Source organism: Cyclopterus lumpus, chromosome 4 (assembly GCF_009769545.1).
Source record: "Cyclopterus lumpus isolate fCycLum1 chromosome 4, fCycLum1.pri, whole genome shotgun sequence".
In the NCBI taxonomy this organism is placed as follows: domain Eukaryota; kingdom Metazoa; phylum Chordata; class Actinopteri; order Perciformes; family Cyclopteridae; genus Cyclopterus; species Cyclopterus lumpus.
This window is the reverse complement of record NC_046969.1, coordinates 12,772,226-13,060,583: the sequence shown is the minus strand read 5'-3', so window position 1 is coordinate 13,060,583 and position 288,358 is coordinate 12,772,226. Positions and strand designations below refer to the sequence as shown.

The 288,358-nt window shown below is 40.0% G+C and overlaps 13 protein-coding genes and 2 long non-coding RNA genes across 33 annotated transcripts in view; 6 read left to right on the top strand and 9 right to left on the bottom strand.

The window, feature by feature from the left end:
* csnk1g2b (casein kinase 1, gamma 2b) overlaps positions 1 to 25,509 on the bottom strand; it is a 34,644-nt gene extending 9,135 nt beyond the window's left edge. The window contains exons 1-6 of one of the 4 annotated variants that reach the window (XM_034530269.1): positions 25,175 to 25,509; positions 20,938 to 21,737; positions 8,593 to 8,662; positions 1,507 to 1,655; positions 866 to 1,100; positions 224 to 309 (exon numbers count right to left, since the gene is read on the bottom strand). In XM_034530269.1, coding sequence (XP_034386160.1) covers positions 224 to 309; positions 866 to 1,100; positions 1,507 to 1,655; positions 8,593 to 8,662; positions 20,938 to 21,165 — 768 coding nt within the window. In that variant the 5' untranslated portion in view covers positions 21,166 to 21,737; positions 25,175 to 25,509. The remainder of the gene's footprint in view (positions 1 to 223; positions 310 to 865; positions 1,101 to 1,506; positions 1,656 to 8,592; positions 8,663 to 20,937; positions 21,738 to 25,174) is intronic. The other 3 variants (XM_034530266.1, XM_034530267.1, XM_034530270.1) reach the window with 3 other exon arrangements.
* Positions 25,510 to 26,319: 810 nt separating this feature from the next.
* zgc:101100 (uncharacterized protein LOC445169 homolog) lies at positions 26,320 to 28,342 on the bottom strand. Its single transcript, XM_034530384.1, has 3 exons — positions 28,174 to 28,342; positions 27,774 to 27,976; positions 26,320 to 27,296 (listed from the first exon to the last, which is right to left on the bottom strand). The coding sequence occupies exons 1-3, from the start codon at positions 28,340 to 28,342 to the stop codon at positions 26,784 to 26,786; spliced, it is 885 nt and encodes a 294-aa protein (XP_034386275.1). The 3' UTR covers positions 26,320 to 26,783.
* Positions 28,343 to 36,370: 8,028 nt separating this feature from the next.
* Positions 36,371 to 47,405, bottom strand: rexo1 (REX1, RNA exonuclease 1 homolog). The gene is given in 21 exon segments (XM_034531018.1): positions 36,371 to 37,522; positions 39,442 to 39,505; positions 39,507 to 39,563; positions 40,245 to 40,383; positions 40,540 to 40,655; positions 40,898 to 41,008; positions 41,275 to 41,348; positions 41,499 to 41,612; positions 41,725 to 41,758; positions 41,760 to 41,804; positions 41,806 to 41,870; positions 42,466 to 42,591; positions 42,752 to 42,875; positions 43,085 to 43,222; positions 43,407 to 43,555; positions 43,687 to 43,888; positions 44,146 to 44,247; positions 44,364 to 44,698; positions 44,701 to 44,737; positions 44,739 to 46,195; positions 47,052 to 47,405. Coding segments are annotated over 21 exon segments (3,768 nt in total). The 5' UTR covers positions 47,242 to 47,405; the 3' UTR covers positions 36,371 to 37,433.
* Positions 43,782 to 44,530, top strand: LOC117729702. The gene is made up of 3 exons (XR_004609384.1): positions 43,782 to 43,891; positions 44,048 to 44,121; positions 44,419 to 44,530. It is a non-coding gene; the product is annotated as an uncharacterized LOC117729702 (long non-coding RNA).
* Positions 47,406 to 51,521: 4,116 nt separating the features above from the next.
* On the bottom strand, positions 51,522 to 63,346 carry mknk2b (MAPK interacting serine/threonine kinase 2b). Its single transcript, XM_034529862.1, has 14 exons — positions 63,174 to 63,346; positions 62,453 to 62,677; positions 61,931 to 62,000; positions 61,590 to 61,691; positions 61,360 to 61,457; positions 59,117 to 59,196; positions 58,869 to 58,942; positions 58,628 to 58,732; positions 58,369 to 58,424; positions 58,090 to 58,185; positions 54,866 to 55,060; positions 54,593 to 54,757; positions 54,454 to 54,494; positions 51,522 to 54,345 (listed from the first exon to the last, which is right to left on the bottom strand). The coding sequence occupies exons 2-14, from the start codon at positions 62,501 to 62,503 to the stop codon at positions 54,072 to 54,074; spliced, it is 1,407 nt and encodes a 468-aa protein (XP_034385753.1). The 5' UTR covers positions 62,504 to 62,677; positions 63,174 to 63,346; the 3' UTR covers positions 51,522 to 54,071.
* Positions 63,347 to 68,035: 4,689 nt separating this feature from the next.
* Positions 68,036 to 74,013, bottom strand: mob3a (MOB kinase activator 3A). 2 transcript variants are annotated; one of them, XM_034530025.1, is made up of 4 exons: positions 73,767 to 74,013; positions 71,905 to 72,476; positions 70,192 to 70,394; positions 68,036 to 69,039 (listed from the first exon to the last, which is right to left on the bottom strand). In XM_034530025.1, the coding sequence occupies exons 2-4, from the start codon at positions 72,320 to 72,322 to the stop codon at positions 69,010 to 69,012; spliced, it is 651 nt and encodes a 216-aa protein (XP_034385916.1). In that variant the 5' UTR covers positions 72,323 to 72,476; positions 73,767 to 74,013; the 3' UTR covers positions 68,036 to 69,009. The 2 variants fall into 2 exon arrangements, with proteins under 2 accessions (XP_034385916.1, XP_034385917.1); XM_034530026.1 differs by having other exon boundaries at positions 71,905 to 72,362.
* Positions 74,014 to 74,126: 113 nt separating this feature from the next.
* Positions 74,127 to 87,817, bottom strand: LOC117729187 (tyrosine-protein kinase ZAP-70). Of its 8 annotated transcripts, none has more exons than XM_034530016.1 (13): positions 87,708 to 87,817; positions 82,540 to 82,966; positions 80,665 to 80,825; positions 80,431 to 80,569; positions 80,237 to 80,318; positions 80,048 to 80,070; positions 79,933 to 79,966; positions 78,937 to 79,132; positions 78,604 to 78,810; positions 77,796 to 77,988; positions 76,913 to 77,053; positions 76,704 to 76,816; positions 74,127 to 75,691 (listed from the first exon to the last, which is right to left on the bottom strand). In XM_034530016.1, the coding sequence occupies exons 2-13, from the start codon at positions 82,942 to 82,944 to the stop codon at positions 75,574 to 75,576; spliced, it is 1,812 nt and encodes a 603-aa protein (XP_034385907.1). In that variant the 5' UTR covers positions 82,945 to 82,966; positions 87,708 to 87,817; the 3' UTR covers positions 74,127 to 75,573. The 8 variants fall into 8 exon arrangements, with proteins under 8 accessions (XP_034385907.1, XP_034385915.1, XP_034385913.1 ...); XM_034530024.1 differs by having other exon boundaries at positions 78,937 to 79,099; XM_034530022.1 differs by having other exon boundaries at positions 82,540 to 82,952; positions 87,708 to 87,810.
* Positions 87,818 to 89,234: 1,417 nt separating this feature from the next.
* adamts10 (ADAM metallopeptidase with thrombospondin type 1 motif, 10) lies at positions 89,235 to 132,685 on the top strand. Of its 2 annotated transcripts, XM_034530570.1 has the most exons (28): positions 89,235 to 89,344; positions 94,373 to 94,767; positions 98,855 to 98,994; positions 99,152 to 99,361; positions 102,050 to 102,218; positions 102,628 to 102,830; positions 103,898 to 103,981; positions 106,448 to 106,593; positions 107,757 to 107,800; positions 108,194 to 108,299; positions 110,398 to 110,544; positions 110,797 to 110,938; positions 112,132 to 112,239; positions 112,339 to 112,484; positions 113,987 to 114,050; positions 114,194 to 114,296; positions 116,824 to 116,957; positions 119,654 to 119,777; positions 122,835 to 122,915; positions 124,609 to 124,772; positions 124,881 to 125,007; positions 125,930 to 126,059; positions 126,585 to 126,789; positions 127,514 to 127,690; positions 127,798 to 127,963; positions 128,371 to 128,430; positions 128,541 to 128,705; positions 131,567 to 132,685. In XM_034530570.1, the coding sequence occupies exons 2-27, from the start codon at positions 94,671 to 94,673 to the stop codon at positions 128,648 to 128,650; spliced, it is 3,387 nt and encodes a 1,128-aa protein (XP_034386461.1). In that variant the 5' UTR covers positions 89,235 to 89,344; positions 94,373 to 94,670; the 3' UTR covers positions 128,651 to 128,705; positions 131,567 to 132,685. The 2 variants fall into 2 exon arrangements, with proteins under 2 accessions (XP_034386461.1, XP_034386462.1); XM_034530571.1 differs by lacking the exon at positions 128,371 to 128,430.
* LOC117729475 lies at positions 127,568 to 134,521 on the bottom strand. Its single transcript, XR_004609362.1, has 4 exons — positions 134,043 to 134,521; positions 128,652 to 128,935; positions 127,790 to 127,957; positions 127,568 to 127,680 (listed from the first exon to the last, which is right to left on the bottom strand). It is a non-coding gene; the product is annotated as an uncharacterized LOC117729475 (long non-coding RNA).
* On the top strand, positions 133,347 to 151,408 carry myo1f (myosin IF). 2 transcript variants are annotated; one of them, XM_034530573.1, is made up of 28 exons: positions 133,347 to 133,520; positions 137,206 to 137,334; positions 138,500 to 138,589; positions 138,698 to 138,792; positions 138,918 to 139,005; positions 139,084 to 139,173; positions 140,215 to 140,346; positions 140,532 to 140,666; positions 141,936 to 142,068; positions 142,521 to 142,717; positions 142,871 to 142,951; positions 143,084 to 143,170; positions 143,364 to 143,450; positions 143,767 to 143,934; positions 144,216 to 144,301; positions 144,801 to 144,882; positions 144,968 to 145,074; positions 145,159 to 145,257; positions 145,360 to 145,504; positions 146,091 to 146,205; positions 146,292 to 146,461; positions 146,631 to 146,776; positions 147,680 to 147,826; positions 147,904 to 148,052; positions 148,234 to 148,296; positions 148,840 to 149,047; positions 150,165 to 150,325; positions 150,467 to 151,408. In XM_034530573.1, exons 1-28 carry the CDS (start codon positions 133,518 to 133,520, stop codon positions 150,541 to 150,543), a joined length of 3,270 nt encoding a protein of 1,089 aa, XP_034386464.1. In that variant the 5' UTR covers positions 133,347 to 133,517; the 3' UTR covers positions 150,544 to 151,408. The 2 variants fall into 2 exon arrangements, with proteins under 2 accessions (XP_034386464.1, XP_034386465.1); XM_034530574.1 differs by lacking the exons at positions 137,206 to 137,334; positions 138,500 to 138,589; positions 138,698 to 138,792; positions 138,918 to 139,005; positions 139,084 to 139,173 and having other exon boundaries at positions 133,407 to 133,520; positions 150,467 to 151,302.
* Positions 151,409 to 151,516: 108 nt separating this feature from the next.
* On the top strand, positions 151,517 to 157,530 carry acer1 (alkaline ceramidase 1). Its single transcript, XM_034530575.1, has 7 exons — positions 151,517 to 152,458; positions 152,975 to 153,087; positions 153,235 to 153,349; positions 153,781 to 153,919; positions 154,622 to 154,759; positions 154,848 to 154,985; positions 155,211 to 157,530. Exons 1-7 carry the CDS (start codon positions 152,452 to 152,454, stop codon positions 155,386 to 155,388), a joined length of 828 nt encoding a protein of 275 aa, XP_034386466.1. The 5' UTR covers positions 151,517 to 152,451; the 3' UTR covers positions 155,389 to 157,530.
* Positions 157,531 to 160,147: 2,617 nt separating this feature from the next.
* On the top strand, positions 160,148 to 177,669 carry mllt1a (MLLT1 super elongation complex subunit a). 2 transcript variants are annotated; one of them, XM_034530670.1, is made up of 12 exons: positions 160,148 to 160,260; positions 165,020 to 165,200; positions 165,896 to 165,978; positions 167,118 to 167,261; positions 169,705 to 169,830; positions 170,941 to 171,597; positions 172,120 to 172,210; positions 172,304 to 172,415; positions 173,915 to 174,014; positions 174,464 to 174,541; positions 175,316 to 175,387; positions 175,935 to 177,669. In XM_034530670.1, the coding sequence occupies exons 1-12, from the start codon at positions 160,249 to 160,251 to the stop codon at positions 176,061 to 176,063; spliced, it is 1,785 nt and encodes a 594-aa protein (XP_034386561.1). In that variant the 5' UTR covers positions 160,148 to 160,248; the 3' UTR covers positions 176,064 to 177,669. The 2 variants fall into 2 exon arrangements, with proteins under 2 accessions (XP_034386561.1, XP_034386562.1); XM_034530671.1 differs by having other exon boundaries at positions 160,159 to 160,260; positions 174,464 to 174,532.
* A 6,285-nt stretch (positions 177,670 to 183,954) lies between these two features.
* acsbg2 (acyl-CoA synthetase bubblegum family member 2) lies at positions 183,955 to 200,251 on the bottom strand. The gene is made up of 15 exons (XM_034530662.1): positions 200,071 to 200,251; positions 195,918 to 196,053; positions 195,331 to 195,434; positions 193,877 to 194,148; positions 192,944 to 193,032; positions 191,626 to 191,746; positions 190,997 to 191,077; positions 190,759 to 190,908; positions 190,088 to 190,264; positions 189,104 to 189,285; positions 188,321 to 188,563; positions 187,990 to 188,207; positions 187,665 to 187,804; positions 186,282 to 186,528; positions 183,955 to 185,521 (listed from the first exon to the last, which is right to left on the bottom strand). Exons 1-15 carry the CDS (start codon positions 200,075 to 200,077, stop codon positions 185,403 to 185,405), a joined length of 2,286 nt encoding a protein of 761 aa, XP_034386553.1. The 5' UTR covers positions 200,078 to 200,251; the 3' UTR covers positions 183,955 to 185,402.
* A 6,619-nt stretch (positions 200,252 to 206,870) lies between these two features.
* Positions 206,871 to 232,684, top strand: rfx2 (regulatory factor X, 2 (influences HLA class II expression)). Of its 3 annotated transcripts, XM_034530328.1 has the most exons (18): positions 206,871 to 207,047; positions 217,384 to 217,492; positions 218,050 to 218,139; positions 219,546 to 219,628; positions 220,226 to 220,496; positions 221,762 to 221,836; positions 222,741 to 222,922; positions 223,313 to 223,432; positions 224,320 to 224,441; positions 225,237 to 225,355; positions 228,330 to 228,442; positions 228,576 to 228,727; positions 229,457 to 229,554; positions 229,909 to 230,058; positions 230,196 to 230,404; positions 230,494 to 230,647; positions 230,769 to 230,811; positions 231,551 to 232,684. In XM_034530328.1, exons 2-18 carry the CDS (start codon positions 217,385 to 217,387, stop codon positions 231,670 to 231,672), a joined length of 2,211 nt encoding a protein of 736 aa, XP_034386219.1. In that variant the 5' UTR covers positions 206,871 to 207,047; position 217,384; the 3' UTR covers positions 231,673 to 232,684. The 3 variants fall into 3 exon arrangements, with proteins under 3 accessions (XP_034386219.1, XP_034386221.1, XP_034386220.1); XM_034530330.1 differs by lacking the exon at positions 218,050 to 218,139; XM_034530329.1 differs by lacking the exon at positions 221,762 to 221,836.
* Positions 232,685 to 233,559: 875 nt separating this feature from the next.
* fcho1 (FCH and mu domain containing endocytic adaptor 1) lies at positions 233,560 to 281,242 on the bottom strand. Of its 3 annotated transcripts, XM_034530326.1 has the most exons (28): positions 281,137 to 281,216; positions 269,736 to 269,786; positions 261,643 to 261,756; positions 260,201 to 260,292; positions 257,347 to 257,421; positions 256,275 to 256,416; positions 255,874 to 256,026; positions 254,508 to 254,612; positions 251,570 to 251,668; positions 250,768 to 250,864; positions 250,419 to 250,536; positions 250,265 to 250,289; positions 248,211 to 248,271; positions 245,808 to 246,001; positions 245,144 to 245,168; positions 244,950 to 245,006; positions 244,222 to 244,273; positions 243,565 to 243,689; positions 241,366 to 242,442; positions 239,621 to 239,727; positions 239,091 to 239,286; positions 238,519 to 238,633; positions 237,769 to 237,924; positions 237,552 to 237,684; positions 236,861 to 237,057; positions 235,909 to 235,973; positions 234,833 to 235,000; positions 233,560 to 234,133 (listed from the first exon to the last, which is right to left on the bottom strand). In XM_034530326.1, exons 4-28 carry the CDS (start codon positions 260,251 to 260,253, stop codon positions 234,105 to 234,107), a joined length of 3,624 nt encoding a protein of 1,207 aa, XP_034386217.1. In that variant the 5' UTR covers positions 260,254 to 260,292; positions 261,643 to 261,756; positions 269,736 to 269,786; positions 281,137 to 281,216; the 3' UTR covers positions 233,560 to 234,104. The 3 variants fall into 3 exon arrangements, with proteins under 3 accessions (XP_034386217.1, XP_034386216.1, XP_034386218.1); XM_034530325.1 differs by lacking the exon at positions 261,643 to 261,756 and having other exon boundaries at positions 281,137 to 281,242; XM_034530327.1 differs by lacking the exons at positions 233,560 to 234,133; positions 234,833 to 235,000; positions 235,909 to 235,973; ... (2 more) ...; positions 237,769 to 237,924; positions 261,643 to 261,756 and adding an exon at positions 238,043 to 238,302 and having other exon boundaries at positions 281,137 to 281,239.
* Between the last annotated feature and the right edge of the window lie 7,116 nt (positions 281,243 to 288,358).

Genomic DNA, 288,358 nt, shown 5'->3' with positions numbered 1-288,358 from the left:
TACAGCACTGGAGAGACCTTGAAATGTCACCAGTGTGAGAGCATGATGTTGTCAACAACAGGCTCTCTGTTCCTAAGGTCATGTGGATGCTAGGTATAAAAGAGATACTGTATTGACAAGTGCAGCAGGAAAAAGGTACATCTCAATGCTAAGCATTAAGAGGATCACTGGAGTCTGATATACATCAGTATGTGTATTTGTACAATACAATACGCTATAGTACCTTTAGGCCCTGCCAGGGGAGGCTACCTCGGAGGAAGTACATGAACATGTGACCCAGTGCCTCCAAATCATCCCTTCTGCTTTGCTCTGAAAGAGACAGAAGAAAATTAGGTCACCTGTTGAGAAATACATTCATTTTATAACCAGCTGGCAAGGTTAACAGGCAATGAGCAGTAGGAAATACAGCATAATAATTATCCAGGACGTGAAATGAACCAAACACAGTAGAAAAGGCTATGATTAAGCAGAGGAGGAGGGTAATCCTGTGCAATGGAGAGCTAACAGTCTGCAGGTTTTCTCTCACTGATTAGAACTCTGGCAAGTAGAGGGAAAGAACTAATCCGTGAAACCACATCCTGAGGTGACTTAAACACGCAGACTGTTGGCTCTCAAAGTAAATCGTTGGCTACCACTGCCATAAAGTTAACACAGCCATGTGAATAGAGGAAAACTACCCAATAAATTAATCAGAAAAATCTTATTAAAGACAAATGAAATTGAGAAACACCTTACAGTAACTTCCAATGGTGAAACAAACAACTGTTAACATGCCGTCAACATTGTAAATTAACCATTAAACTGAATGTAAATTAGGGCAAAGCTCATCTATGGGACCACAGCCCTGCTCCAGAGACTTTCTTACCCTTTCCCAAGTGTGTGTTGATGCTCATGTAGCGTGCTGTCCCAGTCAGACTCTTGTGCTCACGGTAGGGGATGTGTTTTTTGGTCTCAGGGTCTATGTACTCTTTGGCCAGACCAAAGTCAATGATGTGGATCGTGTGCTGCCTCTTGCTTCCTGGCCGCCCAACAAGGAAGTTTTCTGGCTTCACGTCTCTGTATATCAGACTCTTGGTGTGGACATACTCCATCCGCGTTATCTAGACAAGCAATAAACAGATCAATATTAGTCAATGAAATCGTCAATTTACTCAATTATCCTGACAGTTTTCCGACATGAGTCAGACCAATTCTTTTGAGTAGTAAGTACATGATGGATTATTTTATTACCTGATGCTACACTGAAGACAGAAGCTTTCAGTAAATGTCCTAGTTTTATTACATTATTACTGTCAGCTTGAGTTGAACATATTTCAAATGTTTAATTCAAACTACGGTAGTGTAAACAATGCTACAATATTTAGCATAAAGCACCTTAGCATTCCCTCTACTATATGTTTGTAATGTAGTCAACGTTGCACTTTATTTTCTGTTAAGCTTTAAATCACAAAAGCTAACTAGTCTATTTTTGTCGGGCACCTGCTGCACTCCCCGTGCAGGCCTTACCAGCTGTATGGCTATCATGAGGACGGTCTTGAGGGAGAAGGTGCGGTCACAGAGGTCAAACAGGTCCTCTAGACTGGGCCCAAGCAGCTCCAGTACCATGGCGTTGTATTTCCCGCATGGACCAAAGTAGTACACCTGTGGGATTCCCTCTGTGGATACACAAATAAAGGCAATAATGGCCTATTGAATGATCACATTACAGTTGTTGCTATGTCTTAGAGAATAACATATTCTCTTTAACGGGCGCCATTCTTCTTCTTCCCTGACAAGATTTGTCTAGATTGTTTGGGTGTGGACGGCACGTGTAGAAAACAACATCAGAAACCATTCAAACATGGGGTCGCTCAGAGATAGGGTTGGGTACCGCAAACCGATGCCAATATGCCACCGGTTCCTATACGACCGGTGCCTACCGGACCGAAACGCAACGCAGATTTCGGTGCTTCCTTCCGGTGCCCGAGCCAATTTAAATACTACTCTGATGACTCCGCCCTGGCAGCAGGTAACGATAGCCTATAGTTTATAGTTACAGTAGCTAGCTAGCCATCAACCTTTTAGAAAAATTATGCAGAAAAGGTAAACGGTCAAAAGTGTGGCTGCATTTCGCAAAATGCGACAAAATAATTGCATGTAAAAGGAGGGAACACGTCAAATGTAATGAAATATCTGGCAACGCATAACATCCACTTGAAAGCAGAGGCATGCACCGTGTTCTGGGTCTCCCTGTCACCGGCGATGGGGAGACTGGTCCCCCTGAAAACGTGGAGACCAATGATGACAACAGCAGCCTTAACTCAGGTTAGTACTGTAACGTTAATTGCAAGTCTTGCATTTATAAAAGTAGGCAAATGATAAATTAGGCATTATAACCATGACCATAGCTAGCTAGCAAACGGTAGGCTACCTGCCATCATAGCAAGTCAATGTAATGTTAATGAAACTAGTGATGGCATGTGCAGTGATGCTTCTGTTCCATGTACATATTTAACATTATTTATGTTTATATTTGAGGAATTCCACAGGTCTGTGACCAGATTTGTGCAGAGGTTTATGCAATTGCAAATGCACCAATATGTTATATGTTTAACTTTAACTAAGTTGAGTAAAACTACAATGTTTTACTAGAGTATTGAAGTGGCAAAATGGATAAACAGTGTTTTGACAGTGGGAAAACCAGTGTTTGATGAAACACTACAGCATGTCCTTTTGTTGGAACAATACTAACCGTATTTCTAATTGTGCAAAAAAAAAAAACTCCACTAACTTATTAATAATTAGGTACACCATTTGGTACTAAAAACAAGCAGCTGCTGCTTCCTAATGTCTGTCTGCTACAGACTTAACCGCTTTGTCAAAACAAAGTGAACTGCTGAGGCCTGTGAGGAACCAGTATTGTACCAGTATTGTATTTTACAAAACACCTTTTGATAACATGCAACAGCTCAATGGAAAAAAAAGATACGTAAAAAAACAGACTCATTTATCTAAAATATTAATCAGCCCTCAAGCAAAAATGTCCCCAAGTTATAAAATGCCAGAGAGTCCATCGACTTCTAATCCACGGTGATTGTAGCGTAACACTTCTCCTACGACCAAAACCACGAGTCTCCAGGTTCAGTCCTCGCTAACAGGTTAGTCCTTGTCGAGTGGGTTCTGTCACCAGTAGGCCATCGAAAAAAACCTTTGAACCATGCTAGTATCTACATGCCAGCCATCTTCTTGAAAGCACACCAACCATGAGACACCACATTGGTGCTGTTCCAACAGCAGCCAGACAGATCAAGAGTCAATGAGATTAAGATATGGATTAGAAATGGGTAATGGATTGCAAGAATGAGCAAGCACATTTGTACTGTACTTGAAATGAAAAATGAATGTGTGACAGAGATAAATCAGTTAAGAATGGAAAGTAAGTTTGGATTGTGCATCAGCTGCGAGCCAGGGGACAGAGTTTACAATTGAGTTTTTACTGATTTACCCATCAACATCAATTAATCAGGGCGAGAAGACATACTGCGAAAGTGCGTACGTACGCACGCACACACACACACACACACACACACAGACGCACACACTTTAGTCTCTAGGATCTTCTAGTTAATGAAGCCAATGACAGATGAGGCAGTGACATGAGATCACTGGAAGGGCTGACTCCTCAAAGCGTGGCCCTAATCTAGAGGGCATTCAAAACACAGTCATCACAAAAGGAAAAGCAGTGTATTTTTATCTACTGCTGGTGGATGTAAGCACAGATTGGTGTTTTGCAGCAGTTGTGAGCTGCTCAGGAAACCGTGAGCAGCTCAAAAGCAACAACAATAAAGCATCCCTGTTGGCTTCTCTCAATTATACACAGTAAGCAATCTGAATCAGTTATGTGATGATAAACTTCTGTAATTCTACTATATAAAGTTATATCAAGAAATACATCCAACTGTGTTCAGCTTTATGGAATATGGTCTGGCTTCCTTTGCAAGCCTAGTTCAACAATACTCTGAACCCCGCTGTCTTGACAATTTAAAGACAATCCAGCCTATTGTATCTCCAACCAGACCTGCTCAGGCTCCACAGCAAGAGGGAAGGCTGCATTATGTCAGCTGAAGACAATGTTGCCCTACAATTAAATGTCAGAGTGAATGGCCAAAGAGGAGAGGGCTAGAGAAGAGGACAGGACATGTGTATCAAAGATTCAGATTTTGTAGTGTGCACTGAGAAAAAAGGAAGTATTGATTTCCATTAGGAACTGATTTGTATCCGTAAAAATGTTCCACATGGCATACACACAAATCCATGATTTGAATAATATAGCTCAACATGGACACTGTCGCAGCATATTATGTCCTCAAAAGAATATTCACAAACACGTGGATAACTATCACAGAAGAATTGTTCAAGAGGAAACCTCCTTACATGCGACACTAATTACAGTAACATCCATGCAATCATGTATCCATGACTGAATAAGCTAAATCGGCCTGTGAACTGCCGTTAAATGATAGTCGGTTCCATAAAAACTGTACAACAGCTCTGCAGCCATTCCCCTGACAACAGGGATAAAACACACAAACTCTTAGGCCGACTAGTACAAGACTTGCTTACCATCACACTTTAGTTTTGCCGTCATTACTACCAAGAGCAGCTAAAATGACACTTTTTCAGTGAACCGTGAACTGGGAGGGACAACTCCCAACTGGTGGGATCTGTTCAGGACAGAAGAGAATTAACAGTGTGCAGATAAGCTCCTCCTGGGCGTTAAGTGCTGAGTCGTCCATGCTGTGACATATTTTAGGCTCTTGGGTTGAGCAGGACTAACAGGGCCACATGTCCCTATTTAGCAAAGTTGACAACATAAGTAGATTTAATCTATCGCCTTGACTCCTCCCATGCTAAACAGTCAAGTGAGCCTTTCTGTCATATCATGAAGTAGCCAGTCATCAGCTGGAGACAGGACCACTCGGCTCAACCATGTTGTAAAATCATGGCTACAATTTAAGATGATAGTTAACTACTGAAAGTGTCTCCGTGTCTAACCTTAACACAGGATAAATATATTACTAATCTGCATTTATTTTTAATTTATTGTATTTAAAGTGCTTCCTCAATTGCTAAAATAAATAAATATGTATGCTCGTTTGGAGGTGGTTTTTGCCTTCGTCAAGAAAATAATTGATATACTAAATAGATTATGACAAAAAGAATTTTGCTGAATAAATTCTGACTTGAACGTGAACATTCAACTCAATATATTTAACATGTGCAAATGCTTGCCTTTGTCAACAAGGCTAATAATTGAAACTAGCCCAACTGAAACCAATTGGGGAAGACATCGCTCCATTTTCTCTCGTAGATGGTTAGATGGCCAAACAGACTTGTTTTGTTTCCAGATCGCAACCTCTTCTTCTACCCTGTTTACTGGCAGAGTATAGCCAACTTCTACGCTGAAGCCTTGTTTATTCCCTCCAGTGTATGAAAACACGCACATTTCAAAAGGTTGCTTAAAATGTGCTTGCCAATTTAATGGAAATTTGATTATTGCAACATTATGAAACACCTTGCACTAGGCCAGCAGCACAATATCAGAAAGATCTGTGATGTCGGTTGTGATATGACTTTGCATAGATCAGCTATACATTTCCAATAATTAACCTGTTTTTCTTTTAAAAAAAAGAAAAAAAAAAAAGATCATAACTGAATATTTAAATTTAACTAGGCTTAATGGTGAGCAGAAACAGTCAAATCCCTACATAAACTAAAGTAAATCATATTCCTGACATCACAGAGTGAATTTTAGAAAGAATTAACACAGACATTATTCAGTAGCTGTCCTGCTCCCTTTGCTGAATAAATGCCTGCAGGTATCATAGGAAGAGAGGGCAGTGGCTGGTTGGTCTCAGCCAGCAGCTAAGTTGAAAATAATGTAAAATGTTGTGGCAAACGAAGCTAAACAGTTAGACTACTTACAGACTAGAGGTCAACCGATAATGGACTTTTAAAGTGATAATGATAGTTTGGAGCTGGAAAAGCCAATAGCCATAACCATAAAAAAAGGTGAGCGCCCTATTATTTAAGAGAGAAGTGAAAGGGATGTGATGCTTCTCACAGCCCCATCAGCTGGATCTTTTAAGGGGTTTTACTACTGTCAGTTACTTTTGCATCCAGTTTTTTTATAAACCTTTTTTTTGTCACTCCATATTTAATCATTAGTTAATCACATGGACACAGATATTTTCCACAAAAGTGGACATCATTATTTGTATATAGCCTCTATATAAAACGATGCTGCCCAGTTCCACTGATGACAATAGTTTGTAAAACCTTTTCCGCGCCAATTTTGTTTTAGGTTTGTTTGTCACAATTCAAGTGTTTGTGTAAAACGAAGGCGGTGGATGGAATACTGCCGACAGAGCACATTGCAATATTGGTGTTCTACAGGTTTTATGCTTGTTGAACAGGTATTGATAAAGTATTGGCTTTTTACTCCTGATGGTTACTGCTTGCAGTGTACATGTGTAAAAGATGTTGAGCAGCAATTATAACTGAAACTGTGTAAAGCAATAGTCTAATAATGTTCAGAGGGCATTCTTAGACGGCATCATACCAGCCTGTCGTCTAGTTGTGTGTCGGGGTGAGGAATATTATTTTCCCCATGTTTCCCCACACCAGACTTCAGACAATAATAGTAAATTGAAGGCCAGTAGCGGTCTCAATGGAAGAAGGGGAGGTCAAGATGTGTTTCATGTGCCAGAGTAAACAACCAACGGCAGAGAGAGACAACGAGCCTGGACCAGAGGAATGTGTAGGCATGCATCGGGTAAGATTTGCTCGCAGACCAGAATGACTGATTAAAACTGCCATAAAGGAAAAATATAATACACACTCTTTTAGTAATGCATGTTCAGAGAGTTTCCATCAACCATGACGAAAGAGGAGAGACCTGGTGGTCTACTATGCATGTTGCCACCTCCGACTGTGTTGCCACCCCAAGTATATAAAGCAGAACACCGGCTAACCATATTCCCTGCTTTGCCTCTCACACACTGCTGCTGGTTGCGCTAACATTAGCAAGCCTGCAGCAAAAGATTAAGTTGTACATGAATGAGATGTGTTCCAACCAATGAGCCCACTAGCAACTCTGCTATATATTAGGAGCTTAAAAAGTTATTAAAAGTTACCAACAGTGACGTTAACCACAATAAACAGTATGGCTACAGCTAGTGACACTCACTCAAGGCAGAGCCTCTTGCCCATCTCTCTCCCTCCCTCCCTCTCAAAAAGGAGCATAAACGTTCTTCGAGTGACTGTCAAGGCTCCACAAGACGCCCCGCCCCGTCTTTCCAGCGGAAGAGTCGGACAGCAGCTTCTCATGGTTGGTTAGCTCAGACTACTGGCTCTGCATCTCTGTTCATGCTTTGCTCTGTCCATGCTACACTGAACAGTGGTCAGTCCATCTTCCCACTTGTCCACAGATCCCTCTGTACCTCCTACAGTCATTGCTCCTCAGTTTTTTATTGCATTTTTACAGAAATAGTGGGAGAGAGGTTCCAGCAGAATGAGGCTGTAATTAGCTTTTAATTGATTGGGACTTGATACCTGTCCTGCATTTAATCAATTATAAAAGAACTTGGTCTAGAAGAGAAGAGACTAAAACAAACTGATTGGACATGAAGGTGCTGCTGTTTGCAGAGTGGGAGATCGCACAGACCCAATCTACCTTTTCCTCTCATCACTTTGACTAAGTAATGGGGACATACTTGCATATGTTGAATTAGAAACTGAGCATGAGAGTTGAGAGCCAATAAAATTAACAGATGCGTCAACACAAACTTACAGAAACATGTCAAGTGAGCCTTTCAGAAAACAGCCAGCCCCGCAGTGCTGCGAAAGAAAATCAAGTCCCGGACCCTCCCAACCATCTGACTCTGCATTCTCTTTCACCCTCTGTAACTATCTGACCAGCCAAACCAGATTAAAAGAGCTGGTGCCCTGGAGCCGCAGCTATGCATCAGAGAACATTGACATGTTCTAAGCAGTGCTGTAGGAGAGGAACGATGCTGGGTACTGTAGAGGTGGAATTAGAAAAAAGGAAGCAGGCTTTCATAGCACCCATTGGCTCCAACAGATGTCACATGCTGTGAAATTTAGCCCAAAGTAGAATGGAAGCTGTTGTTTTCGTGTGTCTGTTACCTCTATGGTACATATCCACATTGGAAAATGCATAATTTCCTTTCCATTTTGCCTTCCATCCACACCATAACATTTCATATGAAAAAAATTATTTTCCTGAATAGATGCTGAATCTGAAAACAGATGTCTCACAATACAGGGCAAAGGAAAACAAAGTTTTTTCGAATTTAACACAATTGGATGACTACAGAGGAAGGTAAATCATATATATCCCAGTGCAAAATGAAAAACATTTGTTTACTAAATACAAGGCAGTATAGTAAGATATGGTCACATTTGTTTCATTGCAGCAAAACAGTTTTCTCTTCCTGCCCAATCTAGTCTGAAAAGGCCCATTCACATTTAACTCATGATTATTGTGCCATCTATCAGAGACTAATAATCAACAGACTGCATCTCTCTTACCTGAATTCCCCAACTGTTTGTAAAATCTATACTCCAAATGGAGCTGCGGTGCCCTGGACTTTATAGGTTCCTGAAAGAGAAGAGAGGAACAAAAGAAAGAAAGGTGAGTGTTAAATATTACATTTAACAAATCAGTCATGTCAATATTCTCTTTCTACAATGATGGTTGGTTGGCTCAGTTAACCCTGGAGGGGGAATTATTATCTATGGACAAAACAGAGCATTGTGGATTTGTTAAAAAAATATAATGTAAAAAGCTAATTTGGAAAGTAATTTGGAAACATCAATCCTTGCATGGCTTTCACACAGTGAAGGGAAATTATAGACCTAATACAACATCACAAAAGCAGAAGAAAGTTTGAGAGCCAACCTTGCATACACATTAACAGGATAATCTTGGTCTGCAATTAACTTAAATACCCACAGTACATTGTTGTAACTTAAATTCAGTCTCAGGTCAGACTTGTGGGATGGGAGAGGATAAAGAGCATTTCCAGCTGGTGAACGGCAGGATTTTGTGATGACATGGCAGATAATCAACTCACTGGGACATATTGTTCATTATATCACTAGCTCTAGCTTTACAACCTAAAATGTAATCTGATTAACCCCACTCTTATGATGACAAGGGCATTAAAGACAAACGTGAAAAGGATAGAACAAACACACATCCAACTTAATTCCGTTCCTTAATCTTCAATAGCTGTGCGTAAAGCCCTGGTCCCCAATAGCAGTAGGCAGCTCCCCTTTTTACACTCTGCCTGGCTGTACGCGAGTCCAAAGATGTACATTATCTTGTTTCTCAAATTGATAGTCAGCTCTGATGCCAAACAATATGAAACAGCCATACATACCGTTTAACACTATTGTAAGACCTTTTTTTTCCTCGATACACATTTATGAAAATGCCATAAAATGTATTTAGCCTCGTAACTTCTCAAGAGGTGCTTGAAGTGAGATTAAATATTTCCCATGTGCATTTAATTCCAAAGCACTTCTATTTCAAATTATATAAACTAAAAGCTGAAAGCTATTAAGCTCCCACATTCACTCCATTAGGCCTTTATTAAATCAGAAGCATTTCTCTTCTGGTGAACTCCTAACACGTAGGAGAGCATACAAAATATGAGCTGTGTGCAACACAATAAGGAACCTTCTTTTCCATCCTTTTGCAATCATCATTCTCAGGCCTATGGGATGTGTTCTGTGGTTTCACTTCAGGGATCAATCAAAAGATGGTTTAGTTATTAACCAACTCTGCTTTACTGTTTGCCATACATGTTTTCCCAATAGAGACCGTTAACATATTTAGTCCTGGTTGTGAAAAAAAATCCCAACGGTTTCTCATATATTCCTGAATGTGTTCTTTACCTGCCTTTTCCAAAACAATAACATCTGATTGATTAATTAATATGGTTGAATAAAACAGTCTTTAAATCTCAACTCTGTGTGTAGCTCGAAGTAGCTTCTTTGTTTATTCTTACAGCACTCTGAATGCTGGCCAGAGATGTTTTGAGATGAAGGCAGAGAGACAGAGCAAGTCCTTTCTGTGCTGCTCAGATTTCTATTCCAACACATCTCGCTGTTTTAAGAGGGAGGATCTGTGTCAATGTCATGAAACAACCGATTGGCTAATGCAATTAACCAGTTTTGTAAGATTGCATGTCTTCTGAGAGGGACAGGGAACATGCAATTAAATGCTTTGATATTTTATAATTTGTGTTATATTCAGGCATGCAAACTAATCAGAGAGCAGAAGCATTATTGTGTTCCCATATGATGCTCACATGTACAAACTCACAGAGATTACAAATATGTTGGGAAAAACAAAGATTTCAAATATACTGCTCCAACATGATGCCAACAAGTAAAAGTGCCAGAGAAGTAAGCAGCCTCTATGCATGCTGAGGGCTAGAAATTGAGAGTGGAAGACAGGAGGCAATACAGAGGAGTGGAGGCCTGTGGGAGGAAGACACGTGACTAGTCTGAGAGGCGGAGCGGGGAACTGCTGTCACGTCATCCCACATGAACATGGACAACGAGCATGTCACCAACAAGTCTGGCCATGCCAATGAGGAGAGGAAAAGAAAATATTAAATATATAAATAATGAATCAAAGCAGATGGCACCAAACCACAGGACCCTTTAAAACAGCTTACAATAGGAAACAGAGGCTTATGGCAGCTTTACGTACTTAAGAGTCATCTCTATTCGTAGCAGATGGGCTAAGCTATGGCTGTGCAAATGACCAGGACCAAGCTGCAAATGTCTGATGTAACATCCTTGCATATATGACAAGGATTTTTCACAGCCGCAGCTCATATCAAATAATCTTTGATCTGCTCCCTGCGCAGACATGCTCCCATGACATGGCAGGGCAGCACCCACAGAAGCACTTTTGTAAAAGGGAATGTAGTGGGGTTAATGCAGGGCGGTATACCAATTCATCCGGTATACTGGTTTTAATTTTCTGTGCAATTTATATTTTTCATCTACCACCACACAGAAGAACAGCTGTGAAGAGCGCTACAACCAGGGAGACCTGCGAGTGCATCGAGAGGGGACCCGTATTAACTATGTACCCTTCTTACTCACGGTTATAACAATAAAGGGCTTTCTTTGACAGGATAAAACACCATGGCACACAACAATTTGTAAAATTAATATTTGTACAATTCCAAATGTACGCCGCCGAATGTTATGCTGTGTAACAGTATAGCTGCTAGCTAGCCACAAAACAGTCTGAGAGAGGCTCCCATGCTCCTGCACATTAAAGAACAGAAAAGAGAGATGGAGGTTGAAGAAAGTGAGACCGGAGATACACGGCAAGAGAACAGCCGTGTCTGTTTGGAAGATCTTTTAGTATTAAAAGGATCCAACACATATTGGAATACAGAGAGTGTGATTGCAATCGTTGAAGTCAAGGCCGTCAAAAGCGCCAGTGAAACAGCAAAGCCAAAAGGGTAAGACATTGCTTGACAGAAAAAGCAAGCGGGGGAGCGCCATTACAAATGCAATGAATATCCACCTATGCAAGGACATGTTCCTGCTGCAGACAGTCGAGAAGGACGGGATCAATGATTTTTAAACACTGGATTCGAGGGATGTCTAGCCGGGTCAAAAGTACTTCAGCAAAACTACCAATTCAGCATCGTAACAACAACACAGATTTTGTTTTGGTTAACCGGTACAGTGTCACGTAGAGAGCAGCTTTTTGCCAAGTGTGCTGGACTGTGTCTGGGACAGCTGACCCGCAGGCCAGAAGGGTACTTCCCTGTCTAACCTGCTGCTACAGTAACCTCTCCGCCCCAGCTGTCTCACACTGCAGCTGTGTGCGTTTCTGGGTTCAATGTATCTATAATCAAAATGTTCTCTGCATGAGACCAGAAACAAGACATGTTTAATGATCTACATGAGAACCTATTTTTAAGACCACAATCATGTGTTCCAACAAAAGTCACAGCTGCTGTATTTAGCTAGAGTGAAAAAAAGAAATATTCTAGCTTTTCAGTAAAGGGACTTAAATGAACCTTTATCAGGTGAATGGTAAAATGGTCAAATGGACTGTACTTGTATCGCACTTCTTCTAGTCTTCTGATCACTCAAAGCACATCAACGCTACATGTCATCATTCACAGGAAAAGCAATTAAGGATTAAGTGTCTTACCCAAGAACATATCGACAGACTAGTGGAGCCGGGGATCGAACCCTGCTCTACCACTGAGGCGGTCTCTCCAAATGTAGTGCCATGACACCAGCCAATCAATACAGTAATATATCCCGATATACTCTCTCGTAACTGCCATGGACATCATGATAAATTATGTTGCAATCATGCAGTCTAGGTGTATCCTCTCTTTGAAAGGGACCTTTTCTGATTCATGGCTGTTCAGGCTTTTGCCAGTTGTAGTCCTTTTTTTTTTGTAATTTCAATGACTGAAACATACATTTGTAATTTACATGTGTGGCCATACATCTGTCTTTAAAAGGCTCAGACTCTTTTTCAATGCCATTACATCTCATTTGTCTATACAATTATGTTGAATTGAATTTTGGACATTAGCAGTAAAACTAATGATCATTTTCTTTTTGGATTATTATTTTTAAAAATATTTTCCATTAATTGCCGAGTAAATAAAAGGCCAGAAGATAGGGACAAGTTCCCAGAACTCAAGGTGACATTTTGTTATATCCTGCCAACAATCTAAAACCCACAAATATTCAGATTACAATTATAAAGAACATCCTCACATTTGAGATGCCAGAACCAATGATTTATCTTGTATCCTTACTTGATAAATTACTCAACGCTAATATATTATGAATAACATTTTCTGATTGAAGACATATCTAATCACTATTACATCATACCCATCATGACGCAATTGTTTACCAAGTTGAATACAGACTTGAAAATAAACTCATTTTGTGTGCTTGTAGGTTAACCATTTTAGTTGCAACAATGTAGGACCACAACAACTAATCAGATACCACCATTCTTAGGCCACGCTCATCTGCAGGCTTCTCAGTCAAATCGCGACAATGACTGTATGGACAATGGACTTGAGCATATAAATAGTGGTAAGTGACTTATACTAGCTGCTGCTGCTGCTCAAAGCTAAAAAGCTTACAGATTTGTCGATATCAGCGCTGGCAGCAAATACTTCGAGTGGGCTCAAATCCTGTAATTACAACATCCTGGGGATGGCTGTGAGATGCAAGGTTACATGCCATTTCAAGGATCTCTCTTAAAATAAAAGACTTGAAGCTTGTATAAACATATGATTATGTCATTACGGATTAGGTTGTGGTTTCTGTATTTGAACCTGTGGTAGCCTCTGTAGACTTGGATGGAGCAAGCCATCAGCACCACACAAAGTCCTCTTCCTGGGATTAACCAACTCTGCATATGATGTCATCTGGTCTAAATCTGATCTCTGCTCCAACACAGCTGAGAAAGATCAGAATTGACCTATGTGGATGGAGTAATCACCACCAAATGAAGGGGGAGGGTGGGCGGGGCAGCAAATAACAGATATGCAACAATAAACCACAGACTTTACACTTTGTGCTGCGTATCCTTTGAGTTGTGGACTGTTGGTTGGATAAAACAAACAATTTAAATAGCTAAACATGGATATTTTTCCCTTTTTTACGACATTTTATAGACAAACGATTAATCAATTAATCAAGAAACAAATGTATGAATAACAAATAATTGTTAGTAGCAGCCAAGTCTAATAAATTGTTACTTTTTAATATTACTATTGGTAATTCACCAAAATGCCAATATTGTTAAATTATTGATACACATTCTTACTTACTAGATGCCATGTGTGGTGAAATATGAAAAAGGGACCCCCACAAACAAACTGCATTTTGAAACAGCATGGTTCAGTAAAACAGACAGGTACCACGATGTAATGTAACACATAAAGACACATCTGTGTTGTTTATCATGTGTAAATCCAATCTGACATTCAACGTGCACATATGTATGCCAATGTGTGCCATATTCAGGGGAACAGACCCAGCATTATGCACGAGGCCCAAAATAGACCCTGACCTTTGCCTGACAACCCCATAAACCAATTCACAATATGCAACTGGCAATGTGACTCATCTTGAACAGAACTCAAATATCTAAATAGTGCATCTCTCCTCAGCAGCCTTCACAGGGGTAGTAATGATGCTAACTGTAAAGCTAATACAAATGGAGAGGATAATGCTGTGTGTGTGTGTGTGTGTGTGTGACTTTCTCCATTCATGCCGTGTTTATGATCAGGTGTCTTTGGTTGGGAGGTGGCGTTAAGGAGCGAGTGGTGTCGGAGAGCAACAGCCGGCCGGCATCCAGCACTTCTCCCATTTCAGCTCAGATTTAACACAGCCAGATGGAGCCATCAGCTGCCTCCCAAAATGCAGAGTGATAATCTAGCACTGGTTGAAATCAGCCAGAATTAGACATCAATTGAATGTTCTGGAGAAGTTGAATAGAGTGGGGTAACTGTGACCTTTGACACAGGTTCACTTCATGTGACAATTTAGACAAATCATTGTGATTTAGACTGGTGATTAACACTGATTGTGTTGAAATTGAATTGTAATATTTCAAAGGGTCTGTGGTACAGCTAACTAAATAGAGACGGCACAGGGCTGTTACCCAGTTTATTGTCAAAGTCCTGCACCCCTTCTCACTCAATGGGATTTAGGAAACTAATAAGTCCGTCAGTGTATATTGAGTTGTTTAATACATAGTTGTTATTATTAAGGGGAGCAGCTGTGTGGTTGCACTTTATTTAGCCCTTTGCTGCTAAGAAATGTGTTAATTTTATATATTTGCCATTTCAACAATGTAACTAAAATCAACATAGTCTACAATAGTGCGTTATTTAAACATTGCTGCACAATAAATACTATTTGTTTACATACAAATAATAAAGCAATGTTGATAATTTTCTTTCACAAAATCAAAACAAGCCGATAATTAGTATTGATAAGAAAATGAAGTGAAACAGCATCGACAAGAGTACTAGTACCGATAGAATCCTAACGATACCCACCAATGGCTGGACCTAAGAGAGCTGCCACGTACGTCTAAAAACATTTCTTCAGAGCATTATAACGTCAAGTCACTGTAATAGGTATTGACTCAGGAAGTTAGACAAGCACTCAACAATTTAATATCAGCGTTTATGTAGAATCTGGCTCTTTAGCAGCATGTTTTATAGTCCGTAGAAAGCTGACACAGCATAATGTAGCCAGAGATCTAAACAGGTAGGGGAAGTTCAACCCAAGAGGGAAGTCTCCGTTGTCATTATACACAAGAGTGAGGCGTGGCATCAGTTCAATGTATTGTTTTGAGGACGTCCTCGTTTTGTTGTACCCAATATAAATGTTTTCTATTGGGTCCTGACAGTTAGGAATATGTCACAAAGTAGAGTCACTAAGTAGTAGGACAGAGAGTTGTTTAAGCAGCTAGTACTGTTAACATTGTTTATTGTGTTTTAAATGAAACAATGACTGAGGTTAAAGTGCTTATTTTCAGCATTGTGTTCACATTCAAATTTCTGAGCGCAATGGATGATTTTTTTATAAACATAGTACCTTAGTTGTAGTTTGTTTTCTTTCATAGCCAAAACATAGGAAATTATCGTTAGTGGTTAAGTTTGTTACATGACAAACTGAGTATCAGTTTCACTTGGTGAAGACATAAAAGAAATTAAATAAAGCAAGAAATTAAAGCAGTCATGAGTACAGGCCTGAGAGATCATCATAGACAATATCAAATGGCTGCTGATATCTCCTGATCCTAAACTTCAGAAAAGTCATTAACTGCATTGTCAACAAAGTTGTCCAAAATAGTTTGCTTTGTAAAATCAGGGGCCTATGCCTAATACGGTGCCACAATTCATCTGATGTGGATGTAACACTCAATTTCAGTAGAAATTGAGTGTTACATCCACATCAGATAACAACCCTTATCATTAATTACAACTGTGGTTTCCTCATATAACATGTCAAAATGTCTTTTGATTAGAAATCTAATATGTATAACTACAGACTGTGTCCCTGTCCTATTGCACTTCATGCCCTGTCAAACCATTGCCATGTAGCAACATATTTTCTTTTCTTGTTGTGGTACAAGTTACTTTAATTAATTTTTGTAATGCAATTTTGTCTTACAGAGCAAACTCTCAAAAACAGATTTGTTTTGGCTCTAGTCGTTTACCACTTCAATTATGATGCTTTAAAGACAGTTATGGCAGATAAGTGTAATCTCATGATAGTCATAGGGAAAGTGTGAAAAACCACCTTAACCATAACATAATTTTTTTTAAATCTAACTCAAGTGAAACCCCTAACATTTTGTTTTTTAAAGTGATGAGCTTTGCCATGACCTATGATGTACACTTACAAGGCACACACACACTTAGTCAAACCTATTTTGTGTGCTGTCAATTTGCACTAATGTTTGTCTACATATCTTTGTTGTTGTTACTACTCTGAAGTCAGCAACATTTACTCTTGTGTGCAGGTTTTGTGACTAATACTAAGCAAGAACGTGTCAGTGTGAATGTACAGTGTTGCTGCTGGCTACTGATTCATTAGAGGATTAGCTAGTTGACTGAAGGTAGGCCTTTACATGTTGTTGACAAAGTATTTATTCATGTAGCCTGGCCAAAATGCTCTCTGAAGAGCCCAAGCAGGGTATGGGAGAACTTAAATTGTCAAGCTTATCATGCTTTAGTTGGAGGCAGAACGTAGAGTTAAGTATAACATCTCAGATGGCTTCACTCACATTAACAACCTTACTCTTGTGCCTTTGCATAAGTGACTCAGCCAGAGAAAATAAAGTCTGCCCGATACTTTCCAATTTCCCCTCTACACTATATAGGTGCTCTTTGGGTGCAATACACAACATTTTATGAAATGTTCAATCTTTTGTTTGGCCACTTGGGAGCAGTACTCCACAACAAGCTGACATCATTGCCTCAAAACATTGTTATGGCTAACATGTTATCTAAACAACACATCCAGCAGACATGCATCTATAACAATCATTTGGTATCAGATATCTGGCAACCTGTATGCCACTCTGTTTCTCTCCTTATAGCCGTTTTGGTCACGTTTTATTCTTTTGAAACAGCTTCCTGGTGCAACTGGAAACAACACAGATGAGAGCAGTGAGACTGAATACATTTGTAATATGGTAAAACAAAACAATGAGCTGAAAGATGCCAAAATAAACTGTAAAGCTGAAGGGAACTACAGAGTTAGGTGATAATTGTCTGTGGGTTCTCATTTGTGCAGCTTTAAAAGGGTTTAACTGAGATTCCAGTCATTTTTTTAATTATCCACCGTTATTTATTAACACTCGACTACAAATCTAGCTAGCAAATTTGGTTGTCTAAATTACACAGTGCACAAGCTAGATAATTTCCTTAGATATCAACATCTTTTGAGTTACTTTGTTCCTCTGGTCTTACCAGTCAGACAACAGCCATGTGTTTGATTTTGTAATTTAGCCAAATCGTGGAATTAACCTTAATTAGTTTAAGTCCACAGGCAACATTTGTCATTTCAGCTGGCACCATTGAATTCACAGGCTAAAAATAAGAAACCCGGACTACCATTGTATTTTTTTATAGCAATGTGAAATTTCATTTTCAAGTACTGCCAACATACATAGGGTAAAACACTGCCCTGTATGTGCATGGCTGGCACACAATGCACAGAAGGTCTCTGTGTTTACCGTGTTTGTCTCCCTATATGGTCACTCCAATATCCCTCCCTCAGCTATGGGAGGCACATGTTGTACAATAACTCCCTAACATTTACTTATTACACTCCTCCCATATGGGGATATTACATCCACTTATCAGTCAAAAATGTTTGTCGACACAGGAGGTCAATCGACATTGGAGGCCTCAAATTGGTTTATTACTCATTACTGATTCCTTATTATTGCCAGCAGCATGTCTCAAAAGGCACCTCCAATCTTTCAAAGACCAACTACATGCAATGGGGCTATAATGAAATACAAGCTGTAAAGTTTGCAACTTTAACTGAGTGGCCTGGTGGAAACTCAGTGAAACCCCATTCAATTCGATTTCTGAGCCCAAAGAATGGATTACATAGGTGTGTCCTGCACCCAAGGCTAACACAATGATAAGGGTTAGCAGAGGGCTCATTTCCTTGATAAGAAAGTACCCTGAAGAAAGAAAGAAAGAAAGAAAGAAAGAAAGAAGAGAGAGACAGACAGATAGCAAAGGCATTCAAATACAAATAGTATAATACAGTGATGACATCAACGTTTCAGGGAAAAAGAGGATTAGATGGTCCCATTTTTTCTCAGTGGACAGTTATGTCACCATGCCAGGGGAGTGTATTGGTGGTGATAGTGGCTTGTTTCTACATTAAGCCTCGACAGAAAGCTGACATTAAATGTCGCTGTTTCTTTAAGACACTGGAATCCCCTTGGGAGTAAAGCCTGCAGTGTACATATAGCAGTGGCTATATGGTACTGCCTCCATCACATAAGCGTTTGTCAGTGTGAGAAAGCATCCAGCTGAACCAAAGACTGAAGCACTGTGTCTCGACAAGGCCTGCTAACAAAGAAGACCTTTCAGCACTCAGCAGTTTCCCTCTTCTCTCTTGCTTTTTGCAGCAGCAGTCACAGCAGTTCCAGATCCACTGACAGAGGATCTTGTGCACCGGCCTGCCATACATCTCTATCTCTGCTATCACATGGTGGAGCAGGGCGACACTGGCATTCACCTTTGTCCCAGGTGCAGGCAGGCACCACCCACATGACCTACTCTACAAGTTGGTACAGGACACTCTGCACTTAAAGGCACCCGCTCAACACTGAGTAATCAATATGTGCTGTACCGCAGAGGTTGGCATCTACAATTCATTAAGTTGCAACAAAGGAGAGAGATTAAACTAGTTTTAACGCGACAGATAACAAATCACACTTTGCTATCTAAACAAAGTTTCCTTATTGGTTTCTTCGTAGATCAACACTTCACTCAACCAGTCACAGAGGAATAATTGGCATTCTTCCTGAGAAGTTTACCGAGGCCAGTTAAGAATCAAGTTAATATTAATGACAAGGAGGATAGTGGAAGAAGTCTAGTCTATAATAAAAGGCACTTCAATTATTGTTTTTTATTTCTTAGGATTTTATATCATTCTGGTCAAAATACATATGCAAGTGTCAACATATTTGTTCCTACAGATTAAGGGAAGCCAATTAATGGAAATAATAATCATTAGATTTATTAAAATAATGTTTAGTTGCAGCCCCAATATTAGTACTGGGCTATACGGCGAATAATATTAATCACAATAGAGCATGTTTTCTGGAAAATATCTATGAAATATTCACATGGTTTTGTATACCTTTATGCAAATATACTTTTAAAGTACTTTAAGAGTTTTGTCATGTAATCATTTTATGAGAAATTTCAGTTAGTATGTGCTTAAAAAAAATATTTTAACAATGTAATATGATTGGTATCAATACATAATTTAATCACGATATGATTTCATACAAAGTTACATTATCTTTAGATATGACTTCCTTTCACATAAAATAATCTCTACCGTTTTAATATTTTCTTCATTGTCTCAAACTGTACAACATACTTTATAAATACTTCCTATTCTCACTAGTATACATTCAAATAAACAGTTTAGTCCAGTGGGCTACAAGATACATGGAGCAATGTTATGGCCCTAATGCCAGATCCAGATATAGCTGGACACCATGGGGATATAAATACCCAAACAGATGGGAGGGTTCACAGGCAACGGAAAGAGGCAGCATAACTACAGATTTTAGAGGAAAACTGCAATTACAGCTGTTTGCTAAACTCTGCCTTCGTTGTGGTCAGCAAAGCCTTCAGTGGATGCCCATTCAGAGATAATAACCTTGCTGGGAGATACGATGTGGTGGGGATGACGCCATGCTCACCGATCGGCTCCAGTATGACTACTTAACTGGAGTCGGAGTTATGCCTTGCTTACATTAAGGCATTGCAAGAGAGTGATCAAAGTGCTACAAGTAGCAAAACATTTATAGCAAAGAAAAGATGTGAGGAAAAGAAAAAGTTGATGCAAGGAAATGGTTGAGCAGTCACTACCTGGACTGGAATCTAACAAATCAGAAAACCACAGCCTGCCTAAATGCTACATAACCAGTGGCTCTGAAAAAAAGGGGGTTCATAGCGACACAAAACTAAAATGTATATTATTGATTGCTCATAGGGTCTTGTGTGCTTTCACAAGAACGGAAGTCCCTATTACAAAGGAAAGTGTAGGATAGATAGTGAGATTTAAGTTTTTACAAAGAATATTGTTTAGACTTTAGAAACCTTCAAGGCATGAATTTCAGTCGAGAGGACAGCAAATAAGCCGTACCACACTTATTGAGAACCACTTCCGAGGAACGAAAAGAAGTTATAGCTGAAAATTACAAAGTTAATGTCAACGTGCTAAAATGTTATCCAATCTAGTTGTCTTCACCCCTTTGATAAACACAAGCAGAGAATGGTTGACTAATTAACAGTGCATGGAGCCAACCTGTGGAAGGAGGAAGTGGGTGACAGTTCCTATTTACTTCCTGTGTTTGACTCTTAGGTCAAAGAGTCAACTACACTAGGAGATTCTGCTGGACATTCAAATACATAATGTTAATCACTAAAATAACAGGCGAGTAGGATTTGTCACATAGAATATGGGTTGATATTGGAGATAGACCAGAACAATAATGTGGTGCATACGTTATATTGTGAGTTCATTTCTTCTGTGTTACTTCACCAACCCTGAGGATGAACTTACCAATTTGATGGCCACATATTCGTTAGTATAGAGATTCTTTCCCAACCGCAGCTCTCCAAAGTTCCCGCAGCCAATTTTTTTACCCACACGGAAGTTTGGGCCAACCATAAGCACTCCAGAATTGGTCCCCGAACTCCGGCCCCCATGTCCAGTCCTGCTGCCTGTTGTCTTAGACATCTTTTTCCCTTCCTCTGTCTCTCCTTTGCCCCCTCTCTTATCAAAATCCATAAGCTTGTGATATCCTGGCCTCTCCACGGTTATTCGCCAGCCATGCAAATCATAGAAACTCCAATGACAAGGACAGAGGACTCTTTAAGGAGGGGTAGGGAGACACAATCTCACAGGACAGAGGAAGGTGTTGCTGTTCAAATGTGCAATGGTTCAGAAGACACTTAAATGAGTTGAAGTGCCCTGTGTGTCAATCCAACAGCTCTTCTGATGAGTGCTTCCCTTTTTACTTTGCGTTTCTTGTTTACTAGAGGGGCTCCAATCTTGGGTTTTCTCCAGCTCCAGTCTCAGAGTAGCACGTCCGTGCCTGAAGAATAGGCAGGTTGTGAGAGTATGTGCCCACAGACACACATACAATACTAGTCATAAAAAAGCACTCCGAAACCCAGCTACTGCATCCACAAGGCCACTTTGGAACATCTCCTGAAGTTCCTCATTCCTTCTGGTCAGCCTTCAGTGACACAGTGAACACTCTCCATGTTGCAGGGCTGCATCAGACGTGGCAACCCAGAGTCAAAGAAAACAGCGATGAGAAAGACAGGAATCCGATAGGTTTGATGTTAGCTGGATATCTGAAAAATCAAAAACAGAGAAATCCGTCCATTTTCTGTATGTACAACATGAATCATATATCACAAAAAAACTGTCAATTGTAATTTTGTACAATATATTTTTTTCTGTTAAATATAACTGGCCAATATATCGATATTATATCGACACCGTGATATGAGAATAGATTTGGTCTTGGATATTGTATTTAGAATTCTAACAATTGGTCAACAAATTGAAACAGAATTTTGTACTGACAAAACAAGACATTTAAATCACCGTGGACTTTGATAAACTTGCCACTTTACCACTACGTATTGACATTTTATCAAATAAATCAGCAGATTAATTAATAATGAAAATAATCGTTAGTTGCCAACCTAATTTAAATGTCTTAATATGTGTGTCTTAACCTGATTTAAAGGCAGCATTAGAGTAAAGTCATGCAATTTAAAATATAGATATCAAATATCTCATTGTGTAAATATTAAAAAGCACTAACGGTCAATCCTAAAGTATCGATATTCAGGTATTTGGTCAAAGATTCTCTGTATATCCTGGTCCCAAACTTTTTTTATTATGAAAACATGTTCACCATGTTTACCAACTACAAATGAGACACCATCTCTCCAGTAGCTATCCCATTCAAACAAGCATAATCTGTTATGTCAATAAAACGAAAATATTGGAAAATGTAATCATTGTGTTTTCATAACACTTCATGGTCATGATTAAAATGTTCTGAATAAAACTTTAACCTTTTACTTGAAGATCAAATTATGTTTACTGTGGCTGTTCCTTACTACAGCTGAAATAAGATCTTGCTCCAGACCAGCGCAAGGTAAATTTAATAAAGCAATCAATACGAGGGGAAATATTCCAAAGTGGAACTAAGGCGTAAGAAAAAAAGGTCTCTTTTACAATTAAACTATTCTCCAAAAGCACAAAAAACAGTGCCTTCCAGGAATTGTGTAGATCAAAGTTGTTTTAGGCATACCTAAAATATACTAATGTATCTAATGTTGTTGAAACACTAATGAGCTCAGTTTTATGCTCAATCCTAAAACAGCTTTTTCAGTTGTGTAAAAATATATTTTTTTAAAATAGGGGGAAAAAAAAAAGATCTTCACACTTCTTGTAATGAGTATTAATACACACCAGGTAAGGATTACAAAAGCAAACGTTTCTTTTTTTTTTAAGACAAGATATGAGACAATGCCATACACTCCAGACACCGTTCGAGGAACAAACGTTAATCACAACGATCATTTCCATGGTGACTAGACCAAACTCTGTGCTGCTTTTTGCCAACAATCACAAATACGGACGACTCCGTCCAGAGAGCAGGTAATACAGGCACTAGTAATTGGCAGCTACTCTTTCCTATGGAAAGGCACTTACACGGATCAATGACTGCTGTAATGTTTTGTCTCATCATAACATTTGCATCATATTGGGAGTTTTGGATTCGGCCTACACTACAGCTAGTTCAGCTGTGTCTGACAGCATAAAAACTAGCCATCACAGGAGTAAACTTCAGTATAATCAGACATACAAGTATGGTGATAAGCGAGTGTTGTTGTATGTAAAATCATCATTAAAATCTTCACACATAATAACTTTGTAAATGTAATCTGAAAACTACAGAAAGTGTATTGCACAAACAATTAGAGGGATTACGTTTTCTTGAGGAGACACGGTTATCCACGGTAAAAATTAAACTAGCAATAGTCTGAAATGTTTCACGGTGCGAGTTAATAAACGACACAACCGAATGAAAATCTTGAGAATGTCTGTACTCTTTCATTACTGCAGTCAACACGCCTGAGAAAAGGAACACATTTGTAAGCCAGGTATGCAGTCAATCATTACACCGTCTTCCTTCTGGTGTGCTGCATGGCAATACTTACTGTAGGAAATGTAGCCTGCTTGGCCACAAGATTTGAAAGCACAAAAAACGAGGTGAGAAAGAGCAAAGTAAAATGGTCACAACTACTAAAGTGCACTACAACAAGCACTTCATTTGTCAGGGTGACACACAAAACTGCACTAGCTTGAATATAAGAAAGGACACCGATGTCCCTAGAATACAACAAAGATCGAAATAACTTACTGGCCATCTTTGCCCACATGTCTAGACTGTCTCATTTCAGGAAGTTGTGTATTGTATGTCAACTGTTTGATACAACTTTAGCTACCAAGATGTTTAAAACAAACTGAGCAGTCACATAATCCAAGGTGTGAGGACGCACATGCAATACAGAGACACCTAAACAAAACCTAACGTCAGTTAATGTGGTCGTCAATTCAGTTAAGCTAGCTAGAATTAACAAGACAATTTAAAAAAATCATCCGAAATATGAATTATACTACCAACAGAAAAATTCAAAGCGATAATAAACACTAGTATCTGGACCAGATTGACAACTGTTCTTTTCCCGTTGTGAGAGATATATATCATTATCTGTCTTTTAGAACTCGCATTAATGTTAATATCCAACACTAGTTAACTGGCTGAGTAACCAGTGGTCATTTAACGCAAACGGTTAGCCCAAAGTACCCGCGTCCTCTCTTTGATAGCACAAAGTTTGTTTTACAACATGAGAATAAGAAAAACAACGTTACAGGCAAACCGCGTCGACCAGTGTCAGAAAGCCCAGAGTGAACGTTACTAACGTTAGTTAGCTAACTAACTGTCTGTTTCGGCGGACAAGGCCAGATACTCTTAAGCTATCTTGGCGTTAGTTAGCGAGCTCAAGTTGGCTTAATATCTTCAACAGCGGCCAGTTTAAGCCTGGCCTTCAGTTTTATATAGTTTAACTGGGTCAGCTAGAAACAGTATTACGTTAACTAGGTACATCAATATAGAGTAACGTTAGCAGTGTATCTTAACGTTGCTGCCAACACTCAATCTAGCTAAATGCCACATAGCAGTAATCAGCTAACCTAGCTTGCGCCGACCAAAAACACCGTTCCTCTTGGCCCGACGCCTGATGAAAGACACAGCGATGTAACGTCAGATTATCTGTTTACAGCACTGTGCTAGAAAGACACAAGCTAGATGACTAACCGGTAACCTGGACGGACCTAAACGATTCATTGATTGGCATCCCCTGTGCAACATAACCTGGTTAGTTAGTAAATGCTTAATAACTGAGAAATATCGTCCTAAGCGACGTTGTGACTACTTAATGTCACCGATGTGATGAAAGTGATCGTTGTGTCACCTAAGAGTATCGTTTTAGGAGTTATTTTCCAGCTACAGCCACAACCACTGCTGGGCAACTCCTTAATCCTGAACAACCAACGACTGCCTGGGATTTCTTACAGTTTAGCTCACTAGCTAGTTATTTAGCGAGCTAACGCTAGCACACGGACGATTAGCGTGAACGTCCGGCGGGACGGTGTCTGAAAACCACAGTTACGGATACATTTCTGTCGCCAAAGGAAAGCGTGTTACCTTTGAATGTCAGCTATCGAAATGCAGTCGAAGTCATGGTTCTTCGTTTGTGGGTATCTTTCTCATTGCGTTTCTCTTGCCCTCAAGTTGCTATGATTCTGCTGTTGTCTCTTTAAGCCTCTCTCCGCCGCCGATACCCGGGCAGGCACCGCGTCACGCCGGCTCACACCGTGATACGCTGGACAACTTGCGCAACTGGTTTGAGAATAAAGAAAAAACATCAGGCATGCGTAGCTAATTGGGGTGCTGCACCAAACGTTTTAGTTGACATATTTACACTATTAATAGAACTGAGATAGACTGAAGATAAGTTGATGTAAAGACATTTCAACATCTACGACCTGGTGAACACAGTTATATGTTTACAGTTCACTAATTTAACACAACTCAGGGGGTTATTGTCCTAAATATGATACTCTCAAACATGATTTTTGACAGTCAATATTTTGAGTCAACAGAGATGGTACTCAAATGTTGTACTACTAAAAGTAATACCCAAGTGTAGAAATACTCAGTTACAAGTCAAAGTTATGCATTCAAACTTGTACTTAAGTTAAAGTACTATTGGCCTCAAGTACCAAACAAGTACTAATTATGCAGAATGGCCCATTTCAGAATGATGTTTATTATATTAGTGGATTGTAATAATGTATGGATTAATGTTTGCTTAAATTCAATATTGAAAGGTGTGGCTAAGTTTGAATTATTCTATACACTGATGAGTGGCTTGTGAACTTCCCTTGGGCATCAATCATGTTTTTCTCAATCCATGATACTAAATCATAATTCATTTATTGATTATATATTGTATTATTCATCTGAATGTGTTAAGTAACAAGTAACTACAATTATAAAATAAATGTATTGGAGTAAAGGAGTACAATATTTTCCTCTGAATTTGTAGTGGAGTTAAGAGTATTAAGTAGCATACAATGTGACTGTTGAAGACAAAACATGTCGTTTGAATATGTTTACTTGGGCTCTGGGAAATTGTAATGGAATTTGTTTTACTATTTTCTGACAGTTTAATCAAAATCAAAGTAACAATTATAACATTTTATGATCTCGTCATCTTAATTCCGCTGTTGATAAATTATAAAATGTAATCATCAACAAGTAATTTACCACAACAACAAAAAAGAAAATACAGGTACAACTGATTTTATTTAACATTTCTATGTTGCAGTGCCTAGTTACAATAAGGAACTTCTCTGAAATGGTTTTACCATCTTTATTACTTGGCAGTATAACCAGCAAAATAATGCTGAAAGAGACAATGATATCTTTAAATGGTGTTTACACTGCTTGTGGTGGATTAAACATCAACCTATTTCAAGCAAACTCACTGGCTAACATATAGCAACCTGTAGATAAAAGTAATTAACCCAGATTAGACCTGGAAATATATGACTGTACAGCTGTAAAACCCTTCAGAAAGAAAGGCTGACATTCAATAAAGCTTTCTAAATAAATTCACATTCTGTCTGTAGTCAGGTTTACGGGAACAAGGCAGTAAGTGCTTCTCCCTCTTGTCTTTTCCCACACAGGGTTGCTTCAGGTGTACCTGAGTCCACAAAGAGCAGAGATCTCAGGCTGTTGGAGACCAGGACTACAGTTGCAGCCCCAGGTGAGGGTGTGGCACAGCTTTACTGGAACAAGCAGTCTGAAGGGAGAGGCTACAGTTTTTAGTAAGTGACGATGGATGAACCTCCAGGGTGGAACTGTGCTGCTGTATAATGGGCCAGAACACCGGGGGAAGGGCAAGCTCAGTGGACAGCACTCCCACAACTGGCTGGTGAGGCAGATGGCTGTAGCGCTCCCCTGTCATGAAGGGAAAAAGTGGAGGAGAGTGAAGTCTGAGGGGGCACCGTGAAACATCAGAGTCTGAAGGAGCGCGAGGGGCGCAAACATCCCTTGTTTTATCCACATGAGGAGGAGGGCAGAGATGAGGACAGAGGTTTCTGTCAGTATGTGATATGGTGACGTCCTTTTTGTCTTCGGTCCTGACTTCCTCCTGTCCCACCTTGCTGCGATGTGGTGCCTCCTCGAGACTGTGGTCTCTGGACAGTGGGGAGCACCGCTGACCTTTACGGAACTTTGCCCTCCTGTTCTTGAACCAAACCTGGATGAGAGAGAGTAAACAGCAAAGGTAGGCCTATGTGAATGTGGGTAGAAATTTAGAGGCAATCCTGATATGAAAATGAAAGTAAAGACATTAAAGAAAAGCCATTGGCAGTAATCTTTTTTTTTTATTTGAGAAATTGAAAAAGAAAAGAGCACATTTGTTATCAGATAGACAGACAGATAGATAGATAGATAGATAGATAGATAGATAGATAGATTACTCAGCTGCCAGAGACCCATATACAGGTATGTGCAAATATAGATTGTGTATACTGAATAGGGAGTATTCGTGTTGACAATATTCATATCGCCCATTTTCTTTCTTTCATTAAAGTTACATGTCTGAGAAAAACATATTATTATCAAAAGTTAAATGCAGCAGTTAAATTAGTCATACTTTCCAGCTAAATGTTCACCATAAATAAACAACTACAAACTGTGTTGGTGTCAGCAGGTTTAAGTGTTGTGCTCTCACCTGAATTCGAGCCTCCGGCAGGTTGATGCAGACCGCCAGCCTCTCTCTCATGCCGACATCTGGGTACTGAGTCTGCTGGAAAGCTTTCTCCAGAGCCTGAAGCTGCGACACGGTGAACGCCGTTCGGCTGCGACGCTGCTTCTGCTGGTTTCCATATCGAGCCTCCAGAATGAGCTCTGGAGGACACAGAGAAACAAAAAGTCATCCCCAAAATAAAGTGAGCAGCAAGTTCAACTTTCTGTAATAAAGAGCATGACAAGGAAGTCTTATGATTATTTATTTTTTCTCCCACATTTCTATGTTGTTGTTTATTCCTGGAGAAGAGAAAATAGTTGTACACCTCGAGACTAAACGGTTTGATTCTCTGTCACTTGAAGAGTAAAGGACCCGGATGACCCACCTGCCAGCCTCTCCGCCACAGAGAGGGTGTGCACGGTGGAGCCGGCTGCCGAATACACGTGGTACTGCTCCGCCATCTGGTGGTGCAGGTCGAACAGCATGGAGTGAACCCCGTGGAGGGGATACACACCACCGCCGCTAGACGTCCCGCAGAAATTCAAGGAGTTCATGTTGAATCTAAGCAAGCAGAAACACGTATTTAACTTACTGAAGTGTGTATTTGTATATGGTCAGCGAGCCGGAGTACTCTCAAACTGTAGGCAAAGTACATTAATCAGAGGTACCTCACTAGAAAACCTCAGTTGACAGACAGTTCACTAGGAACAATGTTTACTGGCTATGTTAGCCTTTTGCACAGCCCCCAACTTACTTACTTACTCACTGTTTACACTGACACTCTTTTTCACTGACTACTGGCTATGTTGGCCCTCTGCACAAGCCCCCCCCCCCCTTCCTCCTCCACCCACAGCCGGGACTCCTAGTAATGTGTGTTTTAATTATTTATTTTTTTGGACAATCTTTTTAAATATTTTAATAGTGTGTATGTGTATATTTGTTTGTGTTGTTTGGAGCTACTTGGATCCTGAATTTCCCTTAGGGCATCAATAAAGTACTTATCTATCTATCTATCTATCTATTAAACTTGAATTGCCTTGTTGCTGAAATATGCTCCACAAATAAACTTGCATTGGCTGTTAAAAAGATAATGAGGTCAAGGGAACGATTATTGCAGAATGAATAAATAAAGATGTTATCTGTTCATTTGATAAATTATTGGAATCAGAAGCCAACTATACACACATCTGCGACATAACATTTGTTATTATGGGGGCTAAAATGAACCCTCAATTATTATTAAGATATCCTTTTCTCCTTCCTTGGCATATCTTTATTCACGTTTCACATTGTGAACGCTGTATTGTAGGTTATCTAATACAGCTGTATGCATTGGTAACAATTCAGTTGGGAGATTCAACAGTAAAACAGCGTGATTTATGTTATATTTATGCTTGTAATCTAGCAGAATAAACACATTTGACACCTATATGTTGCATCTTATTTCCATAAAAGCAGCATTTTGAACTCAAACAACAACAACACCAACTCAAAAGTCAGATTCCTTTTATATCCCTCATATAATCAAGACACACAAATTCTCCCTTCATCAGAGATGAACACGTCGTTAAAAACCTTAGTTTGTTCGGGTCCTTGGCAGTTTACCTGAGGTCCAGAGCGTGGAGTCCAGGTGCGCTCTTCGCACAGAGGTCTGAATCCGGTGAGCTGGTAGTCCAGTATTTCCTAGGTCCAGTTTGGCCTTAAATCCTCGCACACCAGCGCTCTTTGTCGTGGCACCAATCTAATTCTCCGAAACCATTCTCACCCACGACAATTTAAGAAGCATTTACCCAGGCTCCCCTCAGCCATTAAGGGCCAATGAGGAACGAAAGGTATTAGCCGGGATTAGGTGGGATGAGGGAAGAGTGGGGGGGGGGGGGGGGGGGGGGGGGGGGGGGGGGGGGGGGGGGGGGGGGGGGGGTTGGTTTGCAAGGAGCTCAAGTTTTTGAAACTATTGAACTTGAGAGATTTATGCCAAGGATCCCCCTATAAGCGAGCGTTTCATTCCCTCCCGTTAAAACAATTAAAACAATGCGGTGGGCTAATCTCCGAGGCAGGACAGATTAAAATAACAGCCTTTGATTGTGCTCTCCCTCTCAGTCCTCTTTCTCCCAGACCGCAGGCTTTGACAGTCTCCCCTCGGAGGGATTTCTTTTCTCTAAGGGTTTGTTTTGCTAACAGGCACCATATTTTGCCCATAAACTGTCACCATGTGAAGTTAATCTGAACCCCCTCAATGAGAACTATTTCTTAAAAAATCCAGTTGAGCTAAATTAGAAGTCTTCCCAGGAACAGAAAACAGGAAGAAACTTCAAAACAACATGAAGTCTAAACGGGCAATTTGTCATCCAAACTTTCATCACCTTCACTTCTCCTACATTTTAGAAACCATACTTCAAAGGAACTCGGTGCAATTACTTTAGGTTGAGTATTCTAAAGCACTTTATCCTGCTCGTTAAGTAATTCTACTACAATTATCTTAATTAATTATCTAAAGTTACTTATTATTTAGCTAATTCAGATTTTGCCCACATCCATTTACACAGTAGTTGTATGCCATTATAAGGGCATTCACTTTTTTTGTATTTATGTGCAGGGTTTGTCAACAGTTATAACTTCTCCTACTTTATAATATTCCAACTGTGTTTTAATGATTGGTCGAGGTGGGGTTATAGTTGTTACAAATGTAAAAAACATGTATATCTGCTTACAACTACAGTATAATGTGTTATAATCCATTTATTAGATGTTTAAATACTGCTTATGAATGCCTAATATGGGTTATAGTAAAATGGTATGCTATTGTTACTCAAATACTTTACTTAATTACAGATTTTAAAAGAGTGCCACTTTTTACTTCTACTCAACAACATTCTAAAAGTAACTTTTTTAACTACATGTATCTGACAGCTAGTTTTGGATTTCTTTATAGATTCAGATTTAATCTATAAAGCTTATAAACAATTATGTATTGTTTTAAATTGCACTGCCCAGCAGTTAAATGTTGCCGTATAGCTGCACTGGAGCGTTTGATGGAGGACTTCTTGTCTGTGTTTGCTTACAAGTTGAGATGAGCCAACATGGACTTTAAAATTCTTACAAAAATGGAAACATGAACATCTGCAATGACAACTGCAATCTCCATCTTCTGAGGAAGATCATGTGATATGATTTAAAGCTCCAGAACCGCTAGCAAATGGATCTTGTCAGAGATTGTTTTGCTAATTAAAATACTGTTTATACATGAATGCATTGGTAATAATCTGATGCCAAGTACCTTGTAGAAGAAATCACATCACTCTCACAAACAAATTACATTTGGATTAAGCTTCTACTCAAGTACTCCACAATACATTTATGAACACGTTATTCATTAATAAATTAAATATTATACTTTATATTTATAATATATATAATATAATATATTTCTGAAATGGGCCATTCTGTATAATGAGTATTTTTACTTTTGGTACTGTCAGAGTATTTCTAGTATTGCTACTTTTACATAAGGAAAATATCTTATTACTTCTTCCATCCCTAATTTTACATCAGGCCAGGTCCATTTTATTAATATAGCCCAACAACATACATCACCGTCTATATTTACATCCTCCAGTTGGATAAAAAAACAATTTAATATCTGATAACTCAATCATAAAACATGGAGACACAAGTACATTTTCTTAAAGTGGATTTCAAATGTAATTGTATGTACTAATTGTCTTAGTTTACTAATGATTTGCTGCAAGTACAACTTGTTGCATATCATGAATCACTGCAGAGCTGCTTCCCTGCATTCAATTTCAGTTCACATTCTCATCTAACAACATAAATAATAATATATTCCTCCAGCTGATAAAGACATTTTTGTGTTAATAATCACAGATAAACATGTAAGACATCTTGACAGTTGTGTACTTATGCACAAATATTGCTGGTTCACTTCTTTCTCTCAAACAGCTCAGACTTCCAAAATATGTGCAAATGTTTGTGCTTTTTTCTTCACGTTTTTTTTCCTCCTCCTTTCGCCGTTCTTGGCTGTCAAGCTATATTAGTGTCCGATAGAAATAAGTCATTTAGAAGAGGCTCTGTCGGCCAGCCCCTCAGCCCCACTAAAAGCTCCAGGATTAGGTCCCAGAGGTCTTTGTCTCCGCAGCCCACAGGATTAGGGGAGATTTACTGCGAGGAGAGAAAAAAAGTAGTTATTTCATGGCACTTTCATGATGAAACCTGGCCAAAGCTGTGTTGGCTGGGGGGATTAGAGGCACACAAAGAGTGTGGTTGTGTGTGACCCTCCCCATCCTAGAGCTGCCACCACTGACTCACTCAACGCCCCCTCCTCTCTGGATCATTTCCCCTTTCTATGGGCCAGGCAGGGCTTCACCTCCTACCCATCAAGACAACCAGGGTTCAGTCTAAATGGCCTCTTGTCATCCAGAATGTGCTGACTGACTCACTCGGTGAGCTCTAAACAACACGAACATCATATTCCTTGAAGGCAATCAGCGGTTTTGTAACAGGCCTCGGTGCAGCAGGTCTAATCACCAGGGTGTGAGTGTTTTGCATGAAAGACTTAGGTGCAGAGGTAAATGAGAAGTTACTGGATGAGAGTCCCTCCTGTAGTGTTTAAAACCCGCTTAAAGGGAGTTACCCAGCTCTTAGAGGATCCACTTACACATGCATGGATTACAGTGAATAGAAGACAAAAGGCCAAGTCACATCACTGACAACAGTCTCAGCGCTGAGCAGGTGGAAACCCGTGCAGGTTTAATAACTGTTGTCACACAGCAAGATGGAATTACAGTAAGAAAATGACAACGTGAATAGTGAGCGACTGTCAAAACATCCCGTCTTCATCCCACTTGATGGCAAATAACATGAAGTTATTAAAGTTCTGCTAATAAAAGCCATATCACATATTCTCCTGTACTACAGCAAACACTGGCTGAATTTATTGCAAAACCGATACCTTCATTAAAAATGGTTAATACATCATTTAGTGATCCAGTTATAAACCATAAACAAGATCAACTTTTATGTTGCCTGGTTGTGAAAGATCCCTTTTATTAGTTTGACCACTTATAACACTTGAAACTGCAGACTTAATGAAAAAGCCTATTAGTTAAAGACTTACTAAGTGTTTGTACATGTGGCCTTAATGACTTATTAGAAAAGGAGAAACCAACGAGCATTCATAAAAAGGCACCAACATGTATTACTGCATTACAAAATGAAAAGGATAAACAGCTGCCAACAACAACTTTGATTATAACTGATTTATCGACCAATAAGAGCGTTATAATTTCTAAACATTTAAAAAAAAATAACTTATCAGAAGTCCGTATACCAAAAGCCGTGATGTAAATTATTTTGTTGGATACAAAAGCTTCCCAAAAAAAAGATCCATAACCTTATATTGAATAAGCAAAACACACAAATGGACTAAATCATGGCTGCAACTAACGATTATTTTCATTAATGTTTAATCTGCCGATTATTTTCTTAAAAAATAATTTTGGCTCATCCCAGATCCATAAAGACCAAACAGTCCAGAACCTAAATATATTATTAGAGGAGACTAAAAACAAAAGCAAATGTTGTCATTTTAGAAGCTGGAACATTTGATTTTTACCCTAAAACTGCCGATTACTTTTTCAAACTAGATCATTCGTTGAACAAATCAGATCAAAATCAGGATTTTGCTACTTAATATTTCTGTCCATTGACTAATAATACAAATAATTTCTGCTTCAGACTCAATACACCCATTTTTAAAATTTTAATTGTATTTATTTAATGACATTTGAGTGAGGCAGTTGAAGTAAATGAGGACGGAAGGGCAGTTCATTTTCTTCCTTTCTTCTTTTTTTGTCACCAAGAGCTTTTTGTTAATGTCTCCTGTTTAACAGATGTTTCAGAAAGCAGTCCTTCCCTTATGTTCAAGCTTTCTTTAATTACTTATCAATAGTGAAAATGTGTATCGACAAGAGCCTGTCAGGAGTGGCCCTTTGTAGTTGTCAGTTATCCCAAAGGAAGGCCCCCCTCAGACACCAACTGGACCGATTGGCATGCAGAACACAATTGAGGGGCCTTCGGGGGCCTTGATGATAGTGCGGGAGCATGTGGGCCGAAGAGGGGAGCGCTAAAGGCTTCTTCGTTGAGGGGAATCGATAGGGCCGGCTGGCCTTTGACCTGAGGGAGACGAGGCGAGCGAGCGCTGGGTCAATCGGTCTTCTTAAGCCCCAGGATCAAGCTGTGAGGCCTGACACTGGCTATGACACACTCAGGGCTTAGAGTGACATTGACCCGGCTGCAAACACACCAAGTACACACACACACACACACACATCTCCAACTCAAACTCAAACTCAAACTCACACAGAGACACACACACACACACGCACGCACGTACGCATGCACGCACACACGGATCATTAAGCAGAGTTTAAATAAGATTTTTTTTTTTTGTGAACAAACCAATCTATAAATCGGATTTTATTGAACTAAAATGAGTCTGAGAAATGTATTAGACTCTAATAATGCCCCCTTCATAATACCTCGATAGGTATTACGTTCCAATTAGGTTATTATGATCTCCTGTGTATCCCCTGGCAGCGCTGCAATAAGCAGCTACACCAGATGATCGATACGAGGGACTGAGAAAAAGATCAGAGTCTTAATTGGGCGAAAGTGCTATATATTAAAGACAGGGGGGGGGGGGCACTGTGGGGGTCCCGAGGGTCAAGGGCACCAAACGTGGTCCAGACTGGGGGGCAAGGGGTGAACTCAGACCAACAGAGACCCTGAGCTGTTTAAGCCATCGTCTTTTCAGCACCATCTTTTAAGACCCGGTGATAATACAGACTGTGTAAACAAAGATTTAGGTTTGAGTTTCATCCAAACTGAAGAGGAATGAAGTTTCGCAGCAGATGAGAGAGGAGCCATTGAGTGCAGGGAAGTATGTACACCATATATGAAGAATTGGTGCATAAATACAGACATTAAATAGCATGAAGTGTCCGTATTTATGCACATTTAGCATTTTGAATGTTATAATTGTTCTGGATTTCATGGCCCCCCTTCCGGTTTTTGACTCGTTTGCCCTTTCCACATGCATCATGTCCTTTAAATTCTCCGTCAGAAGTATTTTGATTCTTTAAAAGCTCTTTTTAACCATCTTCTGCAGTTTATTCTGGGGATGGGGCGATAGAGGATTATATTGCAGATTTTGCAGCATTATTTCTTGATTAATCTCTTTGCCTTAACAAGGTGGCCATGGTGGCGTCTTCAAAAGTCCAAAACTCAAAGATATTCAAGTTATAATTATAGCAGATTAAGAAAACCAACAAATATTCACATGTGGAAACAGAACAGAAGGTTGTAGCCAGTGAATTTCTGGTATTTTTGCTCAAATGAATGACAAACGATTAATCAATAATCAACATAGTTGCAGATTAATTCTCTGTAAATGGTCAAATCAGTTAATCGACTGATTGTTCCAGTCTGCAGGCAGTAAAGTGTTTATTTGCTCTGGCTCTTGCCAAGATAATGCAGCTCTTCATCTCTCAGCATGGGGTCAGTTTCGGAGCCCGGCCTGCAGCTTCCCCCTTGTGACCCCCACTAGTCAAAGGTGATCACGGGGGAGAGAAAGAGAGGCACTGATCGAATTTGATAATGAAGACGACCCCTCTAAGCTGCTTTGCTCCACATGTTCAAAATCTCTGCAACACTCAATAAACACTAGGAAGCCCCCCTCCCTGTCACTGGAACATTGTGTAGGTATTGATCCCAGCTAACTGGCTCTTTTAATACCTGGGGTCTGTGGCCCGGCCTGGGGAAATGCATACTGACATGTGACGGGAGGAGCTTAACAGGCAAACACACGGAAGAAAGGATGGGCCTCTCAGTTTAGCATTTCTTACCCATTTTTTCTCAATTTACACATCTGCTGAAGAAAGGAGAATTACGGCCGCTGCACCTGCTGTTAAAGGGACATATAGACGGTAAGAGGCCCGGCACTGTACAGAGAAAAAGCTGTCACACTGTCAAAAACTATTTGCGCAGCAGAGGTGGAGGAAGTATTCAGATATTTTACTGGAGCAAAAAGTAGCATACAACTGTGTAGAAATACTCTATAATCACCAACATGTTCTTTACATATCAAAAGTAAAAGTAAGTTTTGTTCATTTGAAGGTAATTTTAGACCACTTCATTACATTAGTTGTATTAATTAATGTAATGTTACATTAATAGAGGACTTCCCAGCTTGAGTTGCTGAGTTAAGATTGTCCAGTCATGGTATACTTACCAGTTGAGGTATATTTATTCCCTCTGAGCTTATTTAACTCACATTTTAAGACAGCAGGGTAACTTACGTTAAGTTGAACCATCTTAAAATTGCACATGCTTTTGGGTAGTCTGTAACTGATAAACTGATCAAATATGGTGTATGTAAAATCTTACTGAGCTAAGTAACCAGTAACTAGAATGGACAGTCAGATAAATGTAGTGCAGCAGCATGAAATGTCTACAGTACTTGAATACACTTCCTTACATCTGTGACATAAAGACAGAGCAACATCTTCTTTTAACTAATATCTTTTAATAGAAAAAGATAAACAACCAAAAGTGAACAAATACAAAAGGAAACATGGAGTATGTACAGCACCCAAATATTGTTCAGTCATTTTCAACATAAAACATAAGAGATTAGATGGTTCTCACTCAATAATAATTGTTTGTAATTAATAACTCACTAATTCAACAACTTAATTGTGTCTTTATGGAGGAATAACCTATCATACCCGCTATCACAATGACTCCTGTGGTTTCACTTCATGCAGTGCACATGACACAGAGACACTGGTGGATATTGTAACACTATTTTGTCTGAGCTATAAAATACAGTGATATATTCCATCAACTATACCAAATAGGTAGCAAGCAGAGGCTTTACATGTCTGCAGAGTGTCTTATATATGATCAAGTATTATAGGATTAGTCAGGTTTGAGAGCCAACCAACAAAATGTACTCGATAGACAGAGCATCGGTGACGAGAGAACGAGGTGCAATGTAAACAACACAAGTGCCTTTACATAGCAATGTTTGAGAGACTAAGACATCAATGCACTTAAGTGGAACTAAGAGCAGGTGACGTATTATTCATTAGAAGTGAATGCTTTTAGAGCACAGATGAGGTACCCAGACTTGGGCCCTATACAACACAAGCATTTCTATAGTGCAAATTAGGCTGAAAACAGCCCGGTATGATGTTAATCACCAATCGTTCAGCGGACAACGCCCTGGTTCTTCTATAGAAAGGGTTATTATTAAATAGTTTGAGGCTTTAAAAGAGACACTGCTTAAAATAAACAGTAAATACATTTGACCTAACATTATTTACAACTGAAATACCGATAAGCAAATGAAAACTGTTTATTTGGGCTTCTATTGCTTTGAAGGGACTGCCAGTTCTCCTGTTCACTGTTGTACAGTAGGTGGCAACAAGCCCCGCCCCCCCCCCCCCCGACACTCTGACCGTTACTCTCTGAGAGCTGGGACAGGCCTCCTGAACATCTGTCATCCTGACACCAACACGAAGACAGGAAGTTGAACCGAGGAAAGTGGAGCAGAGGGGTCAGAGGTCATCTTTTGACCTTTGCATCCTCCTTGATCTTCCAGAACATCAGCTCCAAGCAGGCAGACGCATCTTCACTCGAGTCGTGGCCATCCACTGGAAACACAGGAAGATAATTGTTTTTTTTGTACGTAAGAACATGTAAAAAGATACAGAAGCAATTACAGGTTCCATTAGATTAACACAGATAAAAGGAAACTTCTAGTAATCTAAAGGATATGGAGAAGTAGAAATGAGGAAGGACTGGCCACACGGTTTAGTTTTCTAAAGAGACTGCTGCTGCTTCTTCAGGAATCTTTGACAAAAAGTTATCCTAAATTATTATCTCAAGAACACATCATGAGTAGTGACGGAGAAACAAGACTTTCTAAAACTTTGAGACATTTGAGCAAATTGGACGAAAACTGTGTTTTAACAGTGTTGACGCATGAGTGACATCTGCTGGTGACAAGAGGAAGTGCACTCAGACTTTAGTGGACGTCACTGAAATTATTTTGCCAGCTGACCAAAGACACATTTACAAGATACAGGCAGTGGTCGAAAGAGACAAGAACTGTACTTAAGTATAATTTTGAAGTACTTAAGTATCTCGATTTTCTGCTACTTTATACTTTTACTCCACTACATTTCAGATACAAATATTGTACTTTTTACTGTACTACATTTATTTAAAAGTGTTTGTTACTAGTTACTTTGCAGATTGAGATTATTAAAACAAAGTATAAATCAACAAATACATTGATGATGTATTACTATAGATCAAGAAAGATTTGATTGATCCCCTAGTGAAATGTACAAGCTACTCGGCAGCATATAAAGTAGCTCCACCTTTACCAGTTGCAACATTAAAAGGGATGCACAGATCGAATAAATTAATAATTATAACCCAATAATAAATATATATTATTCTGAAATGGGCAAATCTGCATATTGATCACTTTTACTTTTAGTACTATATTTTGATGCTAATACTTATATATATTTTTTTCTTTGTATATTCTGGACTTTTACTTTAACAGCGTATTTTTACAGTGTGGTACTACTACTTTTACTTAAGTAAAGGATCTGCGTACATCATCCACCAGGGAATATAAGCTTCCTCTGTATATGATGTGATGCACCAAACATACATATTTATGAGTTTGAATTTATAGCAGCTCACTTAACTCCACCCCTTGGACTTGTCTTATTGGACTTCTTTATACAGGATTTACTACATTACTTTTACTGTCCAGTGAGAATCCTCTAGTTAGTCTTTTGCATTTCTACTGTCACAACTTTCCATGTCATTTCCTCACTTAGAGCACCCATTGCAGCCCAAGCCATTCAAATGAAGGGTTATTTAAATTTCCCCTCTGAAGGTTTATTCAATATTTTTGTTTTTGGGGAATAGAGCTTTGGAATCTGCTTTGGCTCTATGAAGCCCATCAAGACATTGGGCTCCATGTACCCAACGTTAATTTGACTGTAATAGTTTGACTAGGCACTTCTGAATCTTTAGGCTATGATTCAATCAAATGTGCTCAACAAATAAAGATTTACTGATGTTGACTGATCAGTTAAACTGTTGTTGTTTGCATGCAATTTGACACGAGTTTGATTACAAATTGGAGATTATGTGATTATGCTGCTCAGGGGCCTGTTTGTGTAACTGGGGCCATGTTTATGTGACAGGGGATTATGTATGATGTGTGTAATGTGGATGAACTGCTGTATTATCCACCAAAAATCCACACAACATTTTCTACTCAATGGTTGAATCCTAGATTTCCCAGTTTTCTTCTTTGAATCCTTCCCAATTTATAATTCATGAAATTATTCGATACACATTGGTTTGCCGTCTCCGAGCCTCACTAGTCAGAACAGCATTGATAACATAATATTAAATAACATGTATTAGATATTTGAAGTAAATAAACTAATATGTCAGCACAAAAACTAATAATAATAATAATAATAATAATAAAACATGTTTTTAAACTTTTAAATGTTGTTGCTCTGAGTGATTTTCCCACCGTTGTCCTGAATGATGCGTTTGAGGTGGTCGGACATCAGGTTCCTCAAGGCACGTTTGTAGGGTTAAACCGAGGCGGTGAGGGAACACAATGGCTGTGTCTACGACCGAACTGTGGATTAGCTGGAGGCAAGAGAGAAGGTCACATTAACAGGTTTTCTTTTTATTTCAGCCCAGGACTCAGTGGCAGAAGAACACAGCATCTCAGCCTAGAAACATCGGCTCTAAAAACAAGAATCTTTTTGTTACCTCCTGCTCATAATTTAAAGTCACTTTTACCGCACTGCTATGCTTGAATTTGTAAAATACTTGTGGGCTTTGCAAGAGAAAACAGAGGTGAAGACCTCCTTGAGTTTCAGCTTTTATCATTAAAAATACTCCACAAAGGTACTGAATGAGTATTTGTTGAAGCTGTGGATTATTTTGGTTGATTTATTAAAGAATTAGGTCACGCCTAGACATTTTCTAAACAGTATGGTCTATATCTGCCTTTTTTTAGTTTAGTTACTAAACAGTAACTCTGCTATTTTACTGTGTTTGTCTCAGTACTTGTACACTGTGCAATGACAATTAAGTTCAATCTAGTCTATATTTGTATAATAAAAACTAACACATGTTTGAGTATGAATCATGCCTATACTTATAACGGTGTGGTGCAAACGGACTGACATGGGGAAACTTTGTTCCTCACCAGAGCAGTAACAGGCAGCAGAGAGGAACAAAAATGGCATCGTCGGAAAAAAGCTGCCATTGAATGAATCGTATCAATAAAAAATCTTGCAGATTAATGAGGAGCCACGGTACCTTCAGAGCGAGGAGATCACTCTCCAGACTGTGTCCTATGAGGATGGATTCAGCCCTGAACATACTCAGCAGCACGGCCTGAACATCTCTCAGAGTGATGGTGGCGCTCTCCAAGTCCTCCTCCGTCACACCTGAAAATCTGCAAATTGCATTTGAGATATATAGTTTATACTCCGTTTAAAATGTGACCGTTTCAAAGACACATTTAGGACAAACTGACAAACTACGTTCATTACCAGTTAAATTCAATAGCAGACGCGACCCATGCAGCAGAGAGTTGGGGAGACAAACTCACCGCGTGTTGTAATCGACCACTTTGCTTAAAGGTTTGACAAATGTATCGTAGATGACTTTCAACTCAGAGTCGATGACCGTCACCCTGGTCAGCTCCAGGCCCTGCTTTGTGTAACACTGTTTCAGAGGAGAGAAAAAACATGTTCATGTAACTGCAAATACGAAATAGAATAACACTTTTTGTCACAATAATAGTGACAAAAAGTGTCTTAATTTTACTCATGCTGTAACAAAAGATTAATCGCTGAGTGTCTCCCAGCCTCATTCGTATTACACAGGCCTATGATAAATCAATTCTCAAATCACATACAAGATGAGATTTTAAGGCCAGTGGTGCATTTAGCAGGCAAACATCTCACCATCTCACAGTCCAAAGCAAACACCCCTCCATTGCCATCTGGTGGTAGAGCTTTACTAAACGTTGTGACGTAGCCATCGAATGACTCTTTCCGCCCGTCCTGAACATGTTGCTGTGGGAATATGAAATGTATTAAATCTGGGAATGTTTACAAAAAACTAAAAAACATTAAACTTGCAGAAAATGACTTCAAAACATGTAAGCAGTTGTATTATTGTAGGTATCCTGGAAGTGCTTGATTTGAAGTTTCACAGCTAATCATTGAACGTTACACAACAACTTGTCGTAAACGTATCACAGAGAAAAACATATAGCCTTGAATTGTTACATTATATTTGGCTTCTTAACATGTAAAGAGGTTCATTAAAAGAATAATACTTTGCAAACTTGGCAACCCGGAACACCCACAGACGCAGCACAGCAGCTGTAGTTGGTCTCCCAGCCTCCAACGACTGACAGAGAAAACAGGAAAGAAGAAGGCGGACAGATTGAGGTAAATAAAGTGGAGAGAGGCGGAGAGTTAAATATGGCAGTATGAATTCCAAGATAAAAAGAGCTAAATCTGCCTTCATAATATCATAAAAAAATGCAAACAACCATACCTTTATTTCGGCGCAATCGTCCCCAATGAAAGCAACATTCCTCTTTCCGTATACAGTTGCCATTGATATTGATCTTGTACTCTGCTCCACATCGACAGCATATCTTGTTCAACGCTGTAAACACATTACAGAGTCAAATAATACCCAGATCACATATATGTTAACATGATTTAGTATTGGCCATTAGAGATGGCCGATAGAGCTGTGGGGTCATGTAGCTGCTCACGGTCTGTGACGGGCCTTTTGTGCTCTGGCAGGTTTGTACATGACGGCTTTGCCGGGAGCCTCTGGGTTTGTTCTCGGGTCATCCGTGCTCCTGGAGCTGCTCCTCCGACATCAAGTACGAATTCAGCTTCCTGTACAGGGTGGCGCCTGCAGCGAGACACAGCAGCAAGTTAAACTCAAGTTGTCTTTGTACAAGGATGTGTTTTGGCAAACAGAAAAAGTACTCATGCAAGTTACAAGAAACTCAAAACTAATTTAATCTATTATTACTCTATTAGAATTATTAATTAATGAGTGATTTATTGTGGTTGTCAAAATATTGACGTTTAGGAGTTAAAGTACCGTTTGACCCAGATGTTTTCAATATGGCAATCAATAATTGATGAATATTTTCTATTATCCATCGAATAATAATTATCGATAAAGCCGATCATTTTCAGTTGACCAATAAACTTATTGTATGAGCTCTTTTTCTTTTGTAATAATTATATTAAAATGTGCATTCCCTCTAACATTAGGTTGGGGAGTTTGCTCCTGTAAACAGGACCCTGGAGATTGTCACATGGTCATTTGTTACACTGTTAACCATCTCGACAACAAAGGTTCTTTTCAGTTTCTTTTATTTTGATTTTATCAGGTGACTGAAGAAAAAACAGAATGAGAGAACATGGAAATTACATAAAACAATTCTAGAGAGAACTGAAAACATGATTAATCTTGAAGAAATAAATAAATAACTTACCAATGAGTTTCTCTTCCAGCTGTTTACCCATCCTGTTGATAGTGAAGCTGGTTGTAGCAGCATGACGACCTCCGAGAACTTCTTCGTGGGACTGAACCCTCTTGTTGACAACTAACCCTGGATCCTCTGCAGAGAAACACACAAACAAACACGTTACCACTGAAATGCAGCCAGTCTTAATTTTGTGTGTGGATTCTTGTTCATGTGCGTAAACAAAAGCATCATATACATGTTGACTAATAGCAAATACTATGTGTTATACTGCACAGGGGGCGAGGGCGCATACTGGTTGCAGGCGATGGACAGGAAGTGCTCTTGCTCCGGAGTTTCTTCAGAGTGTTGACCGCTACATTGAGGTAGATGTTCTTACTGCTACTGCGCGCATACACCAGCTTCTCCTCGTCAAGTGCCTGAAACGGTAAAACTTCCGTCAGTCAAAACCACAACCTGTTCAACTGAAGATCTTATTGAATGCCCTCCTGCATTCATGATTGGAGGCTCCAGCATTCTCTACAGAAAGAAGCATGGAGACATTTTCAAAACTAGGTGGTTAGGTGTTAGGTATGACAGGAATGAAGAAAACACATCTAACTCTGGGTGAACTGCGTGTTAATCTCACCATCTCGAAGGCAATGTCGTTTGATGGGCAAAATTTGACACATTCATCTATGAAAGTGTGGAGGTAGCGCTGGCGGATGTTGTTGGGGACTTTGGCCCCAAACTCAATGGGGATGGTGGGGCGCTTCATTGAACTACTCTGAAAAGGTCAAAAAAGAAAGAGAAAATCACCTCCAGTTTAACCAAACATTTCTCTTTAGAGACCCACCTCTGCCAGTAAATTCTCAAGGTTTTAGAGGGAGGGATGTTCAGACTCAACAACACAAAGCAAATATTTAGAAAAACAACCCGCGGCAGCGTTACATTGTGTTCCCTGTGTATACCTTCATGGTCGGTGTGTGTGCCACTCTCCTCTGCAGGACTGTGGACATAGTCTTTGGCAAGATGCCAGCGGTGGTTTGGGCCTTGACAGTCTGCTGGGTCTGGCTGGAGGATAACAATCTACTGGCAGCTGGTTTGACATCTGCAGGACCTAATCAGACACACACACACACACACACACACGACTTTCTACTTAAACAGTCAAAATAGTTCCGTTAAGAAATTATCAGAGGAAAGCAATGGTATACTTCCTGCTACAATATACAGGGGAGGCACTCGTACTTGTTTTGGAGGATGTTGTCTGTGGGCTGGGACGGTGAGCTAATCTCTTCTTCTCTCCAGAAAAGGGGCTGGAGCTCTGTGAGGCAACTTGGACTGAAGCAGAAATCTGAGCCGCTTGCTGCTGAGCCATCTGCATACGCTTGTAGCAGATCTCCTGAGCTGAGACTCTCTTGTTTGGCCGCGCCACAGTCGGAGAGTCAGTCTGGTAAAAACATAAGCACATTTGATCTATTGAAAATAGCTACTTTACAATCTAATTTGGTGCATTCCACTGTGAAGTTTGTACTCCTTTAAAACGATTACTGTTCTGTTCACAAACGGTATACAATGATGTTATTGATTGCTGTATCCTCTGATAAAGGGCTATTCTGTGCTCACCCCTCCTGACTGACTTAAACTGCCTCATGACAGCATTGAAGGACAGAGAAAGAGCAGGTGAAGTCAAGGGGACAAACTTACACTTTCTTTGGCAACAAAATGGGATACTCTCTTCTTTTGACCGGGAAATAGAGTGGTCAAAGTGCTCTCTGTGCTTCCCTCCTCCTCTGAATGCCTAGAGGGCTGAAAGGGCACAACATAGCATGTTTAGCTGTCATTTGCAAAATATGACAAAATAAAAAACAGACAGTGTGTGTTAAATGATCAAGAAACTTGAGTGAAACACAAGACAGAAATACCTGTTTAATTTGCCTTCCCTTGTCTTCTGTCCTCACATCCTTGGATTCATTGAAGATCCGCAAACACTCCTCCATGGGATCTGAGTCAAAGTCCAGATCATCCTGGAAACTAGAGAAGTCGATTGCAACATCGTTGACCTCGTCGTTACCTGCCACACCGCGGTCACCCTCATCGTCAGAGGAGGTCGGAGTCAGCTCTGACGCTTTCCTCTTGTTCAGACGGCCTCTCTTTAAAGCATCAGCAGACTTTCTCACCAGCACTTCTTCTTCTTCGTTGTCGTCGGAGTCATCATCATCATCATCATCCACGACTATCGGTTCAACCTCCTCTGGCTCTCATCTCCAAATAGATCAGCATGACTAAGACTCACACTTTCGCCGTTTCTCCTCTCGTCTTTTTCCCATTTGGTGAATTTATGTTTGTTTCACCTTGTCTTTAATGTTTGCAGAACTCCCCTTAATGGTAATACTGCTGCTCCCACCACTTGATCTGCTTTTTATTAATTTCTTTGCATCCTTTTCTCTTTTACTGCTATCAAGTTTACCATTTTTGTGTTGGCGGTCCTTATACTTGCCGTGTTCCTTTTCTTTCTCTAATATCTTGGGTTTCTTGCTTTCCCTTGCACCATTTTCTGTATCTTTATCTCGTTTACTTGAGTCCATTTTGACTTTTTCCACAGCTTTGATCTTACCATCTATTCTCTTTTTGTCTAAGCCTTCCCTCTGAACTTTATCAGGTGTCTTACCGGTTACTGTGTTTTTCCTATCGTCTCTTTTTCCATGACTCTTGTTTTCCTTCTTTGCATAGTCCTTGTTTGAGTTCTTAATTGACCCTTTGTCTTTACTGCTGCTGCTAGTACTCTTACTAGCAGTTGTTTGGTTAGCAACCTTTCCAAGTGTATGCACTTTCTCAAATTTGCCAATTTTCTCATGACTAATTTGACCAGCCACCTTCTTTTTCTCTGAACTGTCCTTTTCTTTCATCTCTTCCTGGACGTCTGAGTCCCCGGCCAAGTCCTCTTGATTCCTCTGTGTCAGTGCATTTAGCTTACTTTCAGTAAGTTCTCTCTCCTTCCCTACAGTATTCAAAAGTGACCCTCTGTGGCATTTTCTCTGCTGGAGACTGCTAAGCAAGTAGGGTCGATACTCTGTTCCAGAGCTCTCCCCATCAGACTCAGAGAAAGTGTACTTTTTTGGGTCTATATGCACCAATAGTTTATGCGTCTTTCGCCGTTCCGTCTTAACAGCTTGTCCACCCTGGTCCTTCTTGCTTTTCGCTGCGATTCCTGCCGAGTAGTTGGACAGCGGATCATATTCCAAGTCTGTAGATGGTTTTGAATTGTCCACTGTGTATTTACACTTAGGAGAGGATGTGCTGTTTGAGTACTTTGGACTGGGGGGAGGAGAGGGGAGTTGATGCGTGTGTTTCCGAGATAAAGGCTTTCTCAATGAAGTAGGAACATATTCCATGGAGTTACTATTGTTCCCCTGATTGTCTGCATCCAAGGTATACTTACTGCAGCCAGGGGTCGGATTATAACCTCCAGATGTCATCTGATAACTCCCAGGGTCATAAGCCATGTGTGACGGTAGTGTTTTTTTACTTTTAACAGCTTTAGATGAAGATACTTTTTTACTCTCGCTGGGATCATATGGTTCATCCCCAATCCGAGAAAGTTTCCTCTTCTCCCTCTCCACCTCGCTGCGGACCTCCTCGATGGCCTTGTTGACCATATCCAGAGCCCCACTGAGGTCTCCCGAGTCAGCAGACTTTCCATTCTCCTGCACTTGGGGTCTCACAACTTCTGGGTTGAAGGGATCATAACCTTGTTCTGCAGGAATACATGACAAAAAGTATTTTGAGATGTAGCAATGAAATAATAAAAAAGTTCACTTACTAGCTTTTTGGGAGATTTCAACTAAGGAAACTAGTCTGGTCTGCGCGATGTTGACATTTTTAAGCACTTTACAACAGTCTCTTCGTCACTGTAATTAGAAAATTAAATGTTTCTCCTTTACATTACATTCATTCAGTGACACCCCACTCACACGATTTCAATCTCTGCAGCCAATATACAGATTTTAGCATTTGGAAAATTTGCGAATTGGTATTGGCAGACTGACTGATTTTAAAAAACATACAGTATATGACAATATGCAACTATAACAAGCTCAGGTGGTCCATGATGGAATGTTATAGATTGGATTCTGTCACTTAACTTGTTTATGTTATGGGGGCTAAAAAAAAGTGCTACAAGTGCAATGACATTATATTTGTGCCACCTGACCTGTAAGCACAGGACACTTCACTCTCCACCTGATGTATTTGTCTGTATCCGTGACAAAGTGTCTCACTATCATTTAAGTTGATGTATACATTATCTGGTACCTTGTTTAGTATCTAACGTTAGATGTTCACAATGTGTATAGTAATAGGTAGTAACTCTTAATACTTTTCGTCTGTTGCTTTGACACTTCCTTGTTATAACTCAGTTTACAGAAAACATGGGGAGAACTTGTAAAATGCTGGATGAATTGTGTGGGTATTTGTGGCCCATAAATTCACTTTACACCGTTAATAGTTTCCTCACTGCGCCGAACCACAAACACACGTCGTCGCTGCCGGCTGCAAGAGCGGAGACAAAGTATTCAAGACAGGTCCGGATTCAAGTGAAGAAAACTCAGCACCTTTCTTTGAAGAATGAAGGTCTCTTTGCTTTTTAACATCCGCTGGTGCTCCGTAGGACGCCCGTCTCTGCTGGCTGTGCCTGAAGTGGCAGTACGGTCTGTTACACCCATTTCGGCTTCCTTTGCCCTCGCTGTATTCCGGGTAAAACGGGCAGTCAATCCCTCGGAAGAAGCCGGTTGATCTCAGCATTATCCCCAGATGTTGCTCTCATGCCCGCATGAACACGCTCGGCCGCTTTAACGCGTAGTTTCTGTCGTAGAGCAGGAGCTTGAAGAAGCGACGGAACAATAACAACGTCCCTAAGGCGCCATGTTGGATTGGTTGGAGACGTGAACTCTCGCGAGAATTCACACGCGTCGCCTGGTCTGACGTCACGGATCGTAAACGTCCAGGCACGTAACGTTACTCGACTCAGTGGGATCCCAAGCCGCCCAATAGTTAGCCAAAGACATGTAAATGTATACCTTCAAACAAATTCCTCTTAAAGCGATGTAGATATTGCGTTTATAGTTAATCGCTGACGATGAACGTGTCTTCACTTCATTCAGTTCTCTCCCTTGCTGAACCTCTAACCGTGAGCTCAGTGGTCACATTGCCAGAAACGTCATGAGGGCACCACATTGGGACCTCAAGGCTCAGTCATAAGTAGGACACGTTCAGTATATTTATTTCACAAGAATCCCGGCAAGTGCTTTTATTAAAGTTGTCTAACGGTCCTAAAAGATGAAGTACTGAGGATACGCTCATTATCTGACAGGAGGCCTGGACATTTAACAGCAAACATTTTTGACATGTCAGTAGGAAAACCACATGTGTGTTTATTAACATTACAGAGACTGCGTGCTACTCAAGGAGGGGCGCACGTTAATATTTCTTTTTAGTTACAAAAGGACATTAATATAACATCTGTGAATCATCCATTGTAAGCCGGCTGGACAATTTTCAACTGTTCCTCAGTAAAGTCGTTTCATAAGCAGGAAGGTGATGGTTGAACATGTACAGTCTGCGGACAAGAAATCATAAAGATTGCATCAAAGACTACATCATGTCATGTAGCCATGCAATACATATTATATCCATTTGGACCCAAACATGCAGAGCAGCAATGAGACAAAATCATGTTGGAGATCTTGCAAAATGTTAAACTAAAAGTCATACGACATTTTTTCCTTACAAGTCAAAACATCTGCGGTGGAAAAGGTCCATTTATAAAAAATACATTTCACTTTTGAAAATGTTACTCATTTGCCTTTCCAAAAGTATAATAGTTTTGCCTCAACTCGTAAATACAACAGCAAATGAAACACAATTCCTAAAATGTTAAATTACGCCTTTGAAATGTCAAATTGATCAGTTTAATCTGTGAAATCAAAGCTTTCACATAGGAATTGAGAACATATTGGCTCATATTTTTAAATGCTTTGAATTGAAATAATCACATTTTAAATAATTGACCTTGAGTAAACAGTTAATAGGGAAAATACAACTTTACCACTTTTGTATTTATCCATTCAACAAAACGTATATCCTTTGTTCCATGTGATAAAAATCACAGATGTCCTTAGGGGTTTGAAGGAAGAAACAAAAACATTTAAACTCTACAACTGCCTCCTAAAATGCTCCACAATACCTACCTCTAGCTCGACTCTCAAACTTCAGACTAACTCATGCTCAGGCTTTTTGTGCATTTCAAACAGAACATGTGACCCAAGTCCTGATCATCATGACTCTCGGGTGCTGGGCAATCAGTGACGTCATGATTGGCACTCTCTCAGGTGGACTTCAACAGTCAACTCCACAAACGCCTCAGAAAAGTGGTATTTAGTATGAAGGCATCGACTGGATATAGTTAAATGTTCATGTTTTAATGGAGACACATTTTTAGTATATTTCTATTTTCAACTCTTGTTAGATTGTTTAAAAACAAGAAATATCTAAAATTATTGCGCTCATAACTATCTTCATAAACCCCTGATATATAAGTTTAGTCCTTTGGATAATATAGGTGTAGCTATCTCTGCTTTTTTTGTGCTGCTATTGGTGCAGAAATTAAAATGTTTGAATTTAATAAAGCTTGACTTATGTGACCTGTTTGTACATTGATTCTGGTCCTTTTCTACAATACAACATCAATACTTTTGATTAGTGCTGCACAATTAATCAAACAAACGTGTCAAAGTAGTAAGATGGCCTACTGCAATTTATACATTAGACAATATTTGTTGTGAAATGTGTGTCAAAATACCATTTTAGATTTAAAATAGTCTCGCTGCAGATATGTCCTGGGGAATTATCATTCCCTCAGATATGACTATAAGTCAAATTAATTTAAATTAGTTTCTGATTGTTCAGCCCAGCTTCTGTTATCACTGTTTCATGAAGTCGCCTCGTATAAAAAAACAACAACGATTGAATACACCTGCGCATTTAGCTGAATGTTTTACAGTTGGACGTTTCAATCTTGAATGGAAAAGCAGGTAGAATAAGACAAAGAAAACATTGGTAACACATTGATTAAAACACAGCGTCCATCTAATTAAAACATCTTCTGACGTTGACGTGTCACACATGAGGAAAACCACAGGTGTGAATGATCGACTGATTGAGACTTCAGGGTGTTGTGCAGGCTGAGAAGGGAGGCCTCGTTAGTGACACCTGTGTCTGGCCTGCTGCTGCAGGCGTGTTAACAGCATCAGTGCATCTTTACTGTTCCTCTCAGGCGTGACTGTTGGAGTATTGATCTTGTGAAAAGATGAGATGAAAAGAAAAACACAGGTAACTGCACTGCTTAGTTACTTAACTTGTTCTTGTCATTTCTGGATTGAGATGCAGACCAGATGCTGTGGCATTACAATCATTTAACAAAGTTCACAGAAAGATGTTAAACCTGCCACTGAGACTCTGTAAACGCACACTGGCCGTTCTCCTTGAGGCTTCAGTACACGTTGAGCAAAGCATCCTCTTAGACAATGAAGCAGCAGCTGAAAGGTCTCAAAATATTTGTGCTTAAACCGAGACAGTAATTAAAGTTATAGGGTCCATTGCATTTATTTCCTTTTTTGAATGTGCTAACTTTTATTTATATATATATATATATATATATATATATATATATATATATATATATATATATATATATATTGTGTGTATATATATATATATATATATAATGTATGTGTGTATATAGATATATCTATATATATCGAATTAAAACAAATATATTTCACGTCACTGTCTTCAGTTCTGAGACTTTAATCTCATGATCTGTTCCTCTTATGTACCGTTTGGTGTATTCAAACGAAACATAACATTTTCTTTGTCAGATCTTCATAAAATACTTAACCAACGCATAGACTTTGAACGTACTCTTTGCAGTGTGGTGCGTCTGAAGTCTCCGCTGGAGGGAGACAAACTCATGTGAAGTTACTCCTCCACTCGTCCTCTGCTGGTTGTACAGAAAATCCTCTGCAGTTGCGTCATTTAATTTCCTCCTGCCTTATGACGTTTGCAATGTTGAAATAGAAGTATATAAATATACAATAGACTGTCTTGAGATTAAGTGCATCAATTACATGTAATGGTAATACTATGACATCTAAAATAAGTGTTCACTGAAATCTGAGTCTCCTGTTTGGATAATTTATCAATATTTTAATCACATGCAAACTAATTTGCTAGTTGCTGTTTTGCTATGTTTTCATTTAATTTGAAAATGCATATTGAGTGGATGTATTTTGTTTAAGATTGAACAGAGTTGATAAAATAAATGAACTATGAAAAGAATCAAGCGCACACATTGGTCTCCTGGTCTTTATGCTTTTCATTGCTCTTCACTTAATCAGACCCCTGTTTACATAAAAGATCAATGTCTCTTCAGACATTTTAGTTGATGCAGCAGATTTGACTTTTCCAACAGGAACGTAAATCCTGACATGAAGTAGTGTTGAAACGACACACTGCCATTTAGCTGATTCAGAAGTAATTTTGTATTTCCGGCAGTATGAGGTGGCACAGGAGCTGCAGCTCTTGCAGCAGGTTGCATCAGTCTTGTGAACAGCGCCGCCCCCGCAGCAGCTCAGCTTATAACTCCATGAGGTGAAAGCACCGTCACATTTTCAGATTGTGAGGAGACAAGTGAGCTCATTTAACAGCCAAGGACATGTGACAGTCTGCTTGATATCGGGCGTGTTACTGATTAAGGGATTTACAGCACAATCAGATGAAACGGCCTCAACCTTGGCCATTAGATAAGACTCCTAGTTAATGTGAAACTAGTGATAGAGTGGACGAGGTAAAGTTTTCACTTCAGCCCTTTAAAAGACAGCACAACAAGCATGTGTAGTTCAAAGCATTTTATTGCATTTTTTTTTAGAAAAACAATACAAAATTCTGTAGCAACTGTCAGGTTGCCATGAGTGAACTGCAATCATTCACATGGTACAGTAAAGTGCTCATCTTAAAATAAAAAATATTTTGTATTTAAAGGATGTATTTATTGTAATTTCTTCCCATGAAAACAATGAGCTTTGGGTGATTCAGACTGTCAACATCTCCATTAAAAATAAAGAAAGGACTGAATCAACGTAGACAGAATAACCCCACACAATGTTCATGAAATTAACCACGTATAAAACATTTGATCAATGTTGCTGGATTGTAAATGCTTTTCCCTGTGGGCTACATTCAAATCATGGGGAAGTTGATGATGGACTGTCCATTTGAATGACTGGATTTGAACACTTTCTTCAAAATGACATACAATATAAAAATTGCAAGGCTTAAGGATATAACTTTGCCCCCCCCCCCCAATAAAAGGCAGTCCAAAAAGCTACTGCCATTTGACAAAAGTAGAAATGGTCATGACCAAGAAAACTCCATTAAGGATATTAAAGAGTATGGCCAAAATCTGTGCGTTTGAGTATCCAACCCTATCAAAAAAGTAGGAACTTACTCATGTGATGCTCAACAGGGAGAAGGCAGAATACTGAACTGTAGGTATTTTTAAAACCCCAAGATTGCCTTGATCAGCTTAATGATTTGAGATTAGAGATAGCAAAGCAGTTTCCCAAATGGAGCAGAAACAGCTGCATACAAATTCAAGTAAGTCTTATTATAAGACATAAAACCCCCATAACGACACATCTGTAGAAAGTTTAGAACTAGTACAGTGTCCTTTTATCAGCATAATGATACCAAGAGAGCAATTTCCAGAGTACCGTTGCTGCATTGCTGGCAACAGGGCATGGACAATCAGAAGTCCACCTCTCGCTAAGTGACGATCACATGTTCAATGTCATAACTTGAACCCTCTTTGGTGAAATGGCTACAGTGTGGTGAGACATCATCACCTGTCCATTTCCTGTCCACTACAGAATGAGCTTTAACTTAATAAAAGATTGCCAACTCTTTCAAAGAAAAAAAAAAAAAAGTAACTCTCCTTCACTGGGCATGAACGCTCCAGATCAACTAAACAAACTCTTTCCATATCACCTCATTAAGCCACATACTCTGAATTTTTTAAAAATCACAAAAGGAAAACATCCGGTGTTTAACCTGAACTAAACGGCACCTGCATTGGGGAAAAAAAATAAAAAATAAAAAAAGTAAGAGCTTATGACTATACAAAAAAAAAAAAATGAATCAGTGTGGCACAATGACAGTTTTCAAACCTGAAAAATAAAGTAAACTTAATACAGCTACATATTTGTGGAAGACTTAGTTTTTTCTTTGTGGAATGTTTTTCCTTTAAGTTTCTTTTTAGAAAAATCTCAACTGCTTATTTTGTAATGAGAATTTAATATTTTGAAGTGTGTCAAAAACAAACACTGAATCTTTGGGGGATAATCAAACAACGACACGTGGTCACATTGGCCCAAAGTGTCTCTTCAACCCCCAAAAAGGAGTTTCAACCTTTACCGTCAAAATAAATCAAGGTCAACGCCAATGCATCAATTAATTTGTAGAAACAAAAATAGGTTCCGTTTTGGCATGGGGACATTTCATGAATTCTTTACAATGAAAGTAACAGACCCAATTTCACTTGCCTAGCCATTTAACATCAAGTTGTACCAACATAGCAGATATACTTCAGAGCTAGCTCAGACATTTAGTTTTGGGGTGGCCATGCATCATAACAAAAGTAAAATAGCTTAATTCAATACCATTGAACTTGACAGATCTCAAACACCAACAGATGTAGCCACAGATAATTTGGCATGTATGTTCATGTGATATACTGTATGAATGGGTGCAACAGTAAGTCATGGCTGGCTACAGACATTCTTTGCTCTCAGAGCATTAAGTGCGTGGTTACCAAGCTAGATGAGTGTGTGTCTCTCAATTATATCCAGAAGAGGCTCAGAGTTAAGGAATTTATCTTAAGGGAAACATAAAGCTTTGAAGTCCCCAGCCATATTAATGGACCGCACCAGGCACGGACAGCATTGGCTTACAGCCCCTTCCAAACCCTTAACCTGAATCCCTTTCGAGACAGGAACAGCCTTCATCTTGGCATATTGCATAAGCGTGTACCTATGTGCAGATGGGCCATTGCATACACATACAGGCAAAGAAAACATTCCAGATGACTTAATTCACAGTGGATCCAGTTGTAACGTGGGAGCGCCACAACAGGTTGTCCTTTGGTGTCTGAACTTAGTTTCGAAGATAAGTGTTCTGCTTTCTTCTAAACTGAGTTTTATGAGAAAAAACAAACATAAAACATCCCTCTCCAAAATCATAAACTGGCCCTCCTCCCCAACCTTGACATGCACATGTGTTTGCTATATGCAGACCTTGGGCTGATGTGCTTCAGAAGTGCTGCAGAAGGGAAGAAGGCATTTAGAGGAAGGGCTGCAAGCAGCATCTCCCTTTACAGCGAGGCAAGAGAGCCCGAATGGCAGAGGAACCAAGGCCAGCTAGAGTGAGAGAGGGGGGCCAGGATTGGGGAGAAAGTGTCTCGGGTAGTCTTATATCTGGACTTTAATCTTAACGGAAGGTCGGAGGTCACGATTGACAATTCAGGCACAGTCTCCCATAATAACTAGAGGGGCCAAGAGCTGACGAAGCTCTGCAGCAGAGACGGCCCCTTCCTTGAGTTGGCTGTTTTGCTGCCTGCGCCTGGCCAGCTTTGAGTTGGAAAGAAGAGAGAGGCGCACAGAGGAGCCAGTAGCGGTAACAACAAACGGGGCTTCCTGCTGCTGCTGGTCTTCGATGCCATCTTGTTCAGCCAGCTGCCGGTTCACAGCCATGGCCTTGTCAGCAAAGAATGTCAGATCCCTGGCATTGCTGGTTCTAATGGAAGATCAGACACAAATGGTCATCAAAATTACAAGGTTAAAATATTCTAGGTCAAGTATACAAAGGAATACAGTCCGTTCCAGCTGTAACTAATGTTCTCACCTTTGATGCAGGATGGATGTTGATAAAGTGTCAGATGCGCCCTGAATAAAATTAAACGGAGTTAAAACTTCAGTACTTACTAACCCTAAACATAAAGTGTCTGTAAAAAAAGACATGCAGAAGATGATTTTTGACTTACCCCCTGGACCCAGATGTGCTGTAGCACCTGCCTGGCACTCAAGCGGTTTTTGGCATCCCGAACTAGAAGTCTGGATATTAGGTCTTTGGCACTTGAGGAGATGTGAGCCCAGTCTTTCTCTGGAAACTCATATTTCCCTTCCTGGATACTCTCAAACAGTGTGTTCTACAAATGGACATTAAAACCAGTTACTTCAACCTGGATGTAGAAGATGCATTGTTATACTAATTCCCTATACATTGACAGAGGAAAACTGAATTGTCAAATTCTTACCTGGCAGGTGTGGCAGGGCTCCCCTAATTCCCAGCCACAGTCACCTCCACAGCGGCCTACAAAGGGTGGATAGCCACTCAGCATGATGTAGAGGATGACTCCAAGGCTCCACAGGTCACAGCGCTTGTCGTAAATTGTGGCCTCCTCGCTGAAGGCCTCAACCACCTCAGGTGCCATGTACTCTGCTGAGCCACACTGAAACCAAACAGAGACAAATTTGTTAGCCCCAGGGATGAGTATGGGCAGAACGCTGTAACCATAGCAGGGCTGCGGCCCACATTCTTTCGTTCAGATGATACCTCGTGGTTGCAAATGTCAAAGCTTAGGGCCTGCTCTTGGGCTGTAGGTGGGAGGGGGCAGCCTATGTGACAGTCACATGCTTATGTGCAGTAATGGATTAATTAAAATTGTGCTATACAGATTTTCTCAATGTTTAAGGAAATCCAAATGGGAACATTGTGTACAATTACATATTAAGGATAGAAGAAGGGAGTGCTATGCTATAAGGAAGCAGGTTAGTGTGCATAGGCAGCAGCAGTGACTCACTGCTTTGACCATCCAGCTGTACACAAACCAGGCAGAATAGTCTGCGGGCAAAGGTTGGCTCAGTGCCGACGGTACCTTGTTATGTAGCTAAGAAAGAAATTAGGCCAAACACCGAGTAGGGAAAGAGGATTGGTTGCCCTGCGTAGTCAGAGACTGGGATGAGCCCTCGCCCGTTATGTAACTTAGAGACAAACACCAAATGCTGTTTATTACTTTAGGAACAGGACGCATATTTAATTGTTGCCTTATATCAAGCATCTACCTCTAACTTTTATATTCATGTGAAAATGTCTTTGCAAGTATTTGGATTATTTGAGATTTCTAGAGGATATCCTAAATATAGACAACTGGTATAAATTCTGAGAACCTGTTATTTTAAAAAGTGGAGGCCTGCATCCTGGCCTATATCCTTCCTTCCATCTGTGGGTGAGCAAGTTTACATTTAGCAGGCATCTATTGTGTCCTAGTACCATATCCCAGCTGTCTCCTAACTACTCCTCCACCCCTTATGTAATTTGCTGCACAGGAATCTCATCTCAAACAAAGCTGCTTCTGTCAGAGAAAACCCAACCCCCACATTTCCACCATCAACGTCATGTCTGGGGTGACTGCCCCCATAGACAAGACTCCAGGATTCAGGCCAAATGCAGCTGCCAAAGAAATAAAAGACAGGCACAAAAGAATATGTTTGCCTACCAAGGTGCCCCACAACTGCAGGGCAATGCGGTAGCTGTGCTGAACAAAGAACAGAGGAAAATCTTGTTTGAAAACCATCCAAATGAAATAGACAAGTCGGGGTAAAGATAGCCAGTCTAGGACTTCCAGTAATAAGAGCTGAAGTGGGGCAATAATAGCAAGCTAACATGTGTCCTTCCTGTGCAAACTGCTTCTAAACTTGCATCCGTCCCATCCTCAAACTTTCATGCAGATAGTTGCACATCAGCTGCTGCCGCCGCCACAGGATTTGTTGGCATCGCAACCTGGGGCTTTCCTAAAACCACGTGACTAGTCAGGCCATACTGACACCACAGGCCTCTGCTGTTTGTAAACTACAGGATTATCTGATGAGGCTTAAAGGAAAACGACTTGTTTCATCGTCATGCAGCTGCACCTAAATCTGTGACAAGGTCGTCCCTTGATTTCTTTTAACCGGCTAAGCATGTTGTGTGTAGCGTCTTCATGTTGCAGTCAGATTTCATACATAGCAGACAAATAGTTACTTGTGCAGAGTTGTCAGTAAACTAAAACTAGCTTTTTCCTAGAAAGGGCTCTCTTTTCTTCTCCATTGTACGAGAGAGCATACATCCACAGTAAACCTCTACGTTATAAAAACATCCCTTAGTCGATTTAACCCATTCACTTGGATCAAGAACACCACATGGAAAAGCACACCATGTTGTGCAACTGTAGGAATGTGGGCAGGGGAGTGGGGCAATAGAGAGATGAAAATCAGATGACATTGTTCCAGTGATCAGGGCATAGAAAACAAGCCACAGCACATGAGCAGACACGCATTTGTCCGGCCCAGTTACCCTCCCCCTCCCACTGATCTAGCCAATAACATCTCAGTTGCTAGGTATAGGGAGAAAGACTAACATTTCTAGAACATGCCTTATGCACAGCCTTTGTATAAAGAACATAAAGAAAAGCGCAGACGAGCACAAGCGTGGTTGGGGCCACTGGGTGGAGACTAAGCAGAAAGAGGGTGGATGTTTTTCTCTCATACCACAGGGAGAAAAAAGGGAAATGAACAAGAGTTGAGTGTGTTGGTTTCATTGTAACTTCATACTGCAGGACATGGCCTTGTAAGAGTCACAATGTGTTCCCTACAGGCTTCAAGGCTATCACATTGTGCTCCGTTCTCAGGCGTCTTTTTTTCACTGAAAGTCATGTGGTTATGTTCAACAAAACTTCAGGATGAAATAGTAAAGTAATCCACATCAAATAAATAGGTGCACCCATCTGCACCAAACACAGATCATAAAGGACCAACATCGAAGTCTGTAGACTGAATATACGAGGCCTCCAAAACTGTCCGCCCATCCAATAGTCTTAGTTCTGCTAAAAGAAGCTGAAGTTACCAATGTAGAAAACCCCTCACCCACCCATACATACATTCCAGCAGGCTAAACCATCCTTCACCTGCTCTGGTCCATCTATCCACCCCTCCCCCCAGGCGCCAGCGTGTTTTGACACGTTTTCCAACTTTACCACTCCCCTCTGAGTTTGCAAGGGTCTCACTTTTCTGGGCAGGGTTTGCTTTGTGAATACAGCAGTAGAGCTAAACAATCATAACCCCTAAACTCATGGGATTAAATATTTGCAACTGATAAGCAAAAGGATGTTTACGTTTAACTGAGGATAAGCATCCCAGTCTTGCTGATGCATAGCATGATAAGGGAGGTAAACTGAAGTTAAAGCAGACAGATTGGGACATTCAAAAGGCAATCCATCACATTTTAGATAAAGCGCTCAACACTGAACTAGCGTAACCTCACTTTCCCTGTTCAAAATAAATCAGTGAGCTGCCTACCATGTAAAACCCAAATTTACAGTCTTAGCCATCCTCGTACATTATGGGTAGGCATTTCCCTTCCATAACAATGACACATTTCTATTTATAAAAGTGCTGAAACGGTTTGGCAACCAAAACAAGCATAATATGCAGGTGGACTTACTGGAGTGAGGAGCTCAGGGGTGGAGATGGGTGAGCTGTCGCTGTTCAGCTTGATCCCACTGCCCAGGTCAAAGTCACAGATCTTGACCGGGGAAATCTGACAGATAAGAGTTCAGAATCATTCAATTAAATCAACATTTGGCTAAATTCAGCCAGAAATTTGTACTGACATTTATTACCACGGTTCATATCCTCATCATTTAGAGCACCATATCACTTAGTTATCTTATTAGTTGACCTTTGAACCAATTGGGCTCCAACATGTTTATGGTAAACTCACCTTGTCTGCACTCTTACAGAGAATGTTCTCAGGTTTCAGGTCTCTATGTGCCATTCCTAAAAAAAAAAAAAATAGATAGGAAAGCCAGTTTCAAAACAAGCAAACAACTCCCCATCCCCTCCCAGTGTCAACAAATGGGGCCTTGTGTCCCATGGTCAGTCTGAACAAGAAAGAATGTGAACATGTTCTGCAACTATGGTATATTTTTTGGTGATCATGAACCCTAACAATTTTCTCCATTTTGCGCAAGTGGCCTTACCCTTGTTATGCAGGAAATCTAGAGCACTGGCGATGTCCTGCACAACAACACCGGCTTCCTGTTCACTGAAGTGCCGTCTCCTGTGAATGTGTGCCAAGATCGACCCTAACAAGAGCAAAATAATATGAGCATATCAGCTGTATTTGCAAGTAAAAATGTGTTCCTACACTAGAGACTGCACATGCATTACAGGGATTCAAAAACAAAGATCTGATGCAGGCAGCAACTATAAATCACAAACCTCCTCTAAGCTTTTCAAACACCAGGTAGAATTTGTCTTCCTCTTCAAAGAACTCCACCAGCTCCAGGATATTGCTACAGAAAAGAAGAGCACTATGAGCCACTGTCAGTCATCTAGAGAGCATTTAAGTGAATGTATGCACTGAGTAAGAGGACTAAAGGTGCTTCATCCGAAAAAAAGATTGGGGTACCGTCGGCATACATTCATCAGTTGGCATTACTTTAGTTGGTCATGACATAAGACATTACCTGTGGCCCTGGCACTGATAGAGCATCTCAACCTCTCGGAAGACACGGCTACGGCTGTGACCGGGTCTCTTCTCAATGATCTGCAACAGAACATTCAGTCACGTTATCTAAATGTATTCCACTGAACAAATGAGTCAGACTTCTTCCATATAAGTTTACACTTTAACTAATTCCTGTTATCCAAGATTTACCTAGTTGTTTGTGCACGATTTATTATTTTAATAAACGTAGAAATGTAACCTACTTTCAGTGCTGCCTACCAAAGCAAAGAAACAGAATGAGAATGTAACCAGCCACGGCATCTCTATATTTAGCACTTCACGTGTGACCCATATTTAAATCTTAAGTGCTCTTAAGGATCCATGAGTGTTCTTTGAAACATATCATAGGCTAATCCAAAACTGTTTACGATAAACAAAAAACGATCACTAAATATAACTTTGTGCTGCCTTGAACTATGCCACCATCGGGCCACCAGCTGCACGACGCCCCCGCCAAGAAAGACAGACTGCCGACACCAAAGCAAAAGGCCTGAATTTTCCAGACCGAGTTGGTCATTGTCTGATTGGGAGACTGTGCATGTTTCTCTTCCTGGTAGTTGGATTACAGATGCCATTGAAGCCCAGTGGGGCCAGAGATAGAGTGTGGGTCTAGGATTAATAGACAGACAAGAGGCCCGGGAACAGTCCAAAGCCTCTGCACTGTTCCAGTCTGAGTCAGCAGCACAAATAGCTCGCTGATAATGACATGCAGATAAAAGAAACTTCATAATATAGTTGACAAACGTATTAACATAAGTGGGTAGTCAGTTAATAAAGTACTAGCTTTATGGTCGAGTATCCAAGTAAAAAGATCAGAATCAAACTCCTGCAAAACAAGGCCCCACTAAGTAATGTTCAATCAACCAAGGGCTGGGAAATAATAACTTTAAGAAGGAGGATTTGTGGGCAAAAAGAGCTTCAGCCTTCTGCTCACCCTTGGTACTCTGACGCTTTTGTTGTAATTGCAACACAGGGAGCCCAAGCATACAACTCACCCCAGTCTGGAGGGGGAGGGGAGAGACAGGACATCTGGCAGTAGCCCCCTCAGACTCCTAAATGACCTCCAATAACTGCTGTTCCTCTTTCCTCTCCCCCAGAACTGCAAAAGTCCCAAGGGATCTACAAAACCATCCCTGGGTAAACACTAACAGATCACATGACAGAATGTGTGCTCCGATTCCTCTGAAATATTAAGTGCCATGATATGGACACTTGCCCTATGGGGAAGCAGCCATGACACGTCAACGCCTCTTCTCAAACGTTAACAGAATTCCACTACAAATAGAAGTTTAAAACCACATGCTTGGTTGGTATGCCCAGTATGGGATTAGTGGGTTGGGCCAAGAATTTACAAACAGAAAAACAAGCCATAGTTCTACTTTCAGCAAAGTAAAAGATTTTCTGTTTTGTTGCTAAAAAGAGGAAATGAGCAGTTCCTACGAGTCAAATATTGTATTCACAGCCCATTTGCACACAAAAACCTACTCTGAGAAGGAGAACAAAGCAGTGTAAATACCCTGGGTCACAACCCTCACCCAGCGCCCCTCCTTCCGCTCTTTGGGAGTTTTGTTTTGGCACAGTAACCAGTACATTATGTTCTCACAACGAGCGTCCTCTGTAGGCAATAGGAATAAAGAAAAGGGGTGGGTGTATCCCTCCCAGCTCTGTGATTGGATGTGCATCTGTAAAAACATTGAAGGGAAGTGTGTAACAGCAGCTAGTGTTGCACACTCAGGAAAAGGAGATTAGAGCAGTAGCACAACACGGATGAGCCTGCAGACATCCCCTTTAGAAAGCAAAAAAAAAAAAATATATATATATATATATATATATATATATATATATATATATATATATCCTTCTCGTCAACAAGATTTCTAAAGAATTACCAGAGAAACAAGTAAACATGGACACACATCCCTGCAGATTTAGCACTTCAGCCAGATACGGCACGGGGCTCCATGTGCAAAGGCATTTCATCAGTCTACTCGCATTTCAAAATTTAACCAAGCGCAGTCTTAGAAATGTGACTCCTCTATATTGATCACTAGCCATGGTACCCCTAACAGACAACAGGCAAGTGCTATGTTGCAACGACGACAGTCACTCGTGAGATAGAAGCACTGACTTCCAAGAATATAATTATTTAAAATACAGCACGGTCATGTATCAAGTGTGTTAAAAGGGTCTGCTTTTTTTTACCTTGACAGCATACTCTTTGTTGGTGATTAGGTTGAAGCATGTTTGCACTCTGGCATAAGCCCCCTCTCCTAGCACCTCTTCATGCAGCCTGTAGACATCTGTACCAGAGTTGCAGATGTTAAGAAAATACTCTACTATATTGAAGAGCAGAATCTCTCTATATGCACCATACAATGTTTAATGAAGAGTTGTTTTTCCTACATAATGATACTAGAAATAAAAGCCTTTACCCTCAAATCGTCCAGAGAAACTGTCAGTTGCCCGGCAACGCTTTTTCTTCTTGTTTCTCTTCTTGGCATCAGGGATGTCGATAGGCTGGCTGGAGGGCATGTCTGTCAAAATACAAGTGTCTTAATCATCATCATGTGCTAAAAAAAAAACTCAAAAAGAAACAAAATGCAATGGCTATCAGGTTGTCCAAAGTAAAGTGCACAATGATGCTCAATTGGCAAAAACAGCCTCAATGAATGAACTGGGTAATTCTTGGAACTAAAGCATTGTTGAATATATTGACACACGTCACAGATAAGACAGTTACAGATTACAAAACACTTAAGTCAAAAATACTCACCATGTCTAGGGTCGGAATCAAAATTAAATGACGAATCCATAAGGTCGTCAGATTCGAAGGGATTTTGGCCCTGGAAAATAATTTTAAAATGTGCTTGTTAAAGTTAGAAACGTATCAATGACCTATTTAGCATAGAGGATCTATTGTTAGTCATAACTGATAAAAGCTTTGGTTCTCTCTCATCCTTAAACTGAAACTTGATAATTGGGAAACCTTTTAAACAATCATGAATATTTGATGCACTAGTCCCAAGTAATGCAAAGGCCACACAGCAGTCCATCATATCATGTCCCACTTACTGAACGTGCAACCAGGCCGTGAGACGTGGGAAAGCAACAGAGAGAGAGAGAGAGAGAGAGAGAGAGAGAGAGAGAGAGAGAGAGAGAGAGATAGATATATAGATAGATAGCGAGGTGGGGTCCTCTCATACATGCTAACAAATGGGCTCCGATTATAGAGACTTCCCAAAAAGGCACAATGGTGGCAGCTCTGCATTTTCATCCTCAACTATCTGAAACTCACCTTGAAAGAGCGGTGGAATCCAGTGACTTCGGTGATCTTATTTTGCACCATATTTGGGTCGATTTGGGAGGTTTTTTTTTTCTTTGTGTGGAAGATATGCGGCGGCAGTGGTCCTTTAGGGGGGATATCAATTTACACTTCTCCAAAACAGAAAGTCGTTTCAGAGAGTCGCAAGTGATCACTGCGCTGTTTGGTCAGGTTGCTGCGGCGTTTTATACGGGAGCCCTGTGGACAAAACACACACACACACAGCAGCGTTACAAGCCACATTGCGGATAGCAACGTAACTACGTACAAACACCAGTTTCACCACGTTTAAATAGATGCTTATCCTAATATCACGTGAACTGATATTCGTCACACGTCACTGAGGCAATAAAAACAATCGTGGTGCAACAACAGCTAACCTAGCTAGCAGCCCGTTACAGCGCCATGTTTAAGTCGGCTACAGTCGTTGACATGAGCCAAGTGTGGAGGATGTGAAGCAACTATATGCGAACGTTTGGGTAAGATAAGCAAATGTATCGGAAAGCCAGGCCGTTTTTAGTTTAACCATGACGGCAGCGTCCGCTCCAACCAACGCAGGAAGGCCGCTAGTCTTTAAGCGATTGCTAAGTTAATACTGTGACGTGTTGCGAGAAAAAACGGTTCAATTTCAAGCTGTCAAAAAAAAGAGGCTAAATTAACGACCGCAACCCAAATCTCTTTTTTGTGTACTCACCCCGTTGTTAAATTTATAGCTCCAGTGTTGGCGTCGTTGTTTGACCCGCTGCTTCACAAGCCGCAGAGGACGGCGGAGGGAGATTGCCTGATAGTGAGTGCGTGGAAGGTGGTGATGGAGCAACAGCGGAGGTGTTTTTATAACCTGCTGACTCCTCCTTGTCTCCTCCCTCCGCAGCACTGCGTCAACAGAGCGGATGCGTCACGTGCTTTCTGTAAACGGATATGGCGGCGAGGTCCCATTTCGTCTTTCTGCAACACTTGTACCACTTCTCGAGGTCAGACGCATTGATAGCTGCCCGACGTGGTACATAAGTCGTGGAATAAGAAATTAATTCATAAAGAATGCAATTTAAATAGTTTGATATGGACTTGGGCGAATATATGACCGTAAATCTGGGAAACACAGATGGGAACACACACGAAATGGTACGCAGCCTGTGAACTCTGTTTTGTTCTATGGGCTTTACCGTAAAATGTATAGAAGAAAGACAAGGCGTGTACGTGTACATCAACACGGAGAGCACCCGCCGCTGTTCCGAGAAGAAAGATCTCAATGGAGGTTTAAATTTAGTCGGCGTTCACATTATAACACATTATAACTTTGTGCTGCTGTCCCTGGACGTCAAGGCCACGTTAAATGGGAGCTAAAGTTATTCAGCTATTATGATGAAAGAACAGTTTTTTGCTGTGTTAAATATATAGCTATTACAAGGAGCGCGAGCATACATACACTACCCATCTCCCTCTTTGTGTGTCTAAGAAGTGGAACATTTTACACACACGCACACACACACACAGACTAATTTGTTTCACATGTTAAACCTACAAATACAAAATAATCACTAACTACAGATGTCAAAGATAGACGAGTAAAAAGAACAAGGAACTATGTAGTACCTAACAACTACTAATAGTTTACACCACTGGCTTCAACGAGAAATTAATCTCCAATATTTGGATTTCATCAGACTAACTTTGATAGATTAAGTCTATTTGCCCAACAAAGACACACGCACGCACGCACGCACGCGCCCCCCCCACCACACACACACACACACACTTTTGTGAAGTGTTACAAGGCAAACAAAGCACGTTTTGAAACCATGGGGAGGCTGTTCAGACTGTCTCATGGTTGTGATAATGAAAGAAATCGACTCTGATGATGTACAAATGTGTGCTCTCTTCACCCATCTGCTAATTGTGAAATGCCAATGTAATATTGCCACAGACATAACAAATCCATACAGTATTTTCAGAGATTAAAAGGCTATGGTAATTGGACCGAGGCACAGTCGTAAAATGGCAAAACCCTTTATCTCTTATGAATTTGTTAATTCTTTTACAAGAATCCCCTTAATTAAGGCCAGATACAGAAATTACAAAATGACTGCATGTTGCATTACATACCAAGAAGTGTAAATGCTTTATTGTACCATGTGCTTTGTGGTCAAACTATACAGTATGTTCTCTTTGATTTGTTTTGTTAACCATTTATCACTGCACATAATCCCTTGTCCACAGACTTGTTCTGCGTATGAGTGATGTATTGTTTATCAAAGGTGTTCAAGTTAAAACGGATTGTTTTCAGGACTCAACTGTCTTGTGACCGGAGGCTTTCTGCCTCTCCTCCTCCTTTCACCTTCTACCCTTAAAACATAAGCCAAATGATAACAAACATTACGCAAGTTGTTGGCTGAGTATCCCTCGCTGGGACCACATGGTGTAGTAGGTTTAGTAGGAAAACAAGATCATATGTCGAAGTGCAAGGGGTGGGTCTGTGTGACTATCGGTCAAAAAGAATAATAACTTCAGGTGGCAACAACCTCATTTCTGATGTAAATGGCACTCAATCAGGAGATACACTATGTCGTTCAAGAGGACACTGTAGTTCAGAGGTTATTCTTCACAGATATCCTTATGTATGGAGATAAAGCTGCAGATGCTTCATTTCCACTGTGTTTAATGAATAGCATTATCATATAGTTAGTGTATCCCTTTCCAGTATAGTGAGCTGCAACACATTTCAAAATTGCTGTGCAAATGTTTCACCTCTAGCTCTTTGGGCCAGTCAGCATAAATTCCTGCGGTGCATCCAAACGTTGTTTAAATTCATAAAACCTTACTTCAAACTCTACAGCTGAGGTTCCAAATGTTCCTGAGATACCAAATCACGAATGAGAAAAGTACAGTACAATATTTCCATTTGATACAAATAACTATATAGTTATATATAACTATACAAATAACTAATATAGTCTTGTGTTTTAAAACTTCTCTCAGCGTAATCATCATAGATTTAAAGGAGAGCTAGAGAATACATATGTATAAGAAATGTAATGTAATGTATGTATGTATGTAAGAAAACGTTTAGTTTAAGGGGATAATAACCTCTAAATGCTGCTATCGTCACATAAATAGTCAAAGCCTCCAGCTATATGACCGTGTCATAAAAAGCAACACCAACAATGTTTTGTTAATTCGTAGAAATGATTTTGATTGATGTGTTGATGACAAGAACTTCAGTCCTAACCTGCAGGATGTTTTGTAAAAACAGTTCTGGATACGCTACACGCTACATGCATCTATCTGTGCACCTGAAGAAGAATGTTGTCTTAACTGCGATCGTACATGAAATGCACATGTCTGGCACGTCCAAATAAAACTGTCAAAGGCCAAGAAGACACGTGTACTGGAAGCAGCCAACTGTCTTATATGGTTACAATAATCTGCAGCACTTACTCGGTAGCAGTGTCAAAAGGTTCTGAGCAAACACATTCTAAGAAACCTTCCTAGATCTAAATTCCTCGAAACAAGTAGCTTCCTTTCTGGAAAAAAACTTAAACTTAACCACCAGTATTTGCTTTAGGTATTACAGTAGAAAGACAATATACTGGAGCACTGACATTAATCTATTATTCAGCAGGATCCTTTAACACAGAAAGAGTAACCAAGGATTTTGCAACAGCCTTTGTTCCAACTTTTTTCCAACTTTTTTCCAACTTTGTTCCAGTTGACCTCTTTTTTTGCACTGTGCTCTTGTTGCATAACCATACATAACACAGCATTTTCAAATTACTGTTTCTAGTCCACACACTATTACCTCCATTTCATTGTCATTGTGTTTTATGTTCATATACATACTTTTGAATATATGTATATTTGTACATAGTAGTTGAATGTACTTTGTTGTCCTTGCTTTTTGTTTATTTTCTATTCCTGTGTTGCATTGTACATTGAGAGCAACGAAAAAAACATAAAGCTGATTCTGGGATGTTTGGTCATTCCTATGAACCTCTCAGGGTTGCAAGTTTCCATGTTGTTACCATGTAATAAATCACCACTGCTGCATTCTTAATAAAGTAATCAGATAGTGGCTCACACCTTTAATTTGCTTTGTTCATGACAGATTTTGACAAAGAAAAGCAGCGGATTCATGTAGTGCTGGCAAAAGCAAATGTTTGGCATTTCTGCAAAAGAAAACTATTTGAATGATTAATTATTATAAGAGGGCATGGGTTTAGGTTGGCCCATAAGTTAACTTTCCACTGGTCCCCCTCTTGAATATTTCCTCATCTTACTGTAACTTGTGTGTGTGCTCCTCAGCAGTTGGCCCCTAAAATCAAGATGACTCTTCCTCCTTATAATTGCTGCATCAGTACAGGAGGCAGCTGACACACAAGCCACACGACCGTTAAGGGTGTGTGCCAATTCCAACATTTACTGAGTCACATTACCCCCTTTGTCTCGATGTGCTAATGCTCACACTGTACCATCAAAAAAACAGGCATTGCTGTGTAAACCCTGGCAGAGTTGGGCAGCTCTCGTCTGATTGGTTGCAGCCTGAAATCCTTCCCCTTTGTGCTTGGCCTCTTTCCAGTACTTTCCTTCTGGTCTTGCAACCCCTCCTGAAGCAGTCTGGTACATTCCAGAAGAGGAAAACACAGCAGGGCGGGCGAGCAGTCGGCCCACAGTGGGGAGTTGAGGAGGAAGTGACTCTGCTGAGAGGAGGTGGAGAGGAGGGACAATCCTGTAAGAGGATCAGGTTTCAGAAGGCAATGAGTTCATTTGAGCGGTTGATGTTATTGGGGCAGATAGTTACATCATGTTGGTGTATTAAGATTTGTATTAGCATGTAAATTATTATTGTGAATTTACTGACAGTAAAGTAAAGACTAAGTACATTTACGCGCACTTAAGTACAATTTACTATTCTACCCCAATACCTCACATTCCTATTTGACGGGCTTACTTACTAGTTAATTTGCAGATTCATATTATAAATACAATATATTATCAATAAATACATTCTGGTGTATTATCGTGGATTAAACAGCTTACAAAGTAAAAGTATTTAAAAGGAGCTCCACCTTTTTACAGATGCAACATTTAAGTGATGAATACATCAAAGCATCAATGACAATAAATTCAATAATGTGATGTAAATTATTCTGAAATGGGCCATTCTGCATCATGAGTACCTCTTTTGGTATTTCAAGTACATTTTGCTACTACTTATCTGCTAAAGTAAATATTTGACCTCTAAAAGAGGCCATAAGTAATTGTAATACTTTAATTACATTTTGTTGATAATACTTCTGTGCCTTTTACTGAAGTACAATTCTGAATGCAGGACTTTTACTTGTAATGGACCATTATTATTATTATTATTTGGGTCAGAATACTTTTTACACATATGGATGTTTCTTGTGTACAAGATTGCTGCACATTATTTACATAATCCAGCGCTAACTGCTTGTAAACCTTAACAACAATGTTGATCTCATTCATGACTGTTGACGCAATCATGCAGAGCCGGGCTCATTCAAAACAAAAAGTCTCCTTCATCACAGTAGACTGACCTGTTTCTTACATAACCAGTTTAATCAAATCATTAACCCAAATCAGGTCTAGAAAGGCCCCACCTCCCCTCTTCATGACAATAACTGGGACATTGTGCAGATTGCATAAAGCTTACAACATTAAACTGTAGGATTATTTCCTCACTCCAAATTGGTTTTGGTGTCTGGCGCCACCCAGTGGACATTTTAACATTGAGTCTTTTAAACGTGTGCTGCCACCAGAGTTTTGGCATGTGAGGTTTGAGTCTCGTGTGACCTTCAGCTGCAACAAACACCTGCAGGTTCGACATCTGAGAACCTTCCTGGTGGCCAGTGGCCCAACGTGTGCGATGACACAGACTAGATAATGTCTGAGTCACCCGCAGGCCATTACTCTTAGTTCATTTATACATGTGTCAAACTTTTATATAGCTGGTACAAAGCCACACATTTATTTAAATTTATGAAATGTTCTCCAAAATATAGAAAATACTCACAGAAACAACAAATATATTGTAACATTTGAACATAATACTTTATCTGCATGATAAAAAGGAAAGGTACACCATTCAGAGTTAATTTAAATACTGATTGCCAAATTCAATTTATAACAGAGTAGAGGATCATTTTGGAAAAAACAACATAGTGATTTTATAGATAGAATGTAAGAAAAAAATCATACTAATTTCAGATAAGTTTAGACACACGAAAGACAAAAGCATCCTGGAATGATTGAGATTCAAATAAAATAGAAAAACATCAACACTAAGATATACCTCTTAATACTGCGATAACATGTTTGAAAACTTTTCTTAAAATGAACAGAATGCCTCACCTGACAAGGTTCAAACCTACAGTATAAGGCTAAAATAGATTACAGTACTTAAATATAAAAATAGACTCTTTTTTTAATTTGTTTGTTCTTTTAGTTCTGCAGTCTTCTAGATGGACGGATGTGTTCGTCTGGGCGTGTGTCGACCGGCCAGTTGTGCTCCCTCAGTGACACATCCGAGAGGTCATCTCTTTCTGCAGACACGATGAGCACAGAACACTGAGTTAGAGCAGTAGAGGAAATACTCCTCGAAATGTCATCACACTTCAGGTTGCAGTGAGCAGGTTAAATACGTTTGTGTTAGCTCATTTCAAGTTACAACAATGTTGTTTAAATTGGGAAAACTTGGGAAACAAACATAAATGTATCTTTGTATAAAAGAACATTACATTTGCAACAAGTCACAGTCAGGGTCCCGTTGGACAAAAGTGACTTTGCAAGCTTTTTTAAGTCCCACAGAACTCTTGCACATTTCACAAGTTAAGTGTTTGCTTTGATAAGATGAACGTCTTGAAATGACTGCGAGAGGAAATTATCTCATATTGTTAATCCCCACAACTGTACTTTTACTTAACAATCAATGAATGTAGGGCACATTGTTACCCACTACTTTATCATTTACTGTCTATTTAAGCTTAGACTGGCTCACCGGATGTAGAATGTAAGTATAAGCATGCCATTGGCCATGTCTGTCATGCTGCATTTTACCCCCCTTCCACCATCTATTGAGCAAGGGTAGCGTCACCTCACCTCATCCTTAGCTTAGCACCACCCAAGATCATTGTAATTGGTTTAAAGAAACACAAACAAGCCAGGGTGCTTTACCCCTCCCCAATACCAGAAGGATCATGTGTGGAGCTAGACCTTGCTTTAGCGCTGAGGAGGTAAGTCTGGCTATGTGAGACTAATACTAGCTTATCAGGAATATATCAGTATTGGCATTGTTTGTCCACCAGAGGATACTGATACGTTTAATTAACAACCATTAGATGTACCACTAAGTACTTATCAAAAGGTTTTATGTTGCATGTAAATGTAAAAATATATATATTATTAAAAACGGTTCAAATATCAATATTGCCATTAAAAACCCTGTAAAAGTCTTATTTCTTTTATATTTAGCACTTTAATGCAGTTCCATGTCTGACACTAACTTCTTCAGAAAAAAAGATCCATTCCCTTTCGTTGGTTTGAGGAAACGACTCCTCTACATATTTACAACTCTGGTTTAACTAGTTTTTGATAGAGCATTTCAAATTACATTATTTGAAAACATTATAAATTCTTCTTTTTTGTTGTTGTTGCATTCAGCTCCATGTGAGATCCTACCCCCTCTTTTAACTCACCAGAGGCTCCAGCTCTTTGTGGTCCGTGAGGTTGAACTCAGTGACAAAGTAATAGAAATGCTTGTAGCAAGTATTGACATGAGCCTCGGCCCCCATCTGGCTCACACGGTCAAAATGGTGGATGTAGACGTGGACAAACACCCGGAACAGACGAGACAAAATCTTCTTAGCCACCTGCATGAAGGTCTTAGGGAAGGGAGTACCTGTCAAACAGACGGAGACGGGAATACGCCGCGGTCAATCCTGGATGACCTTGTGCTAATTGCTTTACAGAAAAGGAACACATTTGAAATATTGACATATTTATACTGCAATGGTTACAGAATATTTTTCGACTGAGATTGACTTTTCAAAGTGTTTCTTTGTCCTCTGGAGTCGCTCAGGTGTGTACCAGCATGCTAACAGGACCCAGACGGTATGAATGGAAAACCAACACAACTTGGTCTGGGGGATAAGCCTTCTCACCAAGTGATTAGTATGTTGTTTTGCTTTGACTAATTCAATAATATTTCAAGAATCTGTTCCAGAGGACACATGTGTCAGAGGTCGTTTCTATTCATAGCCTCCTGTACATTGTGTGACCCATTTTTAAATCCATTACTTTGATGTTTCTGTAGTTATTCAGATGCCGAGGCACAGCACAGGGCATGCACACATGCACAAAGCTACAGACTGAGATAATAAGACACAGAGAATGCCACAGCATCAGAAGATTAACTGGTAGTGTTTGCAATGTGCAACAATGTCTGTAATCTAATGAATGTGGCCTCGCAGAATAAATGTGAAACATCTTTTGGTTACCGCACAACTCTGTCTTCAGATTTGAAATGCCTTCACTCTGTATCTCATTTTCCTTTGTATTAATTACACTTAATCATTTAAGTGGCTTTTGTATTTGGGCTTTTGTCTGACTGAAATGATTACTCCATAGAAAGAAGGATAAATAATTAAAAAAAGTAATGGAATAACTAAAAATATAAAATATTTGCACGTTATAGGTTCCTAACTTCATTCTAACACTTGTGGCCCTTTCAAAATAAACAATTTATGTTGCATATGTCCATCAGTTGTGACCTATTCAACCCAAGACAGATATTTTCCTGTGTTACTAGAATTATTTTCCAAAATCTATATAATTCACTATTTTGCATAACAAAAAGAAAACATCAGAAGGAAATCTAAAACATAAGCATAACTGTGTGGCATAAATACGCTCTCTTCAGTTTTCCTCTTGTTAATCACCTTGCGACCCCAGGTTGCATTATAAATGAAACACCGCTGGGGGTTTGACTGTTGTTAATCAGCAACATTGTGTTTCTTGTGTTATTACGTATGAACTGTGCTATATACATAAAGTTGACTAGACATCAAGTTTTCGTGATTTGGAATGGATTATATATCGTGACATTTTATGTCGTAGATAATTAACTGAAATAGCTTTATTAACAATAAAGGTAACGACTGGTCACTGCAGTATTTGTGATGTTTGTGTGGACATTCTAAATGGCTGGTGGGTTGATTTGCACACAAGCCAAGTTCACTACCCGATTTGAACCAACCCCTCCTTTACAGTGGATTTGTATTGGAAGTTGAACATTAAGATACAGTTTCTCTCCTTTAGAAGACCCACAAAACCAAAAGGCTTGTGAAATAATTCTGGATCTCCACATGGACAGTTAAAAAAAAACATCTGAAGCTAATGTCAACACTTACCTACGTTGGTGGGGAAGATGTTCTCATTGTTGATTTGTACCTCAATCCAATCCATGAGCAGGCTCATGTATTTGGGGGCTGACAGAGCCGTCGGCCTCTTGTACTTGTGCTCATCCTGCCAGCGGTATTCGTACTTTGGCCCACCAGACATGACGGGGCAGATTTGATCGGTGCAGGAGTCGCTAACGGTGCCGTAGATGAGGTTGATGCGGTTGAAGAAGTCGACAACGTGGACGGCCACCCAGTCATTGAGGTCCTCGCCGTGGGGCAGCTGTACAGCCTGCTTCAGGTCCAGCCCTGCGTTCAGAGACGCCTGTGCCTTCTTGTGGAGGTCGAAGCGCTGCGTCCCAGGCTCAAACTTGCGCTTGGGTCGGAATGTCCTGTCTTTGTTGAAGACTTGTTTCAGGGCCATGGACATGGTTGCATGTGGTGGCGCCAGGCAATTTGTTTGAATGCGTCTGGTGAATTATTTACAGTTGAATTAGAAGCAGTCAAAAGGTTGTGTAAACAACCAGTGCAGAAATGTTGTTATGGACACTCTTTTGGTTTTTGTTTCGACTTAGTCTGCGATTCTGCATGTGGTTAAAGGAGGGGAGGGAAAGAAAGGGACAGAGTTCGATTAATAAATGTTAATGACCTTTTAAAAAAATGTTCACTGAAGTGCATACTTTCTGTCAAGCATAATTGTAGGGTACCACTTATTCTTTACGTTTTACAACACATTGCAATCTATGGCTGCAACTGACAACTATTTTCTAGCGAGGCACTGATCCAACTTTTTCAGTACATATGCCAATACAATACCTGGGTTTTGGCTTTTGAGTATCGGCACACACCGACTACTGAACGGATACCAGTTTTACATTAAGTGCTATTTAACATTAATTCAATTCAAGTGTCACCTTTTTAATGCAGCAACACATTTGTCAAAACTTAAAACAGAAATCTAAATGTTGTATATGATTTATGTATAGATAACAATAGTTTTCAGCTATATTACAAGCTTATGAAACATGCAATACATCAGAGCTGGCTGTGAAATTACACAACAATAGCATCTGTGTCCTAGTTCTTTCATTGTCATGGGCCTAAAATTGCTTGAAGAGATGTGGCAGCAGAAATATAAACCCCTCACCTACCTTCTGTGGAAAATATAAATCATAATAATCTTGAGAGGTGGCATAACAGATCGTGGTCATGTAAGCCACACGTGTCTGGTACAAGAACATATACGTGAGAGCTCATGATTATCACTAAATGCAGGACATTTTACTTAATTATTATTTAATGTACCACTACATCGTGAGAAAAAGCCCAAACTCCCTAAAGGCAACTTGAATTCATGTTTTGCTTGAGCATCCCGCAGGAGAACAAGTCTCAACAGTGACAGCAGCCTGCATCAAAGATGAAACATCGCCTCAAAGTGAGTCATTTCCTTTTTCAGCTACTGATTCCGCCGTGAAACCAAGAATCTGCGGAATGACATTAAAACCAAGCCCGACCGTGTGTTGCTAATGTAACGGGGCATTACTGCGTTGGTGTGTACCTTTATCCAAATATCGGCGCTCTTATCGCAGTAATATTGCGGACTTTATATCGTTTTTAGCACACTTTAAGGGACAACGTAAAAGCCAAGAGATTAAAAAGGGGGGCACATGACGACTGCACGAAGTTTATTTGTTACGTGACTAGCTAACCCTGTCGGACTTGTTGCTCTGCGAGAACAAAGCCAACAACAGACGAGCAACCCACATTATTCACACGTAATTCACATCGCATCTTTAATAAGAACCGTGTAAAACATTGGTTATCTCAGACGGACGATGAAACCGCACCGTTGAAAGACACTTTCACGAACTTACTTGTTCCGCCTTCCTGTTCCGTCAGTTTCCTTCGATCTTTTCCTTTTTATCGAAAATTATCTGATTCCCAAACAAAAGCTTTACGTCAACAACGTGCATATACTACATTATGGATACGTGGAGCGATACATGTTGTATAATTACTGTTAATTTGATAAACATGTCACTTTAATAAAGAAACTATCGTCTGACTCCTCCCTAGGAAACGAAAAGTACACCAGTGTCGAGTTGGAGTCGTTTGTATCAGCTTCCGGTCAGACACTTCAAAATAATGTACCCCTTCGACCAGTGTGATGTAATGCAACATGTATTCAGTGATAATAAGTAAGCACCAAACTGAAATAATATGATCAAGCACAATATGTTCAAAGCAACGGCTTAACGGCTTTTATTTCAAATGATATATATACTACAATGTCAGTTTTGTTCTCGTATGCTGCTTATCATTTGCACTTCCATTCCATGGGACATTTGAAGAGTATTTCAGAATATCTCCTTGATATAAAGGTGCAATCTTTCAGCTGATCTCAAAAGCAGGAAAATACCAATTTAACTTGAACTATTTGGATTTGTAATTAGTTTATTATTAGTATTTTTTTTTAAATGTTCAGGATTTTCATTATGATTTAACACTAACTGCATCTGTGTTTTTATTAATTTGTTACTGCTCATACTTGCTTAATTACTTCCACAACTATTGAATGCATGACTTTATCTTGTTATTCATTTGAGATCCCACTATGCTCATAAATGTAACATGTAATTTGAAGGCCTGATGTTTTACTCTGTAAAAACCTTACGCCATTATTTTGACTAATCCATCAACTTCCGGGTTCTGCGTACCCTTCTGTTGCTGCCTGGCTGCTCAGAAGTACTTCCTTTGGTACAGTATGTGACTGTAAGTTGATGGGAGCCTGTCTTTTACTTAATAGCACGGTCATTATAAACCACTTGAATTAAAGTTTTAAATGAATATGTAATAAAAACCATATTGCCCTTCTTATTCTTTACTGATTATACATCTACTTAGTCCTACACAAAAACAGTTTTTTCACTTGTGCTTTTTATTTTGGGAGAACATTTTAAGTAAGTACATAAAATCAGCCATGTGCTTTTCCAATGCAGATGGTCTATATGTAATGTTCTGCACATGTACACAAGGCGTTTTTATAGGATGTTTTGCCCATATTTCTTTGCTACATACACTAATTTGTTACAGATTTGTTTTTTATCTATTAATATTGGGGCCTTTTGAAACACGTGGGCCTCTGTAAATCAACAGTAAGTGTAATGATTGTTTAGTTACATTTATGGTTTGTTGTTTTTACTCTGAGGTGTCTAAAAATGTTTTAAATAATGCATGTTTTCCCTGATTATGAGCTCAGCTTATAACTTGTATGATACAGTTCAACTTTGCGTTGAAGTCAACCCAAATATTACCTTTAATCACTGACTTTACTGACTTGTTATATTTATATGTATATATATATTTGTATTTGGTTTGGCCTAAAAAAGAAAAACTTGTACATGCACCACATACTCCAATTACAGGGAGGTTGACTCTTAACATTCAAACCATGACAGGCAGAAGACGCACAGATTGAGATCTTCCTTACATGGCAGACACACTTAAGTCCAATTCACAAATGCACATTTATTGTCAGTGAGGCCCGTTTAGCTGTATGAGAACTGTAGTCAAAGCTTGTCAGTGTGTGCCGTTCATAAAAAGCTCTTTGTTTTGGTTGTTTAATGGCCAGTTGAAAGGATGCTTTGTGAAGCCCTGGGACAGAATGTGCCTTGTTTCTGTCTACTTGATAGGCTCAGCAGTGGCTTCAGCTTCCTCAGGCTTGGCCTTGTTCGATATGGAGTAATAGTAAGACCTCATGGCCTCCTCAACCTTCTTGAAGTCAGGACGGTCCTCGTGCCTGGTGAGAGAGGAAGGATCGAAACCGTTGTTTGAAAGGTTATGATTAAAGGAAGGCAATCCCAAAAGTCTGACATAATCTCAAATGTAACATATTATATGGTGATTTGTCTTTATTTCTGTATCTCTGACAGAGGAAAATAATGTCCTCCAGACACAGCAGTCAGGCTTTAGATCTGGTACAAAAGCTGCTGCAAATGCACTTGTGGATGACACTGTTAACTCACTTGATAAGCTCTGCCCCAAGCATTCTTATACTGTTGAATATAACATGTTGGTTAAATAAACATCTTACCATCCATGGTTCAAATCATATCTCTCTGGTAGATTTCAGACTGACAGATGAAGGAATCCCATAGGTTTCAATATTATCCCTCCTGCTATTCACTCTAGATATAAATCATATTTATTTATTTCCAGCTGAAAATTACATTGTCATTCTTATACGTCTACTACACCTCTTTTATTAATCTTAAAAAGAATAATGTGTGCATTTCACAAGAGAACATTTCTTTAATGTTCTGAGCCGTACCTTTAATGCAAATCTATTCAATACAATAGAGCATTGTAAGTCCTTAGGAATTTGTAGATAGCAGATTGTCTTACTGAACTCCCATTAAACACCACAATAAAAAAAATAAAAATGTGGTTATTATACCAAAGCAGAGCACGTTTCACTTTTAAAAACAAAAAAGTTGTGTTTTCATTTATAGTGCCATGTTATTTAACTTGATGAGATATTTCACTTCTTTGGTGCTCAGATAACCATGACAACAGATCACATAATACATTAGTCAAACATTAGTCCTGAACTGGGAAATACTATTTCCCCGGCCATATGCTGACGTTTTAGACATTCATTCCTCTGAGGGACTTTAAACTTCTACTGTGTAACATATTTAATAATACCTGTGACTGTTTTCATGAGTGTATGTGTGTGATGACTGCTTTGTGTGACTGAATTCTGTTGTTTTAAAGGAATATAGATGCGAGTCAGACGATCAGTTTCTTACTTGTATGTCCAGCATTCTTCCATCACTGTATATATTCGCTTTGGACATGCTGTTGGACACTCCATGCGGTTCCCATCGTCAATGAAGCGCATCACCTCTGGTCCTTTCATTTTCTAGACCAACATTGTGACACAAACATATCTGTAATTCAAGCTAATATGTACGACTGACAGATGCCTTTGCTGGTGCTCTGCAGAAACACTTTGTACCTTGTAAGGCTTCCCTCCGTAGGTAAAGGCCTCCCACATGGTGACACCAAAACTCCACACGTCACTTTTACTGGAGAATTTGTGGAAATTTATACATTCTGGTGCGTACCACTTCAGAGGCCATTTACCGGCAGTACGAGCCTGTACAACACAACACGTATGACAAAAGCAACATGACAGCCCACTTCAGTATTGATAATTAGAGCCAACATACTGTATTTACAGGGGGGCTGTAAAGGTGGGCACAGGATAATGCCAGATTTGTTCATTTACATTCTTTTATGCAACTCTTCTCTACATAAAAAATAATGAGGTGAGTTTACCTTAGCTAAATTTCTATTACATATGAAAATAAAAATCTATCAAAACAGAAATAATAAGCAATACATATTGTAATCACTCCATAGAAGAACATCTAAGCCAAATAGCATACAACATTTGATGTACAACTATGAACGAGTTCCATATTTATCTGTAAATCCACACTGCAAAAGCATCTACAACTCCCTTTCTTTTTAAAAACGAGAACAGGCCTATATTATTTAAATTGATACTGATATGAACTGTTAATTAATATATAAATCATAAGTTTATATTTGGTGGAGGGGGACATTGGGGGGATGGGTTTGCAAAGTGAACATTTCTCAAACAATGAAAGTCTTTTTGAATTATACAATATGTTCAGTTGTATATCATTTCCTTGGAGTCTGGAATTCCTCCAGACTCCAAGTCAATAAACCAGTAAAAAGGAAATCAGTTGAGTGTTTACTTTAGTTTGCACAGAGCCGGTAACACCTTTGGGTTTGTATGTGAGAAGTTCAGTAATTCCACATGTTTGCGTTAGCTGCATGCTGATAATCCCCCCCCCCCCCCCTGTACATACCCTGTAATAGTTGTCGTCTGCTCCGAGGGCCTTGGAGAGCCCAAAGTCACTGATTTTGGCAAACTGTTGCTTGACCAGCAGGACGTTACGAGCTGCTAAGTCTCTGTGCACAAAGTTCTTCTCCTCCAGATACTTCATTCCCATCGACACCTGGTGCATCAGGCCGACAATGTTCTCCACAGTTACAGTATCCCTATTGGGTCAAAAACACTGATCAGAAATCAGACCACAATGAAGGATATGTCCTCTTTTCCTTTTAGACATTTTATTTTTGCTTATTGCAATCAAGGGATTGATGATAGATAGTGTTGTATGTCTCCGCTTCCTGACCTTATGGTTGATTTGTACATAAATCTGAGGAGTCACAAAATGATTGAAGACATACGAAAGAAAAAATGTTTTCATCTGAAAAACATGATTAATTTTGTCTTGAAATACTGGATACTATCAACACACAAAACGTTCACAAATCCTTCTAATGAAAACTATCTCATAAGGAAGAAAACACTCTTTGAACTCTTCATAATATTAAGTAATATCCAGAGAGGCGTCTCATGGAGACAGCGCATGCAAGAAAAAAGAGATCATTTAAATATGCAGACGTGCTTCAAACGCAACTCAAATCATTTCTAGAAACTTGTCAGTCAATTATGCCACTTTTGTTAGATTTGACAATCTTCCTCTGTTTCCAGTTTGGTTGTGAATTTGGGACTATGTAAACAAAAGTGACTTGAATTACAGTTTAGGCACGTTCCTCAGTAAGTATGATATAAAGTAAGAGGAATAACTGGACCAAAAGGTAACTCACTTATTGGAGGAGAGGAACTTATTGAGAGGTCCGGCGGAGGCCATCTCCATGACCAGCATCAGACACTCAGCGTTGCACAGACCCAGCATGCGGACGATGAAGGGGTTGTCCAGCTGGTGCATGATCTCTGCCTCCCTCATCATCTCCTCCCTCACCAGCTTCTCGTTGTCATTCTTCAAAACTTTGATGGCCACATCAATCTGGCCCCTGAGAGAAAATAAATAAAACAATATTTTGGATGAATGTCTGCAAGACCATGTGGCATCTGGAGGCCACAGGCTTCTTTAGTAAAACTTCTATACAGTTTATCTTTCATAATGTTTCAATCCTCACGACTCAGTCTTGAGGACTCCTTTCTTGACGCAGCCAAAGTTCCCAGAGCCGAGCTCCACTTCATCGATAAGCAGCTGACTCCTCTGGATATTAAACCTCCTCACTTCATTCGGATTATGGTACGGGTTGAATCCATTGCAGTCCATGGGCAGAACCTCGCGCTCTACAGGCACAGTGGTGACCGACTTTGCAACAGCTGGCAAGTATAGTTGCAAACACAATAAATACAGATGTGATATACATGCTATTAAACAGCTGGTAGCAAACACTGCTCTCCAAAGCATGTGTATATTTGTGTGATTTTGGAAATGCTGCTGCAGTAACTGTAAAACCATTGCAGGCAGTAGTGTAAAGTACTTGAGTACAGTTTTTAGGTACTTGTACTTTGCTTGAGGATTTCCATTTTATGTTACTGAATACTTTTTTAAATACATGAATCTGACACACAGTAAATACATGGTTCATTGTTACGAACTATAGCTAACAATATATAAAGTACTTTAAAATCAGCTTCAACATTAAAATGCTGCTCATACATTCAAGCTTAATAATATTGTTGTATTGTTATACTATAATATAATTAACTTTTACTTTTGATACAGTTTTAACTACTTCAGACTTGTGTACTTTTACTTGAGTGCGATTTTGAATGAAGGTCTTCTACTTGTCATTGAGTATTTTAAAACTGTTGTATTACTACTTTTTGTAAAGTAAAAGATCTGAATACTTCCGACCCCGACCCCCACCCCCCGATTGTATAATTTAGTTTTGTGCTGTTTCGTATGTACTTTGTATGTACTTTATTGTTCCGTTTTGTGTATTTTTAAGGTAAATCTAGGGACAGGCATTGCACACTTGCTTGGGCTATACAACCCGAGGTATGTGGTATTGATTCATATACATCATCTCTAAAAATCGACAGGTTACTTTTGCTGCAAGTACATATAATAGAGCCGCTGTGTGTGGGATGAGCTGGTTGTATTTCAGGTTTCTGACCTTGAGGTGGCGGTGTGTATCCATTTTTCCGCCTCTGAAAGAGAAATGTTCAAATTAATCTCAGAGAAAGAAAGATACGCTGATTTAAACAAAGCAGCATGTTGTCAGTACTCACTGTTCCAGGAAGGCTGGGTGTCTCTGAAAGATTATAACATTAGACTTTTACAAACTATTCCAGTCACAGGTGTAATGATCATGTTGAATGTTACAAATAACCCACAAAGATGAACAGGAAACTCAGTGAGTTTTGCAGCAAGTACATAATGTTGAAATGGCGGAGGAAAAGAAATAAGAGGTTCAGTACTTCCAGCAGCTTTTCCGTTAACACACGCCTCTCCAAGATTAGTCACCAGGCCATCAGCTTTCATCTTCAGGTACTCAACCAGCTAGAGAGATTGAGATGAAATCACATTTTAGGAAAAAACAAAAAGGTCATCCTTCAGCTTCAACATAATCACGAGATAACGCAAGAAGTGAAGAGCATGATGAAGGGCCGACCTGCCAGATTGTGTCAAACTTTGTTCCCTCTGGCATAGAGTATTTCCCTGATTTGTCTTGGAGGATCTGGTAATGGTACACGGTTTTCCCGTACACCATGGAGAGAGCAAAACTACTCGACTCCTGTCTGTCTCTCACTCTGAGAAACAAAAAACAGTGTTGCTTAAAAACGTTGACCTTTGGTTGACAGAGAAAAAGACGAGCAATGCAAAAACATCAACTTGAGCCACTTACAGAAACTTGCCGTCCGGTTGTGCTCTGGAGTAAAGCAACCTTTCACCTTCCTGCCGGGTGACTCTACCGTGATACCAGGGCATCTTCTCGTGGGCCGTGGTGGCGATCAGTTTCTCCAGCTGAGGAGCTTGACTGATGATGGCCTGCTCCATGGCTTCTCCCTGAGTAAAAGAAAGAGCACATTTACAAAAACTTATTTTGTATGGTTCAAGATCCAAATATGCACAAATCCATTCAGCAAAGTCTGTAAAAGTGTTAGCCTCCAGACACTTGATATCCTGCAGAGATACATTTGACTGTTAAAGAGGTGCACATTACATTTTGCATGTCAAATGTACTAAAGCAAAATGTACTTAAATTGAGTATGCAGAGAAATAGCCCCTGTAAACTATAATACATTATATTATTACATAATTAGTACTGATGCATTGATGCATAAAGAGCATTTTACAAAGGAGAAGAGGCACCATTACAAGCATAGAAGTGACATAAGTTCAATACCAGTTTATTTTCCGCATCTCCAGCTTTGCAATTTGCTGGTAAAAAAAAAGCAGTTGTAACTGTTGTAACTGGTAGACTTGTAACTAGTTTTTATTACTTGGTTAGGTAGTTTAGTCCAGTGTTTACCTCATGTTCAGCCATCCTACAGTGGGTCACACAATTAATCTGACGGGTCATTCAATCATAAACAATGTAGGAAAGAATCTCCTAAAATGTATATTTGTTTTATTTTTTACTTTGCTTGAATCTTTGCTGAAGTAAAGTGCCTCAGAAGTACATGAGTAAATCTACTTAGTTACTTTCCACCACTGCTATGGGGTCCTACTACAGAGAGCACTATGATTTTTCCAGCTCCCCTTAATCACTCCTGGAAGTCCAGATTCATCTGGAGCCGGTTTGTCTGGTTAGCAGAAGCCCACCAGTAATAAAAAGTTAGTGGTCTCAGTGTGTGACTCTGCAGCAGGAGACAAATCATAAACTACAGGATTTTGGATTGAAGTTGGACTTCAGAAAGACAGATCTCAAACTGAGTAATCAAATGAAAAGGTGCAGTTTCCGAAATCACCTGGATATTCTTCTTATTTTGTGTGTGCGTGTGTGTGTGTGTGTGTGTGTGTGTGTGTGTGTGTGTATTCTGGAATTTGGGTGAACTGACCTGCGGTTGAAGAAGTACTCAGATGTTAAGATGTACTTAAAGTATAAGTAGTTATTATGCAGTAAACTGTACCCATTTCATATTATATGAGCTAGTTTGAACTTCTATATTTACAGTACAGATAGTTTAGTACAGTGGTAACCCTAGCCATCCTTCCACATGGTCACCAGATTAACTGAGGGGGTCATGAGTTGATTAATGGGGGAGGAAAGAAGAACCAGACAAACGTTTTATTTCAGGTTTGTGGGAGAGGGACGAGTAGATCAAAAGTAGCAAAAAACCAGGCACACTGTCTAACTTGCATTTTGTCTGATGAAGCTCTAGCACCGAAACATCACAAATTAAAGTATTTTTGCAAGTGAGACAGTGTGCTACAAGAGGAAAAAAAATTCTGCCACACATGTCTGTTTTAATTGTTTGACTTATAGCTAATTATTGGATATTTTTGACATTTTTCGACCACACACATGTAAATAGTAACTTTGTGAGACATTTAGAGGGGAAATGTGAATTTAGTGATACATGTATAAAGGAACATTAAATGGAAAGTACCTCAAATCTTTATATAACATTGGGTGAATCTAATTAGTTACGTTTCACCACTAGAACCGACCCTTAATGCATGTCTTTTATTTATTGATTATGGTAGCACTTCATTTTTACTCCCTTCGAGACTGCAAACTGTACAACAGTACCGAGCAGCCTCAGCAGAGCCTCACCTCCAGGTTCCAGGTCTGCTTCACGTACTCCCTCAGCATGTTTTCTCTCAGGCTGTCGAACACACCGGGACGTACCGCTGTGTCCGGGGAGCGCAGACAGGGTTTCCTCAGGGTGCACACCAGGCCGTCAGGGTCTTTGCTGTAAAACTCACAGAGCTCTGCAGGCCCACAGTGAGACTTCCCTCCTGTAAAGCAGTAAGTCCCGTTGAGCTGCTTTTCCACGGGGTAATGGTGAAACTCCAGGTCCCACACAACAGACAGGACGTAGCCCCCCAGACTGCGGAGACACTGTCGCAGCAAGAAGATCCCGTCGGCCATGCCGGCCAGCTTCAGATGCTGCTCGGCTTCCGAGCGACTGATGCTGCCGTAGTAGAAAGGAAGATCGGCCGCCGGGTCGATGGACATGGTGAAACCTGGGAGAGATGAGCTGGATGTAGATGATGGATGTTAATTAGAGAGATAAAAAGGCAAAGCATTTATGCAACACCCACGTCTTTAGGAATATGCTTGTTCAGAAACATAACGTGTGCCCACACTAACAGCATGTGACCTCTGACCTTTCAGCCTTTTAGACCGAAACTCCCCTCCACTGTCTGCTCAAGCAACCACAATTTCTCATCTACTAAATTACAAATTAGGATCTTCATGGAAATACAGTTCGAAAATGGACATTCAATGTTAAGAGTTTTTCCGGAAAGAAACCTCAACTCTTCTTCTCTTTCTCTTTGTTCAGCTCTACACAGACACGCTGTGAGGTACCATATATCTGGAGGATTTGATGCAGACACGCTGTGACTGCATCAAAGTTGCAGATGAACACACTGGTGACAAAAGCCACAACAGGAAGTTGCAGTCCGCCCTCACAGAGGCATCATGTTCTTCCGTTGAACAGGTGCTTTTTTGCTTCTAGAACATTCCTTCTGCTTTACACATTTTAAGTTTTCCTTTATGAAAGGAACCCACTACATCTTTAAACAACTACACCATGGTGTGTCTGTTAGGGGTCTGATATAAGGCTTCAGAAGAGGTAGGTGAGCTGATGGGAAGACATCAAGATAAGATTCAAATCAAGCAATAAAAATTCAACGATCTCTGTCAGTTCCAAACTTGACAGAGACGACAGTACGGGGGATTTCTTTATGTTTCCGTTTTTATTGAAGTAGAAAAAAAGTAATCATCCATTTAACTATTTAACGTAACTTAAGGTAAACTGTTTTAAGTTATTGTCTAGTCATAAGTCACACATATCTAAATGGAAAAACTCCCAATCACATTTAATCAACTGAACATGAACAGTTCAACATATTTTCTGTAAAAGCCAAATAACTTTGATATCTATAACACTTTACTTTGTCACACTATGTAAAATTGCAGAAAAAAAATAAAAAAGTAAGTGAGTCAAAACCTCAGCATACACACATACAAAACTGTGTTGCTGCCCACATCCACAGTGGACAACCGAGCAGAAACAGATCGTTGCCACAAGACATACAAGGCCCACCACAACAAAGACCTCCAGCCCGATGATGTGGACAAACAAAAGCCTGCACGTCTACCTTACCTTACCTTCTTGTTTCTTGAAGATATTTCCATCAGTATAGTTCAATTTAGGTGACTCTTAATATACTTTGCTTAGGTTCTTGTCATTTTTATGTTACGGTTACATTGTGCTTCCAAGATATTTACTGTTGTTTTATTAATTAGTTACAGAAAATGTACTCACTAACTTAACTTAAGATTACTATTTTGATTATTTATAGAGCCAACATTTGGTTCCAACTTCTCACATGTGAGAATTTGAATATTTTTATAAATCTGAATTGAATTCCTTTCAGACTGATCAGCTTGAACTACGGGAAACTGTGATTATCCTTTTTGTCTCATGTATAAAGAATTAATTGATAACAGATTAATCAATAATGAGAATGATACAATTAATATTTCAACCCTAATGTTCTGTACAACATTTATTTTCTGTTGAGATGGCACATGTCAGCCAAGATGCTGTATAAAGATGTAAATAAGAATGATTAACTTTCCATCTCTCTTTTTTTACTTTATATAAATTCCCAGTAAACACTGAGCAAGATAGATAGCAGTGATAATAATACTAAATTAATTACAGACTTCAATAATATTACTTGAACAAACCTAAACTGAAAGAGAAAATGAATTTAATTACAAAAACCAACAAACCATCCTGACACACACCGTGACAAGAACACTAGCCACACTGCTGTAAAACGACACAACCAAACTAACCAAAACTAGCTAAATACAATGTAAAATGAACTTTATTGTGCATAAAACAAACTTTTGCAAATGATGTGTTGCAGAGTGAGCAGACGGTGACCCTGTGAGGAGTGGAAAAAGTAATGTGAGTCACTCTGTTTTCAACAAGCGGAGGATAAGTGACACGCCAACATCTACAGGCCTGAGAGTTTGTTTTCCAGAGAGAATGAACTTTTTATGGCATGATTTAGGTCATCTGAGACCCCTCACGTGTGATTAAATGTAATTAAATGCTAAACAAAAACCAACCAACCAAAATCTTTGTAGAGAAGTGAAAATTCCAGATCAATCAATCTTGATGAAAAGCTAAGGCACACAGTTTTCTTACCAAGTAAAATAGTTACTGTGATAAAGCTCATCTTGTTCAGCACTCAACATTTTACTCCAGTAAAAATACATTGAAGTAAAGTACTAGCAACTAAATGTACTTAAAGTATAACAAGACTATAACTTTACCTCCATGCTATACCTTGAATAGGTAGCACTTAAATGCCGTAGTAGCACTTAAATGTCCCTTACCGATAGCACTTTAGTAGCACTTAAATGGCACTTACGGATAGTACTTTGTAGTTTGACTTTATTGAAGAAATTGTACTTGCTTGATTCTTGTTGTTCTGAGTTTGGACTCACGGTTTAATGCACTTATTGTAAGTCGCTTTGGATAAAAGCGTCAGCTAAATGACATGTAATGTAATGTAATGTAATGCTAGCAGCTCTGAGAGACTGCACTTTGGTGCAGCTGTGATTTGAGCTACATGCTAACATCATCATGCTAACTTGCTCACAATCTAAATGCTGACATGCTGATGTTTAGCAGCTATAATGTTTACCGTGTTAGTTTAGTGTGTCTGATAAACATTGGATGATAAGCACTAAACACAAAGTAAAGCTGAGGTTCATGAGAACGTCGTTAGTTTTACGGGGTGTCCTAAACAATAAAATATTGGATGTTGCTTTAGGAATTTGTGACAATTTATTCAATGGGAAATGTGAATGTGTGAGCCAAAATGGTGGACAATCTCTCCTGTAGATGCAGATATATTTCACTAATAATAATTTAAACCTCTGACCTGCTGGTGGCCCGAAGAGACAAATCGGGGGATCCCCAAAAGTCAGCGGGATTCATCATCATGGCAACCACAGTGACATTGCCCTCAATCGAGCCACTAGCATGACCTCCAACGTCAGAAACAGCCTTACAAAACCACATGTGGGGCATTTATGTAAAGGATCATTAACCCCATCAAATTATAAATATTACATAGAATATGACGCCACTGTCTTTTAGTGTAACATCACACCCTGACGACCAAAGTATCACGCTCACGTTGCTGTTACAGCATCAAGTAGGGGTCATGTAAATAGTGACCTCTTTATGTCCGCTTGAAAAGAGTAAAAACACAAAAAAGCAAAGCCTCCCAACAGCGTCAAGAATCAGAAGCTCATTCGTGCAGACATTTCAACTCTTTTGCTCCTTTTAGTCATACATGTAAATACCATCATGAGGTCAGTGATTTAATTTGCTTGTGACCACTAAAAGCTGTTCTTTTTAGGATTACGTGGTTCATATTGAATCAAGAGCATTCCAGAGATTTTAGCTATTAAAATTATTTTAGTTCATGATTATTTTGGTTGCGTGATCAGGAGGTAAGCTTGTTCTTATGTTATTCACAGCATTCCTCCTTACATACATCAGCATTTGACACTGTGCATCCTCCACAGATAATGTGCCCTTTAAATCCTCAAACATCAAAAGATTTTCTCCCAAATGGCCCTTTGTTTTTGATGATGAAAAAAGAGCACGTAGACGTAATAAGAGGCTCGTCTGCTTATCAGATCAGGACTGAAATGCTGCAAACTGAAGCATAACTTCCTGCATTTATGGAAACAAAAGACATTCAAATAAACAGTTTGCATGTGCATGTGTTCTTTTGCCATGATTCAGATTATAATAATCCAGAACAAAATGTGCCTTTTTATTCAAATCGCTAAAAAAAGTGCCACTTTTTAAAAAAATGTAACATCTAAATACATTATCTTACATTCACAAGCACCAATTGTTCAATTTCTGTTAATCAAAGACAATACATAAAACCCCTGCAGCAAGCTGTTTCTGACCTTATTACAATAACGCATTTAATCTGAAACTAAATGTAATGTTCAAATTGTCTGTAAACTCTCTCACACTTACATTGTTAATTCATAAGCACATTTTGTGCATGAATCCCTCTTTCTGCTTTCCAGACCAATATCGTCAGACTGCGGCTGGAACATTTTGCAGATATGCTTTAGTCCCGGACCAAAAATACATCCAGTAATTTTAAGAAAAGTTACAGGCGATAAAAGACACACGCACAGACCTCTTTTCCCATTTTTGGTTTTCTATTTGAAGGCTCAATGAGAGCAGCTATTTATATTTTTGCACATGTAATCTTAACTTTTATAAACCAGTGCAACAATGCATCAATCATGTGGTGCACAGACACTTTTATTCATTTTTACAGCTCAAACACAGCTGAGGAAATACAAAAACACCCATTTTAACAGTTTCTTTGCTTAAATTAAAGGGAGTAATAAGAATATAAATATCACAGATTAGTGTAGGTTTACAGACTCAATTTGGATTAAATTACTGTGAGTTACTTTAACACACAGCCAACTGCTGCTTATTATACTATTGTATACTGAAACGTGTAGTTTCAAGTATGTGGCATTTAACAGAGAAAAATAAAGATAACTAACAAGTTAGGCCTAGTCTTAACTTTATAAAATCATCACCTTCTGTATCCTCTTTTTGTTTTCAGCATATACATCTGTGTAACCCACCAATACAATACAAAAAAAACACGTCAGATATAACAATAAAACCTACTTACAGTACGTTTCAGTTCTTCACTACTTAGAGCGATGTCATTGCTTTAGAGACAAATATATATCTGTTGATCTGACAGCAGTGTAGGTAGGTTCTGGGAACATGTGGGGGTTAGAGGCAATGACACACACACACACACACACACACACACACACACGCACGAAGACAGATGCACAAACCTCTGAATCTAGTCAACTATCAAGTTCTTCTTTTGAGCTCTTTAAATCCTGATCGATCTCCAGCAAACTGAAGAATATACAAGTATATAACTAAAGGAATATTTTGACATTGTGGGAAATATATATTTATAATACACCTATTACACTTAATTTTGTGTGTGGATAAAACAAAAACAAACCAGATATAACTTGTTAATTAGTGAACTTTAGAGGAGCTGGTCGGTGGGTGTTTATCTTTGGAGAGAGCCAGACTGTTTCCCCCTGTTTCCAGTCCTTGTGCTAAGCTAAGCTAACTCCTGCCCTTGTTACTTTAACTTAATGTGAGCTGGTGGTTCACAAGGACCATATAGTGACATTAAAATTATTTTATTTATCCTCATTTGTCTGAGAAATGTCACAGAATAACTATTATGCCACGTACACATATGCTCCAACACCTGTGCAATAACCACAGTATCAACAGCAGAGATACTGTGAATAACCCCCCAAACCCCAATACCCACACACTCAAGAACCCCACCTCCTCAACTGCAGCTGCTTCCTTGGAGTCGTTCACCAGCCAGCCAATCAGCAGGAGCTCTCTAAATCAAGTCTGATAGCAACAGACGAAAGAAAACCGGACAAGAAGAAGTGCATCTTCAAAATAAAAGCAGCAGGGTTTACTGATATTTCAGCGGTGGGCTTTCTTGCAACGTCTCAGTCAGACCTACATTATTTTTAATAGGTCAACAAGAGGTCTCCTTCTAAAAAGCTCTCTGACAAACAGCTTCTCTGCCAAGTTATAGAAAGGCTGACATAAGAGTTGGGAACAAGTTTTGACAAAAAAAGGGGAGTTTGTAATTGTATTGTATGTATCTCCTTTTTACATTTCAATCCTCACAGCATAGCATTTGGAAAAACGATTAACTGGAAAAATGTAACCATACAACATTACATAAGTTTGAGTTGGTGCCATCCATTCTGTTTCTTTGGTGCCATCACTTGGCTGATTTATGGCTCTATTTTCTCCTCTGTCGTGATTTAATTAATAACATATTGATATGATGACTAATCTGTTATAACGATACAGATTCTTGGATTAGTCAATCTCAGCATTCATATAATATTGCAAAATGTAACATGAAACAACACATAATATCACACTAACAAGAACATTGGTAACACCAATCACTCATACACTGTCTTCCTTGAATACTACGCAGACCCAGCAACCTGTCGGATGGTGGATGGTGTAGTTTAAGTGAGGATAATTACGACTTTTATTTTGCTAGTTGTAACCGGAAGTTAAATAATCATAGTTCGGGTTAATCGACATCAAGCTGTGGCTCTCTGGTTCTGGAGGTGGAAAAAGTTGAGTCTCCTCAGTCACCCACCGGCACCGCCTCCTCTCTGCTCCGCTGCGGAGGACAGAGGACAGAGGACAGACTCACTGCGGAGACTTCTGCACGGGGACACGAGGAAGGTAAGTCCGCGAGCCCGGCCGCACTCTTTGAGTTTTCATGCACAACTCTGGAGGAAAACGGTCATGACAGGATGCTGGCAGCAGGCTCCTCTAAAGCTAAATACGCTCACTTCTCCATAAATGTTTCTGCAGAATGTGAATGTCACTCTTTAGTCTTTAAGCTTTTTCATTGTGGTGTCCAGGTAGCCGACATGAGTGAAGAGTGGCCTAGTGTCGCCCACCGGCTGGAGGGGGGTGGGTGGGGGGGGGGACGGACGGACATGTAGCTTCCCAATGGAAAACAACTGCAGTAATTATGCAATACAACTCTGAACTATAATCCATGATGTATGAAACATTTTAAACACCTTAAAAATGTTCAAGCTCACTTTTCACTCTGATGTAACGTAATTGGACTAGATGTAGGACTTACACATGGATGCAAAGCTGTGGTCCCTCAATGAACAGCAGAAATGACTAATTTCATCAGCTGTCTATTTGTCATCTAGTTGCATTGTTGATCTTTCTGCAGCATCATTAATTTTTTGGGGGAAGAATGAACTATCCCAGATACTATAACTGTATGTGTTTTAGTTTGCATATGCAGATATATTATAGGATAATATTTTTAGGGTTTGGGATTTTCACCATCAACCAAACCACACACACACATAACGTACATGCACACTAAAGATGCACGATCCAAGTTTTTTCTCAGATTCTTAAACAAAACGATACAATGACTTGTGTGTTTCCCCCCCAAATGTAACTTTTGTGAACATCTGTGTTTAACTTATTGGGATACTCTGTATGTAAGGCAAGATGAGACCAGGTGTTAATGTGGCTAATCATGACTGCTACCTTTCATGAAGTCTGTAACCTTGGTGATACCAATACCCCATATTGGATGGTTGCATCCCTATTACACATCTATTCCCCATTAGACACACACATGCACACCGCACACAAGATAAAGAAGATAAAAGCTGAAACAATTAGTTTTTTACATTGATTTAAGACAATTTTCAAGCAAATGGATGCCACCCATTCATAGTTAATTTTCACAAATGCAAGGATTTGCTGCTTTTCTTAAATTATATATGTGGGGTGTTTTGGGCTTTTGGGAGTCAAAAAGAAGATAAAAACTGTGCAGAAATCCATATGATAAAAGACAGAAAGAGAAAACCTTCCACGGCCATATGTGCTGTGTTCCCAGTGCTGCTGGCTGACTCACTTTGTGTCGAGTCAGCTCTTGCTCTCACTAAATATTGTTTCAGACTCAAGAGGCACATTTTCAGAGTTAGGGGAGCACATCCGAGGTTCTCTGGCCTGTTTATGTTCCCACTTTTCATCTGCACACTGTTTATTTGGGGAAATTGAGAAAGGAATGCCAGCCCTTTTCTCTTTCTGTCTTTGTACCAGACAGAAAGAACGAGAGTTTAGTCTAGAAATATCATCCAGTTCATTGTATTATTTCTATCACCTGTTCAGGGTTTCATGTGGAGATCTGTGTGAAGCTAGACTTCTAGATGGAGTAATTGCTGCTGTAGCCGACTGTACCGCTGCATCTGACTTGTGACATTCGTCTCATTTGATCCCACAACCTCCTGGTCTTATTAGAAAAGAGAAGCCGCACCGCCAGTTTAATGGAATAATAAACTGAACTTAAAGCTGATTCATGAGCTACTCCCTGATCAAAGTGGAAACTGTGTGTGTGTGTTTGTGTGCGCGTGTGTGAATGGGGGGAGTGCTAGACTTGAAGCTAAGCTGAGGGACACTTAGCATCTGTTCGCTCCACACAGACTTTAGTTTGAGCCGGTCATATGGCTTTGATTAGTGTGCTAGTTTTCGGATAGCTCCACTCTCCCTGGCAACAGTTAAAGACAAGGACAGCATAGTTAGCTCTAGTCTTCTCAAAAAGAAAAAAAAACGACTTACTGTACATCTGTTATACTACATTAAATGCACCAGTTACGAGTGGATGACAAGATGAAAAACTTATAACTGGAACCACTGGCTTGATTACAATGCAAATTGGGCCCACCCTTAAATTCCCACCTAATTATCCCGAGCAGTCCAACTTTGCTCTCTCTTGTTAACAACAACCCCTTTCTTCCCCCCTCCCGCTTTTCTCTTTTGCAAATTGTGATTGCATTGGAAATTGTGTGGCCTGTCTGCAGCTCAGACCACTTTTTCTCTCCGCCGTGATTGCAGCAATATGCTTTTGTAGCTAATTCGTAGCTGAGCGTATGTGCTTGCTGACAAACATAATTTTTTTATTCCACAGAAGATGTACGACACAGTCACCTCTACGCTTGTCTTAATTTAGCTGCATTTCTGTGCGGTTTATAATGGAGCAATAGTTTACCAAGAAAGCAGTGCGTGCATGTCGTTGTGGGAATCTTTTGAAGGCGGTCCACAATCCTTTTAAGCAGTTATACTTAAAAAGCACCAAGGGACAGCACTGGGGGGGTCCGGTTCCCCCCTTGTTCTCTTGTTTAAATAAACAAAAGGAGAGTTAGTGGTAATGAAAAGCACTTGATATCAAGCTACAAGTTTAATAACCACACAATAAATCGAGAGCGGGAGCAGAAGAAGTAATGAAAATGGAGGGGAGTTTGACTTGTGCAGGAAATGACTGGGAGAAAGCCTGAGGGAGGGGAAGAGAGAAAGACTTTCAGTTGTTCCACGTATGAGGGAAGCTGCAACAGTACTAAGACCCCTTAGAGTTTTTCAAGCTAGCTCCCCTTTTACTTTACCTTTCCATTGCTGTTTGAAATGATTTAAGATGCACATTAGGGCTCTTTTCAACTCATTCCTGCACACTCAGTTCAGGGTATTAACACTCAAGAATGGCTCTCCCAGCTGGCTCAAAAAAGCTTACACTCGGCTGTCTCTCTTTCATTCCCCTCGGGCTTTGCGCTCGTTCTTTTTACTCCTTTTTTTAGGAGGCAACTTGTTCCCCCTGCTCTCGTCACCAAAAGGTTTCCCATCTGCTTCCGATTACCTTTGGCTGCAGTTGGTTAGCCGCCAGCCATCTGGGCCAGTGTGGCGTCTCCGCTCGCTCTTCTCTCCTCAGACGGCACTGAGGGAGGGATTGGGGGGCTTGGACAAGAGAGAACTGGGTGGGCAGACTTTACTGGAGAATAGTAAGGGTTGGCTTTTTTTTAGCTGACACAGCAATCCATAGCCAGGAAACTCAAGTCAAAGAGAAGGGCACCCATGAAAATATGACTGATCCTGGCTCTGGTCTGTTTTTGTAACGGGTACTGTGGGTCTGAGGAAGTCATTTTCCATTGTTATTATAAAGCAGACTCTCTCTTATGTTGGTTTTTAAGTAAAAAACAGAATAGTGCTCAATTAAAAAATGACTTTGGGTTTATGTATAGCGCTGGACAATGACATTAGTAGTGTGGAAAATGAACAAAGAAGCCAAGATTTTAATCTGTGATGTCTGGCTGGCTGAACTGTTACCTCGAAATGAGTATTGAGTGCTGTCATATAAACGTCACTTTCTATTTAGCAGGTAAAAAAGAAAAGAACAACCTTCTCCCTGGTATTTCTTGAAATGGATGCTTATGGGACAAATCCCTGTTCCACCGATACGTCCTGTATTATGTCTTGCCATGCTGAAATTAAGAACCGGATGTCCAACAATCTCTTGCAATTGAATGACAACACAGATATAATTATAATTCCCCCTCCAAGACACAGCACTTGCATTATTAGTCTGTTTGGTTGCCTCCTCTAAAAGGAAGCCTGTAGTTTAGGTATCTTCTCGTCTTCTATCTGTCTTTTGAGTCCCAGGTGACTAAAGTCCTGTTTAGTTTAGTTTAACAGTAACATTTAACCAAGATTAGATCATTGCTCTCGTCTGCTGATCTTTTATCCCCTTCAGACGTGATTCTTATAGCATACTTTATTCTGGCCTCAACAGGAAAACCCATCCAAAGACTTCAGTTATTTAAAAGCACTGCAACCACATCACACCAAATCTTGCTGTGTGTTGCCGTTGTTGTGTTTAGGTACATTACATTTTGTGACGAGTAATTATACCCACACGGTTAGAGTTAGATTGTATCCTATAACAACCCGTGGATTTCAAAATATGTATAGAAAGAAACGTGCTGCTTTTAAACATGAGAATGATGAAGTGAGGCAGTGCTTGGAGCCTAAATGTCGCCACAAACTAGAGAGCACTGAGAAGATGATTGTTAACTGTAATAAGTTCAATGCCAGGCCTGCTCAATTTGTATATTGGTCATCTTAAAGAGAAAAAAATAAATCTAAGGGTTCTGTATCAAATTGTTGTTTAATTGATGTGTATGTGTTATAACAATGACCCTCAAAACTCAGTATGGCTCGGGCTATGATTATCACAGTCCTCTACCCTTTGTCTCACATGTAAACAAGCTTCATATAGGCACTCGTACCATCTATCTGCTAACCAGGACGTCAGCCAATTAGTAAGCTGTACAGTCAGGCAGCCAGCCAGCAAGTCACTCAGCCATACAACCAACCACCACAGTCAGCCAGCGTAGCAGTGATGGCAACCTGCTGCTCCTCTGAAATTGGCTCATTTTACCCCTAGAGCCTCTGACATAATACCCACTTCAAGCCCTGTTTGGGCATTAAGCGCAGCTTTTTACAAGATCAATGGCTTCCTTTGTGTTTGAACTCTTTCCGGTGGGCAGGCAGCTTAAAGAGCGGGGCCTCAGGGGCCCCGGGTTGGGACCTGCTGTTGTCTCTGGTCATCAGAGTGAAAGACATGGTGTTTGCCCTTCGCCAAAGCCAAGATTGATTAGCTGAAGAAACAATGCAGAACTGGGCGGTCCTTCACTGGACGCTGAATATGAACTAGGTAGATTTGTCTTGCTAGACTGGGAACTACATGGGTCAATGGGATCTCATGCTCTCTCTCTCTCTTTTCTGTCTGTGTTTCACTATGTCTCCCTTGTTCCTCCCTTTTTGAGCCTAAATCTTTCTTTCCCCTCCCTTTCACTCCCTTTCCTGGCCTTCCTCTCCCTCTCTGAACAATTTCTCTTCTAGAACACTGCAGAGAGGAGTTTAAACCTGCCACTGCTGCTGAGCCCCTCGCGAAATCTGGCTGGGTTTGTTCGACTCTTCTGAGGACTCGTCCAGGATCCATCACCACTCGCTATCCGACACACAGAGGCTGCTATGTCTGTCTGAACCCACAGATCTTCCTGCAGCCATGGCCCAACAGAGCACTGAGCTGTCCCATTGCTAGGCCACGGGGCATCCGAGAGGGCAGAAGACATGTTGGGACAGAGGCCCGGGGACCACTGCACTGAATTCTGTTACTATAGCAACTACTGTAGTAACCATGGAAACGCTATGGAGGACTTGTCTGGTCTGCATTGTCATCGTGGTTGCCACAGAGGTCGAAGGAGGTCACAGAAATGAGTTCTCCCAGTCACAAGGTGAGAGGAGGTGGTTATGTTCTTCTTAGCTGTGATATAATAACAATATACCATGGCATGTTGTGAGCTATCGCTTTTATAAAACATCAAGTATGGCAATATGACAGTTATAGACACATTACAATCTAAATATGCCTGCACCATTCACTTTCAGAACTGGACCCAAAGTCTGTCACTCATGCAAATTCAGAGTGATGTCACAATGACATTTTCCTTGTTTCCGTAGCGCTGAATATCGTTTAGCAGGTGGATTTTTTTCTGCTCAAACCTCTCCTCCATAGAAGTTAACCTGAAATGATTTAACTTTTTTGCAGGTTTTAGCAGGAATTAGACGTTATAGCGTTTTATTTATATATGAAACTCAACAGACATGTTTTGTCAGTGGCAAGAAATATTTATTTGATACTCAGCCCTATACCTACAACAGTAAAATCATAGCTAACCAGTCACAAATGTATTTGTAAAAAGAAATTCATGCAACATCTTAGATTCAATCATCTTCAATTGTATCTAAAGCCGAGAAAAGCTGAACTTATTGAAATACGTCTGAATCATATCTACTACAGTTACAGTAATACTATTACAATTATATAATAACTTGTAGTAATCCTATAGTTATCATAGAAATGTGTGTTCATATTTTCCCACCAAAAAACAGCTTAGTCAACCATCCTGGTCTTGGAGAAGTTCTAAACCCAGTTTACATAACACAGGTTGACCTTTTCAAACCAATCAAAAATTCAATGTGAAAAGAGTTTTAAAAACCCAAGTTAGAAATAAACACACTATTAACAGCACAGACCTTATTGTTTGAGGTCTTAATAAATAGTGGGAAAACATAATTGGTTTATTGTCTGTGATCCTGGCTTCATACTGTGGGTTACTTTAATTATTTTCAGTTTCTCGAGAGCAAGAGCACTTTAATGTATTTTATGGTCAAGGCGCCCAGAGTGAAATCTGTTTCTCATTTCGGTAAAAGAAAAAAGAAAACCTTCACAATGCTGGCCATGTTTAGAAATTTAGAATAAATACCCTTTTTAAATGTGTATTTAATTTGTACTATAATTGGGATTCAAGGATTAACATGTGTTTCATTCTTACTGTAATTGTTTTTAATTGTAATTCACATGCACAGTGCTCAGATGATAAAAAGTTGTGTGAAATGAGCCGGAGAAACCATTTCAGTTGTCTGACCAGCTGAAGCGCACTCCAGGCATGCAGGTCTGGGCTGCTGAACTTGAACTCTGCTTCCACAAATCATGTAGCTGTGGCTCAGCCACGTGCCCACCCCCCTCACATCTCACCACACAGCCTCTCTCACACACACTGAAGCTGGAGGGACTGAAATCCCCCTGAAGGCAGAGACATAAAAATTACTGAGTGTCTGTGTCTCGTCACCCTGAACAAGGCTGTGATTGTGTATTTCCTAAACTTAACCTCTAACCCCTCACAGCCAGCTGTCTCCAATAGTCTGCCACGCTGCTTCCTTTTAAATAACCCACCGCTCAAACCCTGATGTGGCTCATTCCCTCAGAGACTTTTCTAGAGGTACAGAAAATGTGGTCTCTAGTTTCAGTCTCTACTTAATATTTTAAATGAAGAATGGATTGAATAACTGCATGTAATGTAAAAGGAGTTGTTTGAAATGACGAACCCAACAAGAATGATCACCAAACTCCCCACAGCAGGAGGCTGTTTCTTAACAGAAAAGCTCTGATAAACATGACCTTCTAAGCACCAAACAGGAGATAGACAAAGTTGTCAACTTGCTGGTGAACAAAGCTGAGCCTTTAGCAGCTAAAGAGACAAATATTATTCTCAGGAGTTGGTGAACACCAAAAAAGAGAGTGATACTTATATGTGCATGTGTCACTTCCCACTGCATGTCACCCAGACTGCACACAGAAGAGCAGACAGGCGAGGCACAGAGAGACTTCTAACAAGATTATAATCTAAAGACGAGCAATCCTTCCACCATTTCCCTCTCTTGTAGTTTGTACTGAATAATCAGAGACTTTTCCTCCTCTTGTAGTAGCCTTTTCATCTGAGGTGCCATGAAGGTGTGTCTGGGATGGAGGGAGGGACAGTTTTCCATCCAGAGTATTTCCTTCAACTATTTTCATTTGGCGATAACAGAAACCATGCTCATGGGTGGATGAGTGTATTTATCAGCACTGCTGTATGAAAACTCTTTAGTCAGGGAGTGTTTCCTGTTAAATTTAGCAACCATGTTTCCACTGTCGATGAACATATTTCGCACTATTGTCTATTGCAAGTTTGCTGCCGGCAACCTTACTACCCATTAAGAGATAACATATCCAATATGTGGACTAGTATATTCTCTCAGGGCTAAGAAGAGAAGACGGGCAGGAATAATCACATTGCATGTATAGTAACAGTAATACTCACATTTATAAATGGGTAAATGGTATGTTGATGGAAAAACTCTGAAGGCATTCCTCATCTGCCTTATACTGAAATACTTCAGCTCAAACCTGTTCAAACTATATGCTTCACCATTTGACTGGTTTTCATTAGTCCATAGTTTATTCTGTGTGAGGTCTGTCTTCCTTGGAGGTGAATTATATCTAGCTACTTCATTAACACTCTCCCTTCATTTTCTCTGCAGGAGCTTTCCTGTACTTCAAAGTTAATGGTCATACCAACTGATTACTTGCTGTGGTTTGTGAGAGCAGGATGGATGTGTTTTGGGAAACGGTTAGGAAGACTGTGCATTTAAACAAGTTTGTGACAAAGAAATTACGATTTTACAGTTCCTTGATGGTTGAAGAAGTGTTAGCAAGCTAAAGACGGAAGCTAAATAAATTTTATAAGGTGTTGGTAGAGACAAAAACGGCACAAAAAAAGACAGTATATTGGATTTTTACTTGTCAGGGGTCTGGAAATACAGCTTCAAATGAATGCTAATATTTCTCTGCATATTCTGAATGTGTAGCTAAATAGGCAACTTTTAGCTAACGTTGTAGCATTAGCTACATTTACAAAGCAGTAATGGATCACTTGTTGTTTTCCTGCATTGTTTTTGAGCCTATGTAACCACAAACCAATCATGATAATAGTAAGTTACTGTTGGACTTTTGCCTGTGAGAGCCCACTCACAGAACGAACAGGCAATAAACAGTGTTTAAGAACAGAGCAGCAGGCAGGACGCAAACAGCGCTAGGATGCTATGATGTAGCATAGCATAGCAACCATCATTGCATTATCTGTGTTTTCACATATTCATAATTACTTTCAGTAATAACTTAACAGACCATCCCACCTTATTGAAGCCTCACGGGAAGGGTGTTTGGCTAGCTGCATAGCTGTGGAAGTACATTCAGAGGGAAGAACATTTTGACATGAAATTAAAATGCCAAAATCGCTGAGTCATTTACCATTTTGGAAAAGGTCATTGTCCATTTTGGTTCTCGTGACTAAACACACTGCCAAGCCTTTTTTGTATTATGTGTCAAAAATACAGTACAACCTCACCAGGTCCATGTGAAGGCAGCATTTATAATTGTGCTCGCTGTTTGTTATAGCCAGACCTTTTTGCTGCCTATAAAATGTTTTCCCAGTACAGAGCTCTCCAAGTCTGTACCAGGGAACTCTGATCTCTGGGTATTTACTCTGTGTGGGAAGGAGCTGCGACTCCAACAACTGAGGCCAGAGGTTTGATGAAAACTGGACTCATTTGCTGGTGACCTTTCCCGTTAGTTAGCTGACATTGGCTGTTTAGAGCTGTGTGTGTTTGGACAATAAATCTCCACCAGGCCTCGGCACAGACTGGGACAGACAGGAAGTATACAGTTTCAGGGTAGCCATGGCAACATTCCCTTGGCCTCATGCGGGAGCTGGTTCTTGGAGTGGAGGCACCCTGTCAGTAATGGACGAGAAGTTTCTCTTCGCCAACTTCGTTACTCTCTCCATTAAAAGCCCCATAATGTTATTCTAAATAAGTAACTTTCAAATGCTCAACTGTTTTTGTTGTTTTATTAGAATCAATTAGGTTCAGCAGAATGTGGGCTTTAATACGTTAAACTCTGATTTGGTTTTTATGCCTTCTTCATTTCTTTCCCTCTAGCTGCCTTCCTGTCTAATCTAGGCCAGTATGAGATTGCCATTCCAGTACGTGTAGGACCTAATGGTGAGACGTTGGATACAGAAAGGCCGCAACATCCCAGAAGAAGGAGCCGCAGCACCGAAGACAAACTGCCTGACTCTGTAATGCTTTAAAAAAAAATAGTTTTCCTTTATTTTTCACTCTTCTTTTTAGTCTCTGTTTGTCTTACATTTATACACATCTTTAGAATACTCTTTAATATACTTAACATTCTGATGAGCTTTTATTAACTGAACTCTCTCTTTTTCTATCCCGTAGCTCTTCTACCAGCTGTCCACGTCACGCATCAACTTTTTGCTGAACCTAACGCTGCAGGGAGGCTTGCTGTCGCGACAGTTCAGGGTGGAGTACTGGAAGAAAGGTCGATTAGCCTGGAGTCACCCTTACTCTCCCCACTGCCACTATGTAGGACACCTCCAGGACCAGCCGCACACCAGCAAAGTGGCCCTGAGCAACTGCAATGGCCTGGTAAGACTGAAACCTGCAAGTCTAATCCACATCTAATACACTTAGTTCTGGTCAGCAGCAGCACTCGCTCAGCAAAGGCGGGATCAGTAATACTTTATTTGGATCAAAGCATGACATTTTTAGAAAAGTTGAGTACTTAACTTCATGCTTTTTCCAAACCAACCAGTGTGGTCCTCAGAAAGGGAAATTACCTGAAATGAAATGACCTAATTTGAGGAAAGATTCATCCTAAAAAGGTGCTTTATTTCTGTTTCTTGTACAGATGTCGATTAATATCATTTGCAACTACTTCAGATTTACACATTTTCACCACCACTTAACAATTAAGGATACATTAATTAGAATGCACTGCAGCTAAAAGAAATCCAGCAATTACTATACTATCACCATTACTCTCACAACACGTCATATTGGAGTGAGGAAAGTGGGAAAGATTTAACATTGAATGAAGACTTTTTAAGAGTTGGTCGTGCAGCTTTGATTTTGATTTTAACACTGTTTAAAAGTTGAAAAAGGGTATTAACCATAACCAATCTGACATGAACGTGGCATCAGTATGTATCAAACGAACAAGGTTGTATCAGCAAACCTTTTTATACCTGCCACATAAGGCCACAATGTGGTCATCATATAGAGAGGTGATACTCAATTAATTGTACAAATGTGGATATTTAGCACACTTTCAGAGTGTCTCCTCAAAGACATTCATGTTGTTGCACTCAGTCGTACTCAATGGCACAAAGGGGATGGAAGTTGTTGTGAGGAAAGAAAAAAGAGAGCTTCAGAGAGAAGTGCAAACCCAGCTTTCTTTCTCAGCTCTGTAAATATTACCAATGTTAAGGGGGACGATCGTCGGTTTCATGTGCTGTTAGAGCAGTTAAGCATCTTCAGCACTTGTTTGAAGTGTAACCTCTCTACCTCTAACCCACAATGCATCATGTTCTGGCATGCTCTCTTGGGGCTGTTTAAAGGCAGACAGGGAAATGTAGGAGATTATTAACTGAAGCTGTGGTCAACAAGGCAGGTTATTGGAAGCAGTTCTTTTAAAAAAAAAAAAACTGTGGACCTTTAATCTTCTGTATATTTGAACTCTTTTCCAAGGTGGTCAACGCATCCATTCCTTTGCATTTATGTCCCACTCTCATGAAGTAATCAGCTTGTTAATGCCCCAAACTAAGAGATTAAAGTTAGTCCCCCCCTGAATCACTGGACTGGATCACTTAATTGTGATGCATCATTTTGTTAGCTGAAATAATGTCCCTGCATTCACAGCACAGTGTATCAGTGTATCCTCTCACTACAAACAGCAGGCTCCACAAAACAGTTGTATACACAGCTGAGGATTAGATGTGTTCACAAAGCGTTAATAAGCAGCACACGTAATTACTGATGGTCAGACCAGCATGAGCACATTCACCAGTGAGCGGGCGGTGTGTCCAGGGGAGCATCGCTAACTATATTACGAGATTAAAGGCACTTTGGAAGCCGCCGCAGTGAGTTGAGGGGAGACACTTGCTCTGACTGGGCCAACACATTTGAACCAATTCAAAGGAAGTGTTAGTGTCTCACTCTCATTCACTCTTTCATGCTCTCACGTGTGTGTGTGTGTGTGTGTGTGTGTGTGTGTGTCTGTAGGTGTGTGTGTATGTGTGTTTTTGTTCTGTGGGGTCCTGATCCTCCTCTCAGATGAGTCCAACAGAGGAGCCTCTGAGGGGGACAGTGTTTGTAGTGGGACAGTCTGAACCCAAAGTGATACGATCATAATGTTAGGCTTGTATCTCTAATATAAAACTATCTCTAATCATAAAATGAGGGTTTTGACACTGAACTAGTCGCATAGTCCTCATACTGACATGTGGCATGTTATGGTACATTCATGTCCAGGTTTTTATCAAAGCGAGAGGGCTTTGTAGTTGCTAATATTGTAATCATCAAATGTAACTTTAAACGTTACATAGTTATTGTAGTATAGTTTTGTCCCACAAAATAACATCTTGTTATTGACTTCTCCAAATGAATTCTAAATACTAATTCATATATTGTGTCTTTACCTATTGGTAATTTCCCCATCATCTCGTTTGTTATTTGCTTATGCTTGTGTCACTTATTATTATTATCTTTATTTGATTGGTATTGTGACCAAACCTCTAAAGTCAGTGACTCTTCCTGCTGTGGAACAAAAACTTTTGTCTCACTATGGAGTCAACATTTTGCATGTGAACTGTAAACTATCAATACTGACAACGTTGTCCTCTCAAACAAACTAGGTAGACAGTGATCATAAATGAAGGCCAAACACTGCAACAATACTAAATGTTGAGCTCAAAATCTGCTGCGTTGAAAGCTCAGAGGTTGGTTTGAAGTCTCGTCCCCTCAAGCTTTCTGACCCATGAGCACCAGGATCCCTCAGATGGCCTCTGACTCCTCACTCTGCTCACCTTAACTCACCCTGCCTGCTTTGTTGCTCATTCTTCTTGCCAAAATCAAGAGGACAAGTAATTAATTTGAGTTGTTTCATTGATGGAGCATTTGGGATGATCTGTATTAGTGGCTGTGCTATTTTATTTATTAACATAACAAAGTAGAGATCGACGTACTGTGACGTTTGTGATATTTGTACTATGAAAGCAATGATTCTCTTCTATTTTATTCTATTCTACTCTATTCTACATTTCTGTCTCTCTGCAGCAGGGGGTGATTGTTGCAGGGGGAGAGGAGTACCTGATTGAACCCCTTGTCTCACCAGATAACCAGACCAGGGCGGAGAGGGGGGAGAGAGCCGAGGGGCGCCCCCATGTGGTTTACAAGCGTTCATCGCTCCGCTATCAGTACAAGGGTCAATCCTGTGGAGTCATTGGTGAGAGGAGAGATATTCTGGTCTTTTTAGGAGCAGCAGCTTGGTCCATACTGGAGGAATAAAACCACTCCAGGTTTATTTGCATGGTAGCCAGCAGCAGAGGCTTGTGGTTGTGTCCGAGTTCCCAGTTGTGATTGGGTGTGACTGAGTCTGTGTTGCAGGGCGTTGCTGAAAGAGTAAAAGGGAAGTAAAATAACATAAAATCAGACAATGATGAGCTTTCGTTCTGCTCTTCATCCACGGAAAGTGTATAATCAGGCATCATTCTGGTTGGTAAAGTAAAGAATAGATAATAATTAATGTCTTGGCCAGTTATGCCAAATCCACAGTGAGTGATACCGTTGGGTCTTTTGGGGTTTCTTCGTACTATATGCCATCAAAACATGAGTGCCTGTGTTATCTTCCTCAGATGAGAAGTCGATGAAAGGTGCGTCATGGTGGCAGAGAACTCTGAAGACGCCTCCACATCATGTTGGTCGCGGCCAGCTGCCTCTGAAGCGCTCGGTTAGCCGGGAACGCTACGTGGAGACGCTGGTGGTGGCCGACAAGATGATGGTGGGTTACCATGGTCGCAGGGACATCGAGCAGTACATCCTGGCTGTCATGAATATTGTAAGTTTCACAACAAAAGATGTATATGCACAATGTCTTAGAAATACACCTTGCCAGTGCCATTGGAGTTATCCTTGAGGAATAAAAAACTAATTATGAAAAGCTTTATGCCAAAGTGTAGTTTTCCTAACAGTCAATCAGAGTTTGGTTCCTAGAAAGGTCGACAGAAACGGGTTCAGTGCTTTTCTAACGCCAAGAAATGGTAAGAAATTAACTTGTTTTCACATTCATGAGTCAAAAACCCAAATTAAGTAGAAATAATATTTAGGCTTATGTAATGGCATGAAGCTTGGAGATAGAAAGAAAAGCAAACTTGTGGAGCTTTTTATGTTTCTCCCAGCGGAAGCCCCATGTTTTAGTCAGAAGGGTTTAGGCTGTATGTCATCATCTGCCCTGTTTCTTGTCAGTGGGGATCTTTTCACACACAGTATATCACTTTAAATCGATACACACATGTGTTAGGAATGTATTTAATGAAGGGTTGGTTACCTGCTATTGCAACCGAGCAGGTTACATCCAGACTGTTACAGAAACCAGCTCTTGTTGGTGGTGTGGCTAAAATAAAATAAAAAAGGGTTTTATTAATGTTGGTGCTTTAGCTCTTTAATAGCCATTGGTACCTGCAGTGCTCTTACTTAACAGCTATTTTAAGATCCTCAGACTAATCTGTCTTGTAGATAAGTTGTTCAATTTGGCTTTGGCTTAAAATCGATCTTGGTAGGGACACAAGAAAGGGATTGCTTTTTAGCACACTTGTGTTGTTCATGCCATAGAGTTTTAGCTGGTTACAATTGGAGGCTTGACCCAAAAGTCATTAGTATTAACAGACATGACAGGGAAATCAGAGCATGAACATGCTGAATCAGCTCTTTTTTTTGGTAGTGGTAGTTTTTTATACATTTTAAAGACTTTATTCGCAGGGACTTTTCTGTGCCATTACACAACTTAATTTATGATGGTTCACTCCGGTGTCTATTTGTAATGTTGTCTGAGCTCTAGTGTAATGTGCTCAACTGGTGTATCAGCTGTTTTTAAGACTGGTCTTTTCTTGTTTCCCTGGAGGTCAGGTTGCCAAACTGTTCCAGGATTCTAGCCTGGGGAATGCAGTCAACATTGTAGTGACACGGCTCATCCTGCTCATGGAAGACCAGGTAAACAGACTGTAATAAGTTGTGTATTTCTATGCTTGTCCTTATTACCTCTCTGTCTGACTGCACACAACTCTTCCCTGACCAGCATCTATGCGCTCCTTGTTTTATCAAATTATTGGCTTAAGTGTATTTTCCTCCACCATCCCAGTGGACCCGTGAGTGTGTACGTGGGTCTTATAAATTGTAGCTGTATTGAAAGAGACAAGGGGGCTGCAAGGAAGCGAGGAGGAGGGAGATGAATGAGGAAAGTTGGAAAAGTCAGGATATGTGGAGGGTGTTGTACCTGTCTGACAGAGCAGCTTTGTGACTGTCAGACTCCGGTGAACAGTGACCTCTCTGGTCATTGCCATGGCGCACATCCAGTGTGTAGAAAGACTTATAGTTTGATTCACACGGTGATCAAAAAACCATCGGGATCAAAATTCACCAGGTTCCTCAAGGTCTTGGTGTCCTTTTGCCAGTATTTTCTAGCCACGCTGTGGTTTGCTATATCAGTCAGTCACTTGTTACACCACTTTTGTCTGGACTGAAATTTCTCAGCAAAGTTTGGATGGACTACCATGAAAGTTTGTATCGAAAGTCATTGTCACCATGAATCCAGTTGACTTGAATGATTCTCTGACTATTCCTCGAGCGCCACCATGAGTTTGACTTGATGAAGATATATATATATATATATATATATATATATATATATATATATATATATATATATATATATATATATATGTTCTCTACTGGCTAAATACCTGCAAAACTAGCTGTACTTTGTGCTCAGTGCTAATTAGCAAGTTAACACTCAAATAACATGCTCAAGTTCGTATTTAGTTCAAAGCATTGCTGTGCACAGCCATTTCTGTAGACTCATGCTATAAATGAGTGAGTGGAGGTTGGATAGTGCAACCTCCACTAGAGTGCAGAATTAGAACCAACACCTGACCACAAGACAGGGGTTCAGCTCATACAAAGTGCATGACCTTACCAGCATAGCACCGGAGATGACTGGGCCATCTGGCTACCTAGTAACTGACCCTATTAGCCCGCCATGCTGTTGCATGTGGTGAGACAGTGCGGCCAGCTCCTTTTGCAATGTTTGTGCTTCCAGCAATCTGACAGATGAATCATACTGAATTAAAGGAGTATTACAGTATGGCTTTGGGGTTTCCTCCATAGCTGTCTTATTAGGGAAAATTTATGATTCATACTGTTCATACTGCCTCAAAATTAGCCCCATAATTTACAGCTCGGATGTTTTCGTCGTCTGACAGAGTAAAGAAGTAAATGTTTGGATCGTTAGCGGTGGGCAGTATTATTGTTTTTATTCATTCTCTGTGGAGCATTGAGGTTGAAGTCAGGACAGGATTGAGAGTAGTCTCGGCGAGCAGTTCTGCTGCTGGTTTCCAGGTCTGAAAACGGCAAGCTGCCCCTGGAAAATAAAATCAGGCCAGCACTGGGCCCAGAAATGAGGGACTGTGAGATGAGACAATTACTAGTTATGTCACCACATGCATTCCTGGGTTACGAGTTCTCGCCAGCTGTGGCCAGCAGAGAACTCCCTCCTCTACTTCTCCTCTCCTCCTCTCTGCACTCCCATAATACTAGAAAGTGCCTTCAGCCTAATCCTGCCTGCACAGTTGCTTTTTGTCAATTGAACAGAGGGAGGCTTCTTAAGCTTTTTAAGTCTGGAATCCAAAGTTTAGAAATGCTTTCTCACCATGCATAACATAAAGTGTCTAACAAAGTTTATATCCAGTGGAAACCATGTATCTCTAAATTTGTTTATTTTTCATTAAGTGTCAAATGGTAAATAGACTTGCATTTGTATAGTGCCTTTCTAGTTGTCTGACCACTCAAAGCGCTTTATACTACATGTCAGCATTCCCCCACAGATACAGCCATGGCAGAGGCTACCATGCAGAGTGCAACCTGCCCATCAGGAGTCGAATTCCCATTCATACGCAATGGCACAGCCTCAGGACCAATTTGGGGTTAAGGATCTTGTCCGAGCCAGGGATCAAACTGATAATCACCCAAATGGAAGTCAACCCGCTCTAACTCCGAGCCGCAGCCACGTTCATTTATGTATTGAGGAAATTCTCCTACTCTTAGGCTGACCAAATCATTTAAAAACCAAAGGGATTATTTGAAACAAGTAATGTCACAAAGCTGAAAAGAAGACTTTTTTTCTTAGCTTCTGTAAGGTTAACATTTTGGAGATACCTGGGTTTTACAGGACAATCAGACCGAAACACCACAATACAGGAAGATTGGGTCAGACTTGGTCATTATCGCGTTGTTGGGCCTACATTTGATTGTTGTAATCTCCCTTTGTTGACACTGGAATAACCTTATATCATTGAATTAAGTATGTTTACTTAAGTTGTAACCTCCACTTGTGTTGATTTAAATACATTTATTTTCAAATTTGTTTTTTACTGTGTATTTCCTCTCTTGTCTCTCTTTCAGCCAACACTAGAGATCAACCACCATGCAGGGAAGTCTTTAGACAGCTTCTGTAAGTGGCAGAAGAACATCCAGCACCGGAGCAGCTACGGTAACGCCATACCAGACAACGGGATCGCTCACCATGACACTGCTGTGCTTATCACCAGGTCAGAAATACAAACAGGCAAACCTTTCTCCCAGGAGGAAGACATAAAAACTGTAACTCTGTTCTGGAGCTTTCTTCATATATAAATAAAGGTAATTTAGAATGAAGACATTGTTTGAGTGACCAAAACAAAACAAAAATATATTTTTCGCAAAGTGAGGGTGCAAGCCCATTAGCTGTGCTGTGTTTACAAGTATACCCTAAACCTCCTACTGCAACTTCTTGTAAATAACAATAGGTTTCCCATGAAAGGGTTAAACGGCGTTTCCTTTAAGCTGAATTCAACATTCCCAGCCTCTATCCTCATAGGTTTTCATTAAGCCGAGTCCGAGAGAGTTGGGCTGTATCTTGTCCTGTCTGATGTGACGATAGCTGAGGCAGCTCTGCCCAGCTCAGCATCTGGAGAATGAAAAAGAAAAGATATGAGGAGGGAGTGAAAAACGATGACGGATTCATGTTATTATTTGAAGAATCAGAAACAGCCCAGAGAAAATAGAGAGGACAAGAAAGAGGGTAGAAATTAAAGCAAAGCTGCTTTGAATCTGACAGCGCTGCTTTCTCTCAATGTTGTCGTCTTTTCTCGAACTACGCTCTCTGTTACTGATACTGCTTGTGGAAAACAGACACAACGGAGGTAGATGCATATTAAGAAGATATAACACTGATGCTATTGACTGAGGAATGTGCAACTGCAAACAGCACAACTATGGTTCATTAGAGTCATCTGAGTGCGATGGGGCTGGGCAGAGAAACAAATACCTTCCTTCATAACAGAATGTGAAATAAGCTTATGTAAGAGCACAGAAAGATGGATGTCTTGTGGTTTTGGTGGTGGCTTCGTGAGAACACTTGGGTTTTACGACAAGCAGAGGATGGAAACTGTCCAGACAGATGACACCACAGTGAGCGTCCATGATTTCCTGCTTTTGTTCTTTTAAATCTATATCTGTCTGCTATCACTGCTGTCCTCTATCTGACCATAGCGTCTGTGTGAGTGTGTCTGTCACCATCTGTGAATGTACTGCATGTCCATGTCAAGCGTGTTTTTACATGTTTGCATATGTAAGTGTAATTACATCTATTGGTGGTGCTGCTTCTGTTTGTGTGTGAGCATATGATTATTATTAGTTTAACAGCCTGGTTGATTTTCCTTCCCATCTGCAGATACGACATCTGCATTCAGAAGAACAAGCCCTGTGAAACCCTCGGTACAGACACACACACACACACACACACACACACGCACACGCACACACATACTTTACATACTTTACATACACTATACTTACTGTACTCACTGCTGACATAAAGCAAAGCCTCACCCTTAAGCCTGAACCTAACACTCACATGTAAATGCCTAAACTCAACCCATACATACTCTTAGTGTAACCCTCAAACCAAGTCTGAACCCTCAAAATTGAAACGTTAAGCCCAAAGTGAGGACCGGACAAAATGTTTCAAGATCTGAAGTCAGGTCTTCAGCTGATTAAGATACAAATTAAGCATGACTTATAGGAAGGTCTGTATATTTCCTATAGTACTGATGCTTTTACAGTGAGAGGAGATATATTCTTTTGTGTGTGTGTGCGTGTGTGAGACAGGTCTGGCTCCTGTCGGAGGGATGTGTGAGCCAGAGAGGAGCTGCAGCATCAATGAGGACATCGGCCTGGGAACGGCCTTCACTATCGCCCACGAGATAGGACACACGTGAGTTGAACACACACGCAATAAACTTGCCATTTTCTGAAATATCTTCATTAAAAAAAAAAAAAGTTGCTCGTTGAGTTGGACAGTTGGTTGTCTTTAGTCCAGAGTGAACTGGCTTGACAAATATTGAATAGATTTCCACATGAATAAGTTTATCCATCCCAAACCAAGTTTGCCAAAGAAAAGAGAGAGATATATATAAATAGGTCCAACGCAGGTTGAACACATCTTTGCTTTCACATGTGTCTGGTGTCTTAAAGGGGTATTAGTCAGGTTAAACAGTATACAGAAGGGATAACATGTTAGAAGAAAAAACTCATGATTTAAAGCATTTCCTCAATGGTTTCCACAATCTTGCATGCAAATACCATGAACATTAAGATAAGACCGTTGAGGAGAAGTTCTTAGTCCTGTGTTCTGCTGTCAGTGCACCTGAGAGAAAACACTGAATGCCTACTGATGCTCGTTGTGCTTAGGCCATGTCCACATGTTTACATTTTAGGACCCATATCTCTTGCTACGTTTACACTGAGTGTCCACACTAGGCTGAAGTTTTAGAGTACCAACAATGGATACATTTAAAAACGCTCCCGAGGACGGATACGTTTGTAAACTCCAGGATTTACCTCCTAGCTGATGGTGAAACACAAAATGTCCCTGAAGGTATCCTCGAGGTGTCTCATGTGTCCTTTCTTGTGTTCTGGTCTGAGATGATCCCTCTGCCTCCTCAGATTACACCTCCAGATCTCCAGAGAGAGTCTATGTAATCTCTAACAGCATGAGTCATTTTGTTCCGTTGAGAATGTGTTAGTAGCTGTATATTTTCTTTGAGTCACACTATTTATATGTGGAATTAGTTACATGTGGGGTTGGCTGCTCTGTCTTTTATATATCTGGGTCGCCTCTCGATGACTTGCCATTTCGTCTGTCTGTATTGAGTCAATTGAGTGTCCCGTTGCATTATGTCTGCACACAGAACAGAGAAGTATGAAGGCATATGGTGGATCATTCGGGGTCCTGCCTCCCTAATGATTAACACAGTTAGCTTTTGAGTACTCAGACCACAAGGCGTACGAGCCAACATAACTGGACAGACATACAGTGGTGTGCTGATTTATACAATCGGTTTCCTCAGCCTCAACCCAATTAGCATTTGTTTTTAATTGTTACATAAATTCTTTTGACATCACAGTGCAGCATGAGATTAAATGCAGGCCTCTTTGTGGTCGAGGGTGCCCACATAAAAAGTCAAGACTATGACTCAGCTGAAGGATGACAAACTTTCAGAACACTAATATTTCTCCAACACAGCTACTGTGAGTTATCACTGTCTCTCCAATGAAGGAAAATGGATCACTAACACTGTGTAAGTTAACACACTTGGGTAAACTATCATGAGATATCGATACATTTTTATATAATTTTGTCATGTTGAACATGACCAAATTAAATATATCTAAATATTAACGATTAATATTTTCTCATTCATATATTTTTGCCATTTGCGATCAGTCCGGATTAGGTGAGCCAGAGCTCTGCTAGTTTTCTATCCTGTCAAGTGTATGTATACCTGGAACAATCTTCATAACATTAATCTGCAACTATTTTGATAAACAATTAATTATTGCAGTGTTTTTTCAATCAAAAATCTCAAACATTTACTGGTTCCTTAAATATGAGATATATGAGGCTTTTCTTGTCTATGACAGCAACTTAAATATCGTTAAGACTGTTGTTTAAATGCAGTTACAAAAGCATTTTGATTATGTTACGTTGGGCTCAATCACTGTCCTATGATGATAATTATGAAACGTGATTATTCAGTTGTGGACTATATTTTTTCACATTGTGGCAATCTGCCACTTATTGTCAATAATCATATGTATAATTCAGGTATCCTCCCTGTGGTTTGATGTTAATTTGATTCATGTTGACTGGCCCCCGATTTATGACAATCAAACTGCCACAACATGTCTGCTCTTTCGATCCCACTCAATTATCCGCGGTAAAAACTTCCACTGCCCTTGTCCCTGCTGCCGCAACTATTACCGGTCAATGCGGCCTCAAAGTGTTGTCTCTGTTTCATCATGGGCTTTAGGTTTGGGATGAACCATGACGGTATGGGGAACGCCTGCGGGCCCCGCAGCCAGGAGACCGCCAAGCTGATGGCTGACCACATCACCATGAAGACAAACCCATTCATCTGGTCCGCTTGTAGCAGGGATTACATCACCAGCTTCCTGGAGTGAGTCATCCTATCAGATATCTGCAACACCACACATTATTTGGTTATTAGAGGTTTAAGAAAGAAGAATTCACTTGGAAGTCAGAGTTATATTTTTTATGGTCAGAGAAACAGCCCAATAACAGCTGGATCATAACAGTGGGCAAATCCACTTAAATGTAATGATCTGTAGCCAAGTGTTTGAATACAATGCCAGTTATTGTGTATTATTTTAATCTCACTCCTCCTGCTCTTCTGTCTGGTGTGCTTTAGCTCAGGTATGGGCTCCTGTCTGAACAACATCCCCCCCAAGCAGGAGTTTGTGTACCCCACCACAGCACCGGGTCAGGCCTACGATGCAGATGAACAATGCCGCTTCCAGTATGGCGTCAGATCTCGACAATGTAAATATGCGGTGAGTGCTCTGTCTATATATTCCTGCTTTCTACTCATTCGTCTTTCAGCTTACTTTTCCTCACGTTAGCGGCAGCAGAGCAAAAATGCTAACCTTATCAAACTAACATGCTCAAAATGACAACATTTTGAAGGTCGGCAGGTTTAACAAGGGAAATAAAAATATCTTTAGTTTATAGAGATATTTCAGTCTGGACCAAAGTGGTGGCCAACCAACCAAACGACAGAGTGGCTGTCCATAAAGCAATATTACTCACAATGACCGAATACATGTGGGTATACTAAGATACATCAAGAAACAGCTTGGCAAAATATCAAAATGATATTGTCTTGCGTTATAGTATCATAATGTTATTTCCTACAACCCAAATGTCTGGTTGGAAATCTTTTTTCTTTCTCCCAAGTCCTTCAAACAAGAAGCCTGAGACTGTCTCAACCCCAGCAGTTACAGTTCTCACTTTTGCATTTTATTTTAAACCGCTAGCTTCTTATTCATGATGGAAACAGGCTGTAGCTCATGGGGAGAGTGGTTGTCCCGCAACCACAAGGTCTCCGGTTCGATCCCTGCTCTCCCCATAGTTGCATGTCGAAGTGTCCTTGAGCAAGACACTGAACCCCCAGTTGCTCCCCGGGCACTTCACTGCAGCCCACTGCTCCTTAATAACTAAGGATGGGTTAAATGCAGAGAAGAATTTCCACACTGTGGGATCAATAAATGTACATTAATAGTATTATTAATCATTCTGTTAGCTGACTTAATCTTAAATAAAGTTATTTACCTCACGGCTCTCTTGATTTTATTTCTCCGGCTTTCTCCTTTAGGTCGGCCTCCGTGACAACGTGAAACATCTTGAATACTTTATACACTTTATTGCGTGGTCAACCTTTAGAGGGACAGGTTCAGAGCGAATGGACATCTGGAACAGCATACAGCCTTATAGACTCTTTACATAGATCACATGTGGTCATGTGAACATAATAAAACAATCCTGTGTATTATAGGCATTGCTGTAGCAGAAAGGAAGGTGAACAAGACCGTGTCTGTACCTTATATGACAACACTCTGACAGGTTGTTTCTCTTCTATGTTTTTATTCTCTTCCACACACACACACACACACACACACACACACACACACACACACACACACACACACACACACACACACACACACACACACACACACACACACAGGAGGTCTGCAGTGAACTTTGGTGCATGAGCAAGAGCAACCGCTGCATCACCAGCAGTATTCCCGCTGCAGAGGGAACAATCTGTCAGACCAACACCATAGAGAAAGGGGTAAATTCTACAATTAACCTTTCTTATATTATTATGTTTAAAGTTATGGCAGAATAATAATATAGTCACTGTATAAATATATGCGTGTTTGTGCTGCAGTGGTGCTACAAGAGGTTGTGTGTGATGTACGGGACTCGTCCAGAGGGCGTGGACGGGGGCTGGGGGCTGTGGTCTCCCTGGGAGGAGTGCAGCAGGACCTGTGGAGGGGGAGTGTCCTCGTCTATCAGACACTGTGACAGCCCCAGGTAAGGTTCACTGAGACCAGTCTTAAAGGCATCACTCTTGTGCTAGCTCATTGTTGCAGTCCTACAATTACTACAACTTATACCACTGCTACTGCTATAACTATTGCTATTACTCCTGCTACTACAACTACTAATAGTTGTACAACTACTACTTGTACTTCTATTACTATTCCAGCTTTTCCTGCCTTGTTCAGCTCTTGGCTTCTTTAGATGATGCCGTTTTGCTTCCAACTCTGCCAGTTATACATTTCAACTAACAGGTTTTTCAGCAGTGAAGTTCAATGCTTTTGGGCTTCAACATTTTTGTAGGCAGGTAGTTTCCCCATTTCTGTATTTTCAGCAATTATTTTGCAATTAATTCCAGCTTTCGACATTCCAACACCTTTTCTGCAGGAAATGCATTTTTAGTTGAATGCATTGCAGTTGGAGCATTGTGCCAAATACAATACTTTACAGGATTGGTGATTAATACAATACTCACATGCCCTTATGTTCATAGAAGGAGTTATTGGTCTTAAACAAAGTATCTTTCCACCATGGTTTAGGGAGGACACATCCTTTATGGGACCACAAGGAGGGAAAGAGGGAGTTGTTGAAGCCTCACATTAGCATCAGCTGAAGATAATAATGTTTTTTTATGCAGAAAGAATGTTTAATGTCTGCTTATATTATATATATATATATTTAGTATATTAAATAATCTGGCAAACTGAGGTATTGATGCAATAGGGCACTGTGATAATAATAATAATAATAATAATAATAATAATAATAATAATAATAATTTGTAAGGCACTCTTCATTCAAGAATCTCAGAGTGTGATGAAATAAATAAATACGTTACATAAAGAAGAATGATCAAGCAGTTCCAAACAATAAGGGACAATATAAGGACGAAAAAGAGCAGTGGTATCAGTCACTACCACAGGTTTGAGAATTTGAATTAGTATCAGCAAAGTCTGCATCCTGAGCAAACGACTCATCAGTTTTACCTATCTGATGAAACTGTAAGAACGTGCCAGCTCAGAAAGCAAAGGGCTGAGATTTATTTCCAGGCAGCAGTGCCACTGTTTCTATTGTGTTTGTCTGAATCATCCCCAAACAACTAGCAGACTGGCTTTTGAATCACAGTCACCAGATCCCTCATCTTGAATTGATTAAACTGAGAATGAATTGACCCAAATCTGAGGCCAAAAGTGTTTTTTTGTTGCATCTCTGAGCAACGTTTACATTTGTTGAACGTTTACCAGAGACAGCCATTTGACGGTGGCTGGCTCTGGTTTCTTCTCGTTTTTTTATTTGTGTTTTCTTATGTAGAGGTGTTGTTATGGTCTCTGATAAAGCAATAAAAGAGACAGACAGTGAGATTGGAAACACACATGAAGACAGACAAAGCAGAGATCAGGAGCCAGTGTTGTGTGGTGATGGGATGGAGGTTAAATTGTTTCAAATTGTTGTCAGATGTGACTGACTGGCCTGATTCTCTTTGTGTTTGGTTTTAGGCCAACGATTGGTGGAAAGTATTGTCTGGGGGAGAGAAAGCGCTTCAGGTCCTGCAATATTGATGTGAGTATTGCTGTTCTTAATCGTCAACATGCAGTCAAATCATTAATATTAGTTTACTTCATGAGTTTTGTGTTTGGTCATTGCATGGGACTCTGCTTGCATGTTTTTATATATTTATATGTGGATAACTGTGTGTGTTGTAGGAGTGCCCTGCAGGCTCTCGGGATTTCCGGGTGATTCAATGCTCTGATTTCGACAGCGTTTCTTTCCGGGGAAAGTTTTACACCTGGAAGCCATACAGAGGGGGTGAGTGAGTAAGCGATGTTTGAGGTGTTTGAGGTGTGTGTGTGTGTGTGTGTGTGTGTATGTGTGTGTATGTGTATGTGTATGTGCGTGTGGAGAGAGAATCGAAGCTGCAGACTCCATCCTGTCTGGCCTGCAGATGCTCGCTGCAGAGAGCCATGCATTCCCACAATGCCCTGCGAGAATTCCTCGCTCCTGATGAGCACTACACTGGACGTGAAAGATAAATAGTTTCAACGACATAACTGCCTTTAATCTAGCCCTCCAATAACATAATGGCTTACAGAGATGGCCAGCCAGTCAATTCCAACTTCAGGCAACAAGTGCTCCTTTCATCAAGTCAGCTGATTTTACAATGGAAATCCCTTGCAGCTGTTAAAATAGGAATGGTGCCATAGACTCTGCCCTGCGTTAAGGCCAGATCACACCACCCAGCCCCTTCCCTGTCCTCTGCAGACCTCTCACTCCTCTCAAATTATTTCAGCTTTCTTCCTTTCACTTTCACTGTCTAACTCAACGAAGACAGTTTATTTATTTTTCTTCTTGCTATTTTTCTTTGTCATCTCTGCCGTTGTCTGTCACCTTACTTAGTTCACTATGATGCAATCTCTCTCTCTCTCTCTCTCTGCCCAAACAGTTCATTAATAAGGTCTGTTGTTTAAGCAGCTTTTTTTTAATGACAAACAAGCTGCTGCACATTGCTTTTCTCAGTCCTAACGGACTTCACATTCAACCCTCACACAACACACCCTGCAAGCTATGATACACACACACCCTACTGCAGGCTATGATTGGCCGGCCAAAGCTATGCACCATGGGAATTGTAGTTTTCCGTGGTCTGACCACTTTATTGTCTGCAGGCTGTGCCAGTACATACTCTCTCCTCTCTCTCCCGTTCTCTTCTTCCCAGTACATACTGTACCTGCTTCAGCGCTGCCAGCACAAACAAACACAGCCCAGACTGATGTCAACAGCCACTCAAATAGTGGAGCTGTTGGCGAGCAACACAGATGAATGAAGGATATATACCACTTGGCAGGAGAAGACCTCAAGCAACTGTTTGTGTGTGTGCATGTGTGTGTGTGTGTGTGTGTGTGTGAGAATAGTCATTTGCACATCATACTTAGGTGTCTTTTCACAGGTGTGTGTGTGTAGATTTATGAATTCACTGAGACACAGTGCATTTACAGATATCATTACTTACATAACACAAGTAGAGTCACTAAATACTGAACGCATGTGCACTTAAAGTGATAAAGTAAAGAAGTTATTCAGCTATAGCTCAAACTGTACGTCCATTATTATTTAATTAAAGCACAAATGATCAAAATGTTGTGGAAGCAGGCTCTCAGATATTAGGATTTGATGCTTTTCTCTATCCTATGTTGTAGTTAATTATTAAATATATTTTAGTTTTGAACCGTTGGTTGTATTAAATAAGTATTTTGAATATGTAACTTTGGGCTGAAGGAAATTGAATCCTCATTTTCACTGTTCACTCCATTTTAACGATTGGTAATTATCAATAAGACAAGCAATAATATAAATAATCGTTAGCAAATCTGGTCATTTATTGCAGTGGTTCCTCTTCCTTGAGTTTGTTGTCTCAAAATATAGTTTTGGGGTGTTGCAAAATGATTTATGGAATAACAAAAAGCATATGTTTTGGGAACAATTGGATATTAATATATGTCTTTGTGTTGAAACATATTCTGATAATCAACATTCCATTTGATAGATTTGACTGCACGGTCTTTATTGTCACATTTTATATTTAAAGTCTGGTGGTAAAAACGTCAACATGACTCAAAGTGACTTAGAGCAGAAATTCAGTTTTTGCAGTTGACCTGCAGGAGGTTTGACTTCTGTCTCAGCGACTATTACATTAAATTAGGCACGGTTTGGAATATTTGTATTAGCTCAGATCGCAAATTGCTGGCCAGAAGCTAGCAGGCTAATGAAATTTCAGTTCTTGGAGAGATTTCTCAAAAGCATCGATCCTTTTTCCATGACATTCACTGATGGCTTATTTGAGGGGCATGGTGGAAACAGAGCTCATATACTGATGTTTTAGCATTGAGAAAACAATATCACTTCAAGTTCAGTTTAGTAGCTGTCTGGAAGATCACAGCAGGCGAAGTTATCAATTAAATAGAGCTGTTGAAATGTTAACTTTTTTCCTGAAAGGAATTGTCTTCTACATTGACTTACAGTAACGGGTGAAGTTCAATCTTGACCTTGGGAAAAGGTCCATGTAGTCGCACCGGTTTGATCATATCACCTAATCTTTTAAATGTTTTATAGTATGAGAAAACTGTCTTTGCTGTTTTTCCCAAAGTTCAATAAAATCAATACAGAAAAATTGACACTGTGTGTGTGCGTATATAGTGTATAGATTGTCTATTAAAATGTTATTCGGCCTGTGCACAAGCTAGAATGTGTTTTTGGCCACGTTTGTGTGCTGTAAAGTGGATAGATGTGGTATATTGATACTGTGTGTGTGTGTGTGTGTGTGTGTGTGTGTGTGTAGGTGGGGTAAAGCCCTGTTCTCTCAACTGCCTGGCAGAGGGATACAACTTCTACACAGAGCGTGCTCCAGCTGTGGTGGACGGCACGCCCTGCCGAGACGACTCTCTGGATGTGTGCGTTAACGGGGAGTGCAAGGTGAGATGAGACCTTTCTGTGTGTTTGTAAGCACCCATGCACACGTTTGATTGAAATACATTAGAGCCATTAGACATCTGCATGTGAGCAGACAGTTTAAGCTGAAGCAGCACAATAGGGGATCACCACAAGACTGAGATAATATTGTTTATACTCGCTGTCTAGCGTCTGGACAGCAGCCACTGTTTACACACTGACTGCTGAAGATCAGCACAATCAGCTGCTTAACTGAGAAATTGTCTTAACGTTGGCAGCAATCTTAGGTTCCCATTACCGATGCTCTCTCTTAATCTCAGCTGTTAATGAAAACAAAACATCTATCCGCTGCTCTTTCTGAAGTGGAGACCACATGGAGCTCCAACAGGTTCCTGGAACCCAATGTGACACCCACATGACCCATTTGTTAAAAGACGTAGACCAAAAAACCCTAATGGTAATAGTGCGCAGCTTACGTGGATGCTGTTCCCAATCTGTTGTTAGTTCCACTTGTTTATTTTGGAGATAACTCTTCCCCAGAAAGTAAGTAAGCTATGGGCGTGTAGAAAAGGATGTGAGGACAGAGGATAAAAACTTCATGATCTCCAGCTTGTTGTTTTGTGGTTGCCTGCTGAGAGCCAAAATATTTTATTTTTCTGCTCCTCATCTCTTACCTTTTACCCCCCATGATCTTGCTTTATTCTAAGTTTCTCGGGGGTTCGGCAGACTGAGGAAGGCTGAACTCGTCCAAAAAGAGGATTTTGTTAATCAACATCTTCTCATTGTTCTCTCCTCCTTTTCCACTCTGTTTTTCCCTCTGCTCTATTCCGCTACGGAGGAACCCAGTGACCCTCCAGCTCAGCTGTTAGTCTGTCTGCACTGCAGGCAGGCTTTCATTTACTGCGGTCTTATTATCGCTCTCTTTTACTCTCTCCCTTTCTGACTCTACATCCATTCCTCTCATTTTTCTCCATTTCCGTCCTTTTTTCCTCTTTCACTTCCTTTTTCTTGTGACTTTTCCTGTCTGCAATCCAGTCAGTTTCTCTCCTTCTGTTCGATCATCTCTCCTCTCATATGCTTCATGCACACATAACACTTCAAACACACTGTGAAGAAATCTCTTACGCTTGTTTGCTGCCGCTTGCGGCTTTCAGTTCTGAGATTGGTGTCTGATAATGAGGAGAGGGAAGAATGTGCAGACGAAAGGTCTGTCAGAGCCCCTTTTTTACGGAACTCTTGCACAAAATATAGAGTGCCAGATTTATCAAGGAAATGGCGTTGTGCAAATATGTGCCGCAGCTTTCAGGTGCAGTCAGCTGCTGGACTGCACCTGGTACTAAACCTCTAGAGTTCATAAGTGCAGTTCAGAGGTGGGATTTTATATAATACATTTTATAATAATACATTTATTTATATAGCACCTTTAAAAACAGGGTTTATAAAGTGCTCTACATAGAAGCAAGGTAAAAACATAACATCAATACAAGTAAACATTTCAGAAAATACGTGAGGCAAAGGAGACAATGCCATATAGGCAATGAACACAATAGAGGAATAGAAAATTACAAATACAAAATAAAGCAGAACAGACAAACTAAAATAGGGGAACCAAAGAACTGCATAAAAGGACGACATCTTGGAGGTAATAAAAGGTGTACCAGTCCAGTTTTGGGGAGTGGAGTCAGCAGGAAGAGTAGAGGGTGGTGGGGGAGCTGTAACAGTTCCTAATTTCATGCCACCATCTCGCTCTTGAGGACTGTTGTTGTGATGATGAGCTGCAGCGATGCGCTCGGCCGACCAGAGGGAGGGGATGGAAAGCGTGGAGCGATCAGGCCAGGAGCAAACAAACCCTCCGCGGGAGGCTCCGTGGATGCAATGGGGCCGACGAAGGAGTCCGAGCGCCTTGATGGCTGAGATATATGAATATATATATGAGATCAATGTGCTCAGAAGATTAATAATAAAGCAGTGTTCTTTACATTTTTTTTGTGCTATTGTTGGTGTTTCAACACCATTCCATTATTCATTTGTTATTTCATTAACTGATGATTAATGGTGGTGTGAACGTCTATTGTTATAGTTGCCATGTGCCATCTCTCGCTTTTTTTTTTCAGTGCTAAAAAAGTGCTTTTCAAATATATATTCTGTGTTGAGCTATTGGTCCCAATGAGCTCTGGGAAACAATGTCTGCATTTAGAAACAAGAGGCCTCCCACTCATCTGGATTTAAATAATTTTAATAACACACCCACATTATTTAGCCATCAGATAACCATGGGGTGAATCACAGTTTCAACTCTGGATTTAATTTTGAATTGTAATCAGTGTAAAAGTAATAATAAACTTTAGCTTCATTATCCCTCTCTACAATAAGCAACTGCCATATGAATATATGAGTGTGAGAGCAGTTGCCATTCATTCCCTACACTTTTGTTTAGGTTGGGTTCACTGTTAAAGAGTTTGAGTAAAACCACCTGCTTCGCTCATCATGAAACTTATTTATGTCGACAGCTATGAGTTTAGCAAGCTAAGAGCATTATGGCTGCACAGGATCAGAAAACACATCTGGACTGACCATCTGATATTTCTGTGTTTTGGAAAAGTGGTCTGGAAGACATTAGAGGTAATCCCTCAACCCAGCCTCTGACACTTCTCGACTTACTGACTGTGCCCCTTGACCCTGAGTGACCCTGCAGCTCACTTGCTTCGCCCTTCTTGCAGCACGTAGGCTGTGATCGAGTCCTCGGCTCGGACGTTCGCGAGGACCGCTGCCGGTTCTGTGGGGGTGATGGGAGCAGCTGCACGTCGGTGGAGGGACTCTTCAACGACTCGCTGCCTGAAGGAGGTACAGAACTAAAACACTTAAGCAATCATCATCTCATTCATTTTCTTTTGGGAGTTTCTACCACGGGTTTTGCACATGGAGATAAATATTTTGTCTTTCCTGGTTTCATTAGTGGGGGAAGAAGAGTGTTTTAATGTGTATTTGGAGAACTGCTCTTCTGAGAACCCGATTAGGTCAACGTGAGGCATTAACATGAGAAGTTATGAAACATAATGTGAGTTACGATATCCCAGACATTCAAAATGTATCGTATAATTGTCTATTCTCATGCAAACTCTGTCCACAGCAGCATCCTGTTACAGTTATTTATTTCATAAAGCCAACACAACTCCTCCAAGCTGCAGGAGATGTGCTTAGAGATCAATGATGTATATTCAACAGTTGATGAAAGTTGATGTAGCCAATATTTAAAGTTGGCAAAACAGATAGTAACAGTCACTAGTCTTATCCATCATTGTGTTTACTCTCAGACGTTTCTTCATGACTTCTTATTATGTTTTATTACAATGTCAATTAATTATTCTATAGTCTTATTGGATGGCCTTGCAAGTTCCATCAATATAGGCTTTGTGTATGGTTGACAGGAAGATGTAATTGTGTATCATCTGCATATAAATGAAACAAGATATTTTGTCTTCCAGTTACGTGACCAAGGGAATCATATAGGTAGAGAAAAGAATAGGGCCCAGAATCAATCCTTGAGGTACACCGCAAGTTTTATAGACAAGTAAGTTATGATACCAAGTTTCTACCAAACACTAGTATTTTATACAACATATAATTGAACAAATACAGTGAGTGAAGTCAACCCAATATCACATGTGAATGTAAAACAACCATTCCTGAGCCATATATTTATTTATCCACCAGCCACCCAGTGACACATGGCAGACAGATTTAGGTGAGGTCCGACCAGTGTGGCTTGAGGTCCAGCTGCTTTTGCATCTATTCTGGGCAACATTTCTCCTTGCAACACCAACTTTAGAGTTTCTCACCCAACTGTCACCCCCTTCAAGGATTCCTCAGAAGGGACCCACCCTGAGCAGGCAGCTGTGCTCTTCACCACAGTGACCAGGCCAGACTGTCAACTCTAGCTGAGGTCACAACTACCCTTAAAATATCTGACATTAGCGTTGACCTAATCTGGTAGTAAAGCTAAAGAACCAGAATCAGAATCAGTTTTATTGGCCATGTATGTGTGCACATACATGGAATTTGACTCTTGACTCCAGTTACACGTACGCTCTCGGTGTACATAAAGGCGAAGTGTAGGTTGTTTAGTTGTATGTTTTGTGATCTGGAGATGGTAACCACGGTCAGTGCTATTTTTAAAGATGTGCTTCAGTGATTTAGTGTTGCACTTCCTTAAAGTTTGGGGATTTCAAGAGTAGTTGCAGTTGTTGGTCACCACCTTCACCACCACAACAGACAGTATACATATGTCTGGTTTTGTAAATACCGGTAGAGCATCCAAGAGAATTAGAGGTCGGGCACTGATGTTGGGCGACAAGGCCTCGCTCTAAAGCTTTGTTTATCCTTGTGCTGCCCTGTAGCTCGAGCCTCCAGAGATGCCACGCCAGCACTCTGCATGCACAAGGACATTTTATGCTCAATGCGCGTACACAGGCGTACAACCAAAACGTACTGTGAAGACGAAGAGAGTAATTGGCTAAACAAATGCCATAAACCAACCTCCACAATGCCAAGAAGGAATTGCAATAACTGTCAACTCATATCTCATATTCATGGCCTACTTTATTTCCTTCATTCAAGCACTGTCAAGTGCACTACACTGAGTTACTTGCATTGTAAAGAAACAAAAGTTGGATAAACAATTTGATGTGGCTGGCAAAATATTTATTGAACTTAATATTTTTAGGATCTCCTGTTTCTAAAGTATTTAAAAGCGAATATGTAATAGTAATAGTAATATCGCTTATATCAGTAAACTATTTGTGACGGTCACATCCGAAAACCTTTTACACAAATGGAAAAGGTGCACGTGCCTCGCTTCACTACGGCGACTATAAACTACGCTTTAGTCGGCGTTCTAGTTCACCCCAAAGGTGAACTCAGAGCGGGGACTAACGGCTTATTCTGGACACAGAAAGATTTATCACTGGCAGAATCCCTTAGTCATTTCTATAACAAGCTTTTGATTTCTCTGAACTCCTAAAACCTTTAGCCAGGGATTCTCCTCTCTGCTCAAGGGATTTTAAGTATGGTCTTGGATGAAGGCAAACCATAAAACCGACACTGTAAAATAGAAATAAAAAAAGAAATGAATGACATTACATCACAGAAAAGTAATGGTTGGGGTTTCTTAAAGATGCTGCATTATTGAATTGTTGCTCTGTGCTCGCAGCTTAGATGCATTATTGTCCCGAGTCTATTTCCATGTATCTAGCCTGTGACTCTGGGAGTCAGTGAGGGGTTGCTGAAGGTTTACAGCTCCTTTGCTCTGTGTTTACCAAACAGATTTGTGATTATTACCAGATACTACTTTCTCGCACATTTGCTCTCTCTGTGTTTGTCTGTGAGGCCAAATACCTCAAACTCCGTCTAATAATGTGCAACGCCTCCATCTAGAAACCCAGATCAGGGTCAGTCCAACCTCGTAAAGCTCCACGGAGAGGTCATGAGCCAAACCCTCTCCTTTCCTCTTGTCGTCAAAGCTTTGAAAGGAATGATTTAATTCCTTCGCTTTTTTTTTTTTATTCCTTCTTTCTTGTGACGCTGAAGTTATTTACAGGGCTGCAATGGCTGGATAACAGAGCAGAGCTGAGTAGATGGGATGAGCGTTTAAAAAAAGAAGAAGAAGAATAGTACAAGAGACCAAAACAGATGGCGGGAACAGAGAGAAGAGAGGAGAAGCCGGCTCAGCTCTCGCTCCCGAACAGCTGAAGCCGGCTGCCCGGGAATGCAGCTGGAATCTGAAGCCTCTGCTTAGTCCATCGGCATCCCACTGAGCTAAACACTACTTATGCATCGCGCTCGACCCTCCAGTGAATAAGCCTCCTTCACCTTGCTTTAATTTGTTGACTTTGTGTGTCTCAGGTTATGAAGAGGTGGTCAGAATTCCTAAAGGATCAGTGTTCATCCACATACAAGAGCTCAACATCTCCCTCAACTACCTTGGTAAGAAGATAGTTGAGCTAATGTTTGTGTAAATGTGTCAAAGTAAGTAGTTCAAGAAATATGAACAAACCACACAGCTGCAACTATATTAACTGGTAGTGTTGTATTTTCTTTTTATGCTTGTTTGATCGTCCTAACCCCTCCAGAAATACTTCAAAATGTTGGGAAATTTGCCTTCTTACCAAGAGTTTCACGAGAGGATCAATATCAGTTTCCCGGCGTGGACCTTTTCTACACAGGACTGTTTAACTTGGGAAAGCAGGAAAAGTACAGGTGTTACCAGTAACATAATGATAACTCATTGCCATTCAGGTGCTTCTGTTTCAAGATTCTGCCATTGTTCATGCTGTCTCAGGTCTTTCTCATTTCACAATGTTGTGCCTCCTCGATTCCTTTCCTCGCCTTGCTGCCTAGTCCCGCCCGTGGGAGATGCGAGCGGAGGAGGCAAGGAAGAGACAAGAATACAGCGGAGTCGAGGCAATAGGCATTTATCAAATGAGACGTCCTCGCCTCGCATTGGCATTTTAATACAACGTCAATTCAATATGAGGTATGGCACAGCTGATCAGCTGTCCATTGTTTAGTTCTCCCGCTGTACTTTATGATCTCTGTCAGATGAGAATATATATTTATATATATTTACTTTTAATTCAATTCGCAATCTGGTTTGAATTATTATTTGTTTATGTGTGCCAAAAGCAGTTCCGCATAGGATACACCGGTGTTTCCTCGCTCATAGTTCCTCCACTAAGCCTCCTTGATCCTTGATCCTCATTCCTCACCCTTTGAAATGCATTTTAGGATTTCCTTCAAGTTGGAGCGCTGAGATTAGTTTTATGGATCACAAGCCGGAAGAGCGAGGAATCGAGTTGGCACAACATATTTAAATAAGAAAGACCCTCAATGTTCTGACTCACTGGGATACTTGAATAATATGGACACATTGTTAGTGTTATTAGTTGCACCTTTGCTATTACTAGTACGAATATGTAAAAATGTAATATGTTTAATATCTATGGATTGAGTAGACCTTTCTACATTTTGACATGCAAGAAGAACACAGCTGTCACTTTAATTACTGCACTGTTTCATCTGTGTGTCCAGATGAGCCATGCAGGGAGCCAGCATGCACCATACCAGGCCTTTGAACTGGAACACTTATATTATTATGGTTATTAACGACACCTAAAATGCCTCTCATAAAAAATAAAATGGAAGACAATTCTATGACAGCTACTGTAGCCGACTTGTTCTTACTTTGTCAGCTAATATTATGTGAAAGGAGCTTTAGCGTAAACATTAGAAGCATTAGGAAGCAGGTAGCTTAGCTCGTCATAAGTCTAAACAACACCAAGTTCAGACTTGTATGTATTGTTGACTAGCTTGCTAGCTAACAAGATGCAACATGTAACTTAGACAGATTTGGAGCTAATTGGCGGTGTATAAGGTTATTATTTTTACTTTATATGCAGGAGAACTGCTCTTTTCAGTGTTTGTGCTTGCTACAGCAGCCTTAATAAACAATACACAGTACTGAGCTAATATTAATATAACTCTGTCATACAACAAATAAGACGCCCAAGATTCTTCTTATGGGGATGATTTAGATGCACTAAGGGACATTAGTCCATTTATTGTTTCCTTTTACTTTACTGTTAAAACTGCTTAAAAGTATTTCTCCCTCTGTGTCCAGTGCTGAAGAGTAAAGGAGACCAGTATTTTATCAATGGGAAGCTGACCATTGACACGCCTCGCAGGTTCGATGTTGCCGGTACCACCTTCCACTACAGGCGGCCCACTGATGGACCAGAAACTCTCGAAGCTCTGGGGCCAACCAACATAACCCTGATTGTCATGGTAAGAATGGAAAGAACCCCCAAAACAGGTCTTCAAAGAAATGTCATGTTAAAAAATGTTCACCATCATTGTTGTGTGAAATGGTTGGTTGGTTGGTTGTATGTTTAGGTGCTGGTGCGGGAGGAGAACCCAGGGATCCACTATCGCTTCAACCCCCCACTGAACAGGGAACCTCTCGCTGGCTTTGCCTGGCACTACACCTCATGGTCACGCTGCTCAGCTCTCTGCGCTGGAGGTAGAAAGACACACTAACACAAGCAAGCTGTCACTTACAGTAGGAGGATGTTGCATTATCCTAAATATAAATATAACTACTACATGCCTAACACCAATCCTAACTTCTTAGCCCAAAATGTAATGGTTTACCCTGTGGGGACAAGGTTTTCTTTTCTCTAAAATTCTTTATGATGTGATTGTGTGAACAGATTTATATCCCAACTGCAAGATTGAACCCACTCACTCGGGGCAGATGTCACATAAAGGTTAAGGATTAAATGGCTAAAACATCTGTTTGCTAACCATTTATCATGGAACTGGAGTGTTTGTGGAGTTCATGTTGACATAAAGCCAATTTTCTTCTCCGGCCTTTGTGAGTTAATGATCCGTGCTGCTTTACCTGATAAGAGCTTGTTTTCTCCTCTGATAGATGATTATAGCACATGCTAAAACTCTGATGAGAGGGGGTATTTGTTTGGGTGTTTAGTTCAAATATCAACAGTCTTTCTCCAGAATCCAACTTTAAGTCAGTAAAATGTTGTCACCTTATTATAAATAAGATATGTACGTGATGTTCCTTTTTAACATCTGGCCGAGGATATTTAGACCAGCGCTTGCTCATTTACAGATTAATTCAAAGAGCATAAAATGAAAATAATTACATTCGTAAATATCAGACATCTTCTCTTTGATGTGATGATCTGTGATGCCAATTACTGAAAATTAGTAGCTCATTTTGGGGATACACATTTATTCTAGCTGCCAGTTAACTGCACAAATGCTTTCAACACTTGAACATGTTGCACTGCAAAACATTGTGGACATTGCGGTATTCAAAACACTGTTTACCAACACAATTAATCTCAGCAATGTGGCACGTTCCTAACACCGAACATTGGCCCCCGTAACGGCCTTCTGTGTCTTTGCCCCATGTTGTTCAGGTGTGCAGACACAGCAGGTGGTGTGTAGGAAGCAGGCTGATCATTCAGTCGCCTACAATCACTTCTGTGACAAGAAGAACAAACCCAAAGAGAAGAGAAGATCCTGCAATACTGAGCCGTGCTCCCCATCGTGAGTCGTCTCTTGTCTTGAAGATTGTCTTCATGTGGGACACAACAAATGTATTTCTTGATGATTTCAAAACCTTTGCTTTAACTTGTAATTTAAATGTTAATATTTGACGATTTGCATTTAATGCTAGTTATTTTAGCTTTCAATTTAATACTGACGGTATAATGGTATTCGGACAGACATAGAATATGTACATCAGTGTTGTTCAGGTTTCATTCTACTATAACACTGAGTTATAATAACTATAAAATATACATACTACTAATAGATTCACATGTATTCACTACAAGCTGTAGCCTTTATTATGTCTTATTTACTTGTTTTGTGCGTAGATACTCTTGTGTGTGTATAACTGTAATACTGTCTATGTATGCAGACTAGTGTTTGCTAACTTTGTATGTGTGTTGGTGGGCTTTTTTCTTATTCAACCCATGAGTCCTGTTTTGTACAGCATAATGTCCACAGTGTATTATGCATATGCAAATGAAGGAAACTAAAAACAAAAAGGCCCCTCTCTGCCGCTAGCTGGTGGACAGGAGAGTGGTCGGAGTGCAGTCGCAGCTGTAACAGCGGCCTGCAGACGCGGGAGGTGTTGTGTAAGAGGAGGATCTCTGTGACGGAGGAGAAGGTCTTGGACGACTCGGCCTGCACAACCCAACGCCCTTCTCTCACTGAGCCCTGCAGCAACCAGAGCTGCCCCCCCGAGTGGCTGGCCCTGGACTGGTCAGAGGTAAGCAGACGTCAGAGGTCTCCCATCCTGCATGTGGTTTGAGTTTTTTAGTAAACTCATGGCCAAATTTCAAGCCAATACTCAAGTTTTCTGCAGAATTCCTTCCAGATGATTAATTGAACCTAAGAAGCGCAAACATTTGCCAGGAGAAAGTAAGAGACCCTAACCGGGAAATACACAACATAGGCACAGAGCAGACACAGTAATTACAATGAGCATGTTGTTGTGTTCATAAATACATATTGTTACACCTGTTTTTCATTCTGAACCTTAGTTTGAGGAGTCTGTTGGAGTTTTAGGGTGGATGATATGTCCTTGCAGACATGTAAACTATACTTTTAAGACTTCGAACTACATCGGGCCTGAAAACTCCATATTCTCTTACCTTACTAGACTTTGTTCTCGCAGTTCAGGAGGAATTGAAACCAAATGAAATGGTGTCAGAAGTGCTTCAGTGTTCAACTTTTCTTTGACGTCATGTTTAATGTCGCAATGGCACACACAGAAGAGGAGTACTGTCCAGCTGGCTTACGGGAACTTAGCAGGCTCTTGACTTGCTTTATTGTACAACTGCTGCCCTCTGCAGAGTGAATTCGGAAGATTTATTGTTGTATGCGAATGACCGCAATGACCCCCTGCTGCACCCTCCCATCGCCTCCAACTCCGTTCCCTCCCGCCTGATGTTTTTTTCTCCCTCTTTCTTCATTTCTCGCTCTGTCTTCAGTGTACGCCCAGCTGTGGTCCTGGCTACAGGCACCGTGTGGTCTTGTGTAAGAGGGGGGAGAGCGGTGACAACCTGCCAGAGTCCAAATGCCCCAAACATGGCCGGCCCACCTCCAGGGTGCGCTGTAACCTGCAGCGATGCCCTCCCCCTCAGTGGGTGACGGGTCCCTGGGGAGAGGTAACACAGGCTTTTGGTTTATTCTTGGTCTTATTCATGGTTATAGTGGGACGTTGTTATACAACTCAATATCCGTTTTGAACTTAAATACAACCCTACTGTCTTAGTGCTCTGCCAGGTGTGGTCTGGGTCAGGAGATGCGTTCGGTGCAGTGTCTGACCCCCAACGGCCAGCCGTCCAACGAGTGTCTGGAACATCAGCGGCCAGCGGCCATGCAGCAGTGCAAGAGCAAATGTGACCTCAGTCTGCCCATCAGCACAGACAACCCTGAAGGTCAGAGGTCAAATCATTGCTCTTCCTTATATTTCAGTGAAAGAACAAAAAAAGTAATCAAATCAAATTTAAATAAAAAACTTTGGACCTAACTTAAAAAGTCTGAGCTGCCAGTTTAACTCATGAGCTTATGACTCATTCGTTAGTCAGCCTTTGCTCGTTGATTTACACTTGTAGTAAACACAAATCTCCATGTTTATACACAAATTAATATGTTTAAACATTTGTAAGCCAACTTCAGTGAAGTACTACATACTGTACATTTCCATCCAGTGTATGTTTATAGAACAATAGCATACATAATAATACATCTTAAAACAAAAAATTACACATATATACACAAAATGTGGCATATATGTTTTTTCTCAAACATCAAGAAGTTGATTAATTAATTATTTAATCCACAGGCCAAATGTCGGGAGGATTTATGTCATTCCATACAAGTCGTATAAGTCTGAACAATAAAGGTGCATAAAAGTGACACTATTCTTGGTACTTTGATTACAATCCTGCACTGTTTCTATGAAGATCATTTAAACACATTAATAAAGCTGTCTCATGTTTGTCTTCCCTGCAGAGTGTAAAGATGTGAACACTGTGGCCTACTGCCCCCTTGTGCTCAGGTTCAAGTTTTGCAGCCGGCCATATTTCAGACAAATGTGCTGCAAGACCTGCCAGGGACACTGACCTGGACACTGTGAAGCTCTCAGCATCCAGTTTCTGGGTCCTGTCCACACTCACAGTAAGCCTGAAACCCTGAGCCTTGTAACAGCAGCCCTCCCACTTCCTCTATCAGAGGAGTGTGAGATCTGACTGGGACCCTGTCAGACTGACACCTGGTCCCGCTACTGTTAAAGTGGGACCTTTTTTCCAGCCAGAATCCAGCTCAAACCAGATGACTCTCCGGGCCGAGCTGGGCCAAAACCGCCTCAGCTGAGTTTTACATTCCACTGGCGGGAGGGATGCTGAAACCTGGAGAGACAGAGAGAGGGAGAGAGTAACTTCCCTCCATCTTCTGTCTTTCCAATGACCTCTCTGTTGTAATATTTTGGTGCTACTATATTTCTCTTTGGCCGCAGGGCTGGTCGCAGTACTCTCTTAAACCTGTATGTTAACAGGTGATATTTGTTTAGTTATAAAATCCACTTTGTAAAGAAAATACTTTTCCAGATATCTTTGCTCATGAAGAAGAATATCTAATGCTATAAAATGAAAGATTTGTTTCTACGTTATCTAATAGTTGTTACCTGTCCACATTGTTTTATGCTTTGTTCCGTATCGATGTATTCATCAAGTCCTCGCTGTTATTCCACTGAAGTATGAGCAGAGTTTGATTTGCACAGTGTCAGCAGTCAGAGGACTAATGTATTTTAAGTTTGACTTGATGTCTCTGTGGAAGCTATAAATGTCTCACTGCAGTGAACGCGCCATAGTCTTGCCATTTTGGTTAGTTTGCTTAAATGTTATCACCTCTTCAGTAAAACAGACCTCCATGCTGCACAGGACACCCAGAGACCTGGCCTTAGTAATGTGAGGGAAGCCAGTGCTGACTGACATTTTCAGATTAATGGATGCTATTTTGTGGCTGCGTACTGTGGCAGCATGTGCATACAATCTTCAAAAAGGAACTTTTAATAGCTTGGCTCAGTGTCATTATCTGAAAATCTATCAGAGCTGTCCTTGCTTTCTTTTTTGTTGGATTTTTTTTGCCACATGTTACCACTCATTCAACAGTGCTAGTAACTTTTACTGTGAGTGGATTTCAGAGCACAGTCAGACACAGTTGAGTCAGTTATGCCGGCGGAAACAGGCCCAGTGAGGATTTACACACCCATAAATATCTGACTTCTCGTTGGCACAGAGCTGATGTATTCATGACAGTCTTAAAACCATCGGGCCACTGTAAAAAGTTTTATTTGTATTTTTTATTAAAGCTCATTTTAACTTGTCTTCCAGTATGATACTAGCTGACTTTTTGGGCCACATGGGGGCAACAGAAACAAGTTGTGAAAACAACATTGACATCACCTTTTTAGTTGATACGGTGAACTTGTTAGCAAACAGCTTATGGTCAGCATTTATGGAGCAACATTATCATTATATTATATTCACTCTCTTTTAGCACCTTTTTTTTGTCTCCAACTGCTGGGGGAAATATCTGACTCTTTAGTTGCTAAAAACTATGAGATCAGGGAACCCAAACAGTAAAGTTATGGGCTGGACAGCTAAACGATGAACTGAAATAAAGTACCATAAAGTTGAGGGCAGTTGCAGATTATTCTAGATTAATCACTACGAGCGACCCTTTTCACATCCTCATTTCATACATTAGTATCTTAAAAATATTCATTATGGCTGCTCTTATGAATCAATAGACTTAGTGTAAAGTTGGGTGCTGAATTCTCTAAAACTTCCAAACCCCTGTGTGAGCCCTTGTCAGCTTTCGCTCGTCTAAAGACAGTAATGTGATTAATACGTGAACCCAAATTTTGGTAGATCTGAGTTCAAGAAAAATGCATTTTCAGCTGTTTCTCCATCCTACATACTGTAAGAAAGGCTGCATGAGCTGCTCAGAGGTCAGTCATCACTGACATCCACTGTAGTCTGATGGCCTGTCTCTTCACAAACGTTCACAATCCTTCCAACTGAAAGCAGCTCTGTGTAACACGACATCATTTCATTGTAAAGAAGCTACAGTTTGTCTTCAAGGGGATTAGCTGCAATGTAGTTTTTTCTTGTGGTGCTTTGGTTTTGATTGGTGCTATTAGTTCACTGTTGTTGTTGTTGTTGTTGTTGTTATCATTTTAACAATTGTGGTTTTAATTATTTTGAAATTAATTTGAGCCTTTTGTAATATTACTAATCTGCAGAGCTGGACCCCTCGCCCACGAGGCCTCTCTTTGGTTCCTTTGTTCCATTTCTATCAGAATATATGCTTTTAATTTACACTCTGACTTGGTTTATGTGGCCAGACTAAAATGTCGCTCACTGTGCAAATTGTAGAATTATATCAAATACCTGAACAATTTCTGAAGGGGCACTGTACAAAATATTGGGCATTTCCAAGCTTAATTAACAATTGGAGGAGTATACAAAATTAAGACCGCGAGTTGGATCTCAACTAGTCAGAAGGTATGCCATCCATGGGAGCAGAGAAACAATATTTCATTGTTAATGTTTATACAGTTCATTTGTATGGCATCAATGTGCACAACTCCCCCCTGCAGTTTTCCAGGACTGAACATGTTGGAAATCCCTTTGTATAATTTTCAGTTGCTCATAAAGTTTCAGAAGATATTTCTTGTTTCAGTGCCTCAAAGGCATTTTTTTCTGTGTATCTACCTGTGCCTATAATTAAGGTTCACACTAAGAAGTGAGCCTGTCTTATCTGAGTAAGTAAGAGGGACAGTACCGGTAGTTGTTGTTTTGTTTTGTCACATGCTAATTATAACTTGACATGTACTGTATGTTTTCAATACTATAGAAGATGACTCAATTTGCCCCCATGTACATCTGTTTAAAAGGAAATATTAAATTGATTAAACATGGTGCATTGTCGATTCTAAGAAATAAGATTTGGTCATTTGCGCTGTCTGTCCTCAGGTTACTTGTATTTTTCCTGAAATAGCACACGTCAATATCCAGACGGCGTTTGAGGTCATCAGTCATCTATTTTTGGGTCTGACAGCCTTCATGGAAAAGATGAAGCAAGAGCTTCCTTATGTCTGAATGAGGCTGAGACATCCCTCGTCAATCGGACTTTGATGACAAAAAAGGTCAGTTTATTGCGTGTATTTGCTCTCTTCTACCCTCCTCATGCTTTACAAAACAAAAACAACAAAACTTGCTAACGACTTGCTAAAGGGTAAAAGTCTAATTAGTTTAAGAAAACTTCCCGTTTAAATTAAGCGTCAGAAAATAGCAGCATTAAAAGAATATGAGTAGTATAACAAAAAGACCATAAACGGATTGAACAGATTATTTCCTTGGTTTTTGAGACATCCAACTACTGAGAGGTGTATGTCTACACATAAGGACATAAGTAAATGTATATTCAGACCACATATTTTCTCTACTTCCTAATGAAAGTTTAAAAGTGACCCAATCATCAACGTCAGTTTTAGATAATGTACCGGTATTCAGGTGCGGGGCCCAAGGGCCCCTGGACCAAACCTCTGGATGACGTGACATTATTGTTGGAAATCCAATTAAACGACCATAAGATGCAAAATGACCACAAAGCAACACATATGATAAACAAACAAAAGGAAGCAAAACGTCTATAAATGAATGACAACCGACCAAATGGCTCCTTCCTACCCTCGTAACTTCCGGTCACTTCGCCGGACCACAACCAACTTCAAACTCGGCCTTAATTTTGGTCTCAACTACACACCTGTACACAGTTGTAATACCATGGAAAACCTCAAAACTGCTTCCGTGGTACTACTGAGCCGTTGTTTGTGTGAGAAACACAATAGCATTGTAGTAACAATGAGAGGTTTGTAGTCTTTCTAATTACATATCTTATACTTCAACAGTTTTATGACAAAATGGAACTTCCTTGACGTGTAAACAAACCCTTTTAAATCAATAAACATTATATGTGTAATTCATGGCACAATTCAAACAGAAAAAAAAACTATTTGTCTTGCCGTTGACTACCGTGTATATTTTCATCACCAGAAGGGGCGGGACTTTGCCTCTCTCTAGACCAGCTACACACTGTCATGGCTGATATCTGTTGATAATGTATAATGTCTATTGCCAAGAATCAGGACTTTAAATGTGAGTGTTATTCTATGTTTTATTTTATGTTCACCAGAGACCAGATCCACTGTGGGTTTGCTGTGCAGGCACTTGAAAAAAGATCTAAATGACATGAAAATGTAAAAACAACACAGTTGACACCTCAAACACACACACTCACACACACACCCCTGTGAGCATGGTGTGTGAACCTGCATCAGTTATTATGGGCGTTGGAGGCAGCAGCACACACACAAACACAACGTGAAGTAACCACAGTCTGGGTGGAGCCGGCAGCTCCTAACTGAAACCCCATCATTTGGAAACAGATTGAAGATAATTATCACATTGTGGTTGTTGATGCCATCAACTCTTGTCTGCTGCTGTCAAGATGAATTGGATTGACTAATTGTGCTTTTACCTTCAGATCTGCTGACACAGACGCTGTCGTCGGTCCGTTAGGTCATTCATATTTCAACCTCGCTCTGAAGACTTTAAATATGACAGAAATACAGAAGTAGCAGCTCTATTTGGTGTGTGTGTGTGCATGCGTGTGTGTGTGTGTGTGTGTGCAGTTCTTGTTTCACACTGCATCTATGGGAGAATGAGGAAGTAGCTTTTTGAATGTGTCAGTGGATGTCTTGTACTGTCGGTCGCTGGCTGCTGTTGGCTCTGACCATCTGACTGCTGTGATGGCTGCAGTCTGAAGAGGTCAACCTGTGGATTTTAACGGCACACACACACACACACACACACTATCTCTGGACATTGGACACCTGAGGAAGAGAGGAGTCCCACTGGAACAATGGTACGGTACCACACCTTCATTTGCTTTCTCTCACACTCTTCACACAGATGTAACGTGTTTATGCTCCATAAACTAGACCTGAGGAGTCTTTTCTTCACATGCATTTAAGATGATCTGCCAGTTTCACCCCAAACATGCATTTTAAAGCTGTTTTAGTAAAAGTGACAACAGCTCATGATAAACTACATTTAATTTTTGTAGTTTCCATTTGGCAAGCCATAAGAGGGTATTTAAAGTCAGTTTGAGTTTTGACCTTATAAAGGTTGTGATAGCGTGTCTTAAAAGGTAATCTCTTCAGGGAAATCCAACTCTTTCACAGCAACAGAAGAGTGAGTTTCCTCTTTTTCAGAACGATCCCTTTCAATGACTCAAGACCCCTCAAATTAATTGATTGCTTTGTTGATTTATTGTCATATTTTAGATTAAAATGTGTATTTTAACTTCTACAATTTTAACTTAAAGTCTACACAGAACAAAAATAATACACGTAATGCATTCTATGAGGGCAGTTAAAGACATTACCTTGAATATGCCATGTAGTTACTGTTGTGTAATCTCAGTTTACAAGATGTATTTCACATCGAGTTAACCAGCTTTGGCAGCCCCCCTGTGAGCGGCAGGCAGTTGCAGGAAGAGAACTGGTAGCATGTACAACGTTTATGGGGTTTCACAAGAGGCAGAGATGAGGTGTGAGAGGGGGAAGTGGACTGCAGGAGGACATGTAGTTCCTGTCACAGCACTTCCTACTCACTCGAAGCGGTCCAAAGTGTTATTGCTAAAGTCATAACATGCAGCCAAACGTCCTACCGGTATATCCATTCAGTAGGCGTCAAAGTGAAGATCTCCGAAATGAGTAGATAAATGTCACTGCCTAAAAAAAATATTATTAAAAGATATTCACTATAATCATGGAGTTAAATATGACAGACGTGCTCACAGGGAAGTAGCAGAGGCAGCATCTCAGGATGTTATATGTAATATGTTATATGTAATATGGATGTTAAAGCTCAGCTCACACCGCTTTGTTTTGTTTTTTTGTGCTGAAGGTTCCGGTTATATGCGGTGAGGGTGTGACTTCTGCCAAAACCACAATATGTTGTTCACTGGGATTTTGTTTGTGGTTCTCAAGGCATCAACATCAACAAAGTTTCTCCAGTAAAATGTACAGCGCCTAAAGAGTGGAATGTGTTTCTCAGTGAAAACTGGTCACAGTGATGTCAGTTGATCTTCCAATTATATTATAATTGAATTCCCTGAACATTAGAACAATTTTATGTTTTAACTTAGGTAACATTTGAATAAAAATAAAATAATAAAATATCAGAAATCAGAAATAAAAAACTCCTTGTCAAGGTTGAGTGCCGGTGTGAATGAAACCAAATATCATATTCACTGTTAATGATTCAATTCAATTCAGTTTATTTTATATAGCCCAATATCACACATTACGAATTTGTGATATTGGGCTTTACAATCTGTACACATACGACATCCCTGTCCCAGCACCTCACATCGGATCAGGAAAAACTCCCCAAAAAACAGAAAAATAACCTTTCACGGGCAAAAAAGGGAAGAAACCTTCAGGAGAGCAACAGAGGAGGATCCCTCTTCCCGGATGGACAGAAGCAATAGATGTCATGTGTACAGAATGAACAGCATTACAGAGTTACATAAACACATTGTGTAGACTTTAATGAAGCGACAGTATGTGTTTTGTCTTTTACTGAATTATTAAGATGAGTTCTTTCTTTTGTGAGCATTAAAACTAAAACTTAGTCTGACATGTGTGGTATCTTACATCTTCATGCTTATATGTTGCACAACACACATTTGTACTGATGGGTCAGGTAACTGATTTTGGATAATTTTAATTAGATTTAGGGCAGAATATAACAAAGCAACAAATTACAAAAGAAGGAAATTTAGTGAAAGAAAACGTCTAAAGCTATCAGCTCTATTATTAAGCTGTAAGTGATGTTGGATGGTTATGACACAAACAACACCTGCGCTGACAGACCACCGTCTTTTCAGGAAAATCAAGCCGCATGGGACAAGATCCCTTCAGGGCTCTGTGAGAAGATAGATAGATGGATGGATGGATGGATGGATGGATGGATGGATGGATGGATGGATGGATGGATGGATGGATGGATGGATGGATGGATGGATGGATGGATGGATGGATGGATGGATGGATGGATGGATGGATGGATGGATGGATGGATGGATGGATGGATGGATGGATGGATGGATGGATAGATACTTTATTCAGCCCCAGGGGGAATTTGATGTCAACAGAAGGTGTCAACAGAACACTGTGGTGACAAGAATACATTCCTATTAACAAAGATATTGTTTTACAACATAGCAATCATTAAATTAAAGCTGATCACCTACTGTTCATATTTACGTATAGTCACACAAAGTTTGGTGGTGCTTCTCTAAAACGTCAAACTTACAAAAATCAGCTCACCTCAACTGTGACCAGTTTGATGGCAACTAGCAACTAGCTTCCTGTAGTGGCAACAACAGTTTGTTACATTTAAAACACATCTGTGCTGATGACAAACTCATCATCCTGTCTGTCTGTCTGTCTCACTTTAGTTCCATTAGTTAACTCTGCCAGTAGGATCATGCGATTAGTCGTGCGTGTGAGTGTGTACCTCTGTGTCTGTCCACGGCTAATCTCGCATTCTGCTGCAGATAACTGCATTATATTTTGAGTGCCCAATTATGGCTCCATGCTCAATAATCTCACTTGGCTCGCGGTGACTATCACTTTCTCAAAACACTTTTTATTGTGTGTTTTATACTGCTATTGACTCCTCACTCACTACTCTTAACCGGCCCCCAACCGGTAGCGGATGCTAGTTACAACTCATCTCAGTGCATCTCTGTTATACCTCAACAGTAGCAGACAGCTGTGTTTGACCAACTGCTAATGTAACTACTAGCACACACACTGCTTTACTTCACTGCAACTCAGCTGCTACTTAGCGGGCAGACGGCCTGGTAAGTTTAATTTAGTTTTTGGCAAGAATGTATGACGTCTCCTTTACGACGACTTTGAGCCGATTGCCTGAATTCATCTACGCTTGTTCAAGTGTGTTTTACTATTCATCCTGGTGTGGACATGAATGTGTGTACCAAAGCGGTATGGGGAGGGGGGGGTTGGCCAATTGTGGGTTGTATTCATTCAATCACACAACAGTGGTCGTTGCAGACAGAGATCTGCACACTATTGAGTGCACCTTTCTAGTTTAAGGAGCTTATTTTGGAGTGTTCACTTTAACTTAAAGGCACTTCAATTTTAAGGCACAGATTCAACCAGCAGAGCCTGAAATATAACGATTAGTATCACGTAGGTTAACCCCCAAAACACTGGATTCACAATAGCATTGTTCCTTTGACCTTCCTTAAATGCCTTCAAAGACTTTGTATCTCAGGCTTTCTGCAAAAAACAATGTGCAGCCTCAAGCCCAGGCCAAGCTTGTTCAAGCTCCTCATGTCAACACTTCACTCATACAATCAGTGGTGTGCCCCTTTAAACTTGGTACTATTTTCATTCCATTGTTCAACTTACAGGAATAAGAATGAATGTGTAAATAAATAATTAATTCAAAGAAAAGCGGCATCTCAACCCCAAAGGGAATTTCTTTCTGTCTCTCTGTTTTGTGTGATTCAGGCAAAGTACCACTGGCAGAGTCAAAATGTGAAGCAAAGCGGAGTGGACGACATGGTCCTGCTGTCCAAGATCACCGAGGACGCCATTGTGGACAACCTCAAGAAAAGATACATGGACGACTACATCTTTGTATCTACCACAAGCTGACGTTTAAATTTTAAATTAACATTTTTATTTTATTTCTGACTAGTCTTAAAGTCAGTGGTAGTCACACATATTGATTAAGAATTTTAGCAATTTAACTGCTGGGACATTAGTAAGATTAACTACAACGGAAACTAATTGGCACCATGGAGTATTGTTTGTAATAATAATGTGTGTGGGACAGGAGGTTTAGCCATTATGTGTCAGTAATGTGACTCTGTCATCAGATCTCGGCCTCATGCCTCAACTTAAAGGCACCAGAACAAAGAGAAATTAAAGAAAATTCCTCAACCATTTCCATTCACGTCAAACACATTTTTTGCATAGTCTACCAATCTCCTACACTTTAACACTAAAACATCCATCTCCACATAAATTGCCTCAACAAAACACAAAAATACATTCAAACAATCTTCCAAACAAGGGCATAAATACAATGAATACACTCTTCCTCTTCTGCATTCACTATATGACTCAACCGCTCACTTCTGTCTTCTTAGAGCACAGCTGAACTTCAAACCCATATTTAGAGTCAGGAAACAAGTTCACATCAAATACGCAAGCAAGAGCAACTGATAACACCTGCAGCACCATGTCATGATGATTTCACAGTATTTCTCATTTTCAGAAAGGACTATTGGCAAATCATCAATCATTAACTACTAGTTAGTCATTTTTCTGGATAGATAAAAACAACTTTAGATTTGTTGCACATAAGTCATGGTGGATTCATGCCCTAAGCAGCATCGTCCAGATGTCTGTTGGTCCGTCCCACCGCTTTGGTACACACATTCATGTCCACACCAGGATGAATAGTAATCATTTTGGTGATCCTCTGACTTTTAATCCTGTGCCGTCATTCGGTCAAAATGACTTTAATTATGGCCAAGTACCTGCAAAATTAATGACATTCCCATCAAATTCAGCTATACTTTGTAAACTCAGAGCCAACTCAATTAATTAATTTAATGATAAAAAGTGTTTTAATTTAATTTGTTGCGCCTATTTATCTCTGTATTTGGGAAAGAATATTGATATTCTTATTTGTCTAAAAAACAAGATAACTATATTAGAAATGTACCATCATATGTTGCCAGCAGTGATTCACAAGCTTATTGTTTCCACCATATTCCTGAACTTTGCCACTCAGACCTACATCGGCTCAGTGTTGATATCAGTTAACCCGTTCAAACAGATGCCCTATTTCACTGACAGGGAGATCGAACTGTACCAAGGAGCTGTGAGTAAAAGTCTTCATCATTTTACGCCATGTCCTGTAAAATGAGGATGTAGTGGTTCACCTTGTTGTTGTTTACTCCATTACGGTAACTTTCTTTTGTCTCCGTAGGCCCAATATGAAAATCCACCCCACATCTACGCCCTGTCTGATAACATGTACAGAAACATGATGATCGATGTGGAGAATCAGTGTGTCATCATTAGGTGATCACAACAGCCTTGTGTCTCTTCTCTTGTGTTTTACATTCGACTCTGTTAGTGTTGGTAGTTTGAGAAACATGTAGTTGTTTTGTGATGTGTTGGGTCTTTTTTTCATGGTATCGTGGTAGCGGCGAGAGTGGTGCAGGAAAGACAGTGGCTGCCAAATACATCATGAGTTACATTTCCAAAGTATCTGGAGGAGGATCGAAAGTTCAGGTAGAGACAGAAAGCAGTGCCCCTAAACTTCCTGCAGTGCTCTTGTTGTGTCTAACACTGTGTCACTGTGTGTACCAGCATGTTAAAGACATCATTCTACAGTCAAATCCTCTGCTGGAAGCCTTTGGTAACGCCAAGACTGTCCGCAACAACAACTCCAGTCGTTTTGTGAGTAAGATCTTTACTTCCCCACCTGCAGACGCGACTTTTAAATATATTAAGAATCGTACTTTGGTCCACACTGAAATACCTCAACAACCACTGGATGGATTGCCACGTTGCACAGATATCCTAAGGAATCCTAATGTGGTGATCTACTGACTCCTCCATTAGTGCCGCGATGAGATCGCAGAGCTGATAGCATGGCTGTAGACTATTGGTGTTGTTATCTTTCAAAGAGAGATAATTATTCAAAGAGAAAATAACAACAGAAAGATCTGACAACATAGACCAACCAAGATAAAAACACCATCTCACCAACAATGTGGACGTCCGTAATACTGAATGCCCAAGAAATAAACACCAAAACAACGGAAATATATTAATGACTCAACTCTGATTACTTGTAAATAACTAATACAGTTTATGTTACCCAAATATATTATAGATCTAAAGATCAAAAATACTTTGAGTGATTTTAAAGTATGCAGTGACTGTAGATATGGGTATATAAGGCGATACATAAAAGTATTTATGAGTCGATTAGTGTGTGATTATGGTGATTCAATGCACTGCAGAAGTATTCTTCATGTCACCTCCTCTCATTTCTTACCAGTGTCCTGAGGCTTCAATGTCACACTTATAAACCACATCACTGTGCATGTTTGTGGCTTTAGCGCAAGACATCAATTTAAAGAATTTCCTGTCACTGTGGTTTTATATTCGGGTCAATGCAGTGAAATGTGTGCGGACTATTTTTGAGCTACAGATGTGGCAATGATGGAAGTCACATCTGAAAAACTGTTTGAGCACTGTCTCATCCTGAGAGCAGCAGTTTAGGACATTTTTTCGATTTGATCTTTGCTATCTTTATTTGCTTGTATTTATTGTTTAATAAGGCTTCAGCAGCGTGTGAGGATCTTAGGCTCAGTGCACAGTGAGCGGAGATTCCTCTGCTTACCTTGTACTTTGTGCCTGAGTTGAGACTAGATTGTACAAGATCTGTCAACTGACAGCCTGTTTGTGACCTGTGATTTTTGTATCTACCAGGGGAAATACTTTGAGATTCAGTTCAGCAGAGGAGGAGAACCAGACGGCGGAAAAATCGCAAACTTCCTCCTGGAGAAGACGAGGGTGGTGAGCCAGAATGAGAACGAGAGGAACTTCCACATTTACTATCAGGTCAGAGGCTGAAGAGAGGCGTGCACAGACACAGATCAGTCACAGCTGCCTTAAGAAAACGAGGCATTCATACGGTCCAGTCAATGTCAGCCAATAACATGTTGATATAATGGAACTATTCATATTGTTGGTGCCCATGGGGATCCATGTTGAACTCATCTTCTATCTGCACTGTTGTCTTCCAGATGATAGAGGGCGCCAATGATCAGCAGAAAGAGGGCCTGGGCATCATGACCCCAGACTACTACTGCTACCTCAACCAGTCAGGGACCTACAAGGTGGATGGGACCAACGACAGCAAAGATTTCCAAGAGACTATGGTACATATACAGTATACTGGAGGAAATCAGTCAGGATCCCTCTCGGGGGGGTTGCAAGATATTGTATGGGCCTTGCGAAAACAACTTTTCCAACCTATGCTTCTTTCATTACATTACTAGATCAGGTTCAGGTTCAGGTTACTTTATTTGTACCCATAGGTACTGTAGACTTGGTTTGCAATGAAAAGTGAAGCATTCATCTCGACACACATCACAATCAACACAGACAACAAGACAGACACGACGATAAAAGTACACAAAGCCACAGATCAGTGCACTGTTATAATTCTAATTTGTTCACCTGAATGATGGCTGCTGGAACAAAGCTGTTTTTATACCGCTTTGTTCTACACCGTCGTACTAAATACCTCCGTCTAGAAGGAAGAAGCTGAAACTCCCTGTGCAAAGCGTGGGAGTCGTCCTTTAAGATGGAGCCGGTTATCCGTTGTAACTGTCTGGTGTTCAGGGACTCTGGGCTCAGCTGGGACTCACCAATCACCCTGTTAGACCATTTCACAATAGTTTAAATCATTCCACCTCTAATTATTCAAATTAAACAATCTGAATGACCTATAGATGTAATGCAGGCTGTAACACAGGGTTGCACAGTATACAGTGCTTTATTTGAAGGCATCAGAAGCCAAAATATTTGGGGACCACTGACTATTGTTGTTAGGAGCTGAAATGATCGTAACTTATACATGACCCCAAGATCAACTACGGCCGTTATGATGTGTGTTTGTGTTGGAGTTTAGTCGCGCAAATCCCCATACAAAGCTGCTAATCAAGTCTTGAAGGAAGCTATAGCTTTCACAATGCTATTATTACTTATGCTTAGCATCATGATCGCGTTTTAAATACTCATCTCTGACCTGCACACATCACAGGTCACATATACCCTCAGCTGGCGGTTTATTAAGTGTAGCTAAAACCAATGTAGTCTGACGTCGTCCATCCCTCCAAATAATTCTACCTTCAGTTGAAATGTTTATTCTAATGTTAGCGTTGGTAAACGTTAGGTGTCATCGCCATCTGAGCTGCTGTAGTCTGTGGTGCTGCTGGACCATGTGCTGAACTGCATCGCTATGTTTTGCCCTTATTAAATGAATGCAGTACTTTATAAAACAGTTTGAGCATTATGTATGAAGGTAACGTTTGGATTTATTGAAAGGGTGGCAATCCAAAATAAGATAATATTTAAGAAAACTAAGAATGTCCACTGAACGTTGATGAAATGGCTACAAACTGCTTTGGTGTTGTGGTCTCCAGGAAGCCATGCAGGTGATTGGGATCCCAGGCGACATCCAGGCTCAGGTCCTGCAAATCGTTGCAGGCATCCTCCACCTGGGAAATATCAGCTTCATAGAGGCAGGCAACTATGGGCAGGTGGAGAGCACAGACTGTGAGTGAGACACATGCACAGACGTCAGGCACACATGGATTCACTCATCCATGCAGGTGCACAAATATTCCCACCTGACGTATACAATGCCCCGTTTTCTCCCAAATGGATATGAGTAAATTAGAGCTCACCATGACAAAGCATTCCCATGGCAGACATGGCACTGATCATTGATAGTCTGCACACACCAGCACTTGTTTGCTGCCTGGGGAGGGGATTCCCTGCACAGTAGATCATTGATGTTCTAGATGATTACATCTCTCTAAGATTGTACAATTTAAGCTACTGCAGACTTTATTCAGTTACAGTGACTGCAGAATGATACATTCTCAAGGCCGTATGTGTACTTTCAATCATGAAGCTCAACATATCTGAATCTTAGTTATTAGCCTAATTTAGTTTGCGTAGTATATTTGCGGTGATTATAAATTCTTTGCTTTTGTTTTCTCTAGTGCTTGCCTTTCCCGCCTATCTGCTGGGCATCGATCACAGCCGTCTGCAGGACAAGCTGACCAGCCGGAAGATGGAGTCAAAGTGGGCAGGGAAGAATGAGTCCATTAATGTGACCCTGAACCAGGAGCAGGCCACCTACACGCGAGACGCCCTGGCCAAAGCCCTCTATGCACGACTTTTTAACTACCTGGTGGAGGTAGTCAACCCTTTTATCTCAGTAGCAACACAAACAGATTAAATGAATTGAGGAAGCATCCTCTTTTTACTGAGATACCTACACAAGTTGAGATCAAATCTATTTGTAATGTATATTTCCCTTCTGCCTATTTACCCTGTCTGTCTCCTCCAGGCCATAAATAAAGCCATTCAAAAACCACATGAAGAATTCAGTATCGGAGTACTTGACATTTATGGCTTTGAGATATTCCAGGTTAGTCTTCTGATAACATGTAGTTCCATAATATGTATAGTCTGCCGTGGAAATAACACATGCTAGTTTTATAGATTTGTTTTATTGTGGTGATAATGTGATTTTGACTGGAATGCGTTCTCCCCCTGGCAGAAAAATGGCTTTGAGCAGTTCTGTATCAACTTTGTCAATGAGAAGCTGCAACAGATCTTTATTGAACTGACTTTGAAGGCTGAGCAGGTAACTTCAGGACTGTTATTGGTTTTGTCAATTCTTCTTTTGTCTTCCTTGTCTTTTATTATGTTATGTTTGATAGAGAGAGTGCACTATTTGAGTATTGTTGTGAATATTTAAAATGCACTGTCTAAAAAAAGTATTTCAGTCTGTTTTCCCATAAGCTCTTTTGTTTCTATGTCTGCTAATTTTCTCTCAGGAAGAGTACGTTCAAGAGGGCATCAAGTGGACTCCCATTGAGTACTTCAACAACAAGATTGTGTGCGACCTCATTGAAAATAAATTGGTAAGCTCTTAGCTGCATCACCCTCACGAAGAGACCAACAAATAAATATATACAGGGTACACGACCAATTTAAAGTGGATCAAAAAAGGTGTGCTTCTCCTTCTTCTTTTTTACTCAGTTTTTGTGAAACATAGACAATTGAAGTGTTTTTGTCCGACTTTAATGGTTTTGTCTATATTTTAAATAGGACATTGTCCGCATGTTGTTGTTGTATTATCTTCTTAACACCAAATAATTCATACGTGTCAAATCAGTGTTTGATTGTTTGTGGTGATTGTTTATCGTAAAATTCATCCAAACCATCCTCTCCTGGCAGAACCCTCCTGGCATAATGAGTGTGCTGGATGATGTGTGCGCCACCATGCATGCCAAAGGAGAGGGTGCAGATGGCACTCTGCTGCAGAAGCTGCAGGCCGCAGTGGGAACACATGAACATTTTAACAGCTGGAACTCTGGCTTCGTCATACATCACTACGCTGGCAAGGTAGGAACATGTCAAACTGACTCCCCAGCAGCAGAAATACTATAGAAAAATTATGTATTTTATTTATTTGAAAAAAAATGCAGATGTGTGTTGTGACGTAGGTTTTATTGACACCCAGAGGAAGTTTGTTGCTGCATGAACATGTTAAACTGCAAATGAATTTGATTTCTGAATTTTGAAGCAAATAACCTGACAACATTCTCTACTAATCAATAATGTGTGCCTGGTGTATTCTGTTTCCATAGCGGTTATAATGTTATAATGTTATAATGTCGTCTCAGGTGTCATATGATATCGCCGGCTTCTGTGAGAGAAACCGTGATGTGCTGTTCCCTGACCTCATCGAGCTCATGCAAAGCAGCGAACAGTAAGTCTCTTACATCAGGGCCCACTTCTGATTGTTGAAGAATTCCCAAATAAATGACAAAAAAACTTTAAATGACACAAAAAAAAGAAACTGGGCAGTAAATATGTGTGTCATGTCACTGTCAGCTTTCAAAATAAATATGTTGCTTGCCCTCACCCTACCTTTATGAATCCTAATTGAATGTATTCAGGGTCATATTGCTTCACCACACGCTGTGTAGCTTTCATTAGCGCTGGGTTGTTGCCAGCATCCCTTTTTTTTTGCTTGAAAAAACAATAGATTTTGTGTCACTACATCCGAGGGAAGGTTATCTAGGTGATTGTGGCTCAACACGTTTGTCTCTACTTGACAAGGGTTGTAAATTACCAAAGCATTTACTTTCTTTAATCTAATCATTTGGCAGTACCTCTGCAGCACACAAGATGGTTCTGAGACCCACCAGTGGATCGCTGTCACTCATGGTATGTTTAATAATGATCCTTTGAATTTGTCTCAACAGTAACTTCATCTGTGGCTTGTTCCCTGAAAACCTCAACACAGATAAGAAAAGCAGGCCAACCACAGCCAGCTCAAAGATCAAAGTGAGCATTTAAAGGGAGATTAACCATGAACTAAACAACCTTTAGGCGTAACAATGCATTGATCATGCTCTGGTGTTTCCAACAGAGTCAAGCCAATGATCTGGTGAAAACACTGATGAAATGTACTCCGCACTATATCCGCTGCATCAAACCCAATGAGACCAAAAGACCGAAAGACTGGGAAGAGAGCAGGTCAGCATCCTCCTTGTGACAAACGTATACAATTACACTCAAACCACACTTATTGATAAATGGTGGTATGCCATCTGTTTTTAGAGGTAGACATCAGGTTGAATATTTAGGACTGCGGGAGAACATACGTGTAAGAAGAGCTGGATTTGCGTACCGCAGAGTCTTCAATAAGTTTATGCAGAGGTGAGTTTAATACTTGTTATTTAGAAGCATCTTTTTCCTTGTGTTTGTCCTCGAAGAATGACACACTTCGGACACACTCTCAAAGCTACTTATTGTATCTAGGTATGCGATTCTGACAGCAGAGACATGGCCATGTTGGAGGGGTCCAGAGCAGCAGGGGGTCCTTCACCTCCTCCGGTCTGTCAACATGGATAACGACCAGTACCAGATGGGACGCACCAAGGTCTTTGTCAAGAACCCTGAATCGGTAACAAATTTATTATGTACTTCAGTCTGGGTTGTATTTTGACTCTATTGATCAGTGTTGGACTGTAATTAAATACATTTACATTTGATTTACGTTTACATTTGATCAACTTGTACTTGCAAGTACTTGAGTATTTCCATTTATTTATACAGTTCCACTTAAATTTCGGCGGGAAATGTTGTACATTTTACGAGACTACAAGAGAGAAAATGCATATGATGAATTTATAACATATAATGCATGCAAATATAATTACTTAACAATATATAATTTACTTCAAATTAGCTTCACCTGGACAATAGTAGAAGTCTACTTAAACATTACCAATATTTATCTCTTGATAAGCTTTTGTGTTATTGCAACTTTTGCTTAAAGGGGCTATCAAAGATATTCTTTTTATGATTTTACATAAAGTTACAGTTTAAAGCACCTTAAATGACATGCTGATACATTTTTAGTTTTTAACAACAAACAAAGAAACGTTGTAGTTAACCTTCAGCGAATCTCTGTAATATTATAGAAAATGAAAGATAATGATAAATAACTGACGGGTATAAAGTCCTTCCTCATGCCCAATGCTCCACAGCTTTTCCTGCTGGAGGAAATGAGGGAGAGGAAGTTTGACACTTTTGCCAGGATCATTCAGAAATCCTGGAGAAGATACATCGCCAGAAAGAAGTATGAACAGATGAGAGAGGAGGGTGAGTTACAAAGACAAAATGGCGATGCTCTCAAAGTACACATATGGCGCTGTGATTGAGAATGTTTGTCCATCCTTGCGACACAGCCTCAGACATCCTGTACAACTCAAAGGAGCGGAGGAAGAACAGCATCAACAGAAACTTTGTTGGAGACTACCTCGGCCTGGAGCAGAGGCCTGAGCTGCGACAATTCCTTGCCAAAAGGGAACGTGTCGACTTTGCGGATTCTGTCAACAAGTTTGATCGCAGGTTCAAGGTGAAGCTTCACGAAGCTTAAGTTTAGTTTTTTTATAAAAATGTGACCAACAAGAAAAGGACTGATGTTAAGCCTTTCCCCTTTAAAACAGTTATTAGTAAGACTGCCCTTTGTGGACTTCTCCTTTCTGGCATTGCTCAAAGTTCTCACTTCTGTTTTTTCCTCACAGTCTATCAAGAGAGACTTGATCCTGACCCCCAAGGGCATCTATCTGATTGGTCGAGAGAAGGTGAAGAAAGGACCTGAGAAAGGGCAGATAAAGGAGGTGCTGAAACGAAAACTGGAGTTTGAAAGCATCACTGGTGTCTCTCTCAGGTAGGTCTCTCGTTTACAAGAGATGCATTAACCACGCTTGGTGACGTTTGTGGTTGATTCAAGAACTAGTGCTGCGTTCTCCGTCAGTAACCATTGCGTGAGAAGTCACTGTTACTGCAAGAGTAAATATAGCAGATAAACATTTTCTGCTGACCTGAGAATTCACAGAACTGTGTCTTCTTTTTATTTATTTTTACCAGCTAAAAACTTTACATGTCAGGGTACTTTTGACATTATTTTCTACTCTATACCTCTATACTCTATAAAAATAAAAGAGATTGGTTCATCAGAACATTATGTTTTCTTCTCTCCTCTCCTGTTAATCATTTCACGACCCGTTAGATTTATCTTGTGACCCTTTGAAGGTGCCCGATCCTTAGGTTGAGTGAGAACCACTGGACTAAACTACCTATATAAAGTGGTTCAAACTGGTTCCACCTCGACCAGCTACAACACAAAAATGCTGCTCACACATTGCTGCATCATTAATGTAATGTATCTTTAAATAATAATCACAAAGGCTATTTTTCTGCAAAACAATACTTTTACTTGTTTACATACGTAAAGTAAATGTAGCTGATAATACTTCTGTAAATTTACCAAAGTAAAATTTAAATGTAAGACTTCTACTTCATTTAGCCGTCCCACTCAAACTTATACCTAAAGTCTATTCAGTATTGCCAATTATAACTTCAACGTAAGTACAGCGTGACACATCTTTAAGATATTTCACTTTAGCTATTACTCCCATTAAAAGACACTCTAAAGTTCAACACGTGAAGACAGTCAAAGTGTCTCGATATCTCACCAGTGTCATATATTTTCCTCAGAAAAGGTAAGCCTTTCTACTTTTCTTTGTGTCTTGCCTCAGGAGCTCTTAATGGTCTGTTTGTTTGTCTTCAGTACGAGACAGGATGATTTCTTCATCCTACATGAGTCCCAGTACGACAGTCTGCTGGAGTCCAACTTCAAGACTGAGTTCCTCAGTCTGCTCTTGAAACGCTGCGAGGACGTCACCAAGAGAAAACTGACCATCTCTTTCACTGACAGGTACAGGAACCGACATACTCAGACAACATGTGTTTGCAAACAAACAGGAATCACTGACACACTTTGTTGCCACACAGGTTGGAGTTCAGAGTGAAGAAGGAGGGCTGGGGTGGAGGAGGCTCCAGGGTGGTGGTGTTTCAGAGGGGGCAAGGGGACTTGGCCCAGCTCAAGCCTGGAGGGAAGACCCTCGCCATCACAGTAGGGGACGGTCTACCCAAGTCCTCCAGTGAGTTTAAATAATCATGCACTAAATTAATAAATAAGAGAATTCAATTAAATAAAGAGAAACAAGGCAACACTTTACAGAAATAATTAGTCGTTGTCCTTTTTTTTAATGAAATAAAAGTTTAAGAAGATGAGAAATGTTCATTTGAATGTTAAATGTAACCAAGCATGTATTTCATCAGAGCCGAGCAGGAGGAGTGCTCCACAGTCTCGTGGTGGAGGGAGACATAATGTGTCCAGCAGTGGTAAAGTCACAATTATTCCTTTATTTCATTGTTATGTTAAGTATCTCATCTGTATATCTTACTTGAAATGATACTGTATAAGACCCATTACACTAAAAAGTAAGTACATTTACTCAAGTCCAGTGTGTTGTAATTTGACTATTTGCATTTTACTTTACTTTTACTCCTCCACATTTATTTGACAGCGATGGTTACTAGCTTCTTTGAAGATTAAGGTTTTACATAGAAAACAAATGTAAAGGACTTCTAAAATATGAAGTATTGTTAATATAGATTAAACTACCCAACAGTATTTAAAGTAGTAGACACCAACTACATTGCAGCATACACATGAATGCATCGTCAGTAACAATCCAGTAATATACCAGTCATTCAGCCTGCATTAAGAGTACTTTTTACTTAATCTATGGCTACTTACTTAAGTAAATTATCTGAATACTACTTCCACTACTAACAATTACAAACCCACTGGAGAATTTTCACATTTTTAAGATGATATTTGGGTTTAATCTTTACTTTTATTACACTTTTCTCGTTCCATAGCGCACAAGAATGGAGCAGCCAATTTTTCTAGAGCCCTTCCCAACCAACCATCAAATGTCACAAATCCCTTCCCGCACAAGCACGGGCGGCCACCCAGCTCAGCTCCGCCCAAACTGGGCTCCCAGAGGGCCCCCAGAGTCCAGGCCCACTACCAAGCCAACCAGGGGAACATGGACTTCCTCAATGTGCCTGACCAGGGCATGTCAGGGTAAGGAAAGAGCCCCTCGTAAGAAATGAAAAGGGGGATGGAAAGGATGATCACAGCTCGTGTGGGTGGAACAAATCAAATGCACAACAGCTTCATGAGTTGTCAAGGCATGTCAGGGTGAGGCTCGACTCTCGCTGAGCCCAAAACGAGTGAATGAGTTTCATTGTGAGAGAAAGAAACCTGTTCACAGAGCGTTGAAGTTCCTGTAATGGCCAAACTAAGTAGTTTGTTTAGTAAGTAGGGCAAAAAAACTGCCGTCACAGAGAGCAGCAAGATAAGGTGCAATACTCCCTTAAATGTGGGGATAATTTACAGACAGTCTCTCCCCGAAAGGCATTCATGGTATTGCACTCACTTGTTGTGTAAAGAATAAAAAAAGAGAGCTTGAGTTCAGATTGTGCTTACACTCACCTGCCAATCAATGCTTGAAGTCGCATGAATGTTTTTGATTTTTAATGATCATTTTGAGTATGGTGACTGATTTCCGTCACTAGCCACTCTCTGCTGGGTGCAGGAGAAGATCCTGTTCCTTACTCGCTTTTACATTCCAGGCTGTTTGTATCTTTTGGGTGAGGTTCCCGTTTAATTACAGTTCACAACTTACAATACAACTTGATATCTATTAGTTTCCTGGTCTCCCTCTGGAGTGTCTTGTTTGCGATCTCCCCGTCACGCATGCAACATTACATCTGTCAGTTGCACCTGTGCCCCATAAACTGCCTGCCACGCTAATACACACTGCCACTGGTGGTAAACCAGAGATAGGCTCCACATTCAAACATATAATACACAGACATAACTAATGGCTCCTACAGTCAAACTCACAGATCTTTAGTAATGTGTGTTAGTACAAATGTTGATGTGATTTTAGTATGTGTTGTTTGTTTTTTTTACCAAAAAGTTCTGGTCTGACTCAGCTCTCTATTTGTTTCAGTTGCAGTTTAATAAGAAACCATGAGCATAAAGCATGTAAAGCTTTCCCTGGTGAAGATATGCAAACATACTAAACATGTTCTCTGTGGTTTGACACTGACCATTTAGCCTCAACGAAACTTCCTACGAGGACATCTCTTAACCAGCTCTTTTTATCTATTTGTCAAATTGCTCTCTGTAACAGGAAGCAGAGGAAAAGGAGCATCAGTCAGCGACCTCCTCCGGCTCCTAAACCTCGGCCTCAACCCCAGGGGCCGCGCTGCCGGGCGATATATCAGTACAACGGCCAGGACACGGACGAGATCAGCTTTGAGGTCAACGACGTGTTCGATCTCCTCAAAGACGGTGTGTGTGGATGATAAGAAAGCAAGATGGAGAGCGAATACAGATCAATATAAATCATCAGTAGGCTCTAAATGTATTGATTGGATAGATTTGAAACAGTGATTTGTGATATTTATCTCTACTTGTTTATTTTCTCTGTAGATCCATCAGGCTGGTGGACTGGCAGGATTCAAGGAAAGGAAGGTCTCTTCCCTGGTAACTATGTGGAAAAGATCTGAAGAGGGCTTGGTCTGTCGGTGGACTTTGTGTCTGTTGAGAAACATGTGTATTTGTAGAAAGCAGCGCATACTGTTTGCTAAAGAAACTGACAGTGAATTCTTCATGGTTGCATGTGAGATCTTCATCCATAATGGGAACTGTTTAAAGTTGGACCTCGCTGAGACACAAATGCATTGTTTGTAGAAGCAGAGCACAGACAACGTTGTTGTTATGGTCACGACCATTAAAACACAAGTCCACTTGTTGTTGTCGTTCTGAATGATGGCAACAATATCTGTCTTTGACTCCACTGTTACTCCAAAAGCACCTTTCTTTGAGCTGTTATTTTCCTAAAAATGACTCAAAGTTAAAGTTACAGAAAAGTGCATTGCTTTTTGGTGTCTACAGTGTCTATATTTTCCCTGAAGTTGTTCTCGCAGAGCAATGTCCAATACTGCTCAGTATTTGTGATTAAGACAACAGTACGAAATCAAGTAATTGACATTTTAAAATGTATTGAACTTGACTGTTATGTTTGCACCATAACAAACCTGCTTCAGACCAATCAAAGACATTGACAGAGACGATACTTTGGACCTCACTTAAAAAGGTGTGATTATTATTACTAATATCATTATTGGTATTTCTTCACCTCAGTCAAAGAAATATATTTTCAGATTTTTACCTCAAGGACTTTTGCACTGGTTTGTTGCTTTCATCAGTACAATATAAAACATTTCTGAATAAAGAAAAAAGAAAGAGGTGACTTATTAACCTTACATTTTGCATTTTTCTTTTTTTAATGTGCGGTTGATTTTGTAAATCAATGTAATTCCCTCACAGTCAATCAATATTTGTTTTTATATTAATAAATAAAAGGTTTTACAACTCTGAATTTTCTCTTTTATTTTATTTACTTTTTTAAAACTTTTTTATAAAATGTTCCCAATGTACAATCAAGGGTTATTTTTTATAAAGAAACCTAATTCTCCAAAGGAAAATGTATAATAAAAAAGAAAAGTACAGTTTTAATACAAAATACAAAGCAACAAAACAAAAGTCATGTATATCTGACAAAACAATCTGTTTCTGTTGTTGTTGAGCTTGAATATAGCACAATGACAGGATTATGCAAAATAATATACTTTATATGAATAGACGTGTAATTTATGACAGTGTGAATAAAGATATGTATTTAAAAAGTGAAAAACAGTCAAATCAAAGCTATTTTTGAACTCAGAACATGGTATTGCTACTTATAAAATATCTGAGTACATTTTCCAGATTGTCTAATAGTGTTAATATGATTAATATCATATAAAACGGTCTCCTTTCAAAATAAATGCAAGCACACACACCACACCTGCTCTTTCGCACACTCGGAGTGCTTCTGCTTTTATTTTGAAATTGGCATCGCTGGAGTTGGCCCGAGCCAGCCGCGGCAGATGGACTGGTTGAACCTCTTTTCTAGAGAAGAGTCCTGAAGCCACCCGTGTTACCTGTTGCTATAATCAGTGTGTCTGTCCCATGTCCTTTTTATGTGTTCATTGTATTTATATAAGAATGTTCTGATATGTAAAACGATCTTTTAAATGTAGACACAAATGGTGCTAAACTAATAATTGTTGAGTTGGATTTTAATTAAAGTACTTTTGACCTCACATCTAAAGTGTTTCTACAAGAAGTGTCTTTATTAGAGTTTATTAGAGTAGAGTTTTTACCTTTAACATTTGACATTAATTTGGAGAAAGTAGATTCCAGACGTTTCCCCTGTTTGACTTGTTGGCCCAGAGATGTAAAACCGTTCAGCATGTTCATTTGTGACGTCACAGTCTCGTGCTACAGGATCGGCAGCGTTTCGATGCACCTGTTCTATACCTCCTGGAGCAGAGCGACACTGCCGGACTGAAGGCTGGGACAACAGCAGCATGGGAGGTAAGATCCACCAGTTTCTGATAATAAGACCATACATTAACAGGGTTTTTTCAAACTAAGAATTAATTGGACTTTCATGAATCTTTTCTTACAAAACGGGTTTGAAACTGTCACATCTTTCACCAGAAATCATACAATATTCCTGTAGTGACTGAGTGTAAATACTGGGATCAGTAGTGAGTTTATTATGTCCTTGTGGCATATATCAACATCATAATCCTATAATTATGTGCATCCAATGTACTATTACATAGCCTAATATTGAATCAAGTTACATGAACTGTATTCTTTACTATGGCTATCATAAAGGCTCTGAGAAAGGGTGTAAAGTCACATTGTATTACTATAAATATAGCTCTGCAAACTGATTTCCATAAACCACCTATATAAACACCCGACAATCTCCTGGATAAACGTCCCGTTTAACTGCAGTGGAAACAACTGACACAAAAATCTGTAAAACTTTCAGAAATCAATGTCCCCCCCCCCCCCCCCCCCCCCCTCTCGGACTGACAGGTTTCTACTCCAGTGAAAAGATGGCAGGAGTTTTCTCCTATGAGAGTTCAGAACTCGACTGGTGTGAAGACAACTACAAACACTCTGAACATGTAGTGGAGTACTTCAACACTGTAAGTACTGCAGTCCTATTTATCTTAGCTAGTCCCCCCCCCCCCTTTTTAATAAATAAATGTCTAATATCCATGATCTCACAGAATAAAAGAGGGACTGGACATTTGATTCAGTGATTTGTTGATTGATTGTTGTATTCCCTGCAGATGAGCAGCTTTTTTTTCTTCATCATATCTCCCATCATGCTTTACCTTCTGCACCCTTACGCCAAAGAGAGAAACTTGGCGATTCACATGGTCTGGATCTTGATGATATTTGTAGGTCAGTCTCTTTTTTCTTCTTTGATAATTTTTTGCCATTTTAGATATATTTTCTCATTTAAATTTCAAGAAAACTATGTTTTTAACATGAGTCACTGAGTAAATCAATTATATCATATATATAATAATTATATTATTTGATCAAAGATATGATAGATACCACAAAAATGTGTTTGCTTCTTTTCTCTCTTGTTAATCACCAAATGTATCTTACAATCACTCGTGTGGGCCCTACCCCATGCAGGTTATAAACCACTGTTTCAGTATCGGAAGCTTCCTCTGGCAATTTTAGACTTTACAATCCTTTTATCTCTCCTCCTCACGCCATCTTTTTTAGTCTCTATACTGTATGTCTTTGTTTTGTCTTCTATAATATAAACAAAAAACATAGATTGTTCCACATAAAAAAACAACATTTCTCTCTTTTTGCAGGGCTCTTCTCGGCGTACTTCCACATGACACTTAGTTTCGTTGGCCAGATGTTGGACGAGTTGTCCATCCTGTGGGTGTTGGCGGTGGCATATGCTGTCTGGTTCCCCCGCAGACTCTACCCTTCTTTTATAAAGGAAAGGTAAAACAATCAACCCATGAACATACGTGTTGGTCCAAAGTGTTTGTATCTTTATCCATCTCCATGGATACACGCAGGACACACGCAGCGCAATAATCCTTTAATAAGACAAAAACAAACGAACAATGAATAAGTATTTCTGAGGCACGCCAGTCTGAAACCCAACCTGTGTTGGTCGTGAAGCCTGTTTGACAGCTGCAACTAGTCATTGTTACAAAGACACAATGTGGTGCTGCTTGCTTCACCTGAATGTGACAGAAACTGTTGTGAAAGAATGAAGCTCCACCCAACCTGTGAAAATATTTCACAACACAAGATGGGAAAGATTAATGACATTTTGATGAGCACCTGAAAAGAATCCCACACTAGAACCTCCGGTGGATTTTCAAGTTTTTTAAAGTCACGAGTCGGTCCTCCTGAATGATGGATTACTGAAATGGGCAACCTGCCGCAGACAAAGGGGCCGGAGAGGTCAGGGGGTCCCTTTTGCAACTTTCTATACATCTTTACTGTTTTGGTTCACTCTCAGCTCTCTCATGTTTCTGACCACAGCGGACAGCAGATGAGTCATATTGTTCCTTTAGGAGTTGGTGGTGACCAAATATAGAGTTATAAAAAAAATATAGAGTTCTGAAGTGAAATGATTGCCAACCTTCGAGCCCTTGCCTCACAGCTTGCATTGTCCTACTCTGTCATCCACAGGTCCACATTTTCCAGCCTCGTCCTGGTGGTCACTGTCATCTCCACATTGTCCTCCTTTGTCAGACCCACAGCCAATGCCTATGTTTTAAACTGCTTTGGCCTCCATATGCTTTACGTTGTGGTTGCCGAGATGCAATGGTATGAAAGCTCTGAGGTTTTGATCATCTGTAACTGTTATTGGTGCACTTTGGATACGTTATAATAACAAGCTTTCTGTCTTTCTCAGCTGCACTGACCAGAAAGCTCTGCGACTGGGGAAGCTGTCGGTGGCTTTGTGGGTTCTCGCCATTTCCTGCTGGATTAGTGACCGTTTTGGCTGCAGCTTCTGGCAGAGGCTAAACTTCTGCTACCTGCACGGTATCTGGTAAGTCCTGGCTTACTTGTGTCCCTTTCCTTTCCTTTCCTTTTAAACCTGTTTCCTATACCCATCATTCACCCCAAATACCACCATAGCTTCTGTATGTTCCAAGAACTGAGCTAATCATTCACTGGAGTGAATTAGTAGTATCTACATGTAATTTCCACGAGACAGGGTTGTTTTTTTCAAGGATGTGCTTGTGTATTGATCTCCAATATCTGTATCCTCCAGGCATATTCTGATTGTGATAGCTGTGGCTTATGCCAGCACCCTGATTGCTTACCTGGATGCCAACTATGAGATACCGTACTCTCTGCCTGGACTGCAGTACTGGCCCTGTGATAAATGGGCTGTCGGATTACCTCACATTGTCCTGAAGGGCACAACCAAAACACAGAAACGGTGCTAACAAAGTCAAAGTCCTTTGTATTGGTACACTTCATTATTACAAGTGTATGTGAATGGGAAACTATCACAATGATTTAATCTAGTAACCTTTATTCAGCAGTTGCCTCACCTAGAACAAACTGAAATCACAAGAATCTGACCTGATCACTTCCAAATTGTTGTTTCTTCTTCTTTTACTTGCCAGATTAACACAAGAGAACAATGTGTTGGACCAAAATTAAGCTTTTTTAGAAAAATCCTGTTAAATGTTTGTTTATGCCAAGTATGAATTACCAAATGGGCCAACTGGACACAGGCCTATAGGTTCCCTTAAACAGTAATCTACCAAGGCACTCTCCACTTAAAAACACAGACAAATGTAAATATACAATACAGCATTAGATTATATAAATTATCATAAAACATGCAATAACTCGGTTTGGTTTCTGTGCCCAAATGCCAAGTGTTTTATTATCCATCCATGTTTTACACCAATATTGATTGTAGACACAGAGCTTACACAAATTGATATATTTAGTTGAGAAACACAAAAACGTATCTATCATCTACATATCAAAGTACAAAATATAGTATATTTAAAAATACCCATTATTTAAATGTTACCATTGATGACTTAACAACATTATCATATGTACTGTAGGTTTATGCTTTTAATACAGAAGCAAATACAAAACATTCAGTAATATTATTTAAGTTAAAATATATTAGTTTTTCTTTGGAAGAGGCAAGCTGATGGGAAAAATAAAAATGTAATTAAAGCTGCAATCAGCATTGAACGGGCCCTCACATCTCCCCGCAAGTCAGGCAGGGGTACTGGCGAGACTCGGTTCTACACGTCTGTGCACTTCCACAACCACTGAACAATGTGCACATGAGATCAACGTCATTTCTTGAGTGGCGTGCGTGGTGCTGGAGAACACGCACGCCACGTCATGTTGCCGTGTATGTGAAAACCACCCCATTTAAATACCATGTGAATTGGATGATATTTGACACAAATGACTTCCAATGACTCAAGATGTCTTCAGGTCTGGACTCTTATCCAGCGTGGGACATTTAGGGCTGATTGGAAAATCTAAAGTCAAGTCACAACAGCTTCCTGTGTCATGGTGAAACCTACAAATTGCCCGTTGGGTCATTGCAACGCCGCTCCACAAAAATAGAAAAGCTTCACAATTCCGCATTGTGAGGTCTTGAGATTCAGCTGACCAAATTTGGGGTGGATTTGTTAAATCATCTAAATACTTGTAAATTGCCTAAAATTACATAACATTGTGTTGATATCGACTATTGCTTCACAATTTAGCATCAAATTAGCTGGAGGGTTATACCAACCAAATGTGAAACGATAAATCGATGAAGAAAGAAAACTGTACAACATTTTAAATGGCCAACTTCCATTTGGGCAGAGCTAATGTGACATTAATATGAGTACCAGATTTCGTGAATATCGAGGAAACTGTTTCCCAACTAAGGCCTTACACTCATTAGTGTCCCAATTACTGCAGAACTTTGCTATTTTCACCAGTTCTGAAGCATGTGCCAATTTTTTTGTTTCTGAGCATCAGAAGTGCCTAAAATATGCAATTGTGCAGTGGAATAATAATCTGTCCTTTATACTTTTGTTTCTAAAAAAACAATACTGTTGCAAACAGAGCTGGGGCCAGCTGGTGTTTAGAGTTGAATGATGTTTAACTTCTGTGTGTATGATGAGGCATGGTTCCATTGAGACATTTTAACACGATGTCTGTCAAACAATGCTTAAATGTCTACATCCTGGATGACTGAGAACATTTGAGAATGTGTGTGTATTTCTGAAGAGTTTGTATTTGACTGTTAAAAGCATGTTGGGTTTTGTTCATATAAATCAACTGCTGTTATTTATTTTCAAGATATGAATGCACATTTAATTCTGTACATGGCGGAATATATTGATGTACCATGTTTTCTTATGATGAAACTCTTGTTGTTCTCAGGAACAATAACTACTGTAATTATTTAGAACAGTTTCTTTGAGTGGAATAAACTACGTTGAAATGTTGTTTACATAGAGATACCTCAATATGTGGTGGTTTCACAGACATATACTCTCAATGTTGTACAAATACCAGCTAATTAAAAGTGAATTAAAAGCATTGTAGTTTCTGCCAACATTGTCTGCCATGTTCTAACATGTCAGTACTGAATTCTGTCAATATCAAATAATTGTCTGGTCTATTTCTCAAGGAAACTATTGTGCATTGGTACGACTATCACATGTATATTTCTATTGCTTGAATGATTAATCTCTGAGCTGTTAAAAGCTCTTTTATCCCTCAAACAGCTCTTAATTTTGGTGATGTTTTGAGAATATTCAGGTACATTGTGCTTCCATTCACATGATCCTGCCTGAAGGAAACAATAGACACAACAATAGAAATTGCACACGTGCATTCTCTGGACTTCAATGCTCAATAGTGACCTCCTGTGGTTGATAAGATATTCAAAAGCAATATGGGCTTTTTATAAAATGTGATTATTAAACAGTGATAGCCGGTTGATATAAAATGAGAAAGGTAACAGATAAAACACAACATTTTAAATGGCAAGATCTCATAATCAATTATCAGTAACTTTTCAGTGCCCTCTCTCTGGATATACTGAAGAAGAAAAAAATGTCGGTCTGTGGGTCAATGGTTCCCAACCTCGGGGTCGGCAATCTATAAATCTGAGCGGGCAGTTTCAGCGCCGCTAGCAGCCTCACTTTAGGGATGGCAGTGTCAGTCAGTCGGCCAACCACTTTGGTCCATATCTCAAAACTATCAGATGAATTACCATGAAATTCGGTACAGACATTAATAGTTAATCCCATCTTGTCGAAGTTTTAACTTGAAATAAATCAACATATTCTGGACTTGCAAAAGATGTTGTACCATCAGCCATGGCCCCCAGACAATAAATCCAAATTACTTTGATGATCCTCTGACTTTTTACTACAAGAAAATGTACATTTTGAGTGAAATATCTAAACAATAATTTTAAAATTAAAATGTGATACAAACATTCACATCCTCTTCAGGGTGCATCTACATAACTTTGAGGGATTCTCTGACGCCACCATCAGGTCATAATTTGAATTGGTCTTTTCCTTTTGTTATACCTGACAAACTGAAGACTTTAACACCAGACTAAACTCATTCTTAGTCGCAAATGTTAGCATGCCAACATGCTAAACTGTGTAAAAAAAGCTTATACTTGCTTAACATATTGTCATTGTGAGCATGAATGCATTCAGCTCGCAGCCCTGCTGCACATTAAAGCTTTTTGAGCTGCTTGCATGACTGCTGACTTGTCTTAGTCTGACTTTTCTCTAATTTCAGTTTTTTTCTCATGAAATACTGACTCTTTCTCTTCAGATCTCTAAACATCCTTCAACGGTTGCAGGGAACTACTACTCTAGATTTATTCATTCATAGGATATGCTTTTATTTTTTGGGATCAAAATCTTTTTACATTTTTTTTATTGAGGGCCTTAAAAGTTAGGACCCATCTATATTTATAGTGGATGATGATTAGCATGGGTATACATTATTCTTTTTATAAATTGGACTTGATATAAAATGAGCTATTAATTACAATAAACCTCTGTTATGTGTGTCAAATCTATGGGGCATGGCCTCATTTTGTATTTCTCCCTCTCACTACATATTGAAAAGGAGAATTTAAAGGTTGATGTCTCAATGTCAGTGGGACACCCTTGTGTCTGAAAGCCAGGTGGGACTTCTTTCACTTAGATTTTACTGAGAGGTAGACTGGATCAATTTGAGCGGCAGGGGAAGAAGGGGAGGCACCACGCCAGTGAGAGAGTAGTGACCTTCTGTCCCATAGCTGAGGCCCGATAATCTCACATCAAAGTCTGAGCACCACAGAGACTTGACTGCATCTGGCCCTCACTCCCTGACACTGCATAGTAAGAGATATGTCTTCAATCAGAAGAGTACTCCTTTCAGATAACACGTTTTACTTTTTTAAACAGTAAGATCAACCTGTGGCGTTAGAGGCTATAACACATTAATTCAGATATACCCAAGTTTAGAAAAACCTCAATCTCAATGATGCAGAAAGTGCATGGTACAATAACTAACATTTATTTTGAATTGATTAAGTTTCTTTGGAATCTGAATAGGAGAAAGGAAACTGCTCTTTAGAGGCGTTTATTAAAAGCACTAATTCAAATGTTTCCTTTAACCTGCGATAAAATACGTATTCAGTTAATTTTCCTAAGTAAAAGTTGCAATACTTATACAAATTCTCTATTAGAAGAAAGTCCTGCACTCAAAATGTATTAAAAATTGTGCACAACAATGTAGCTGGTACGGGTATATGATCATAATTGTAACTAAATATATGACACAATGTAGGAGAAAAGCATTATGTTTCCCTTTTTGTGAACTTATTGATATTGCATTGGTCAGACTAATAGCTAAAGCTAACTCATAAAAGCCATGCAATCGAACCCCGATTAATCAATTAGCATCATGTGCATTTTACAATTGAAACAGAGCTGTACCCATTGGGACAAGCTCGCTGTCACTCGAGAAAACCACCAGAAAATGCTTTAATTGTATTTGCAGCTCAGCAACTGTCCCGCCTCTCTGATGCTTTTATTGGTCACTTTCAAGAGTGCTTAAATTATCTGAGATCTGATTGGCTGAGAGAGCTTTCTGTTTTGGTTGCCTGCCAGCAGCCGTCTGGAAGGGGAGGGGAGCCGTCTGCCTTCCGCTTCTGGGCTGGATTGACACACAATGAGGAGCAGAGGCTGGGGAGACGCTCCAAAAACGCCGCTGTAAATAAATACAACAATCACTGAGGCCAGAGAAACATGGAGAACCAGGTACAGTGGCTTTCGTGTCTCCTTGTGGAATCTGAAATTTTCACGGAGAAAATGCCAGCAGGTCGCGCGCCGGCAGGGCAGGAATGAATCCTCTGTTCAGCTAGCCAGAAGAAAAAAAAATGCTCCTGCTGCTAATGAACTCGTAGTTGTTTGGCTCTGGAGCTATGCTAGCTGGGCACTCATACATCGGTATTTACCGCTAGCTAGCGTCACACTACCACACCACTCACACCGCTGTGTAGCTGTAGCCACAACCAGCCACACAAAGGGATTCACACCTTGAGTGTATTATGCTCTGCTGTGTTTGAAACGCACATGCACGTTGTTGAACGCCATGCAGACCCATTTGAGTCGAGGTTTTGCAGTAGCTAAGCTAAGCTAGTCCACCTATCAGGAGAGTGTCGGCCGTTTGCTAACGGCTAAGGAGCCGCTACAAGGCGCCGGGGGAAAAGATTTGTCCTCTCCAGGTTGGGCTGGAGAGGCGGGGTGGTCTCTCCACTGCCAGCGGCCTGAAACCTCACTTGCGAGGCTAATGAAGCCAGCAACGACCATACAACTTCTGCGATATCTGCCAACAGTTGGTGAAAGGTTAAGGCTCACCACATTTTTGATTGTAGACTGAAATGCATGCAGCATGTCGTAGAAGCTGACACAGTGTGTGTGTGTGTGTGTGTGTGTGTGTGTGTGTGTGTGTGTGTGTGTGTGTGTGTGTGTGTGTGTGTGTGTGTGTGTGTGTGTGTGTGTGTGTGTGTGTGTGTGTGTGTGTGTGTGTGTGTGTGTGTGTGTGTGTGTGTGTGTGTGTGTGTGTGTGTGTGTGTGTGTGTGTGTGTGTGTGTGTGTGTGTGTGTGTGTGTGTGTGTGTGTGTGTGTGTGTGTGTGTGTGTGTGTGTGTGTGTGTGTGTGTGTGTGTGTGTGTGTGTGTGTGTGTGTGTGTGTGTGTTTGTGTTTTACTTGACTCCAGTAATGATGACCACCCATGCACTGGTTGATCATTACAAAGCAAATAAATCATAATGTTAAGAACTTGTTCCCTTTGCTCCCCTACAAATGTAATAGTACTGGCTGTGTCAATTTGGACTGCAAAGATGTATGTCATCCCAAAAAGCTGCATCATTTATTTAGCAGGAAACGGATATGTGGGTAAACCAAATTACATATCTGCCTACTGTGAGGGAGATATTGCTTGAATATGGGCTACCCTCTAAATGCCTGAGGTAATTCAGGACTACATTTCAGATGGTTAGGCCACACACACCCATGGAAAGTGGCTCAGCCACTTTCTTGGAGCTAGTCCCCATTCAGCTTTGGCCCTTTGAAGTTTTAACTAGATCTGTGAGTGTTCATCTGCTGCTACAAGTTATACACACAGTGCAGTTGTACTTCTGTGATGAATGTTAACTATGTGAAATATTTTAATTTGTATTATTCAAATGGATGCACAGTTGTGAGTTTGTACACATAGCTGAACGGGAAGCCGTCAAATACACCAGAGAATTAAACCTACCTTCATGAAGGTTACAACGTTTAGTTGTTATGTTCTAATGATGTTGATTCAACTTGATGGTCATTTTAGAGACTGTAGTTTAAGGTGGTATGGAATTGTATTGCTTAAGGTGTTTTAATTTTGTGAACCCTCACTAAGCATTATAACTTAAATGAAAATTAAGATATATTGCAGGGTCATTTAATTAAGCTGCATTACTTTTAGAAAAGCCTAATTCACCTGCAGTTGAGTCTATCAGATCCAGAGTTGTGGGAGAGAATCAAGCTCAGTCTGTAAATGTTGTATTTGAATGTATTTATTGCACATTACAGCATAATGACACCGCCCAAGTACTTCATGCATGGACAAAGAAGCGGCGTTCTTACTTTGTTTGCAAATACCCTGAACTTTTAGATTTTCTAGTTATGCGATCTGCATCATGAACTCTGCCGTTGGGATGACAGGATCAGTGACCATGCAGCTTTTGATAATCCCCACACACTCATTCACTCACCCTATTTACAATTCTGACTTGTTTTCTTTGTGTGCTGCAGGCTAGGCTTGTTACTCCCCTGTGGCTCTCTAGAATTGACCATTTTCCAAAACAAGTAACTGGTGTAAGGTTTGGTGTGATGGTGAAGATTTTAGCTGCAACCTGCAGCTTCATCAAAACACAGCTGCTGTAACAATAGTTTGTGTGGCTCCTCCGGGGGAAACTTTTTGACTTCAAAACATGTTTTACTTGTTTATTAGCTGGAAGTGATTAACATGGTCTTGAAGGGTGTTATTTACATGTCAGTTCATTGTTTTCATAGGAGCCAGTGTGTCTGCCAACATTTGTATTTCCCCTCAATTGGAGTGCTGTGCTGAGGCAAGAGAACGAGCGCATGCACCATGTAAATGTTAGTGGTTTTGTGTTTACTGGTTTGGTTGCCATTCAAAGAGGAAACCGTAATAAATGTGTTACCCCAAGTAATCGTATCCGTCTGATGCTAACGGAGTAGGATTTTTTGAAAAACAGTCATGTGCGTTTAAAATTTTGAGACACTGTATTGTAGTTCAGATTATGTCTTCATCTTCCCAGCCTAACATTTTCTCCTGGGCTGCTAATGTTGTGATCATTAGTCAGCAGTGAGTTTAGTTACACTCATGTTCTTCATATGTTCAGACAGTTTGACACAGGTCAGGTCATTCATGTCTACAACCATTAACATACTTTCCTGTTTTTGTCTATTTCCGCTAATGTTTTCAGTTCAGTTTGTCTGCAGGATTACGGAAAAACTATCAACCCAATTTCCATGATACTTAGTGGAAGGGTACAGCAGGGGTCAAGGAAGAATCCATAACATTGTGGAGCTAATCTGAATAAGATAAAGTCTGTGCTCTCCGAGTGCCCCTCTAGTTTTAGTGGTTAATCAGTTAAAAATACATACTTCAATCACTTGTTTAATTCATGAAATAACCAAAAACAATTTTGTCTTTTTCTGGTTTCTGTTTTTTTTCTGCCTCCCCCCGTTTCTTTCAATATAATTTGGATTTTGAACCATTGGTCAGACAAAAAAATTTTTTTAGTTCTCGTAAATTGCAACGTGTCACTATATTCTGACCTCTTATAGACCATCAAAACATTCTGTTGTTGCAACTAAATTATTTTTCTATTTATTGAGAAATTTGTAAATGATTTTCTTGATTAAGTGATAAATAGTATTTTCTACAATATGTCAAAACATGGTGAAAAATGCCTGGTATGATAATCTCAAACCCAAATTGATGTCTTAAATATCAATATTGTCAATAAGTTTACTGTCAAATAAATCGAAGAAAATCAGCAGAAGCTCACAATTGAGAAGTTGAAGAGTGAATGTTTGATATTTTTTGGTTAAAAGGGTCTCAAACAATTAATCAATTATGAAAAGGTTCCTGCTTAGTCTGTCAAGCAGCTCATTAATTAATCAACTCGTATTGCCTCTTGGGCTCTTAATTTTCAAACGAATGGGAGAAATGTCATTTTTTTAGTTTTTTTTAATTGTTCCCTTTCATTTCTAATAGACTGTCACCGTCTTCCTCTTTGGCTCATCATCATCTTGGTTTTTAGGTTGCCCTAAATCTTGATTTTTGTGGAGTTGTCTGGGGGTAGAAGGGGGGGTGTTGATGATTGGACGGACTCCTGATGATTGGAGGGACTCCATGGCTGCTCACTGTGGGTGTAGTGGAGTCTGGAGTTTAAGGGCATTACTGCCACAGAATGGCTGGGCAGAGTGCCAGGCAGGGGAAGTGTGTGTGAGAGTGAGTGTGAGAGAGAGAGAGTTAGCCAGGGAGTGCCAGACTAGCTCATCTCAATCCCGTCCCCTCTAATCCCCCCACTCAGTCCCAGCTCACGAGCTGCTCTGTGCTGGGGCCAAATCCACGCATTCTTCAGTCCTCTCCTGGACATAAAGTAGCTTTCTGTCCCCTCTCGTCCTCCCGTACCCCTCTGCACGCCCATCTCCATGGCCTCTTCTCTTGCTATGCCAATCCCCACCAGCACAGTGTCATTTACTTGTCCCGTCACTGTCATTGTTCTCGGCAGAGAGGTAGCCCAAAAATGTGCCCCTCCTCTGGACAAACCTTTAGAGATCTGTCGGCTCGGGCAGCTAATCAGTCCCATTCCACAGGGGGCGTCCCAGCTTTGTCTGTCCAGCCCAAGTGTTCAGCCTCTCCTCTTGAGTGAAAAGTCCACATACTCCAAAATAGAGATTCAGAGTTTTTTGTTCATGGTGGAATCAGAAACCAATGAATAATGTCCCCATGTTATAATCTCAATAGCAGCTTTGCTTGGATTTGTAAATGTGGGCTATACAATTGACTTGACTTATAATACGTGTTAGTTGCCACCCTAGTTGTTTTATCATAGACGATGAACCATGGAAGAAAAAACACTAAAATTCAGGTTACTTTTATTTCAATTGTCATACAGACAGGTATATAGATTAATTAAATCTATGTTTCTGTTCTACCCACTGAGCTAAAGCTAGCCTAAGAATACATCATAATATGTGATATTTCATGCAAGTTGTATAAGCATAGGCAGAAAAGAAAAGCATACAAGTTACATATACATCTTTATATTATGATAGAGTAAGGAATCCACATGCAGTCTAACCAGACAGTTGAAGTAAACAACAATCTCGAAGCATTTATTTTACTTCTCACTGCAATATGTATATCAGTTTCTTGATCACATTTTACCTATTTTTGGCTTGTGAATATTCTCCCTCGTCTCTCGTCTTTTTTCAGTGCACAGTGCAGGTGAAGCTGGAGTTGGGCCACAGAGCCCAGTTAAGGAAGAAGGTGACATCAGAAGGCTTCACCCACGACTGGATGGTGTTTGTCCGAGGGCCAGAGACCGGCGACATCCAGCACTTTGTAGAGAAGGTTGTCTTCCGCCTGCACGAGAGCTTCCCCAAACCCAAGAGAGGTGAGACAGACAACAATATTTCAACATGTTTATTGTCACAGAGTTAACTCCTACTCAAAGGTGATCAAGTGTTTTAGATGCTGCATTATGACCTAAGTAATAAATATTGCATGGGAACTAACTAATTTCCCTTAAATTGAAACATGGAGGGAGGTTAATGGTTAAAGACTTTATTTTTTCCACACTAATGTTTCAGGATTCTAGCCGGTGCAATGACGTTCTTAGTTTTCAAATTGAACTCTTGATTATGTGATCATTCACAGAGGTCAAAGGCAGGGCATCCAATACGGACACGGCCTCCACAAATAGTGCACTAGTGGATCTAATGGTGCAGGGAAATAATCCATTTGTAATTTGTCTCGACATTTCTGTCTCTTTTGTAAATTGGGGCACTCACTGTTCACCTTGTAAATGCCCAAATGTCTCTTAAGTTTGAACTCAGATGATGTATTACTATGTGACAATGACTGCATTTAAGTGTCCTTTTAAAATATATCTTTGATTTGACTGGACAAAAATATTAATATTGTGACAAATGTTGCTGTTTTCAATCATCAATCTGTTCATCACATTGAATTCATGTTTGTATACAGTTTGCTCAGACTGTTCTGAGTTAATAGATGTGTATAAAAACATGTCTATGGATAAGAGTAGAGTGAGTAATGTACTTACTGCCATTGCTTTGTTGTCTGCAGTATGCAAGGAGCCTCCATACAAAGTGGAGGAGTCGGGCTACGCAGGCTTCCTCATGCCTATTGAGGTTTACTTCAAGAACAAGGTGAGATCAGCCGGACACTGATAGCAAACTGCGTAGTTGCTGTATTTATAGAAAACATATGTAGGCTGTGGGAAAAAAAATAGAACATATAGATTTTTAAGGAAATGAGCATTATTTAGGCTTCACCATGGTTTGAGTTGTGGGTGTTTTTTTATGGAGTCTTTACAAATAATGTTGATTATAGTACTTGTGAACTTAACTGAAATATTTACAGACTAAAGGAGGCCGATCTGTTTTTTTATGAGGAAAACAGGTTTTTCCAGTAAAAATGTAGCCGGGTTAATTACATAACTTGATAAAATAAACCGGTTGTTCCTTTTTACATGTTTTAAAAATCAGGTTGTTGTCCAAAGCCAAGAATACTATGATTACTGTTAGGGCATGTAGATTGTTTTAGTGCAATGCAGTGATGGTTTAAAACTATTGTTGGACAATTTGTTGTTAATGGCTTCACTTTGGACACACTCTCCAGTAGGAGTTCTTAAATAAGCACTCAGTCGATCAGAAAGCATAAATGTGTTAGTAAAACTTTTATGAGGGGGACATTTCTCTCTTTAAGTGAGATAAATAAAACAAGCACACACTATTATACTGGCACCATTAGCCATTACAATGAATGACAAAAGAAAGAAAGAAAGACCCTTTTACTCTCATTATAAGATGAGGACGATGTTTAAGAGGTATGTGCACATTAGTGTACCATAGTCTCCTGCAGCTCTTTGTAATATTAAACCTCTGGACTGCATCCAAAAATGTTACATCATCCTCTTATGTGCAGTTAACTTATACTTTATAGATCTATCTGTCAAGAAGATCAAAAAAATACTTTAAAGGCAAACGAGAAGAGTGTACATATCAGTAGCCAATATCTGCATTTACCAGAAGACATTTCAAGTGTGTCTTAATGCATTTTCCTTGTCTATAATTGTCCACTTCTCTCAGGAATGTGTGTTGATTCTTATTAGTGTGCCATCTCAGTTTGTTTTATTGACCTCCTGGGTGATCATTTTCTTTTGTTGTGAAATATGTGTTGAACCGTGTGATACAGAAAAACAAACGCAAATAGGTTTGTGTCCCGTGTGCTGTTGGAGGAACATTTTTTTATGTTTTTGTAAAAATCTTTTTTAATCTTTCTTCAGGAGGAGCCAAAAAAAGTGTGTTTCAACTACGACTTATTCCTCAACTTGGAGGGCAACCCACCAGTCAACCACCTACGCTGTGAGAAGCTCACCTTCAACAACCCCACCAAAGAATTCAGGAGAAAGCTGATCAAAGCTGGAGGGGTGAGGCTGACTGACACACAGGCTGGTTCACTGGACTGATGGCTAAATGATTGACTAGAATCAATAACAGACGCTATAGTTGTCAATAGTAATAAATTAGCAACTACCACATGATGTATTATATCATAAGCTGTGAAGTATGAGCTGATGATGCTTCTGGAAGTGTTTTATCCTCAATGCAAAGTATCTGGAGGTCTTTAAAAGTCTGAAAGCATTTCAGTTTCCACAAAAATGGCCTTAGAAGGTATTCAAAATTTAATTTAATTGACAGTAGATGGTAATGTAAGTTATAAACCGTTTTCATATGCAAGTACGGGTCGTTGGGAGAGGTTATACACCTTATACCTAAAAAGTGTCAGCTTTCAGCAAAAACTGAAATGAACAAATTACTGTGAAAACTGTAACTGGTTTCTATATGACCTACATAAGTATACATAAGTAAACAAGTCCATCAGCAAGAAGATTGGCTATTTCTATAGAGTTATTCTTAATGTTTGTCATTGCTGCCAAGGGGTCGGGTTCCTCAAACATGAAAATATGCAAATTTGCCAGAAACCTTCAGCCAGCCAGCAGCGACCACCCCGTCCTCCTCAGACACAGATTTGGCTTCGCTGCGACTTTCGACCTGCAGTCGGAAGCATTGGTCAATCCATCATATCCATCAACATCAGCATTATGGCTGCCCTCAAAGGGTTAAACATATTGTTAAATAACTCTTTGCATTTGATTATTGTTTATTCAAGTGTGCAAATATTGTACATGCATTTATATAAATGTATATAAGCAAATTTCTCTTAATATTATAACATTTAATTTGATTATATTTATTATAAACCACATTACTGTATCAAAGATCAAATGCACGTTATTACATTAACTTTGTGCAAAGCTTTTTTGTCACAGTTGAGAAGGACATAACTCAACAAATAATTGTGAGCTGCTAAGAACATGTGTGACAGATGTGGTCTGGGGCAGTGGTTCTCCACTGGTCTGGCTGCAGGACCATCATCATCCTCGAGGAACATTTTCAACTTCTCAAATTGATTTAATAACAAGTTATGGTGCAGTTTGAACCTGAGATGGTTCTGAATATCACAGTATGCACGAACAAAACTAGTTAAAAATATTCCCATTTACAGTCAATTAAAAACCAAAAGTGCATCTTAAGGCCACAATGTAATACGACATGCATAACTATTCAGTAACGTCTTTTTTAACACAACAGTGCTCCATGCACAAACATGAAATATAAAAGTCTAGTGTGAAGTAGTTTTTAAAAAGCCTCAAAAGATGTAACTTATGGCTCACTCACTGAATCTATGACAACCAATGCTGCACTATGGAAACAAGTCAGTGTCTTGAGGAGCAGCTTTTATCCACAAACTCTAAATAAATTTCATATAATAAAGTGCAATTCAAAAAGATTCAACATTAACTTTTCTTCTGATTACCTTATTAGTAGATACATTCTGAAAAACATTAAGCAGCACTCATTTCAACCTTAGTGTACCACTGACATAGACCTGAGTCTGGAGGGATTTATAATGGGAGAACTGGGGATGTTTTTAATACAAAGTCAATGCACAGACGCGTATGGATGCGAATAACACGTCATTCCTGCGCTTGAATGACACCACGTGAAAAATGCGGCTCATTCACACATGCAGAATTTTTTACTTGGGCAAACATTGTTGTGTCATTAAAGCCATTCAGCATTGCGATGCTCCACCTGACGTCATGCCGTTGTTGAATCAGAAACTATGGAGGATAAGTTGATGGTCTGGAAGCGGCCGTCATCCAGATGCAGTTCCTGGAGAAGCTGTGTGCGGCTACGGATAATATTATATATAATATATCATAGTAATATTATGAACCCAGACACGAGGGCTTGATGTCCCGACGTTTGTGGGACTTCCACAACACGTACAAAGCAATAATAGTGTTTGTTTCTTCCATGGTGGATGGCTGTAATGAACTGTTTCCATGGCGATGAGCCACACTTCCTCTCCGGTGCTTCTAGCGGGAATGAAGCGAATTATCACAAATAGTCCGGCTAGTAAACTCACGCGAGTAAAGCAACGCGAGAGTTCGCTTCTCTTTTGGTGTGACCGCTCTATGAAAGAGAGTGTACAGACTGCACTCCGCTGCAGAAAAAAAATACTTTAAAAATAAAAGCAGAAACGGTGAGCATATGTCTTTCAAGCCGTCGCGGGCCACATAAAATGACACGGTGGGCCGGATTCGGCCTTGTGTTTGACACCTGTGAATTACAGTGTGTGTATTTATGTATGTATGCATGTATGTATGCATGCATGTATGTATGTATATATATATATATATATATTATACATACATACATACATACATACATACATACATACATACACACACTGTATAAGATCTACACAGAAGTTCCATAACTGTCTTTTCTCTTTAATTTCAGGTATTGGTAGTTCCAGAGGGGGCTGAAGCCGTGTCGAGGCCGAGTCCAGACTACCCGATGCTCCCCACCATCCCCCTCTCTGCCTTCTCAGACCCCAAGAAGACCAAGACCTCTCATGTGTCAAAGGTTGGTTGGAGTATTTAACCAGAAAGTGTCACAACTACATTGATCATTCCAGTCAATTTGTATTGACGTTTTATGAAGGATAGAGGGGCAAATGTCTAAATGAAATCCCACTTAGTCAGGCTACTTATCATAGCCAGCTGTTTTTGAGCATCTGTATGCAGAATAACTCGGCCAGCTTATCTGCCACGAGACGGCACATCTATCGGGAGAAAACAGGAAACTGATCCCATTATGTTTTCCATTGTTGCCACTGTGTTGGTATTAAGCTTTAGGAGACCAGTACAGTGGTTGCTTTAACTGTCCAGCGTTAAGGCTGACGGCAGCAGCGATGTATAAATATTCTCTATACTGTAGTGCAGAGTAGTATCTCTGTTTAACTTGTCAAGTGGCATATGGTGATCTTTTCCTTTCCCTCCTGCTTGTGGCTACGCTAGCAGCACGGCTCCAGGGATGTCAGTCTGTTAGTCGGTCCACCACTTTGGATCCCGACAGAAATATCTCAACAACTATCCGATTGATTTCCATTAAATTAGGTACAGACGGTCTTGATCCCCAAAGGATTAATCCAACAGACTTTGGTGATTCCCTGACTTTGCCTTTAGCACAGCCATAAGGTTGACATTTGGATGGTTTATGAGCAAAAACGAATGACATTCCCATCAGCCTCAGGTTACTTTGTGTTTTGTGCCAGTTAGCAAATGTTAGCATCCTAGTCCACTAAACAAAGATGTTGAACATGATAAACATACTAATAAATTCAGCATTTAGCTCTAAGCACCACTCTGCCCAAGTACAGTCTCAAAGAGCTGCTAGCATAGCTGTAGACTCAACTGTAGTCTTGTTGTTGTATAGGAAGAAGGCTTAATTAGTTTTTTAAGATGGATTACTGAGAGAATTGTTTTGGCTGAAGTTCACACTGACCAAAGTGCTTAGTTTGACATCTCTTTCACAGTAAATAATGTGATTACAGCACGACAGGCAAGACCTTGACGAGGTGTTTCTGCTGCTGAGTCTGTTTCTGCTGCTGAGTCTGTTTCCTTTTAGGAGACCTTTGGCTGAGTGCTTTAAGGGTAAATTGTTGATGACAGTGCTTTTGTTTTCTCTCACCAGGAACCCAGCAAAGAGGGGAGTGGTGGCAGCAGCAAAGGACCCAAACCGCACAAACTGACCAAGGAGCACCGTGAACGGCCCCGAAAAGACTCTGAAAGCAAAGTCACGTCAAAAGGAGACAACGACAGAGATGGAAGCAGCAAGAGTGCCCGCGATCCTTCCTCTTCCTCATCCTCAAAAAAGCCGTCGGAGATCAAAGTGAAAGATGAAGTTAAGGTCCTACCCAAGGCTGCCTTCAAGGAGCCTAAACTCACCCTGAAGGAGTCAAAGATGGAGGGAATGTCCCCTAAAGGAGGGGGGGCTGGGAGTGGAGGAGGCGGGGTTGGTGGAGGGGTCAGTGGAGGGGGAGGACCTGCAGAATCTAAAGTCCCAGGGAAGCGACCCTCCACTGTCGAGTCTCCCAAACCTAGCGCTAAGAAGCAGAAGAAGGGCAGCTCAGAGGGGCCGAAGGGGCCGAGTGGCGGGGCCTTTACAGGAACTTCTCCTCGTGTCTCCTCCTCGTCTGCAGCCAGCCAACCGTACGCAGAGAAGAAACCTCCCAAGGAAAAAGGTCGGTGGGCCAAAGGCAAAAATGACACACAAGAGCCAAAGGAGCCCAAGAAACTTCCAGAGTCTGAAGAATCGAATTCTGAGGATGAAGCATCGTCCAAGTCAGAGGTTAGTCGGCTTCCCAGGAGTGCTTTTAGGAAAGGATTGTATAATTAAATACATCATGATTATAAATTATATTTAAAGTGTAGGGTTGCAATTTAAGATTATTATCGCTCAATCGTTTCTTATATTCTTGTTTCATTCGTCAGAAAATAGCGAAATGTCTGTTACGATGTCTGAAAGACCAGTGTAACATCACTTAAGACAAGGAAAAGCTGCAAACCCTCACAAATGAGAAACTTAATGTATTTTTTGCTGCGATTATTAAAATATTTGCTGGTACTGTCAGTTGATTTAATTAATTACATAATGAATCTTATAATCCATATAAAGAAGAGATTAGACCTAATCTTTCCATAGTCTTTGATCTTGAATGTTGTTCAGGTTTCCCAAAAAAAGAGTCTGGAAAAAGCACAATAATCTTGTTGATCCTAAAGTTGGGGTTTATCGATCCATTTCTCTTTTTTGTCCCATTTCTTTCAACTGTTGTGTTCCTTCTCGTCATTATCTTCTTTTTATTTCTTACAGCAGTCAGCCCCTTCCAGTCCTTCCAACTCCAGTTCTAGCTCTGACTCGAGTTCAGATTCAGACTTTGAGCCGGGTCAGAAACAAGGGCAAGGTAGAGAGTCCATTCACTTTGTTACGTTGCAGAGATAAGATGTTAAAGAGTGGTCTTATAGTGTGTGTGTGTGATTCTGTACTCCTCTTCCAGGCCCCCTTCGATCGATGGTGGCGGAGATCCAGTCAGAAGAGTCAGATGATGACGACAGCAGCTCGGAGGATGAGACGCCCATCAAGACCAACCCCCCCAACCGCGACTCTCGGTCAGTCTCCCCGAAGGCCTCTTTACATGTTTGGTCGTCAATCAAAATCAGTGCTTCATCGCATTGTTAGACAAGTTCAACCCTGCTCCTGCTTAAACACACAGTTACCTCAAGCCCACTTTGCATGTTGAACGTTTTTCCCTGCCTGTAACGAATTTTCGATGCCTAGAAGTGGCAGCGTCTACATTTTCAAAAACACAAGAAAGACCGCAGCACTAGTTTGTGACGTTTTTCTAGCCAAGCCTCCATTCAAAACCAAAAAGAAAATCAGCTAAAGCAAATGCAATTGAATCTGCATTTCCATCTCGAAACATCTGGTGGCACTACTTTTCCAGCAACATGCCATAAGACCATTGCAAACGAAGAGGGCGCATGAGATGACGTAATTGAAAGGGCGCCAGTCAACCCTGAAACAAACAAAATAAGGATGTGAAAAACCTGATGAATATATGACATTTATGTTTGTTTCGAACATTCAATCTATTTTGTATATCCAAAAATCACAAATTACAAATTTGCCTCAAGGCTTTACCATCTGTACACATACGACATCCTCTGTCCGGGGACAGAGTTACACACATTGTGGCTCAGTGGTGAGCAGGGTCGTCCTTCAATCAGAGGATCGACGGTTCGACACTTAACCCCAAAATTGCTCTCGTAGCTGTGACTACGGTGTATGAATGTTAGTTAGTCCTGATGGGCAGGTGTGTGAATGGTATCATGTAGTGTTCAACTGCTTTGAGTGGTCGGAAGTCTAGAAAAGCACCGTACAGATCCATTTACTATTTACATTCAATGTATATGATGAGATTAGTGGGCATGATGAAGAAGTTACAGCTATACAAATAAAAGCAACAGTGGATGTAATAGAATAATAATGATACTACAATCAGCAGTGGTATGGGCAATACTAATTGCAATGCAAATAATAATAATAATAATAATAATAACAATGATAATAGCAGTAGGTGTCAGACAGGACCAGAGTCCAGATATAACCACGATCCATGTAAACCTGTGAGGCGAGAAAGCACAAAGGCTCTGGAGAAGGTGCAAAGTTAGTGATGTGTGTAATGGGGCATGAATTCATACAGAATGAGAAGAGTGAGCCTCAGCAGGATCAGGACCAGGACCAGGGTCCTGATATAACCACGAATTTGAGGGTCCTTCAACCTCTTCATCGCGCTATACAGATCTGATGTTTACGTCTGATGCAACCTTTCAGTGTTTAAGCCACATATTTCATCTAGGTCATGACTATTGCATTTCGCTTTTTTGATGTATGTATGTATGTATGTATATATATATATATATATATATATATATATATATATATATATATATATATATATATATATATATATATATATATATATATATTCATTCAGAGCAGATAATAATTATAATCTCAGACGCACACATCCAAGTACAATGCTAAGCAGCATGACAATATGATCTCTCTCAGTCTATGTTTAATTGACCTGACCTCGCCCTGTCAGACTCAGCCTGGACAGCGAGAGTGACAGCAGTGACGGCTCGCACAGTCTCAGTCGAGACCCCGCCCCGCCTCCGCAGAAACACAGCTCCTCCAATAACAAAGTGAGTCACACAGACCTCATTTTTCTGCCTGCTTTCATTCGTATTGACGGGGAGAGAAATTGTTTGAGAACATGAACGTTTTATTTATTTATTTTTTTCTTCGTTCAGTATTCCTAAGTGTTCAGCTGTCAACATAATACTCGGCCAACATGAACAGGACTTTCGTAAAGCATTACGTTGTGTATGTTTGTGGTTTTGGGAGTACAATTTACTCAATACGGGTGTTTTGAGTAAAAGTAAAACGTTACAAGACATTCGTTTAGAAGAACACCTCTTTTGAATTTTATATTGTTTATGTCTTGGTTCCAGCCCAACATAAAAGGCCATTTCTTTCACATTGTTTGTCATCAGTGTCCAAGATGGTCTCATGGTCTCATGGTCTCACATTACTGTCTGTTTCTCTTCTTTGTCTTCCTCCTTTCCTTTTTCCTTGCTCTCCTTTTCTGCAGGTTTCAGGCAGAAAGAGTCCAGATTCCTCGTTTCGCTCGGAGAAGGCGTTGAAGAAGGGATACGACAAGGTAGGAAGGGTAAATCAAACTTTTTTTTATGCTTTACCTCACATACACACGCATGCAGCAGTTTGTCCACATTCAATGAGTGCATTAATTAATTCAAGATGGAGTCATGGACAGTGAATTGATCCAGATGTGCAGGCAGACTCTGGCCTATCAACCCTTGAAAAGAAATCGCTGCTTTTTTTTTTTCGAGATTATTCATGATGTGACTGATACCCTTTCACTCTACATTAAATCATATGGAGGTTAATTCCCACAGATATTTAAATTCCACTCAAGAGGTATACTTCATAGCACTATAAACACCCCATGTTTATTCTGAATTTATTGCTAGAGTCACTATTTTGCAGCAAAATGCAACAATGATCTTCTTTTCAGTCAGTTCTTTTTGGCAGTCAAAAAAAATCCAGCTTTTACCCTCAATGTTTCTCTTATGATTTCAAAATAGTAATTTCCCACTTAACTAACAGAGGGTTTGGTGTCCTCGGTAAATTAGATTTAAATGAGATCAGATGGATCTTTTTTTAAACGTGTAACAAATATTAAGTAAACAACAACATGAATAACATATAACAGTACACCTATATAGTACAAATAAGTAAACTAAATATATCAATAATAATATACATAAAATGGTAATCTAATTAGGCCATGCAATGGGTCAGGCAGATACATTATCCCCATGTTCATACAGAAGTTTAGATTTCAGTTCAAATGTAACGGCTCTGACTCTTTCATCTTTAATACTCTACTGACCATGTTCTCTGTACACTCTGCACTCTGCAGGCCTACACAGAAGAACTGGTGGACCTCCATCGCAGACTCATGGCTTTAAGGGAGCGTAACGTCCTACAGCAGGTGTGTGCTCATGCCTCTTTACTGTGAGCGGAGACGTGGAGGAACAACCGTAAAAGCAATTGGCTACTAACTGTTTCATTGTGAACATACAATTTAATTTCAGTATTAAAGAAAAGGTTTAATTATAATTCTTTGGCGGATCGAAAATCAGCACATCAGGCTTTTATAAAATGGAAATCAGCCTTATAAATTGCGATGAGTATATCTCTTTTTGTTGCTGCAGGGAAGTACTGATAGAAATATGTGCTTTGATGGTAATGATGAATCATTCTAGGCTTTATCTTGTTTCCTGGTTTTCTTTCATACTTAATCAGACTGCATTTGGTGTGTTGTATAAATGGTGATAGAACTTTGACTTGTTGAACCATGGAAGTGTGTGTGTGTGTGTATATATATATATATATATATATATATATATATATATATATATATATATATATATATATATATATATATATATATATATATATATATATATATATATTGTTAATGGGACCTGAAGGACAACATAATTATGGTAAATGTTAATTGATCACTCTTTTCTCAGATTGTGAACCTGATTGAGGAGACGGGCCACTTCAACGTGACCAACACCACCTTTGACTTTGACCTCTTTTCACTGGACGAGTCCACCGTCCGCAAACTACAGAGCTACCTGGAGGCGACGGCCACGTGACAGGAAGTGGACACCGGCGTGGGGAAACCGGCCTGTGGATTGCGGTGGCGGAGGTAGACTCGCCACCACCCCCTTTTTAAGTAGGGGACGAGAAGCCACATCATGTCGCAGCTGTTTTACAGGCCTGATTGAACCATTGAACAACTACCAGACACAAACAAACACAAGCACACATGAAGACACACCACCTTCACGTGACACTGGGGAGGAAACCGAAGGAGGTGGTTAAGGAGATGTGGAAGGGAGGGTGGAGAAGGCGCAGCGTGGCTGAATTCAGGCTACAGTCAGGATTTTCACTACACATGTCTTTTTTTTTTGTTGGTCTGTGCAGAGCTGTGGTATGCACCCCACACCCCCTCCTTCACCCTCCTGCACTCCTTCCTTTGCAAACCCAATACTTCCCCTTCTCCTCTTCCTCCCCCTACACACGAACACTCCTTACTCGGCAGAACACTTCAGTCCCCTTCCCCCTGTTGTCAGCTGGAGCTCATTTCTCTCCCGACATACTCTTTGATTCGTGCGCGTGTGTGTGTGTGTGTGTTGAGGTTTAAGAGATGTTATCTTTGTGTGTACCAACTTCTCTTTGTGTGTGAAGCTCGAGCACAAACAGCTGGTTTCCCTCCTTCACACACACAACAAACAAATACTGATGCAGGTATTAATTTACTTTAACCCCCCTATTTATAAAAATGATATAAACATTGATCAATGGTTTATATAACACACTAATGTAGTGGTAAGCAAATGTAAGTATACTACCAACCTCTTCCTTACGTTCAGGTTTATAAACTGATAATGAAAGATAATTTAGAAGGAAACAAACTAATTACATTTGTTCTACCTTTTAATAACATTTAACATGTCCTTACATGTGCCTAACATCACATTACATTGTGCTATAAGCCCTTTCTAAATATTTACAGTGCTTATAAATGCTAAATAGAGAGGGGGGGATTAAAGTAAAAAGGTACCTAAATTCGTATATGTTTGTCTTCCAGGTCCTTGCACTTAAAGCCTTGGACATACTTACCGTGGACAGCTGTACATGAAGACGCTGAGACTGTTGTGTGTGTGTGTGTGTGTGAGAGACTCGGTTTTGGATGAGGTTTCTCTGTTGTCTGAACATTGAGTTTCCCTTCTACTTCCTCGCACTGAAAGCTGAGCCCTGACCTCCTACCAACAGCCCCCCCTCACCTCCCTCCCCGCTCACTCCATCCCTCCTCCTCCCTTATTCTCATATTGGCGTGCATGAAAGGGCTCAACTGCTTGCAGCCAGAGCAGTGGAGGATCACTCCTGAATTGCCTTCTAAGTGGTTGGGAGGGGGGTTTAAAAAGCCGTGAAAAAGTAGCCATACTTGTCTCCCAGAATCCAAAAATAAGGAGAAAAAAAATAGGGGCCACGCTTTTTTACATTTTATTTTTCTACAAGTGCATTTTGTGTATTTATTCCCAGACTGCGGTTAAGAAAACCTGTGAGCTATGAATGTAAATCGCTTTTACTTTTCTACGGCTAGCAACAGCCCCACTCTAGTGCCTTTTTCTGCGACTTGCAGTGTGAGGGGGGGGGGTGTGCACTTTGTTAGCCATGGTCACACAGATTGAAATATATCCCCCCCCACCCCCTCCCCTCCCCCACCCCCTATACTCCCCCTGGGGAAACAAGTGTTATATAGGTGTTATAAAAGGATGCCTGAATATCCAGTATTGTCTTAATGGCGTCCATCCCTGCGTTTCTTTTTCCAGTGTCTTTGGCATTTTATCAGTGACATTTTTGTTCATTAAGCCCTCTAGAAGTTTTAAGACTACTATTTTCCCCTGATGGTTGCTATTTTTTTATGTTCTTGCTTTCTGAGATTAGTTTTAAAGAGGATGCGTCAGGTGACTGGTAGTTACTCACAGTAATTAGCCCTAGTAACAGTTCCTTCAGCTGTTGTGGGTTTCGTGAGTTGTTTGTTGTTGAATAGGGTCGATGATCCCTCGTCAAGGCGCTTTGAAGTATTTTAACTGATGTTGAAGCGTTTGATACCAAGAAACCAGGCACTTGAAGAGCATCAACAGAGTGCCGTAGGCAGACAACTAAGCCGAAGAAACCCCTTGTGTTTTCTTACCTGAATATCTGAACTGTATCTCTCGGGGGGGCCTGCATCATGAAGCAAGATCAGTGGGTTTCACTGATCTCTTTAACCCAGACTGACCGATCCCATAAAGCTGGCTCACTTTAACCAGTTCAGACTACTAAACCTGGCACTTCACTAGAGAGGATTACATCAAAACCTGTGAACGATCAGTCATAATGAGCACAAAGCAACATGTTTACACACACAGGTAGACTCACTTGGCTTTACATGCTAACTATATCAGACATTTAAGATATATTTGGAGCACAGCTTTTAATTTGTAATCTTTTGTTAGATATATAAGCAGATTCCCACAGTGCTTCTAGCATGAAACGCAAAGCAAGTTGGCCATATTTATCGATGTTGATTAGCATTTACAGTTGCATATAATTAGACTGAAGTTCTTTTATTGGTACAGAGTAGTCTGCATAAATGATCCATTTATACAACTCGGAAGAAGATACAGGGACTTCAACACAGTGTTTCTATTTGGGCAAAGTGACGACCATGAATAAAAAGAAATAACCGCTAATATCATCATTAGAAAATAATATCCGCACACTGTTAATAAGTTACTGGTGGATTAAATATACACATTGAGTCCATTATGTTTAACATCTGGACACATCAGAGTGCATTATCACACTTAAGTTGTCGCCACCTTCCAAAGGAAATAAATGCTGACTGCGTTAACCCATGGTTAGTTATGCAGTGTTAAGCTTAAGTATTGTAGTCTTGGTTGCATGTAGTTTAATATAGCGTATGAGCAATTTAACTGCAATTAAACTGACTGATCTATATTTCTGGTGTCCAGATGTTTGACATTTGCCAATAAGAGGCATCTGTGGAATAATGAGCAATAATTAAGATGTTTCCTAAAAACACTTTAGGTACGCATTTACTCTCAATCTCTTTACAACAGAAAATGTGTAACGTTATAGTTAGTTTGTTTAAGAGGTTTTTTTTTTGTTTTATCTTTTCAACTCACTGAATATTACTTTTTGCTTCTACGCTGACAAACTTTCCTCAGAGAGAACCAAACTTTGCGTCGTGTCTGTTTAATGTAAACAAACTCCTCCCCACTTTGGTTAATTGTGAGTTTACAGAGCCACGAGCCGGCTTATTGAGACCGGTTTCTAGGATCACCAGTGTTGTGAAGCCAGAAAACCCCAAAGAAAGCCAGAATGAGGTGAACTTGCTTCTTGATTCAGGCCCCTGTTGTGTTAGTTCCTGTGGCCCCTTTAGGCTTTACGCACACACACACCAGCCCACTGTGGTATACACCTTCAATGAGCGATTCCCTCCCTCCCCGTGTCTTTTTTTTCTTTTCTTTTTCCTGCCAACAGTGTTTTTATTCTGACGCCTTGATAGCTTTAATACTTCTTTCTTTTTCTGTTGCCTGCCTGGCTCAGCGACATGTACACACTCCTTCGGCCCTTACTGTAAATGCCGTCTGAGCACAGAAAATGTGTCTCAAAAAAAAGAAACTGGATTCCTGCCGCCTTATGTGCCCTGCAGTAACCCCCACCCCACCCTCCTGCCCTCACTTCTTCCCCCGTCCCACCCTCAGTTTCTCTAGGTGTGCCTCCGTCAACAGAACTTCAGGCCGTGATTACTGAGAATGAACTTTGCAACTTGTGTGAGTGACGTTTGTGCATCTGCGAGTGTGTTTGTCAGCGATAGGAGAGATTTTAAAAAACAACTTCTTCTCTGTGCATCGATGTGGGAACTTTTAAGTCCTAGTTCATGAACTCTGACCTTTAATCCAGGCACTCATTTAGTCCCTTAGGGACTCGAGAGAAGCCCTACTGTCTACCCACAGTCAATGTTTTATTTATGGACCTCTGCACTTTTGGCTGTGATGACTTCAGTACTTAAGTAGTTACCTGAACTGTATTTTTAAGGATTTTATACAATATTTACATGCAATACGATATGAATTTATTTTTTTTATTTTATTTTTTGCCAACCTTTTTTATTTTTTATTTAATTGTCTTTATTTTGGCATGATTTGTCACTATTATTCACAAAACAAACATGCCCGTTGGATCTATTTTAGGTGTGAAACGTTATGAGGGATGTTCCCTTTTATGTTTTGTGTGTCATTATTCTGATGACAGCTGAACACCAAGAAGCAGGTGTAGGAAAATGTTTGCTGGATGAGCTAAACTTCAAAACGAGGACGAAAGGAGTCCAACACTTTGGTTCAGGGAACTGAACTCTTGAGCTAAAACTGTTTATTTTCTGTGTCATGTCCAGTTATGATTTGAGTGTTTATTTTCTACTCATTCATAGAAGTCTTTTCCCAAACAAAAACGATCACAACATTTATTTTATGTGATGACAACTTGAACCTAAAGAAATGCATCATAGGAAACAATAGAGTTGTAACGTGGGTTGGAGTGGTTTTCAGCGCTGCTGGTACCGGAAGTAAAAATACCATTAATGGTTTCACCACAGACAGTGTTGCGTTATTCAGTTAGAGCACTTTCACTGCTTGGGTCAACATAAAATTATCCCGATTCAATCATTAAGTCAAAATTATTTCAAATCAAATCAGAGGGCGTAAGCGTATCAGTTTTCTCAACAGCATTATCTTTAGCTTCTGCCTAGTAGGAGCTAAAGATAATGCTGTTGTGAATACCGATTGTATAATCTCTTAAATCAGTTAACTTTTCAGTTTTGGGTCAATTTGAGGAATTACGCCAATATTAATCTATGTTCTATGAAAATGTGCCCCCTTTTTAAACCTGGATATCCAATCAGTGTTTATGGTAAACGTATTCCATTAAATATATAAATTCCTCATTTTGTGCTATATTGACCCAGAATACGGATCTCTCCTGCTGTTGGTCCGTGCCGGCTGTGCCTACATGTACCATGATGCATTGCGCTTCAGTGACACTTTTGCTACGACTGATTGATAAACAAAACAAACTCTCAAAACGTTAGTGGGTAAAATATTCAACTGAAAAATACAACCGTACATCTTCTGAATTCAAGTTTTCTCTTTCATCAGACGGGCTTGATTGCCTTGTTAACTCATCGTAACACATGCGCCATTTACACTGGACAGAAACAGTTAACAATTAACAGTCACCAGATCCATGAGTTAGTCCTTCCACTGTTCCAACAATCAACGCTGGTTTGGTCTAAATATATCCTCAATTCATAATTGAGGATATATTACAAGGAAGTTTTTGAGCGGCGTTGCGTCCCACAGCTACTACAACTGGAGTAGCACTCTGTAGTTTTTCTTTCCCTCCAACAACATCGCTGTCACGTCACTGGATGCAGGAAGAAGATATTTTTTTAAAGAACAGAGACAAAGAAAACATCGGCAAAAGCTGCAGGCGTTTTTTCTTTTTACTCCATTGTGCCTCTATGTGGCTCCATTGCAACAACTGCTATTCTAGTACCAAAATGACGGCTAAAACACGATTTCTCAAACTTCAGTTGAAATAATTGAAACTGGTGGTTCTAATGTAAACCACTGTAACCGTTAGATTTTCCGTAAGAGCCCTTTTGTTTCTATGTTGAGCAAGATTGAAGACATAAATGAAAGAAAATACAAGTGCAAATGGGAATAAAGATTGCAGAGAAACACTTCCGGTCCCTTTTCACTTTGCAACCCTGTGCCGGTCTGTTGGAGTGAAACATTTCAGCTCAGACTATATTATATACATGTATAATACAGCAAAGGTAGAATATCTACTGTGTGGATCTTTAGAGGATGAGGAAGAAGCAAAAATATAGAGCAAATGGTTGCAAATACGTGGAAGGGGCATGTGCAGACGGGGTGTTTCCTGTGTCAGTGGTCATCATAATGTGTCTGTGACAAGGGTACAGGGATGCCTGTATTTATAAAGGTTTGATTATTTTTTGTTTTAATTGGGGGGAAATGTCTGAAATGTGTTCTTTTTTTATATATGTGGTCCAAGAAGAACAAACTGGATGTGCAGAACAATTTGGTATTTTTTGAAAATAAAAACTTGGCATTACAATGCCACCATGTGGCCATATGATGCAAGTTGTTAACGAGGACAAAACATTGTTATTTTAATGTTATTTTTTATTTTTAAATCATATTATTAATAAAGTCATTAAGTACTGTTGTCCCCCGTGTGTGTCGGATCATCATTGACCGGTTTCTGACCCGGTCATGAGTGCGTGTGCAGGGTTCAAGTAAAGTTCACGTGATGGTCAATGCAGTCTGCGGGGTTAAAAGGACACGCAGCGGGCCAGGCAATAATGCTCATGATGCATTGACCATCTATCGAGGAAATGTATAGGAGGGACATTTATTGGCAAAGGCTGATCAATAAATTGTACTCTTGACGCAGCTCCACATTGAGGAAACCTAATACGTGTTGTTCCCATACCGTTATGTCTCTGGGTGTAAGACACCATTGTGGGCAGTGTTACAAGTTCATCAGGACAATACTCAGTTTCTCATTTTAACTCTTTTTTAAATTTGGTTAACTGATTAGCCAATCAGAAAATTAATTGACAACCATTTTTATATATTATATAAAATATAATGTGTATTTTCTGATAGTTTGATGACATTTTATGGGCAAACAAAGCAATTCATTAAGAAGGTGATCAACTGGTTTATTGATAATAAATATAGTTTTAAATTGCAATATAACTACACACACAGTGATATATGATTTGATTGACATTACCCACTCCAGGTTACCCTTTTTTTTTTTTTTCATTTTTGTGAAATTTTCATTCGACAACAAACGGGTACAAATGAACTGAGAAATGTGTCTGAATGTTCACTTTATTGGAAATGATGTGGACCTTAATTAACTGGACGTCTCCGGCCTTTAATGAAGCACTAATCAAGAGACCTGTTGGGAACTTTCACAGCGGACATTTTGGTTTGTAACACCAGGAGAAACATGAAGGACGGCTCCAGTACAGGAAGTTTAAACTGTTATGAAGATCTTAAAGTATTTTCATACTTTCAGCTTGTTGGTGGAAGACTCAAAGAGCCTCAGGGAGGTAAGTACCTGTCATTACTCTGAGGAGTCAAAAAGTCGTGTAGCATTTGTGAAGTTGTGTTGACTCAGTGCTTTGGTTGTTTTTTAGGCTGTGGGTTTGTGCTATTGTTGTATTGGACTAATCACCGCTTTGTTCTGGTTTTATAGTGTAACATAATCAAATGTACTTCAGCAGTACTGGGAAACTTGAGAATTGAGGCAACAATTGCTAAAGAGGTGAAGTCGGTATTTATTGCCGAGTGTCCCTTTACATTGTGCAGGAGCAGTAATGATGGCAACTACTTACTCAATACTTTTACTCCAATGTATTTTAGTAGGAATTATTGTACATATTACTTCACATTCATTGAGTATTATGCAGATTCAGTTAAATAATGCAACATATAATCCATAAATGTTTATTAATATAGATTAATACAAAACTATTGCTCCCTGGGAATGAATTCACAAGCTACCCGTCGATATACAATTATACAATTTTAATCAGCCCCATTTTAACCAGCTGGTCCTTAAAGTGATGTGGCCATTAATGCATCAATAAATATAATTCAATAATATACACTATTCTGAAAGTTCTCATTCTGCAAAATTTGTACTTTTTGCTATATTAAGTATATTTTGAAGCTAATACTTTCATAATTGTACGTGTCACAGTATTTCTATATTGTGGTATTGCTACTTCAGTAAACGATCAGATTAATCCAAATACTTTACATTTAATAGGCCTCACATGCTGAAAAGAAGCCAGACAGAACAACAACAGAGTTCAGCAGCTTACTCAACTTTTATTCCGTAACCGATCAAACCGTCAACATTCACATCTGTGGACCGAAACAGACTTGTTTCCTTTTTCTCCTTCATGCATATTTCAACCCTGACATTTTCAACAACAGCTCTTTTAGGTCAGGTAAATGCAGACGCACTGAATCACCGTCATTTCCTTATTTAACTTTAGACACAAACATAAAAATTGCTTCGTTTTGTTTACCCTGAACTTGAGTTACTTTGAGCAAACCACAGCCACCAAACCCACCTTCACTTTGAACTTCTAAGAGTACTACGATATGCCTATTATATACATAATTACTTCATATACAAGATCAGTTCTTTGGAGTACAACATACTCTTTTACTTCCTTTTTAAACCTTTTTCTTTGTATGAAATGTCTTCATGTCGTCTTCAGCTCAAAACCTCAAACATTTATACATTTATGTGAATATGGGATGGCAACAGACCAGTTCATATACTTGCCCCATGGAGCTACATATAATCTAACTTTTGTACATTTCCCATTCCAAGCAAGTCATTGAGTGCAAAAAAATTATTCATGAGATTTTCTGGGCTTCTAAATAAATGTCTTAAAAAAGAAAAGATGATATAGACTAAACATATTTACAATATTCCACAAAAATCACAGAAGAACTGTTGGAAAACATTTCAACAGGACCAGGCAGTTGTGTAATGGTCTGCATTTCATCAGAATACAGAACAACAGAGTCTGACTTTACAATTACAAAAGGCAATAGATATGGCTTCAGTGATGTGTTTTACAGGATGAAAAACTAAATATGGATGCTAAGTTATGAGATGGTAACTGCAACTACCAGAAAACATTGGCTTTTTTTGATGTACAACGTAAATTATTATTTTCTTTGAAACCCAGCTGACAAAGACGAGAAAAACACACCAAATGCATGTAAAATGCCAGTAAACATTTGCATATGATTGCTGTATTGCAAATGGCATCTTTTCTCAAAATAATTCTTCATTTGAAGCTCATTTAGCCCATGTAAACTTTGGCAAACCAGAAATAAATTAAGAAAAACATGTTCAATAAGACAAATTCGTTAAAAACATCCCATCAACTTTTTTTGGATTCTGTCTCATAGCTCAAGTAATGCAGTAAAATAAAGCAACAGCTTTTCTTACATACAGCTGCTGCTACTTCATGTATCGGATATTACTGTTCATCCCAGTAATCCAAATAGTCGACTTCGACTTATTGACAGCGTCTTCAAAATCATAAAGCTATTTTACAATGGCTTCTTATTTTCAGCACAACACCTACAAATGTAAACCAAGACAGAACGACCAAAATGTAAGGCAATCAAAACATTTTGACAAGATAAAAATGGCTGGATTAACGAGGTGAGGCGTGTCTGCACGTTAACTCAGACAGTCTGGATTTCCCTGCAGGTGGAGGAGCAGCTCTATTTGGGAGGCGGCGTGTTGTCGGGGGTCGTTGGAGTCGCCAACTCCTTATAAAAGTTCTCAATCTGCTCCTTGTACATCTTCGCCACCACCGGCCTTTTCAGCTTCATGGTAGGGCCTGTGGAACAAGTAAGGAATTCATATAATTATAAACACACTAATCATTTCATCTCTCAAAACTGTAGTTTAAAGTGCACACATGCTTTAGTCTACAGCTAGTTGCTTTGTCCTGTCGATGTCATCGACACTCCACTACAGGTCGTTGTGTCTGAGCTTGAACTTGAACCTGACTGGCGGTTTGGTCAAAGGTTTGAGTCAGATTATTATTATTATATATGCCATATGGTCAGTTTTTCAGTAATGTAATTCACTTCTATAACCTGCTATTCTAATTTAAGATAATGCATGTGACTCTTGATAATGTAGTAGTTTTAGGAACAAAATGTCTTTTTTTTTTTTTTTTTTTTAAAGGCTGCAACTAACAGTTATTAATTCTAATTACCGAAAAATCTGACTATTATATTAAGGTGTTAAAAAAAAGTATTTGTCCGACCGAATGAGTGAGACAATTAGAAAATGAATTGTCAACTCTTTTGATAATTGTTTAAGAGTTTTACCACCCCAGGCCTCTATAAATTATTCAAAGGAAACGGTCTGAAGAGGAGAAAAAATACTTTTACAACCCACGGATCCATGCACCATGTGAGACTTTGTATTCATTTAAAAGAAGCTCTTTACTCATAAGTGGTTGAGGAAGTGTATTTGAAGCATTGCACTCTCCATTGTGAATATCATACTGCAGGTTTAAGAAACTGTCAACTGTCCTTTTCCTGCTAAATAAAGACGCTCTAGTCAGCACTTATTCCCATCTCACTCACCCAGCTCTCCTCCTGTCAGGGAGAAATCACGATCCAGAATGATCCACTTCTGGATGCGCTGCGCGTTGGAGGATGCCTCCTTGTTGACTCTGTTGATTCCCTCCTGGACGGCGGCGTGGATCACTCGATCCTGGCCGCCTGCGATCTCAGAGACTCGTGTGGCGTTGCTGCCCAACTTCCTGCAGAGCTCGATAGCTTCTGGTGTCAACTCGTCCTCTGGGTCTCCTGACTCTGTGTTTAGCTGGCACTGGAGAGGAAAAACATTTGAAAAGTTGAATTATAGCACATAATTAATTAATTATATATTATGAATGTATGACTATATATATATATATATATATATATATATATATATATATATATATATATATATATATATATATTCATTCTTGTCCACGCCACTCAAAGCATTAATATATTTGGTATTAGTCAGTTTTCCCCAAAGCCCTCTAGATGGCAGCATCTGAAAAGAACCGTCTAAAAGCAAACGCTTCACTTATTTTATGCTGCTCCTTTTTTGACAGTTAAGACGAGATGCATATTGTCTCTTTCTGAGATTAGATTAAAGGTATGATGGGATGTTTACAATGTTGCTGACAAGTTCTACATCTTCAGTCTCCATCTGATATCTTCAGTGTTCAACAGCCCGTTGCATCCTGTGTGATCTTCACGAGGACAGTTTCCCTCTTCAACTGGGATGAAGTGCACAAACAGAACCGTGCTGGCTGGAAGGTTACACCAGGGGCCAGATTAATAAACAATACATATGCACACACGCTGGAATTTATAAAAGAAGTAAATGTGCATATCCAAACATGCTTTAGACCACATTTACTAAAGGTTTATTAAAATATAGCTGAGGGTGAGACAAGGTGGACATGAAATATAAGATGAGAGATGTAAACTGTCAATGACCTCAGTTGTGAAGCACTTTTGTAAAGTCTGTTTCAATTTGAGCTTTCTAAGTTATTAATTGATTATCCTTTTTAATAAATGATTGAGATATGACTGCAAAATCAGCTTCAATGCTTCCTTATCTCATCCTTTACCAAAAAAAAGGAGATGACGTCGTCCCCCATTTCTATCAGCAGCTACATTTAAAGCGACGCACCATTCGCCCCTCAATAACATCGCTTAGGAGGTGTGACACTATTTTGGACAGGAATCTAATTTTACAACATCAAATTTGTCTCTGTACTCATTTTCTATGTATTTTCTACTTTTTTAAGTTGGGTAAAAAAGTAGTTGGTTTCTTCTTTTCCTAAATTCTTCTAGAATTTTCCTTCACATCTTTCTGTGACCTCATGGTGTTTTCCATCAACGTAAAGGAAAAGACAATATTGTTTTGACTATTCGACCGCAGCCCCGGTTTCTCAGACTCACCTTAATGGTGAGCAGCATAGATAGAAACTTCCTCTTGTCTCCGATCAGCATGGCGTTACTAATCAGCGGCACGGCCTCCTTCACAGCATCCTCGATAGGGACAGGAGGGATGTTCTCTCCTCCTGCCGTGATGATCAGCTCTAAAAAACACAGTTAAGTAACATACTTTATTGATCACGGATAAAGAACAATGTTCCTTGGTTTAGTCTGCAACAGAACACTGAGTCCATATCCTTTTTGGAGACGGTAAAGGAGAACTAAAATATTTGATCTTGGATCCAGTACAAATTCACCTGTTTGAGCATTATCTCGCTAGAATAAGCACCTTTAATTCTTCCGGTGATGAAGAGGAATCCGTTCTGGTCGTGTTTGCCCAGGTCCCCGGAGTGCAGCCAACCCTCTGCGTCGAGAGCCTCCTCCGTCTTCTCGGGCATGTTGATGTAACCCATGAAGACGTGGCGGCCCCAGAAGCAGATCTCACCGTTTCCCCCCTCGTCCGGGTTGTGCAGCTTCGTCTTGCACCCTGGGATCTCTTTACCACAACTGCAAGGACAAAACATTTTATAATTTGCCACGTGCTTTGAGTTGGCTCTGATTTGTCAATGTAAAGGAAATTCTGCGTCCAATCAAAATGGAAGTCAAAAGAAAGAATGTACCTGGTGAGCTTGAAGGCTTCGGGGATGGAGATTGTGTGAGGTCCAGTGCTCTCGCTCATGCCGTACAGCTCGTACAGAGGGATATCTAAGCTGAGGAAGAACTCCAGGGTGTCTTTGGTTATGGGAGCGGCCCCGGTGTAGCACTTGTTGCAGCGGTCCAGGCCCAGAGCCTTCCGCACCTTTTTGAACACCAGCTTTTTGGCTAATTGATAGCTGAGCGGCGTGCGGCCAGCTGTGCCGCTTCTGAGGAAAGACACAAAACAGCAAGTGTCAGCAGCTTGAGATCTAGGCATGGCAATGTCCGCCAGTCTGTTGGTTGAAATACCTCAACAACTATTCGATGGATTACCATGAAATGGTGTACAGACATTCATGATATCCTGCCGGCTTTGGTGATCCTCTGACTTTTCCTCTAGTGCCACATCGTGGTGAATATTTGTGATTGTAAGTGAAATATAGCAACTATTAGAGAATGCCATGATGTTTGGTACAGACATGCTGCCCTCAGGAGGAATTGTAATCACTTTGATCCTTTTTAGCTTTCCTCTGGCATTTAGCTCAAAGCACAACCTCACAGAGCTGCACTCATTGATGTAGACTCTTGGGTCTTGTCATGTCATGAACCATAAATCCACCTTCTAACAGATAATGAGACACCATGTCATCAAAACAGTAAAATAAATAGCAGTTTGGTCAAAAGAGAAGAACCTAAGGATGGAAACTGGAACGAGGAGGGATTAAAGCATGTCTAAATAAAGCTGTAATTTAATAATGCGTACGTACTGATTCATTTTGGTCAGATTAGTCTGCAGGCCAACATCTTTGGCCCAGGCAGCCAGTTTCCTGCGCACAGTTGAAGACTTGGCTCCGACGGACTTCATCTTCTCCTGCATTTTCTCCCAGACACGTGGGACGCCCATGAAGGCCGTGGGACGCACTTCCTTCAACGTGTTCACCAGAGAGCCCTGATGCATAAAAGAAAGATGGCATCTGTAGTTCACAGCTCTCATGGAGAGGAAATGAGCAGAAAGATTTAAATCTGCCACCACAATGTTCTTCTAAGCTTTTGCATGAAAAATAGATGAGCTTTTCATATCTACTGTATCACACTCATTACCACCCTCAGGATATGCTGATAAATGTGTAGGGGTGGTGATGGAGAAATGAGAGAAGCCCTAATGAAGAGCATTGAGAGGCAGAAGCTTAGCTTAGCATACCAGACAGATCACATCTTGCCATGAAAGGACACGTTATGGAGAGATGCACATGATGAGTGTTCAAAGATCAGAGATAATCCTTTCTGCTTGTATGCCCCTAAACTATGAAATACCCTCCCTCCTTAGGGTGGAAAACTGAAATTACATTTAGAATCTTTTTACTGTCTAATTCTGATTAATGATTATCATCATTAATCAGAACTATGTTTTTGTTTCTTTTTGTCCTTGTTATCCCTGTAAACCTTTTTAGTAATTTTTTTTTTTAATTCTTGTTTTGTTTGGTAAACATTTAATTAGCTGTTTTTGCTTGAGTTCTGTGCAAAAAGAATTCAAAAAATATTTTTTTAAGCAATTTGGGCTTTTTGTCTGGAGCTATGCATATTCATTTTTTACAAATATTTAAATCAAGACAAACTGCATGAATGTTTTTGTCTGCTGATGATTTGTAATTGCCTGTTTTGTCTTATGAAAATGTGTTTGCCGTTTTAATAATGGGCCATATATTTTGCGTGTGTCATGTGTTTGTGTACTGAACACCACTATAGCTCACCTTCAGTGCATCTGGCTGGGCAAAGTAGGTCGCCCCTCCGACCCTCATGGTTACCCAGATGTCTACCATCTGGGCCGCAATGTGGCTGAGCGGCAGGTAGCTGACCACCAACTCCTGAGTGTGAGTGGCATCTGTCAGGCCCACATGGCGGCTGGTAGCGAGCGCGGTCCATGTTATCTGATGGCAAGGAGAGCGCAGTACATTTAATGAGCTATCTTTATTGTTTTATGTATGGGAGGTTTGATACAGATGTGCTATTTACAAGATAAAGAGAATTACACAAAAACAATGGTGAGAGTTTACGACTAGTGTTTTATACCTCCTATAAGTGAATAAAATACATGTATGAGAACAAGTTTTGAATTGTTTGAGCCAACCAGGTGCCATGTTAATGAGTCTGTGGTTTAACAGGACTACAGCCAGCGGTGGAAGTAGTCGTCAGATCTTTTGAAAGAAGCAATACCACAGTGTAAAAATAATAATAAAAAGTCACAAGTCAAGGTCCTGCATCCTAAACATACAAGCCGTGTACATGTTGTACTTAAATATTAAGGTCTGTTAACTCCATCTGCACTTTTCACTCTTTACAACTGCTGTCCGTGTCTGGAGACTAACATGTGACACTGCTTAACCCTCAAGAAGTAAAAACACACTTGGCTGGTGTAACTTACATTATCATGGCTGAGCATGACTCCTTTGGGCTGGCCTGTGGTCCCTGAGGTGTAGATGAGCGTGCAGCACTGGTTGGGCTTCTGGCTGGAGATGATCGCATCGAGGGGTGCATCGGGCTCATCGCGTCCAAGCTCCATGAACTCCGCCCACTGCAGTAGACAAACAAAATCACTTGGATGATACTGATTTAACTAAACTAATCTTTTCATGTTTGCCAAGAACATATTGTGTACTTACTGAGTACAGATTTGGTCTTTTCTCTTTAAGTGCATCTTTGTACTGGATAATGGCTTTCAAGTGCGGCAGCTTGTCTTCAACCTGTAAGCAAACAAAATGCAATCCCATGAGTACATAAAGCAGACTATAGTTAATAAGAAGACTACAATACTGTCTGTAAGCATTTATAACGCTTTAGTGCATTCTGTATTGATTAAGAGCATCAGTCTGGAAAGTACGAAAAAAGATTGAGGATGCAAAAATCCCAAATCCACACTGCGTACTAATTCTAAATAGTTTTTTATTATGTTTTGTGTTCGCGTTGAGACAGTTCCAGGATTAAACAGTCAGTATGCAACTAAAATAAACATGTTTCTGTCTCTTTACGCCATAGAAGACAGATGCATTCTTCCATGACATGTGGTATCTCCACCTGCATCTAAGAGTCATTTTATACCGTTTTATGCTGCCAAGTCCCATTTATTTGTCTCTTAATTATTAATAACACTGACAATAAAAGGTGCCAACAGAAATGTTTGGAACTTCTAGAAACCCATTTCCTTTGTTTCCCTGCCTTTTTACCATCCTGATCACATCTCTGGGCACAATAAAGCCTACCAGTGTTTATATGCAACTCATTCTGTTCTCACCTGAAGGATCTTCTGCAGCTGTTTGTGATTCTCCACCACAATGATATTGGCCTTGCTGTTGTCTGCTACGTACTGGCATGCCTCAGGAGAGTTGGTGGTGTAGATGCCAACAGCAAACCCACTGCAGCAGACCAAACGACAGTCAGACTCAGCACTCTTACATTTACAGAGTCAGATGAAACTCGGTCCCATTCCTAGTGACAAAAGACCTGACCGAGCAGCATTGTTGTTGTTTGGCTCTCCGGCAACGACCTGCAGTCTTGGTTTGAGAAACTAAACCTGTGCTCATCAGGACCAGTTTGACGAGTTAACCATAGTTTCAATGCAGTCTTGTAGTGATGCGTCACTCAGCACTGAGCAGACTCTAGGCGTGGGAATCTGTGGCATCCGCAATATATATGTGTATCGCAGTTTTAGAGAAACGTCATGTACTGATCTTTTGAGTAGCCAAACTTATGTCCCACTTTCCCTCAATGCACTCTTTCAATCAAATTGTTCAAATTGTTGTCATAATCGCGAATCTAATTGGGCAGACGCCGTGAAAAACCTAAAGTCCTGTTACAGAGTTTGGTCAGCTGAGACAAATCTGCCCATTGACCAATAAATGGGTTCTGTTCTTGATTAAAAGGGGTTTTGGTTACTCAAAGTCAATTTCTCGATCCCCTTTTAGCTCGAAGGAAGCACGCGGTTTGTTTTTCTGTTGGAGTCTCCGGGCCTGAATATTCATGCGAGCAAGAAGAGGCTTGTGATTACTGTTTACTGGTCATCAGTAGTGGAAGCACTCAACTCCTCTACTCAGGATCGTATAATTTGATTAACACTGACATGATTGTGTTGACAGCATTTTCCTATTGTAGCTGGAAGAGGTGAAGCAAGTTTTAACTACTTTTATAATGTACGTTTGGTTTGTTTAGTCCATTGGCTCTCAACCTAGGGGTCAGGCCCCTCCAAAGGGTCACAAGACATATCAGAGGGGGCCTGATATGATTACTGGGAGAGGGAAAAAATACATTATATTCCTGTAAATGTAGAGGAATAAAGTAGCATAAAAGAAAAATACTCAATGCCAGTACTATTATTGTCAATGGTGCTTTCAACACTGCACTTCATCAGCTTCTTCTTGGGCGTTGTGCTGTCACCTATTAATCAAGATGTCTTTCAGCTAAGAGTCTACATGCTGAACTGGATCGCACCCGAAGGTCTTGGCTCGGACCACTCAGGTATGGAAGACATGCACACACCAACGCACATAAACACACAGCTGACAATGAAAGGGAACACTGAGCTCATCACTGTCAAATTAAGAGAGGGAGCTCACCCTGCCAAAACAGCTGCAATGTCAGAGATGAACCACTCAGACGAGTTGAAGCCCAGGATGCCGACACCGTGGTAGCGCTGCAAACCAAGCTGTGGGAAAACAAACAGGCTTTTTAAGTATGAATAACATGTAGTAATCCCAGCTATAATATTGGGATATCCTTTACATCCTTTTTTAGAGTCCATTTGTAAATTAGCTGGGACATTGCAGGTACAGCGTAATCTCCTTTTGAAGAACGAAAATCATGTCGAAAGGTGTGCAGGTTTGTTTGTAAGAGCCACATGTAAGTGTGTGTGTGTATGTGTGTGTACATGGTGTCCTGCTGAGTCTCCATGCTGACAAACAATGAAGTGCTCTGTGCTGAACCGACAGCTGAGGCCTCACTCACATTTCACCCTGGCTCTTTTGTGACGTGTGATGTGTTTAGACTGGCTTTAAAACAATATTAACAAAAGGTCTAAGATTTCCTATTTGTTTTCAACAATCAGCTTCTGATACTGAATTGTTACTCAGGGTGAATAGAAACTAAATGGAGGGCACACTTTACTCACCCTTCGCTACTATTTCAATATTGCGAAATGAGATTACTGTGAGGAATTTCTCTAATTAAGCAACACCAAATTTTCCAGCATCGAACCTGAATATGTTGAACTGTTCTGGGTTTGGTTTACACAAAACCAATATGTTCTATAAGCTTCATATTAACCACCAGTCACTGTGTGATTAATCTTTTCTTCTTCTTCTATAAACCAAACCCAAAGACATTTAAGTAACATTGTAAAAGAGAAAAAGAAAATCCCCACAAAGGAGAAACTGGAGCATTTGGCATTTATTATGCAAATGTGACTTAATTAATCAGTAAATTGTTCGAAAAGCTTCATCCTCTGAAAGGAGTAATTTATACTGCATGAATCAATGGGTAAAATAAACTACCTTCAGGAAACTCTTGGCAGCGGTGCGGCATGTCTGGTAATATTCTCTGTAGTTCAGGCTCTTCTGCTGCTCGCCCTCCTTCCAGCTCAGAGCTGTGTAGTCGGCGAAGCGCTCCACAGCTAAGGTGAACATCTGGTTGATGGTCAGAGGGGTCTCAGCAGCCAGGCCAGAGTCCCCCATCCTCAGGTTCACCTCTGCGTCACCCTGTGACGTCCACAGGCCGCACCCTCCTGCTGCCGGAACCGGAAGGGAGTTTGGACGCCGGGTGTTTACTGGAAGAAAAAGACATTCAGAAAAATAAGCAAACGGTTTGTTGAAGGATTTCACTTCCTCACATGAAACAAAAGGTTATTTTATTTATTAAAAACACAACATGGAGTTTAATTGTTATGTTAACACTATATGCAGCATAGTAATGGAAGAGATCAATTTGAAAAGCTGAATCAGATCCTCATACAGGCTGTGAACCAAACTTATTTGAAAGCGAAAATAAAAGCAAACGGTAAAATAAAAACTCTATTTGCAGAACGTGTGTGTGTGTGTGTGTGGGTGTGTGTGTGTGTGGGTGTACCCAGTGTCCTGTGCAGTGAGGGAACATTAGCAACATCTGTTGTGCTCTAATTTTAGATATTCAAACTGTTGGCTTGTTTTAATTTTGTCTAGTCATCTTTTCGCCATGTTTCGTTCCCTGTTTGGATCACTTTGTGAATACACACATTATCGTGCTACAAAATAACAATAAACTGTAGATTTTCATTAATTAGAAAAGTATTTAGTGTTTGTTACACTAAGATAGAAAAGTGTGCCATTGCTAGCAATGGGGTCAAATTGCACAAACACAAACAGCTGGTTATCAGAGCTGCTGAGAGGGCAGGATTGTGAATTTGTATGCGCTGTACGGCCACAGTTCAATTCAAGGACATTTCAGTCACTAGGGAAACTGAAAGAATAACTCAAAATGTGATTTTAGTTTATAATCTTATAAAACCAATATCAGATTAACATGACACAACAAGATTGTTCAGGCTAATTATGAAGGTTCTCGTTGGTCAAAGTGTAACAACACATTTCATGGAAGTACTCATGCCAGGTTTTCCCTTCATGACTAAGACAGGATGGAAAAAGCAGGCAGGAAAAGGGAAGTCAAGTTATTCTAAAGAATGTGGAGTTCACTCACTTCGGTTTGGCCCACTTCCTCTGGGTAAAAGGTCAGAGGAAAAAACAAGTTCACTAATGCTGACTACCGCCAACAAGTTCACTAATGCTGACTACCGCCAACACAGTGACTGGATTCAACTCAGAATATAAATCCCAGTTGTCTGTCTGTGTATTGCTTATCAAAACTTGAATACGGCTGCACGGCCCTGACGGCTGTTAGAGTTCAGGAAGGGACGAAGAGAGTAAACGCATTCAGGTCACACTTGACTTTGTCGTGGCTTTTCTTCAGCCCTCACCTGTTTGTGTGTTTGAGGTCTGTTCAGCAGGGACCTCTGTAGCCTCATCATGTGCACCAATCTCCTCCTCCCTTTCCCCTGCGGACTCCTCCTCTGAAGACTCACTGAAGAACGTGAAAGGAAAATACATGTCACTTAAAAAGGAAGAGGGAATTGTCACATCCTTGGGGGGGAAATCAGAGGCAGAAGCCTGAACCTGCTGTGGCTCATATGGGGAAAACTCACAATCATCAACATCATCATCCTTAAAGTACATATTATACCTTCATGTCAACTGAAGAGCTTGGTAACACTCACAATAATAGTCTCAAAGTAAAGTTTATATTATTATATAAGCTTAACAAGTGATAAAACCACTCTGATTACACTGACAGGAATGTAATCATACACACAATAAAACTGCACGATTACCAACATTATGTGAATTACCACTGAGCGCCGGAGCTCTAACCTGGGTGGTATCTTTGACTGTTAAATTGTAGACATGAATTCTTCTCTAACTCATTTTACATCGTGTGACCCCCTCAGAGTCCTCCTCTAACCATGTTGGGAGCCATCGTGTCCAGGATATGTTTGTGTGGACGTACTTTGCCGTATCCACAATGCAGTCATCAAGGGAGGCTGCGCTGTCTCCAGCCCCGTAGGATGACTCCCGTAAACCACCTGCTCTGGGAGGCTCCATCACCACGGCTTCGGACATGGCATTGGGCTCACACAAGGTCACTGAGAGGAGAGAGGAGCCACAGGGCTTGTTAGCGTCTGTATACTCGACAAGCACAGCTCTTACAAGCATCCACAACAAGAAAAGTTAAGGTTTTTACAGATGGTGAATGAGATAACTAGATATAAGCTATGTGTGCACACGCAACATAGTGTATGAATATCCGAAAACTGTTTCACATAAACTCTCCACAGAGACCGAACGAGAAGTTTGACCAGACCTTTTTATTAATGTCCGCAACTCAGAAGTACTTTCACTATCGATTAATCCATTAATTGCTTTCTCAATGTAAGAACATTGTGAACATGTCTGTTACATGTTTTTTTTAAACCCTAGGTAACATCTTTAAATGCCTTCCTTTGTCCAACTAACAGCCTGAAGCCTAAACATCCATTTTACATGCAGTAGATGTAAACAGTGAAAGGAAGCAAATCCACACAATTGAAGTGCTGCAACCAGAGAATGGATTGAATTTTTGTTTAGTAAACTTACATGATTATCAAAGTAGTTGCTGACTCATTTTCTGTCAGTGGACTTTGAGCTCTATTTTAATACTCATGATTGGCAATGTCAATTTGTAAGGGTGAGTCCTCTTTGTAGAATGTATTTAAAACAATTAAGAAAATCTGATTTGTTATGTTTATTTTAACTACACGCAGGACATCATACAAGGAACTAAAATATTTGTTTGCATCCTATTGACTAATTTGTAACTGAGATATGGAGTTTTCTGTTGTAAATATTGTGAATAATTTGATGTGTAGTGATTGACATCTGTTAGTGGGGCTTGAGCACGGATTTCCACTTGCGATCATTATTTCTGGGTAAGGCGCTTTTTATTTGATAAGAAATCTAGACACACTCTCTTTTGGGTTTTTTTTACGTCTAAAAAGAAAAGAATCGCTCCCTTTGTCTAATTGCGAGACAGTAATGCCAACGTGTGACAGCCGGCAGCGTCTAGTACTCAAGACTCACACCTGAGTGTTGTTCGCACCAGGTCACGTTACTTTTTGCAGTTGTAGTTATATTTACACATCCATTCGTGTTTTTGGCTCTTGTGCAGGTTTCAGTGTACAAATGTTATTTGAACATAAATTACTCTACAGATTGATGTTGTATTGTGATTGTACTCTGAATTTATACAGATAAAGGGAACCTGTAATCTGCACAAATGAATATCATCCTGGCATGTTTACCTTTCTTGCTGACTTTATGAGCTGCTAAACAAACTACGACCTTATCTGTTGACTAAATTGGGTTGCATGGCAACAGTGTGAGGAACATATGGAGCGAGCTGCAAAGTGGACTGTCTTGCTGCAGATAACATTGTCTTGCTGCAAATAATGGATCGCCGTTCATTGCTGTGCTTAATCAACAAAACACCAACGTTTCCATTGCTCAACCCTCTGAACCCAAATTATAAAGATATGAGAGCATTAATGCCAGATTATTTTCTCCTGTATCAATCATCCTGTATTATTTACATGGTTTCAGAGCATCTTAAAGGTGATCGGTTTTCTTTCAAAAGAGCTGGAAAGAAAATCCTTTTCTTCCTCAGACATTACCTCTTTACAGGCAACACGTTAAAGCCTCCTAAACAATAACCCATCACCACTCGTCTAACGTCAGACACACACACCTCCATGACGTGACCTCTCACTCAAGCCCCTCTGTTTGGTAAATCACAGGTCTAAACTGCCTGTTTATTTAGCCTGAAAACACATACCAGCGGTTTTGTCTATTGTGGCAGCAGCCTATCATGACTCGCTTGTCAGGGACAATTGGGCTCCAGAGAGGTCTGAGAGCAGGAACGAAAATATTTTCTTTTACGCAACCAACCACACCTTCAAATAAATACATGAAAACCGGTTAAATGGCCTTTTCCATGTGTGAACTGTTTCCAAATCGGCATGAACCCAATTACCAGCATTACTGAGATTCTGGACATTGAGGAATCAGCAGCAATCACCTCAAACTGCTGTCACTGTTGTAAAAGAAAAGCAATCCTACTTAAGTCATGGGACAAGCAGCCAGCTCACCCAGGGGAGACTTGATCAATGAGTCCCACGGAAGCCTGAAGGTCTTTCAGCCAAGATGACAGATGCACCAGATTGATCTCACTGCTGCCATTTTATTTGGCTTCTTACTTCTAATACAGCTGCAGATTCCTCAAGACACAGCTGTTAGTAGATGTGGGTTTCCAGCAGTATTAAAAAGGGAGTTAAGTTGAGAGTGGAGGCAGTCAGATATGGAGTGAACTGGGGTGTGGTTTGGGCAGGCATCCTAAATGCCTTTCATCAATCATTTATCATCAAGGTTACTGAGCTTTTTATCCATGAGAACATTAAACTCCTGCCTTGTGCCTTGTGTAAACTATAATTTTCAGATGTGTCTTATTGCCTTTCCTGCTCCGCTGTAGTTTACCAATATCCCCCTTGTGATACGTTTGTGGGCTTCTCCTTCACTTGAACTTGCAACCCTTTTTCCCAATAGACCATGGTTTTGTTTCAACTGTTTTAAATTAATCTATATACAGTACAGATTAACCTGCTGATGGATTTATTGTTTTGTCTATAAATACAAATAATGGAAAAGGAATCGCATGAAGGTGACGTCTTCAAATGTTTGGTAAACCGAAAAGATATTAAATTCACAATGATATTAAACAGAGAAAAGCAGCCAACTCTAGAGGAGCTGGAACAAGGAAATGTTTGGCCTCAAACAATGAATTGATAATCAAAATAGTTGCTGATTAATCTTCTATAACCAAACAAATTAATTAACTGATCTACCACAACCGTCATATTTAGCTTATCGACAGGAGGACATTTTTGGCCTTCTTTGCACGGTTTTAAGTTTCCTTGTCATGTGCCAGCTAATGCTCAGCATGAATTATCTGATGGACTTAGAACTGCGCAAACTGGCATCATTATTGCAACTGCATTCATTAAATCAGGAGGGGATTATAAATGTAGCAGTTGTGTGCAACAACAGCTGTTCGATTTAAACAGGGAGGATGCAATAGTAGAAAACTTAAACCTTTTTAATTTGAACACTGATTACTGTAGAAGTGTCAATAAAGACAGCAGACACATATCACAACCCCATCTTTAGACAAAAACATGAATGCTGAAAGCCAACCAAGGGGCTCTCCCCAACACCCCAAGTACCACATGCCTGCAAACTTCAGTTAGGTCAATCCCCTGTCAAACAGTTCAGACAAAACCCCGCCCCTCCCTTCTGGTGTGTCTCTCTATTGTCATGCATAGTCTCCACTTGTGCAAGATACCACCCTTCTCCACTTGACTGTCTGAACCTAATGATGTCGCCCAGAACACAACAAAGATGAACTAGATTTCTATCAACGCATCCTCTGAAAGATCTGCATCCTCGGCCAGCTGCTGCCTCTGAACAGCCCCCAGCAGTGTTCAATACCACTGGGTGTAATCATAAGCATCCTCAATACACGGATACCATGTCGAGCTTCGCATTTTTTTATCCAGTTTCCAATATTTGTAAAGGTAATGCAGACATTTATAAAGAAAGGAAAAGGCTTTGAAGGCATCCCTTTAACATTAGATATCATCTGGCAAAATGTACACAGATCTGCCGGTTGGGTTACACCCTTTTACAAGCAACCAGATGTCCACATGTTGTAAAGAGACACACATTTCCCGTCTATTGAAATGTACATATTACATATGTATTATATCTGAGATCAAATTAGCATACAAAAGAACTGATGACATGAATGACTAAAATCATAGAGGGAGTGGTTGAGAATTATAACAAGGGACATCAGACAAATGACAGACATATGGCATAAAACCTGAGCATGGATATTAATTCATATACCATTCTTAGTATGAAACATGCGTACATAAAAGCAAACCTTTTCTCAGGCATCATTACCAATCTGTTTCTTACCAAACCTGATCTGTCTGAGTGTAAACTGGAGTTCAAGTTAAGAGGACTACACCTCAGCTACATTAATAAAACATTTAAATTGAGCTACTCACATTGCATTGCTGGAAATTATTATTTTCCCCCGGTTTGTATTTCAAGGTTTTCTCTGAAATCGTCCACTTTCCCTTATCTGTAAATGCTGTTTGCCGCTTAACACACAATACCCCAACAGCCCACTGTTTCTACAACTTGAGCAGCATATCATTCATTTTCAAACGGCAGCCGGCTTGATTAGTCCCACCCCCTAAAAACCCCACCCAGACCAGGCCAGCCAGCTTCCTCCAGAAACACTCCCCACCTCCTCCATCATCCCAAACCAACCTGATTGGTTCAAACTGCTCACACCACACATCCATTTCCCATATAAGGCCACGCAAGCCAAATGAATAAGGGTGTGGGGGGGGGGGGGGGGGGGGCTGTGGCTCTATGACACACACACACACACACACACACACACACACACACACACACACACACCACACACTTGACAGATGATGCTGTGAAACTCAAACCCATCCCCCTACAGAGTTACTCTCCTGCACACACACACACTCACACACTCAACACACGTTGCAGCTATGCTGGGTTACTATCGGACAAACCGGATTATGAGTGCAGCTGTGCTGGTTTGACTTCATGACTTTCCACTGAATGAAATCATTCTTGTGCACAATACAAAGATGCAGCAGCCTTAAAAAGAATTACATACATATTCCTCTTTCTTCCAATCTTCCTTCATTGTAAAGAAGTCTAAATAATGATTATTTTCATTTAAAAATAATCTGTAAAATATTGTCAAACATGTAAAATACCAAATGATGCTCAGTTTAGTAGTTGTTTAGTTGCAGATTGATTAACTAATTGTTTCAGATTTACAACTTCCCTTTCAAAATAGCTTAATACATTTCCTAAATTATTGTACTAAACTACAAATGTGATTATGCAAGTATTTCCATTTCACACCACTTTGAACTTCTATTTCAATTCCAATGGGAATACTTTTTCCTCCACTGTAACTATTTCTAAGCTTTTAGTTAATATACTTTACAAACTTCATATATTATGATGACCTGGTTAAATATGAGGCATTGTTAAAGATTCAATTGCCCAGCTAGCTGCATATAAAAATGGAGCTGAAACAATGAATCAGTTAGTCGATCAACAGAATATTAATCACTTCTTTAAGCTGATTCTCAAGCATTTTAGTGTATTAAGTATTTTAATTTGTTTTGCTTATAACACTTCTATACTTTTAGCATAGCAATAGAACCATTTCCAATGCTCTATTACAGTGGGTTATTGTTAGATTTACTTAAGTAAAGACTTTGAATCCTTGCTCCGTCGCTGCAAAACAATGTCACACAAGACACGCTAAGCAGTAATAAATATATACTTGAACGAAAAAGAAAAGAAACCTTTTCTCATCAACTGAATTGATCAACATTGTGACAATCGTCCTTGTAACAGTCTTTGCAAATCTAAATTTAGCCCTCTGGCTGAAAATCAAAGCTCAGCCCAAGAACACAACGTGGCAAGCCAATCCTGTACTTCTAGTTCTTCTGAGCCATGACCAGATATACAGGGTGCTAAATCAAAGATGTTAGCTGTGCAGAGGAAACAACCGCAGGAAGAGGAACAAAACTTAAAGAAATGTCCACATCAAACGTGTTTGCTCGTGGCAATCACTGTATTTCTACAACTATGACATTGAAAGGTGTGGCAACAGGACCCCGTGTCACGGAGCCTGCATCTGTGAGGGAAGTGTGAGTGGGATTCACAGCTATGAAGACTTTTCTTTCTTACTTGGGTAAATATAACCTGTCTTACTGGTTGATGAGAGTAAAAGGAATTTCCTTTACACAATTTCCCCTAAACCCCCCACCCCCTCCAGTGTTCTTTAGGTCAAGTAGAGGAGGCAGAGAGCATATTTCCTCAAACTGAACAATACATGATTAAATTAGCCTTGACCCTTTGATAAGCAAAAGCTGACTCTTAACATTTGAGCATTATACCTGTATGCATTAAAATAATATAAATATACACACACACACACACATACATACATTTCTTCCTTTGTGCTACTTTTATATACGTTTGTCTATTTTATTCTACTCTAATTTAAATATGTATTATCTATCTATATATTTGTTGTGTTTGTGGCATCAAGGGGGCTACAACAGAATGTCATTGTGCAAAACTGTATTTTATAATGAGAGTAAAACCGAACTTTGAAACTTAAACAAATCAGAGAAAAAACGCATTCACATACACTTTGCATTAGACATGAATGTGTCTGTATATGCACATTCAATTTCAATTCAATTTCAATTCAGTTTATTATATATAGCCCAATATCACAAATTACACATGACATACATTTAAGTACGTGTTTTTATTTGATGTTCTTATTTATTTCATGCAGACTATTTTTTAAGATCATCCTGACAATATCTCACGTGTGTAGATGCTCACGTCACTCCGCTATAGAAAGATCAGTCTCAGCCAATTGCTACGAGAGAGGAAAATGCAGATCCACCACACCACAGCATCACATGTCATGCAGAGGCCGGCTGATTCAGTGTACGCATGCGCAAACGCTGAAATGCTTCAGGATGGGTTTAGTGCTGATGCTCCCTGCACTGAGGTTATAGTCGGTCACTGACATCCTCTGTCTGGTCCCACGCTCTGCTGAGGCAGTGCTGTAAACAGACTTTTTTTTCTGTCTAATCAAATAGCAAACTCCAATGATGAAATATTAAGCATGCAGTCTAGTTATCACTAAATATACAGTATTTTTTAGATAAAAAGGCTTATGGAGCAACTGGAGGGATTTCTTATCAGTCTCGTCGACAAAGATAAAACTGTCCTGATGTACTGTGTTCATGATGTTCACGAAAAAAGTGTTTTATGTTTGGGATTTTACGAGAGAAATAACAGTTTTATTAGCAATTATACGGCTTAGACACTCGAGCACTTAAGTAGATTGACAAGGAAAAGACGTGTGAGTTGCAGTGGTGGAAGAAGTATTCAGATCATCTATTTAAGTTTTTGCAACAAATTGTACTCGAGGGCCCAAAGTCAAATGTTTAACTGGCCACATACTCCATTTCCGCTCTACTGGCTCCATACATTTTACAATCACCAAAATAACACTGCTATCTTATAATCTTTGAGTGTGGTGTGTAGTTGGCCTATAGTTTACGTTAGCAATCGTTGTGTTTATTGTGAGACTAACCACGGGCTGTGCATGTTTTAATAGTTTGTATATTGAATTAAATCCAAAATGGCATAAATGAGAAAACAACACCATTTGTGTGTCATTCTCACGCCTCCAAAACACTACTTGCCAGCCGTGTACATTTTGATAGTTAGTTTTAAACCGAAAAAGAACATGGCATTTCTGTAATTTCGTCAAACGTACAGAGCCCTCACCGTGTCAATAGTGGGTCTGACTTGTGCAATGGCTGCAACAGAATTGTTCAAATCCAGCGGGCAGTCAGGTCCAAAGGGGTGATACCCCAAGATAATAAAAAACAGTAGTCTAGGAAAAATGTGTTACATTCAAATTTCCAGGTAACAAGGAATAAATAATAAAAGCATGTAGCCTCCAGAAGGTGTTGGCGTTGCAATAATAAGTAAGACTCATGGGACATGTTGTTGTTGAGTACTAAAATAAGAATAGTCTTTTACCTTAGGGTAACACCAGGTGTTTAAATTGAACCATCCGGTAAAGTGTTACAAACCTATTTTGGTTAGATTATGGACAGAATACATCTGCATTGTGTTTCTAATGTAAAGGGTTTAAAGATGAAAACCAAGTGAGTTACAGATGTTAGCAGAGCAGGTGGGAGCTAACCGAGGGTGGGATTTCATCTGTAGACCTGCCACTGGCGCTGCTACTTGATGTAAATAGAAAAATGGCCACAATTAAAGAACTAAAGATAAAGTAATGATGCACTGTCATTAACCGTGTAACGTTACTTGCTCACATGCTGTCGTCTATCTCCCTCGAGGTGATTTGTTGCAGTTAAACCAGAACGGCTCTGCGGTATCGTGCAACTTGAATTTATCTTAAATTAACAGAACACACACTAATTATGTTAACTTTTACTGCCACGTACAAATAATCCCTCAACAGATGATGTAAATACGATATGGCTTAATAACTGATGTTAAAATCGACGCAATAAGTAATAAGATTACCTGATAAATGGTCAAACTCACCACGAGCAGAGGAGTTTCAGTGGTGACTGTTCCTGTGTGTCAGTGTCAGAGCAGCTTGTGAGAGCCTCTCTTCACTCCTTCGTGTCACCTGTGGGAGTCACCTATAGACTCACCTGTATAGTCACCTGTATAGTCACCTGTGGGAGTCACCTATAGCATCAGACAACACTCTTCTTGACATTCGACCTGCCACACATGGAGTAGGAAAAAAAACTAAACACATGAGCCAAAGGAAATTCAATTTCTTCAAGTCAAATCAAAAGTGATTGTATGGCCCAGGCCGCTGCTGTGGTCGTTGGACATATGGATCCAAGTGAAGAGGAGAATCTCAAAAATGTTTCATACTGTATTCTCTCAAAGGGAAAGATGGCAACATATCCTTCTTTGATCCCAGGGACATATTCATGAGGAGTGTCTACAAAGCAACCAGCAATGTTTAAAAACAGCAACAACAACAACAACAACAACAACAACAACAACAACAACAACAACGGTATTCTTAGACACGCAACATTATTTGGACATGGTCTTGGTTGTTGTGAAAAATCAATGTGAGAAAGAATTTTTTTTAAATAAGGGAATGGGTGTTACGGAGTATAAAAAAAAACGCATTGTTTGCTTTTTTTATAAAAGATGCAGCGAGACTTTAGTTCATCTAATTTGTGAAAATATTTTGGACTGACATGATATACTTTCTATAAAGAAGAATTGACTGTGGAATGGAAAGCAGTTTTAAGTAGGAAGGAATCGTCTGTGATATTGGAAATCTGCTTTTGATTTTGGCAAATTTCACATCACACACCAGCAAGCTGTCAAACCAAAAAACAAATTTCAGTGTATTCAATGTCGCTTGTTGTATATATCTGGAATAACATGAATCATACTCAGAATTTAAAAACCATAACACTGTTAATGTTTCTTTTCAACTTAACATTCAAGCACTAAACGTGACTTTCTCCCTCTTAAATTTCCCTTTTTTCGTTTCTCTAAATTCATATAGTTGATTTTGGGTTGCACAAGTATGGGGACTCAGAAGCAGATAAAACTATGGACGGCCAAAATGAAAGCAGCAGAGGCCGAGATAACCTGACTTTTAGACTCCAGTATGCATGGGTCAAACTCTAAAATGGCTGGATCCGACTATTTCCATATTAATCTAAGTAGCATTATTTGTATAACTCTCCCCTGGTTTGAAAAAAACATGGAAGACAATAATTCAGTTTCCTCGTTAGGCCTTTCTTATTTTGGCATTATGTAAATCTTTTATGAATCTCACTCTCTAGCACACAAATCCATGAAAAACAATAAGATGGCCAACATAAATATGATTTGATGGCTTTATTTTGTTTTTTATGCTGTGCTTAGATTGACATGTCCTCGGACACCTGGCCAACATCTGCCCCGATATACTGTGTAAGGCTCCAATAATAGGCTCTTGAGGATGTCATAGTACTTCATGTAAACTGACTAATGTTGAGAATGTTTTTGCACTGGCAAATCAATAATAAGTTCACAGGAGAAGTTCACTATTGTTTTGCGTTGCATGAACTGCTCAGTAAATCCTTTATCTCCCGTTAAACAAAAAGACCTGATAAAGCAATCGATTAGTCTGACACACTGTGACTATCTTGTGTCACAATATATACTGCCACCATGTGCTGAAGATCTGAAATGCAGTGGGCACGTCTTTGCAAGAAGAAAATGGAATCGAAAAATAATATTTATGTATGATAGGCGTTTTTATTATTATTATTCTACCTTTTCTTTAAAAAAAACTGAACAATTATATACAGTAACATATATAGATGTATACAAATAGAATGACTGAATAATGCAGTGAGTTGTTGAATATTTATTTTAGTTTAAATAAATCAATAGGTGGAAGCAAAAAAAAGAGTTAAAGATTTACATTCTGGTAAAAAAAAAAAAAAAGTATGTACACTACTGCAAATGTCAAATAATTTAATAGAACTAATCACAATGACAATGATGTACAATATATCAGTTTTAAAAATGAAAGAGCAATTGTATTACAAATGTATATCTCCTTTATTGGAGTCTAATTAAAGAGTTAATATAGCTGAATACCAATACACACCAGTACATTATCAGTTTATATCACTTTATAATAAATCTCCTCTGGCCAAATCCTCCTCAAACTGATCATCAATAAAACTTGCATCACTGTCACTTTCATTTTTATTTTATTTTTTACATTTTCATTTCCTTTATTATTTAAATTATTAAAGGTAATATGTCCTGCTATTTTATTTTATAGTATGGTATTGTATATTTGTAAAAAATGTTTTTTCCCCCGGAGGATGAATAAAGTATAATCTAATCTAATCTTTAATTAAGAAGATAACACATCAACTAATAACATATCATATTTACATAACAGGGGTCAGTCTGATAGTGGTGATACATGTGCTACATACATTGAAATCACAAATAAAAAAGTATGAATACACTAAATTAATCTGAATGTCCCCACGTCCACCAGTTCCTTGGCAAAGACCGCCCCCTAGTGGTTTGATTCAAATAAACATCTTTATTGAACTGGGCGGGACTCTTGTCCCTCTGGCCCCGCCCTTGCATAGTGAGGACCATGACGTATGCAGTCGAGGGTAGCAACAGTTGCCTCGAGACCCCGTCGCGCCATAGTGACTGTAGCCGTGGAGACAGTTACTTACCAACGGGCGCAACACTCAGCAACAGCAGCAGCAGCAGCATCTGGAAGTCAACGAGCGAGAGGGAGAGAGGGGAAAGAGAGCAGATCCAGAGCACAACTTTTCTCAAAACAAAGGTGACTATTATCTTTATAGAATTAAAATGCGGAATTATTCTTAATTTGGAGAAAAACGCTCTGGGGTCGAGTGCGTTGCTCGCACTCCCGGTTATATTCCACAACATAACTTTCCCTTCTTTGAGGCATCCGCCCCAAGTTGGACAGCTCGACGTTAACTGACGTTCACCTTTTGCTCGCAACAGCTTTTTGTACTTGGAAAAAATAAACGTTTCACTTCTACTTCCTAATTTGCGACACTTAACACACACGTCATGCAAAGCGGCGACGTGTACTCCAACTCAAAATAGATTAAATATCACTTTACACTTGTTGTTCCGTTGTGTGTGTGTGCGTGTGTGTGTGTGTGTGTGTGTGTGCGTGTGTGTGTGTGTGTGTGCGTGTGCGTGTGCTTGTAGTGTATGTGTGTGTCAACTAACCTAAATCCCAGGAGGATGGACGGTAAAGCTACCAGTCAAGCTATAGCTAATGCTAACTGCCAACAGCGATGAGTGCGAGTTCAGTTGAGAGTTCAGCCATTTGTTGATGGCTCCGTCTGGATCGTCACCACTCGCATTCACACACACACTCTGAGTGTTTTTCTCGGGAAACACATTCAAGCAGGTGGAGATATAACGAGCTAGCGTTAGCAACGCTCGTCCTGGTGCTCAAACTGCAACTAACGTCCGCTCCGAGCAGGCGTTAACTCAGCAGGAGGATAACTTTCATTTCAGCAGGCAGCTTTTCCAGATCCTCTGGTGGGATTTCCACGCGTACATTAGCTTCGATCGATCGTCAAAGGAATTCAAATATGACGCAGTTGTGAATGGATATTAACTTATAGCGGCGACGTTACGACGCTAACTGCGTTAACGTTGCCAAACCTGGTGCTTCCAATGGTCTCTGTCGCAGTAGAGATATAACATCGACACCAATAAACTATAGAAACAAACTGAACTATGTTAACCAGATTATTCAACGTTTGCTGTTTAAATGGAACAAAGTACTTCACAAAGTTTTATTTCAAAAGTAGCTTGAATAACTGGATATGATACAACTAGGTGGTGCTATGGTGGTTCTTTTCAAACTGTTTTGTCTTATTTTTACAATCTTGGGTCAGGTTTTGTAAATTAACGTTACGATTTTATATGCACTCTTAAGACTGCACCATTTAGTACACACTTGTGCACTTTATATTAAAGTGAAATTAAAGCTGCTGTGATGTTGCGCTGCCAGTTGGACAGACTCAAAGGAAACTTGTTTGGCAATAGCCAAGGTTTTCTGCTTCATTGTTTAAGTGGCAGGTCTCATGAGGGTTGCTGTTTGACCTCTCTTCAGAGCGGAAGGCTCATATCAATCTGTGCTATAGCAATAATGAAAAACCAAGGAAATGTCGCCCCAATGATTTTAAATCGCCCCTTTCATTAGCTTTAAAGTGTCGCTGTGGCTGGTTCCCAGTTCTTTACACACCCTTTTTTCTCCTTTTGGGATTCTGTCTCTTTTTGTCCCCTGAGATACATAATTCTTCTGGACTATCTTCTCCGAGACAGCCTTCAGGTGCTTGGTCATTTGTTGTTTGTTACTGAAGCATCAGGAAGAATCTTTACAACATGAACATTTCTCTAATTAAAACCCTCTCTGCTTGTGCTTGCTACTAAATTGAGCTATACACTTTCAGATGTGTACACGTATTTATCTGATAAAAGAAGAGAACTAACAGATTAATGATATTATTGATGCAGCCCAATATCTGTTTGCTGTTATGTGAAAAGGGGTCAAAACACAGGACTGAGTATGATAATTAATATTTAGGCCATATAAAAGATTAAATACGAGGCATCCATCCGCCATGATTTTACTCTATTTTGGACAGAATATTTGAGGAAAGACTTGAATGTACATAAACAGAAGACTCGACTCGTTTTAAAGTGTCAGAGAAAGAATTTAACTTTGGTCAGACAACTCACTCAGCTACATAGAAAATAAAGAGATCAGCAATGAAACTGTGTAACCCCCACCTCCCCAATTTGAGCGTGACACTGTTATGTTTACATGGCAACTTGATATACAAATACACCCAAGTCATGGAAAGAAAGGGGATGGTGTGGATCAGGGGGCGAAATGTTATTCTTTTAAAAGTCAGTGTTTTAATCAGGTTATTTTCATCTCTCTCTTTGTAGTAAGTGAATAGCGTTGGCGTGCAGAGGCAGGTCAGAAAGAAATGGTGTTCAGAAAGGAGACTTACAAAGTGGAAAGCAGCCGGTGGTTGGGCAGTTAATTAGTCATTTTTAATTATTAAGGATGTCAATTTGAAAGGGGTGGTAAAATTATTTATTTTATTTGTCTGATATTGCATTCTTGTAATCCGTCTGTATTCTGATTTTTACTTGCTTTATTGGTCTCGCCTGTAGCCTGAGATCAAGGTTGTGCCTTGGACCCGTTTAGCACTGATTTCCACACTGGCCTGTGATATAAAGAAAATTAGGCATAACATTCTCCCCTCTATCCTTTTTTTAAATCATCTGTGGAGTTGTTGTATGATTGTGTGCAGCAGTGTCCACCTTCACCCGTGTGCCATTTTGAGTGTTTACTGGACCCATGTGTGTAGTGCAGTTCAGCTATCAATAGGACAGCTGCAGTGGTCACTTGGGTAGTGGATGTCCTGACACAGCTTTTGGTCACATGTTCTGTGTGTGTGAGAGAGAGAGAGAGAGAGAGACACATACATGAGTGTGCTGTGTGGATCTGATTGTGTTTGTTATTGCTGTATTTAGATTATCTTGATGAGGCCTACTGCTGCCCCGGGGACAAGTTGTCAATCCAATAGCATGCTACAGATATAGACATGGACACAGTCACTGTCATTTTTGTTTACACTTATTCCATCATATTCATATAGAGTTGCATTTACCTCCTGTTGTGCTAACTGAACTGCACATGTCACTGTCTGATATTAACACACATTTAATGGGTTATCCCATAAGTTCAGTCAAAGGCATGTCAGAAAATCACAGAGCAAAGCAGGGGAAGTGAGAAGAGAATGCCTTGTGGGGCTTGTTAAGTGGAAATTAATAGTGTCATTTGTATACAATGTTACAGTTTCATAATCTCTATAATTCATGTATTTGCGAAGGGCTTTCACTCAAGGGATGTGCAGCTACCATTTTCTAAGAATCTGTTGAAAGAAAAGTAGTTTAAGTGTCCTTGTTACTCTCACATCCAACTATAAAGATTGTGGAAATCATTGTAGGCCTAAGCTGCTAGGATACAAAGAAACAAATCTTGTCATATAATGTTGCTACTGATTGGCCCTCGCATATGGCAACAAGTGGAAACTTGTTGTGAAATGAAATGTTTTTCAGCGTGTGTCGTCTGTCTTGTCTGTGTGTCATCAGGAGCATTCTTAACATTCCACCTGTTTGTATCGTAGCTACACAACTGCTAATTAAATTTCCTGCCACAAACAGCAGACAAGGCAGTGACATTTGCATTACAATGGCTGACCCCCCCCCCCCCTCTCTTTCAGTCCGGGATAGTAGCAGCCCCCCATCCTCTCCTCACTATTCCTTTCTTTTGTATAATTTTATGCTAGCTTGTTAAGATATGTTTATTTGGCTTAAAAAATAACTTATGTCAGTGTAAACCTGCCACAAAGTAATTACCAGAACCAAGACTAGGCCTTAAGTGGAGTGATATTTGACCAGTTTAGCAGAGGAGTAGACTCAGACAGTATTTTTAGATGGAATAAGCTGCGTCTTCAACATAGATTTTAAGAAGCTTTTTAAATAGGAGATTTGGTGCAGAGGACGCTATTGGGCAGATTTGAGAATCTCCTTTTCCCGCTTCAAAGAAGAACAAATGCTAATGTTGCAATGTTCAATTTAAAAGCAGCATTGTACGCTAATTCTTTTAATGTTTTAATTGAAAGCGTTTGTGTTCCCTGACTAAAGAGCGTTGCAAATTGTAGCCGCTGTGATTGCGAAGTGTTGCCACTGATAAAATAGTCCAACCAATAGGGATTCTCATCTTAGAAATGTTGAAATTTAAAAAATACTTTCAGTCAAAAGACCCAAATGAAATAACATCTGGATGAAAAAAAAAAATATATAAACATTCTGAACTTAAAGAGCACCATATAGAGACAGGATGCTGCCTGTATCCTGTCACCACCTTTTACTGTATGATCTATGATTGCCAGTTTAATCCAAATTACTATGCAGGAACACTTGTTAGATCCTTAAGTAATTGAATGGTTAATGGTCTGGAAATGACACTGAATAGTATTTTCTGAATTAGGAAGTGAATGCTGCTGATATTATGTAACTCACAATCTTTCATATCTGAAGCATGTCACTGAATCTGGCTGCTGGATGCAGAAAAGATGATTTAAAATCCACCGTGTTCAGTTTCTGTGTTTTAAAGGTTGATGGATTTAGGTTGCATTTTAGTTTGACTAAATCGATGCCTGTGTATGAGTTTGGATTAAAAGTTGCCGTTTTAACATTGCACCATGTTGAGTCACCAGTGTTAAGACAGCAACACTGTATTAAACTCATAAAATGGCTCTACATTTTGCAACTAGTTATTGGCAGTATAATTTATATATATATATATATATATATATATATATATATATATATATATATATATATAAATATAAATAAATAAGACACAGTTGCAGACTTGTGTAAATGGCAGCAACCCAGCTAGTTGTAATTACTATTCTGGTATGTCATGTCAAACGCAGAGTAAACCCATGTTGGAATTCTAATATCATGTCTGTATATAATCTTGTATGTGTATTATTATTTTATGTGTGTTATCAAATACTTAAATCTGATGGCAAGTATCAGCATGATGCCGTATTCACTGCAGGAAAAACAGACACTTGGATCCCTCGCAAATTTCAAGTATTAACTGATGACTCAATGTTTGTTTCAAGTAGTGCCTGTGAAAGCATACTGTATGTACAGTATGATGACTTTTTCAAAATCATATCTGTGTGCCAAACACTTGTTAAAAAGGCAGACTCCAGTGTAACAAAATGCTTTATCTCAGGTTCATCGGTCACGATCCAGGCAGCACACTGCCAGCCTCTTAAGGTCATCGTTGCAGAATGTGGTTTCCTGGGAAATAAAACCTCACAGGTTGGAAACACAATAAAAGAGCAAGTGAAAGCAGATTTAAAGAGCGTTAGTGTGAGTGTTTTGCGTTTGGAGTGAGTATCGTTATACTCCACAATATGGGATGCTGAAGTGTTATGATACTCAACCGTCACTCAAGTGGTGATTGGGTTTGATTTTAATGCAATCAAAGAGACCGCAACATTACCTCTGATGAGTAAGTTATGTTTGAAGTTCTTTTTACTTTTCTGATATTTAGCAGGAAACTCTCACTACAAGCGTTACCCAAGGAATAGGTGATGAGGGTTTTGATACAGATCTATATCCCGGATCCTTGTTTATACAATGCGCCATAAAAGCAAATGCTTAAAAGAAATACATATGTTTTAAATCTTAGATTTATATGTTTAGGATTGTGCAGTCCTAGCAGGGGTAAGTTCTTTCTAGTTGTCTTGTTCAGTCATGTAAAGTTTTAAAAGGGGCACATAGTGCTTTGGATCGAACTCTGACAATGGGCTATAATTCAATACAATCATTTATGGTCTTTCAGTGGAATCATATCATGATAAAATCATACATCAAGGTATTGTCTAAATTGATAATAACAATCTTATTAATAATAATAAATATGAATAATGCAAAGAAGCCCAAATATAACGGTCAACATTGCCCAGTAACTCCTCAGTCTCCATCATCTCCTGAAGTAGCCAGGTGACTTGAGTGAAGTTCCCTCCTTCGTGTCTCCTCAGACACAGATGCTACACTTAAAAATAATAGTTTGGTTTCACTCCAGTTGTGACCATCTCCCCTGTTTGTCCTTTTTTTTGTGTTTTCCAGTTTATTTTGTTAAAATGTTCAGTTTCAAATCCCCATTCTGTATCTTGAGATGTTAAATGTTAAGGATGAGGGCCGGGGGTGGCTGAAGGTGGGGGGCAGTGGAAATCTGGAAAGGGTTAGAAGAGGTAGGGCGTTGGGGGAGGAAGTTGCTAGTGTAGAGCATGGGCGAACACACAATCTCCATGGCAACGGTTTGATCTTTCTCTCTGTGGCTGTTGGGCCTGCAGTGCACATGGTGACAGGTTGTGCTGATGGCCAGTGTGGGGAGGTGAACTGGAGAGGGGAGGGGGGTGCTTGGATCAGAGACAGCGGTCTGTGCCTCCTATTTCTGCTCTCTCCCTCTCTCCATTAAACTCTGCCATCTACAGACCCCAAGAGCCGCTTTGATTGGATTAGCCATGAATTAATGCGACAGGCTTGAAGAACAGCCTCTGTTGTGGAAATCTCTTATCATATCTTAATTTGCTCTTTATGTGAGCGTGTGCCTCTGATCATATAAAAATCAAAATGGCACTTCTTTTTCCATTTACAAGATATATAATTCTCAAATTAGAGAACAAATGCTGTAGCTTCATCAAATACCTGTTGCTCACTCTTTTACATATATTAAAGGTGTGCCAAAGGGATTCATATGCATAGTGCTGAAACAATGTCCCTTTAGAAGTGTCAGTATCTACTTTATTTTTATTTATTTTTTTATCTTCCCCTAAGTTGGAAAAAGGATTGCTCTGCCCAAGGAACTTTGGAAAGACTCAACTGCTTTTTAAAGTGTTGTTTTTGGGTGGCACGATAAAGCAACCTTGAAGAATAGACATTCCTCCTCTTTTGAGCACCAAGTAGTTACAAAAACAGAGCACTTCATCCTGTCCTCTTGAGTCAAGTCTAAACCAGCATAAAGTAAAGTCTGTATATTTCTATATAACTGAGAGACATGAATAAGTCTACCTCCATGTCCCCTGGTGTCTGAAATTAATAGCTTACATAGTATTTATTGTTGTAAGTTTCTACTTAGCGTGAGATAGAGGGATCAGGTGGGGGGATGGCATTGTTTGGTTTGGGAAGTATTCTGTTGGTTGCATAGCAACAGGCTCCTGGAAACGGGAGTGGACGGTGTTGCCACTAGCAACCGTTGTTGCTCTGCAAACAATGTGGGCCAGTGCAAACATGAGCCAAGACTGTGGGCTCCTGCTTTTAATTGAACATCTGTATGTGTTTTTCTCTGATGGAGCCCTGTTTAAGTTAGATATGTCAGTGACATATGTTTAAATCGTGTCTGCACTATTACTGTTGTAGGCTATAGCATTAATGAGGTTTTGTAAGGCTATGAGGTTCTTCAAAATGTGTATTTTCTTGTTTCCTTTTAAAACTCAGGGAACTCTTGAAAGGAGTGGCTGTTGTTGTAATGTTGTTAACTGCTCATCTGGGATTTTCCTGAATGGAACCAGGCTCACAGACCAGACATAAAAACAGACTTGTGTGTGTGAAGTTGTCTCTGGGTTGAAGGCAGCCCATCCAGAGTGGCAATTTTGCGGCAGTGTCTCCTGCTGTGTTCTACCTTTTGTGCTTTTCAGAGCTGCTGGTGGGGTATTTGTGTGGCTTTTGACCTTCCTTGAGCACTAGCAGAAAGACTCCTCTCTGCCTGCAGTCTCTCCCCCTCGAAGTCAATGATTTGGCACACTTCACCATACCTATTAATGCTAACCGTAGTGCTTTATTTGAGCTTTAATGGATAAAGACCTGCAGGTCAGTGCTCTCTTTCCTGATCTCCCACCATCTTGCCATGCCACCTACTCCTTAATGGCAGAGAGAATCTCTCAGGCTTGCTCTGGTGAAAAGGAAAACTATGAAGATTAATGATGGGATTAAGTGTATTTATAACTCAAGTGACACTCCATAGACACATTCCCTTTCTTTATAAAGCTGTTTTAGCATTGTAGTGACTTTTAAGATGTTCACTACTTGTACTTTCATCATTCCAATAATAGTCTTTTGGTACATTAATGACATACAAGAAAGATGTGAGAAGAAACACTCTAATGGAGAATGAGAGCTTTGCCATCTAAGTGCTAATTGTGCCCTGTGCTAACAAATACATTAAAGATGGCCTCAGAGGGCTGCTTAGGGTACACTGGATATGGTGCTTGAACCATGTGCATGTCTGAAGATTGACACATATCAGGAATTTCGACATAGGCCTCCTCCACTCAGTCTGTTAGTCATGAATGCAGAGCAATGTCTTTGCCTGTGGCAACATCTCCACACATGGAAAATGGAAGTGGTGGCACACCCAAATGTGTTGTTTTTCTATCTTAAAGGTATACTCTCTGATTTGTATAAAGCATACATTGGTGCCCCCAAACCCTAATTATCCCTTCAAGTTCGTACTGATAGGTAAAACTGAACACTGTTGTTAGTTGAGTTTAAAAACTGTTAGTTGTGCGGGTAGCAGGTACTTTTGTTATGTGAATTTGTGTGCTGTTTAAAAAAAAATTTAAATCAAGTATATTTATCAAGGTTAATCTTTCAGGTAACGTAAGTATAATGTTTCATTCACAGACAGTTTTTATTTCTTTTTCTTTTGTGTTTTGATCACCAACCATAGAGAGCTGTAACTGGCGGACTGATCATTTGAAACATAAATAAAAAGTGTCAGACTCTCCTCCTGTGAGTCAACATGTAGTGTGATACGGCCTTGAACAATATTTTGAGCTATTACAAAAGTCATCCTACTCGATTCTGGGTAAAATGAGAATCACTATTTCTAGTCCAGAGTGGAGATTACGATTGAGTGTGACGATCTGTCAGGAAAACATTTTTTTGTAAAACATATGCCTTTTCAATCTCCTTTTGCCTGTGGGAAAGATTGTGTTGCAGCGTCTGTGATAGCTTCATCCCGTTTTCAGTGCTAACAATTCGGTGGTTGTATAAATGAGTGATGCATAGTTGTTGTTGTTGATGTTTTTCGCATAGTTGTTAACTCTGAAAATGGTCCACAAAAGAGTATTAGTATTAGTATTTCATTTATTTCCTCTAAATCACAGGTTGGGTTCCTTAATTCAGATTGATTTTTCCCTTTTAGTAATCATCTTATCTGTTAGATTTGCTTCTGTCCAAGTTCATTTGTAAATGGAGGCTTTATTGGTACACACACCCCCATCAGAAAATTGCAGTTGGGTCTCAAGAAAGCCAAAAGACAGGTTTGGCTGCACCTGTTGCTTGTATCTATTAGCCCAGCCTCCAGATTACTGCAGTTTAAGTAGTGTTCATCAGATCTCTTCCAGTGAATTCAAATGACATTATATTACATGTCTTGTGTGTTGACTAATCACAGAGCAGGTCGTGTCTTGCAGTCTTTCGCTGTAACGCTCCAGGTGAACACTATTCTCTCATTTACCTACGGATGTTTCCTGTTACTCCCCGATTTCAGCTCATCAATTTAACCCACCCCCTAACTGTGCCGTATCTCCCTCTCCCTTATTCTTATCCTCCTCCCCCTCTTTGCTTTGCGGTTTCACTCGAAAGTTCCTGTGCAAGAGCTTTATGGGGGGGTAGAGGGTTGAGTTGGGGGTGGTCGTCATGGATTCCTCACCATAGCAACCAACAAACGTTTACAAAGCATTGAGGAATTTCCTCATATCAGCTGGATTATTGGAGTCCTCGGAGAACAGCTCTCATACGAAACAATCGCTGGATATCATCAAGACCCTGTGAGGGGCTGGAGCCCCACTGCCATTTTCATCTTTTTCCCCCTTAGTTTTTCTTTTTTTGTGGGAGTGGGGAAGTTGTTTTTTTATCTACTTATACTCCCCCCTTGCAGTTCCATTCTTCTCTTGTCCCTGCCTTACTCCCGCTCTTTCCCTCTGTACTTTTTTTTTTAGAGAGCCTTTGTATTACTCCATTTTTAGTTCCCCTTTGCTATGCTGTGCACATTGTCACCCAGTGGAAAGCCGAGTGGCGACAGTGCGTTTGGTCCTCAGGAAGCAGTTCAGTCCGGTTGATAACTTGACCTCCTGTACTGTAACTCTTCCACCTGGATCTGATCTCTCAGCAGGACCAGGAGTGTCTGTATACAACTGTTAGGCTTCTTATTTTGCCACTGATTAAGGCTAAAGGTGGGCAGCCTCTTGGGTTCTGAGAGCTTCACTGATTCAGCTTGACTTGGTAAAGCCAGAAATCCCCTGGGGCACAATGAATGCCCTGGTGGCTCCAAGAGAGAGGGTGGGGTGGAAGAGCATTTATTTAGCATGGCTGTCCATGTATATAAACTTGAAATGTTCTTATTCTTTTATGTCAAGCTTCAGTGTACTTTTAAGACTATTCCTTCAGTTTGGTATTAAATCCCCCTCTTTTCATGTCTTTTCTCTTTTCCACGTCTTCATATCTTCCATGCCACACAGCATGCAGAGCTCAGAAGGAGGGTCAGACACCACGACCAGCGTGGCAACGCTGCGGACATCATCATCAGCTCAGGCCCCTGTGGTACAGCCTGTGCCAGCCTCCCAACAGGTAGGTACTACCTCTACTCTGCTGCTACTGTAATGACAGGATAAATGGAGAATGTCTGTAATGCCTTAAAGCTAGAGTTAGTAAACTTTAAAAACTAGTTAAAATAACGAGTAAGTCGCCAAGTCAGTAACAATGACTTGACTCCTTCAGACCTCCCTCCAAAGTCACACACCAACGCTAGCTTTAACTACTCTATCCTATTTCTTTCCAAATGTTAAGTATAAAAGACTTAGTATTTTGGAAAACAAACCAGCTACTTTCTATATTTGTGCTTGTGGACGGTCTCTGAAAAGAAACGGCAACAGTGCTGTACTAAACAAATCACTGTCCTCTGCTGACATTCAGGATGTGTGACTGGCAGAGAGAGGTGGTCATTTATGCTCGTTTTATGAGCATAAATCTATCAGCACTGATTTAAAGTCTTGGCGTGTATGTGTGTGTGTGTGTGAAATGTTTTCCCTTCTTCTGTTGACTGTCATATGTTTACAATTATGTGTGTATGTGTGTGATTGTACGTGCCTACCTATGTAATTGAGTTATGTCTTGTATCCACACAGAGGGTGCTGGTTCAAGCTACAGGCTCAGCTCAGAAGGGAGGACAAGTACAGCAGCTTTCAGTACCCAGGGTTCAACAGGTCTCTCAGCAGGTACACAGTGCTGTACATACTTATACAGTGCTGTGAAAATACTTGGACACCCCTTGACGTTTTACAATTATTTTAGATCAACCTATTTGGACTTTGTGATTGAGTTGGAGACCTATACTGTGTTTTCTTCTTCATGAAAGTACCAAATAAGCATATAGCTAGCTTCACCAGATCTTAATTGTGTCACTACTAATATGTGATGGATGAGTTTTTCATTCAGGTCAGAATTTACATTCAGGTTAAATAATACTGAACGGGGCGTTGTAGGTTTGGCCTTAACAAGTTAAACAGTAACCAAACCATGTTTATTGAATGAAGATCCTAAACATGCAGCACATCCACTGCCCCGAAAGTTGCTCATCACGAGCCTGTGCCAAACTGTTTCTCCTGCTTCCTGTGCCCATGGGCACAGGAACGTGTCTTTCTCTGGCTGAGCCTGGCCCACTGCCTGCGTACATGAATAACATGAAAATAACATCTTAATGAAACTCTGGGTAGGTTTTAAATAAACATTAGCCCCACTGGTTGGTGGCTATAATAATTATTGCTAAGTGTGTGTGTGGGATTTTGCTTAGCTTTACAGATGTTTATTTAGGTTGTATATGGCAAAGAGTCTTCTCTGGGTCTCGGTATGATATAGTAACGTTCTGTGATTCCTGGGGCCTTGAACCAAATCCCTTTATGAATTAATTATTTGTGATGTGTAGCGTCTATTCTAATGGTGAACACCAGGAGTTGACCTGATTGTCTACTATTAGCTTGTCTTAGGTACTTGTCATGTATTTCCGAGTGATGTTACATAACAGATGGACTGCTCTTCTCCATTTTTATGCTTCAGTATATTATTCATTATAAGTTGTAGTGTTTGTCAAATCAGGCTTGTCGTTATTAAACCACATGTAAGTCTTTATGAGTTAAAGTTCAAATCAATTAAATTATGATTTCACTAACTTTGTTTTTAAATAACAGGGAAAGTGTACATTTTAATCAACTCTATTTTGTCCAACCTATTTTTTCATCCAACAGTGTACCAAATTACTTTAAGTCCTGGTCCCCTTTTAAAATAAAGTACTTATTTTGCACTTTAAGGCTTATAGAGCCTCCTCATAAAGAACTGTGGTAGGTCACAATTTATAAGGCAGTGTCTTTTTGTTTTGAATGTAAAATAAGTAAATATGCAAAATAACAGGAGTGTACAGACCTTTTCATTGCACGTGTAGCATGCTGTAATAGGTTTGCAAATGCCTACACCGACAAGCAAATATTTGTATTTCACACAGTACTTTTTATTACAAATAGTTACTCTTACGAATCTAGTTGCCGTTTGACTTGCATGTGTACAAATAGGGAAGCATAAATAAAGATTTTCCTTTTTCCTGCTTTGATTTCCTGTTGTCTCTTTGTAGGTGCAGCAGGTGCAACATGTCTACCCATCCCAGGTCCAATATGTAGGAGAAAGCGGAGAGACTGTTTACACCAATGGAACTATGTAAGCAATGTTGCATTACTTTATGATTACATCAAAGGATACATCGTTTTCATTGTGTGTGTAGTTGAAGTAGAAATAAACTTTAATATAACCCAGTGGTGTAATTTTTGCCACTGTGTTAATTTAGGTGCTGTAAATATGTTTGCTTTTCAAATTAAACAGACGCAGCACTGTGCATAATATTTGGCTCCAGTCCAAATTAAGAATTTTAGGTTTAATTATAAATGAATATGTTCTGGATGAAAAGCAATGCATGAAAGGCAAATTGAGACTTTTCAGTACACTCTTCTCATAATTTGTTATAGACAACTGCTTTTAACACCATTTAAGCTAATTAAGTTTTTTTGTATTCCTTTGTATTTTTATTCCAGCATGGCCAAATATTTTAACGACAATAGTTATATTATTGTCTTTGTAACTAAGATCATGTACTGTATCAACAAACTGTATTCCTGTGCCTTTGGAAAAGTACAATTTAGAAGATTGTACATGCTGTTCATTGGCCTCCTAAAATGTATAATTTGTCATAAAATGAGCTTTGTTTAGCATCATTACGGAAATACATCCCAATTCCTGATTACAATGATCTCTCCACAGCCGAACAGCCTACTCCTACAACCCCGAGGCTCAGTTGTATGGGCAGAGCAGTGGGGGGACATACTTTGACTCACAGGCTGGTGGAGCTCATGTCACCACGGTGGTCTCCTCTGCCGGTGGTGGGGTGCCCCCTCATGGCATGGTGGGCATCACTATGGATGTGGGCAGCAGCCACATCATCTCCAGCGGAAGCACCTACCTGATTCATGGAGGAAGTATGGAGGGAAGCCGTAACCACATATCACACTCTTCACGCTCCTCCTCAGCTATGGTGAGCAACGCATACCAATGTTTGTGATACTCTGAAGAACTTTTTTCCAATAGAGAGGGATTCATATACTCATAAAAACAACAAACAAACTAAAAACCAGAGGATCACAACCAACAAACCCTGAGTGACTGACCAAATATACTTATGGGATTACTTGTCTTTCTCCGCTTCTATGTGGCCAAATTATAGTTTTTATTTCCTACAGTATGTTCATAAGTTGTTACTTCTAACTCTCTTAGTACAACATGGCGTACTGAGCAGACATCCCAACCACCATATGGCGTTTTGAGATGTACACTCGTGCTAACTGTCATCATTGCTACCTGAGCCTGTGTCTAGACTGGCCAGGCTCCCGGGTTTACAGCAACCTGAGTTGGGGGCCTCATGGCTCTGCAGTACCGCATAGAGAGCAGAGCAGTACAGGGCAGAGGGCCTTAGAATCGGGACACTGGTTTAAATAATTCAGCAATGCCTTGTTTCAGAGGTTTCACAGGCACTTGAGCACCCTGCGAAACAAAGCAACCCCTGGGGCTCATTACCATTTGGCCATGAGCCCTCTGGAGCCTTCTTAAGGTTTGGAACGCTGCCTGCTTCTTTTCCTTTTCTTCTATGTCTCCAGTTTGGCTGCAATACCACATATATTTTCTTTTTTGACTTGATTTTCTTCTGCAGCTCAACAGAATGTCCCTGGTTTTGTCATTCACTTTGCCCACCAGTTGGACTCCCTTATTTATTTATTTATTTTTGTCCAAAGACAGAATAATATGCCAGTGTATTTTATACCGCGGCACTCCTGCTTATGTTGTAGGTACAACTCAATCTAATTTTTAGTTTATCTCAATATTATTATTATATAAGTTAAATTGTTTGATACATTTTTGGGGGTGGAGTGCGGTTAGGTTAGGCATTGTTGACCTGTTGACGTGACCTGTGCCCCTGTTTGTGGTTCCTATTTGCATACATTAGAGTGCCTGACCGCAAACCGTTACTGAGCAGCTTAACCCAATGAGTCCCTTGATTTGCATGCTTTTGTCAGCCAATAAAGGGTTTGGCTACAACACCGACTGATTTTAATGGAAATGCAGAGATCTGGCTGCTCGCTAACAGTCTTATTTCCTTTATCTGTTTTAATTTTTTTGTGTGTTTTTCTTTATACACCCCTGCTTATTTCTGTTCCCTTTTTCTATTTCTATCTCTCTGACTCTCCTGCCTTTTCCCTCTTCTATTTATTTTTTTATTTTTTTGCATGCTTCTTCTTTCTTTAGCTTGAAATGGCGATTGAAAACCTCCAAAAGTCTGAAGGAATTGCAAGTCACAAAAGCAGCCTGCTCAACAGCCATGTAAGTTAACCAGGAACTTTCTTCAAAAACAACATGAGGGAAAATAAAAAACAAAACAAAAGCTGAACCTAAAGGTAGCGTGTTCAACTTGTGCCCTGCAACGTTGAACACACTACCTTCCTCAAACTTTGCTTTGCACTGTCCCACTGACATTCAGAATTGTTCCAAATAGTTTGTATCCTTGGTTTGAATTTGCATACGCTATCACTTTTTGCTTAATAATGCATCTTGTATTTATTTATTAATACCCTGCATGGACTTAACTTGATGGATTTTTCACCAAGACAAGGCATGCACTCTGTGTCATTAAAGTTCATTGCAATGACACTTCCCTGTAACTGATTATAATAAAATCTAAGAAGATTCATGTTGTATTTCCATCCAGACTCACAAGGGAGATTTGTGGTTTCGTTTCGTTCTCTACCAGCTCTTAACCTCAGCTGGGATCTCACAATCTCTACATCATTTGTATGAATGGTGTCTGAAGTATCTGCTTTATGTCTGATTGGAAAATGTATAATTTGAGCTTTTTATGCGAATAATTGATTGTGCTGTTCCAGACAGAGCTAAAACTATGTCTGCCTCAATATTGAATATTGTCTGATAGAAGGATCAGCACTTGAGATGTTTGAGTGTTCACTCAATCAGCATTACCTTATGCTGTAGTCACTTACTGGTTCAGTCAAGAATACAGAAGCCTAAGCGTAACCACAGCAGGAGTGCAGTAGTCTCTTTAGTATTTAACCTCCTAAAACAGGAGGTTATGTGAGTGTGTGGTTTCTGTCTTTTGATGTGCTAATAAGATGCATTGCTCCTCTTCATTTCTGGCTCGGTATCACAGAGATTAGTATGTCTGCTGGGTCTCACCGATTGTGCAACTGTGTCTTCTTCTGTGTCTTTTTAGCTGCAGTGGCTGCTGGACAACTATGAGACAGCGGAGGGAGTGAGCCTGCCCCGGTGCTCCCTGTACAACCATTACCTAAGGCACTGTCAGGAACAGAAACTGGATCCGGTCAACGCAGCCTCCTTCGGCAAGCTCATCCGCTCGGTCTTCATGGGCCTGCGGACCCGTCGCCTCGGTACCAGGTACAAACAGGAAGAGGTTGTTGAAGATCATGTAATCATTTTAGATATTACGTTACAATTTAGATATTATGTTACATTTCATTTAGCTGACGCTTTTATCCAAAGCGACTTACAATCATACACCGTAGACACAGCTACGGGGAGCAATTCGGGGGTTAAGTATCTTGCTCAAGGACACATCAACTAGGGCTAGCCGGGGAACGAACCACCGATCCTCTGATTGGAAGATGGACCTGCTAACCACTGACCCCCAGTTCCGAAATGACGAGTATGATGATGCTTGTAGGCATTGGAGACTTGCTGATGGAAGAGGATAATGATAGTGATTACACTGATGGCAAGTCTTCTCCTCCTCACTGGTTTCTGGCTTTTCTCTCATGAATCTACCAGAGGCAACTCTAAGTATCATTACTATGGCATCCGGGTGAAGCCAGACTCACCGCTGAACAGGCTGCAGGAAGACACCCAGTACATGGCCATGAGGCAACAGCCTGTCCACCAGAAACAGAGGTCAGCATTTCTCCCTGTCTGCCGTTTTAAACTTTCCCTTGCTTTCCTTGTCTTGCTCTGTTACATTCCTCACAACTTTCATCAATTTTACATTCATCCTGTGCAATGTTCTGGTTATTTTGTTGTGTGGCAACAATCCTTTTTTTTAAGGGCCTATTTGATTAAATATCATGTGTTAATCAAATTTCACTTTTTGTCACAGACGATACTCTGCTGCCACCTGTGCTTTCTCTTAATTTTTTCCCTTGCTCGTTTCATTGTTTTTCATGCTTACATTTGTTTTTCCTCACCCATCTTCTTACCTTTAACTGCTTTCAGTGCTGCAAAAAAAAACTCGTTGAAAAGTGTCAATACCAGTTTTATCTTTTGTGGCAAATAAATGAATTTCTGTTCATAGAACTCTGGTAGCGAAGGTTTGAATGTATGTTTAAAGAGTAAGTTAACACCCCTGAAAGTTGTTTATGCTAACCTTCTCACCTTGCTGTAGCGAGGTAGAATTGTACACATGTACAAGCACACTTCTAACTACACCTTGTCTCAGAGGTGAAACAGATTTGTAAGGTCACTACTGCGTTGCTTTTACATTTATGAATTGGTTTTCACCCTAGACATACCCACCAAACTGAGGCAAAAGCATCTCAAAGGCAAAACATTTTGAAACAATAAGAAGAAGCATGTTAGTAAACCAGAAACATAATGTAAACTGTTAGAATATTTAAACACCCCCCTGGTTAATTACTCAGTAGCTTTTGTTGAATGTGAGTTATGTGTGTTTTTTCATTGGAATGAAAACCTGCATAGCACCAGGCCTCAATGCCACATTCTCTATTATTCCTGTTATTTCTTCAGCTAACATCCATGTTGTGTATTCTGCTGTGTGTGTATAGATTCAAACCTCTACAGAAGGTGGACGGTATGTCTGACAGCCTGTGCGGGAGCTCTCAGAACTGTAACAGCACTCCAGAGCAGTCCGTGGCTGCTCAGAGCCAACACCACCAGCAGTACATAGGTAAGGACAGAAGCTCGGTGGTTGTCACGACAACAGTACGTCAACAAACAAACAAACGAGTAAGCATTAACTGTCAAACATCTTGTTTGTTTAGACAATTATTGGATATGTGTTTTTGTGTAGACACTAAGATCTATCATACAGTTTTATTTACAGTGCCTTGAAAAAGTATTCACCCCTCTTGGCCTTTTTCCTATTTCTTAGCATTAAAACTTGGAATTAAAAAAAGGTTTTATTTTTCACACAAGTCATAATTATTAGTGAAATTAAGTCCACACGTGTGCAAACTAAAGGAGCTCCATTAAATCCATTATTACAAAATGAAAAGAATAAAGCACTGCCAAAAGAAGACCAATACTCACGGAACAGGAAATGGAGGGCATTAATCAGAGAGGCAACAAAGAGACCAAAGATAACTCTAAGAGGCTGGAAAGCTTCACAGCCAAGAATGGAGTATCCGTCTATAGGACCCCTATAAACTGTATACTCCACAGAGCTGGGCATTATGGAAGGGTGGCCAGAAAGTCATTGCTTAAACAGAAATAATAAAACACGTTTAAAGTCTCCTGTATGCCTTAAAGGAAACCCCAAATGTGTTTTCTTTTTCTTCATTTTACATCACCAATTCTAGCTATTATTTATTAAATTCTGGACTCTAATGCAACAAAATAGTAAAAACACCAAAATAAATACTTTTGCAAGGCACTGTAGTTTCTTTCTCCAGATAAATTAGTCTTTGTGTGTGTCTGTGTGACTGAAATGAGTGACACCTGTCCACATTTATGTTTCGTGCAGATACGTCCCACATCTTGCCTCCATTTCCCTCTCCTGACTTGGGCACCCAGCCTCTCCCTGAGCGCATCAACATGAATGATATCAAGAAACTGCAGACACTCTACAGAGACCACTGTGAGGTACAGCTCTATGAATATGTTTGCACCTGATGCTACATTAACATGTGCATTTCATATGAACCGGAGGTGTAAAATCCAATGATTTTACACATCAAAGACTGTTTTCAGGTCATGAGGAGTGCTGCTGCACATGTGAAAACACAGTATGAAGTGTGATTGCCTCAGATGATGAAACATATTCTTTCATTACCAGGATTATTTCCACTGAAGTTTATTTGGAGACGATCCCACAAACACTGTCCAGCTCAATCAATAGAGCAGTGTTTTCAGATATTTATTTTTCGCGACCCACTTTTAAAATATGACAAAAAATCGCAAACCAATAACTATATCCCTGTATCTCTAAATTGTGAGCGCAGCAAATTTTTGTGTAAATTAACTTTCCTGACCATTTACTGTATCTGCTCTGTCCGTTAATCGGGTAAACCAGCCATTTTGAAGAGGTATACTGTACGTTTGATAAATTTGTTAACGTCTGTAGACTGTATTTAAGAAGTGGACGTTGTTGTCGTATCGTCACCCATTTGGTTTGTGGTCTGTGGTTTTGAAGCCTCAAGTTTGACATTTTAGCCATCGCCATCTTGGAATTTTGCAAGTGACCATATTTGGTCTGTGGAGGAGTGACATAGTGACACCGTATATGGCTCTGGTAGCGGTAGCGGCCTGTCAATCACAGCATACTCCGCTTTATGATCTATTTGACTTTAAATAAGATCATAATTTACTAAATTAACATCATGCAGTATTGAAAAAGACTTGAAACTAGTGACCAAGACCAATCAATTTAAACAAATGAAGGAAATTCTACAAATGTATTTGGTGACCCAAAAAATCTCCTGCGACCCACCTGTTGGTCCCGACCCAGTCTTTGTGAATGACTGCAATAGAGCACTAAATGTGTAGTAAGCCACTGCTTGGGGCCACAGACATCTTAAAGAAAAGATAAGATACTCAAGTATTGTAATCATTGTTGGTTTTTAACTTTTTGTGGAATTTCTTGACAATAAGAACATGTAGAATAATGCATGGTGTATTGGTTTAATAAGTGCATGTGCATATCCTGAAACAAGAGTTACAATGGAAGCAAACTACAGCAGTCAGGAGGTGTCGAGTTAAACAGAAATCTATGAAGAACCGTATGAAGAAAGAGCTATGAAGTAACAGGGCATTGCGTGATGACATTTCACAGGTTGCAGGGCTTAATGCATAGTCTCTTGGTAGGGCAATGAATGGGTGTAGGAAGAAGAATAACCCGCTAGGATGAAACGGGCAACGAGAGTAGAAATAATATTGAACATTAAAATGTTTGCGTTTTTTTCAGACAGGAGAGAGGCTGTGATTAAAGCAGCGATGCTCTGGCTTTATCATATTATCCCTGCCCTTCCCCTGTCCAGCCTCACCACGCTCCCTTTGTTCCAGCCGTCTTTTCATCTCTGTGCAGCTTTCAAGACATGCCAATTAACCTTTCAGCGCGCTGGGTGGACATCTTGGTGTCTTTGTGGTGGCCTCCCCTTGGGCCTTTGTGTTGCCTTGTCTGTGGACAGGCACATGGGCTCCTGTCTTTGTTTGCCAGCACATTTCTGTCACTCTCACAGCTCTCATTGCCTCTTTGTGTAATGTTTATGCATTTCACTTTTTTGTGAGCCAACAGTGACCTATTAACACATTAACCAAGACTTTTATTGACATCATCTAAAGTTAGAACAGAAATAAAGTTGGCTAAAGCATTACTTAATTAATCTTATTTTACTTTCATGCAGTTAGAGTTTTTGAGCAGGGCTGTAAATGGACTTGTATCCATTGTTGGCCATGTGTTCATTAATGTCATGGCAACAACAGTCAAATATTAAGGTATCAGCCGTACCAATGAATGAATGGTCACGCACAAATGATTAGGTGTTTAATACAACTTTGAGGGTAATAAATCACACTGTGTACCACAGTAAATGTAAAGTGTATGTGCACAGATGTGAGGGGTTAGGACTTGTGAGTCTCAGCCACAGGCCGCTTGTTGGTGTGAACGTGCATGTGAACGTATTATTTCTCCTTCGCGCTTTTTTCTGTGTGGCGCAAAACTGTGGAGGCAAAACACTCTTGTTTAGAGGGATGGGGAATTCTCCTTTTTGTTTTGGAGTTCTGTGTTTGACCTGTTGCTTGGGGCAACCGTAAACAAGGTTGTCATGGCAACAGCTGGAGAGGAAGCAAAAACATATCATGTGATTGAAGCCAACACTGCTGTGTAACAAGATCCAGTGGCAAGTGCATGCCCTGCCAGATAGAGAAAGAAGAGAATCTCTTTGCAGTGTGAATCATGTGCTCAATGTAGAGATCTACTGAACGGCTTGAGGTTACAAACAATAGAGCTCGACCTGAGGCAGTCTGACTGAGTAACTTCCACAGCGCTGTTTCTTTCCGTTTTACATTGATATGTGTGTGTGTTAAGGTTGAGACTTTAGAACCTGGTTCTTTTTAGGACCAGGTTACTGCGTTTTCTCTGACTTAGCCCTGGAAGAGTAGTTTGATCCTTTTAGATCTCCAGCCTGCCACTGCTTCCCTCGCAATCTGTCAGTGTTCACTTGATTGCAGTATGCTCTGCCTTCGAAGACCCTCATACATATGAACAGGAAAGAGGAAATCAAGTGGGTTAGTTCAGGTCAGCGCCTCGCTGCTAAAAGGAGGCAAATGAATGCAAAAATCTATGATACTAATCTGCTTTTAAAAGGAAACCAAGATTAAAAAAATGACTTTCTGAAATCAACCAAAAAACCTCCAGATGAAGCCTAAATGTGGCTTCTCGGATCCTCCTGATGATTAATGTGCAGGGAGCTGTGTTTGAGCTGGCTCATTGTCTAACCAGGAGGGCCTGGAGTGAGCGAGAGGCTGCTTGCCTGCCTGTAGAAACTTTGTTGTGTGTCTGGTTGCCATGGTTCAGCTCTGTATGTTTTGTCCACCCATCCTCCCCCCTCTCCTGCAGGCTACTTTGGATGTGGTAATGAACCTCCAGTTCCACTACATTGAGAAACTCTGGCAGACCTTTTGGTATTCAACACCGCCATCTAGTGACGGAAATACCACCATGCCCAACAGGTCAGATGACATACAGGAAGAGCGAAGGCTTCAATGTTGTCAAGAAAACTGCTTCTGTGCTTAAATGAAGAGTGATGTTTGAGCTACATTAAGTCTTATGATTGAATGTTTTCCCTCTCCTGTCTGTGTGTAGTGATGATGACCTGGAGGGTGTAATCCCCAGAGAGAAGCTGGTGGCTCTGTGTAAATATGAACCAGTCAGGCTATGGATGAGGAGCTGTGACCACATCCTCTACCAGGCTCTGGTAGAGATCCTCATCCCTGATGTGCTACGTCCTGTTCCCAGTCAGTACTATTGATATTTGTATTCATTATGATTTTTGATAAGATGCTATGAAATAATACAATGTATTAAGACATATGTGTTATTTGTCAGTGGTTGCCAAATCCCCAAACTCCTGAATCACCCAACTTAAATACAAAGAATACACAGAAGTAATATCAATTCAACAAAATCTAATTCTCAGTGATCCAGTATTATTATTTGGACCCTCAATAATACACTGACACCACCCCCAACATTACATTCAAGGGATTTTGCCATTTATTAAGGCTGACTTTCCACAACTCTGCTTCCAATGTGTTATGCATACACAGTGTAGTGAAGTCTGTTTGTAATCCAGGCAGAACAGTGAGCAGTTAACACATCAGACAAGACTTTTTTTTTTAACATCATGTTAAAGTTGCAGTACAAATGAAAGTAACACGGTAGCTTAACATATAACGTATAACAATATCTTATTTCTTTTTTCACTTTTTTACACCCTTTTTTTTAGCAGGGTTGTACACAGATACTGTTGGGCATGTATTTATTAATGTCATGGTAACAGTCCACCATTCAGTTATCACAATGCAAATGATTAGGTGTTTAATAAAACATTGATGGTAATAAGAGAGTTTGTCATTTTCTTTTCCAGATCTGCTTGAATTTCACACGAGTTGGCTGTGTTTGCAAAACTCTCCTTCTGATTGTTGCAAAGTCTGTTTGTAATCCAGTCTGTTCTGTGTCTTCAGGCACTCTCACTCAGGCCATCCGTAACTTTGCCAAGAGTCTGGAGGGCTGGCTGACTAACGCCATGACCAACTTTCCTCAAGAGATTATTCGCACCAAGGTAACAACAACATCTCCTGTTCAACAGCTGTTCAACAGTTTGATATTAAAACATGTGTCGTGTGCAGGTCCTCACATATCCAACCTTGGCTGTTAGCTATAACCATGTCATGTGGCTGCTTTGTGACCCATGTCATATATTACTATGCACAGAACTTGTCACACAGTCAGATCGATGCATTAAAGAGTGTTCAAGTGTATGTCGATGCAATTGTGCAGCATCAAATTTACAGAGAACCCTAGTTCACACACTCTACTTTCTGACATCTTGCATTTAAGACACCATTTGGTTATAATAATAATAGTGACATAAAATGTCAGGGTTTATCGTGGCCTCTCTGTCTCTCTGGTGTAGGTGGCGGTGGTCAGTGCATTCGCCCAGACGCTGAGACGTTACACCAGTCTGAACCACTTGGCCCAGGCAGCCCGCGCCGTCCTCCAGAACACCTCCCAGATCAACCAGATGCTCTCGGACCTCAACCGGGTGGACTTTGCCAACGTCCAGGTGAACAAGTCTGACGGCTTCCCTGTTTATAAAATGTCAGATGGTGCAGACAGTTGACTCCCTTCAATTCTCTGTTTTCCGTTGCTAGCTTGTGGTTTCTTGCTGAATGTGGTTGGGTGTGTTTTTGTGTCTAACAGGAGCAGGCATCATGGGTGTGTCAGTGTGACGAGAGCGTGGTTCAGCGTCTGGAGCAGGACTTCAAGGTCACCCTGCAACAGCAGAGCTCTCTGGATCAGTGGGCTACCTGGCTCGACAATGTGGTCTCTCAGGTCCTGAAGCCTCACCAGGGCAGCCCCAGCTTCCCCAAAGCTGCTCGCCAGTTCTTGCTCAAATGGTCTTTCTACAGGTACGAGGGGGAACTAGTGAGGCTTTTCCCCCTTTCCTTACTACAAACAGCATTTTATACATCATCTGTTTGTTTTTTTCTTCCTGTAGCTCCATGGTGATCAGAGACCTGACCCTGCGTAGTGCAGCCAGTTTTGGCTCTTTCCACCTGATTCGCCTGCTGTATGATGAATACATGTTTTACCTGGTAGAACACAGAGTGGCTCAAGCCACCGGAGAAACTCCTATTGCTGTCATGGGAGAGGTAAGAAAGAAGATATTTATGTATAAACTGCTCTAGTTTAAAAAAACATTTTAATCATAATGATGCATTGAGTTTTTAAATTGTTTTGTTGACTAATGCTCTCTCATCTCTTGCATCACAGTTCAGTGACCTGACCTCTATGATGCCATCACTAATGGAAAAGGGTAAGCCTATATTATACACTGTTAGTTTTGATATTAGTCTGCTTGTGCGCACTAAGAGTCCTAACTAACTGGATCTGGGTTTTGTGATATTCTAAAAAGACAACAACAGTGTTCAATCGATTGTTAATTAATTCTTAACAAATCTTTCCGACAAGTATTTCCTGTATAGGCTAATATAACAATTAGCCCCAAATGTCAAAAGCCAAACTTGAGGACAATAACATGTTCAGTCTGATTATTCCTGTCTAAAGGGTCTAGAATCTAACTCTAGATTGACCGATGTAGGAAACACAAGTCACCAATAGTTTAGAGAAAAATACAACAAAAGGATCCATCACCCATATTAGACATTTGTGTGAAACGATGACCTCACGCATAACTCAAAGATTCATGACACTTATGACAGTGATCGTGACATTTGATCACCAAAATCTAATCAGTTCAACGTTGAGTACAAGTGGATGTTTGTACCACATTTGAAGAAACTCAGTTTTAATGGGATTTGTTGACGATAAGAAAATGTTTGAGTTGCTAGTAAAATTCTTAACGTACAATCCTCTGTTTGATCTTTTATTATCGTGGGAATAGATTTGTATCGTAGCCTCAAACCCTGCTGTATTTCTCCTTTTGCTCCCGTTGTCCCACATTCTCTGTACCGGTGAGAAGGTGATTGGTTTTCGGCTCACAGTTGACATGAAAATTAACTTTCAACATTCCTTTGTTGTTGTTGTGCCACTAGATGCGTCCTTCTCTGATGAGATGAGTGACCTTGGCAGTGATGCCGATGTGTCCAGGGGGCCTACTGAACCAGCGGTAAAAAGAGAGAGGATTGAAATGAGCCACCCTCTGCAGGAGATGTGAGTCAAGTCTGAGCGGGGCCGGACTGAAAGCTACATGGACCAGCATCTCTCCCTAAAAAGGTGGCCCCAAAGTGGCTCTTGGGGCTGAGCTCACGGCCTCCTTCTTCAGTCAGTGTGTGCAATGTACATAGAGAAGAAAGTAGCAATGTCAGTCCTTCCTCACTAGCAATTATACAGACGCTGATCTTTCTGCATGGAAGCTCACTCATTTTTTACTCGCAGGGTCGTAACACAGGTCTAGATTTTCGGTTTTTGTTGCAACTGTGAATGACTGTGCAGTACCTTTTTATTGGATGTGTAACTTTGAGTGGTGGTGTGTGGTGATTGTGATTTTTCTTCTTTTATAAATCTTAACTAGCTGTGCCATAGTGTCATTTGAGTGCCTTAGATCGCTAACTTTGAAACCACCACTACCGATGTCTATCTGTCCCTCAGCTGTGCCTCTACCGCAGTATGAATGTATCGTCTCCAAACCTCAGACATTCAAAGCACCTTTAACATTGATAAGTGTGTAGGTGTGTGTACTCCTTGTTGCCTCTGCTGCAGCTCGTAGCAAACACACACGCAGAACAAAAAACAACACGCAACCAACTGACCCAAAGGACCTTTCCCCCGGTCGTTCCCACCGGCTCGGCTCTGTAGGGCCTCAGTCTCGCAGTGGATGTGTAAGATGTTGGTTTGTTTACCTCAATAGATTTATATTCTGTTCGGCTCAGATGACATTAGGGAAGTATTTAAAAGAAAATGTAGCCACGTTGCAGTTTTGTGTCTCCCACTGTAAATAGTTCTCCACAAATGGTTTCCATCCTGCGAGAGCCTCCGTGTGAGGATGCATTCAGTGACTCACGTGGGCAGACCTCTGGGGGTCCACTCAGCCGTCAATTGGGAATAATCTCAGATTATTTGATTTAATGGAGGCGGTATGTTAAAATCTAAACTGGAATCTGGTCTCTCGTATTAAGCCTCATTTCCCGATTTAAAAAAAAAAAAAAAAAAAGTGGTTCTACATTTCATCTAAGGAAGATAAATCGATACACGATGGACCTGTAAAACCAAAACGCTTACACAGAAAGAGGATCTCGTTGGCATCTGAGCCGGCACACGCAGCCCGACTTCAGATATTTTGACCTCATGCTGTTACTCAGAGTAAAGTCTTATGTTCCGTTTAAAATAGAAAAATACAGTGTGTTATTTGGAGTTTGTCCATAATACATTTAAAATATATATATATATATATATCTCTTTGTATGATGTAGAAAGTGTGTGCTCAGTGGCCTTCGGCCTTTGCCTAATCTCTCCTCACACTGTACTTGGTTGGTCACATTGTATCAGAATATGCTTTGATGTGTAATTGATTAAACTGGTATGTGTTTTACATTTTTTTCAGTTAAATGTGTGAAATTCAATTATTATTGTAGCGTTACTGTGCCCGAGTACGCTATTCAACTTTCACAAAATACATTTTTTATTTATATGAATTATTCTGATTTGATTATCAGCTTTGTGTTGAAATTGGTTTGGTTGATTTATTCTCCCCAGATTTTGTTGTAGCGATGAGAATCCTTGAGCTTGAGTTATTTAAGGCTTTTTGTAACTTGTGCCTGTCACAGTAATCTGCCTTCAAGTGCTTTGGAGCAAAGAGTAATTTCTGTATGTACTTTGTAATGTTTTGTAAGGCTGTTTTAGATTTTTGGCGGAGGATTATTTTTTATTGAACTAGATTTGGTTCTTCTTACAAGTATACTGAACCCTTATTTTTGTGCATTTACAAACCTGTTTTTGACTACACTTTAACTATCCCGAGGACAGATTATGGTCTGTAATAAACTGCATAGTTCAGCTGTATTTTGTACTTGGTCACAATGTGTAATAAATTGGTGTAAACCAAAATGTTTAAGCACATTTATTTTTATTAAACATCAACATCACAAAACCTCCATTTGGAACAAACATATTTACAAACATTTATTTTTCTAAGGTTTGGTAGAACATTTTTCTCACACGTGACTCGTCTCGCCAGAGTTTCTACAGTATTTACATAATTTAAAAATCCTAGTTTCAATGGCAACTCGATTCCAGATAACTTTATTCACATGTTTTCCTTTCCTCTATAATTCCAGAAGGCTTCTGATATTAGCTCAGACTGCAGTCTCAGAACATACTGAACAGAGAGATTCAATAGAAAGTGTTCCTGCTGCTAAAGGCGGGACAACGTAGTGTACAACACACATTAAATTAGAGGAGGAGAAGAAGGAAAGGCGTGGTCCTAAAACAGCAGGACACTCAGAAGTAAGTGCACATTGTCCTTCAAGGCTGAGCGGTTAGTCTTTTATGTTCTTTCCACGAATCATCGCTCCTCCTCCTCCTCCTCCTCCTCCATGGAGGAAAAGGTGCAAAGTTCTCTGAAACTGCAGCGATGGTCCTTTACACGATTCACAAGGAGCAGCCGGCCATGTACTTCCCTAGAAAACAGAAAACGTTCACAAAAAGAAACTGACAGGATGGTACAAACCTTTCAGCAACCGTTAGTAAAACTGAATAACCAACATAGAACATTTACACACCTTTAACAAAGCTCAAAATTAACATTTTAAAATTCCCAAACTAATCCCATTACTAAATCTTTGATTCTCTTAATATTTGTATCAGATTTATTAGGAATCTGTCTCGTCTGTGGTAACCTCTCCGTTATGAAACCTCATGTTTCATATGGTTATAGGTTGGATTAACTAGTGTAAATGTAACTATTTGAATACCAAGGTTATTCTATCTATCAACTCGTCAAGTAACTACTGTCTTAAACAATTATTCTAGGGCTGCAACTAATGATTACTTTAATTGTCCATTATTTTCTCGATTAATGCTTAAAAGAATACAAAAATAAAGTCCTAATGAGTTTTTATGACATGCTACACTATGGCTTTTTTATTATGTTTATGTTTATTATGTTTTATGGCACATATTTTATGAAATACTTTACAATGATATTTTAAAAAAAAGTCATAGTACACTATTTCGTAGTATAATACGTAGTATAATAGTATAGTATGTTGGAAAAAGTCATATCATAGTGTAGTAGTTGATATCATGAGGTACACACGGAGATAAATACACATGCAGTCTACGAACGAAATAATCTCCTTTGCTTAGAAGTGGATCACCTGTGGCGAATCTCTTCTTGACCAGCGACATGCGGTAGCGGCTGCCCACCAGCTCCACGTCCACGCCCGACAGCGAAGCCCCGGAGCCCACGAACTGGACAGCCAGGCTGGGTGGAGGGCCGCGGGGGGCCTCCAGGCACTGCCAGCTGGCACACAGAGTCCCTGAGCCTGGGGGGACAGTTACAAGAGAAACATGAAGCATAAAGTTCCTGAATACAATTAATAAAGTATATCTACAGTTTAATAATAATAATTAACGCTTTGATTTTCAAGCATGGCCATTACTTTTCAGGGAAAGGGAGGAGTTATGGTGACCTTTCAGTGCTCCTAAATGGGAAAAGACTTCCTAGTATAAACATTTTAACATCCCATTCATCACTGACTATGAATAGATTCTTTTGTCTGTGTTCTCCAAGCCTGCAGCCTCACACAAAGGAAGTAAGGCAAATTATTAGATGAAAATAAAAGAATGAAATAAAAAAAAAGTGGGTGTCTGATAAATGCAGGTGAAGGAAAGACTTTCTCCATCTTAAACGAGAGCTTTGAAAGATTATTTTATACGGCGTCGCTCATCTGTGCACCATTAACTTTGTGAAATATGAGCAACAATCCATTTGACACAAAATAAAAGAGAACCATTTTATGCTCGTCTTTGTGTCGGTGGATGAGAGCAGCTGGCACGCTCAGATGCTAACGCTGCTGTTAAGAGGTAATGACACGCCTTCAGACTTCAGCTTTTTAGGGAGAGAAGGATGCGGAATCCAGAGATATTAATTACTCACTGCTTGTCTGACACAATGTGGAGATGTGAACCCGACAAGAAGGAAATGAAGTAGAAAATTATTCTGGCACTCATTTTAATGAGGCAAATATGAGAATCAGCCGGCAGCTTATGATCGACTCTAAAACAGGTTGTCACTTGAAGGATGCCGAGATGCGAACATGTGCATGTGCATGCGTCGGTTTCCCTCATTACATGTCATTTTTAGCTCCTTCGTATTAACCTTTCCTTGTTCTATAAGGGGTAAAAGAAATAAAAGCAAAAAGGGGTCAAAAGAGAGCAGCAGCGCTCTGACCTTTGCTGTGGTTGGTCGGGGAGAGGTTTGGAAGTTTCCACAGCAGCCGTCTTTCCTCCGCGTTCCTACAGAGGAAAATAAATAGAGTGAGGCCTCACCGGCTTCTCAGGCCACACCCCCTTCCTGGTCCGTCATAGTCGCCTTTACATTCGTGAACGACATGTTGCCAGTGACAATAAACGCTTACTGTTATTTTTAGACCAGTAACCAAAGATTATCTTTGTTAGCAATTAATCTGTTTAGAATATTTTGTGATTATTGCTTACTGTTAAAATGTTAGAAAATAGTGAAAAATGCTGAAAATATATTTTTGTTTGATTACATAATGACAAAAACACAGAACGCTCTCGGGCTGGAAGTATTGGTTCAGCTGGTCTGCCCCTTTGGTCGACTGTGCAATATCTCAACAACTATTGGATGGATTGTCATGAAATTTTGTTCAGACATTAATGGTCTCCAGAGGAAGAATCATATTGACTTTTGTGATCCTCTGACTTTTCCTCCATTAGGTTGACATTTGTCCTTGCCAACTTTTAGATCTATTGCCATGCAATTTGGTTCACACATTCATGTCCCCCTGAGGATTACTTGTAATAACTTTGATGATCTTCTATCTTTTCCTCCAACACCATCAAGTCGTTTTAATTTGTTCAATACTTTGATTGATATACTCTGACATATGATTTGATTATATCTTTGGGTTTTGGAGTGTTGGTCAAACAAAACAAGACATTTAATGTTGTCACCTTGAAGGGTATTTTTCAATTCTTTCTGACATTTTATGGAACAAACTATTAATTAACAGATTAATTGTTAATGAAAAATAAAATTGCGGATAAGTGTATAATATTAAAATACATACAACTGTGATAAGATAACAGGGCAGACCATTACACTGGTTAGAGGCAACTGACGGTTATCAGAAACGGCTCATTATCACATCATCACTCACCAGGAGGCGGGAGGCTGGCACTGCAGATCTGTGGCGGTGTGGTCGAGTGGCAGCAGCACCTGGACTCCGGCGAGCTGGGTGGAGGGCGCGGTGGCGGGGCAGCAGTGGTAGTCCAGGGACACCCGGCTCACCGTGCCGCTGCGCTGACACTCTGCAGACAGAAGGAGGGGAGCCCTCCCCGGGTCCTGAGACGACACCTGAGGAAACAACGGGTTAAAGAATTCCACAGCAGGTTTGGAGGCATCTGAAAGACGCACTTTATTTTACGAGCCCCTAATTTCTCAATGATTTCTTGATAATTGCCAGAAGGTTTTTGAGAACACTATGTATTATTTTAGGATGTAAAGTTTGATGACTGGTACTACGTTTACAGTACTTAAAATAGAGAAAGTGTTCAGGTAACACACTTATCAGTAGCGCAAGGCCCTCAAGTCAGAGCACAGAAGAAATGTGAAAAATAAATAATAAGTTTCTAATAATAAACAAATAGTGAATGAAGATTTACTTAAAGGGCGCTTTTTAAAAAAAAGGAAATTCCTGTTTCCCAGAAAATGTCATTGAATATGTATTAACTTTTAAGTAACACCTTTCAACACAGCGACATGCGACTATAATACGGACAAATTATATTAAAATGGCCCAAATATGCAGAAACAAATAGTAATGTAGAATACTCATTTTAAATCCTGACCTGGTACTTCAGCAGTGCGATGTTGTAGTAGGAGGCCTGAGGGTTGAGTTCAGCCTCTCTCTGCAGGTAGAGCTGCAGCGCCTGCATGTTGAACCAGAAGTCTCTGGTGTCCGGGTCACTCTGAGACGGATCACTGGAGAGACACAGAGGCAGGACGGTGAGGATTGCATCGCAGTTAAAAACACAGTTGTGACTCAACATGCTGACAGCAGCTGACCTGTAGAGCAGCTTTAGATTTGGCAGGAAGCGATCGATCCTTGAGATGTTGACCAGTCTGAAACTGAGCACGGGAACGTTGAGGTTGGCTGTGAAGATCCTGGTGATGCCAGCAGGGAAGGACATTGTCAGGTCTCCTGTGATCTTCACCAGACAGCTGCAGAAGGAAGGAAACACAAGTTAAAATTAATCCTGTTAACAAGCAAAAAAAAACAAAAAAAAACAATTTCTTTATTCCACATACTCTTCTTCCTTTTTACGCACAATGAAATTCAAAGTTATGCTAGTCATGGCTGATGTAGCCTCGAGCCGATAGAGCCGAAGAGCGGGCCTCAGAGGTCAGAGAGACACACTTCTTTCCAACTCCACACCACCAGATTAATTTCTATTCCAAACTTGAAAAGCTGGTCTTCAGACCCCACCAAAGCAATTAATGAGACTTCACACAGCTGCCTCTGGAGCGACAAAAGGCAGCTTTTTTCACACGAGCAGTAAAAACCCATTAGAGTCCGGGTGCAGCCGGGAGGGGCCGTTCCTGTAAAGCATGACAGGAACATCATGTCGTGGCATGTAGATTGCCGATCTGATAACTACTGGGTGTTCTTGTTCTACCTGAACAAATGATCTACATGTCATGATGTCATGTTCATGTAATTCTCCAATTACCCCCCCCCCCCCCCCTCTCTAAAACTCTGCAAGCCCTGTAAAATGTGTTTTTCTGTGATCTTGAAGAAAAAGGTTTCATACTGACCGGTTGTGTTGTCCACCTTTGAAGTAGGCATTGATATATTCTGTTATGGCTGCTGCCACCGGCCAGGCCTCTTGTGTGCTGAGCGAAATGGGACTGGGACCTCGCGACAGGTGCACTGCGGAGAACAAATGTGATCTTGTCGTTGTTATTATGGGTTTCACATGAATTGAGTCACCTTTAAAGGAATAGTTTGACATTTGGAAAATGCATACCCCTCTCATGTCTGTGTGGTAAATATGAAGCCATAGCCAGCAGCTGGTCATCTTAGCTTAGCATAACCACCAGAAACCGCTAGCCAGGCTCTGTCTGAAGGTAACTAAATCTACCTGCCAGCACAAGTAAAGCTCAATAATTAACACAATATATCGTGTTTGTTTAACTGTTAAATTAAATAGCTGTTTTCCATGTCTTCATCATATTTACTACACAGACACGAGTGAGCAAATGAGTGAATTTCCCAAACGATCCTTTTGTCTCTCTTGCTACTGAATGCTCCCTTCAACAGAAATCTTGCCACGTTTTTCAAACATCCGTACTGTAGAGACACTTATTATTCATGTGCTGAGGCTTACACTGTCTTTGCTGATGGTCCTGGTGCTGGTAAGGCAGAGGTGAGGCTTGTCCCGCTCTGGCGGGACTAGGTGCTCGGTTTTGACCCCCCCAGTCGTTGTCCCTGGCCTGAGGACCCCACTCACTGGGGCTGGAGGAGGAGGAAGAGGTGAGGGAAGGGCTGGGCTCCGGCAGCGGGGAGGAGCACAGAGACCGGGACTAAAACATAGGAATTAGCAATATTGGCTCAATTTTTTATATAGAAAACTTACTGACCTATTGGATCAGTGGCGACTGAGTAAGTTTACACAAATTTGGTCATATATCAATAATAATGTTGACATTTTAGAAATGTTAGAACTATCCAAAAGGGAATATTGATACAAAATGACAAGACTAAGTTCGATTGAAAATTTGTTTTCCTTTTCCATTCAGCTCTTCATATTGTCTGCAATACAACTGTGACAAGTTATGTCTATAATTTAGATGCTCATGGCGAACAAACATTTTAAGGAAATATGAGTTTATTAAAATAGCTGGGCTGTTAACTTACTCTCTCGCAGCCGCTGAGTCGTCCTGACGTCCTTTTGGCTCGGGTTGTTCTCGGAGGAGCAGCTGCAACCACGTCAGTTGTGTCCCGTCTGAAGTTGTGCTTGGACCCTGACAAACACATCAAAAAACTATGAAATCACACAGCGAGACAGATTATGAAAGACATCCTCTGAAATCAGACAGAAGTCGTTTTCAGAACAGCCGGAGACACGCTGAACAAGCTGCAATGCCAAATACAAGCTGGCACCAAACATAATCACACTTTATTTTAATTGGATCAAGTGAGGGATTTAGCTTCCTGTTGGTATCTGAATATTCTTCAGAGATTTTCCTCCTTGGTGAGAAAGAACACCTCCTAAGAGTGCGCCTCACTGGTATGATACGTTTAAGAGAGGGTGCGCAATGTATTTTAGAACAAACTTTGTCATATTCGTGGAAATTCTCATGACAACCCGACAGCAGTCAATAAATGAAAAGCATTCATTGTGTCTTCTGCTAGCTTGAGGCTGAGAGTACTAACTATAGCCATGTTTGTTGTTTACGTTCATTATGATCATTTTGGGAGATCGTCGTTGGGAGGCCTGAAGGGACGGGCTGGCAACACTTTCTCGCTGGATTTAGAGACTTTTGAAGCTGCTGTTCGCTGCATTCATTGGAAAAGAGTTGGCAGCGCTTTGTGTTTCGGTTGGATGCATTTATTTAATCTAGCGTGCTCCTGCTGCTTTTTCCAATGTTACCGACCCTAGTTTTAATCGAATGAGTCCACGACAGTGTTTGAGATTTCAGAGTCAGAGTACAGATGATTTGACAAATAAAGAGGGTTTAGCTGAATACGCCCTGAATGAATGACTGAGCAGGCAGGCCTGGAAGGATTAGGCTACGTATTGACTAATTAGAAAGGCTTCATTAGAAATCTGAATTAAAGTGCGGAACAGAAGCGGAACATGCTGCACTGTAAATTAAAATGTTTTTATTCATATAACCAGTCTGACAGTTCTGGGTAGATGGTTTGATTTACTAAAGCTGTAGATCTTAAATACTAAATATATCAGAATGTACATTATCAGATATTATGGCTGGTTCTATTACAGCCCCGTGAATTAGTAATGTAGTTATGTAAACAGCTAAAGCTCCAGATTTGAATGATTAATTGTGCCGCTCAACTCCTCGTACAGTCACTGGCCGTGTGTCTCCTCGACTACTGCAACCCTTCTGGCACGACTGCCAGCATACAAGCAAAGCCTCTTCAAGTGGTCCAAAATGTCACTCTACTTTTCATTTCTCTCCACTGGCTCCCTGTTGCTGCTCGCAGTTGGTCAAGTCATTAATTAACACCTATAAAGTGGCCACTAGCACAGCACCCACCGAGCTGGACTCCCTTATTCGGGTTTATACTTCTCGTTCAGTACGAATCTGCAAATGAACGACGACTCATCCAAACTCGTCTACTTGGATTGTACGTTGCTTTGGAAAGAGATAATGTAAAGATAGGATGCTACGACTCTTTTCAGATTAAGAGGTAGTTTCCTGTTGTGACACTGACTTAGATTATAGCTAAGAACCTAAGGTTTTCCTTTTATTTCATCATATTGTTAACTGGGTATCTCACTTTTGTATATACACACACACCTTATTTAAATGTATTAAATTATTTTATGAAAAAACTTTTTGTAACCTTGAAATGATACAAAGTTAAACTTGCTGTCAACATCAATAAAAAGATTCAAATTAAATTAAAATCAGTACCCTTGTGCGAACCAATACTGCATGATATCTGAGTGTTCAAATCCAGGCAGTCTTGATCCTTATCTGTGGAAAAACACAGATCCACCTGTGGTCCTGAATGCCTCGTGAGTGGAGGGGCGTTCCTGCGTGGCTCACTGTCTGATGATCGATGTTTCCTCCTCTCTCCACCTCCCTCTCCTTTCCCTCCTCCTTCCTGTGTTTTGGAGCTGCTCTGCCCTCCAGAGACACTTTCACTGAATGGGTTGTGGAAAGAGTTCCAGTGAATTAGCTCCTTCTTGTGCTGAGCTGAGGGCAAAGAGCTGGAGTTGGCATCGAGTAGCAGCCTATTGCTATTGGTAGAGCCGCCGCCACCACCGACGCTGCTGTGTGGGGGGATTAACCCAGCTGCTGCAGCCAGCGACGACTGGTGCGTTGGGCTGCCAATCATCGTGATTGCAAACGGGTCATCAGAAGTAACAGGAGGAGGGAGGCTCTGGTCTCTTTTCCGGTCTCTGTCTTTCCGGTTAGAGGAGGATGAAAAGGAGGAAGAGGTTGGTAGAGTCTTGGTGTCGGTGAGGGCGATGGAGAATGCGTCCGGTCGCCCATCCATCCGCCTGCTCTCCTGGGTTGGGCGAGGCGGTGGACGCGCCCAGGCGTCCGACAGGTTTAATGTCTCCTGGGTGACGGTCCTCTCAAACGCAGCGAGGAAGGGGTCCTCGGGGGGGATGTGTTTGCAGTTCCACACCGACGACTCCACCTCGGGCGGGGGGAGGGACTGGGAGAAAGCAGGAAACCGCATGGATGAATGGTCCACAACTGGGGGGACACGCGAGGGACGTGAGGAGGCGACGGACCAGACGCTGGCAGGGTCGTCCTGCAGGAGAGGACTCCGACCAGGGGAGGGGTCACGGAAAGCAGAGAGGAAAGGGTCCACAGGTCGTCCCAGTGTTTGCATCTGCTCTTTACTCTGTGACACAGGAGGCCAAGCCGCCCAACCCACCGGCTCAGGGGAGGGCCCAAGGGGCTGATGGGAAGGTGAGTCCAGGCCAGAGTCTTCGACGTTCTCCGGAGAGGAGGAGTCGGACGAGAAGGCAGCATCTGACACACGCACACCAAACACATTACAGGGGATCAATACAGTGCAGGACACCAGCCGGAAAACAAAGAACTCAGTAGTGAGATACAGTTTCAGTTTGGCCCAAATATATCACAACATTAGTTTCTGGATATTACATTTTGAAAAATGGGGGTCATATTATATTCGAGGATTAGACATTTAAATATCATGAAAGTACCAAAAAGCCTCAGAGACCTTTTTGTCAACCTCGCTCAGGCAGCTACAGCTGGTTGGATGTGTTGTGAAGCAGCCTCTGGTTCAGTTGGACACGTTACCTACCTGGAAACATCTGCCATCCCAATCTGTTTTAGTCATCTAAGGGAGGCTTGGAAATTGGTTCTGAGTTATCTGATGAGCTTTGGGATGATGGGATGGAGGATTAAAGACTTCCATTAATAAGAGACTACACTTTAAAAGACCTGATGGGATCATAGGACATATGTATACAAAGACTCATCTTTTCTGGGCTTGGTTATAGTTATTGAGAAAATAATTGATCCAGGCATGTGTACTTTGGGTTTTTCTGAACGCTTCCAAAAAAACTAGCAGGTTTCAATGGTTTTGTAAGTACTTTAAGTACTTCTCATCTGACTCATACTATACTTTTGGTACAATTTGGGGTCCATTTTTTTTTATATATCAGAGAGCAAATTCACTATGCTGCAACTAAGTCATGTTTATTTAGTTATGTTCCCCTCTTGAATGTGGCTTAATGGCAATGTGTACAAACATTTCAATCAGGGCACTGAAGAGGCTGCATATTTTTGGGGGTTTGGTTTCTATCGTATTTACCTTGTTTGTGTTTTTGGTTATACTTAAAAAAAATGAATTCAAATTTTTATTTATTCATTGATTATTAAACTAAAATATTAATTAAGAATGTGTGCTAACGTACCTAGATAAGATTTATGTTTTTCTTTAATTTAAGCATTTCACTCTTATAAAAGATGAGGCTTCAAGGACGACGACTATTGTAGCTCGGGGAAACCACTCAGGCTAGTCGGACTGTGACAAAGGTCGTCAAAAACCCTGTAAAAGGGGGATTGACTTATATTTCGGGAAATACTATTAATGTGAACAAAACGAAAATATTCAACTCTTACAATCGGAGGCACCAAAAGCGCTCTGCTCTCTGATTTGTTCCCGACCATCAAAGCTTTTGGACTTGAAGGCCGACTCCAGCGGGGGTCCGAACAGACTGTCTGAACCAGACGCTGTTGAACTCAACCTGGGACAAACAAGGAGGGAATGAGAAATACAATCAGGGAGAGTAAAGGAGTGATTGAGGGAGCGATGCAGTGAGAACAGAAGTGTGGGCAACTGAAAGAGAAATATGGCATATCTGCAGATAAGAAACTATGTCCAATGGAATTCACCGTTTTGAAACATACCTTTTGTAAAACGGCACACTCTTTACCAATTATTGCACCTCTTTATGGGCCAGACTCGCTTGTGTCCATTCTAAGCATGAAACAAACATTTAAATATGACAATGCCTTCCAGCATAAAACCAGGTGTGGAAGAACTTGACTGGCCTGCAGAGAACCCTAAAATAAACCCCAACCACCAGCTTTGGGATGAACAGGCTTGTCTACTACAAGCCAGACCCTGAAACTCATTAATACGATTGTGGCCGAATGGAAGACAGAGGAAAGAACATTTCGAGAAGTTAGGTGACGACGGTAAAAATAAAACAAAGACGGTGAGACTGTGAGGAGGAAACCTGAGACCTCTGGAAAGCCCACTGACAGCAATCTCACCTGCTGTGATCAGGACTGGAGGTGGATCTGCGTAGACCCTCCTGCTCTCCATCTGACACACACACACACACACACACACACACACACACACACACACACACACTTTAGATACAGTGGCTCATTGCAGAGAAAGTTCCCTAATCAGGACTAATCAGCAGCACAGTGTATTCATCACAGCGTTGATGGGCGGCTGAGATCGACTGAGGACGACATGAGGGGAAATCTATTAGCCATTACCGTTTCTGTGATAAATACCAGCAATTAGCCCGGTCTCACTCAGCTCCAGCCACCGCTGCAGAGCCACTGCTTTAAATCAGACGCTCATCGTTAATCTCGCTGCCTCTGGACTTAAGCGAGAGAGAGACTCCCCACTGCTGTGAAGCAGCGGGTCGTAGCCTCCAGACTAACCTACTGGCGGATACAAACCTCTCGGTGATAAACTGTGCTGTGGAGCACGAGCAGAGGGCCGGGTGTGACTAATGGAGGGTGGCTGTTCATGCAAGGTCAGCCAGTGAAGAGATTTTATGTCTAGAGGGAACGATGGCTACACAGGCTGGAGGTAGAGAGATGCTGCAGGAAGGAAACCTTTAGTCCCACAGACGTGGTTCTGTGTTATTTCCTAATTATTAATTGAATAATCCACTTTCAGCTCTGTACTACTATATAAAAAGAAAAAGCTTGACAGCAAGACAGATAGGTATTGAAAATGAGACTAAAACCAGACTCACCCCTGTGGGAGGCAACTTCGCCCTCTTCTGATCGACCTCCTGCAGTACTCGAGTTTCCTGCAGAGACACAACAGAAGTCTGTACTAAAAGATTACACAGACTACATAAAGGTATATTTCTCATTGCATTATGCTGCAGGAGAAAGATGTGTTACTGGTTAACAAACACAAAAATTACTCAAAAGACACACTTACTGGAGAGCTGCCGCTTGATTGACACCTGGAAGTCAAGGGAGGGGGACAGATTGGGTCAATACAGAGGACTCATGTGAAAGAAAAGGAAGGTGTTGTTCTATTTGTTTCTTATTTTAAAACATCCAATAAAAAGACAGAAAGAAACAGCCTTGTCTGTGGCGCTCAGCTTTAAGATTACAGGTTCCTAATTATTAAGACTAAGAAGTATTTTTCAACAACAACTGGACACTGTAGATTTTAGTCAATCAAATAGGAATAAATAGTGCTCATTCATGGTTATTTTCAACTGCGAATTAATGCATTTAGGTCTCTAGTGGGTATGTAAAACAGCAGGGCTCAAAATAACAAAATCAGAAACAAATAGATTGATATTAACAGGAATTCTCCATAAACATGTAATGTTGGACTTTCTAATCCTTAGAAAAGGTCTAGATGAGAGTGTTTCATTCTAGACTATGAGGAGTATTTGAGGTAAATATTCAAACAGTGAGGTACACGTAGCAACATCCAGTTTCTTCGGGGGAATATCTAAGTAACGGGGAAGATGCATTAGGAATATTTTCCACAGTTTTAGATTTCTGCATTTTGGGGAAATTGCTCACGTCTCGTCAGAGGGATCCTGAGAAAACACACAACACGAGAGGAACACAAAAACAAACGCCACCTGTTGCCGAACGCCTCTGTTGGGCGGCAGAGTGAGCGCCCCCATGGTGGCTTTCAGCTCCTTCTCTGTGGCAGCGGAGTTACTGCGACTGCTGCTGGCGACCGGTCTGATCTGGATGTGGAACTTCTTGGGCTCCTCGTCATCAAAGTCTGAGTCACTGGAGTAAAAGTTGTGCTCCTTGTCCTCAGAGCAGCGTGAAGCAGAGAGGATGGTCAAGGAGAACAAGCTCATACTGTATGCAAGGAATGGAAAGTAATGTTGGGCAAGAAAGACAGGGCCCTGTCAACATTACAATATTTTACGATTGAAACCGAGTTTCAATATGCAAAACTGTTAATGCAAAGAGTACTGTGTGATTTATTGCCTAATTTGATACTGATATTTTTCAATTGCTGTGCTATGAGATTTAGAGGATGAAATTAACAAAAAAAAGCAATTTTGAAAGTACTGTAGAATCCAACAAGAACAATATTCAAAAATAAAACTAATATGAGACTGAAAAATGTATACATTAAAAACCAGCAGGTGCAAGTATTTGTTACTAATATTCATCAGTGAATATTACCATTTGGACAAAATTCTGTAGATCCTTGGATCTTTTTTTTTATTGTAAGAAAATGCAAGCAAGCAGAGTGCCGTGCAACACACACCGATATGAAAACAGATGCAGAAGCACTGCAGTGTGTGCTGGAGGTGACTGCTGCAGAGCTTCAAATAGCCAAACCGCCACATCCTGCTGCACCATCACCCCCAACAAAGGTCCCCTCCCCTTCCTCTTTGTTCGGACTGCACGTGGAAGAGTTGCATCACATCGTCGACTATGTCTGACTGCTGCTAAGACAGATAGTTTTTATATATATATATATATATATATATATATATATATATATATATATATATATATATATATATATATATATATATATATATATAGAGAGAGAGAGAGAGAGAGAGAGAGATAGAGAGAGAGAAATTGACAATAAAGCTGACTTTGACGTAAGGTGCGTTTGTGTTTACTAGAAGATTCATTCAGAGGAAATGAGGGACATGTGCAGCCATTTATTCTGTGCATGTCAGAGCCGTCAGGACAGAGAGCTGCTACTGATGAATGGATCAGAGCTGTAGGTGAAGAGGACAATTCATTCGTATCCCATGTAGGCGTTTACCTCGTCTCTATTTAACGAGGGGGATGCATCCAGTCATTTGTGTCAACAAATAGATTAGAGACCTTTATTATCGTCTGGGGCTCAACAATTAATGAGCCCATGAATGTGGCCGTTTGTGTTAATAAATTGGTTAAACCCGCCTCTCACCTCCAAACTTCTGATTGCGCTTCATTGAAAAACGCCTCTGCCTTAGTTAGGTGCCTTGTCAGAGTCTAGAGGTCCCATGAGGTTGAATTTGGTGCAAACTGCATCTATAATGTGAAGGAGATACTTTGTGAAATCCTGCAGACATCTTAAATCTTAGTTTCCAACTGAAGTTCATTTAAAAAAGGCTCATTTGTTAACTTTTCTTATACATTTTTAACATTAAGATCCAGATTTAATTTATCAAAATGATTTAATATATTAAGTAAAATACTAATACCATCAGCTTAAAAAAAATGGGAAAAGTTGCTTGTGGTTCATATAACTGAATACTTCTGACAGATGAACTGAGGCCACCAATAAATAACAATTTTAAAAGACATAACTTATGTGTTAAAATGTGTCAATATTTTACTGACCAAAGGATACATAAAAAGATCACAGTGCCTATATATAAAGTATTCATCCCCGCTGGAAGTTCTCATATGTTATTGTTTTACAACATTAAATCAAAGTGATGATTATAAACTCATCAAGTCAGATCCCTAGAAATTATCTAAATAAACAAATAAAACATAACTTCCAAGGGAGTGAATCATTTTTATAGGGCACTATACGTAAAAAAAGAAAAGAAAAAGGCAGATTAATTAAGCAATAATGCAAATAAAGTTGCTTAGTGCGAGATGCAATTTACAGACAGGGGACAAACAAAAATAAAACGTGTTATGACCTTCACAATCACCCTGTTGAAGACTGATGAGAGATTTTAGACCTTTGTGTTGGAAAGCACTTTCCATCGCCATCTTCAAAACACCAGATCTTTAGCAAGACTTGTGTTCATCTACCCAACAGAGCTCCAGTGTCTTGGAGAATTTGTGCCAAGGAGCATCAAACCCTTGTTTTTCCTTTAATTTTACACCCTTTTCTAATTGTACTCACAATGTGGCACACACATCTGTTGACACTAACATGGTTCACCTAAAACAAAGAATGATTAAAAACAATTATTAATAAAGGAAGGAAACCGTAAAAAGTTATAATATATTCAGTTGAATTATCCTGGCGAAACAAGTGCAAGCAGAAAAAAGGATATCATTGTGTGTGCTGTCAGCGCGGATAACAAATCCCTCATCATCGACTTCCAGGGGTGAATTCTATATGAACACACACACACACACACACACACACACACACACACACACACACACACACACACACACACACACACACACACACACACACACACACACACACACACACACACACACACACACACACACACACACACACACACACACACACACACACACACACACACACACACACACACACACACACACACACACACACACACACACACACACACACACACACACACACACACACACACACACACACACACACACACACACACACACACACACACACACACACACACACACACACACACACACACACACACACACACGAAAGAGGAAGTCAGACACCAGCTGGGTGAGCAACACAGAGACAACTGGTACTTCATTCTCATCCCGACACACAAAAGTGCTTCGTCACACTGTTCAACTACTTTCTATCAGAGTGTGTGAGAGAATAAACAGGCGCTACCAATGTTGATGGTGCGAGTCTGTAACCAACTTTAACTGCCATTACCAACAGGTCAAACAAAGCTGTGCTAAAGATACAGGTGTGCTTTCTTGATTTACATCATTTGGATGTCTGAATACATGTCAGCTGCAGTCACATGATATTCAAAATAAGACATGAGGGAGGCGTGATGCACAGTCCAGACGACTTGGGAGCAGGTATTTTTAGACAGAGTGTGGACATATATAGATGATTGACTGAAATCAGATCTAATCAACCATCTGTATATGTCCACACTCTGTCTAAAAATACCTGCTCCCATGACAAGTGTAAATGCAGCCATTGATAATACTTTTTGTACCAAATCACAGTGAATGAAAATTGGATTTATGGTATAACAGGTAAGTTGTAATTAGACCATAAAAGTGCAGGAGCAGCTCAACTCCAGTCAGATTTAAGGCAGCTATAGTCAATATTTGTATAACATGAATCAATATAAATAAATATAAATCAAGTAACTATAATAAATGATAATTACAGAAATATGAAAAATAAAAACTGTGATAATGAGAAAGGTGTTGGCCGTATTACTTGAATCTGCAGCTCCTCTCAGCTTTACAAAGCTTTATGTCGAGTTAAATCTCATTATTTAGCGGTCCGGTCACATATTTTCCTCCAGGAGTTGGTTGAGAAAATAAAAAGACAAAAAGGGAATTCCCAAGAACACGACTCCAAAGAGATGATCCCTTTGTCCGCTTGATGTCTAAGTAGACCTTTCTTAATTCAAACAGCAAAACACATTATCATAATAACAAATGTATAAGGCGAAGATATGTCAGCGATGTCCGTCAGTCAGATTGTTTTGGAGTTCTTCTGCCCCCTACAGGACAGAAATCCAGAGATGCAGCTTCCAGTCGTACAGGCTGTCACTTTGCCCTAAATTCCTGTCTCTTTTCTATCCAGCCACTGATGTATGTTTTGAGCATTTGACACTTATTTGTTAAAACAGCCGAAGAGACATTGAAGCGGGAAAGCGAGGGGAGCAGCATTCCCGGTGAGCTACTGAGGTGTCCCCAAAACTATATACTGGATGTGTTCACAATGAGTGCACTATTATGATCTAAAGACGGCAGACTAGCTTGTTTTTTGGGCCAACTTAAGCATCGTTCAGTATTAATGCAACTTTTGCAGTTTTTTCTTTCAGTAATAACGAGAATGTTGACACACACACACACACACACACACACACACACACACACACACACACGCATGCACACACACACGCACGCACGCACGCTGTCGCTGCCAAAGTATCTCAAAAACCTATTCTCAGAAGTACCAGAATAAACCTGGGAAACCCCACACAGTCAGTCAAGTCATTATCTCACACACACACACACACAACTTTGTTCCACAAACACACACTTGTATGTGACTCTCCCCCTCCCCCCCCACACTCTTCTCACTGTGCAGGCGTTCTCTTCAACACATTTGTCTGCAGCTTTAGGACTCAGACAGGAAGAAGCTGCAGTGCTTTAGTGAATCGTCTCAGATACTCACCGGTGTCTCCGTCACAGCGGAGTCTCTACAAATACAAAATAAAAGACACAGATGCATTTTGTTTAATAATAATTAGTCAAACTGAAGCCAGTAACAAAGAATGAAGATCAGTGTGTGTGTGTGTGTGTGTGTGTGTGTTTGTGCATACACTCACGTGGAGTCCGGCTCCTTGTCCCTCTTGCCGAGGCCGGGGATCCTGAAGGCTTTTGCTCGACTCTTCTTGCCACCTTCTGGTGGCACAGCCGTCATGTACTCCTCAAAACCAACCACAGCTGCAGATCAAAATAAAATGCATTCAGAAAACCAACACACAGATATGAGCATGTAGTTGAATCAATCACTCACTGTGTTGTGTCACTGTGAATTATTTCGTCTCAACATTTCTGTTTTCCGTGTGGGTGTATTCATATTTCTGTTGTTATGTAAGCTGCTGATTTAAGTTGTTTATTTCCCTCCTACTGGAAACAAGAAAACTAAACTCCTCCTGGTGAGACGAGCTGTACCTGGCTTGTCTTGGCCCGTGCCCTTCTGCTCCGCAAATTTCTGGATGAGGTTATCAATGCCGATGTTTTCCACATTCTGCTTGAATTCCTCGTGGACCTGCAGGAGAGCAGAATGATTACGTGGTCCTTTAAAAACACTCGTAGTATTAGAAAAGGTGGCGTGAAAATTATGTTTTTTGTTATCAAAGTTCTGTGTGTGTGTAATGTTGTATGTGTTTGCATGTATGTTGTTTTTTATGTTTCAAATGTTTGTGTGCATCTCGTTTGAAACAATGGGACGACTACTACTACTACTACTACTACTAATAATAATAATACTCATATATTTTTGTTTATTTGTTCGAGCCTCTTGGACTCAATTTGAACAATGCATAATGTATGATTAAAAAAAAAACATTTGTTGTCTGTACTGTGAATATTAGCATTAAACAGTTATGCTGCATGGAAAGTTGAGCTGGACATTAAACTGAACTGCTGCTGAAATCATAAATGATCATTATTCATGTAACAGGACGAGTGGATCTATAATTGCAAATGCTGGCTGTCTGACCAGTGTGGCATTGTTGTGACATGTTATGATACTTTAACTAAATGTGACATCAAATGAAGAAAACCTGTAAGCAATGATGAGACATGATTCAGAGGGCACAAGAGTTCCTTGGGTCTTAAAGTATAACACACTGAGTTATTGGCATGTTATTCTCCAATTTATATATGAGAAAAGGGGTTTTATGAAAATATATAGAGACAAAAAAAAAAAAGATACGTCGTTGGTGATGCTGCAGGTTCAGTGTCAGCTTACCTGTCCCACTTGAACATGGGTGTCCTCTATGGAGTGGGAGTAACCTTTGATCAGCTGTTTCATCTGCCGTAGGTGGGTCTCCTCGATTTCCTGAAACTTCTGTATAAAAATAAAAAGATGAACTGCAACTTTCTTAATTCACTCAGTCTGAGATTCAACCACAATCAAATAAAACAGAAACTTTAAACTCCACATAAATGCAATAAAGTGACAATAGGCTTTAAAAAAAGAGATATGTCCTGCCCAGACTTCTCTACTTATTTCAGATGCTACCTATAGAAATTCCAAAATCTAGTTTTGATAACCTGGATAAAATCATTTCTAAATTTATCTGGCAAAAAAAGCGTCCTAGAATTAGACTTAAAACATTACAGCTCTCTAAACTAAATGGAGGCCTTAAACTCCCAAACTTAAAATATTACTTCTGGGCTGCACAAATGAAACCTCTGATAGTGTGGATTCAGAATGACACATACACTCGCTGGCGTAATATTGAGAAAAACATATGCCCAGAGCCCTTACAAGTCTTGCCTTTTTCAGATGCGCCCGTAAAAGAAGTGGCAGAGTGGACTAAGATTACTCTTAAAATCTGGAACAAAATACAGACAGCTTTTGGGCTTCCAAAATGTATTTCATTACTAACGAGCATCGGATCTATGAAGACCTTCACACCCAACAATCTGGATACGGGCTTTAGAAAGTGGTCAGACATGGGATTGGCTCACCTGCACCAGTTATTTAATGAGGATAACCTCAAGACATTCGAGCAGCTGAAAAAAGATTTTGATCTTCCCAAAACCGATTTCTACAGGTACCTACAATTAAGAACTTTTCTAACAACACACAAAGAGTGGGGAAAGCTTGTGAAACGTACACCCCTAGAAAGGTTTTTAAATCGAGATACAGATGGGGAATGAAGATAAGAAAACAATAAGTAAATTATATAGCATATTTCTATCTATGAATCTACATAATTCCCAACAGAGAAGCCTATCTTTACCAAACGATGGGGTCCTGTCGCAGCATTGTTACTACAATGATTGTTATTACTGAATGTTGCTCGGCCCTCTGGTTGAACTGCTCTTGTTAACTGTCTCTGGGCACACACACATCATACACAATCCTCTATGAAAAGCATATATAGCACATACACTCAGGAGTGGACAATCATTATTCAAATTAATTATTTTATTTCATTTGTATCATTTGTATTTAATTTATATTTTATGCAATCTTTTCATTATCCTCATTTCTCCTCTTCTTTTCATTCTTGGAATGATCACCTTTGATGTTTGTTGTTCTTTATGTCTTGTACACTGTACCTGAATATCATGTGAACCAAGACATACAACTGAAAAATTGACAGGAAGCGACTGTATGAAAATACATATTGTTTGTTGTTGAAAACTAAATAAAAAAAAGTGAGTTAAAAAAAAAAAAAAAAGAGATATGCGGATTCAGGAGTAGCTACAGAGGAGCAGTCGGCCAGCAGAAGAGGCACTGGGTTGCCAGGTCTTTAAACCAGCAATAATTAGAGAGGATTTAGTATTTAAGTTTCATCCTGCTTCTAATTCAGCCAACTCATTTCTCACCATCTGGTTCAGGGGGAACGTCTTGATATAGTTCATGAGCAGTGAGCTTCGCCAGTTTCTTTTCTCCGATTAAATGGGTAGAGTCCAAACGGACTCATTGCAACTGCTGTCAGCCTTCAGCAGGGCACTTCATTCCCATCTGACACGTGCCACGACTCCAGTGTCTCAACGATATTTCAGACTAATCTGTAGTTTTAGATATTTCTTTATTTTGCTCAAGTTGGACCATTTAACAGCAATAAAGACGGACGTGTTTTAAAAAGCTTGATAAGGAATTTAGAGCATGTGTATTGTATTATTGTGTTTGACCCTGAGTTGTACTGTATTTATATCAATGTTCACTTTGGTGACTAAGGAGAAAAAGAATCTGTATGCGTTCCCGTTCACTTCCCCCATTGGAGTTAAGGGACTCAGGACCTACCACTCATCTCCTGAAGGAGCGGGCTTTGGTTAAACACCTGACACACAGGAAACAGACTTTCACTGCGTTGTCTCCTTTCTCAACCGTTTCTAACCCATCTACCAAATATTTTTTTGATTTTTTATTGTTCCTTCATGCCATCTAGTCTCAGACACGTTTCATGTTGTCCGGAGACAAAGACAACCATCGCACATTACGCAACTATTCGGGAAGAAGTCGACAACAAAAACAGCTGATCAATCATGTGGGTTAAATGTTTGCCATGTTGAATTTATTCGGCAAATGTGTTTCCATCATCTATTTAGGGCATCGAATCCGTTTAGCACATCAACTCTTTTTCAACAGCTGAACCACAATGCGTCTTTTATCTTCTCTTGATCCAGACCAAATAAACCAAGCTACAACCATGAAAGGTGCCTTTATCTTGTTATCCCCTCTAGTTTTATGCTTAATAACAATTTTAAATAGCATCCTAATCTCTTATTTGCATATCAGTTATTCATTTGGTTTCCTCTTTGACACATTCTCAACAAGAGCTCTCAGGAACAACAGACTCCTTTATACTGATGACCACATCTTCCCCCTCAAAGCTATTACTAGAAATAATTGGTCACAAGGATTTCAGTCATCATTTCAAATGTAAAACACAGACATTGGGGTTTGTTAAAGATCTCCATGGAAACAGCAGCAGTAACCATGGAAGTGTGGAGGCAGTGATTAAAGGCAATGAGCGAGGGTTAGGATGTGCCAGCAGGTGGGTGTTTAAGAGTTGGGGATTGGAGTTTCCATTTTTGGGGAAGACATAAGGGAATAAATGAAAGGATGAGATGAGTTCTTGTGTAGTGGGAGGTTACAGAGAGGGATGAGTGAGGGAGATAAAGAAATGCATAAAAAGCACCACATCAGAGGGTGGGTGAGAGCTGACCTGGGAGGACTCGCTCATCTTCTGCTCAAACTCGCCACCCACGCGGTTGTACTTCTCGATGCACACCGCAAATGACTCGGCCGCTTTCTTAGACTTCAGCTCCGCCTAGTGAGAAAGAAAAGGAAAAGGATCAATGTGGCCTTAAGCTCCGGATTCTCATTCACGATCCTGAAATAAATATGAATAGCGAGTGAATGAGAACAATTTATGCTCCATGATTACAACTACTACCCCATTCATTATTCAGTCTGTGCCTTCAAAACAACAACAGCAATTTATTCCCAGTGCGGACATCTAGAGCAGAGCCGTTAGATAATGTTGTTTCCCAAAATTGTCAGGATTAATTGAATAATTAATGTAACCTCTATATAACAGGCACTCTTGACTGGAAAACAACAAGAAACAAGTGGATAATAGATTTTAGGGTCCCAAGACTTTCAATAATAATAATAATAATAATAATAATAATGTGTCATCCCAGAGTGATGAAGAGTGAATCAGGGCACTCGATTTGTCCCAGTTCACATCCAGCTGTCCACGAGACGTACTGAGAGACACATCGAGTAGCTCTGCACTTGAATGTACTTTTAATACAAAGTTACAAAAAGCTGTATTTTGTATTTATGTTTTTTTACTTTTTATGAAATTGAGATGTTTTAAAACCACTAAATCAACACAATTAGGTTTGACTGAGGCTGCGTTGTGATGATCACAAGGAAAGAGGTACGAGGCTGAATTAACTATCAAAGAAGACTATTTATATAACAAATCATTTCAGAAGTATCACACTGGTACTATTATGTTGCATTGCAAAGGAAAAGCACTGATTTATTATTATGAATAAAGACGATAATGTAGATTGTGTGAAAGCAACATGACAATCACTCTCCATCTGCCGATACAGTTAAACATATTTATTTGATATCATGCCCAACACCGACTCTTAGCTCTCTTCTAAAATAAGACGTGTTGTTTGTGTGAAGGATCGGTCAAAACTACAAAATAATTATGTCAAAAGCTTTGTTAGGGACTTTTGTTCGGTAATATCTGGCTGCGGGTAAAGTAGTTCACACTAAAATGTTTGTACTTGTTTATTGCCTGCGCCACAAAGACTAAAGATAGAGCATGGTGATCCTTCACTAATGTTTACTTAGACTTATAAGTCTGGGATTCGCCCCGTTTCGACTCACTTTCATTGTATCGGGAAAGAGGCAGATATCTTAAAAACAGGGAAGTGTGAAAATATTGTTTTCCCCCCCAATTTGTGTGAACCAACCCTCTAATATTATTTAAAAGAACGCTGACTAGCTTTCATTGAGTTGAAGAATTGACAACAATCTTGAAAATAGAGAAAGTTGTTGCTAACTTTCTCCAGCTCTTTCTGTGGAGCCCCCTCCTTCCTCAGCCGGTCCAGCTCAAAACACTTGGCGTGGTAACCCTCCTTTGACTTCTGAAGGTGGCCGTTCTGCACCTGCACCGCCTGCACCGCCTCAACTGTTCCCACCATCTCCTCCTTTGTCTGGGTGACACACGCACACACAAAGAAATAGACATCGCATGAAGATCCTGAACACATCATCATCATTGTACTTGGGGGGAAAACGCACCAATTACCATAAACTAATGGGATATTCTATGAGATAAATTAGATCAGAATGACAGGTTCTCGAAGGGCGAGTTATGAGAAAATTTATCCAAGTCTATCACATAAAATCCACCAGTTTGCGGTCAGGATAGTGGGAAAGCATTCTGATTATAGCTACGCACCTTACGGTGAATTTTGACCTGCTCGTCTCCGTACTTGTTGAAGTCCCGGATGAGATCGTTCATCTTCCTCATCAGCTCGAGGTGGCAGAGGGCCAGTTTGTCTGAAGACACCCTGAACACATCCCACATGGGAGCAAAGGTCCTAGGAAGTGATACACAAGCATTAAGCACACACAGAAGACTTTCTCTTCATTGTAGATGTATTCTAATACCAAGAGTCACATGTTGAAATATTATTTCTTCAAGACTTTGCTCAACAAAGCTTGGAACCAAAATCTAAAACAATGTTTTGTTTCATCAAGTAAAGGGTTGTGACGTTCTTGTGTACTAAACTATGACAAATAAAGAAGTTATTTTCAAAGACATGGAGAGATTAAGAGCATGTAATCACAATCTACCCGAGGTGGGTTGTGGAGGTTTGGTGGCAGCAAAATGTGCAGAGACACCGGAGGTCAGTAAAAACAAGTTTTTATTTCAAAAAGCTGTGAAAAGTATTTTTTTTTAACATTCAATACTAAATAAGGAACAATCTAATTTCAAAGTAGGAAAACGCATCCTTTGGTTTGGTTTATTAGGAGTTTAACATTCAGAAGACTCTGAAATGATTACAGACATTCCCACAGAGCAATAACTAAGAAAGGTTTCAACTCTGGCAGAAATATGTGCGTTCATCCATAGTAAGAAGAAGATTAAGAAATATGTTTTTAGTGCTCTTCGATGGTTGCTATGCAGACATACACATCCATATGCATTATTGGTAATTTCATCAAAATAGTTTTTACTAGATGTATACTACATTTACTATTTTGAGGAAAATCTGTCATATAATAGATATATGATACATATTTAATAATACATATGTATTAAAACAAAGGCTAAATAGAGAGGAGGGCAATTATTTAATCATAAATGTGAACATTTGGTGATGCAGATGGTACTCATTCATATCCCATATGCAGCCATATGACCACAACATGTATAATTACAGTAGCCAACACCTTTCAATAGTATACGAGGACGGGCTGTTGGGGGAAGCTGCTGTTGCGTCCCGTGTTTACATGGTGGTACTCACCCCTGTGGACTTCCGTTGCTGGCTATCTTGGCCAGTTTGCTCATTGATTTGGAGTAAGTCTCTTCAATAGCAGCACTGAAAAAAAAAAAGTAGTAATAATATTTGTATTTATGCATGTGTGTGGCAGAATATACACGTCTCTTTCCTTTAGTTCTTCTAGTACAGTTGCCAGTAACTCGACAGGAGGAGTAATGTTGTGTGCATTCTTTTAAAATCTAAATTCCTCTAAATAACATTTAGACTGGTGAATGTAATGGTGACCAATTCCACTTCCCCACAAGGCTATTGCCTTGGCTAATGGCCTCATATGTTATGTTCTCCATCTGGAGCTTACTTTGTCCCGAACTCTGAGCATCCACCATTAGTCAGACAAATACACATGTATTTTCATTAGTGTTGGAACATTGTTGCAATGAGCCACATTTAAATGAAGATGGACTTGTTTTTCAAGGCTGGCATGAAACTTTAATAACCATCATCTGTTGACCCTGAAGAGATCCAAATATCCTGAGGGTGAACAGAACAACTTGCTACAGAAAGTCATTAAGCATAAACAAGCAGTGATGCAGACATTGATGGAACTCAAATTGGTTTAGTTTTCCAGTATATTTACTTCAGTACCTTCGTGTGATCTCTGTATAATTACTCTCTCCACATCTAAAATAGTAATACCATTTACAAGCTGCAAATTCTCACTTTTGAGATGCTGAAACCAGCAAGCAACTGGGATTTTAACTAGATAAAAGTGTTCTTTGAGAAAATGTAATTGCTTTAGTTCTGCAAATAATGGTTACATTATTTATAAATATTTTTCTCTATTAATTGATCAATCATTTAGTCTATAACATGTCTGAAAATAGTAAAGATTTCCATAAATATGTACGAAAGTCCAAAGTGACATCTCCAAATGTCTTGTTTTACCCGATTAACAGTCCAGAACCCAAACATATTAGGTTTACTATCATAAAAGACAAAGAAAAGAGAGACTAGTTAGTCACTAGTGAATGTTTGGCCTATGGATTACTGAAACAATTAATTGATTACCAAAATAGTTGCAGATTAATTTTCTGTGAGCACACTGAATTAATTCATTCTAAACGTATTGTTTCAGCATTAGTCAAAGCTATTGTGTGCCCACCATCAACGGTGCCCCACTAACCAAGCGTAGCCATACATCTCCATTACACCGAGCAGCAGGGACTCCCTGGAGCGGATACAACACGTCGACTGAGAAACCTGGAGAACGTGGTTGGAGTTGTTGTGGTACTTTAACTGAGTGTTTTATATGGCATCTTATATCAGAACGACCTTTAAAAAAGGCAAGTGGAGAGAGAGAAAATGTACCAAAACAATTGCCTTTCCTCCGTCCTGCGGGATGGCACACTCCTTTACCCTCAGTGGCCTGATTTCATTTCCTGACTGCTGATTTGTTTTCTGCTGCTGTCCGAGCAGATAAGTGAATTTCCCCCTGCGAGGAATGTGCACATGCGCTGAATCAATGTCAGGATCATATCAGCGGTCTGACAGAGCGTTCTGTGTGCGTTCACTTCCAGCTGTGGGAACCTTATTACTACCCTTCATCTACTCACTGATAAGTTCCTAATTAGAGGACAGGGTATGTAATAGAACAAACTACCCACTTTGAGAGGACAGTTTTAATTAGATAATTGACTTCCCCCTCGGGTGCTGTTGTGCGCCTGTCAAGCTTTCAGTTGTTGCACAGCATTAATGTATTTCACAATGATAACGTTGGCAGGATTTTACAATTTATAATTCATGATTTAAAACAATGCGTCTTCGATTTCAGACTGAGGTAAACAAAAACATGCTCTTTGTTTAGATGCTAACAGATTGTATCAGCTGTAGCTTATTGAGCTAAGTTTCTTAATGAGTTGTTTGAACTTGTTAAGGTTTCCAGCTAAATCATTTAAAAAAGGTAAATCCTGTTTTTTCACAGGTAAGTCCTGTGTTTTAGAGTCTTAAAAAACTACTGAGGCTACATGCATGATATTGTGTTAAAATTATTTGGCTAAATCATCATTAGTTTATAATCCACTAAAAAAAGATCACACTGTTATTTAGTTCCAACATATTTTTGTTTGGCTGCTTATGGTACATTCACACTTGTTCATATTTTCACACTTTAAACGTGACGAGAGAGAAGTCCCATTTCAAGCTACACTTTAGTGTTGTAATATTATTTTTTGTGATACTGTATGGATTCTCAAAAATACTGTGGTTCATTTTGTGTTGTGTTTAAACCCAGAGAGCTAGATAGCAATGTTGTAATTTATCAAAGTAGTTATATAATGTTGCCTATTACAGGGATTGTGATCCAACTGTTCTGATTGCATTAAAAAAAATATTTTTAAAATCCCATTTTGTCAATAAAATCTCCTGGATTACAATATCACAATATTGCATCTTGATCTACACCCAATTTCTACACTGTCCTCTGTCAAATAAAGAAGACAAAAAAAGAAGAATCTGATTATTTAAACCCAGCAGTTGCAAACATGGATACAGTGTAAACCTCTGACTTTGAGGGATAATTCACCTTTTCAGGCTTGTGTGTGTATGAGAGTTGTAGAGAAAGTGAGCTCCAGAAGTAGCACAGTAGTGAGGACAAGGGCCAGAGGGAACGCTGGAGCAGTTTAACAAAGAAAGACTTGTGAAAGTCTTCTGACTCCTATGAAACGCCTTGTTAGATACAGTGAGAGATACAATTCAAAACAGGTCATTTGTCATCTGTGTGCACGGTCTCTCATCTTTCCATCCAAGTATACAGATTCAAAATGCTCCACCGAGTCCCATCACGAGCGCCACCTCCCACACAGAGACTCACAAACCTTACCTCTCACGGACGAACTCTGCTAGCTCCTTGGTTGCCAGCTGGCCGTGCTTCATGTTGTGGTAGAGGACATCAAAGCCGCCATTTTTCTCCCCCTGCCAAAACACAAACACACACACACACACACACAATGTCAGTCGGTGCTTCAGTAACGTAATATCACATTTGCTTGCCTTATATTGTTGCACTGATGTCCTCTATAGACAGTCGGACTCATCCCAGGAAACATTTCATTATTCGTCGCATTCAACAAACATTTCGGGCTCTGCAAACGTTCATAAACCAGCTTCAGATTCAGTTTAAACCGCACGAGCATCAATAAACCTTAAAGATGTGTTGCAGAGGCACATTTTTCAAACAATTCGCTTTCTGTGAACTAAATATGTCGGGAAACTTTTACTTAAGATTTAATATTATATGTTTTTGTTTCTTAGCTAATCAGAATGTATAAAGGCCCGTTTTAAACAAACCATTGATTGGCAACAATGATCTGATATGGCCAGAAAAAAAATCAGCATAATTATTATTCATAGGTTTATATAGGTTATAGGTTATTTGGCACAGTCTGTGCTACATTTTTTCTCTCATCACTCGCTGTCACACACACACACACACACACACACACCACACAACAATATACAGATGTTGAGCTAAAGTAGGTCATCAATACTCAAGGTAACCGGTCCATCATACCTTACAAACCAAATAGTTACATTTCACTTTGTTTATATGTGTGTTGGCTGTATTAATAGCTAATAATTAGTAATAGTACATTAATGTTCCCATACACAACCATGTGTATTTCCCGTTTGAGACTTGGCTTGTGACTGAGGACAATAAATATCTCTTGTAAAAAACAAAATCCTTTGGCTAAAAATAGTGAATTTTATGAAGGACCCATTGAGAGAAACTGGTGGCCTCTAACGTTAAATCAGAAGTGCTTATTAGTGCAGCAACAACAGAACCAGTTTTGTTTAGAGCTTGAAGCTTTTTATCTGTGCTAATAGATACTTGACCATCTTGTAGAGAATACAGTCATTTTGTTGATTATATACACACAATTGGAAAGCTTTTTGATCTTGGGGTCAGCAGTCATATGTATTTAGCGCTCGCTTGGTAACCGTGGGTATCTGATGCATTAACGTTAGCTGGCACTCTAAATGTAAAACGAGACTAAATGTTGGTAAATATCACAAAACCAAAGGACCAATCATGTTCCTCTCTCATAAGCATTTTTTTGCTGATGTTTCACCATAAAGTCAATTACTGTAAACAACCACAGCGTTGTTGTTCACAGAAAAGTTGCAGACTTTGCAGCTAAGCAGATTTGACACAGACTACAACAACACCTCCACCCATCACTGTCATCGTCACACAAACCCACACCGGTGTTAACACAAGACCACGTAATCTGAAAAAGAGCAGGACTGAGGCAGCGCCATTACAAATAGGCCGTGTTGTTTCTTCCTGAGCCTCGCCACATTTGTCAGTGGAGAGACAGCCGGGACATCTGTGCAGACAGAGACACTGACAGCTGCTTCTCAGGACCTAAAAATACACTGTTGGAGGAGAACAGACCTCTCTCTCTCTCTCTCTCTCACACACACACACACACACACACACACACACACACACACACACACACACACACACACACACACACACACACACACACACACACACACACACACACACACACACACACACACACACACACACACACACACACACACACACACACACACACACACACACACACACACACACACACACACACACACACACACACACACACACACACACACACACACACACACACACACACACACACACACACACACACACACACACACACACACACACACACACACCACACACACACACACACACACACACACACACACACACACACACACACACACACACACACACACACACACACACACACACACACACACACACACACACACACACACACACACACACACACACACACACACACACACACACACACACACACACACACACACACACACACACACACACACACACACACACACACACACACACACACACACACACACACACACACACACACACACACACACACACACACACACACACACACACACACACACACACACACACAGATCAGATCAGATGGGGAGAAACATTCAGTCTGACTAAGTTCTTCGGCTGTGTGCAGATTGCACCTGAATTCAGTTGACTAATCAATTAGTCGATAAATAGAAAACATTTCAATACGCTATAAATTGTTTCAAGCAATAAGACCAGAGTCTTATTAGATCCAGCTTCTCAACTGTGTGGATTTACTTCTGGTCTCTCTTGTGATGATGAACTGAATATCTTTCAGCTGCATCTTGTTTCCAATATTTGCATCTTCTGAGACAAATGTCAAATCGTCTGTTTTCAAAAGGTCAGTTCCACCAAAACACAATTCTACTAATTTAATGAAGGATATATTATCCTGTGGATTATTAAGTTTCAATGTCGGAATTGAGTTTTTCAAATGTCATGTCAGTGTTTTGAGCACAAGTTAAATACTAAATCATCACAATTGTAACTCAATGTATGTCACAAACTTTATTAGATCAAAACCAAACTATAACGATAAGTCTTGTTGAATATTTGAAAAAGCAAATATGAACAGTGTTCTGCTCACAAAGGCTTGATTCTCATCATCATCTGTAGTAGAAGTAGTTTCTAATTGTCGGCATCCCAACATCCTTTTTAGGCCACTGCTGTCAAGGTTCTAGTTTTGACACCACTAAAGACACAGTTGGTTTTGTTGCTTTCATTCTGGGATTCGCTGACAATGACAAATCTATAGAATATCAGCGGTCATATTCTTTAAGAGCAATAAATATGCTCTATGTACACACATTCATCAGTAACTTACATTAGAATACAGCTCAAAAAGCTTTTATAATAAGGCTCATTGTGTGGGAACACCTGCCTCAGACTGGCAGGTGCAACAAAAATGTAATTATGAGTGCGAGACCACACTGACAAGTCTCTCTTCTCGCTCTATTCTCAGATACAAAACTACACTCCTGCATGTTTAAGTGTGCATGTTCTTGGTGGTGAGTTGGTACTTTTGGAGATGTCGAGTCATGCCAAACAATCTGATAGCACATAACAAGAGAGCTGCCAATCCACGGCAGTCTTCTTCAATTGGCTACAAGTGCCGTAATGTATTCCTTGAGCCTTCAGTGAATGAGAATCCTTCATGTCTGATATATGCAAACCCCCTCTTGGTGATCTCTTTTTTTATCAATTAAGTTGACCGTTTTGGTCACGCACGATGGAGCTATTACCATGACAATGAGGGGAATGATGGGAGAAGAGATGCGAGGAATGGAGGGGGGGATGCACGGGGAGGTGTAAAATCTGTACATGTGCAACTTTCTCATGAAGACTTCTGAAGATAACCAAGAGCTGGAGGGGATCTGTTGAAATGTGTTCAGGGATATGGTAAGCAGCAGGTAATTATCATTTTATCTCAGTAAATCAAACACCAACATTGCTCTGTGAAGAGGTTAGGATCCCTGGTTTTCCTTCACTTCCTCAAACTGTTTATCATATTGATGGTCAGGGGCAGTCTTTTTTTTTTTAAGCTTTAAAAATCGGTGTGCTAATCTTCCATCTCAAATCACAACCAATTTTGATGCATAACATTTGCACTGTATTTGATGTCCAAGCATTCCCACTCAAAAACGCTTAAAAATACAAACCCTTCGTCTTTAGGAAAAAACATATTAACATGGTCTACAGCTCGTTTCAGCCCAGGGTCAGGTCTTTCAGGACACTGCAGGCGTATGTGTGCTGTGGAGACATAGGCCTAAATATTTACCAGACTAACAATTTTGTATTTTTCTGCAAAAAAAACCCTCCTGATTTAAAAAACTGTGACCGATGTTTGAATACATTTCACTATAGCTAAGTTCGACTATGTGTCTGATCAGTCAACGAGGCCTTCTGTTTAGCCATCAGTTAGTTAAAGACAGCGCCTCCTTATTAAGTCCTGTTGTTGCTCTCAAAATCATGCAAAGCACTGAACAATGAATAGAAGAATAGTTAGAAAAGTATGACCGTCATTTTTAATGATTTGCCCATGAAAAGCCCCTCTGTTATAAAATCAATAAATACTGTTATACACTAATTATAAAAGCCAAATGTCTGTTGTGTCTGAGGTGCAGTTTTCTTTTTGTTAACATTCCCTGTAAAAAGACAAAGGGTTTTCAAAGCTTTACTAAAAGGGATGTGTAAAACAGAACAAGGCCCAAAGATTCATGCTGCTATAGTGTTATCTATATAGTTATCCAAAATAGTGTGTGCCAAAGACTAATTTAGGTAACTAATCAAAGAAGCTTTCTTTTCTATATTATCCAAGACAAATGGTACAATGTTCCACTTCAATCATGTATGTCTTATTGCGTGTGTGTGTGTGTGTGTGTGTGTGTGTGTGTGTGTGTGTAGACACATCTTCGCACTTTATGTTTGTACAAAACTACAGAAAGTGAGGAAAGCTCAGGAGTTGAACTCTGTGCGCCGCTTCACGACAACAAATACAAGATCTCTCTTCTGCATGTTTTCCTGCAGAGGATCTCAGCTGAAATGTGCTACAAACTTTTTTCACAAAAGATGGTTCCCAGCAAGAAAAACTGGCTGTTATACTGAAACTTAAGGTCTCAGCACAAACCCCTCCTACACTTGACTGGATGAACTCAATACTCACTGAGCTGTCTGTAGTTTGTATTCAGAAAAATGCCATTACTCTTTAAATCTGTCAAAATCATATTTTGAATACATTTGAGGCACAAAATAAAAGCCTTGCAAGAATTGAGATCACACACAGATGCAACTAAACTACATAAACAGAACGCTCTAAAAGTGGGGCTGTGAGTACAACAAAAACTGACTGATGGAAAACATTTACCTGATGGACTAGGACCGTATGTACTTAGAGAACTCACGCACAAAGAGATGCAGAACAGGGTGAGCAAGCGCAAACATAAATCTGAATCAAATTAGGAAACAGTTTGCACATCTCTTTTCCCACATAATAAATGTTGGATAGTCAGGAAAAGTTGCACAACCTGTATACACGACAGTGTGTGCACCAGTCAATCAGCTGACTGCAGCACAGACGAAGGCGACACTAGTGAATCAAGCCGGGTTTTACAGAAACTCAAATCATTCATCATCAGAAAATGTTTTGCTACTGCAGTCTGCCCCGTGATCCCAGCACAACAACAACCAATCATAGTGGTGGAAAGAGATCAAGTACATTTACTCAAGTACTGTATTTAAGTAGAGTTTGTAAAGAAACCAGTGAGTAAAAAGGAGCCCCACATTTACCAGCTGCAACAATAACGTAATGTACACATTAATCCATCAATAATTGTAATTCAATAATATACATATATTTTTTCTGAAATGGGTTATTCTGCATGAATACTTACTTTTCATACTTTTGATTATGTAACTGTTGATGTTAGCACTGTTGTACTTTTACACAAGTGAAACTTTGAATGCAGGACTTGTATTGGAGTATTTCTACACTGTGTACCACTTTTACACAAGAAGAAGTACTTCCACCACTGCCCATTACCAGTGAAAAAAGTTGCTTCATTGAGACTATTGTGAAGTGAATTGTTGCTCAGCTTGGCTCAGGCTTTATGTTACGGTGCTTCATTCTCTGGCAGAGCGGTGCCTTTAGTTCTGGCTATTTGTCAAATCGTCCCGAACAGTCTCTCAGGCTGGCTCCCGTGTCCGAGGACATTCCTGCAGTGTAACACGGCTCTTCAGGGCTTCACAAATGGAAATGTTTGTGTCTTTCTTTTATACTTGTGACTTTTTTCATCTCCATTTCAGGTGTGCAAAGAATATATATAACTACAATTACCACCTTGTGGTTGTTACATGTTGTTCAAACTGTCTCGACATAATTTTATCCTATTAGACATTGTGTGAAATTGTCATAAGTAGCATATTCTTTGAGTTATGGCCAAACAAATGTGTTGTGAATTCTACACTAAATTTTACAGACAAAACATGATGCATCCGGCTTTGGCTGTCACCAGCGTGGAGTCATAAAAATATTGCATTTAGTCTTGAAATGTTTACTATTCTGCGGGTTTTAAACATCTCCCTATACACCGCAAAAAAATGTGAGTTTTTTATTCTTATGTAGGGCCAGCATTGTCAGAGGAAAATGAAATCCAATTTACTTTCTGTGACAGAAATGTTGACAAGGTGCAAATGGGTCGAAATACAGATATCCAGCTCTGTACACCACACAATGTAGCTGCAAACTATCAGGCAGTTGTCAAAAGTAAAGCTGGAAACATTCCACCCCTGCATCAGAGGGTATACTACCGAGACTTCAAGCCAACCGACTGCTGCGAGTTTCGCTGACTCACAGAAACCTTTTTTTGCTGACTGGGCAGGTCGACCAGCCCGAACAGTCTCACAGCAGAGAGGTGTCAATAACATCAGGAGCAGGTAGCAGCAACCTGTCATCATTGATGGTGTTAGACTAATTTGCTGTGTGGGCGGGTCTGAGAAATTCACCTCTGTTGCTCTAAGACGCTTTTATTTTGCCTGCTGTGTTTCAGAGGAAGCGGTAGAGGTCATATGGATAGTCCCGGATGAAATGCAATAATTCAAGTGAGAAACTTTTTACATTATATATTAAACAAATCGCATGAAATCCAGCCGATTGAGTCAATTAAATATTTTAAAAGGTAATTCCTGACATTTTGTAAAATCTCTGATGGTCGACATTTTTACCCACTCCGACCTGTCCACAGTCATTCTGTGCCGAGAGTATCCTATTTCACTTGTTATATTCCTTTGTTCTCTTACACGCACTGAAAGATGAACACAAATATAGTAACGCTTGTATCAATTTCTATCTTGGCTCTTAATTTGGCACAGAACAGATCTGCGAGGAAAAACTGACAAAGACTGAAAAGGGTGGAGGAAGAACAGAGGATTGGTGGAGCGATACAAGAGAAAAGGCGAGAGAGGGAGGGACACATGGGACGGAGAAGAAAGTTTCCCCACTGCTTGTTTACTGTTCTTCACCCCGAGAGAAAACCCTTGTGACTCAAAGTGATGAGAACAACAACATTGACATCATTAAACCGAGAAGCGGGCAATAATGAAAACCCACTGGCCCTTGTTTGTGTGCGTTTCTATGACAACACACTGTTGTATATGCAGGCAAATAAAGATGTATACAGGAAGTGAATACACAGAAAACAATACTGGATATTGTACCGCCTCAGAACGGCTTTCTGATCCATACGGTTATTCTTTAAAATAGTACATTTAAATCCCCAGGATATCATGCAGACTCTCAACAAGGACATGTTATGGTCTATTCACCACTAAGAGAGAATACACAGTATGTATTGAGAGGAGAGATGGTAATGTTATTAAAGATTCTTCTACAGGTCACCGTAATAATGAACAATAGCATTTTTCATTAAATGACTAAGGATGTACTTAAATGACTAACTGGTGGTCCCCCTGTGGGCCATGACCACAGCTCTTATGTAGTTAAAGGGAAAGGACGGCGTGCTTTGTATGAGAAGCTTTGTGAGCGGCTGCGAATGTTCTTGAGCCAAACAAGACGAGCGACTTGTTGTCTAATCAACTGAAGGGTTGGTTTGTATAACACAGCGACTTGTGTCTGAAGGCATGCTGGGTGGGAAAAACAGTTATCAATTTGTAACCCTATGCAGGCACATAAATCACACATATTAACTTAAATGACGAAGAAAATGTAGCTGTGTTTCAGGGGTACGAACTGTGACAAATCCTGAAATTGAATCTCCTCTGTGAAACAGAAACGGCACAGCAGTTGCGGAAATTCTGCCGCATGACACTCTTGCTTGATTCCCTCCCTGCAAGTTTGGTCTTGTTTTCCTGCCTGTTTGCTACTCTGCTCACAGCACAAATACATATTCATGGCCCTTAGATGGATGCATACCTGGGTTTTCAACCAGGAGACCGGTGATCTGGACCAGCGTTCCCAAAGTGTCGTGGAGCTATTGGGAAATTATGTTTGTAACGTGTTTTACGTCATTTTTCCTAAATCAAGTTTTTTGATGCCTTGATGTTAAATGGTATCGATTTGTTTTTTGTGACTGCTGCACCTGTTCATTTTTCATATTTCCATCGGATCACGTGAATGAAAAAAGTATTTTATCAAAGATCCTTAAACGCCGCTCCCGGTACTCATAATGTCTAATCTGAATCTCACTTCTGTGTCTGAATATCAGTTCAGCTGCTAAAACATCACTGAAGTGTTTTTAAGTGTGATGAGGCAAAGTAGGAGAACTAGGGCACACCTTAAATAGATATACCAGGTGTGCAGAGACGTAGAGGAGAGCTGATAGAGTCATTGGGGTATGAAGGTGGTGTTGGGGGGGATGAATGAGATATCCCTCCCCACTTTATACACCTGTGGAAAGTGCTAATACCTCTGTTAATTACTGTACACATTAAGCTAATAATGCCATAATTAACTTGTATTGTTATATTGAGTTTCCAGTTTATTAGGTGCACTTGTAAAATCTAAAGCATCCGATGTGTCAACGGTGCGTTAGAGAGGCGTTCAATCCACTCTATGGTCCTTTTTAATTATAATCTGTGTAAATACAGTTAGTACAACACACAGGAAATCTGGGGGAACACCTGGTGTCTGTATCTGTTAAATTATGTTGTGTTCAATAAGATGAGCAGTTCTCAGGTCAGTCAGAGGCTGAGCTGAACACAAACACGAGTAACGCCAGTAAACTCCCAAATTGGCAGCTTGGGACAAATTATAATTAGCAGTGTAATTAGCTATTTGAACACATCTTTAAGGTTGTTTACTTTTTCTTCCATCAGATAGTTACTGATAGTTTTCTGACTTCAGAATTAATTTGGACATTTTGGTATATTTAAAGTAAGTAAGTTTAAACATTGGACACAAAATCCCCAACTCTCATTAAACAAAGTGCAGCTTTCCACTGCATCCCACAGCCTTCATCACCAGAATATTTTAGCAAATTCATAATCCCCCCTAACTAAGGCATTGAAAAAAAGTATTGCTGTGGTATTAGTACTGAAACTCAGGTACAATATTGGCCTGAATGACAAAACAATGTTGCACATATTAGAGTGTAAAGACTTGAGCTTCAAAAATGGGCCAGTAATAAGTAATTGCGAGTTAAATCCTCTGAAACTCGTGAATAGCCTTTTACATTGATAACACTGCAGATGAAGACATCATCTCTGCCTTCAAAAATTATCAAAATGACACTGCTCCCCATGTAGCTGAATACAAAATCAATGTATTATTTGCAATTGACCGACAACAGGGCTGCTCGGCTGAGAAGATAAATGAAAAGCTCAGTCACTTACGGTTGCTATTCACTTAAGTGTAAAATACTGATCATTGGAGGCATCACAAGCTCCATCATTGTATTGACTCGTTTGCAGGTGTTGTCCAGACACTTACCCAGAAGTTGTTCTTAAAGAAGGCCATCTTCACTCAGAGATTCACAGAAATCTATAAAAGAGGTGGAGAAAAATATGTATTAGGGCGGGAGGTGACATTAATACCTTTCTTTTTTAATTCTCTGATCTCCACATCACAATGCGAGTGCCCGGGAGAATAACCGGGAGGGATACCTTTTGAGTACAATCTGTAAAATGTTCAGCCTTTTCTCTTCCTTCTGACAATAAATTACACCATTAAAGTCCCTGCAAATAACATGAACAAGTTTCCAGAGTCCTGACTTTAGAAAAAAACTCCTATGCAGAAAGGGAGGTCTTGAGGGACAACAGAGGAGAGCTTGACAAATTACTTCAAAAGGATAAACACTAGGGATGGAGGGAGCTGAGGAAGAAAGCAGGGAGGAGTAGTGTGAAGGGAGATGGGGAGGTATGGAGAGGGGGAATACATGAGAGAAGAGATAAATCGATGGAGGGAACGAGGGAGGTAGCCTCCAAGGAGACGATCAAAGCTTGTGAAACTGGAGGTTGCAGCACTCAAACTCTGATTGGCCAAGTCCCTTTCTGCCCCATGCTGCTGTTGATCAGCTCACATCTGAGACCACATTTCTCAGGTTAATACTCATTCCTGTTTACTGTTCCAAAACTACAATGTCTGGTGGAAAAGATGGCATTTATTTATTATCATCCTACATGGAATCGGTCTGTGGGTATGTCAACCGTTCATCTGATCTACTTCACACTTGACGGGTGTATTAATGGGGACCTAAGGACAGGCGGTGTTTAAGTTGAGCATGTCATTCAACTGCATTTCACTTTTGCTGCTGAATTCAGAATTTACCAACATTACAACCAAACTCTTCTTCAATTCCTGCGATGAGCGGTTCTTGACAATGCTGCAAGCAGCTCTACAGGGGTTCAAGCTGTTGGCCCGCTCAAATCTGACACTGCACTAGCCTTATTTTTCAGACATCTAAAATAATAATAATAATAAAAATAAAGTTTTTGTTGTTGTACGACGAGTTAAAGAAAGTTTGAACATGTTGATACTTGTGTGTGTGCGTGTGTGTGTGTGTGTGTGTGTGTGTGTGTGTGTGTGTGTGTGTGGACAACAGCCCTTTTGGCATAGACTTAGCCCTGACCTAGTGACCTGGCAGCAGCAACACACACAGAAACAAGCACAGCAGGACCTGCTACGCAGATGTGCACACACACACACACAAACACACACCTCTCACACCTTGTTAATTAGCTCAGCGGTGGGATTGGAGATCCCAGCAAACACCATTCTGTTTGGCAGAGCAGGTGAGCTCGACAGAGGAGAAAGATAAGGACAGAAATAGTATGGAGCAGAGTTCGGAGACAATTCATTAGTTAATACATATTAGAGAGCATATCCTTTGATATTTTTAATGATTCAAAGCACACAGTCATAAAAATAACTAAGAAATGAGTCATTGAAGGTTTTGTTTTACATCTATGACAAGGTTTGTCTGATGCAATGCATCATTTTTATAATGATTATAGTAAGTGCACCACAAAATATGCTATATCTTGCTATGAATTGTGTAATTACATTACATGTCATTTAGCTGATGTTTTTATCCAAAGCGACTTACAATAAGTGCATTCAACCATGAGTACAAACTCAGAACAACATGAATCAAGAAAGTACAATTTCTTCAATAAATTGAAACTACAAAGTGCTATCAGTAAGAGCCATTTAAGTGCTGCTAAAGTGCTACTACGGCGCTACCTTCCCTATTCAAAGTATAGTCGAAAAATACCACAGTTCTATAAAATATCTAATTTGATTAATCCCGATATTAATATTAAGTCCATATATTGCCCAGACCTGGAGAAAATGTAAGTCGTAAATAAAACAAACTGCACAGCCATCATTGAAAATAGATTTCTAACAGGTCATCAGTCCACTGCTAAAAAATGCCAATAAATTAGTTCAATGGCAAAATAAATGCCCATGCAGGGGACTGAACCACCAGCAGCAGATAAAAACATGATGGTGAGGTTTCACAGAGGCCTCTTGTTTTCTTCTTGTGACAGCCTGGTGCACCACATTGAAACAGTTAAGAACTGAGCTAATTAGCTTCTTTTTTTTAAAAATAAAATAAAAAAATAAAAAATGTTATCCTGATTGCTTTGACACAGCACGCTGCAGAAACACAAAGAGAGAGAGGTGTGCACTGGGACCCCATGTGGATAGCAGCCATGGTGGGATGTACAGAAGGAGCTGACATCCAGCATTCTGGTTCCCACTAAACATTCAGCTGAAATCAGCTCTGAGGCAAACAAAGCCCAGAGAAGAAGTGGGACGCTCTGTGACCTTGATATCTTACGCTCAAGATCATTTTTTATTCAGAATTTAAATGCCTGCACGAATGTTGGTCTTGCTGTATGTCTCTCAATGCACATATGGCTAACTCCCAGCAGCAAATTGGAACCGACTATGAGACAAAGATTATACGTACATATATTAAAATAAAAATATATGGGATCATTTTGAGCTACAGCAGAGCATTGCTCTCAGTGCCACATTACCTGCTATAAAAGACAGGCATTAGGGAAGCCCTTTGTTTTCATAAATCTATGGCTGATAAATGAGAATTCCAATAAGGGAATTTCAGCCCAACTAGCCTTTTGCTTACAGATGCTGCACGTCCTCCAAGTAAAAATTAACATTGCAAGTGTAATCAGGGCACTGACCGACATATACATTCATATTACTATCAATGTGAGAAAAAGACGATAAGAAAAACTTGCCTTCTCTTCGGTCATCTCAACACAAATAGTGGAAAAATAAACTTGTCAATCCAAAACTTAGATATAGCGGTGGTTTCTAGCTTTCTAACTGATTTTTTACTTTGTATTTAGTGAGGGTGCAGGTTTTATGATCACAGAAAGGCGAAGGATTGTTCCATATTAAAAAAGAAGCAGAAGCCAACATGTGTTTAGTTAGTTCCTCATGCAAATGCGGGAACCTTAAGATAAAAAAAAACGGTCTTCAGGCAAGAAGAAGGTACATTAAAAAAATCTTCATTTAATCTGATGTATCATTTAAAACATGGACAGACAACAGGATCGTCCACAGGGAGAAATAATACACAAGACTGAAACTCTACAGCCATGCTTGAGGCTAAATGAGGTATTGAGTTATTCATTTAAAAAAGTAACGGGATCACCAATGTTTTTTAAAAGTATCCTCTGGGGGACAAGAATGTCTGGAACATTTTCTTGCCAATCCCTCCCATAGTAGAGACTACAAATGTGAAGGTCATGGTGGTACTGGAGGAAAAGTTAGAGGATCACCAAAGTCAGTAAGATTCATGAGCAAAATGTCATCGCAATCCATCCAGTAGCTGTTGGACCAAAGTGCTGGAATGACCAACATTTTGTCTGCCACGCCGCGCACGGTCAGATGTCATGCTAGTGTAAGGTAAAAAAAGAAAAGAAAAGGTTTGAGGTGAGGTTCATATCAACAAACAGACAGCAGGTCAGTCACAGAGATCCAGGGCCAAGACAACCAGCCTCATCAATGGAGACACACTGACCTCTCCTGCTCTCTGCCGCCCTCACACTGCCCGACAACACAAAGATGGCTGCCGTGAAAAAAGAGGACTTAAGATAAAGCAGATGGGGCAGAGTGAAAAGTATTTTACACAGACAAACACTATCCACAACACCATTTATTTCCTGTAGGAAATAAATGGTGTATCCTCTCCGCCCACACTAAGCATTTCTGTTTTTATTTCCCGTTCCTCTTTCTTTTGCCAGAGAGCAATCTACTAACAGACGTCTGTCCTAAGGAAGAGAGGGAGGGTAGGTCAACACAAACTCCCGCCTCTCACTACCTCCACCTGTCTCTCTCCATCCTCTGGGTGAGAGATGAGATGAGAGGTCAGACAGGAAGTGCACCCCGTGTCTCTTCTCACACTGTCGGAGAAAGAGCCAGAGAAACACCTCCTTTTCTGGCTTGAAGAGCCAAATAAAAATGGAACTGGGTTAAATGTAATGACACAGCCGAGCGTGGAATAAAGATGCTTCACTAACCTCTGAACAGGCACATTTGTCACAAGCTCAGGCAGCAAAGCAGGAGGGAGATAGAAAATGACAGAAAGGAATGGAGCAAAAAAGGAAAAGGACAGTTAGGTGATAAATAGAGTGAGGCGAGGTGGGTGGATGGTGAGACTCAGAAAGACAACAAACACAGCAGTCTTGCAGAATCAGACAGATAATCATAAGCAAGCCTCCAAACATGTGAAGGACGAAATGAAAAGATGATACAAATAGTGAAGTGATAAAGTGTCTGTGGCATAAGTGAGATGGATAAAAAGAGTTTCCCAAATCAGCAAAAGAGTTAAAGCCAGGTTAAAGAGAGACAAGGCAGAGGGATCATTACAAGTTGGTGTATTGTATTTGATCAAATCTGTATCCTATTCAATCTTAAAACAGCAAGTTTCCATTACTGTTGAAAGAAAAGTTAAATCACTCGTTCGTCAGAAGGAAAAAAAAATCGACAATCTCATCATTGTAATTGGTTGAGTCATTTTTACAAGATGCTACAAGATCGGGGTCATTTCTATGAGAGCAGGCGTCTCGCAATCAACGGTGCAAACAATGTTATAATAGTGCAAGTTAAGGCAAAATTGCTGACAGCGAACAGTGTTTACCCGTTTGCTGCTCTCAATGATCTGAATATTAAATGTGGCTCCGGGAAGCTGTCATTAAACATTACAATGACAACATGCTGATGTTATAATATTTACAATCTCCGCCATCTTAGTTTAACCTGTTTGCATACTAGCATTTGCCGAGTAGCACTCAGCTCAGTGTGATGGGAATGTCACTCATTTTTTTTTTTTTTTTTACCATAAAGTATTGGACACATAAAATATTTGATCTGATAAAAACTTTAAGGACTCAACAAAATTATCAGCTTCATCAAATTCTAAATTGCCCATTGTATTTATTTTTGGGACACACACACACACGTCAATTATTATCAAAAACAATGAACACATTAATCTGTAATACAAATGAATCATTTGTTGTATCCTGAGTATCTACACACATTTTACGGTCTTTACTATTTGAGATAGCAGCAAAGCAGTCAGTTTCATGTTCATAAAGTGCAGGTGTGAAGCATTGCGAGAGGCAAGACAAGGACAAACTTAATTTATGGAGCAGCGGGAGGATTACAGAGAAGTCTACTGCACTGCAGATCGACTCATCCGTCCCTCAGTATTAGTTTAAAACCTGATTTGGCGAACCGTGGATGAGAGATGATTTTGTGTCGGGCCTAATTTCTCTTTCCACCAGCGTAGGATGACTCACTGCTGTGGCTGGTAATTTAGAGCAAGACTTCGCTGTGGACCTTTAGGAGTTTCTTTCATGAACATAAAACCTATGTGGGTTGATATGATCAGTCAAGCTCCAAAATGATATGTCAGTTCATCTATACTGATGACATTCAATAGTTTCTCTTTCCATTAAACAGAAGAGATTTTTGACACAAAAGAAGCACAACAACAACATCCTCTCATCTCTTTCAACAATTAAAATCAGCGGTCTGCATGACCACTATTGCCTGTCAGGACAAATACATGAACTTCAGGGGGATCGGCAGTAGCAAAGCACTTGAGGACAACATATGGTGACGCTCAAAGGTCAACATACAAATCAGAGCTTTCAATGAAACTCCCGATCTTCATTCAGTGAACGGCGCTGGCTCAGGAGTTCTCACGTGACCTAAATCTAACCTTTGGTCACAGGATAACAGGTGGTCATATACGGGGGGCTCCATTTCAGAACTTGAACTTAGTTACCTCCATTATCAAAGCATCAGCGGATTCATTTCTTATCATCAATCTATTTTATGTTTATAAAATGCCCTTCAGAATATCCCAGGGCACAAGTTGGCATCTTCAAATCTCTTGTTTGTTCTAACTTTTAGCCCAAAACCTAAAAGAAATTCAGTTTACTTAGACTACGGAAATTATCATGACCAACAACATCAGCAAATATTCATATATTTCAGAGATTAAAAAACAGAATATTTTGCATTTTTACCTCAAAAGGAAAAACAAAATTCTGACGATCTACAAATTGTTGTCAATTTCGTAATCGATTAACCAGTCAAGTCATTTATCAAGCAGAAAGACAAACATTCTCTTGTTCCAGCTTTTCAAATGTGAGGATGAGCTTTTCTGTTTTATATCATTGAATATCTTTGGGTTTTGGGCTGTTGGACTGCAATTTGAACACGTGCTTGGACTCAAAAACAAAAGATTAATTGATGTATCAATTAACTTATGTATGAAGCTGAAATACAGAACAAATGATCTGCCTGCATCAGACCCTGAACTGACTTGATTTATACTGGTGGTGATTCACTGTGTGTCTATTATAAAAGAGAAAGATGACTGTTGTCGTCATCAACAACAACAACAACTTCAGCACCCCCTAATTATCAGCACAGCCCACAAAGCAAAATACGTCAATAAAAACACTAGAGACCTGCCCTTTAACAATGACACGCTGGAACCAACAATCACATGACCGCCTTGATGACAGAATTTCACCCTGTATTTAATGACTAAAGCAGCTTCAGCAGCACTGCGCCAAGCTTATTCTCTTAAAGCGATAAACAGGCTGAGCATGTGCTCCAGCCTTCAGTGACTGAGACCGAACGAGAGAAACAGCAAACACAATAGACAGGAGAGAGAGAGAGAGAGAGAGAGATAAACACAACCCAGGCTGGAAGCTCCCCATTGTCCTGGCCTGAATGTGCTTTTGTCCCAGCAGCATCCAGGCCCAGTCCAGTCCAGTCCAGTCTATGTCAACGTGCCAGGAGGGCATCACTTCCAAGCCCTGGCATGACCAGCTGAGAGACAGAGAGAGACAGAGAGACAGAGAGACCAGCCTGACGGCAGACACACTAACAAGACACGTTGACGTGCTACGCGGCTAGAGATGAGCTAGAGATGAGCTAGAGATGAGCATGTTTGCAGCTGCTGGTAAAGACGAGTCAAACACTGCAGTTCATTTCATCTGAGGAGAGGAGGAGGACCAATGTACTCAAATCTTAGTTGTATTCTCTTCTATTCTTAGCAAACTTAACTAATACATGTTTATACTTGACAAACGATACACAGTTAATCTGATGTGTGTTAAATAATTGTAAAAAAGACACTGTGAGTAAACACAAACGCCAGTCCTCAAGTCCATTTTAACGTGGCCTGCAGCGGTGGGGGTCGCAGGGGGTTGTGGGGAAAAAAACTTAAACAGCCAATGTTTGATAATTTTGCTCGATCAATTAATTCATTAATTATTCTATTAGTAAAATTGTTGCAGATTAATTATCTGTCCATTGATTAACGGACAAATTGTTTCAGCTTTGGTTTCCTGATATCTTTTCTATGAATAATGAACAGTAAACAGATAAACACTGAATTTTGAAACAAACGATAATGAACATCATTACGCAATCAAACTGTAATCAAATACACATTTTAAACCCATCATTGTGTTCAAGGTGTTCCTCCTCTGGGCTGGCTGATTCCTTTTTAATTAAATTAAAAATCACCCTCAGTTGTGCTATGAACAAAATATGTTTCTTTCTCCTTTTCAATCTTGCCGTTTTGAGCACAGCATAAAATGAACCAGTAACCCAGAAATAGCTCCAGGACCATTCTGCCCCAGGATCGTCCCATCTGCCATGAGGAGACCTTGGCTGGGTGCTGAGGTCATGGTTTTACACCCAAAAAAAAAAAAAAAAAAAGAAGAAAAAAAAAAAAGGTACACAATTTCACAGCAGGGTGACGCCTGTTTTAACCTGAACCTCGAAACATGTTTTCATAATTGCACTCGGAATTTATTGGATCGTCAATGAAAAGCTTTGAATTAAAAGTACTAAGAGCTCTGTTTGTGTTGTCAGGTTAGCTGTGTCCGGGCTCATATGTCCCGCCTCTGGGTTCTGCCCTGCTTGGCAAAGCAGAGGGAAGACCTTGCAGCACTTTAGCCTACATATGAGAGGCTACATATGTATAATTAATATTTGTCACTGGCACCATATAATGTGTTGTAAGAGAGCCAATGGGGGGAGGCAGCATCACAATAAGCAATAGAAAGAAGATCCCTATGTGTCAATGAGAGGGAAAGAGGAGTCATCGGGGAAGGTGAAGCGTCCGGCTGATTAACTATTCATGGCTGCAACTGTGTGCACATTAACACTGTTGCTGCATTCAAATATAGATGCAAAACCTTTTCATTTGCCTGCTCTTTTTTCCTCTCCTGACCTGAGCCCTTCTTTCCGTCTTTTACAGAAGTGTTTGTGATTCAATAATTGGTTGTGTGCTGCATGGCTGTGGGGACGCAGCCAGTCAACAAAGGCTGGTGTCACCAGAGGGTTGGAGACATTTCTAACATGTTCTCGTGTCTCCTCCCTTTCTGTGAGCGCCTAAATGACAAACTGTGACTACATGTTAAACTGGAGTCTTTCTCAAGTGTCCTTTCTGTGTGGGTTATGTGTGCACTACTTTGCATCCACTAAACATGTCACACAGTGTTGGGTCACTGTTGAGCTCTTCGCTATGATAACTATGCCATATGTTGCCATGTGATATTTATCATAATATCTGGCACAATACTAGCATCTAGCCGGGAGATCACTCACTCGGCTAACATAATGAGCAAGAAAATTAATTGTTGTATTAAATCTTTACATTTCATATTCGGTGTTAGATTTTAGGTTTTTGGTGTTCTCGTCTTGGGAGACGCCCACCAACTTCAACAAAATCTATCAAATGTATGCATCAGCTACAAGACAGCTATGCAACACAGTACGAATCAACATTGGTTATTTTAAACAAGACTGAGTTTATAGTTATATTTGGTGAGCTGCGATGATCAGAAACCAAAGTTTGAACTTTCAGTGGATGGTGGCACTATGAAAAGTCAGAGGATCACAAATGTTACAAAGACCACAAATGTCTTGTACACCAAATTGTAAGCGCATCCATCCAATAGTGGTTGAGATATTCCACAAATGTCAACCACACAACGGTGCTGGAGGAAACATCTCCAACATCATTAAGCTCCCTCTTCTGAATACCAAGATGTCATGGCAATGGTGGGTAAAAACATGTCTGTATAATTAATAGAGCAAAATAAGTCTGATGAGAATTCACAAAATAAGACCAAAGTATGTCTTATTCAAGGCAAAATACTACGTCAAATCATACCTTTAGATTTGCATCACCGACAAGCCCCAACAGACAGGCACTAGAAAAAAAGCCTTTGGTCAGCGAATGAACATCGATCGTAAAGAACCAACAGCGCCAAATATGACTTGCCAAGATTGGGTCTGTAAACTGAGGGGAGGGGAGAGAAATCTCTTCCTCTCAACACGGGCGACTGTGGGTCAGTAGTTAGCAGGTCCGTCTTTTAATCAGGGGGGTTTGCGGTTCAATCCCCGCCCTAGTCGATCTGTCCTTGAGCAAGACACTTAACCCTGAATTGTTCCCTGTAGCGGTGTCTATGGTGTATGAATATAATTTGATTGTAAGTCGCTTTGGATAAAAGCATCAGCTAAATGACATGTAATGTAACACTGGTCGACTTCTTTTTATTTAAAGCATTCGGCAAGGAATAGGTCTCTCTCCTGTTGAAGTCAAGGCACCAGGGAGAGGGCCTTGTTTACTTCTTTGACATCAGTTGACCTAGCAGCACTCAAGTCTCAACTCCTGCCATTTGCTTTCAGAAGCAGAGAGAAAAACAACACCAGCAGACAGACCACTGAAGCACAAGAAGACAGGTGTGCTGCAGTGTGAAGATGCAAATACTGTAGCGTATGTTATAGCGGCTTGAAAACTAATCGTCTATCAGGCAGTGGAAGGGGAATTCCAGTCTGGTTGTTTTGGTGCAACCTCCTGAGAGTGATGCAATTAAGTGTGACTACCTCAAAAACCTAAAATAAACATTTTTTCATTGACTGTTTTCACTTTCTGTATGTATGTATATATATATATATATATATATATATATTACATATTTTGTATTGCATACACACAATAGAGTCAGCATGACAGGAAATGTTGAGAGATAGGAAATCAGGGATGTTGTAGTCATAGACCAGTAGGCCACAGTGAAACCCCGAGCCCTATAGTTTTAACATACAAGTTTGAGCCATATTTGCATCTGTTCTCTATTCAAAAGCCAGTTTTACACAAATATACAAACATTACTGATATCTGAAAACATTAACCATTTGAATAGTTGTTTAGTGTCACATTAAAAGAGCTACCAGTCAATTTGAGAGCGATGACAGGCTCCATTGCTGGATTTGATTTTCAGACGTTGGTCAAAACTTTTAGATTTGGTCAAATTACGCGTAATGCACTATAAAAAGGCACTAATCTAATGTTGTCTCTTCAAAAAGACAATATGAAACTACGATCCAAAGAGTTAAACCACTTCTTATCAAAAGCTCAGTTTGATCCGATCCATTCTGTGTAGAAGTTTGTTCATAAGAGCTGCACAAAACGTGTCTCCAGGTTGAACACTATTCTCCAATGGAGGCAAATAAATACCCACCATACCTCTAGAATTCACATAGGATATCTAGGACAGAGCAGTTCATATTTGCAGGCGTGAACCGCTCATGTAACCTAGAAACCCCATAATGTTTCTCTGATCTGTGATCCCCAACAGTAAACCTGGTTCCTTGAGGCATCATTATCAGTGATTTCAGCTTATCTTAGTTGAGTATCATTAAATGTTGGCCGATCAGCAATAATATTTATAACCAGTCCACAGGAGAGCAGCGATTGTTTTTCCAAAGCCACAGTCTTGGTGGGGATCAAGTCATAGATTCACATGATTGTACAAACGTCATAGTAATAAAAAAAAAACAACTACAAGATATGACCAAAAATCCTCCATTCAGCTCCAAAAATGACTCATAGTCTGCATCAGATGACATACATATCTTGTGAAATGAATGTACATCAGTCCACCCTGTCCCACCTTGACAGATGATGCTAAGTCTAAATACCTCTATGGAAAGATGATTGGGTCTGTGAGAGACTGAGCAATTGCCTCCCAAGTTTACATTCTGGATTCACGTTATATTCAACGTTCATTTCAAAGAGCACACATCGGCTGGTCTCTCGTTAAGTTGCTCGTTCAACACGCTGAATTGATTTCCGTTCAGGAGTCAAACAAACGTGTCTGCTCGTGCTGCTGGTTTCAATTCAACAATGTCCCAGCCATGCACGACCAACTCCATATGTTTAATAGCCTAGCGTTAGCTCAGGCTTGCGAGCCAATGTGTGAATGATATTCACGTAACAGAAGGTGGTAAAAGAAGAAAGCGAACAAATCAATACCTGTATGGACTTTTCCCAACTGCGTCTATAGTAAATGTTCCATCCTCAGTCTTCTCCGCAGCCACGGTCCGACACTTGTGTGCACCCTGAACGGTTGGATCAGAGTAGTAGAAATCTAACCAGGCAGTTTTCAGTGTGCGCGCAAACTCACGCCCAGCGCGACGCCGATTGGCTACCACTCCCGTCCATCAGAGAGCAACGTGTAGTAGGCATAGCAACCATGGGAAAAGGCGGAGATAAGAGAGTATACTGGCAGCCCATTGGGTATTTCTTGCCAGAGCAACGCCCACATAATACAAAATCTAAAGAATTAAATGAAACGGACCTGAGGGACGTGGTTTCTGTTTTCTGCCGTACTGGAACAAGATCAAACAAAGAGCGAGCGAAGTTTAGGCGTTTAATAACTTCTGTACCCATTTTAAACTTCTCACTGTTTGACAGCATTATGAATAGGACGTATCAACTTGTCCCAACCCCTGAGTGAAGCTATTTAATGATGACTGATTGGGTTTTAAAAGGATACACTTTCACATGCATATCGTTACCCCCACATACTCACAGAGTATGTGGGGGTAGCTAGGCAGATACTTTTCACATTCACTCACAGAGTGATTGATGTCATGTATGTGCATGTCATGTATAACATGTAGACACATCCATATTCACATGCAGACCCGTTTATCTGTGTTGTTGTTTTTATTCAGACACTGCTGCACTTTTCTCATGGAACAATGTGAATCTGTATTGTCTTGTCAGTTAAATAAACTAACAAATACATATTTTAGTTTAACAAGTATTCAAGGTCTACACTATGCTTTTTTTTGATGACTGCATCATTCCATCAAATTTAAATATTATTCATGTCTTGCCCATCATTCTGTACATTTCCTCTAAATGTAGCCTAGTATACTACATTTGGTATGGATGGATCCTTTAGGATATCCACTTCATCAATTAAAACGGTGTGGGTTTGAACAACGTTATGCTGCACATCATGAGTTTATAATGACTAACCTGCTGGTGTTCCGTGAGGTTTTAGGGGTTAAAAGGGCAGCTCCAGGAGAATATAAGGAATAGAATTGTATTTCTCCTAAATCAATGCTCATCTATCCTATTGACTTCTGTATATCCGTGCAGTCAGGCCTCCTCTGGCACAAAATAGACCATGTTATGTACCACCAATACAGAAAGACATGCATGCACATTACCTTTTGTACACAGTCAAAACAGGTGTAATTTATAACCACAACACTATCCTTTTGTTAAATTGTTTTGTGCCTTTGGGATAGACTTGTCCTTTAGAACGTCAGGGTATCCACATGTACCAGTGTGTTAACTAAGACATGTGCCTCACTAACATGGCTCTTAAAAGTTGTGAAAAGAAGCTGCAGTATTGAATGCTCTTATAATATCACTCTCAGTCCTAATACTCATAGTTATAGTACAGCTAATGATGATCATGACTATAGAAGCAATTTATACACAACCCAGTTAATATTGATTTAGTAATTTGCAGGTCAAAAAACATATACCTGCACAAGATATATTTCAGGGGGTTAGTGACAGAAAAATACCTCCAGGTCAACTTCCTTATCAAAATCAGATAAGATGGCTGAGTTGTCTGGGAGTCGTCCTGGAGGAGGCTATGGCAGCAATCACTGATTTATAGTGAGAAAGTGCCGCGTTTTTCTCTGTCAGTTCTTTAAAGTTTTCTGTTACATACACAAAGTGCAGTTTTTTTTGTCTCTCAAATGTAAAGCTTGCTGTTAATGATTGGCAGTAGAACTATACCCATGATGCTGTGGTCCTCACGAGTGTATGACATTCTTGCAAACAAGCAGGGTGTCATCACCTTGGAATCAACAGCTGAGTCTGTACAGGGTAACTCTTAAATGGCTCAGGACACATGGAGCTTGGTTGCATCTCTCCTGATAACCTTACTGCAAATCTAACCTGGTGAATTTGAACAGCTCTCCTTTTGTAACAGGAGAAAAACTGAAGATTGACTATTGTTTAGAAAGAGGTGACTGGTTTGTCAAATATATTTTAACACCAGCAAGTACTCTTGAGACTAGTTAATGAAGGTACAATCAAATAAGGGAAGGCCTTTTAATTGTAATACCTGCAACCAACAACCGTTTTGGATTTAGATGAAGCGCTTATGCTGAATGTCTGTGCAAAAACTCACAGATTACATGCTAAGACTTGGCGGTATTGATTCTCATCCCGATCGCTTCATACTCGGCTGCAAACAGCTCGGTTCTACTGACTCCCTCAGAACGTGACTTGCACCACGCACTGGAAACGTGCTTGACCTTGCTCTCTGTTTGGCTATACAACGGATGTATGGCTCGTAGCAACGACCCAGGTACCCCGTATCCCCGCAGTACCCTCCATCGGACTCCCTGAGGGACACGGTCGTAGGCCTTCTCCAAGTCCACAAAACACATGTAGACTGGATAAGCAAACTGCCATGACCCCTCCAACAGACCCGCGATGGTACAGATCTGGTCCACTGGTCCATGGCCAGGACGGAATCCGCACTGCTCCTCCAGAATCTAAGTTTGGACAATTGGTCGGAGCGTCCTTTCCAGCACCCTGGAATAAACTTTCCTGGGGAGACTGAGCAGTGTGATACCCCGAAAATTAGAGCACACTCTTTGGTCCCCCTTTTTTTTATAATGAGAACCACCACCTTTGTCTGCCACTCCACAGGCACTGTCCACGCCGCCCACGCAACACTGGAGAAAAACACCCACAGATTAAGTATTTTAGAAGGAGGTTGCAGCTCACTATTCACTATTTTTTATGATATTTGAAACGTATAAATGTGGCTATTTTCTATCTTTAGCAAATGCAACTGGCTTGTCTTGGTTGACACTGACAACAAGCACAGCTGTTATGACTCACTGCTTCAATGTCACATGTCCTTTCAGGTGCTCTGGCACATCAAAGATGTGAGCCGTGAGAGGCCTCTGCTGGAGGTGTTGATGCTTGATGTGATGCTTAGTGAGGCAATATTAAAACCCAGACAGGTTGCAACAGATCATAATGTCAAAGACGGTGGGGTAGCACAGCACGCAAGTTTATAGTTAGAATAAGCTTCACTTCCACCTTCAGACTTACATTGAGCTGCAACAAGACAACATTTTACCAAAGAGGAGAGATATCTAAGGTATCTCTGAGGGTTTAAATGAACACAGAAATAAAACAAGCTTTAGATCAAGAAGAGTATTACTTATCCATATGCTAAGTGTAAGATGACATATGGGAAGATAAAATACAAGTTGTGTGAATGTATACAAACGCTATCTTTCTGTAAACAGTCTGTTAGCAGTGTCCCTCGTTTCCATCTGCTTATGCAAATGAAACGTAGAATAAGCCTTTAATTCAAAGAAAAACTTCCAAATAAAATAAAACGAGCTGTCGAATTTAATCATGTCAACTGTTGGTGTTCATATTCTTTGCTTCATACGAAAGGTGATACATTCTTATTTATCTCTCTCTGAAGGTTCTTTGTGATCATGTTTCATTCATCATATCAATAGACTGTAAACAATTTAGTTTGACAAGCATTTTCAGTATTTCATGTAGATTTTGCAGATACCAGATGAAGGGCTTTCCATGGCTATAGGGCTTCCATAGCTGTGTGATCACTATCCGTCTTCTTTTGACGGACTTATTGAGAATGTAAAGTACATATACATTTAACAGGAATCAAACCGAAAAAGACTATGGTTTATCAAAACAAAGTGGTGCGCTTGTCCTCTGATGATAGAATGCTGAGATTGTTGTGTTATTTCCTGTTTTGAACTCAACTTCAGCACGTTCATTTTTGCAGAAGCATTTTGCACGGAGCCAGAGAGTTACTGTCTCTACAACTAGGGAGATGACGAGAGCAACGTTTTGAATGAGGCCCAATGTACACCGACATGCTCTAAATAACCTCTCCTACTCTCTGTCTCCGTGTTTCTGCCTTTCATCGAACGCTTTGAACAGGTTGACTGATTCAAGCTGCCAAGACAGAAGATGGCCTCCACTGTTGACAAAGCAATTTGGATCCAGAAATATACGCTGACTGTCCCGTTCGGGGTCTTCTCTTCTCCCCAGGTGATCCAGTGTGTACATTCATCTGTGATCATAAGTGCTTTGTGCCTCATCTCAGTGATAGTACTGCCTTTTGCTTCTTGTCCCTCTGTGTCAGGGCTCTCTGCCTCTCTGTGGGTGTGTTGGCCTGCAAGGAGGTGAACTGGGATACTGCTGCTCAAGTCATCAGGACTGGGTTTTAAGTAGCACCCATGGGCAATCATCATTTTATATTTCTTGTATAGTCAAGAATATATAACTTTCCAATCTTACTTACAGTATGCATTACTTATTGTATTCCTCGTTTTGCATCCGTATGAAAGTAGAATGCACCTTCTTGTCTCGTTAGCCTGATATTGAGTTTTTATTAACGCAAAGTATAATGTACCATATGAAGTTTTTTTGTGCATATAAAACAGCATAGAGTACAATAACAAATGCATAGGATGGGACAGGAAAGCTCAAATAAGACATTAGCTGTTGCCCCCTGAATTAAGAGTACAAACTAATATAAAAAACATGAATTGGGAAATATATGTACAATATACTAATGCATAATAACAGAGAGAGCTATGCAGCACCAATCAGCTGAAATATCAAAAATGGAAATGATTATCTATACATCAAGATAATCATGAATTATATATATGATGTAAAATAATATTATATTATATTATATAATAACATTAATATTTATGTTTTGTGATCTCACCTGATTCACACATTGGGGAAAAATACTACAAAAATAAGATGCATGACTACAGTTGAACTTTTTACACACATTCTACCTGGGAGTTTCACCACTGAAGCATTAGGGACGTTGTTTTTAGGGTGCACACTGTGACTCAATCATCATTCACTCATCTACATTCCCCATCCAGATGGTCCACAAGTTGGTTTCTCTAATCTTAAGCCTGTTATGTCATCCTCTGGGGTAAATCAAAGCAGGTTCACGTTCATATTAGTCTGAACTAGAGAGCCGTGGCTGCACACATTGAAGCACTAAATATACATATTGTAGCAAACCAGGGGAAAAGCCAAGCAGAGGTGGAGGTGATGAGGGAGTGTTATCCGGTTCAGGTGCTGACCAAACCTCTTTATTAAACGACACTCTTTGTTTCATAACAACCGCCTCTGAGTCCGTTTTTTTATTGTGAATCTTGCCTCCACGTCCCCTGGGTTGCCACCATATGTCTACTAAGATTCCACACTTCCAAACTTTTAATTGTCTAATTTTAATTAGATCCGCAAGCTATACCGATAAAGGTTTTGCAACAAGATAATGTGCAGAAACTCTTTTCTCTTGAGCCATTGTCAAATTATTACAGAGCAGGAATGAAATTCAGACAACCTTGCAAACACAAGGGGGTGCACTGCCTCTCCTTTCAAAACTTCCAGAGTGCACAGCCAACTTGTCAGTGCGGTACTTCAGCTCTTTTTATAATAAACTGTCAAGAGCTTGAGACTTCCCCTTTTCATGGTGTGATAGTGGGGGAATTGTTGACCCTTAGTGTCTGTGTTTACCTGAATGTTTGGTAAATCCAGTCACATAAACCAGATGCTGTTATCATTATTGCCTTGACACAAGTGCACTAATGAGCGCTCTTTCTCTAATTGGACCATGACATAATGGGAAAATACCACAGGCATGATATGGTCCATCAGCTCTTCCAACCACAAAATACCCACAGAGCAGACCAGCCCTAAATGGTAAAAATACATCAACACGGTATTACGTCTTGTATTTCAAGAGATTCTGCCTGCTGTCCCGCTCTAATAAAAAAAGCCCTATGACAATTAGGTAAGCATTAGAACAAATCCAGTAGTAAAAAATCTGGAAATAATATAGTAAAAATATTAGTAAAATGGTTGAATGGATGGATAGTAAAAAGTAAAGAAAAGCAGGATAGACATATTTGCTTTGCTTTTGGCTGTCTTCTAATCTTTTTTGTTGTTGTACCTTTAAAGGTGCAATATACTGAGATAGAGAGCAATAATATGGCAGCAAACAACTATTTGCTATGTTAAGATAAAGTGGAGCAATGTCTACTTGACTTAAAAATGTATTTTCTCCATACCGGCTCAGCCGTCGCTACGTTGTGAGGCAATAGAAATGCTCCCAAACTAACTACGACAAGAAAAGCAAAAAACATCCTTGGTTGAATTGGTCACATCACATGTTCACTGATGAGGAGTCGCAAGAACACGTTGCTTGTTTTAAGGAGTTACATTATTGCTGCAACTTTAAGACAAACTTATAGTTGTTTTTTTCCTTGAACACCTAACATGCTAATTGACAAGAAAAGCATTTATACTGTATATGTTTTTATTTATTAGGCCTCTGCTCGAAAAATTGGATATCCAAACTAAAGAGATCTCTGCAACCACAAGGTCTATTTGAATAATTGTTGTGTTATAATAACAATAATAATTGTGAGCTTTTGTTGAGATATGTAAATAGCAGTCTATATGTTACTGGTTATTATTAAATGAAGTTGGCACACAGCACAAATTAAAAGCACTTTCTAGGAAGAAAAATATTTAGTGATTTAATGATGCAGCTGACTGTTTGAACCTTTTCTAAATCATAGTACAGTATGCGATAAGTCTCTCTGCAAAGGTTGACTAATAAAGTGAGGCAGAAAATAAATTAGAGAGTATTTAGTAAAGAAAATTCAGGCGAGATCTGGTATTTTCTCTTCCTTTCCTTCTCTAATCTTTTCTTTATTATTCAAGTTGTGTTTACTTAAGTGTACTTAAGTGTATATAAACTCACTAACTTTACTATAACGGAAAATCTTTGTAAAATCAAGACAGACATCTCAAATATACAAGTTGCAGTCAATAGCCCAAGTTTGTCCTTCATTATATACAATGTCCCTCTCAGCAGTGGAAAGTAACGAAACACATTAACCTCAAGTACTGTACTAGAGGACAATCTTAAAGTGCATGTACTTTACATGTGTTCTTCTATTCTGCCTCATGTTATTACTTCACTACAAACAGCTAGGCAGATAATTTTACATAAAAAACATCAGTTTTAAAATATATTAGTTTTTAATTAAACTGCTCAAAAGTATATAAGCAGTAAAAATGAGAAAAAACTACTTATTTGGTGTTCATGGATTAATACTAA

Coding starts and splice junctions, on each gene's coding strand:
- zgc:101100 (XM_034530384.1), bottom strand. CDS start 28,342: ATGAACTCCTTGAATTTCTGCGGGACGTCTAGCGGCGGTGGTGTGTAT. Junction 27,977..28,173: donor TGTGGCGGAGAGGCTGGCAG/GTGGGTCATCCG, acceptor TATTTTGGGGAT/GACTTTTTGTTTCTCTGTGT. Junction 27,297..27,773: donor TGCCGGAGGCTCGAATTCAG/GTGAGAGCACAA, acceptor TCTCTCATCCAG/GTTTGGTTCAAGAACAGGAG.
- mknk2b (XM_034529862.1), bottom strand. CDS start 62,503: ATGGTGCAAAATAAGATCACCGAAGTCACTGGATTCCACCGCTCTTTC. Junction 62,001..62,452: donor GATTCCACCGCTCTTTCAAG/GTGAGTTTCAGA, acceptor ATTATTTTCCAG/GGCCAAAATCCCTTCGAATC. Junction 54,758..54,865: donor AGCCCTGCCACACCTGCCAG/GTAAGAATTTGA, acceptor GTCCATTTGTAG/AACACACTGTTTGAGAGTAT.
- mob3a (XM_034530025.1), bottom strand. CDS start 72,322: ATGTCCATGGCCCTGAAACAAGTCTTCAACAAAGACAGGACATTCCGA. Junction 70,395..71,904: donor CATCTTCCCCACCAACGTAG/GTAAGTGTTGAC, acceptor TCTGTTTGACAG/GTACTCCCTTCCCTAAGACC. Junction 69,040..70,191: donor ACAAAGAGCTGGAGCCTCTG/GTGAGTTAAAAG, acceptor TCGTGTCTGCAG/AAAGAGATGACCTCTCGGAT.
- LOC117729187 (XM_034530016.1), bottom strand. CDS start 82,944: ATGTCCATCGACCCGGCGGCCGATCTTCCTTTCTACTACGGCAGCATC. Junction 80,319..80,430: donor AGTTTGACACAATCTGGCAG/GTCGGCCCTTCA, acceptor CAATCTCTCTAG/CTGGTTGAGTACCTGAAGAT. Junction 75,692..76,703: donor GAAGAATGCTGGACATACAA/GTAAGAAACTGA, acceptor CTCTCTCACCAG/GCACGAGGACCGTCCTGACT.
- adamts10 (XM_034530570.1), top strand. CDS start 94,671: ATGGAAACGCTATGGAGGACTTGTCTGGTCTGCATTGTCATCGTGGTT. Junction 103,982..106,447: donor TCCTGCTCATGGAAGACCAG/GTAAACAGACTG, acceptor TCTCTCTTTCAG/CCAACACTAGAGATCAACCA. Junction 116,958..119,653: donor GCGTTAACGGGGAGTGCAAG/GTGAGATGAGAC, acceptor CCCTTCTTGCAG/CACGTAGGCTGTGATCGAGT.
- myo1f (XM_034530573.1), top strand. Junction 140,667..141,935: donor AAGATTTCCAAGAGACTATG/GTACATATACAG, acceptor TGTGGTCTCCAG/GAAGCCATGCAGGTGATTGG. Junction 145,258..145,359: donor TTCAATAAGTTTATGCAGAG/GTGAGTTTAATA, acceptor TATTGTATCTAG/GTATGCGATTCTGACAGCAG.
- acer1 (XM_034530575.1), top strand. Junction 153,350..153,780: donor GATCTTGATGATATTTGTAG/GTCAGTCTCTTT, acceptor CTCTTTTTGCAG/GGCTCTTCTCGGCGTACTTC. Junction 154,760..154,847: donor GTGGTTGCCGAGATGCAATG/GTATGAAAGCTC, acceptor TGTCTTTCTCAG/CTGCACTGACCAGAAAGCTC.
- mllt1a (XM_034530670.1), top strand. Junction 165,201..165,895: donor CTTCCCCAAACCCAAGAGAG/GTGAGACAGACA, acceptor TGTTGTCTGCAG/TATGCAAGGAGCCTCCATAC. Junction 175,388..175,934: donor AGCGTAACGTCCTACAGCAG/GTGTGTGCTCAT, acceptor CTCTTTTCTCAG/ATTGTGAACCTGATTGAGGA.
- acsbg2 (XM_034530662.1), bottom strand. Junction 194,149..195,330: donor GACCTCAAACACACAAACAG/GTGAGGGCTGAA, acceptor TTTTTCTTCCAG/TAAACACCCGGCGTCCAAAC. Junction 189,286..190,087: donor CCCAGCCAGATGCACTGAAG/GTGAGCTATAGT, acceptor TTTATGCATCAG/GGCTCTCTGGTGAACACGTT.
- rfx2 (XM_034530328.1), top strand. CDS start 217,385: ATGCAGAGCTCAGAAGGAGGGTCAGACACCACGACCAGCGTGGCAACG. Junction 222,923..223,312: donor ACCCGTCGCCTCGGTACCAG/GTACAAACAGGA, acceptor TGAATCTACCAG/AGGCAACTCTAAGTATCATT. Junction 229,555..229,908: donor AAGAGATTATTCGCACCAAG/GTAACAACAACA, acceptor TCTCTGGTGTAG/GTGGCGGTGGTCAGTGCATT.
- fcho1 (XM_034530325.1), bottom strand. CDS start 269,762: ATGGCCTTCTTTAAGAACAACTTCTGG. Junction 246,002..248,210: donor CGCTGACAGCACACACAATG/ATATCCTTTTTT, acceptor TCTCTGCTTCAC/GCTGCTCTGAGGACAAGGAG. Junction 237,925..238,518: donor AAAGGTGGACAACACAACCG/GTCAGTATGAAA, acceptor TTCCTTCTGCAG/CTGTCTGGTGAAGATCACAG.